The sequence below is a fragment of the Salarias fasciatus genome, chromosome 3 (genome assembly GCF_902148845.1).
Source record: "Salarias fasciatus chromosome 3, fSalaFa1.1, whole genome shotgun sequence".
Classification (NCBI taxonomy): Eukaryota; Metazoa; Chordata; class Actinopteri; order Blenniiformes; family Blenniidae; genus Salarias; species Salarias fasciatus.
The window spans coordinates 6,195,938-6,478,265 of record NC_043747.1 but is presented as its reverse complement, the minus strand read 5'-3'; the positions used below and the strand labels follow the sequence as shown (position 1 = coordinate 6,478,265).

At 46.0% G+C, this 282,328-nt stretch overlaps 16 protein-coding genes across 27 annotated transcripts in view; 5 read left to right on the top strand and 11 right to left on the bottom strand.

The window, feature by feature from the left end:
• Positions 1-7,876: 7,876 nt before the first annotated feature.
• Positions 7,877-8,646, bottom strand: LOC115385834 (C-C motif chemokine 3-like 1). The gene is made up of 3 exons (XM_030087903.1): positions 8,487-8,646; positions 8,299-8,410; positions 7,877-8,207 (listed from the first exon to the last, which is right to left on the bottom strand). Exons 1-3 carry the CDS (start codon positions 8,554-8,556, stop codon positions 8,111-8,113), a joined length of 279 nt encoding a protein of 92 aa, XP_029943763.1. The 5' UTR covers positions 8,557-8,646; the 3' UTR covers positions 7,877-8,110.
• A 635-nt stretch (positions 8,647-9,281) lies between these two features.
• tbc1d14 (TBC1 domain family, member 14) lies at positions 9,282-31,347 on the bottom strand. Of its 3 annotated transcripts, XM_030087900.1 has the most exons (14): positions 30,914-31,347; positions 27,892-28,645; positions 22,285-22,408; positions 15,687-15,811; positions 15,510-15,592; positions 15,305-15,422; positions 14,933-15,039; positions 14,024-14,104; positions 13,844-13,932; positions 12,899-12,970; positions 11,773-11,901; positions 11,558-11,667; positions 11,215-11,473; positions 9,282-11,121 (listed from the first exon to the last, which is right to left on the bottom strand). In XM_030087900.1, the coding sequence occupies exons 1-14, from the start codon at positions 30,960-30,962 to the stop codon at positions 11,053-11,055; spliced, it is 2,169 nt and encodes a 722-aa protein (XP_029943760.1). In that variant the 5' UTR covers positions 30,963-31,347; the 3' UTR covers positions 9,282-11,052. The 3 variants fall into 3 exon arrangements, with proteins under 3 accessions (XP_029943760.1, XP_029943761.1, XP_029943762.1); XM_030087901.1 differs by lacking the exons at positions 27,892-28,645; positions 30,914-31,347 and adding an exon at positions 25,480-25,668; XM_030087902.1 differs by lacking the exons at positions 22,285-22,408; positions 27,892-28,645; positions 30,914-31,347 and adding an exon at positions 19,425-19,672.
• An 11,634-nt stretch (positions 31,348-42,981) lies between these two features.
• On the bottom strand, positions 42,982-56,644 carry kiaa0232 (KIAA0232 ortholog). The gene is made up of 8 exons (XM_030083619.1): positions 56,397-56,644; positions 50,848-51,439; positions 50,614-50,754; positions 47,018-47,087; positions 46,831-46,915; positions 43,359-46,740; positions 43,159-43,267; positions 42,982-43,056 (listed from the first exon to the last, which is right to left on the bottom strand). Exons 2-8 carry the CDS (start codon positions 51,082-51,084, stop codon positions 43,040-43,042), a joined length of 4,041 nt encoding a protein of 1,346 aa, XP_029939479.1. The 5' UTR covers positions 51,085-51,439; positions 56,397-56,644; the 3' UTR covers positions 42,982-43,039.
• An 11,856-nt stretch (positions 56,645-68,500) lies between these two features.
• On the bottom strand, positions 68,501-69,405 carry LOC115385257 (protein S100-G-like). The gene is made up of 2 exons (XM_030087233.1): positions 69,203-69,405; positions 68,501-69,025 (listed from the first exon to the last, which is right to left on the bottom strand). The coding sequence occupies exons 1-2, from the start codon at positions 69,344-69,346 to the stop codon at positions 68,894-68,896; spliced, it is 276 nt and encodes a 91-aa protein (XP_029943093.1). The 5' UTR covers positions 69,347-69,405; the 3' UTR covers positions 68,501-68,893.
• A 1,322-nt stretch (positions 69,406-70,727) lies between these two features.
• LOC115385252 (protein S100-G-like) lies at positions 70,728-71,619 on the bottom strand. The gene is made up of 2 exons (XM_030087222.1): positions 71,410-71,619; positions 70,728-71,236 (listed from the first exon to the last, which is right to left on the bottom strand). Exons 1-2 carry the CDS (start codon positions 71,554-71,556, stop codon positions 71,099-71,101), a joined length of 285 nt encoding a protein of 94 aa, XP_029943082.1. The 5' UTR covers positions 71,557-71,619; the 3' UTR covers positions 70,728-71,098.
• Positions 71,620-72,403: 784 nt separating this feature from the next.
• LOC115385242 (protein S100-A12-like) lies at positions 72,404-72,973 on the bottom strand. Its single transcript, XM_030087211.1, has 2 exons — positions 72,756-72,973; positions 72,404-72,687 (listed from the first exon to the last, which is right to left on the bottom strand). The coding sequence occupies exons 1-2, from the start codon at positions 72,891-72,893 to the stop codon at positions 72,538-72,540; spliced, it is 288 nt and encodes a 95-aa protein (XP_029943071.1). The 5' UTR covers positions 72,894-72,973; the 3' UTR covers positions 72,404-72,537.
• A 2,494-nt stretch (positions 72,974-75,467) lies between these two features.
• On the bottom strand, positions 75,468-76,344 carry LOC115385862 (protein S100-P-like). The gene is made up of 2 exons (XM_030087947.1): positions 76,098-76,344; positions 75,468-75,744 (listed from the first exon to the last, which is right to left on the bottom strand). The coding sequence occupies exons 1-2, from the start codon at positions 76,233-76,235 to the stop codon at positions 75,604-75,606; spliced, it is 279 nt and encodes a 92-aa protein (XP_029943807.1). The 5' UTR covers positions 76,236-76,344; the 3' UTR covers positions 75,468-75,603.
• Positions 76,345-80,379: 4,035 nt separating this feature from the next.
• LOC115386278 (uncharacterized) lies at positions 80,380-85,253 on the bottom strand. Its single transcript, XM_030088521.1, has 5 exons — positions 85,096-85,253; positions 84,652-85,011; positions 84,485-84,586; positions 83,073-83,164; positions 80,380-81,142 (listed from the first exon to the last, which is right to left on the bottom strand). Exons 1-5 carry the CDS (start codon positions 85,151-85,153, stop codon positions 81,077-81,079), a joined length of 678 nt encoding a protein of 225 aa, XP_029944381.1. The 5' UTR covers positions 85,154-85,253; the 3' UTR covers positions 80,380-81,076.
• A 7,189-nt stretch (positions 85,254-92,442) lies between these two features.
• On the top strand, positions 92,443-93,996 carry LOC115385877 (tripartite motif-containing protein 16-like). The gene is made up of 2 exons (XM_030087957.1): positions 92,443-92,526; positions 93,270-93,996. Exon 2 carries the CDS (start codon positions 93,335-93,337, stop codon positions 93,920-93,922), a length of 588 nt encoding a protein of 195 aa, XP_029943817.1. The 5' UTR covers positions 92,443-92,526; positions 93,270-93,334; the 3' UTR covers positions 93,923-93,996.
• A 3,629-nt stretch (positions 93,997-97,625) lies between these two features.
• Positions 97,626-108,613, top strand: LOC115383239 (equilibrative nucleoside transporter 2-like). Its single transcript, XM_030085356.1, has 13 exons — positions 97,626-97,835; positions 104,263-104,319; positions 104,418-104,499; positions 104,633-104,778; positions 104,853-104,992; positions 105,080-105,214; positions 105,555-105,652; positions 105,765-105,834; positions 106,129-106,310; positions 106,440-106,545; positions 106,648-106,733; positions 106,899-107,101; positions 107,194-108,613. Exons 2-13 carry the CDS (start codon positions 104,288-104,290, stop codon positions 107,303-107,305), a joined length of 1,392 nt encoding a protein of 463 aa, XP_029941216.1. The 5' UTR covers positions 97,626-97,835; positions 104,263-104,287; the 3' UTR covers positions 107,306-108,613.
• An 875-nt stretch (positions 108,614-109,488) lies between these two features.
• LOC115383245 (serine/threonine-protein phosphatase PP1-beta catalytic subunit) lies at positions 109,489-119,378 on the bottom strand. Its single transcript, XM_030085369.1, has 8 exons — positions 119,236-119,378; positions 111,719-111,850; positions 111,411-111,641; positions 111,216-111,320; positions 110,592-110,663; positions 110,282-110,433; positions 110,032-110,166; positions 109,489-109,943 (listed from the first exon to the last, which is right to left on the bottom strand). The coding sequence occupies exons 1-8, from the start codon at positions 119,285-119,287 to the stop codon at positions 109,839-109,841; spliced, it is 984 nt and encodes a 327-aa protein (XP_029941229.1). The 5' UTR covers positions 119,288-119,378; the 3' UTR covers positions 109,489-109,838.
• A 2,668-nt stretch (positions 119,379-122,046) lies between these two features.
• On the top strand, positions 122,047-132,360 carry rela (v-rel avian reticuloendotheliosis viral oncogene homolog A). Its single transcript, XM_030086296.1, has 11 exons — positions 122,047-122,259; positions 123,824-123,859; positions 123,996-124,141; positions 125,380-125,525; positions 127,236-127,327; positions 127,520-127,654; positions 127,989-128,093; positions 129,194-129,409; positions 129,500-129,580; positions 129,706-129,789; positions 129,880-132,360. The coding sequence occupies exons 1-11, from the start codon at positions 122,253-122,255 to the stop codon at positions 130,692-130,694; spliced, it is 1,863 nt and encodes a 620-aa protein (XP_029942156.1). The 5' UTR covers positions 122,047-122,252; the 3' UTR covers positions 130,695-132,360.
• Positions 132,361-132,362: 2 nt separating this feature from the next.
• On the bottom strand, positions 132,363-134,035 carry c3h11orf68 (chromosome 3 C11orf68 homolog). Its single transcript, XM_030086310.1, has 2 exons — positions 133,818-134,035; positions 132,363-133,442 (listed from the first exon to the last, which is right to left on the bottom strand). The coding sequence occupies exons 1-2, from the start codon at positions 133,858-133,860 to the stop codon at positions 132,670-132,672; spliced, it is 816 nt and encodes a 271-aa protein (XP_029942170.1). The 5' UTR covers positions 133,861-134,035; the 3' UTR covers positions 132,363-132,669.
• An 886-nt stretch (positions 134,036-134,921) lies between these two features.
• On the top strand, positions 134,922-139,705 carry drap1 (DR1-associated protein 1 (negative cofactor 2 alpha)). 2 transcript variants are annotated; one of them, XM_030086332.1, is made up of 7 exons: positions 134,922-135,108; positions 135,500-135,572; positions 136,184-136,277; positions 136,428-136,553; positions 136,680-136,770; positions 136,887-136,975; positions 138,485-139,705. In XM_030086332.1, the coding sequence occupies exons 1-7, from the start codon at positions 135,067-135,069 to the stop codon at positions 138,651-138,653; spliced, it is 684 nt and encodes a 227-aa protein (XP_029942192.1). In that variant the 5' UTR covers positions 134,922-135,066; the 3' UTR covers positions 138,654-139,705. The 2 variants fall into 2 exon arrangements, with proteins under 2 accessions (XP_029942192.1, XP_029942183.1); XM_030086323.1 differs by having other exon boundaries at positions 138,479-139,705.
• Positions 139,706-142,940: 3,235 nt separating this feature from the next.
• On the top strand, positions 142,941-192,013 carry LOC115386286 (mitogen-activated protein kinase kinase kinase 11). Its single transcript, XM_030088540.1, has 11 exons — positions 142,941-142,964; positions 143,800-144,606; positions 164,414-164,594; positions 168,951-169,099; positions 170,360-170,535; positions 171,766-172,012; positions 176,301-176,417; positions 179,327-179,498; positions 179,575-179,684; positions 179,872-180,495; positions 184,253-192,013. Exons 2-11 carry the CDS (start codon positions 143,850-143,852, stop codon positions 184,855-184,857), a joined length of 3,138 nt encoding a protein of 1,045 aa, XP_029944400.1. The 5' UTR covers positions 142,941-142,964; positions 143,800-143,849; the 3' UTR covers positions 184,858-192,013.
• Positions 192,014-228,799: 36,786 nt separating this feature from the next.
• The window catches only part of nrxn2b (neurexin 2b), a 686,522-nt gene continuing 632,993 nt past the window's right edge, over positions 228,800-282,328 (bottom strand). For 6 of the 9 annotated variants that reach the window (XM_030088531.1, XM_030088533.1, XM_030088532.1 and 3 more), the window contains 5 exons: positions 279,131-279,302; positions 264,602-264,691; positions 252,413-252,735; positions 241,722-241,800; positions 228,800-231,461 (listed from right to left, as the gene is read on the bottom strand). In XM_030088531.1, the coding sequence (XP_029944391.1) occupies positions 230,542-231,461; positions 241,722-241,800; positions 252,413-252,735; positions 264,602-264,691; positions 279,131-279,302 (1,584 nt within the window). In that variant the 3' untranslated portion in view covers positions 228,800-230,541. The remainder of the gene's footprint in view (positions 231,462-241,721; positions 241,801-252,412; positions 252,736-264,601; positions 264,692-279,130; positions 279,303-282,328) is intronic. The other 3 variants (XM_030088536.1, XM_030088539.1, XM_030088537.1) reach the window with 2 other exon arrangements.

The following is a 282,328-nucleotide window of genomic DNA, read 5'->3' as shown; positions in this document are numbered from 1 at the left end:
TTAAAAACCAGACAAAAAGTCGTGTCAGACCTTTTATGAGTCTGATTTCAACATCTGCGGCTACTAGCAGCAGCAGCAGGAAATGCTAAAGGAAGTCAGTCACCAGGTAACAAGGACACCAGTTCATTTGAAACACCGTATTCACGGCTTTATAAAGGTTTTAGTAATGGAACACACACGCGCACGCATGCGCACACACACAGCAAAAAATGCTTAGTTAAAGGACATGTAGCAGCATTTTGAAGCTGTTTTCTGGGGACAACGTGCACGGTCAGCCGCAATGTAATGTGTATCAGAAAAACATCTGTTTAATCTTTGCCAATAAATAAATTAAAGAACCACATGAGAACTTAAAACTGACAGCCACCCCCCCCCGCCCCCAGTCGACAACTGCTCCGGCAAGTGGTACTCAAAAAATTTAACCAAGGTTGGCAGGTCTGTGCGCGTAACCCTATAGTGGTAGTGCTATTGATAAGCAGTCTGAATATCTATATATAGGGCTATCGAAATCTAGGTTCAATGAGGAGGCTGGTTGTGTCGGCTATCATAAAGTAATATGATGCATAGACTCCACTCCAAATGAGGCACAGGACAACAAATTGAATTTTAAAATGAAATATGTATTCTTCCTTTCTTTTGATTCTATTATCAGTTAAATCACACAAAAATAGGAAACAAAGGTATTACAAATCCCCCCCCAAAAAACACTGAGATCTCAGGAAAGAAAAGAAATAAATGTAACCTTGAGTGCACTCATAAAAGTCTATCTTGACCGGTCATCCCTCAACACTTAAGCGTCCATTGCAAAAACCTGATAGGACCGTCGCAGCGCTGATGAGAGGAGACTCGGACGGTGGAACCAGGCACCAGATGAAGAGCAGAATCCGGCCTCAGGAACAGCCGACCAGGGTCCAGCACAGAGAGGCCGGGTGCCGGGGAACAGGGTTCAGAAGAGCCCTTAAAAAAAAAACAGTCTGCACAGAATGTGCAGAAATTTAACCTTAATTTATAACTAACCATCGTATTTTTACCTTAATAATCAATTTCTCTGCAATCTGAAATAAATGAAATCTTAATTCAAACAAATACATATGTGTTGTAACAAAAATGTATTGAACTGTGTAAAACAACAACAAAAGATGAATATCCATGTCCAAAATACACATATTTGCATATGAATTCACAATTTACACAATGAAATCAGGCAAAATAAACAAAATGTACCTTTTGGGCAACATCCGCTGGTGGTAGACAGACTGTTTTTCTTATCCACTGAAATGGTGAAACATGCATATTCAGTCTCATGTTGAGGTTAGTTTAACAAATACAGAGCATGTTCACAAAAACAACTCACCAAGAGAGATCTTCTCAACAACTGGGTTCTCCCACGTTTCAAACTCTCAGTCCTTAAGGATTTCTTTTCTTTCTGAGCCAAAATCAGTAAAAACGTTTCGTTTTCATTCAGCTCCGTCCAAGTTCTCACAAGTTCTCTGCAGCCCATCCAAGATGGAGGACCCACGAAGAAGAACAAATTATAATGCACTGCCCCACAGTGGTGGACAAGAGAAGTGCGCATATCTAGTACACAAAGATCATACATTTCTGGAACATCATGAAAGATTAACTATAAACAAAAATACAACTCAAAACTTTTGCATGGGGCAAAAATTAACAGGGTTACATGCGTGTTTTTCAAAAAGCGAGAAACAGATGTTTGGATTCAACTTTTTCAAGAAAATCGTCCATTATACCTTTAAAGGTGGAATACAACATTTTCTCGAAAAAACGAAGCCCCACGTCTGTTACTCACTTTTTGAACAACGCGCATGCGCCAGACCATCCGCCCGGCTCTCCTGCTTCTCCCAGGAAACGCGGAAGTGTCCGAGCGCGATCTCCTCTTCTCCGGCGTGCACGGCTCTGTACAGTTTCTGCGATCGGCCTCGCTCATAAATAAAGCTTTTTTTTCCGAAACAGCTACAGTTTCATTATGTCAGACTCGACATCGGTAAGTACGAGCTCAGAAGCTCACCGGCTACATAAACACTCTGAATGCGCATGCGCAAAAGGGAGAAGCTGATTGGGCGCAAGCACGGAGAAGCGCCTTACGAAAGCAGCTCGTCAGAATGATTGACAAACAGACCCACCAATTATTTAGGTGATCCACCTGGAAATCAAAATGTTGTATTCCACCTTTAAGAGTTCTGGATGTGGATCCTGAACTGAAACCAATCCGGCTCCTCTGATTTAAACAGCGGGACAAGCTGCTGTTCCTAATGTAGATCCGAGTCAGTTTTGGGGAGGAAATACTCCTTTTGAATTGGTAATTTTCACTGTTTCACCAGGTCTGAGACATGCTACATTATACAGCGTGGGGGACCTTATAATTCACAATTGTTAATCAGTAAATGACTATATACTCCAATTAACAATTTTAACCTCACTTAAATGACTGAGGTTTCTTTCTTTAAGTAATCTATTACTCCAGTTGTCCACAACCAGTAATCTGCAGGTATTAGTTAGTAAATAACATTTTCTCCCATTAATAATTTCATTTATCTCTAAATTTCCCTCAGTAATCATTACCTTTGGTAATCTATTCCTGATTCCCAAAGCCAGAAACCCTCCGGCCCCTGGCTGCACCGAGAAATTTTGCCAATAAAAATGGTAAACAAGCAAAGAGCGGCACTGACGGGAGTCCAAAATGCACCGGGAGCCGGTCCAGCTCACAGCTGGCAATGCGGACCAGACTTCAGTCACACAGAGGCTGGACGGCCGTCAAGAAAGGGCCCCGGACTCTGTTCTCCTGAAGCACCACCACAAACAAAACTGCACTGTTTGTATTGTTGAATCAAAACTAGTAAGTGGCATTGGCATTAGGCACAGTGGTTAGTGCTCTTTTGGGTTCACATGCAGGCCGAACCTTGATTTGTGGTGCTTGAATCCTCTCCTATATACACTGTGTACCGTTTCTTCTCTCTCTTATACCACAGTTTGAGGTTTTTGTTCTTATCAACACAATTGGACTGTTATTATGCATCTCCAGACTGGGATTGGAAGAAGTTGTCTGTGAGTCTTCACGTATGCTGATGACTCTGTTCTAATTGTACATTTTGATAAACACTCCTGAATCCTCCATGGTCACTGTTGCTAATCTATTTGCACATCTAAGTGGAGTGCACATGTTCAAGACTCTGCGCTTCAGAAAAAAACAAAACATTATTGGAGGAGGCAGACATTTAAAATGTGTTTATTTCTTTAATTTCACAGGTTTTGTGCAAATGAATTCATGCATACATCATTGCAGTTAAATGTTTGGAGTCGTGGCCATTTAATGATCATCGTGCTGTCATCTTACCCTCAAAGTTTAAACTGGTCTGAATGTGGCATCTGAACACCCATTTAATGATACACTTCAATTTGAGGGTTAAATTCAGACTCCTGCTGAAAGCTACAACTTGGACAAACCAGAAAACAGATGAGGAAATTCACTCAGACTTTAAGGTGGTGAGTTTTTCTTGTCCAGATTGTTCTTGATGCTGATGACCCAGGGTTGGTTCGGATCCACGCAGAGGTTTACAAAACTTGTAGTAACAAACCTTAGTGGGAAAAGGAGGAAAAGCAGATGTCAGTAGAAGAATCAGGAGTCCAAAAGTCATGAAATTAACGGTTTTCAGCACTCACACATATGCATGCCGAGGACAACTGGAATGAGTCGTATAATAATCAATGATATGTTCTTCAGGTATCGGTTCGGAGATCAGTGTGAAGCAGCAGAAAAAACGCCCACCCGAATCTGAAGAAGGAACAGTGAAGTGATGCATCAGGATGTGAGGAGACGTTTCATCCAGTCGCTGCAGAGCTGCTGTCTCTCACTGTGAACACTGTTAGCTTTTTTGCATTACTAGAATCATCGCCTACAGTGACGAGCAGCTCTGCTGCTGTTTCACGAAACATCCGTTGGGTTTGAGTTGAATTTGTTGCTTTCGTTCTAAATTTCTGTGTAATCCATCCCAGCAGCAGAAGTCCAGAGATCTAGACGGTTTGTCTCACCTGGTAAAGAGTGTGCCGTGGACAGAGCGAGCACCAGGAGGACCACACCGACTCTGACAGCCCAGCGCATCGTGCTAGTTAAGTCTGGAATCAAATGTCTTTAACTCTCACATCTGAAAGGATTTAGAGAGTTTTCACCTGGTCAACGATCACATTTTTGTTTGATCAACAAGTCCAAAGGGACACCGAGGCAAACAGAGCAATGCAACATGACTGTTTGACCTAGAGTTATTAAAAAGCTGCAAATACAACTCGTTATGATAGACCTAAGAGCTGCACCTACAGTTTTACAGAGGTGTATTCTGCAGAAATACAGATGCACCAGCATCTTGGAAGACAGGATGAGGAGGTAGTATCATGGTTTGCAGATGATGGGAGCTGCTGGTGTTTGATCGTCTCACTGCCTGTGATGGCACACTGAGCTTTGCCAAGTATTGTGCCATTCTCCAAACCCACATGCTTACTCCTGCATGTGGACTGCTCTATCGAGGTCAGAACTCAATGTTCCAACAAGATACTGAACCTTGTCAAGCAACCAGGTCCAGGAGAAATTCGCTGCAGGAGCACAGTATCCAGGTCTGAAAGGGACCAGATCAATCCTTGGATATGAGCAGCAAACTGTCAGAAAAGATGCTATTCGCCTGCTTCCTGATCTCTATGGCCTCCTTAATCCACCATTTTTTCATTTCATTTCATTAAAATGAATTTTGCGTAATATGACTTCTTTAAGGTTATAAAGCGAATCTTTTCCACCCCCGGTGCCTTGCCACTGAGGAGCTTGGTGATTTCAGCTTAGGTGATGGACGAGTCCACCTCTGAGACCTCAGTCTCTGCTTCCTCCACAGAAGACGTGGCAACGGGACTGAGGAGAGCCTCGAAGTATTCCTTCCACCGTCCTACAATATCCCCAGTTGAGGTCAGCAGCTCCCCACCTCCACTGTAAACAGTGTTGGCGGAGACCTGCTTTCCCCTCCTGAGGCGAGGGATGGTTTGCAAGAATTTCTTCGAGGCCGATCGATAGTCCTCCTCCATGGCCTCCCCGAACTCCTCCCAGACCCCAGTTTTTGCCTCCACAACTACTCAGCCTGCAGTTCGCTTGGCCTGCCAGTAGCTGTCAGCTGCTTCTGGAATCCCACAAGTCAACAAAACTCGGTAGGACTCCTTCTTCAGCTTGACGGCAGCCCTGACCTCCGGTGTCCACCACCGGGTTCGGGGGTTGCCGCCACGACAGGCACCGGAGACCTTACGACCACAGCTCCGGGCAGCTGCTTCAACAATGGAGGTGGAGAACATGGTCCACTCAGACCCAATGCCCCTAGCCTGCCTCAGGATACGGAAGAAGCTCTCCCGGAGGTGGGAGTTGAAAACCCTGCTGACAGAGGGTTCCACCAGACGTTCCCAGCAGACCCTCACAACACGTTTGGGTCTGCCGAGTCTGTCCGGTTTCCTCCTCCGCCAGCGAATCCAACTCACCACCAGGTGGTGATCGGTCGACAGCTCTGCCCCTCTCTTCACCAGATTGTCCAAGAAATTAAGTCAGAGGTCACATGACACGACAACAAGTCGATCATTGACCTCTGACCTCGAATGCCCTGGTTGCAAGTGCACTTAAGGACACCCCAGTTCCTCCCCATGCTCCAGTCCTTAACATAGCTAATGGCAGGACAATTAAAGATGATGTGATGGTTTATTTATTCAGGACCGAGTCCAGAAGGTCAAGGTCTTTTTTCTTCATCTACTGTATATGTGTATATGTGTATATATATATATATATATATATATATATATATATATATATGTATATATATATTTTTTTTTTTTTTTTTTTTTTTTTTTTTTTTAAATTTTCCATTCACGTCTTGGGACCCAAATTTGACCACCTGAACTTGCTAAAAAACTCAACAAATTTAACACACACATCATGTCCAGCTAAAAAGAAAAAAAAACATTCATACAAATCAAAAAGTAAACCCCTTCACAGCCAAAATGTGCTCTCTAGCGCCATCTAGATCCACTAAAATGGCCACCAGGGCACATAGTAATGTTGCAGAGCCAACAATGTTGAGAAGAAAATATTGAACTACTCAATAATTTAGAGTTTTTGTTGTTGTTGTTGAAATAAGAAAATATATCATTTGTATTTGTTTGTGTCTGTCTAATGCAGTCAAACACACACACACACACACACACACACACACACACACGTTTGTACTGATATCATTGTGAGGACACACATTGACATAATGCATTTCCTTGCCCCTAACCCTAACCATCAAAAATAAATGCCTAACCCTAACATACCCTAAACCTAATCGTAATCCAAAACCAAAAATCCAGTCTTAACCCTCAAAAAGGTCAAAAAAGGTCTATTGAAAAGTGAGGCCCAGCACAAATGTCCTCACTCTGTTAGTTAAAAACTAATTCTGGTCCTTACCAGTGAGTAAGTACAAGAACACACACACACACACACACACACACACACACACACACACACACACACACACACACACACACACACACACACACACACACACACACACACACTTTTGTCTTTCTATCCTCGTTTTGCTATAATTTCAAAATAAAGATAGTCTCCGATCCCATTTACACAACGTTTCAAGAAAAAACACAGGTTTGATTTTTTATCATTTCAGAAAAGTTTTTTGTTTGCACAGTAACATTTTGAAAAATGACGTTCATTTACAAAGAAATGGTTGAAACGATTAAAAGTATATCTGAAGGATATCTCCAAATTGGAGCCTCTTGCAGGCCGGTATTGGTCCATGGGCCTTATGTTTCACACTCCTGGTTTAAGAGGAATTAAAGGTTAAACTGTTGTTAAATATAACTAAACAAACTGGAAAAGGCACATTTAAAATCTATTACATCTATATATGTTTCAATCTTATAAATACCTGAAAATTGACTTTATTTATAGTGACCGAGGCTTTTCTGTCGGTTCACATTCATTGTTATTTGCCAACTTTCGGTCTTCAATCAGGGCTGCGTACGACTGAGAATCCAACCAGCGAGGAGACAAATTGTGATTATGATTCAACTTCGCCATCAGCTGTAAAACGGTGCGACAACTCACCCTGTCGTACTACCGGAGGATTGAATTGGAGCACATGCAGACTTTATGAGATGACAGAGTTCGACAGTTTCTACTGTCGTACATCTTTCCATCTTTTCTGAAGTTCAGCTTTTCTTTCCCTCAGCTTTATAAAACACAAAATAACTCACAAAATAATAATTAAAAAAAAGATTCTCTTTCATCTTGTAGATTTCACTCATCTGGTTTCATTGTTCATCTTTTAAAACTTCTACTCTCTTCTGCCTCATTGAACGGTTTCTGTACTGCATGCTCCTTCAAAACACACTAAAGATTTTTTTAATGCGTTTTGATTTCTACACAAATGCAAATTAATGTTTTTAATATTTTCCCCTCTGCTTTGAGTCACTTTAAAAAAAACACAAAAAAGCCTCAATTAAAAAAAAAATCCATTTCATCTTCCTGATTTTACTAGTTTCATTATTTGTCTTTTTAAACAAATTGTTTCTTCTCCCGTTTCCTTCATTCAGGAGTTTCTGTACTGTCAAACCCAATCAAAAGAGAATATAAGAGAACTGCTCTTCTCTATTTCTGCACAGATGCAATGCAGATGTTTTTAAGGTTTTCTTTTAATCTGATATTGCACCACTGTCATTTCTGCAAGTTGTTTCCAACCAGGCAGGACTTTCTAGAATTCACATAATTACACTGAAGAACAGTGAGTCAGAATTGGTAAAAGTGAAAAAAAAAAAAAAAAAAAAATTAGACAAAAAATGCCTTTAAAACATGTTTATTCTGTAGCATAATAATGCAAAAGGTTTCACAACACTCAATACAAACACATTAACTTTATTTATTTTTTTTTTTTTAACTTCAAAATAAAATCCCGGATTACACCAAAAGCAGAATTGCACATTTATATAAGGACTGAAATCATCTGAAGAGTTTTACTGTGACCTCTAAAAGCAAGACAGCACATCGGACCAGGTAGGAGACGGGTCTCAAGGTCTAAAAAGAGTCCTTGTCCAAAGCGTTCATGATGTTCTGGACCCATTTCTCACTGGGATCCACACAGACTTCCTTCGACTTTTCTTTTGTTATGAAACTGTGGAAGAGAGGAGCACAATTATTAATCTGACAAACACATAAAGAAGCAGAATCTAGAAACAGTCCTGAAATGAGTGTGCAGTTCTTACATGGCGGAAGTCTTCGGGCAGCGACTGTCTGTCATGAAATACGAAGCGATGTACTTCTTGGAAATCCGTCTGGAGCGGTGAATGAAGCAGCAGTTATCAGGACCGGTTCCAGCTAAACATGACAGAAGAAAGCGTCGGGTCAGGACGAGGAACGTCGAACAAATAGAGAAGATCCAAAATGGTCTTACCGGTGCAGAGGACAGTGGTGAACAGAGTCGCTGCCAGCAGGCACAGCAGGAGGGCGGCGGTCGTCTTCATGGTCGCCTGATGTTTCTTCTGGACTCCAGTTGAGGATCAACACTCGTGAAGATGAAGGCGAGCTTCTGGCAGCAGAGGCGGTGCGGTGGAGAGTTTATCAAGATCAAAAGTGTCGGTGGGGTGAAAGCAGAGGGGGGGGGTTGTGGTTTGAAACGGTGGGGGGTTCGAAGGCGTTTCTGTGACAGGAACTTTCCACTGGGCTCGCTGGATGCGAGAGGAAATACACCTGCGGTTACCTCAAAGGCGGCAGCAGCAGCAGCGTCTGCAGCCGCCGACACGTTCATCAGACATGAAGAGTCGGCGTGACGCGCCGCGCCGGCTTTTCTCAGACTTCGACGGGTTTGGCGTTAATCAGCATTTATTTTGTCTGATTAACTCCTCAGTTGATAAGAATCATATTGCTTATTGCTAGCTCTGGTAGCCAACAGTGAAAAAAGGTCAAATAATGTGAAAAAAGTGTTTTCTAAGTGACAATGAGGCTTCTTCAATCAGAACAATCAATAAGCTACTGAGAGAATTCATGACTGGGACATAAGAGAAAAGAAAAACCCGGCAGCTGACTGAATATGTACAGCATTTTATTTTTAATAAAACCATCATTTATTTACATTTCAAGTGAGATACGGTTGCATGGTGACCCTCTGCCGTCCCCACGAACGTCTCAGTCCTCTACAGTACACGGGTCTCTGAGGGGAGGAGAGCAGATCAAACCAATCGACTCGACCGGCCTGAGTCCGCCCCATGGTTACATCTAACCTCCAAATTCAGCTTCAATAGTTTGCTTTTCTTCTTCCATTTTTTTTTTTTTTCCAACCACCGTCGATCAGAAGTGGTAGTGTTTTCAGGGCTGCGGGGGCCGATTTCTACCAAGGCCAGCGATTAAAACATAATTCAGCAGTAACTAGAAGAAAAGCAACACTAGGCACAAACAGAAAAACAAAACAAAACCAAGAGGGACGACAACAAAAACAGAGAGGTGTGTAAACCCGTTTCAAACCGTGAGGGGAGGACGTGACGCGATGGTGCGAGGCACAACTCAAAGGCCTACATGTATGTGCAAAACGCTTTATTGCAGTCCTGTGGTGGGTGACCACAAGAGGAGGGGGGGGGGGGGGTGAGGGGGGGTGCAGAGTGCACAGGCGAGCTGGCGGTGAGAGCTGCTTCCTGTTTTCTAAACTTCGGCTGGGGTCCGCGGAGCGCCGTCGCAAAACAGGAACCTGGACGGCTTCCAACCAGACTCGCACAGAATCAGCAGCACGAGACGAAACGAGACGAGACGAGACGAGACGAGACGAGGGGACCAGCCAGAGCTCGGTACCACAGTGCAAAGAACACAAACCATCCACAAACACAGACCATTCACAGGACGAACGTGTAAATATAGGCCCCGCCCACTCCTGCTGAATACAGCATCGCTGGCCGAGGGCCTAACTTTTGGTCCGAACCGCCAGAACTTCACCACGACTGAAAGGGCGACAGGCTGGAAGGAGGGGCTGAGGTTTTCAGGGAGCGAGGCCTCCAGCAGGCACTAAGAGCTTCACCAACACCAGGAGCCAGAACTCCAAGGAGTTCTGGGAAATAAAACTAAAAGGAGCATTTCAGTGAACTGATGTTCATAAGACGGAGAGAGAAGCGAGTCGTCGGCGTACGTGGTTACCGGAGAAACACGTCGCTCTGGTGAAAATCAGGCTAAACATTCTCATTATCAAAGCTTCGGTTTTAAAGTCATCTACTGACAGTTTAATCGGGTTCAAGCGCCTAAAATAGGTTGTGCCCGTGTCTCTTGTGATGTTTACCGGGGCAGATGTCGGGGGCTTTCTGCGGCGAGGCCTCAGAGCGGTGTGAGTGAAGTTCAGCGTTTGCAGCAGGATGTGGTCCGACACCTGCAGCTCGCTCGCCACAAAGCCTCTTCTCGATCCCGACAGCAACCGGGCCGACTCTTAATCATCCGATATTCGCCCAGTAACATTTACTGAGAAAACCAAACGGACCTCAAACACATGTCACACACACACCTGGTTTTCTGGTTTTCTCTCTCAGTTCACACGTTCTGCTTCTCTCTGGCGAACCGCTGAACGTGCCTTTCCGCGGCGCCTTCATGGAATGACTCGACAAATCAAGCGAGAACAAAAACACCACACTGAAAACCAGAAGGAACGACAGCAAAAGCAAAAAACAAGACAGGAATGATCTGAGCAGACGACTTTCTGAAGGTTTGCAAATTTAAAGCTGTAAAACGCGGACGGAAAAGAAAAGGAGCGCCGGCGGCGGCGGAGAGAGAGCGCCGTCTCGGGAGGTTTCCACTCCTCTGAGTCAGCCGCCGGGGAACATGGGAGGTGTGGGTTACATTCTTGGGCCTTTCCCAGCTACAGTTGCCGGTTCTCTTCCGGGCCTCTGAGCAGAGGAGGGGACGTCGGGAGTTCGGTAAGGCCTCGGATTCCTCCGTCCCCGCTGGCTGGTGGCCGGCGCCGGGCGCCGTCGGGGGACGACCGGACCTCAGCTCAACGCCTCGGCGCCGGACTGCCTCGCTCCCGACCGCTTCTGCTCCGTCAGCGCCTGCAGCACCTGAAGAGAGGGAGGGGGAGGGCTCAGACGGACGTTCGACGCCCCGTCGGGACGCGGCGGTGGCGGCGGCGGCGGCGGCGGCGAGCTCCCCACCTGCGCCCACTTGCGGTTGCGGCTGCTCATGTGCACGGCGGCGATGTGCTGGAAGAGCTGCTCGGCCGGGAGGAGGTCCGGCAGCCGCGTGAGGAACTGCGCCATGTGGATGAAGTCCATGCAGGTCAGCACGTCCTGGTAGAGCCGCAGCAGGCCCAGCGCCGTGCGGAACAGGAACTCCTCGCCGTCCCGGCAGAACACGTCCCACACGCGGCACGCCAGGTCCAGCGGCAGCGACTTGCTGTACAGCGTGAAGATCCTGGCGGGCGGACGCCACAAAGTCACGGTCGAAAGAGAACAATCAACGGCGCTGTAATTTGACACCAGGCTCGCCGCAACTCACCAGTCGATTAAATAAATATCGGGGGTCAAGTTGTTCCTCTTGAAATGTGCAAAGAGCTTTGGTAGGTTTTCTTCAAAGAACACTTCAAATGCCGCGAAGTAGGTCAACATCTGCGGGAGAGAGAGAGAGAGAGAAGGTCGCTCACGCCAAACAAGCTAACCGTGCTAACAGCTAGCGAATCAAAACGCACACCCGGCGCCGCGGGGCGTACTCACAAGGCTGTGGTCCACCCTGAAGAACGCCATCTGGCAGGGCTTGTTCAGCAGGTTGGCGAAAGCTATGAAGGCGTCGGCCGTGTCCAGGTTGAGGATGAGCACGGCGGCGATGAAGGACATGCCCTGCACCTGCAGGCGAGCCGGGAGGAGAAGGGCTTAACAGGAAGTGATCCACTGGGGTCACCAGAGGAGCCGATCACCGACTCCACAGCACAGTAAAATCCACCAGGATTCAACGACTAGCATTTTCTTAAAGTGCTAAATGTCTTTTTAAAATCACATTTACACGTTTCTGCAGGTTACTTGCTTTTTCTTTTACCATTTTAGCAGATTAGCATTTTTCTCCAGATAATTTTGTTGCTTTCTCTCATTTTGGCTGTTATTTAATTTTTTTATTTCAAAGATTTTAATAGTTTAATCTGAATCTGTCTATTTTTAGCCATATTTCGTTTACCTTGAAGAAGTGTTTCACTTAATAAAAAGCCATTTCTGACCATTTAAGCTGTTTTTTTTGTTGCGTTTGAGCCATTTCAGCCACTAATTTCTTCTTTTAATACAGTTTTTCTTGTCACGTATCACTTAAATCTCAATAAAGACACCATTAACATAACCATCTCTCCAGGTCTAATGAAATAACGTGAAAAGCTCCATTAACGGGGCTGTGCAGGAAGCGGTGAGATCTAGAATATGAGAGCAGAGGGTGCAGAGGTGGCTGGAGGCGGCGTGGAGCAGGTGAAGGGTTGGGGTCCGTGCAGGAAGTCACAGTCATCTCGATACGCCAGATAAACCGCAAGTATATGCTCCAGATGTGCAAATTGACGAGGTGCAACAAACCCTCGTCACTGCTTACACACCACTTTCCTACCAGGGCCTATTCTCACTTAGAAGTCACGGCATGTGTGTGCAACTAGTGGAAATTCTCTTTACTGAGGTTTCTATATTTAGTTTAATATACCTCTGAACAATGACATCATGTCATTACAGAGTCATATGCAGATATTATAGTTACAGTTTATATTTCTGAAATAAATAAAAATATTCCTGACAAAGAGACCTGAGATTCCTGGAAGTTTTTCAGGTTTTATGAAATTTACAGATTAAAAACAGAAATAATAAGGAGACTTACATAACCCACGTCTGGCCGGTAACAAGTGTACGCTCCCAGAATGCTGTGCAGCACGTCGTGGTAGGGCCCCCCCTGACGAGGAGCACAGAACAACTCGGCTTTACGTTACTGGCAAAATAACATTTACAGTGAAATAATGAATCAGTGAAAGCATTTAATTACATTAAAAGCAGATATTTTGGAGTAAAAGTCACTTCTTAAAATAAACTACAACTAAAAAAACAGCGTGTGTGACTAAAAGTTCAGAGATTTCTAACTGTTTCCAGTAAACTGACTAGTAAGGATCGGTTACAACAACAGCATGTGCTTTAAATACATTTAAACTAGCTATATTTTTGAATATATCTGGCTTCGTAGCACCTGATAAACTAAAAAAAAGTGCAACTTCTAGTACAGAAAATATGATAAAGCTTTCTTTATTGATTCATTTATGGAGAATTTTAAATTGTTTCCAGTATACAAACAATAAACATGAGTAAATAAATACTATGTGCTTTAGTTATAATAAAACTAGTTACATTTTAGCATATAGGTGGCTCCTTAAGATAAACCTTATGCAACCAAAAATTAAAAAATTGAACTTACAGTTTAAAAAAACACCAAAGTTTTTGTTCATTCTTAAAATTCTTACAATTAATTTAAAATACATTAAATTCAATCAAATCAAACCAAATCAAATTAAATCAAATTAAATTACATTCTCTTAATAAACCAACACACACCATCTGCTGCCCTCTTGTGGACACACAGGTGACACCATGTAACTGAAATTTTCTTTAAATTAATTAAACTGTGAGTTCAGTTTCTTTGCTTTATGCAGAACTGTCCTCGGCTCCAGGAAGACCTTCTCTTCCTTCATCTGTCAGGTTTCTATATTCATACAGTATTAATAAACAGAATTTATAAAGTCTTTGCTGTAAATGTGCTGCAGCTCGTCGGTCTGACCTGCTGGAAGATGCAGAGCTGGGGGAAAGTCCTGGAGATGTCCAGCTTGATCAGCTCCAGGCTGGACTCCCGGTCCAAAGAGCCGGAATCTGGAAGAGACGCCGGACGTTCAGAGACGGAAGAAGAGGAAGAGGAGGAGGAGGAGGAGGAGGAAGAGGAAGAGGAAGACGACTGCAGTACCTTCAGGTTCAGTCTCCGCTGAGGGAGCGGCGGTGGTCTTCCACTTCTCTTTGGCCCGGGACAGACAGATGTTGTAGAGCTCTGCACACACACACAGACACACAGACACAGACACACACACACACACACACAGACACACACACACACAGACACAGACACACACACACACACACACACACACACACACACACACACACACACACGGTTAAATCCACTGCAGTCTGTCCTCTGCAGTGAAGTGAGGAGCTGCAGCTGCAGAACACTTCTGTTTAAATAATGAGGAAACGAAACACTCTGCTACTTCTTTATTTTAATTCAGAAACATTTTTTTTTTTAACTCAAGCTCATTTTAAATGTTTTTAAATAACGCAATTTTTAATATTCTAACTAAGGCTTGTTTAAAAAAAAACTCAACTACATTTCTTCAACTGATGCTCTTTTTTAAATTTCAAACTTTAGTCTCTTACATTTTTAACATTCCTTGTAAACAAACACACCATTTTTAAAAAGCGCACTATTTTGTATTTATTATCATCAGTAGTAATTGTGTCAATAGTTTTTAATCGTGAGCCTTTTGGAACGTTCTCACAGAAAAGAAAATTTTTAAGTTTTGTAACTTTTCACTCTCCTGTTATGAATGCTCTTTTGTTTTCTGATGCGTCTTGTTTGTCACGGTTTTTTTTAATGTACATTTCAAAATATTTTATTTAACAATACTGTTGTAAATAAATTGTTTTTGTGTGAAACAAAAAAGTATAACAACTTTAATCAGATATATTTCCATGATTTTTTTTCTTCCATCAGCTGCAGAAGAAACATGCTGTGACTTTAAAAACCCATGAAAGTAAAAAAAACGTAATTATTCTTCAAAACACACACACACACACACAGACACGCGCACGCAGGTACCGTGTGTGATGTTGAGCTCGTTGCCCACCGCCAGGCTCCACACTCGGCCCCGGACGCTGGGCGGGATGCCCTGCCACCACAGGTCCCTGACCCTCCGGGAGGTGCACCTGCACGGAGACACCAGCAGCAGTGACGCAGAGCAGCCACCAGGGGGAGCCAGGTCCAGCCTGGGACTCCTCCTGGAGAGTGTGTGTGAGCTCCTCACACTGCGGAGTCTCTTCCTCATAGCTGGAGGCAGAATCCGCAGCCTGGAGCCGTGCGGTTATTTCAACGAGATAATCACGGCGGCGGCGGCGTTCATTCAAATCAGCGCGGAGGAATGCCGGCCGCGCCGGGAATACCGGTTCCCTGCGAGCGCGGCGCTCCACTCACATGGCGCTCCAGTTGGGCAGGATGTCCTGGATCCAGGTCTGGGCGGCCGAGCCGATGCTCTCCTCCAGCCTGCAGCGGTCCTCCAGCTGCTTCCTCCGCTTCTGAGCCTCCTTCAGCTCTGCAGGGCCGACACACACTTAGAGGGACTGCGTGTGTGTGTAGGTGTGTGCGCGTGTGTGTGTGTGTGTGTGTGTAGGTGTCTCACCTCTCTTCTTTGCCTGGGCCACCATCTCTTCATACTGCTGTCTGTGCTTCTGGGCCTCCTCGGCTGGTTTGGCGGGTAGATTACTGTAACACACACACACACACACACACACACACATTTATTAGGCTGTGTGTGGTGTGTGTGTGTGTCTGTGTCTTCGTGTGTGTGTGTACGTACGCCGGTCTGTCCTCCAGAATCAGCGCGGTGGTGGACAGCGGCTCGAAGTCCAGGTTCTTCCTCACGCTCTGCCGGGGAGACGTCGGGTTGCCGGGTCCAGCTCTGCCACTCTTAGTTTCATATTCCTGGACCAAGAAGACGACAAAACGATTTACACACACACACACGCGCACACACACACGCGCACACACACACACGGAAACCACAAGTGGGGCAAACTAGCTTTGGAGGTCACTGGTGAACGGGGCTATAAATATTTAGTGCCGTGTGCAGAAAGTGGAGGAAGAGCTGAACCGTCTGATCACTGACGAGACCGAACAGACTCAAGGCGAATAAAAACCGTTTCCCAACCCGTGGTCCAGGGGGTCCATTCATGAACCGAGGCTTTCATTGCACTGAATTCACCAAACAATACAGTCAGACATGGAGAAAATCACAACAAGACTCTTCAGCCATGTGGGAAACAGACATTTTAGACCAGAGTTCATGTTTTCGATGACGAAGCCCGAGCGTCGTTGTAAAGTTCCACTTCCTGATATCAGAATACAGATCCAAACAAACGTTTACTCAGGTGCGGAGCCACCTCTCCGAACTGCATTTACAATAATGTTTACCAGTGATAAAAGCATTTATCCAATTCCTGAGCTTGCCTCACATTCTAGAACAGGAAAGTCAAACAGACCTCACCTGGGCCAGACCAGTAAAACAGAGTCATAATAAACTGAAATTTACACTTTAAAGTTTATTTAATTATTTTTTGGGGGGAAAATTGCTACAGTCTCGACATAAATTCAATTTTAATGACATCTTCCGGTGCAAAAAATACAGTGAAATGTTCTTTATCCAGATTTTAACAAACTCCCCGACAGCACGGCTTTGAGGCTAATGCTAGTTAGCTCGCTTTCACGATAACATCACCAGTAACAGCCCAGGTCTCAGTGTTGTGTTTTGTCTGCTACCCTCTTCAAGAAAGTGTGTGTTGTTGTCGTTTAGATTTTTGCTTTGACAGTCCGGGTGCAGACAGAGCCTCAAGTCAAATCTCTGCTGGTCCTAAAAATCACTGGTTTTTGTTTCTATATTTGTTTATTTGCTCGTTTTTTCTCTCCATGAACAGGACGTGTTTTGTCTTTTTAACTGACTGCACATCAGTATTGATATAAATTTGTCATTTCTCGAGAGCGTCTGAAGGAGAAAACTGACTTCCAGGCCACGTGTCTTCCTCCGGCTGCAGCCCCTGAGAAATGCCTCGCAGATCTTGTGACACGGCTCGCCTGACCTCTGACCTCCGGCCTAACGACCGTGTGACTTGCGCTCCGCCGCCGGGAGCGCGGTCCGGGGCCTGGAGGGCACAGCAGGCTCAGACCTCGGCTGACTCGGTGTAGGGACGGCCTCCGGAGGAAGCCGCCGGTCCCGTTAATTAAGCCGCTGCGGTAAATAGGACGAGCGCAGCGACACCCCGACGCCGGGCCAAAATGGCCTCCGGCGTGCGGCCAGCTGGTTAATAATGCAGGGCGAGCTCCGCGAGCGATCGGGGACGCTCCCACCGATCAGAGGACAGAAACCCAGAGTCCTCAGTACCAGAGTCTCATCTCTACCGGCCTCCAGGGGCGAATGAAGCTGATTGAATGATATTGAATGTGCGCTTGTGGAGGGGCGGACGTGGAAGCGTCGCACCGTGAACTCTTCACGGTTCAATGGATCTCGCCGTGGCCGCGGCACGCCTCCCCCGCCTCCCGCGCCGTTTCATGTGGCAGGATACAGTCTCTCTGGTGGCTTTCTGCCAAACGCGCTGGCAGAAAATCTCCTCAAACAAAAAGACACGAGTGACAACACTCGTATTGTTCAGCACGGTTTGTTTTTCCTCTTTTTTTTTTTTTTTTTCTTTCCCTTCCCTCGCTGCTCTCGTATCTCTTGAAAAGCTGCCACCGCGGCAGCCTGCTTCGTCACGCTGAAAGGAACTCCTGTAATTTCCTGGAGCTCTCTGCTAATGGCCTTCACCGGTCAAACCTTCAGAGGGAAATGGAATTAGCTTTGACGAGCCAATACGTCTCCGATCGCATCACGAAGTAATCCGTCGCCGTCGCTCCAACAAATCACGGGTTTCCCCGACCGTCGCTCGCACCTGAACACGTCCCGACACCTGAAGCTTAACAAACCACAACTGCAACCCGTCAGAGCAGCTAGTAAGCTAAGCTGTTAGCGGATCCCGCTAACGAGGAGCAATGGAGAGTTGACCGCAGGTTTAGCTGCAATCTTCTGCCGACTGGCAACGTATTGTGCATTAATGACTGAACAGACGACTGAAGATTGCGTTTGTCTTATTAGCAAAGCTAACTTCATGCTCAGTGGCATATTAGCTACAAGAAGAAAAGCTAATTCACACCAGGTGCAGTTGCCTCAATGCATTTGGTGTGATTTGCTTCTGTTCTATACGTCCATCGGAAGCAGCTCGGTTCGATCGGGGATCGAGGTTTAAACCCCAGTGTGGGTAGAAGGGAGGGATTGTGGGTAGGGATTCAAACCCTGGTTCAGGTGGGGGGGGGTGAAACAAGCTTCCCTCTGAACAATACACCACAACTGTGTTCACCCCGGAAGCCGGAACCAGGCAGGAAGTCCCCACGGGACAGGACAGGTATCGTGAGCGTCGGCCGATCAGATTTCACTTCACCGAGTCTGACCTCATACCCGGAGGCGCCGGGCGGCGGTCCGACAGCGGCTCCACTTCAGCGGAGTGCACCGCCGACACCGGCTAATGTTTGCGATTGATTCTTTCTGGACTCAATCTGGCACGGCTCTGTGTTTTTTCCACTCATCGCCTGCAGTTTCCAACAGGAACAAACCCGTTCTTCACTTCGCCGTTCCTGAATTCTCGTGTTTTTGGCCCGTTGCCATCATGTGGTCCAATATTTAAACACACAGAGCACGAAACGCACAAGTATGGACGGCGGCCCCGGACAGAATGCTAACGCTATCGAGTTAGCCCAAAGCAAGCATGCAGAGAAGGAGACTTTCTGTACTCTGCAAAGATAAAGCCGGGAACGATCAAGAGCTACGGTACTGTAACACTGTAGCTCTGACAGAAACCCAGGAATCCATCAAGGACACACACACACACACACACACTCACAGCATTATCGGATGTAGTTAGGCGTAAATGACACCCACATCCGACCTGATATGATACCGTTGAGATAATTAAATATATTTGCTGAAACTCCAGCCTGATTTCATTTGGCTGCAGCGTTCCCAGCCGAGCAGTGGAATTAAAGGAGGCTGATATCAGGACTGTAACAGCCTGGCGGGAGGCTGAGAACCAGATGGCCTCGAACCAGCGCTGCCTCGTCCAAGGAGAGCGGAGTAAACAGTTTCTCTGACTGGAGCGAGGAGAGGAAAGCCCCAAAGCCCAAACCCCCCCCCCCCTCCTCTCGACGCAATTCCAGACATCAGAAACAGAGAAATGACACGTGTTTCTGTCAGGCTGAGCTCTGGGTGCATGCTGGGAGGAAGAGGTCACCTCCTCCTCCTCCTGGATCAGGCACCTCCATGTCTCCGCAGACACTCTGGCCATCATCGCGGCTCCAGCCCGGAGTGCCGAGCGCCGACCGGCTGAAAGAAGCTATTATGTGAAACCCGAGCTGTCCTGTGAAGCCGGTGCCCTCTGATTCTAGCAGACAAGGAGACACACACACACACACACACACACACACGCACACACACACACCGCCGCTGCTCACTCACCATGAACGCTGCGGTTCCTCTCAGACGGGCCAGTCCTCCGGTGGGGGTTTGTTTCTAGAACCCTAGCCGGGCTCGCGTCATGGCTGCTCCGGAGGGCTCGCTCATGGCAACAGGACACCCGGGAGGTGGGGGAGCTCGGCCGAGGGACACACCCCGCATTGCAAAGGATGCAGCAGCAGCAGCAGCAGTGGCGGCGGCGGCGGCAGCAGCAGCATGACCCCCTCGTTTCCTCCCCCCTTCTCCCCCTCTCCGAGCAGTGACGCTACAGCGCTCCGCTCCGCATCGGGTCTATCTCCGCTACGTGTGTGTGTCAGCAAATCAGCACCGCCGAGTGTTGCGAGTCTCCCTCCCAGAGCGGCTCTGCGCTCTGCTGCGTCCTGCCAGGCGCTTTAATCAAGCCCAGAGTGACGGATCGGGTTACAGCTGCACTCCTAAAGCAAACAGTGAAGCAGCTGCTGCTGCTGCTGAGAATATAAAGCTGCTCGCTCGCTGCTGAGCTCCCGACACGCGACGTCTCCCCGCTGCACCTGCCGAAGTTTCCCTTCAGGTCCCGGCATACAGATGGAACTGCAGCGAACCCGCGATGTTGAGTGAGTTACAGGCAGTCAGGCTGGTGTTTCTATACAGAAAATGTATAAAACTGTGGCTTAAAATTCTAATTTATATTGCCAAACACCTTTAAATCCCCCATTTATGAACATCTTGAGGGGGTTCCAGGATAATTTAAATAAATCCTGCTGGGAATATAATCTGACTTCATTACAGCCGGTAAACGTGGCGTGTCCGAGCTGCCACGCCGTCCCATTCAGACCATCGCTTTCTGCAGGAGGGCAGCGCTTCCCCGCGACCGCACGGCGTGCCGAGGCCTTGAGGTGGAGCCCGGCGGCGCCGCGGCGTAAATTACAGCACGGCGGCTTCGTTCTCCGAGGGGAGGGGAAAGGAGCTGCTGGTGGAAGCGGCACGTGGTTTGAGCAGCGGCTCAACAATGGCTTAAGCAAATAAAACAGTCCACACACACACACACACACACAGCTTGCCTCGCGTTCGAACAGCAGCAGAGGCGCAACAAAAGCTGGAAATCCTAGCCTGGTAAACCCGATTCCTGGGGTGGAGGTAGGGTTACAGGTGCAGAGGAGACGGACTGCTAACGTTACGCGTGTGCGCCTGGTTTCCGTCCAATGAGGGCTCGACATTTAACATTTACAACAAAAAAAAAAAAAATACAAGACGCACCGAAGGGTCGTATATCTAAGCGAAAGAGGCTTCACACACACTCAGAAAAGGAGCCTCCTCCCTGTTGTCAGACGCGGGGGAATGGATTGTGGATAACAGGCCTCTCGTGGGGCTAATTGCACGCTGCCATCTTGTCCTTTTTTCGTCCCGCTCTTTAATTGGGCTGGAGACGTTTCCTCCGTCCCCTCCTGAAGTGGGGAAGCAGAGGCGTTCCTTCACCAGCTGGCTTTCCGAGAGTCCTCCACGTTTCCAACACAGCCTCACTCTCATGTCCAGCATCGGAGCCTCGTCTGGCCGAACCAATTACATATTTTTGCCCGAGCGCAAATTAAACCGCGATCAAAAAGACGAACGACTTCTCCGCTATCACCGTGACAGAGTAAACTTGTACGTTTGTGGTCAAACATTTGCCTCGGCGCGGCGGCGCTCACAAACATAATGGAGGCAAACAGCGACGCGGCTGTTTGCCTTTCAGCACGCGGCGGCCTAAATATAGCTGCCGGACCGAAATGTCGGCGGCGGGGAGCGATTCCGCTGGAGGCACGGCGCGGGACCGGGTCGCGGCCAGGTTAGATCAGCCCTTCTTATCAGGGATCTGCGCGGAACGCCTCAATAAAGGCCTTTTACTGCTGCAGTCCAGGGGCGAGAATCGCACTCGTGTGTTCACAGAGCCGTAACTCCAGAGCGGTCACGTTTGTTCCGTGGTGCAGCGATAACAGAAACCGTGCGACCGAAACAGACCGAACATCTATCTATTTCTGACTCATCACTCCAGAGGACACTTCAGAAGGACCATAAAGCAGCAGACAGGCGACACCAAGGCCAACCTGACTTCAATCACTGAGACCTGTGGAGCTCCTGAACGGCTGCTACTCAAAGGTCCGACTTTATTCAAATGAAAGGAAAAGGCCGCGGAACCAAATCAGAGGTTAAGGAGACTGAAATGTTTGTCTAACTGTGACGAGGATTTCAGTCTCCTTAACCTCTGACCTGGTGGAGATAAAACACCTGGCAGCTCGTCGTGTTATATTCAATAAATAATATATTCAATAAAAGGGCCTTCATTGATCGGTGAAATGTGGCTGGGCGTTTCAATTATCAGTATCGACAGTTAAAGAGAATACAATTATAAAAATAAGTTTTATGACGCTAAGGATGTTGATTTATGATGAAGAAATCTGATTACTTTCTCACACGTTTGACTGTAAATATTTATAGCGTATTGATCTCTGCCTGCACGTGCGTGTGGCTTCATTACAACAACACATCATTTTCCGTGTAAACGTGCAACTTTCCTGAAACCAAAACACAAAAACGATGTGCTTGGGGGGGGGGGCTCAGTTACATTTCTCTCAATACTTCAATAAAAACCTGGATTCCTTATCAAATCCACATTGCCACGAGGTGTTCGCTCCGAGATAGACCGAATAAATCAAACAGATTCGGTCAGAATCGTCTCCAAAAGGAATAATGTTCAGGAAAGAGGGAAGAATGTCCAGCAGAGGAGAAAGAGGCAGTCCAGAAGGACGAAGACCGGAAAGTCTGGAGTCAGGAAAGGTGATCAGTGGTGAGGTCAGGAAACCGTCTCCGAAGAAACCACTGGTTTGAGGGTCTCTTTGGTTCCTACCTTCTGGATTTTCTTGGGGTCCTTGATGGGGCCTTCCCGGGGCGGGACTTTCCCAAACAGCTTCCAGCCGGGATCCCTCTGCTCCGCCGGCCGGTTGTCCTTCACCCTCCTGGCGAAGAGACTCCTGAAGGAGGCAGAGAGAGGACGGACGGGACAGGGGTCATTATCGCACCCAGCAGAAGTCTGCTCTGGGGGTCTCGGAGCTGGCATGGCTCCTCACCGCTTAGATAAGCTCTATTGTCCAACGGCTCCAGCAGTAAATCAGCTGAGAACGGCGTTGGGTATTCTTACTTTATATTCCAAGCCAGTGGGTGGAATAGCAAAGGGAGCAATCTGCATGCTTTTTCATCCACGTGCGAGCAGTTTAAATACCACATGCAAAGCGGGTGAGAAAGGCTTCCTCCTTTCAGCCGGGCCCCGACGCTCCTTTGTGCGGCGCGGAGGTGCTGTTAGCGCGGGCTTCAATTAGAGGGCTGAATAGAGCGGAGCAGTGGGAAGATGAGAATAAATAAAAAGGGACGGGGGACTTCAAAGAGGAGCAGTCTGTTTGGGTTCAGGCTCATCCACTGTTTGTGTAATGACAATAACCCACCAATCACCCACAGCCAGGTGCCAGATTTAAAAGCTTTCAGGTTGGGTTTTTTTTTTCTTTTTTTCATATTAATGATTAAAATTTACACAATGTTCCAGGGTGTTCATGTTAAATATGAGCACAATACAAGCCGGACAGCGCAGGGATAGATCATCACTTCTTCAGTCTGGTTTCCACCAGAACGAGCAGCTGGAATCTGCACAGATTTTACAATTTCAGTAGCAAACTGGAAACCAGAAAATGTATTCTACACATCAGTAGTGGTGTTGTAATACAATGTAATACAATTTATGCAGAAAATGATCGGCTGTAAACACTTGAGTTCCTGTATGCGGAGCATCCACTTATGCAGATGATGGTGTGTTAATGTGAGCTTCTCCAACAGCGTGAGCAGCACAAGCCTCGGATCCAACGCTGTTTTGTTGCTGATCTATTTGCACATGCAAAGTTAATCTGTTTACAGTGACTGTAGCGTGCTCTGGAAGCGGGTTAAAATTCAACTAAAGTGCACGGCTCTCACTCAAAATTACATTACAGTGAATTAAAAGTTAACTGAATAATCATCCAGTACGCCGTCATCAATGTCACTGAATAACACTGGAGAAAAGGTTTGTTTCTGGGTACAAAATTATTCTACACTTTATTTAAATTTCAACTTAATAATATGAAATGAGTTAAAATATTCTACATTTGCTGAACACACACATGTATTTTTCTTCAGGTTATGATTTACTCCTTACTATTTAACATTTGTATTTCAAATGTATTCAGCTATGACCAAACATAAACCATTCATTCATTCATTCAACCACAAAGTGAAGATCATAAGCTGTTCACACACTGCCTGAACCTAACCACACGTATCGCGCTGGAACTCCTCCAGGCTGCTTCAGCGTGTGACGTCTCAGTCGCCCATAACAACCTGGCCTTTCACGCGGAAACCCTTTTAATAAGTGACTGGAAAGGAGCGGCGCATCGACCCGGGGCCGCCGTGTTTACTCGCAGCTGCAGCCCCGCATACTTCCCCGCTCGGCGGGCTGATACGGCACTAACGCCGAGATAACGGCGGCAGCGGGGGTGTTCCCTCGCTCTGCGGGGGCTTTCAGGGAGAGGCTCGAAGGCAAAACAGTGCTTTAATCGCTTTCTGCTGCTTCCAGAGCAGCTGAGGGGAAACTCTCCTTGTGACATAAACAAGCAGAGCTTGTCTAAATGAGCTCCTGAGGGGGGGCTGAAGTGAATCATTTGTGATATCAGATTAAAGTGCGAAGCCCTTCGCAGCATCGGTGTACTCTCACTGTCAACTTTTAAACTTCCTCCAGCCTTTATTTTCAGTGAAGTCACGCTGAAGCAGATCATGTGGTGATGTGGCAGCGAGCGGCGTTATCTCAAGACACGGCGGGAGGAGAGCTTCGCCTACGTCAGCGTAGCCCGACAGTGGCTAGCTCGCCCTGTTAGCAGCAGCCTCCCTCTTCAAGCCCTGGAGGAACGTTTGGCCAGATATCGCAGGTGTGGCGAGGAAAGGAAACAACAGCTAAAGATTCAAGTAGTGCCATTTTTGTGCTGTGGGTGGCGCCAGTGAGTCGTGATTCCTCAAAGTTTTTACTGACGAACTGATTGCTTCCCAAAATTAAGAATCACTGTAACCAATAAAACAGAGCCTCGCCTCGGAAAGAAATGAGATTGTACGTTAATCTGAGGCGATTCCAGCCTGAGTCAGCATTTTGATGTGACGCACACACACACATTCTTCTGATCACTCACCCAAGCTAGCTATGAAACTCCCTCCTTGAAAGAAGCTCGTGCCTTGTGTCAACATTTGTAATCTTAAGTTTTGACGAACAGAGTCTTTCTATTGTTCTAAAATAGCAGCAGAACCGTGTTCACCTCAGGTGGAAAATACACTGTGGACAGGGAGCGGTGAGCCTGAGTAACCTCATAAAACAATCTAAGGAGGGATGAAAGTGCGGAGGCCAACGAGGTGCCGCGTCCACGTGAGGCCTTGAATAGCATCTTGCACGTTCACAGTCCTGTGCTCCGCCGTGCAGCCAAACATCCACAGAGGACCGACCGGGTTTTCATTCAGCGCGGCCGCGATGTTCCTGGACCTGACAGCTGAATGGCTGCGGCCATGCTCCAGTGCCCAAGTGGAGCAGCGAGAGAGTCCAACGGGATGGGCAGACGTGATCGTTCCCATGTCCAGTCTGAGGTGAAGCCGGGCTCTGCACGCTGGTTCCAGCGCTCACCGACTTTAGGATCTCACAAAACTACTGTTCAGACCTGATGCCTGTTACATAGGTGCAGAGGGATACTAAAACAAGCCCACAGAAGAAGAGGCAGAGCAGGAATGGTTTATTCCCCACTTCATCAGGAAAGACATGAGTGAACAGGGCAGAGGAGCAGCTCAGGGCTGACTTCTAACAACAGTGAGGCAGAATGTGCTCAATCATTCAGCCCAGAACAAACCGGAGATTTAACACCTCAGTCACAGCGTTAAATCACTGCTGCAGACTTCAATACGTCCACAAACACGGCGCCGCCACGGACCGCTGACCTGAAGGAACGTCAATGAGCGAGACAAACGCCGCCGACGTCCGGGAACTCACCTGTCGATGAACAGGACGAGCGACGGGGCCGCCATCCTGAACTAAACAAGCCCAAGTTCACTGGAGGACGGAAGAGAGGCTCAGAGCTCCCCTTCAAAGTTCAGACCCATGGGTGCATAGCGTCAGAGAAGACAGAGAAAAGTCTGGCAGAGTTGCTGAGAATACACAGAGCGAGAGCAGCAAGGAGACGGCTGCTGCTCAGCGACCACGCCTCCTCCAGGAGGAGGACGGGGAGGAGGAGGAGGAGTGAGGGGCACGAGTTCAACAGGAAGCAAACTGCTCTTTTTATTCTCAACACATTCGGTCGGCAATCAAAGGAATCAACACTGATCAATTTTCCCCTCACTTGGCGGTCTTTCATTCAAGTGTTTGGAGTTGGTGAATTATTAGAGACAGTATTCAGTTTTCAAAGCACACCGCTCTTTGTAAACAGCAAATATTAAAGCTTTTAAAATCAGTCGTCAAAAAGCGCTGTTGAACGTGAAATTTTTCTGAAACAAAAATCGCGAAGACGATGCAGTTTCCAGTCTGTAAAGGAGCTGTAAACGGCAGGTCTGCCGCCAGACGGGCTTGGAAACTAAATGCGCTACGCTGTCTCTTTTCATTTGATTCAGAAAAGTTTTGCAATGTTTTGAAAATTATGTCCATTTACTAGGGCTGCACGATATTGGAAAAAACTGACATTGCGATTTTTTGGGGACTTGCGATATATTGCGATATATATTGCAATATTAAAAATAGAAGAATTTTCACCAGATGACCTGAATAGCTCTATTTGGGGAGATGGCCACTTGAGAGAAATACGTGGTGTTTCATACCGCTTGTCAAGCGTTCGGATCATTTTTTTAAATCCCTCTTTAATGATCCACGGTGTTCAATGGCACCATGTCTTTCACTAGGTAAAAAGTTATTGCATCCATGATTTGGAGTTCCTATCATACGGTGTTATGCCGGCGAAGGCTTCTGTAATTGTTTTTTGAGAAGATGAAGTTTCACCTGGGGTCTTGTGATGGCGTTTCAAATGGTCCAACAGGTTTGACGTATTACCTCGTGTTGAGGCAACCACGACGAGGCACTGTCGGCAGATAACGTTTTTTTGTTCCGTATTGTCTTTTTTTATACTTCCAAATTTCACATGTTGACTTTCTTTTGGGGACTAAATCCTTTGTTGTTTCCTCCTGCATGTCGCCTGTGTTCAGAGTGTAGTCCCCCCCCCCCCCCCCCCCCCCCCCCCCCCCCCCCCTGCTGTGGAGGAGGGAGGGGGCCGGTGAGTGCCGAGCAGGAGGGAGGGAGAGAGCGGCTATGCGGAGCATGGAGCAGCTTGCTGCTTTTACGAAGCAAAACAAAAGTTAAAAATAATAATAATAATAAAAATATTGCACCTCCTGCGATGTGACTATTGCACATGCACACATTGCGATGGCGATGTTCAAACGATATATTGTGCAGGCCTACCATTTACACTGAAACGGCAGAAACACTGAAACCCGTGCAGCTAGCATGCCGGGACAGCAGGGGGTGCTGTTGGTTGCTTTTGTAATGAAACTACACACGCATGCAAACCCTAACCTGTTGAAACATGAAAGCTGTCTGAAATGTGGCACTTTCACTTGAAACATTGTTGTGTAAAGATTGTGCAAATTCGTGTTCTTCTAGAAGAGTTTCATTTCAACTCAAGACTTTAGTTTCGGTGTAATTCAGCTGAGAACGTACTGTAATGATGCCACGTTGAGAACACACAGGACGTCTAGATAATCGTGAGGGGCTTCATGAGCCCGTCTTTCATAAACACACAAAACTCAAAACTTTAGCTTCGCTCGGTGCTGCGAATTCTCTTTCCACGCTAATTCGAGGAAGCGCCGCGGCCCCGGTACGACAAGGAATGTGCCAAAGCAGTGAGAGCGCCGCCTCGACCATGTTTTTAATGCGCAGCCACGAACTCACTGCGAGGAATTTCAAGTCTGCTGAACTCAAACTCAAACACGCTTCAAAGAAAAGCACATCTCAAGTTCGTGACAGTTCCAGCCTTTTTCACACACCTCTGCTTCTTCTGGCGGAACACAACGTTTCCACCTTCTCGACCCCCAGTCGTGTTTTCATGACAGCGCTGGAACTTTTCCAAAAAAACTCTGCTACAGACTGAGTGAACACAAACTGTGGTGTGAGATAATGTTAATGAGGAAGGAACGCAACACCTTCAACTTCACACGCTGAGAAATGAGAAGTAAGCCGCCGTTTGCAACAGCATTGTCACATCCTCTGCACAGGGGAAGCCGTTTCAGTTCAGAGCCAGTGAAGCACTCTGGGATACGATAGGTAGTAAAAACTAAATAAAACCGGTCACTGTCTTATGATCGGAGGATTGAATTTGTCAGTAAACAAGGGAATCTAAGAATGAATCCGACCACGTACCTGTTGAATAAACTGGTCAGAGGTCCCAGTTTCTTCTGCCTCGCGTCTTCGGCGCCGGGCCCCGGACGCGTCCGGGCGGGACTCCACGGCGAGCCCGGCGTCGACGACAGCGTCACGTCCGAGAAGTGGATGGTGCCGCTCTCGTCCGTCTCCAGGTTGACGATGGCGCTGGAGTCGGACGTGACGGTGAAGTCCAGGATGTCCTCGTTGGACACCGACAGCTCCGTGCTCATGCTGGACACGCTGCACACCGAGATGTCGTCGCTGCGGTTCAGGGCCCCGCCCCCGACGCCCATCCCCCCCGCGGTGGCCGACAGCCTGAGGCCGGGACTGAACAGGCGGCCGGAGTCGTAGCCGCTGCGGGGGAAGGTGGACGACTTGCGCACGGCGCTGGCGTCCGAGGGGTCATCGTCCAGGGGTAGAGTGGCGGGGGCGTCCCGACTGGAGTCGAGGGCCAGGGCCCGGTGGCCCTGCAGGGTGGGCTCCGGGGGGTTGATCTCCAGCGTGGGGATACCAGAGTCCTGGGAGGTCAGGCTGTGGCAGTCCGGGTCCACGTCCGGATAGGCCTTGTGGGGGCTGCTGAAGCAGATGGGGGTTGACGAGCAGGGTGGACTGAAGGTGGGCAGGACGGGGGGCTCGTCCAGTGGGGCGAAGCCGGGATCGTGGCAGTGGTTGTGAGGGCGATCATGGAAGGGAGAAACCGTTGCTTCCTTCATTGCAGAACCGTTCTCCTGTATCACTCCTCCAGAGTAACCTTCAAAACAACAAAACACACACTTTACTTTCTACTGGAAATGATAGAAAGTTTGGAGTTGTAATAGAAATAATTTGAAATCCACTCCAGAGAGATCTTACACCTTAGAATTTACTGGAATTCTGATGAACAAGTGCCAAAAAATGTATTAAGACTTCAAGTGTAGAAGAGAATCAAATTCCATATTCAAGGTCTGTATTTTAATATTCACTAACTTCCTACTTTTGTTATATTCGAGGGGTTGCTTGAACATTTTGCGGCTCCTTGTATTTTCACTGCCAAATCTGCTGCCATGTCAAGATTGTTGCCAGCAAAAAAAAAAAAATCCCGTGGCCCAAACACGTACAACCGAGCGTCACTTTTATCGTTTTACGACCATCTTTACGATCACCATAGGGACAGCTGAGGTTGGCTTTAAACTACAGTCAGCAAACGTCAGAGCCGGAGGGATCGAACCTGAAACATTCCAATCAACCCACTTCGCCAACCGAGCCACAGTTGTCAAAAAAAAAAAAAAAAAAAACACCTTTTGACACTGGGCGTTGTTTCAGGTTTCAGTTGTTACCTTCCGAGGACACGGCTGATTTACTCAGGAAACACGGTTCAGTTGATCACGTTGAAGCCAGAAGTTCAGGAAAGTTGTTCTCAATAAAGGTCTTTAGGCTTCAATGGAACCATTGCATGGTTGTCATGGCAACGCAATACTGGCCAATAAGATAAACGAAGACGACGACGATTAATTAATGATGTATGAAGAAAGTATTCACTCATACCACTCAGATTTCCTGTCTCATTAGCAAACAGATCCCACCTTTAGGAACCACTGCGTGTGCAGCCTGAAACAAATGACCATATAAGGCGCCGTGGCGAGATCACATCCGCTTGTGCAAACAGTAGAAAACAGGGCTTCTCCTCGTATCAGTTCAAACGAGGTGAACGTCACCCTTTGACACGGTGCCCATGGTGTGTGGTGTTGACACGTGACCACACGGTACGTCGCATTTAAATCATCAAAGGAAAGGTGCACGCTTCACTCGGTCCCCTTTAAGCATGAATACAGAGCAGGGAATTGTGGATAAAAATCAGCAATCCTGAAGACGACGGCCCCAACAAAAGGTTTCTCCTCATTGACCCGGACACTGGATACGTGGGAGTGGACGTCCTGAAAAGGCCCACCATAATCCTGCAGGCTGTAACCCGAGTGTGCGGTGCACGGCCGCATCGCGCCTCCACGCCATCTGCGAGGCTCGGCTCAAGCTCTAAGCTGCATTAGAGAATTCCGGAACCCGCGGGAGGAACATCAGCGGGCCCGGCGAGAAGTTTCCAGACTTTCACACATTCTGCTCTTCAAACGGCCGCTTTCCCGCGAGTCGTCTCCGAGCACAAAAAAAAAAAAAAAAAAAAAAAAAAAAAACACGGAGGGAAGCGCACGTGGCCCGCCGCCTCCACTCCCAGCCCGAAGCCCTAAACCCTGACCTGCAGGCGGTCATGTGAGCCGCCGCAGACTTTGTACCAAAACACAGCAACTGGTTGTTCCTGTGCTGCTGTTCCCTCGGCGGATTCAAAGAGGAGCTCCAGTCGCCTTTATTATGCATCCATCTGAAGTAAATAATCATTCACGTGCACTGACAACGTCAAATGTTGATCAGTTCAGCACAAAGCAGAGGGAGTTTCAGGTTAAAAAACCTTCATCACTATATATGAAATAGAGATGCCAAAATATAAAGTACATGTACATGTCATCTCTTTGTCTTCTTCCATTGGATTCCTCAAGATTCAAGGAAGTAAGGCAGCTTAAATATTTATTTTTTTTAGAATGATTAACAGTTTCTGCTATTTTGAGAGCCACTAACTGTCTCCCTGTTGGGTTTCTTGAGAACGATGGATGGATGGAGCGAAAACTTCTGTTTTTTTAGCACCGATACTAACACAGCGGTTACATTACACCATCAAGTGTTTAGGAGAAGAGGAGTGTGAGTGCACCCCACAATTATGGGAATCACTTATTCCGGTCCGTTCAGACGGCAACGATGCTCGGAGCCACGGAAAACGCAACTTTTTTGGAGAATGGAAGCCAGAATTGGAATAATAAACAGAAAGAGAGTCTGTATGGTGTTAAATTAAAAAAAAAAAAAGAAAAGAAAAGTAAATGTCCTTAGTATGAGAAAAACTGAGTCAAGTGTGGTGTGAGATGAAAACACTTAAGGACTTACACTCAATTCATTCTCTCTCTCTCTGACACACTCACACTCTCTCTCTCTCTCTCACCGGTGTGCTCCCTCCGGTCCGGGGCTCCAGGGGTCGTCGTGTTCGCCATGTCCTCCAGTGAGGCTCTACAGGTGGGTGGGAGGCAGCCTCCGGCCCGCGGTCTCCATGGTGATGCCCCCCCCCCCCCCCTCCCCTCCCCTCAGCGCGGCTCCGGCACACAGACCCCCGCGCGCCGCGCGAGGAGCGCTCCGTCCCCGGGTGCACTTGCTCGCTTTATCCGCGACTCACCGACAGTTTCCCCGCGATGAAGCCCCCACCCCCCTCCCGCTCTCGGTCGTCTCCCCACAGCCGCCCGGCTCCGTCCTCACGGCAGCAGGGCGGGGGCCGGCGCGCCCCCCCTTTCGCGCCCCAGGAGCCTCAGAGACGGAGACATGCGTGAACTTTGTCCGGGCTCAGCTTCCTACCTGCGTCGACGCTTCCGCCGCCATCTTAACACAAACTTAAGCGGGAAGTGGAATCGAGCCCAGAGCGCTGCCCCTCGATGGCTTCACCTGTGTGGACCTGCAGGCAGAACTAGCCGAGCGCGAGAGCCGCCCGCCTGCGCCTCATGAATTATTTATCGGTCTCTCAAAATATTTGAACCGAATCTTACTCACTTTTAATGTTCTTACCATGCATGTAGGGCACTCCTAATAAATGTATAAAATCATCTTTGTTGAAAGAAAACTCATAAACACACCTATTTATATGTCTCTCTGTGTGTGTGTGTGTGTGTGTGTGTGTGTGTGTGTGTGTGTGTGTGTGTGTGTGTGTGTGTGTGTTCTTGTATTTCTATCCTTGTCGGGGCCAAATGTCCCCACAAGGATAGCAAAACGTGGAACGACGTGCCTTGTGGGGACCTTTTTCCGGTCCTAAGTAGGAGAAACAGTGTTTTCTTGACCATGTTGTTGTTACTGAAAAAAGTAAAAGTGCAAAAACATTTCTTTAGGGTTAGGCTTTGTTGTGGTGTGGGTTAGGGTTAGGGTAAGGGTCAGGGTTAGGGGCTAGACATGAATGGGAGTCAATGGACGGTCCCCACAAGGATAGAAATACAAGACTGAGCGTGTGTGTGTGTGTGTGTGTGTGTGTGTGTGTGTGTGTGTGTGTGTGTGTGTGTGTGTGTGTGTGTGTGTGTGTGTGTGTGTGTGTGTGTGTGTGTGTGTGTGTGTGTAAATGTTAATTTCTTAAGTTTTGCTCAAGTGCTCAAGCTTTTATTCATGGCAAAGAGGAAACAAAACAGGGAGAAAAATAAAAAAAAATGACAGATAGCAAGGGTATGTATTTCAGTAGAACCCATTAGTTTTACATAGCTACATGTCAATATTTATATAATTTCCAACACCTGCAGAATGAAAATAATTTACTTTGATCACACGCACTTTTATTCAGTAGAAAAACTTTACAAACAGGTCTAAATAGGTGTGCAAATAAGTACAGCAAAAGAGATAATACTTTAAAAGCTGGAGTTTCTTCAGACATTTCAAAATGTTGTTTTGTGTCTTTAGAATCTTTACAGGAGCCAGCTGGATTTCATTTTGTTCAGGTAATTTCAGGGAAAATTGATGGATTCTCTGTCCTGTGACATATGATGAGCCTCACAAGATTTCAATGTAAACTAAGGGAAAGACACTGAAGGAGCTCTGGCTCGAATGTCTGTAATGTAATCAAATGAAACTGAGTGATCAGAGTTTATACAGTCTGATTAATTAATATTGTATTATCTCAAGAAAATAAGAATTTTCTGTGTGATTACATAGTTAACAATTGACTCCGTAGTAGCCTACTACTGAGTACCTCAGGTCAGTTTAAGAAACCAATAAATAAGCAATCTAATGTGAACAATAAAATGATTTAGAGTCATCCGCTTTTTCAAATTAAAGGTGACTGAAAGCAGAGTTCTGAGGGGCTCGTCTTTAGACGTCGAACGAGCCCCTGATCTCAGGCCTGTTGATTTTCATCTGTGGAAACAGACAACAGCAGGTCAGAGTGAGTGCGAGGACGGAGCTCCAGGTGTCGGGCGCCTGTGACCACTGACCGGCTGGGTGATGGGTTTGTCCGGTGAGGCAGACTGAGGCAAGTCCCCGTCAAGAGAGGGACTTTCTGTCTGAGCCAGGGGAGACAATGTCTTGTAGGGTGAGACGGTTTGTCTACCCGATCCCCCGATGGAGTAGACTGGGAAGAGGATTTAAGATTTAAGATTTAAAACCACAATTTTCAAATGTCCCTGCTGCATTCTGGAATACTGGAATTTTGAGTCGTCGTTAGAGTATTCAAACACTTTCTCGTTGGGGGCCGATGCATCAAATCACTGGAGAAACTTCAAAGTGATTTGTGAAAAAGGAAGAAATCTCGCCACGTCGTTTCATAACACAATCTTTTTAAATTAATAATCTACGATAATCCTGCTGACGTGAGCAGAGATGAAATACTGACCCGGGGGCCTGGTGATGTCCTCATTCGTCCACTGGTTCATCAGCTTCTCCTTCAACCCCTCCTTCCTGCAGAATCAGATATGGTTGAGTTTTTAAATACGACGAGGCGTGAGTGTCCCGATGGTAACGCCGCACAGCTTACTTGGACTGCTTGCGTTTGCTGTTCACCACACGGAAGACCAAATATGCGATGGCCGCCAGGAGGATGGAGAACGTCAGGCTCAAGCCGACGATGAGTCCCACCCTGTTGATCGGATACTCGCAGTTGCTGCCCAGGTACAAAGTGGTGTCTATTTTCAGACACCTGAAGAGGAAGGACAGATTCAAATCAAAGGATAGAATCATATTGATGTCACTCCGTGGAGGCTCAGTTTACGTCAGCAAGCCAGAGGTTTGACACCCTGATTTAAATCTCCTTTAAAATGTGGTTAAAGTGAGAGTCAAAGGCGAGAAGCGACACATTCTCGACCCCTTACTTCCAAGTCAGACAGTGAACTACATTACTGAGACGAAAATGCGTGAAAGTGCGAACAAACGTCTGCCGAAGTCAACCAAACCAAAGCAGTCTGAAGACAATCGTTTCTTTCTGTTTCACAACATAAAACCAGGGAACAACCGCGATAAAGGAAAGAAGAGCGTGCAGTCAACGTACGTGCAGGTGCGTCTGACATCCCTGTGGAAGGTGCAGTTTCCGCCACTGGAGCAGGGTTTATGTTTGCTGTGTTCGGAGTTACACTCAGTCACACATTCGTATGGTGCTCCAGATTCCAATGTCTTACTCGGAATGTCATAATCAGGCCGACAAACATCTGGAGGGCGAAAACAAGACACTGAAGCTGAAGCTAAATGTGTAGAAGACACAAAAATCGACGCAGAAGACACAAGAAACGACGCAGAAGACTCAGCAACATGGAGACACTGAACTGTGATGGATGAATGGATGAAGAACACCACTTTCTAACGCCAGCTCCATTTTTAACAGCAAGATGAACACACAACGCTCTCTCTCTCACACACACACACACACACACACACACACACACACACACACACACACACACACACACACACACACTCCTTACCTTTGACTGTGACGTTGACTTTAGTACATTCAGGCTGTTCAGTGAAATAACAGCCTTTAAAACAAAGCAGAGGTCGGATCACAAACATAAAAACAATGAAACTTCTGAATGGCAGGGAGCGCTCAGTGTTTCTGTACTTACCTGGGCAGTTTACAAGAGCGTCATTCCTCTCCTTAATTTTATCATAGTTTTTCTGATATTCTCCCTCAGCTGATTTGTTGTTTGGTAAGCGCAGGTGGACTTGGTATGTGATGCTAACAGCGAAACTGAAACAGAGCCACAGGATCAGTGACTGGCTGGGCTCTTCTCACAGGTGTTTGTATGTTCTCCCTGTACCTGCGGGGTTTCACCCAGCGTTGTACCATGTGTGTGTGTGTGTGTGTGTGTGTATGACCACGTCTTTCTTCGTATGGCACCAGTGCGTTCATTTACCTTTCGTCTCTTGGTTCCATGACTTCTTTTGCATGTTTCACCTGAAAGGAAAACACGTTGCTATATTTAGCCGCAGACTCACTTTCTGTCAGGAAATGCTGGGAATGTGCCGCTACTCACCGCCGCCGCGCTCGCTGGCAGTGGCGGCCCTTGTCTGAAAAAGACAAGAGACAACAAAATGACGAGACTCTCTTTTTTGGAAGGGCGACGCTCGGCCCTCCTACAGAGACAACTTCAATTCACAGAATTATGTCGTCATTCACCCGATGTGTGTTACTGTGATGGGTTCCAGGTTTGACACGTTTCCAAAGGTGTAATTAGACATCATCTGAAAGAGCGTCGGAATGGCGTTTCACAAGCAGAGAAACAGTTGAAGATGACGATGCTGTATTCTTAAGTCTGACTGTATTTGCATGAAGAGAGAAAGCTCTGAAAGTTTTAAATCAATCACTAGTTAAGTCATCTTTGTGATTTACCATATTGATGAAGCGTTGAACAAAGACCTTGTATTCAGATGAGCTTGTGTTACTCATGTAGTCTTTATACGGCTCGTTGAGGTTTGCTTTCACTTCCACTGACCGCCTGAAGTCGGCTGCAAAAAAATGAAAAAAAAGTAAAAAACAAAAACAAAACATGACTTGCGGTTAAGAGTTTGGGCAAAAAATGCTTGACAACCTTCGGTAAAACAATACCTGGTTCATAATCGTCAAAGAAGCGACAGTGGCCCCCAGTCCACCCGGTCGGACACACACAGCCGATTCCGTTGTAGACTTTGCCATTGTCGCATGTCGGGGTTGCGGCGGGCATGGTGGTTGGAGCCTGCGTCGTCCCGGTTTCCTCCCGTTCGACTCCTCCCTCTGAAGCCACTGCTGCATCGACCGAGGAACGACCTACGAGGGCAACGAGGGACAGCGGGTCCTCTCTGAGTTCCTGTGTCCTTTGGAGCACTTCTGAAATAAATCACTATCCCTCCAGAAACAGTGATGACAAACCCTTTAAGATCACTCTGTCTCACTAACGGCTGACTGATCAGCGGTGACCTTTGCTCTGGTCGTCTCCAGGTTGTGATTCAGTCTTTACTGCACCTTATCTCCTGCCGCATAGCGGAGGAAAACCTTACGAACCCATAATAAAGCCTGGTTACGGCGCCGCTGGCGGATTACTTCAGTTCAATTCAGCTTTATTTGTCTTATCGCATCGTCTTGACAGAGGAAAAAAAACGAAATCCCAACAATCGACTTGCTCCAGTATTGACCGTCGTCGTCTTCGGAAGAACAAGCGCCGAGCACGGGCCGCTTCAATGGGCCCACATCCGGAACGTTTCACCACAAAAACTGCAGGAAAACCGAATCCTGATGACTTGATGAGTTGATAAATTATATATCAAAGGACGAGAAAATGTATTTAAATGAACCAACACTTTTCACGAGAAGGGATATTCAGAGCAGCGTTTCCTCTAAAAACCTTCTGCTTTTCTGAATTAGAAGTTTTTTCTGTGATTTTTATTAACTGTATAGATCACTGCAGGCATAATAAACCATGTTGCGTAACCTCGGATTATGATAGTTGTGTAACTGAATCTTCCATTTAGACAGAGGAGACGCACTTTTTCGATGTATCAAAGTCGTCTTTGAGGAAACTTCCAGTAAAACTGAAGTATTCGGAGGCTGACAGAGAGATGGAAACGTAGTCCGTTGGGGACAGACAGAAACTCCGACTTTCACGGTTCAAAACCGTGTCTTCGCCTCATCCGACATGAAAACAACGTTAACTAGACCCGGAGCAGGTTGAATTCACACGACGCAGATTCCACGAGGCCCCATCAGCTTCCCGCTGGAATTCACCTTGACCCTGTCACATCAGGGCCTGGATGTGACGGAATCGAACCGTCACACTCGACCACCGACAACGTAACACTCCCTACACGTTTGAAAAAAACTCAACATGTACTCGTTCTCACCGTGAGCGGAGCAGGAGAAGGCGAGGAGGACGCAGGTTACGAAGCACAGCGAGGGAACCTCCATGGCGCGAGGAGACGCTTCGGCTCGGCTACTGGGACGTGGGGAACGCCGTCCTGCGGTGGCGGTGTGTGACAGCCTGGGCTCTGGGAGGAAACTGGAGGTCAGGTCTGACTTAACCCCCACCCACAGTCAACGTGCGCAGGTGGGTGAGTCTGGATTGCATAACGGAGCATCCATCCACACAGCTCCGTTTATCACACATTTATCAAACATTGACTCCAAGCAGCTGATTATGGGTTCAAAAGATCACCACAGCGTGAGAAGCACATGTTTTGATTTATAGCTGGAAAACCACAGTAGCAGGTACCTTTATGTTATTTCAAAACCACAAAATTACCTTTCTTTACCCACAAGGTGAGCCTTTTGACTAAAGGAATACTCCAAAGATTTTTGACCCACGCCCTATCCCTATCATTGACAAAGTTAGACAAGCTCATAAATACCTTTTTTGTGTCTGTGCGTTATTGGCTGGTTCCCAGCTGTTAGCATCGTAGTTAGCTTAGCTCAATTGCTGGAAGTCAATAGGAAACGGAGCCGCACTGATGAAAGTGGACAAAATACTCCTTCCAGTGGTCCAGGGGACGGCGTATTAGCACGTGAAGTAAATCCGAATGGTTACGAAACATTTTAAAAGGCATGTCTTCTTTTCAATCTGTTAAAATAACGTGTTGATACACACAGACCTGTGCATGCGCAGTGCTCCGCGGAAGGATATACCGGAGCACAGCAGTAGAAGCCATAGACTCAGCCGCTGTGCGCCGGTATATCCTTCCGAGGAGCACTATATTTGTGCAGGTCTGTGTGTATCGAAACGTTTTAACGGATTGAAAAGAAAACACGTCTTTAAAATGTTTTATAACCATTCGAATTTACTTCACGTGCTAATACGCCGTCCCCTGGACCACTGGAAGGAGTATTTTGTCCACTTTCATCAGTGCGGCTCCGTTTCCTATTGACTTCCAGCAATTGAGCTAAGCCAACTACGATGCTAACAGCTGGGAACCAGCAACTGGACACAAAGACACAAAAAAGGTATTTTTGAGCTAGTCTCACTTTGTCAATGATAGGGATAGGGGATGGGTCCAAAATCTTCTGAGTATTCCTTTAAATCTGTGGATATGAGAGCAACTTCAACTACTTATCAGAGTTACGTTTGCACGTCTTCTTCTGTCTCCTCACTTCCTGTTTTCCTCCCAGCGTATATAAACCCTCCTCCCTCATGTTTCTCTGCAGGACCATCTCTGTACCTTGTCTTAAATTCACAGAGATGTCATTAGTCGGGTGTCAGAACGATGTAAAGGACAAAAAATCGATGTTGCGGACTGATGTTCAGCTCCACTGGCTGCTGTTGATGCTGCTCACATTTCAGGATCTGTCCGTGTCAAAGGATAATACTTGAATACTTTCTTTCTCAATAAGCTGGAAGAAGACATTAAAAAAAAATGAAACACTGGTAAACGACTAAAAAAATGTCTTTGCCATTTGAAAACAGTTCCAATAATCAAAACTCAGCTTTGATAGAGCTCAAACACTTCAAAATCAACTTAACACTTAATGAAAACGTCTAAGATTCATGGAAGAAGCCAGTGAAAAATGGGTTTTGCCTCTTGTGTTTCTTCTTTATAATAATACACATCTATTTCTTTCAACTATAAAATATTTTAATTGAATGAGTGACTGATAATTGTTACAGCACATACATTTCAGTATAACCTTTATTTTCATTTACATGTCCGTGTGTGTTTGTGTATATATATATATATAACACATATATATCTTAATTGCAAACAGGACTAAAAAAATGATAATTACTTTTACAATGATGCATTTTTTTCCTTCGTGATGTTTTACCATTTCGCTGAACACGGCTTGATTTTTTCCTGAAACTTTAGAAATGACACTATTGTGATTTTTTTTTTTTTTTTGAAATCTGTTTATATTTTTTGGAAAACCTGAAAAGAAAGGTTTCTGTAACAAATGCCAATAAAATTTTATCTCCTTTTTATTACCACAAACGCACACAGCCAAGGCTATAAAGCTTTTACAAGCTGCAGCTTCTTCAAACACTTCCACCCATGATCATGTGACTATAAACCGTCTTTCCCCTCCTGCATCCTGCCTCTGCTCTCTAGCGCCCCCATGAGGCCACGGGGCTGAAATGTAAGCTTTCCTGACAAAATGTGAAATAAATCCCATCACTCACACCGACGTTTGGTTTATTCCTTTATTAGATGTTAAGAAAATCCACAATGAAACAAAATAATTTACTCGGGGGTGAACATGAACCGAGGACACGGCTACTGGGGACCGGTGGGGTCAAGAGGTCAAGAGGTCAGGGGGTCAGGAGGTCAGGGGGAGGAGGACCGTCGTCTAGGGGAACTCCGGCTCTCGCTGATGGACGTGTTACTTCAGACCACAGCGCCGGCGAGACGCGGCAATCCCATCAGCATCGTTCCACACACACACACACGCACACACACACACACGCTCACTGAACACACTCTCGTCACAAACGTCTATTTTTTTTTTTTATCAACTCTCCCTTCCCAAACACAACCTATCAAAATGGAAGAATTCGATGGAGGAAGGTGTGACGCTTTCAACTCCCAGCAGGTGCTTTTGTGACTTCTCACACACACACACACACACACACACACACACACACACACACACACACACACTCGTATTCTTCCGATCACTGAATAAACCTTTTTAATCAAACTAAATCTTTCCTTTAATCCAACTGAAAAAGAGGGAGTGTGATGTTTGCATGCTGTTTTTCGGAGACATTCCACTTTTTTCTTTTTTTTTTTTTAAATTCCTCTCCTTATCAGATGTCCCTCACTCAAAAAAAAAAAAAAAAAAAAAAGAAAAAAAAAAGAATCAACATGCAAAATGAAGTGGATGACTCTTCTTCATAGACTTGAGTGTTTGACATGCGCCGAGGTATTGCATAGGACTCGGGGTTCTCCAGCAATCCACGATGGCTTCAGTTCTTCTTGCTTTTGTCTTTTTTTATTTTTAATTTTAATTTCCTCCTAAAAACTACTGCTCTAAATTAAAGACAGTGGCCTCCGCGGCTCGCCTCGGGAAGAACTCCTGTCGGATCGTCTTCTTTACAATCAAAGAAAAGGTTTTTTACATCGATGCGTCGAAGCAGGGCCGCAGGGCCGGCGTGGAGGTTAATAATGCGGAGCTTAAAAAATTCCTGAGTGTCTGATGACTGTCAAAGAAAGGTGACGAGACCCTGAAAGTTTTTATTCATCTAGCTATTTTTTTTTACTTCTCATTCTGCTGCTCAGAAAGGGGGAGGGTTCTTTCGTTGCGCGAGAATCGGGGGAGCATGCACGCCTCCGCCTGGGACAGTGCGTCGCAGCCACACTGCTAGCATCTATCACTCTTCTTTTTTTTAATTTTTAGTCATCTGTGCTTCACTTTCATGGTTCGACGTCGCAAAGAAAAAGCACTCGTCACCGGTTTGATTGGGAAGAAAACCAAGATGACTTTCAAAATGCTCGTACGAAGCCTCACGCTCCTCGGATAGACGTGTTTTATTTACTTGTTGGCCTTGATAAAAACCAGGTATTTTAAGATTTCAAGCAGGCCACAGTTAAAAGTTGTGGTTCAAGGTTATCTTTAAGGAGTTATAAAGTCGTGCGCGGGGACACGTGGGCGTGTCTGCAAAAAAGGAAAAAAAAAGGGGGTGTGGCCACAGGTCTCGATTGAGCCGATCAAACCGGTCGGGGCCACGTCTTCAGCAGATCCAGAGAAACAGGAAGTGGCTGCTGGTTCTCTTCCCAATCCGACGCCGGAACTCGACGCGGTTACGTCCAGCAGGATGGACAGATGCATCTCAGAAAATCTGAACATCGGTGAAAGGTTATAGTTTTTAGCAGCAATTCTTTCTTTTTCTCCTCCATTCATACTAAATGTCTCAAGCACTCTCACACATTTTACTTCAAAAATAAAGATTTAACACAAACATCTGATCTTATGAGATATTTAGAGATACCATATTTCTTTTTTTTTTTTTTTTTTAACTGTTTTTGGCTGTTGAACATTTCAGTTCATTTCGCAATGGGGAAAAAAAAAAATCTTTAATTTTAATGAATTTTTTGAGACACACCTGAACAGAACCAGGTCTGGCAGGCTGCAGACATAACCATCTGTAGAAACCGCTTTTTCTCTAAATGAACGTGACGCGTTTTTTTTTTTCCTGCAGACACTCGGTTTTTTTGTTCTGCCTCGAACGAGGTTCCTACAGCTAATTTGTTCGGGGGGGGGGGGGGGGGGGGGTCAGGGGTCACGGAGGGATGTTGGGTGGATCAATGCGTTTTGCATTTTTTTCGTGAAAGTCTCAGCGGACATCCACGGTTCTCTGAGATAAAAGTTCGAATACACTCACTCTGAACCTTCACAAGCTCTAAGCCAGCGCACACACACACACACATACACGCACACACACACACACACACACGGTGAGACATTACACAACATTTCAACAAGATAATATTGTAAACCAACAAATAAAAACACACCTCATATGAAAAAAAAAGCATCTGTACCTCTGTAGCTATTATGTCTGTTTTGTTATTTTTTTGGTTTTGACGTACGCCCTCCTCACTCCTTTGTGTGTGTCGAAGCAGCGGGACGGAAAACGCGACTGTCCTCTCTGCCGAGGGTCTGAATGAAAGGATGCGAGGGAAAAGTGAGCATTTCTGCTTCAGCTCTTACAGGCAAGACAACTGAAATGTGAAAAAAAAAAAAAAAAAAAAATCCAAGCCACATTGAGCAAAAAAAAAAAAAAAAAAAAAAAAAAGAAAAAGAAATCTCTCTTCACAAGTTTCTGCAAAAATAAAGGATTTTGGTGGCGCCGGGACTCGAACTCCTCAGAGCCGTATTTTAAAGAAGGGGTTGAGCGTGTTGGTAGCACCAGTAGTCTGTACCTCTGAAGACAGAGTCTCTCTGCACAAATGGCTGGAGTCGTGTATTTTCATGACGGGGTTTTCACCCAAAAACCACAAACTTCTTTTTTTTTTTTTTGTTTTAAGTTTTTTTCTTCCTCCAATTTTTACAGCATTGCATTTTCAAGTAAATTATTAGTATTTTTTGCCACAAAACTCCTTTTGATTTCCTGTTATTTTTGTTTTTTTAAAGTTTTTTTTTTTTAATTATTATTGTTTTAGCCTCACAAACCACACTATGTCTACTACTAGTTTTTTTTTTTTTTTTAAAGACTATCACCATTCAAAAAAAAAAAATCAGACTTATGAACTTTTTCACACATGGGGGAGTTTTATGGATAATAAAAGGAGGAGGCTGCACACATTCTCTACTTCACATTCAGAAAGTCGTCCAAACAAACTATATAAATTAAACTCTTCAAAGTCTTACGCAACCTCGAAAGAAGGAAAGGAAAAAAAAAAATAATAATAAACAGAACTCAACATCCTTGTGTCGTCTTTCTGAACAGGAAGAGGATAAAGTAGAGGATGCGGTAGCAGTTGTTTCGCACAACGTTAGCTTTCGACTGGATAAAGGAGGAGTGGGAGCGGCTGGACCGACACACGTGCACAACCATTCAGACATCGACCGACTGCCAGGATCCTAGCGAAGGAAAACAAGAAAAAAAAAAAAGAAAAAGAGAGAGAACGTGGCGGGAACAGAAGTTGACGAGGGCGGAACAGAAAGGCCGTCCCAACTATCGAACTGCGAGACGCGGGTGAGGACCGGAAGAGTCAACTCAACAAATCCTAACAATGCGCGCAGCACTGCATGAAGACAGAACAGATTTTTTTTCGACTTTAACCTATTTTCACTTGCTTTTTGTTGATCGGATTTTTGATTAAACAAGGTTTGTTTTTTTGTCGTTTTTTTTTTTTTGTCTTTTTTCTATTTTTTTTTATCAGTTAGTAAATGGAAAACAATACCTAAAACAGAACAGGATAATGTATTGGAAGGATTTTGAAGGGGGTTGTCTCAGAAAAATTTGCCTACTTGAGGTTTTTTTTTTTTTCTTCTTTTTTTCTTTTTTTAAATCCCCTCAGCTCTGAGATGACCCTGAATCGTTTGCTGGTTGAGGTCCGGTCACAAAAAAAAAAAAAAAAAAAAAAAAAAAAACAAGGGAGAGGGAAGGTTTTCCCTCTCAGCGACGGGCGTCCTCTTGCAAAACTGGAGTATTCAAATGTTGCTGCTCCCTGCGGAGAGAGGAGAGGGACAGAACGGTGAGGCGCCCGACTCGGCTGCGCCCCCTGCTGGAGCGCTCCGGTATCAAACTAGAACACGGTCCACCTGCGTACCTGTACACTGTGATCCAGGGAAGAGAGGGGAACAGATCGTGTTCTGCCACCAGCACTCGTCTTGTTGGCTGCCCGTTCCTCCCTGTCCGCCTATATTCAGCAGAGGGAACTGAAGCGAGACAGATCGACAGCGGTTAGCTTGTCAGTCAACGGTCGCGCGTTTTGGGGAATTCGTGTTGCAAAATTAACGACCCCCTCACCTCTGGCACGTGTCCAACAAAGTCATAAGCGATCCCGTACTTGGGGATCTGGCCCGCTGGTGAACATATGCAGGACTGTTTCTCTCCCGCAGGCTCGTCTTTCTGAACCTTGTCGACCGACGCGTCCGGCGGTCCGCCCGCACCCGGTGCCGCCGCCGCCGCCGCCGTCTCGCAGTCTAAGCAAATCTCTTGCTCAGCGATTGGCAGGAGGGCGCCGGAGCCCTCCTGTGAATCCAGAGAGGTCTGGGCGCTCTTCTCCATGCCAGACTTCTTCAATCTGGGTAAGAATTTACCAGATTCCAGTTCTGACTTCCCGTAATAGGGGCCCTCGCACTCCGCATCCTCCTCCAGAGGCTTGAGGTCCGCCTGGGGGTCGTCGAAGACGTCCACCGGCGCCAGGACGGGGAAACTCATCTCCTCTTTGTCAGTCTCGGCCTCCGAATCACTCACTCCACCGGGAGACAGCTCTGAGGCCGATATAGGTCGGAAATGAGTCCTGGGGGAAATGCGAATGGCTCTGTATTGCGTCCGGTTGATGCCGTATATTCGTGGGTGGAAGGCTTCGTTCTCCGAGTCCGAGCAAAGGATGGATTTGGGCTTGAACCCCGGACTGAACGAGGCCATGTCCTCGGGCTCGAAGGAGCACTCCACGTGGAGGACCTGGGAGAAGGGATTGTTCAGGTTGAAGGATGCGAACGGGTATTCTAAACCTTGCTCCTCGCCGTGCAAGCCTCCGTACGACCCCAGCAAATCTTCATGGAAGATGAAGGAGAATCCCTTATTCAATCCGTCCCCGCCTCCTTTCATGGCCTGGTCGCTCTGCCCGAAGGACACCAGGGGCCTCCACAGGGGCCGGTGTCCCGGGGCGAAGCAGCTGCCCGAGTTCATGAACACGTCCGTGCCGGTGATGGTGAGCATATCCGAGCCGGACGCGGCGGCGGCGGCGGTGCACTGCAGCAGGCTGCCTTGGGTGTCGCTCGGCGGCACGACGGCCCAGTTCTTATCGCCGCTTAGTGTCTTCAGCTCTCCGTACACCCCTCCGAGGATGAACGACGTGCTCTCCTTCTCGGACGTCAGGTCCCAGGGCTTGGACGGAGTCATGTAATCCCCGGCGCCGTCGGTCTTGGAGAGTTTGTTTTTGGCCAGGTCCTGCTCGTCTTTCTTGCCGTCCCACAGGTGGTACTCGGACCGCTGCACCGCTTTCTTCTGCGGTCCCTGGCCGTGAGCGCCCTTCGCCTGCACCTCCAGACAGCCGCGGCGGTAGCCGCCCGACTCGTCCGGGAACAGCCCCTCCCGGGGCTTCTCCGCCTCCTGCCTCGGTGTTGCATGTTTGCCGTCTCCGATCGCAGTCCAAATGTCTTTGATAATCCCTGAGCTGTAATCATCACTCTGTTGGTTTGTGTTGTCCGAAAACATGCCAGTGCTGTACTGTTTACTCTCGTCCTTCTCCAACGCGATGCCGCAAACGGACTCCAATTTAGATTTTTTGGTGAAGGTCTGATTGGACGCCGCGCCGACGCCGACCTCCTCGCACTTCCGGCCGGAGTCGTCCTGCAAAAAATCCAAGAGTTCATCCTCCAGATATGTACCGGAGAGAGGAGGGATGATACAATCAATCTCTTCGTTGCCAGTCTGAGCAGCGTCCTCGGCAGGGGCGGCTCCTTGCTCGTTGTCTGAACGGGTCTCCTCTGAATGCGACCACGGACTGCAAGTTCGCGTTGATAGGTTCGAACAGTGTTCAGTTTCATCGAAGGCACTATTTTTGGTCCATATAAGCAAACGAGACTGTTTATTTGAATGCGGGTCGAGACAGCTGCTGGAGTCGGTGTTGTTCTCGTGACCGGCGGTGAGTGAGTCGCGGGGAAAAGGGAAAGTGGGGCTGTCGTACTGCAGCTCGAAGAGAGAGAAGCAGGACGAGTTCAGACCGGATCGGTCACTGGCGGCTTCAGGGACAGACGGCTCCTCCAGGGCTCCGGACAGTTTGCTCAGGGTGAACGAGACGCTATCGAGGAGAGGGGAGAGCCGGATGGGAGAGTCCCCTATGAAGCTCTCTCCGTCTATATCCTCCGAAGTGGACGGGGAGTAGCACCCCCACACTTGAGCCATGTTCTCCAGATCCTCCATTAGAAATCCGGCAGATCCCGAAGCGTCCTGCGAGTCTGCCCGTATTGCACTTTTCCCTTGCTGCTCAAGGCCATCTAACACTAAACAACATTCTGCCTCAACGTCTCTTTGCTCTTTGCTTTTTTGTCGGATCATGCTTAAGATCCGACTCTCTTGTATCGAGTCTGAGGCACTAGTATCCAATATGGATTGATAAATATCTACTTCATAGAAGTGAGTGAATTCGGACAGATGCTTGTCATCTAAATCTCTACTATCCTCTGGCTGAGGGCAGCTTGAGGTCCCAGTGAGTTCGGCAGAGTCGTCTTCCGCGTCGCCGGGCCCTTCCACGAAGTGCCCGTCCACGAAGGAGCCCGCCGCTAGGTACGCCCTCTGGTAGCTCTCGTTGGCAATGCAGATCCCCTGTATTCGCTCCGGCAACCTCTCCAAGTCAGTTGGCAAGTCGAAGCCGTCGAAGGAGTCTACTTTGCTCCGATATTTTGTTTCCAGCTTGCTCTGTCTGCTGCTGAACGGTATAAAATACTCGGTGATGGGTTCGGTGTACCAGAGCGGCTCCTCCATGTATTCCTTTCTGTTTCTGGCCTCTACTGCAGACTCCTTCGCTTCCGCCCAGCTCGGATCTTTGCGAATCTCCTTCAGCATTCTCTTCCCCTTTTTATAAAGCTGTGGTTGTTTGGCAATGCTGCCTGTGGCGCCGCCGCCGCTTCCCCCCGCGTTTCTTCGCTCGTCCTTGTCGACGACCTTCACCTGCAGCTTCACCTGCCCGCCGTTGCGCGTTCTCTTGCTCTTCGCAGCCTCTCTGGATTTGTGCCTTATTCTAACTGTCTTGCTTCTGGACGACTTTGAGTCGCCCTGGTTCCCACTCGAGCTCGACCCAGCCTCACTGGAGCCAGAAGACCAGGACCGCGGTCGGTATTTGCCTTCAGATCTGTGTCTCATCTGCCTCTTGGAGTGGACGGCGGATTTCTCCTCGCCCGCCGCGCCGCCGTGGTATCGATTCTCCTTCTCCTTCTTGCTCCGCCGCTGCTGGCCTCTCTCGTTGGTTGCCGTAGTGATGGTACCGCATGCCTCCAGGTTTCGCTCCTTCGCAGCCTCGCCCTCGCTGTTGCAATCTTTGGGGGAAGAGGTGTCTGTGCTGGTTTGCGGGGCTGCAGAGGAGGAACTTGAGTACGTGCAGGCCTTGGCCTTGTTCCACACCGTCATGATCTCTTGGAGACAAACAGGCTTCTCTGACAAAGGAGGGAAGGCTTCATAATACCTGCAGACACAAGAAAGAGAGGCCAACACAGTTTCAATGCTTTCACCCCCCATGACAGTCTGAGAACAAACTTGTGACGGTCTAACTTACATTTCCACCTGGTCCTTTGAAGAGGGGGACTCAGTTCGCTCTGGAGATTGAGAGCCATCAGACTTCTTTTGAATCTGCTTTTCCTCTGAAAAGCATCCAACAGAAAATGTCCCATCAGAAGAGTTGCGACTCAACTTCTCTGTAATGCATCCACAAGAACAAGAAGTCTATATATCGAGTATCAAACCTTTCTGTTTGTTTTGGATGTCCTTCAGTTTCGAGCAAAGCTCTTCAACCAGGCTCTCAATTCCAGAGTTCTGCATAGACGACAAAAAACAAGGTTTGAAATAAATTTGCTACCATCGTCCTTAAAAAAAAAAAAAAAAAAAAAATCAAAATCAGATCAAGATATTTCAGAAAATGTTTCCATTAAGAGGTCCAGTTTATAGTATGACTCGTTGAATTATCAGTAAAATGTAACCTTTGGATGCCAGTTTTGATCAGACCATTAGTTGCTCTTTAATAAAAAACATTGCAAATGTTTTGTTTTTTGTTATAAATATGACTGATCATTTTAATTCAGGGGCCACACAAAGTCTAATTTCATCAAATAGTGCCAGAATAACCTTTCTTTTTTTAGTCACAGACGATATGTGATGAATATATCTATATTTTTCACAATACCAAACAATTATTACTGAAGTTCACTGCAAATTTCTCTCAATATGCTTGGTGGTTTGACCAGCCGTACTGGAGGCTCTCACAGGCCGCTTTTGGAACATCAGCCTTATGTTTAACACCTCAACTTCATTGTGAGACATGGAAAAACTCTATTTGTCCTTTTAACTACATGTTTTATAAAATTAACCTCAATTATATTCACATTTCCAAACCCCTAGCCACTTCAAAGCAGGAAAAAAGCTATTTTGGCTCAAGTTTTCCATTTTGCATTAATCTATCAATCAAAGCAATCAAAAATGATGCTAGAAAACTTCAGGCTTTCTTATTAACTTAAGCATTAACAGAATTTGTTAGGACAGTCATCCAAACAGTCATGATAAAATGCTGGATTTGTCCCGCCACGGCCAAGCAGCGGCTAATATTCAGATATTATCAGAGAAATTGCTATTTGGGCCAGCTCTACCTGCAGCAGCATCATAGAGGATAACAGCACGACATAACAGATGAAGGGGAACAAGCGAGCACCAGAAGTCCGAATTCTATACTGGAAGACCATTTTTTGCATTTTTAAATGCCAACAGGTAAAAAAAAAAGAATAGAAAACAAATGCACTGCTTGCAAATGCAGTAAGAAGCCTGTCCCGACTATCAGCGTTAGCAGGAATACTGACGTGAAATAAAAGCAATACAGAAATTATTGAGTAGCATCATTATCCTCTGTACTTCATCTATACAAAAATTCAATACTGATGATATAGTTGATAGTTTGAAGCACTTTTTCATCAGTGCTGTAGTGAAAGAAAAGAAGAATCACTGGTGCTGTCAATAAATGTGAAGAATAACATCTACTAATTGCACTAACCTTGGCATGAACACTTTCATCTATGACTTCTCAAACAAAACCAGCACATTTTCAAAAAAAGAAAAAAAAATACTAAAAACTTATCTCACTGAATAAAACTGGGGCTAGACTCCACTTCACAAGCTACAGGTCTCTTTCTTTACAACCACCAGTGGCCGATGACACAAACTCATGGAGGAGGATAAAAAGCTGTCAGAGAGTCCGTGTGGATTCAGATCTAACAGCACAACATCACTGACATTCATGGAATCAATTGAGGCAATCATAGATTACACACAAACTACACAACTGGAATATTCAAAGGCATAAAAAAAAACCAAAAAAAAAAACCACTCCCAACACTATCAACAAAAACAATCAACAGTCAACAGCTTGGAACATTATGGCATCAGAGGGACAGTTTCACGATGGGTGAAAAGTTATTCAAAAGACAGGAAGTCATTTGTGAAGCTGGGAAACTTTACTTCTTCATGCTAAGACATTACTTGTGGCGTCCCGCATGGGTTAGTACTGGGGCCCAGTCTTCAGCCTTTTATCAGGGGTGTTAAAACATTTTAGTTCAGGGGCCGCATACAGACCATTTTCATCTCGAGTGGGCCAAACTAATAAAACAGCGCCAAGATAAACATTAAAGTTAAACTTTAATTTTTTTTCTCTGTTGTGGAGCAGAATATTAGAAAAAAAAAATGTAGATTTCCATAGTTACTTAAAATGTTACAAATAAATCCCTCATGTAGAAACAAATAAGTTCATTTCATGGTGAAAGTTGTTAAAAAGCCATGGTTAAAAAGGTTTTGAGTTGGACATCTTCATACAGGATCTTCACACGATTGTTTTCGCTACAAAAGAGTGAGTGCTCACCTCACCTATACATGAACTTTGGCATTTTCTCTGGTAAAAACAGGCCTGAAAAAGCTCATAAATACACTGTTGGCTCTAAAACATTTAAACCTTGGGAATTTTTTGTCTTTTAACAAATATATGACACTTCTCATCAGCTGTCAAATGCCACATTGACAACAAGAAAGATTCAAAAATGCAAAAAAAAAAAAGAAAGCCTTGTGTTGGGAGGTACCTTTAAAAGCAGCACACAGTCACGTGCCTTGAAAGCAGCACAATGCATGTTTTTACAAACTCAACCTGACGCCATAGCTTTGAAGCTAATACTAGTGTGTTGGCTTTCAATGCAGCATCACTGAAAAGTGTCCACTGCGTTTAAGAATTTTAAAAATCTACTACTAAGGCCAATAATTTAGAAATACAGACATTAAAGAAACAAATCATAACGCTTCCTTCGGATGTAACTGGACGGTCGTACTCCAGCGGGACATGCATGCAAATCAACTTATCTGGCAACAGAGAAATAAATGTTAACCTGTATGTTAGTATTTAAAAACAAGAATGGATGGTGGAGAAGGGGTTGGTACTCTCGGGTAAGAATGTAATGCCACCCAAGAGAAAGAATGACAGGCACGAGGGGTTGACACAACTCGAGCCAGCTGACTTATGAGAGCTCAGACATGCTCGGCCATGACTGTGCTAAATTTAGCCGTGGCGCAGAAATCGTTCACAAACGAAAGAAGCAGATAGATGGTTGATCAACAGCACACAGGACTGCATCACGCAGCGCCCGAAGACACGGGAAACACCCTCTGATAAATCCCAACATGGCCGCAGTCTTCCAGATTAAAGCATTCCTCGCCGTGCCGCTACAGGAGCAGTGACGTTTCCTCCTGCATCGCTGAGCTAATGCCGGTCAGCTGACAGGCCATCGACTCTGCTGCTCGCTGCAGGAATCCTGCGCCGGTTAAAAGTCCACTCCCTCCTGCTCTGAAGCACACCCACTTTACTACAGCCGGCCACAAGTCAGCAGATTTCAGCCGTTTCAGAAACACTGACTGAAATATTCATACATCTGGGATATTCCCGGCGAAGGCCGCTCTTTCAGTCCTTTCTGTCGCGGCGCTGACCCCGGCGTAACCCTCCCGGCACAGACTTAAAATGAAGGAGCCAAATAAGGTGATGACATGTTTCCAAAACAGATCTGCGCTTGTTCAGTGTTTCCCGGCGTCCACACGGCTCCATTCAGCGTCCCTCCACCGTGATTCATGCCATCAGGACGTGCATGACTGCACCTTATCAAGCACCGGGGACGGAGACGCTCGCCGATCCCCGACACAATTAGACACACGACGTCATCTGGCACGACGGACTCAGAGAGCCCTTCATTCAGAACATCCAAACACACCGGATAAAGCTTCATAAATGTACCGACGAGTGCGGGATCGCAACACGGCTCACCTCATCGGATGCGGAGCGAAGACACTGCACGGCGGCTTGCTTCTTCATTTCCTCCAGACTCAGGTCGGTCCCTCCTTTCTTCTTGCTCTTGCCCCATTTCTTCCCAGATCCCTTCTCCCATCCCAAGAAGATGTCGTTCTCCTTACAGACGAAAGAAAAGTCAAGTTTAACCGGCGACAAGACGGAACCAATTCCTGGGAGTAGAGGGAGGGGGGGTGGGGGGGGGAGACCCACCTGGTCCTGCAGGTCGTAGTCGTAACTGTCGTGCAGGAGGAGGCTGAGGACGTAGCGGGTGTAAATCATGGCGTCGATCCCGCACTTCTCCAGCTCCTGGCCGAGCCAGCTTTGCACTGGCCCGAGCGACTGGAGCAGGGACATCTCCGAGGCGGGCAGGGGGCCCACGAGGGGGTAGGGGCAAGAGAGGCTTTCAGGAGGAGCAGGACCGTCGGAATCGGTGCTCACTGGACGCATGGGACCATCAGGTGTTGGCCATTCTCAGGTAAAGCAGCATGGTGACGGGTAGGTACTGTAGGGCGGCTGGCGGAGAGGAGTCGGGGGGGGGGGTGAGGAACGCGAGGCAGAACCTATCAGGAGAGGGGGGGTCACTCCAGCAGGACGCACTGAAGGGGCTCTACATGGGGAGGCATGTAGGAGGATTTTTTTTTTCTTTTTTTTTTATTGCTTTAAGCAAAAAAAAGAGGGGGGGATTACTCGTCAGGCATGGCTAATGCTGCTGATGGATCTCAGCTGCTGAGAACACAAGACGTGTTTGCATCTCAGTAAGAAGGAGCCATTCTGGGGCTACGTCTTACTTCACCGGCACCACCTGAAAGAGAACAAACAAACAAACATCACGAACAGTGCTCAAGTTCAATGCAAGTCGGAGCAGGAAACAAAGAGCCTTCTGATTTTCATAAATGCATGAAGGCACGAGGTCACTGCTCTGAGGACTGGAAACTACGCTTTCTTATTTTTCAAGGCACGGAACAGGGACCGACATTATGAGGAGCAGCGCGATGACGGACCTTTCAGCGTTGGATGCGTTCAGCTCTACAAGCCCACAGGACAAATTTAATGATTACAGTTACTGATGGGACAAACGGAAAGCACGAGCACCATCACAACACTCACAATCAACAAGTCAGAAAGCAATAACAGCCCACAAATACAGGATCTATATCAACAGTGACATTCAAATTCCACCTTGATCAAAGTAACTTAAAGCCACAGTGTCCAAATGAAAAGTAACACAAAAAGCTATATTTATTCCTCAAAAACAATCCAGTTTCCACATCCCACCCCTGCATAACACATTACTTCATAATTAAACCTGAAAAGGTCTGCACAGTGCATGTCTCAAGTAGGGAAAATTGACAAAGCGACTGATCTGTGAACTCCAGCATACACCGATTCCAACAGACTGATCTCCTGTGAAAAGTCACGAACATATAAAGAAATCTCCTATTTGTACACAATGTCATTCATTGTATTATTCAAAGACTCAATCTACCTGTATGAGCGTGCATTTTAACTTCATAAAAAAAATCTTCAAAAATCAGACCAAGTGTTGGATGATATCAAGCCATGTAATGGAGTAAACCCCTTAAGTTTTCAGGCAAGTGCAAACAGAAAACCTGCGTTGTATCCTGGGGGTTTGTTTACCTGACAACGCGGCTCAGAGCCAGTCCATATTCTGGAGGGACTTGGTAGTTTTAGGTTGGAGAATCGCCTACAAGAGTAATCCAACTTGTCTTCCGTCCACATGAATTTCTGTTTGCAATTGCTCATGTTTAAGTGTATCGCTCTCCGCGAATGTGTGCGTTTGGTTTCATACAAAACCAACCAACAGCACCCACTTGTGGCCCACAATAAAAAAAACCGCACTGTTTTTAGTGTTTTCTACCATTTCCATGGAATCAGACATCTTTTCTCAAGTGTTGCTGTGTAAACATGAAGCTTTTCTTCTGCAAAAACAAAGTGTTTTCACTTGAAACATGTCAGGAACAAAGTCCACACAGAAAAAATGTTGAACTCTGGTTTCTGAAGTCTCTGACATGCATCAAGAAGATAGAAGCAATCTATACAGACCAAATGTTGAAGAACTGAGTGCCATCTTATTCCAATATGTGCATATCTGTTTATAATCATTGGTTTGATCAGACACATTCTAAACACGCCTATTGATCCAGTATAGTTGTGTGTTACTATTGGGTGAGTCAGCTTTCTGTAATTCAGCTGCTCCACAGGACTGCGTGCAGACCGAAAGCTGGATTGCTGTCGTTCCTCATTCAAAAACCAAAACCACTTCCTGTATTCAATCAATTTGTTACACTTGAAACATTATGAAACCTCACGAGTTGACTTCTTTAACTGCTGCTCTTTTGATCCATAAAACCGCACAGTTCCATGTCTTCATATTTATTTCACCTGTTCCTTCGGCCAGGCATGCTGCAGACTCAACTTACTAATTTAACAGAGACATCTTGAAGTGTTCATGAGTACACACACTTCCTGGATCATTTTTGATTCCAATACTTGTTTCAAGATAGAATTTAGAACTGGATCACATTAAGCTTGTGCAGGAGTAGCTAATAAAGTGACCAGGTGTTGGTGGTAATCAACAATTAATCAATTAAGCATTCACCAATACTTTATCTGGATAGAATGATATAGATAGCGACGCAGAGATACTATTTTGTTAAAGGACAAGCATGAGTATTAACTTTTAGCTCCCTGGCGATGTGAGTATTTATTAAATGCCATAAAGTCCAGTTCATTCTCCATACACAGACAATACATGACGCTATGTGTTACCGTTCAAAGTATTGTGGACGGCACCGAAAATACAACTTGGCTGTTTATGCTGCCCCTAAGTGAAACCAGCAAAATATATGAATGGCTGACCACACCGATGTAAAGCCGAATTTTTACTCTATATGCAAAGGACACGCAAAGGCTCTGCGTTTCTGTGAACCACTGTTAAAGAGCCTCTCTGACTCCCAACATGCACCGCCAACAAGCTTTGAATACACACTGTGAGGCCAACGGGAAGTGCACGGACCATGAGGACTGCGATTGGTCCATTCTACATTATTGGTTGTGTGAAGAAACTCCACATGTGATCCAGATGATGGACATGTTCACTTTATTGGTGAAACTGTTAAATTCAAGAGTGAAAAGCACACACCATCCAGAGGCAAAAACTCTGCTTTCCGTGCTGCCCACGACGCTTTGAATACCTCCGATAACATACAGCACTGTGCAAGAAGCGAGCTAGCAGCTTTGCTGAAGCTAAAATTTAGTTTTAAAGTTTCATGGGGTTACTGAGCCTTCTACGCCCCCTAGTGTTATGGCAGTAAACTACTTTGCGGTGCATACAACCTTGGCACAGGTCTTCCTGGGGTGAAGACACTGTGGGTGTATACTTAAAGCTAGGGTTGGCGATCTTGGAAAACTAGCATGGAGCACGAATGTAGCATCTCCCCAAGGCTCCGCCCAGCTCCCACCCCATTGGAGGAGCTCCGTTGGGAGCGGAGACGCAGAGATGTTCCGCGCGCGCGGTGCACCGCGTCCAGTGCGTTCCTGGCGTAACCTGTCCTCAGCGCTTCGTTTCTTCGTTTTTCTTTATTTGCACTCTGCCAAGTATGGCGCACTCACTGGTAAGTAAAGCCCCAAACATTCTTCTCCGCCATTCTGCAACGACGCTCCGTCCTTCTACGCGTGCACTAAATCAGGGTCAGTGCACGCCATTGACATGTACGCGCAGGGGGCAGGTCGAACGGCGAAGGGATTTGATTGGTTTAAAAAAAAGGTGTCCCGTCAAGACGATTGGTTGCTGTTTTTCCCGTTTTACTCCTGCTGTAGATAGCGGATATTTTCCAAACTACTTTAAGAACACGCTATGAATTGTTTCCCATCGGGTCATAAAGATCATTTTAACCAGTATTTAAAAAAATGTATCTCATTCAAATCGCCAACCCTAGCTTTAAATGTTGACACTAAAGATGAAAACATAACTCAACAAATTCAAACTAATTGGATTGGAAATGTTGAACCACATGGATCCAGCAAAAGTGGCTACGCACAGTGGCTGTCACTCTCAAATCACAGTGACAAAGTCCATGTTCTAACACTGTCCAGGTGTTTCTGTGTGGAGTTTACATGTTCTCCCTCTGTGTGCAAGTTTTTTCCTCCGGGGTTATTTGATGACCTCTGTATGAATGTGGTTGCTGTTATCTTTCTGTTTATACTGTGTTGGATGTATCCTGCCTGGACTGGCTCCAGCGACCCTGAACAGGATGAAGTATAGATGAGGGTTTGATTAAAGATGAGTAAAAATGCCCCTCTACTGGATTTACGCTGAAGAGTATGAAGGCTTTAGTGATGCATCAAGACAGATCTTTTTGGGGGCCTGACTTCTATTAAATGACAGCAAAACTGCAAGAAGTTGTATCATCAGCAGCAGCAGTTCGGATTAATGCTGAGTAATATCTCACTACACATGCGGAGGAGCAGCCGGTGGATAAGGAAGAGCAAATGGAGGCTGAGCCGACGCGATTGGCTGGCCTGCTCGCCATTCAACAGTGCCACATTATAAAGTTACCCCGTTAGAGAAGGCGAAAGGGCGCGATAAGAGGCTTTGCGGGGCTCCTGGGCACACTTTCACCCGCCACGAGCCTTCACTTCCAGCCACACTGCGCCGGCTACATACGAGGAAGCTGCAAAGGTTAGCCCCGTGAATGCTAAATATGGCTGACCAGTGCGTTACAGACCAGCTGTTTTCTCGTATACACACACCAGGTCCGGCTGCTAGCTTCACAATCCCACTGTCAACACGCAAACTTTTACGCAAGAGGTCATCTTCACCACCACGAAAGAAACACGCTCTGTTTTGCTTTATTTTGGCACTTATGCTGGTGCTGCCGAGTGCAGCAACACGAAGACAAGAACACGCGCACATACGCTGCCACTGTAACGTAGCAGCAGGAATTAAAATTCGTGCAGAACTGTGGCATTTAATCACGTCGCATTAGCGTCACTTTGGTTAGCTGGTGTTTCGGTTTAACTGGCTTCCCTGGTAACTGGTGACCGACGTCCCCAGCCTTCCGCTGCCGCTGATAGTAACAGGAGATATTGACAAACCCGATAGAAATCCGTAGCGGATGTTACTTAACCTCTTTACAATAAAGTTTTATAGCCTCGAACCTTGTGTGACTTATTTGGACATTTGCTGTGACGGGGGACGCTGGAGGAAGTTCGTCACCAGCTAACAGGGAAACCAGTTAATCCGAAACACCGGACCACCGACCTTTAGCTATCCAGCTAAGCTAGCACCCAAGACGTTTGTTTTTAGTATTTCTCCACAACGCAGCGTGCACGATTCAACCAAAACACAATCTTAACCAGCGATTACATGATTACGGTGTCATGTGCGGTTTGTGGATAGGTCAGTAATGTTGGGAGACGAGCAGGTGAACGGGTGACATTAAGCGGTCGGAGAGTAAACAGTCCGGTTTCATTAACCAAAGTTAAACATGAACCAAAGGGGAAGAGGGGCGCGCAGTGTAGACGAAGTGGGGGGATTGAATCGTCAAAGTGACGCTAGGCTTGTTGTTGTGACCGAGGGGGAGGAGGAGCGGCTGGCCGGTAGCTACCGGAGGACTGTCAGACGCTTTCCCTTCAAAAATGTGCGCCATACCGTCACCCAGAAGGAGCCCAAGTCCAAACACCACACGGCAAACCAAGCACGAGAATGGCGGAAGAAGTCTCCCCGCTTCACTTACCTGCCGTGGGCTGAAGTAGAGAGAAGCAGCGAAAGGGGAGCGGCTATTTCTCTCCCGCTGCCGTTCCGAGCTCAGGAATCCGCTGCGGTAGCATCGCGTATCATGGACGCCGACAGAAATGGCGCTGTGTTCACATCCACTGCTCCTTCAACAGCGTCAAGGAAACCGGCGACATTCGGGCTCCGGCGAGGAGGAAGGTCATCCCTCGGTGACGCGCAAAGCATAAGAGCCACAATGGCCGCCAGCGAGCGGCAGTTTCACCCACAGGAGGACTCCTGTAATGCGCCACCCTCCGCGTTCGTATCCAGGCAACAGGGCGAAGCTCTGCCGTCCTGCTCGTGTGGACGTGATCCCTCCGCCGGGGGTATTGCATCAGAAGCCCAACTAGTGCTCTTACTGTTTATATCAATATTAACGCGGTAGAAAACAATGATGAGTAGGTTGCAATTAACCACGCAAATATCAGCTGATAACTTGTCATGAACTTGCGTACAAGCGTGATATATATGCTGTAAACTTTATAATTATAATCTACATAAATCAGTAAAATGTACTGTTAGTCTAAAAAAAGATAAAATATTTGCATTTATGAATTTTATACATTAGTCGGTCATTTAATTAGTGTAGTTTTGTAGAAAGTAAGTTATTCACATCTATTTTTACATTCCATGTACGTACCAATGGATTGTCCTCAATTGCACTTTTAGGTTAGACTAGGTTATACTCTACATTGTTTCTTCCAGGGCTGTTAAAATGTGGCATGGAGGCCAAAGCCAGCCATTATAACATTATATTGTCAAAAAATTAGACAATTACTCTAATTTCTAAATGTTTGTAGCCAATTCACAGTAGGTTGTATTGTTTAGTGAGACATGTTGATGCTGCAGTGGAAGCAGCAACCTTAAAGTAGCACAAGCTTCTGCTTGTTGTGATTCTTTTAAAGATATTTCAATAAATGTGAACCTTTTTAAAATGTTTACGTACCTTTCCACATCGAAAGTTTGTTTATGCTGCTATTTCTCTGATCAAATCAGGAATGATCAGAATACAACAAGATGAAAAGATTGCTAAAACCAAATAAAAATAAATAGAATGTAGTATAAATGATACACCAGTGATATTAGTTACTTCAGTGATGGAGGAAAACACATAAAATGATACAAGAACACACAATCTCCAGGTGAAAAATCACAAGAAAAGATGTAAATTAACCAGCTACAGATGGAAACACCCAAAAGAAATGCAAACACAATGGAGCAAAAGGCTTTAACACCTGAGGATTACAACAAAGGGACACACAAAGGGAGCCATTGACCTGAATGCAAAAACCTCTGCGAAACAAGTGTGAAGTGACCACAATGGCTGCAAAACACATCACGTCTGGCTCATTCGCCGATTCTCAAAAAAACACAGGAACCCACCTTGGAAGTTTCAACCACGGACAAAAGAAGAAACTTGTACTTCAAGGTACGTTTACATGACAATATCTAAAGCGAAAACGCATCAGTTTTGCGTTTCTGAAAAATTTCCTGTTCACACGGCGACGTTCACAAAACGATGACCTTTTACACAGAAACGGCAGTCAACGTGTTTGTTCAGTGTCGCCGCGCACCGTCGTCATGGAAACCAACACCTAAACTGTGAAGGAAGTTTTGGGTTTTCACTTGAAACCGTCTTGTGACGTCTCGTGTTCTTTCTAGGGCAGTCACAATACCCTCGGTACTGCTACTGTTACTGTACCTACACCGGCTGCTCAGCTTACTACGACTGCGGCGTTACCGCTGCTATTTATACCGCCGCTGCTCCTCAACAGCAGAAGCCGTACGGCGAGGGCTTGAAACCCGACCCGGCAACCTTTACAAGTCTCTCAAAGTCTCTGGGTCACGGACTGTGTTCAGTCCGCGCTCCAGATTAGGACTATAATAAGAACTATAAGCCATGAAAATGGAGGATGAGTTGGCCGTTCGGATAAAATGTCGTTTAAAGCCGGGGCGTTTTTGAAAAGTTGCGTTTTCGGTGGCTCCGTGCACCATCGTCGTGGAAACGGACACTCGAAATGCAGCAAAGGTTTTCCATTTTCACCTGTATTCATGTAAATGTGTCCTAAAGCTGTTAGCATTGCGGTCCAGCAAACTCAAGACTGTCCGTATGTAGAGCGCCAGAGACGAGCTGTAGACCACATCTTCCATCTTCAGTTTGTAAATTTGTGGCAAACAGACCAAATCATGAGCTATTCGCAGTTTTCCAGGTCTGTTCTCTATGCTGTGAAGTGTCTTCTTTGGACGGCGTCAGACACATTCTTGGTTGGGACGACTTCCTGGATGATTCCTCAGGTTCTCTCAACAGTTTCCACATTGTATGAGGTACCTTTCTGCCTGCTCAAATATCTTAGATGATGATGAATGTTGCAGTTGAAAGCTCGTTTATTCCGTTTTGTTCAGACGTGTTGCAAAAGTCCTTGCAGGTAAAACATGGAAACCTCCCAAAACACGACTCCCTGTGTTCTTTTATTCCCTAAAACTGGTCTGAGGTGTGAAAAAGTTTTTAGCCTGACGCTTGTGTTGGTTTCCAGTTCCGTCTGTTGTTGGGTAGTTAACCTTTCGCTACGCTACACGCCTGACAGCACTGATGGGCAAGATTGACTGAAGAGGAAGTTTGTGAGCAGCCATGTTGGTCTGGTTTGAACTCAAAGTGTTGTGGAACACGGTATCTTCCCCGTGCAGCCACGACCTCGTCCGTTAAGGTGGAACTCCAGGTGAAGCAGGTAGAAGACATTCCTCCTCCTCCTGCTGCAGCTGCTGCATTCACCTCGGCATGGAGTCAGGGGTAACTCCAGTGCACCACGGCGAGGCGTGTGCAGACACAGAGGAAAAGAGGTCAGGACTGGAGTGTGCAGGAAGTGGTGCTTATATAAGCCGGTGCCACGCTACTCACTACAGCTCCCAGCATCCCACAGGGCCGGTTCAGGGATCGATTCCTATCTGAACCGGCAGCCAAAGGGCAAACACACATCGACCCTGCGGGGGATTTTTGTCAGCGATCTCTCGAACGGCGATGTTTCTAGCTGATAGGATCTCGCCGCCGCCGTGGCCGCGGCGGCTCCACGCCAGCAGCCGTCTTCGCTCTCCGCTCTGGCAGCGTTCTCATTTGCCAGCCTTAATTGAAAGTCAATTTGGAGCAGATGGCACAGTTAAAAGATGCCCGGTAATCCTCTGCGAGCGAGGTCGGGGTGGGGGTGGGGGTGGGGGTGGGGGTGGGACGGGTCGTGCGTCGCCTCTGGCTGCTTTTATTCCGGCGCAGTGAAAATCCAGACGTTTTTCTCTCTCCTCCCTCCCTTCCCCTGCCAGCCACGAGCGCCGCGCCGCTCCATCTCCGCAGCCGGCTCGCGGGGTCGTCCGAGGTGAGGCCGGCGATCGTCTGCAGGGTGGGTTTGCCGAGGCAAAGCCTTCATCGGTCACAGTTTTGCAGGCTGTGATGTGGAGCAACGCCGACTGGCGCGCTGCGTTTGTGTCCTGACGCAACCTCACGAGAGCAAAACTGACACGGATTCATTCGTGAACAAACCCCTCGGCTGCTTCAGTCCTCATGTCAGATTCCCATAAATCCTCTTAAATCACAACACCATTTTATTGAAAGGTGCATGATCGCATGAGATGTAATTATAGATTCCACAGGAATAAATCCATAATTTGAGAAAAAAAATGCATTTTTCTGTTTTTACAATAACTGTAGTTTGTACTGTGTCTCTGTTGCTTAAAAACTGTAATTAGGGACTGCCAACATTTAATTAATTAAAGTCTTACTCATTTTAGCTGATTAACTGTTTTAACTCCTGCAGGCGTTTTAGTGGTTTTTCAATTCCAGCTGGATTTGTTATTTTAGTTCATTCCAATTCAGCAGCTTTAGTCTTTGATTTTATTTTTTTTTTAAACAATTTTCACCTTTTGGCTGTTTTCACTAATAATATTTTCACTAATAATGTTTTCAGTAAAACTTCAGTAGTTTTTGCCATTTTGGCGGCGCAAATTGTTTAATCACCATTTGAATTTGATAAAGCCCATTTAGCTTTTTTTAACCACTGAAACAATTTTAGCTGCTTTTTATTTCTCTTTGAGCAACTTTTTTGAAAAATTGCCAACTCCGTCTCCATGTAGACAGACGAAAACGCAACTTTTTGAAACCGGTTTCCTCTTTCGAAAACGCTCTGACTCAATTTGCATGCAGATGGGCTATTGCCTAAAATAAAGAGAAATCATCACTCATTTGTGTGGACGTGCAAGAATCCAAGAGGAACAACATGCATTTCTCATAAATATTTAAAATAACCTCTTACCAATAACAGCTGTATTGTTTGAAGACGAGAACGTCTCATTTTTATGCTTGACTTTCAGTGAAGTTTGGCGTTCACATTCGACGGAGTCAAAGTATTTTCATAAAGTTGAATTTCCAGTGTGTCCAAGCGCCGTCGTCGTGTAAACGGACATTGAAAACGTCGTTTTCACTTGAAACGACTGTCTCGTAAAGCGGGCCCGGCAGATTATCTAAGATCCTTGGACACGTGGTGGGGTCACCTTGGTGCGCTCCATCACATGTCAGGGTCACGATGGCGCCGCCGTACGTGCACTGAAGAGCTCTCCACTCCTGTCGGCCTGACACAGTTCCCATGACATTAATCCTTTTACAGGTTTTAAATAGCTGCCCGTGAGGAGACCAATCACAGCTCGGAGCTTGAATCCAAGAGGCCAATCGGCGCGTCCGGGGAAGCTTTCCAGTCCCGCCTCCGGCTCCGGACACATGACTGTGGTTCGTCTTCCTGGCCTCGGGACCTGCTTCCCACTGTCGGCTTCCTGAGCTCGCTGACAATGAGCTGCTCTCAGAGGCGTTCTCACCTGACTGCATGACTCCGGTCGTGCATGATTATGAAGGCAGATCATGAAAGAGACGGTGCAGATGTCTCTCTGCATTCACCTGCACAGCGGTGTAGTGGTTACCTTCAAAGGGGACGTAATCCCGGTTTGATTCCAGGCTTACAGGCTCTTTAATGTGGAGTTTTCCCATTCTTCTTGTGTTTCTTCCCACAATCCCTGCTGATTAGGCGAATCGATGACTTTAAATGGCAGGAGTACAGACCGGCGCACAGCAGTAGAAGCCATAGACTCATCCGCTGTGCGCCGGTATTTCCTTCCGTGGAGCACTATGCTTGTGCAGATCTGTGTGTATCAAAATGTATCAAAATGTTATTTTAACGGATTGAAAAGAAAACACGCCTTTAAAATGTTTTATAACCATTCGGATTTACTTCACGTGCTAATACACCATCCCCTGGACCACTGGAAGGAGTATTTTGTCCACTTTCGTTAGTCCGGCTGTGTTTCCTATTGACTTTCAGCAATTGAGCTAAGCTAACTATGATGCTAACAGCTGGGATCCAGCCACTGGACGCAGAGACACAAAAAAGGTATTTATGAGCTTGTCTAACTTTGTCAATGATAGGGATAGGGCGTGGGTCAAAAATCTTCGGAGTATTCCTTTAAAGATGAACGACAAATCGTCTGAAATTTTCACCTCAAACTCAAATTTTCTGTCCGGTTCAGTTTTTTTTTTTTCTTGCAGTCGTTTCTATTCGAGCGTTCGACCTTTGCTTGAACCTCTTTTAAAGGCTCAGCTTCCATTTTTATGCCACCGGTAAAGATTCCCCCCTCCAGCAGCTGCGAATGCTTCCACAGCAGGTCACCGGGTTCCTTCTTTACTGTGCTGTCAGGGTACTTTGTCTGGTGTGAAAGGTCGGCGGCGCCGCCGTAGATCTCCGCCGCCTTTTGTCGCGGGAGGCCGTCGGCGCGCGACGTGGCCCTCCGCCGCCCGGTTATCAGGGATCGATCAGCGGGTCGGACTGTAAAAATCAATCAGCCCGTCTGCTCTCGCGAGCCAGACTGAACAAAAAAACAAAGGTCAGGTTTACCTCTGAGAGCAGGAGAAGCCGTCTGAAATGATCAAGAACGTCACCTTGTACGACATACTGATGATCACAGCTAACCGGGTCAAACAGACTTCAAAAAGTTCTTGGTTTTACTTCTTCCTTTTTGAAATTCGCTATCAATCAGCAAACAGGAAACATTAGACAAAGCGACAGAAACTCTCCGGCTGGCTCAGGCCGTTCAGTAATTGTACTTTACACTCTTAAGTGTTGCTTTAACACACCGCTTCATAACAGGCTGTTCCGAGCAGGAATTCCAGCCGGAGGTGACCTCACGGCTGACGTCAGATCAGATCTGAAAGCGCCAGCTGTTTTCAGACGCCGTCTGCGGACAGATTCAGGATAGTGTGTTAGCTGAGAGTCTGAGAGCCGTCCGTATCTCTGACGCCGTGCTCCAAAGGACGTTCGCTGAGCTGCTGACGATAAAAAAGGACAAAGTCTCCTTGTCATGTGTCTAGTAGCGTGTGTGTGTGTGTGTGTGTGTGTGTGTGTGTGTGTGTGTGTGTGTGTGTCTGTGTGTGTGTGTGTGTGTGTGTGTGTGAGGGAGGGAATCAGGCACAGAGACACAGAGCATGTCTGTTTGCATCGGGACCTTTTAACTCCGTCACGAGGAGAGTGGCCTGTAAAAGCAGGGAAATGCGGATTCCACGGCGGGGTCGGCGTCCGTCCACCCAGGGCGCCTTATCAGCGCCGTGCAGGCGCGAATGTTTGCAGACGATTACCCGCTGACAGTCCCACAGGTTTTCGGTGCATTCTCGGTCAAACCGGATCAGTTTCTGTGTTTACCCTCGTCGGTCGGCGCCCGATAAAGAACTGTCAAGAATGCCGACGGGCGATTTCAAAGGAGGAACAAAGAAATACAAAGACCCATTCAGCCACAGTCTGACATGTTGAGGAAAGCAGGGAGAATTGTGCGTAACGATCAGATTTCACCAATAATCAACTCATTTACAACTTGAAGATACTTGTTTGGTTGGCTGAAGTGCCGTTTCCATGGCAACGTCGAGTCGCCAATTGAAAATGTAACAGTCTTTTGGGTTGTCCCCTTCCACAAGAACCAGCAACTTTTTAGAAAATCTTTTCGAAAATGCTTCATGAAAACGGCGGGAGATGGAACTTTTGTGAAAAGTGGATTAAGCTTCGTGATCTGCGCTCATCCATGTTAATGTTTTTTTTAATTGATGTGGTTTATTTGACTAACGTCAAAACCACACCGTCTCCGGCGTGTCTGCCGTTTCCGTGGAAACGGACAATGTTTTCAAACCTTCTTGACGCGTTTTCATCAGACCCCAACGAATGATCGAATGTTGTTTTTCCCCCGAAAGATTCAAATCAAACGGTGAAGACAGTTGAACCCGGAGCTTTAGAACCTGTTGTTCAGGTATCTCAGGTATCCGTGTTAACTCAACAAAGCTACTGAACAAAACAAGTAACCACACTTCAACAACACTCAAGTTTCATTCACAGACTATTGAAAATCAATGACTTCCAAGTGAGCGGTTTCACATTTCTGTGATTTGTTTTCCTTTTATTCTGCCCTTTCTCCAGTTTCAGACTATCAGAGGTATGAAGGAGGAGAAGATATGCAGCGGATAGTGAGTGGGACTAAGGTGACAGCTGTTTTGGCAGTTCCTTCGGTATGCTATCAGATTCCTCCGGTATGTCGATAAGGACGAAGCGTCTTGCGGCTGTAAAGCAGGATCCTGCGCCGGCGGGGGCGGCGGATACCGTCATCCAGTCTGACAGAAGCACTCGGTGACGCCGGGTTGAGAGGAATGCGTGGAATGGGAGGAACTCGGCCGTGCTCCTGCACAGGTGAGTCCTGGGAGACCGGTTCGTCGGCAGAGCCCGGGACTGGAAAACAATCCACAACTCTGACGCTGCAAATGGAAGGCTTGAGTCATCCCAGTCGTCTGGGTCTCCGAGGACTGACTCAGCAGCTATTTGTGGAACTCCAGACTTCCCCACATCAAGCTGAGATCACTAATGTTTTTATTCTGTGTATCTAATGAGGAATAGTAAATCCAGTTGTGGGAGAATCTTGTTGAAAATGAAGCAGATTGAACTTTCTGAAAGGAAACAGACCTGTAAACAACGCTGCATTCTATACATTCCTCGGCAGGTCTGGTCACCGGTGTGGGACTGTTGGAAGTTTTGCACGATTCCTCCACTTGGAGCAGCAAATTCGTGGTTTTTCCACTTGGAGCGAAAAGTGTCCAAAATTAAAAAATGAGATGACTTTGGTCAACAAAGTCTGAATCAAAAGTAGAAGATTCACTTGATTATATCCCCTTGGGGCAACAACGCTACACTTTCCATGGGTTTGTTCAATGCAAAGTTATTCGTAGAAGAGAGACAAGAAGCAAATATACATAAAATAATCGACCCTTAACCCTGACAAAAAAGGTTCTGAACGTTGTACAACTTCAGTGTTTGAGATCAATTATTGTTTAATGGTCAGTCATATCAGACTCTTAGATCATAATAGTTTATACATATAAGCAAATAGATTTACAACTCGTGTATAAATGTGGACATAAAGCTGTAATCTATAGAAAAACACGGAAACTGCACAAACCTGTATATAAAGAGGAGAAAATTTGCTTTAATTTATTTTAAGAACTTAATTTAATCATTCTTAAAAAAAAACTACTTTATTTATGTTTAATTCATTTTTTAATTTAGTTGATAAAGTTCTAATGTAATTCTGTACTAATTAATTTTTTATTTCATAAATATATATATATATATATATATATATATATATATATATATATATATATATATATATATATATATATACACACACATATAAACGCTTCTGCCACTCACAGTGAAAAAAATTCAATTTCACCTCTGGGTTCTCGAGGGACAACATTTCTTCAATATCAGCAGCAGCTAGCAGGCACAAAGTAAAATTTGCTTCGGAATGTTTCTTGTTCTTGTTTATTATTTCATTCAGTTGCATGATTTATTTTGCTTTTCTTCAACTTCATTTATTTAGTTTTATATATTTTAATATATTTATTTTTTTGTTTGTTTTTTTGTTGACTTTAATTTAATTGATTTAAGTTTCAATTCTTTGTTTCATTTCATGAAAGTATTTCTTTAATATAATGTAACGTAATTACATTTTTTTTGCATTGATTAAATTAAATTTGAATAAAGTGAATTTGTTTCATCATATTGTCATTTTGTAATTATTTACATTTAAATCAAATTGATATCATCCTGTGCTGGTGTAACCCCTCATATGATGCAGAATTAAAAAACAATGAAGACGATCTGACCTCCACTCCCATACAAGCACTGATAGCTGACAGCAGCCTGCAGGACATTATAAAAAATATAGAAAACCCATGGATCAAGCTGACACTCAAAACATGGAAAACAGTAATAAGAGAAAGAAGATATTGTGGTCCTGAAGTGGCGTGCATACGATACAGTTTCCTCCAACTATCTGGGAATATCAATGGAAATGCAGCAGCTCACAGAGTTGGAGAGAGTTCGACTGGAAAAGCCTGATAAGATACTTCATTACACCCTATCACAAATCCCGCTATAAAGATAACTCCCCAGCCATTATCACGTTTTTTGGGACTGCCTAGCTATTAGAACTTATTGGAAAGAGATTTCATAATGCAATGCAAGCAATTTTTGGGAAGTAAAAAGTTTTTTTTTTTTTTTTTGGACTGATGCCTGAAGAATGGTCAAAGAGAGATAAATATTTGCTCAACATTCGGCTAGTTGCAGGAAAAAAGGCCCTCATGAAAAAATGGCTCCTTCAGGAGAGTCCAACACTGACGTCTGTGCACGGCCCTGCATTTGAGACGATCAAGAAATACACACTTTCCTTTCCCACCTGTATCTCCTGACTCCAGAGCCACATCCCCCTCCACTCAGGACACCTAATCCCCATAAAGCCCCTTAACGCCGCGAGCAGGAAGTGAAAGAGAGCGAGAGAGAGCGAGAGAGTGAGTCTGAGCTTCATGACCTCCAAAGCCGATTACAGGCCGGCCGAGTTTCACACACGGCTCCGATCGGCGCCCAGAGAGAAACGTAACCTCCCGGTCGGGCCTGTAGAAAGTGTTTCAGCCAGCAGAGAGCAGCACCGGAGCTTCTGCAGACACGCTGCCGCCGCTTCCTGATGCTGCCCCGACCTGACCTCCACAGAAAGCAACGCACTCTGACAGAAATCTGACAAAAAAAGGTCAGAAATCTGTAAAACAAACAAACAAACAAACAAAAAAAACTGAATTCTTTTCATTTTGTTCCCCTTGTTCCTTCAGCAGATGAGACTTACAGTATGATTTGAATTAGAGTCACAGAAGTGTTCTCAATAACCGTGTTGATCATCTATTGTGGTAACAGTTGCCGCACTGAGAAAAGACACGTCCCAAACTAGCAGCAGTTCTATAACCAGTTCACAGTGTTTACCCAACACAGAACATTATATAACCAAACTAAACAACAACAACAACCAAAAAAAACATACAAATTAATAAATTCAACATTTAAGGTGAATATGAGCAGAAGCCAAACAGCACCAACGCACTTTGAGAAAAATGTCAGAATTCTAAGGGGCGGTAAATGAGAGTGATGGAGGAAAAAAATGTTAGAATTCTGAGTCACAGTTCTTACAAAGATTAGATTTCTGAGAAAACAAATCGTAATTATGAGAAAAAATAGAATTCTGAGGAATTCTGAGTAATAAAATGATCAGGATTCAAAGATTAAAGTCTGATTTCTGTGAAAAAGTTCCAAAGTCTACATCAATATCAGCATCAAACCTTTAGTTTTTTATTGATTTCATTACCTTCTGATCATTTACACTGCTGATTGTGCGTCGTGGTTTATTTAAAAGGCTGTATTAGCCTCTAATTAAGGGCTGCAGTGAAAAACGCATTGGTCTCGTCCTTCACCTCTTCCTCTTTATTTGGGATTCCCTCTCAGAACTTAACTAGAACACGAGAGAAACGCCTTTTCCCACGAACTGAACGCAGGAACCAGTCTGTCCGGTATGACAGTTGGAGCCGGCGGCTCCTTTCAAACAAAACTGATTGAGAACATTCATCTATCAGATCTTCTGACATTAAGCTGGACTAAAGTCAAGTGATGGCTCAGTTTGTTTGTTTTTATTTTAGCACGGAACTGCTTGATCTCTGAGCTGCCTGAGCCACTGTTGTGCTTCTTTCAGACTCCCACTCAAGCTGAGACCGCCAAGACGGCCGTGTCTGTGCAGAAACCGCCGCTCTGACCGCCCGCATGAGATTCTGCAAACGTCTTCACGCTGCTGAGCGTCTGAGCCGAGCCGCAGGGTTAAAACACGCCGGCCCCAACAAGAGTCTGCACTCCTGCCAAATGTACGGCTCTCATCACCTTTTAGATTCAAGAATTAAGCTCTATCCTCGACCAGTGCCTCATTTCTTGTTGCTTCTACATGAAATTATGATTAAAAGAAAGGATTAAGGGAACATTTTACAGATACTTTTTACTGAATACCTTGTCACCTTGAAATGCCAGTCTCATCTTGGAGACTGAGGCCGGCATTTTCATTGAGATGTTGGAGTTTGACTTTGCAGAATATGGTCTAATGTCGTTTATTTCCTGCCGCCGTTTCTCACTGTAAAATTGTGCATGTCAAACTAGAGGTAGGACCCAAATGAGGTGCAGTATGAATTTAATTATATCGAAGACGAGGACGTGTCCGAGCAGATTTTGGCATCGTCTTGTGTAAATATAAAGCTTGGAGCGAGCAATAAAAATCCTGTGAAGCTGAAGCTGCCTGGCTGGTTCCAAGTAAATGTCAGGACAGCCTCATGGCTCGGCAACACCCAATTAAAGTAAATCTCTGAGTGGAAAGGATCTCATGAGGTTCCTGTCAGGCACTTGTTGAAAGGTATTGCCTCACTAGATCACTGGATCTCCTGATAGATCCATATGGTTCTGTTCTAGGTCGGATCACGGAGTGCTGGAGCCAAGTGGAAACAGACTGTGGAAGGGAACTTGATTCTAAACAACAATGCAAAGTTCGGTGCATCTTTATTAATAATGCATCTTAAGGAGCAAAGCCATGGGTGCTCAGTTTGTCCGGTGTGTGCAGCGGTTGAATAATCTCTCGAACGCCACGTCCAGGTAGACAGACTGCTTTATTCAGATGTCACAGAGATCAGTAACAACATGCTGCCCGGTCACAGCCAGGGCGCGGCCGTTCACTCGTTTCTTGAAGCAGCTGTCATGACAAGTGCAGACAGAAGCAGCAACCAGAACCAAGCCAAAAAAAAAAAAAAATCACATTATAACCATCATGGGACAAATAATAACAATGATAATAATATGAATAAAAATCCTTACACCCAAATATTGAAAACAGATTTACTCTGAATTGTGTTTGTTACTGAAAGCAAAGCATTTCATGCACAGATTACTTTTTCCCCTCGTCCTCAGTGTACGCAGTTCAGTTGTTCAACATCTTACGGCCATGCCGGTACACAGACCGCTTCCTTCAGCCGCAGAGAACAACTCAACTGCAGAGCTTGTGCGCAATGGAAAGAGTCATGGTCATTATTGAGAACTCCAAGAAGTCTATCTTGCCGTCTTGGTCAAGATCGAGATCCTCCACCATCTGTTTCACCTTCTCCGAGCCTCCGGGATTCTGTGAAGATGAAGAACACACCACCGGAAAGTTAGGACAGTTTCCAAAAATCCTTTCACCAATATTTATTGCATGCGTCCGTCGAGAGATTTGACGGTGGTTTAGTCCACATGAGAGCAGCACGCAGAACAATAAGCAGAGCTCATATACTGCACGTTCTGGGGAGATGTACCGTACCTTCAGCAGTTCAGGCAGCTCGGTCTCCAAGAGTTTCTTTGCCTCCGCTTTGCTCAGCGTGTGGACATCTTCGTCCTCTTTCGCGTATTTATCAAAAACTTCCGAGAGGCACTCAATGACATGCTTGAGAGCGGTCTGCGCCATGGTTTTTGCTTTTTGGAGGTTCGGATGATGGCGACCAGCAGGCGAGTGGAAACAGAGGCTGAGCGGTCTGCTTTTATATCCTCTGAGCGACGGGCGTGGAGCCGAACAGCAGCGGTGTTTGCAAGTAGGGTGCGGCTCGATGGAGAGGCGTGGGCACAACAGGAATGTTTTCGTTTTCATCTCATGGTTTATGGCGACAAAGTGTTCAATGTCTCTTCATAATGTTCGATGTCGACTCTTTCTGTCACTGTGAAGCAGAATTCATTGAATAAATTCACTTTAATGAAGAACTGGACAAAAGAAAACGCCAGGTAAATGACTGACATGTGATTGATAAGAGTCTTTTACAATCAGGGCAATGATTACAATCTGCAATCGGGAACAATCGTTTAGTTCTTTATTTTTGTGGAATATTATTTTGTTTTTGCAGAACAAGTGTCCTCAGAGTTCACCACCTGAGTATAACCAGACTCAGAGGAGACTTTCTGCAGAAACAGAAAGAAACGGTAGAAAGGTTAACAAGAATGTACGAGTTTTTTGGTTTTCCAGCTTGGAAAAGAGGTTCTGGACAGCAGGTTGAGGAAGTAACGGAGAGGCGTGGGGTGAGACGGAGGGGCATCACTTTCCACTCCATATCTCCCTTCATGCTTCTTTGCTCTGGGCATTTTCATAAAGGCAAATATGAAAGTTTGTTGTGTAAGTAATGTCACTGAATTTTCTGCTTTCTTCTTAATAAAGTCACTGTTCTCACATTGGCTCACCTTTACTAGCTCTCATCTTGGAGGCTGAGGCTGACATTTTCTTTGAGATGTTGGTCTTTGAATTTGCAGAAAATGGTCTAATATTAGTCTATTTCTTGCAACCGTTTCTCACTGTAAAATTGTGCATGTAAAACTAGAAGTAGGACACAAATGAGGTGCAGTATGAATTTAATTATATCAAAGACGAGGACGTGTCCAAGCAGGTTTTGGCATCGTCTTGTGTAAATATAAAGCTTGGAGCGAGCAATAAAAATCCTGTGAAGCTGAAGCTGCCTGGCTGGTTCCAATTTCTAAATGTCAGGACAGCCTCATGGCACAGCAACACCCAATTACAGTAATTTTCTGAGTGAAAAGGTCTCATGAGGTTCCTGTCAGGCACTTGTTGAAAGGTATTGCCTCACTAGATCACTAGATCTCCTAATAGATCCATATGGTTCTGTTCTAGGTCGGATCACAGAGTGCTGGAGCCAAGTGGAAACAGACTGTGGAAGGGAACTTGATTCTAAACAACAATACAACATTCGGTGCATCTTTATTAATAACGCGTTTTAAGGAGCAAAGCCATGGGTGCTCAGTTTGTCCGGTGTGTGCAGCGGTTGAATAATCTCTTGAACGCCACGTCCAGGTAGACAGACTGCTTTATTCAGATGTCACAGAGATCAGGAACAACATGCCGCCCGGTCACACCCAGGGCGCGGCCGTTCGCTCGTTTCTTGAAGCAGCTGTCATGACAAGTGCAGACAGAAGCAGCAACCAGAACCAAGCCAAACAAAAAAAAAAAAAAAAAAATGACATTATAACCATCATGGGACAAATGTTGAAAAATCCTTACACCCAAATATTGAAAACAGATTTACTCTGAATTGTGTTTGGTACTGAAAGCAAACATTTATTGCCCAGAATAGTTTTTCCCCGCAAATCCTGAGTGTGCGCAGTTCAGTTGTTCAGCATCTCACGGCCATGCCGGTGCACAGACCGCTTCGTTCAGGGTTCAGACTGAACCCCAGAAGAAGCGATAAAAGGAAAGTTTCATGACCAACTCCGTGAACTCCACGAAGGTGATCTTGTTGTCCTTGTTCTCATCCAGATTGTCCACCACCTTCTTTACCTCAGCAGAGTCGTTGGGATTCTGTGAAGATGAAGAACACACCACCAGATAGTTAGGAAAGCAACCAAGTCTTAAAAAAAAGTAGATGCAACGTTTGGAAAAGTTGTTGAAGTTTTTTTTTCCCCCATTACTGTCATAAATGAAAAAGAGTTTGTACATGTTCTTCATATACCTTCTGGAGAGATGTACCGTACCTCAATCAGCCCAGGCAGCTCGTTCACTAAAAGGTTCTTTGCCTCAGCTCTGCTCAGAGTCCAGGCGTTCCCGTCCTCTTTCGCGTATTTGCGAAATATAGTCAGGAGGCCACCGATGACTTTCTGCAGCTCCGTCTCGCTCGCCATGGTCACTGCCTTTTGGACGTTCGGATGATGACGGCCAGCAGAAAAGCAGAGAGGGTGAGCAGCCTGCTTTTATATCCTCTGAGCGACGGGCTTGGAGCCAGCAGGTAGACTCCCTCAGGCAGCTGACGTCGCGCCGCCCAACGGGCCGAACAGCAGCGGTGCCGATACAACAAAAATGTTTGGTTTTTTTTAATCTCATGGTTTATTTTAAAAGTGTTCATAGCAATGTCGCTCTGGAATCCCTCGATGTCGACTCTTTCTGTCATTGTGAAGCAGAATTCACTGATTTGAGTCACTTTACTGAAGAACTGGACCAGAAAAAACATCAAGTAAATGTATTGACATCAGACATGTGATTGATAGAGTCTTGTAAGTATTTTGCTGAGCAATGATTAGAAAAGTTGAGTGCTCAGTAAAATCCCACAGAGTTAATTGAAACATTTTTTTTGTGTTTTTGTATAATTACAGAATTGAAGTCCACGCTCTTGAGAGTTAAATCAACTGTATTGAACTAGATAATCATTTGACACTGTGTCAGATTTCCAACAGTAAAAGAGTCAAATTAACATCAATTCACAGAAGCAACACTGCAGAGATACAGTGTTTTTTGTTCACCGTATATCCTTGTTTGTGTTTGTTTTGTCTACGCTGAAAAGTCTTAAATTTATAAGAGCGAGTTTTATTGGAAAGAAAACCTTTCTGAAAGGATTTATTTTAGTTTCATCAGTAGTTTTTCAAACGTGTGTATTTATACTGGAATAATAATTTTGTTCCCCTTCTGGAGTAAATCAGTAAATCAATCTGTCTGTATGCATGTATATATTGCAATACAACACCATTCAGTTCATACTTTGTCAAATATCTTTATTGTATTTCTGATGAATATAAAGTATGGACTTGACAAAAACAAAAGCAAACCTGTTTTCAGTGGATACAGTTGTTTGACATTAGAAGACCATGTAGGTACACAGACTGCTCTATTCAGCCGCACCGAGCGAGACTTTGGGCTTCGTAGCGGTCCGAGGCGACACTGGAAACCAACTTCATGAACGTCCGGAAGCCGAACTCCAGGCCGTCATCCACATCCAGACCGCCCACCAACTCTCGGACCTCGTCGTCGTAACCGGGATTCTGTGGAAACGAACAACAGGCGGAAGTTTAGGCAGAACTCGTGTACGTTCTGGAGAGATGTACCGTACCTCGATCAGGCCAGGCAGCTGATTCTTCAGAAGATCCTTTGCCTCTGGTTTGGTCAGTGTCTCGTCTTCTCCGTCCCTCTTCGCGTATTCGCGAAAGACAGCAAAGAGATCTTCCATGATTTGCTGCAGCTTCGTCATCGTTGCGCTGGTTTCTGCTTTTTGGGCGGACGGCGCCGTCGGGACGATAACAGCCAGCAGACGAATGGGAACTGAGGGGCTGAGCAGTCTGCTTTAAACCTTCTGAAGAATGGGCTTGGAGCCAGCAGGCAGCTGGCGTCATGCTGCCCGACGGGCTGAATATCAGTGTTATTTGCAAGCAGGCCTAAACACGATGCAGAGGTGTGGGCACAACAAAAATGTCCTTTTCTTTTTTAATGTTGTGACTTGCGGTGGCAAAGAGTTCGCAGCAACGTTGCTTTTTGATCATTGCTAAACAGAAAGCAATGATTATAATCACCTTACTGAAGAACTGGACAAAAAAAGTATGAAGTAAATGTACTGACATGTGATAGACAGAGTCTTTTAGATGCTTTGTAAGTTTTCACCACTGATATATCAGCCACATTTTACTGGGCAATGGTTAGAATATGCGATAGCAGATAACTGCTTGGAGTGAAAACTCATAAACAGTACAGTGCTGCCATCATCCTGTCAGGGATCAGCTTCAAACTTTGCAAATACAGAACATTACATTAACACACATTTTCTCATTCACACTGCTTACTAGACTGTCTCAGTTGGTCTTTACTGTCCAACTATACCCACACAAAAAGGAGAGAAACTGACAGTAACTTTAACGATTAAACTGAAAAATAATGAAGAAACCAAGCTGCATATATCTCAGCAGCTTTGAAGGGAATACACAAGAGATAATGATCAATAAGATGATGCTAACATGACTTTGTCAGCTACTTAGTGATGTTGTTAAGGCTAGGCTAACGCCGTAGTGATAGCTTGCTAGCAAGGCTATATGAGCAAGATGCTCTTATATACAGAACTGGATGTCAAAGTTATGGTTACTGTTAGAAAATATTGTATATTACTAGTATATCACTGCCAGAATGTTACCAATATAGTATATATTGTATATATATATATATATATATATATATATATATATATATATATATATATATATATATATATATGTGTATATATATATATATATATATATATATATATATATATATATATATATATATATATATATACATATATATATATATATATATATATATATATATATATATATATATATATATATATACATGCATACAAATACATATAGATATACACCCCTGGGTATGGGTTTTAGGATAGTTGAAATGATGTTAACTAACTATCTAGCTTCACTAGAGCTGTAACTTCTGAGCATCTATCACATTAATTTAAATACGTCAGTCCACTGTTGTGGATGATGTGGACACAGAAAAACATATTTTAACAATACTAGGCTAACACAAAATAACTTACTGGACAATTTATGGTCTCAGGGTTTTCCCATTTTACCAAATAAGCTTTTGCCTCTGTAGTTTTAGTATTCCCATCATTCGTTATTTTAATATTTTAGATCTAGCCCTCCACTACATATTACACCCCCTTTTGCCTCGATCTGGAGGATATTGCACTGGTGTTGCTCCAGAAAGAGTCAACGACACACACTGGTGACTCAACTACAAAACTATAGAGTTCCAGGAGAATCTGGACTGGGAGTCATGGCTGTGGTGCTCAAAGACAATAAACTCTTGCTGTTTTCCTGGATGAGGCTTCAGACACCAGTCAGGACATTGAAACTGTCAGGTGACAGAAGGTCAGAGTCTCTTCTCCAGCCTGCTGCAGTGGTTTGTGGGAGTGATGGAGTTGCTGGAAGCATTCAGACTCTGGGTTGTTGCCCTCACCCGACTTCATGCCGACTGAAAACCGGTCTGCTGGCTCTCACCCTTTCTCTTCTCGGAGAGGAAGAAAGCCAGCCAGGAGGCGTTTGATGCTGCTCCACATCCAGTGGCAGCCGGTGACAGATATTCCAGGTGGGGCTGTGCTTTATGAGCTTTATGGCCCATAAAAGTCAGTTTCAGTAACCAGCCCAAAACGATTGAACGTGAACAACCTGGACACCAGTATTCTGTGAAATAATAAACATGTAATGCCAATATCAATAACTTGAGGAATTGTTATGCAAAAAAATAAATAGCGTGGTGCACAAACAACTTTCTGGATTAACACATTTTGACACCATTTTGACTGTGACAGCAGTGCCCCCTTGTGGTGGAAACTGTCATTGCTACTGTCTCTCTCGAAAAATTTCAAGCCCATAAAGGCGTCTCAATCCACAACACTGATTGGATGAATTCCCGTTGCCACATGAGAACCTCTTGTCAGTGATTGACTGGTTGCTGTTCTGACACAGACACACATTTTTTAAGCATATTTCTCGAGAAAGGTTAACCTGTATTTTTTTCATATAAAATATTATTGAAAATTTAAGCACTGTTTATTGTTCGTCTTTTTTCCATTTTAAAAATTAAAATGAAAAAAAAAACACCAGGAAGGGGCAACGCCCAGTCGTCCTCCATTGGCGAGCCACCTCTGAAAAGTCAAGCTTCTGCCCAGTCCCTGGAGAATATCTGTGTCAGACAATGCTATCCTAAAGAAAGACTCACCACAGACTACAGCAGCTATTTATTTGATGATCATCTTGTAAGTTCATGCAACAGATGACTCCACACTCGATAACCATGCACAGGTAAAAAAGCTTTATTGGGACGTCACAGTGAACAGGAACCAACGGGGGTTTGGTCTGGACTCCGCTGCAGCGTGTCGTTGGTCGGTCGGTCGGTTGGTTGCTCTCTCATTTCTTGGCGCAGCGGTCATGGCAGGCACAGGTGATAGCAGCAACCATGACCACAAACTCGCCGAAGTCCACCTCGGCGTCCCCGTTGAAGTCCAGGCCTTGCAGCAGCTTGTCCACCTCCCCTTGGTTCTTGGCTGCCTGCAGAGAGCGGAACAGCGAGCAGGGCTGTTAACTCGGGAGGGCTCAGATTGGCGCTGAGCGCATCTGACTGGTTTACGGTGTTGTTTCTCCCTGAGCCACACCTCTGATCTGTGGAATTTCCTCCTCATAACTCCTTGTTATGTAACGTTTAGTGTGGGCGTGTGAAAATATGAGGTCAAAGAGACTCTGAATCGCTCCCGAGATAAGAGAGATTCCCTCCAAGGAAACACAAACTCAATTATTCTGAGTCACAAATTGAATGAATTTTCCGTGAATTTGGAAAAAAATAAAACAGAATGTAGTTGGTCAATACCTTAAAACTTCATTAAAAGTTATCAAAGACACAGTACCTGCAGCAGTCCGGGCAGCTCCTTCTGCAGCAGAGTTTTGGTCTCAGTCTTGCTCAGCGAATCGGGCTTCCCGTCGGCCCCGGCGTACGTGTCGAAGACGTTCATGAGGATGCTCATGGCCGTCTCCAGCTGCGTCATGGTGGCTGCTTTGCGGGTGGACGGGGCCGTTCAGGTGAGGAGAAGTGTCGCGGTGGTGGGTGTCCCGGGGAGTGGTCTGAAACCGAAACGGTCCTCTCCTTTTATAAGCTGGGCTTGGATCCCGCTGGGACGACCTCCACCTGCAAGTCACGCTGTCTGAACCGTTTGCTATAGGTGGCGGCTCCATCTGTGTCAACATAACCTTCGACCGAGCCACACCCAACGCACATATCACTTGAAAGAGCCTGGTTGAATCATTTACATGGTGATTTAAGGCAACAGCCTTTTCTTTTTGGCATTTCAGGGACACAAGGGCAGCAGATTCTGTGATTTGATTCATCTGGATCAAGGCAATGAATTGAAAGCAACTCAGTTTTATTCCTATAGTGAGTTATGTATCACATTCAATCACAGCACTGAGTCTCACAGCGTCTCACAGATGTGTCTGAACTCAGTCGTCTGAACAGTTTATCGCTGAGGAGCTCACTGATGTTTTCACTGACATCTTTAACATCTCGTTGAGCCAGGCTGTTGTCCCCACATGCCTCAAAGCCACCACCATCATCCCGGTTCCTAAGAAGCCGTCTCCATCCCACTACAATGACTATCGCCCGGTCGCACTCACCCCCATCCTTATGAAGTGCTTTGAGCGGCTAGTCATGCAGCACATCAAGTCTGCCCTCCCATCCACCCTGGATCCCTACCAGTTTGCTTATCGGTCCAACCGCTCGACCGATGACGCCATCGCCACTGCTCTCCACTCAGCCCTGACCCACCTGGAGACCAAGAACTCATACGTCAGAATGCTGTTCATCGACTTCAGCTCAGCATTCAACACAATCATCCCCCAGCAGCTCATCTACAAACTGGACCGGCTGGGACTCAACACCACCTTGTGCAACTGGCTGCTGGACTTTCTGACAGGGAGACCACAGGCAGTTCGGGTTGGCAGCAACACCTCCGGCACCATCATTTTGAACACGGGGGCCCCCCAGGGATGTGTGCTGAGCCCCCTCCTCTTCACTCTGCTGACCCATGACTGCACACCCTCATCCAGCTCAAACCTCTTCATCAAGTTTGCTGATGACACGACCGTGGTGGGTCTCATCAACAATGACGATGAGACAACCTACCGGAGTGAGGTGAGCCGCCTGGCCACGTGGTGTCAGGACAACAATCTCCACCTGAACGTGGAGAAGACGAAGGAGATTGTTGTGGACTTCAGGAGAGAGCATTCCCAGCATGCTCCACTGACCATCAACGGTGCTGCTGTGGAGAGAGTGAGCAGCACCAAGTTTCTGGGTGTGCACATCTCTGAGGATCTTTCCTGGAACACCAACACCACATCACTGGCTAAAACAGCTCAACGGCGGCTCTACTTCCTCCGTAGACTGAGAAGAGCGAGAGCCCCGACCCCCATCATGACTACCTTTTACAGAGGCACTGTAGAGAGCATCCTGACCAGCTGCATCACGGTGTGGTACGGCACCTGCACCGTGTCCTGCTGCAAGACCCTGCAGCGCATTGTGAGAGCAGCCGAGAAGATCATTGGTGTCTCTCTCCCCTCCCTCTCCTCTATTTACAACACCCGCCTCACCCGCACAGCCACCAGGATCGCAGGTGACCCCACTCACCCTGCCCACAGCCTCTTCAGCCTGCTGCCGTCGGCTAGGAGACTGCGGAGCCTCCGGGCCAGAACCAGCAGACTCAAGGACAGCTTTTTCCACCAGGCAGTCAGGAAGCTAAACTCCCTCCCTGCTCTGCCCCCACTCCCTGTCTCTGCCCCCTGCCACTGACCTCAGGCCTGAACTTTTCTGTGTTTTACTGTGTTATTAGTAAATTATTTTATTTATTTGTTTGTTGCACCGTGGGTCCGAGAGGACTGTAATTTCATTTGTGCTGTATGTGTTTATGTATGGCATATTTGACAAATAAACTGACTTTGACTTTGACTTTGACAAGATACGTGAAGATGAGAGAAAGCCCCTGATCAGTGGTTAACACCTCGGTGAGCGTACAGCCGCCGTCAAAGTACGGCGCAGTAGTGTCAATACCGTGCGGTTTTATTTGATTTCACGAGTGAAGGAGTGCCACCCGGAAACCTTTTACCTTCTTTATCAGCCTGAAATGGGCTGGGTCATTTAAAGTTAGAGGGCCACTATCAGGCCATCATTCATACTTTGACATTAGAGCAGATAAATTACTCGCCCGAGCAAACACACTCAAACCTGAGTGGAATCAGAGGTGACGGTGGAGAAACTCATCCAACAAATCAGACTGTTACTGAAATTTAACCAGAATTAATTAGAATTTGGAGGGGGAAAAAAAGGAAAACAGGAGTTGATCTGTCACAAAGTCAAAAGTTGAGGCACAACGCTGACGATACGTTAGAATTAGGGATGTGCGAGTACCGATACCAGGTATCGGTATCGGGCCGATACTGGCCTTATTTCAAAGTATCCAGTACTTTTGAAGGCTGCCGTTGCCAGCCGCCGATACTCAAGGGAAGAAAATCCCACCTGTAGTAAGTCCTCCAAGCTGGGAGTTGGCGCTATGCTGCCGCGGGTTGACTTCTCCATGAGCGTCACATCCTGTGAGGGGCAACATGAATGAATCGGCAAGAACGGCTGCTCGTCTCACCAATACTTCACCGGTGTGGAAATTCTTTTATATAAGTGAAAACGAGCTGAGCTGTGCAGGATGCTAACTATGCAACGCAAAAATTGCTAGAGGAGGTGCACGATCCTGTTCGTTTAACACTAGTAATTTGTTGAAACACCTCAGGGTGAAGCATGCAGACGAGTAAGTATAGAGAGGTTGACGCTGATGTGCTGGGAAAAAGAAAACTCCTGCAGCTAACTCCACGGCGAACTCTACAGAAGACCGAGAAACTGAAGAGCACCGATCCGAGAGCAGTACAAAGAACACAAGCACTTGCAGAAATGCTTGCACTCGCCAACTTACCCCTGTGGTTCGTGGAGAACGTGGGATTCCCACAGTTCATGGAGGTTGTTCAGCTGAAATATGAAATCACCTCTCCAACCACGACAGTGAGGACTTTGATTCCAGAGGTGCACGACTCCATTAAAAAACAAGATAGCATGAACTTTAGTTCATGTAAAGTGTAAAACTCAGAGAAAGCTGATTTATCTTGCACTTTAATTCTTTTGAAAATGTTAAAATGAGTTAATTTAAAAAAGTATATAACTCAGAGTTGTTTCCATCTTGTACTTGAGTTCATTAAAAAAAAAACCCTGAAAACTCCAGGAAATTGTTTTATCTTGCACTTAATTTCATTTAAAAAGGTGTAATACTCAAAGAGTTGTTTGCTTTATTTTTCACTTAAACTCAGACTGCTATTATTTTGGACTTAAGCAGAGAGCCTGTGCTGCTTTTTTTTTTTTTTTTTTTTTTTTTTTTTAGAAATGAAAGTCATTTTTCAAAAAAGATCTGTCATTGCATTATTTGAAATGTTATGTATCAAAAGTATTTGTATGAGTACTCGGTATCGGTGAGTAAGGAAAATGGAGTATTCGTACTCGGTATCGTCCTGAAAAAAAAAAAAAGTGGTATCAAACATCTCTAGTTAGAATGAAATAGGCAAACAAAAGTCACGGTGAGCCAGGTGAGGAAACGTTCTGAGGTGACAGCAACATTTTAACAGACGCTAAATTCAAAAGGTACCAATTGAATATGATAATTTGGGCTTCAAAATAAATGTATGTTAGGTCTGGTATGAAATACCCTCAAAAACTGCACCTCAATCTTGATCGCTGTAATTTAGAAGAAGAGCAAATGGCGGTTACTTAAATAACCCCAAAAGTACGGCCTTGTTTTCACAGCGACATTTTAAAGTCAAAACAGAGTAAGGTCTGTTTGTGGTTTGGGTTTGCCGAAAGTTTCCGTGCCGACGGATGTTGTTTTTCGGAACGTTGCTGTGTCAACGTGAAAACTATTCAGAAACATAAGTGCAAGAACGAAGCATGTCGTCATGGAAGCTGAGATTCTCAGTTACATTCACCCAACCAACTCTACGACTTCTATTTTACATTTTATTTATTTATATTTTTTAGCTTGTTTAACCCTTTTTTTTTTGGTCACTTTTGTCATTTTATCAATTTTTTGCTTTTTTTTTTTTTTTTAAAGTTTTCAGTTTTGTTCAGCCACGAATCAGAGTCGTGCAATCAGTCCTTTTGACAATAAGATCGAAAAAAAGTTTATTTGCACAGAATTTTCTTGAAGCTGAAGGACGCCACTGCAGAGCGGCTGAAGAGTAAACATGTATACGAGTGTGTACTGTGCAAAAATAGGTAAATGTGGTGAAAAACCAGTTTAAAACATGAAGTTAAAGTTTCTTGCGCAGCTTGTTTAACGTGAGCGTTAAAAACAATGCGTTGTGAGGACAATGTGGAAAATGTGAGCGTCAGTGTGCAGCTGTTTCTACATCTACCGCCCCGAGACGTTGCATCTTAAGCAGAGGCTTCGCCCGTCACAGGCGCTCTTTCCACTTCCTGGGCTTGACCTATTATGCCGTGACCCCGCCACACCACACTTTCCACGCGCCGCGCTCTCTGCGAGCGATTGTGAAACTGGCGCCTGTCACTGCAGAATCAAGACCCTTCAGTGAGCAGTTTAACCCACTTCCTCTTTCTAATCAATTTTTAAAGAAAACAAGCAAGACCACAAACTGATACCAGAGCTGCCAGTTTATAGAAAAATGCAAAAAAAAAAAAAAAAGGAACAAACGTGGAAGTCTTTACAGAGCTTAGCTGTTATTTTACAATATTTACAAGCTGGAAAGCGGCGGCGGCGGCGGCGGCGGAGCTTTCCACAATGGCTCCTCATTGGCTTTCTTTTGTCTGCCCGTGCTGAAAGTAGTCGACCGACTCGTACACGACCACCTGGCGCTGAAACAGACACAGAAACAAATGGGATTACAACACAAAGGGCAGGTTTTGAACGTCTGGCCGTCTGGCCGGTTAGAACCTGAGAACGACCGCAGGGTGTGCAGACGGCCCGTCGGAAGAGGCTTTACGCTGTTTGGCAACAGAAGCTGTTCTGGATGCTGTGGCAGGCACCGACATGTAGAGCAAAATAAACATGCAGCTGTGCAACATGTGCAGTACAGGCACGGTTCTTGATTTATCTTCTAGTATGTTGTTGTATTTGGCATAAGATCAGCTGTTATTGCATCGTCCTGATCAGGCGATAATGATCGGGACTGTCTGTAAATAAATATTTTGTTTTCATCTTTGTTTCATTTGTATTCAACACTGATTTTCAAAACTGGTCTAAAAACAGCTCATCAAGGTAAAACAGCAGAAAGAGCTGGAAAGGACGGATTTGCTGAATAAAAATAATTTTGAAGGTAACTACTCAAAAAAAAATGTAAAATATACAGTGAAACCATAATCATTAAAATTGTCAGTGGAGGTTTTTTTTTCGGGAATTTAAAAAAGAGAAAGAAAAAAGAAAAGGGGAAAAAAGGAAAAGAATTTAATGAAAAAAGAAAACCAAAATATGTTTTTAAAAAAAGAAAGAAGGCAATTCAGAAAAGTTATTTAAAAAAGGGAAAATGACAGTAGCCCGGTCGAGCGGGTCGTCTTATAACCGGAAGGTTGGCGGTTCGATCCCAGCTCCCGCAGGCGTAAAACTGTCGTTGTGTCCTTGGGCAAGACACTTCACCCACCTTGCCTAAGTGTGCATGTAGTGTGAGAATGAATGGTTGGTGGTGGTTGGAGGGGCCGATGGCGTCAGTCTGCCCCAGGGCAGCTGTGGCTTACAGCAGCTTACCACCACACAGTACGGTGTGAACAGGTTAACGTGATATTGCAGTGTGAAGCGCTTTGGGCTCTGTCATGCAGGGTAAAAAAGCGCTATACAAGTGTAGTCCATTTAAAAAGGAAAACTGAAAAAATATTAAAAAAAGAAAGAATGAAAGGATAAAGGCAAATCAGAAAAAATATAAGAAAACATTTAATGAAAAAAAATGCAGAAAAAAAGTGGGATTGGAAACTATTGGAAGTGCACAGTAGCTGAAATGAGAAAATCCATGAAAAAAAGGGGGAAAGGCTACAAGAGCTCAAAATAAAATATAAAAAAATACACAACTTGGTACCTATGACATTACACGAATTTTTCATAGGTAAAATTTATTATTATTTTTCTTTTTTTTTGTAAAGGGGGTAATTAATTAATCTGTTTTTTCATGTTTTTCAGCTCAAACAATGAACTATAAACAGAGACCCATCATTTGAGTTAAATGGGGGTTTTTTTAAACCATAACCAGGTTTAACTGATGTATCGGACACTTCGACTCTCAGTGCTGAAAGGTAGAGAACCGGGGATATTCTATCTGCGAACCACACCGCCGTCCATCCCTGCTTTTATGATAACAAACTTCAACTTTTGTAGATGATGAATTTTACAATGAAAGTTACTGAAATAAAAAGGAGATCATGCAAATCCAGCAAGTTAAATCATTTCAATTGTAATTTTAATAAATGTGATTACAGTTGAGCAGATGTGGTGGGATTTTGTTGATAGATGTAATAGTTTTAATTGGTTTATAATTGTTAAAGTGATTGTAAGACTATCATTGATTTGTAATTTTAGAACTGCACTGAGAATTTATTTGCAATTTAACAATTTCATGGTAACACAATGTTTGAGAAATCATAATTAAAAAAAAAAAGAAAATCGGTTATTTTACTTGTTCAAATGGGTAAAACAAAAAAAAAAAAAGAGAGAGCTTTCCTTAAATTTGCACAAAACTGCCCAAGCTTGAGACGTGGACCAGCTGGATGATCCAGACGTACGTTTGGTTCTCATACTGACCCACTGCGACGAGCCCGTGGAGGAGGTGGTGCTGTGTTTGTCCAAGTCCGAGTCAACGTGGGGGGTTTCATAGATCAGCCGCGCTGCTTGTGCTGAACACACACAGACACACACACACACACACACACAAATATCCACATAATGTATATTAAAAAATTGGATTTTTTGTATTTTTGTTTTTACTGTCATTATAATTCTCTAGGCCATTCATTTGTTACTTCTTCTTTTTTTTTTAAACAGTTTATACCGAACCACAGAGACGTGGAAGTCTGAGCTGCCCGTCTGCTTGTGGCTTTCAGACGACAACAGGAAAAAAGTTTCAACATCATGTTGGACCGTCAACAAAACCCACTGTGCATGGTTTCCGCTGAAATAAACATTGTCACGAACATCTCAAACAGTAAACAGAAGAAGCGTTTTTCTTGTCAGCGGACTGTGTGTGGTGTACCACAGGGCTCCGTCCTCGGCACACAATGCTTCTCGCTCGAGTGACGCTTGTCTTTGTCTTTTTCCTGACGCAGCTCTGAGCTGAGACTCTGAGCTGAAGCCTGCTTTTCTTCAGTTCTTCTGAGCTCACCGACGCTCCTGGATTTCAGTACCGGGGCCGACAGATTTAGGTCACAAAACCCAGGAAAGAAACTGAAAGTTTATGTGGTCTACTTCCTCTTGAGTGATACATTCCTTTAGGTTGAATACATTAACGAGAAGGCGCCCATCCAAAGTCTGATAGTCTGAAGAACAACCTTCAAATGAAGGAATCACAATGGCAGTCATCATAATCACTATAAAAATCAGTAAAATTCCCTCAGTCAGGCCACAGCCAACAAATCAGAATATTTTCTTGAATTTTACACTCTTTATTGGATCAATCCTCTAAATCTAACCGGCCTCTAACTTCAGTAACACCGTCACAGTCCAAGAAGCCCTCATGTTTTTCTGAAACTATAAATCAAACTGAACAACCAAAATACCAAATAATGAACCAAATGCACAGCAAACCAAACTATATATCTAACTTCAACATGTTTCGCTGCATTTTGACACTTCTCTTGGCTACTCTTCCTTCTCCTCTCCGCCGTCAATGTCCGATAACTTCATCAAACCGAACACAGAACAACTGAGTCTGTTTCTTCAGAAAGCTGGATATTTCACAATGCAATGACATTTAAGAAAGCCAGTGTCTCATCAGCACTCTGATTATATTTCACAGCTCTGACTGTGAACAATTTTAACCACTTCCTTCCAAAGAACTCATCTCCGTGATGCTTCATAGCATCAGCCGTTTAGATTTTGGGTGGGCTGAGTGAACTGACATTTCATCAGTCCAAGATGTGATTTTAGAAGAAACTCACGCGGGATGGAAAGACGGTGTTCAGGAATGGAAAAAAGGAGTTTTAAAAACATATCTGTACCTCGTTTCCTTCGCAGAACCGTGAAGAAGCAGGTGAGAGCGATGAGCAGCAGCGGACCCACAACAGCCAGTCCGATTATTACAGGAAGACTGCCTGAAGAACCTGGACACATGTAGAGGTTATTGTGAGGATAGGATTCCAAATAAAAGAAAAGACTTTCAGCTTACCTTCTCTTCCATCTTCTTTCTCTTCTCCTCCTTTAGGTGTAACTGTGACCACTGTACCTTTTCCCTCAGTCTCAATCAAAGTGGGTATGTACACTGTCACTTTACAGATGTATATCCCAGAATCCTCTATTGAGGCACTCTTAATGATCCAATCTGAGCAATTAGTTGAATTACCCTTGTGATTTTCTGTTAATAGAATTGTTGAATTTGTATTGTTCTTCATGTTTGTGGGCTTCATCTTGATGGAAACCCAAACTCCTTCAATGCCCCCCGTCCAGCAGCAGGAGATGTTTGCCGTCCCCCCCTCCTGGACGGAAACATCAGGACTCTGTGTCACCCGAAGCGTTCCTGATGAATCACCTGCAAGGAGTCAGGAGAGAGATCTCAGAGCAGGTCGGAGTGTGGAGAAGCTGCGTCGGTAAAGTCTGGTGTGTGTCTACTCACTCCAGGACGAGGGGGTGCAGAGAGAGGCGAGCAGCAGGCTGCTCAGCACCAGCTTCATCTTCACTCTGTGAAACGTCGACGGACACCGACGCTCTTCTCACCTCCGCTTTCAGTCTCCGCCCCTCCTCACTAACTCCACTTCCTGTCCTCAGAATTCATCCATCTGATGACAAGTGTGAAAAACCACAGCTGCTGTTTCTTCCTCCTTCACACCGAAGGCAGACGTCTGCCAGAGAGACGCCAGTTTCCCTTTTGTCTGTCATTGAGCTGTTCTAATGTCACGTCTCTTTAGGTATTGATGTTTACATTGTTTTATTGGGTAGACTTTACATTCTCCCAAACCTGGCAGCAGCAGAATGAGAATGAGTCCTCAGACGACCCAGAGAGCCTGAAGGGAAGGTCTGCTGGAATCCACCAGCTTCAAGTCCAAACGTCACTGAAACTTTGCAGTTTATTTGAACTTTTAAGCTTCATCTTGCATGTGGATGTTGAAAGGATCCAAACACTTGAGATGCAATTTTCTGTATTCTTCTTGAAATCCTGAAAAGTGGTGTTTCCAGACAACATACTCTTAAGGCCTGACGATCCAACCCTTGCAGATTAGCTCAGAAGTTGAGGTTGAAGGATCAAGTCGCCCACCAGGGGGAGCAAGTCTGTCTGAACTCTTCAGGTCAGGTCTTGATCTTTAGTGTGGAGGCCCTGGGTTTGATTCCCAGTGGAGAAGTGTGTGAAAGGAGCAGCTGATTCCATCAAGTAAAGGAAAAAAACTGACAGATTATTGTTTCAGGGTAGAAAACAGCGTGTCTTCTCTCGCATCAAAGGACGTGAGGTCTGGAAGCTTTTCACACATTGAGATAGGAAGGAAGTCAGAGGTGTTCACACATCTCACCCTGCGATCAATACAAACTAGAAAAAAAAAAACATGCTGTGACATTGAGGTTTCAGTCACAAATGGTTGTCTTTTCACTTCACATTTCCTCTTGGTGTTTGCGTTCTGTTTTGGTATCTTGCACTCTGTGTTTCACTTTTATTTCTGCGTTGCACCGAAGTAGGTTAATTTACAGGAATGACTGAAACAAGACAAGAGAAATGCTCATGGTAGCTCCTGGTTGTAGTGGAAAATCACGTTGTAAAATCCAATATTTGTGAAGCAGAATTCACCGATCGCTTTGGTTTGGCTCTGCTGCTGCCCGGCTTTCTGGCGAGCTCCGACCTGTTCTCTGTATCGCCCTGCTCGTTCTGCTGTTTACCGACTGACGGATCTGCTGCTCGGGTGTACCATCGTCACACTCTTCTGTTCATCAGGGCGCCCATGGTGGATTATGGCGTTTCCACTCCTTGGGGCTGTTATCCGCAATCCGCGGCGCCTGATCCGTCCGTGTCAGTCGCTGACGGCGTTCCTTGCAGCGGCGATGCCTCACGGCTACACTTTCATCAGCTCGCCCAGACTCTCCGGTCGCGGTGGAGGACTTGCTGCCGTGTTCAGGAGCCGCTTCGTATGTCGCTCAGTGAGCACCGGATCATTCTCTTCCTTTGAGCTTCAAATGACTAAAATTGGTCGTAAAAATCCATTGTACTACATTTTAATTTACCGTCCTCCAGGCTCAAATGCATTATTTCTGGCTGAGTTTTCTGACTTCTTGTCTTCTATTCTTAAACTATCCAGAGTTCTCATTCTGGTGATTTAAACGTACATGTTGATGATGTCTCGAATGATTTGGCCACTAGCTTTATTAGCATCACTTAGTCTTTTAACCTCACGCAGCAGACCCAACACATAATCGAGGGCACACTCTGGATCTTGTTTTTACTTTGGGTTTAAATATTGATTCTTTATTCGTTGAGGATCTTTTTACTAATGATCACAGCTTTATTTTATTTGATTTGTCTTTCAATCTGGATTCCTTACCCTGCCGACCTCCCATACGCTCTCGCATACTTAATCCCCTCTCTGCACTCTGCACCGCCCTCCTCACCTGAACCTCTCCGCTGTGGTGTGCCCCAAGGCTCAGTCCTTGGTCCAGTTCTATTTTACCTTGTATTTGCTTCCTCTTGGGCAAATAATAAATCAGTTTAAAGGTGTCTCTCATCATTGCTATGCTGATGAATGTTATAACTGGAAGGTTGGCGGTTCGATCCCCGCTCCCGCAGGCGTAAAACTGGCGTTGTGTCCTTGGGCAAGACACTTCACCCACCTTGCCTAGTATGAAAGTTGTGAGAGTGAATGGTTGGTGGTGGTGGGAGGGGCCGATGGCGCAGATTGACAGCCTCGCTTCCGTCAGTCTGCCCCAGGGCAGCTGTGGCTACAATAGTAGTTTACCACCACCGAGTATGGTGTGAAAGGGTGATGTGATATTGCAGTGTGAAGTGCTTTGGGCTCTGTCATGCAGGGTAAAAAGCGCTATACAAGTGTAGTCCATTTACCACTGTCAGCTCTGAGTGAGTGTGTGACAGCGATAAAAAACTGGATGGCCAAAAACTTTTTGCAGCTAAACTCTGATAAAACTGAATTTCATATCTCTGCTCCTCCAAGTCTTGTCCCTAGGATCATAAATGGTTTATGTCTCCATACCTCCATGATTAAACCTTCCGTTAAAATTCTTGGTGTCACTGTGGACCAGGCTCTGACTCTGGACCAACATGTGAAACTTCTGATTCATTCTTTATTCTTCCAGTTGAGGAACATAGCCAGACTCAGGCCCATCGTGTCTCAGACTGAGATGGAGATGCTGATCCACACGTTTGTATCATCACACCTCGATTACTGCAATTAGCTGTTTAGCTGTCTCAGCAAAGCGTCTCTGGATCGCCTGCAAGTGGTATAAAAACACCGCGCGTTTGAGGTTGTGGCGGCACCCTCTCTGTGGAACTCCCTCGCACCTAATCTAAGATCAGCGGACACTGTCGACTCTTTCAAGAAGCAGCTTCACACCCATCTTTTTAGACTTGATTTTCTGCGATTTGTTGTTTCTTTACCTGTTTTTGTGTTGATTTCTGCTCAGTGTTTTTATCCTGTTTGTGGTTTTGTAAAGCACCTTCTGACATGATGATCTAGAAAGGTGCTATATAAATGAAGTTTTTTATTATTATTATTATTATTAGTATTAGTATTAGTATTAGTATTATTATCATTATTATATAGAGATGAAATGAGAGTATCTGGCAATAATGACCATCGGTGAAAACCACAGCTATGAAGCAGGATGTCAGAGATGAATTTCATTATATTTGAGGAAGTGAGGAGTGGATTCAAAAAATCAGACACAGCAGGTGGCGAGACAGTGGCTCTCTTTATCCCAGGACAGGAGAAAGGGGAGGGGGAGTACCGAGCCAGCTGAAACATCGCTGTGCAGGTTTTAATCGCTCCAGGACTGGGCAGGAATTGGAGTGGGACCGACGGGTCAGCCTTCAGGGCCTGGTGGCTTCACAGAGGATTCCAGCTCTGTTGTTTCAGAAGGCGGTTTGCTGACGCCCCCCTGCTGTGAGCTGCTGCAGCTGCATGCCTGAGAGGAAAACAAACGAAGCTTTAAATCATGATCAGTGCAGAAGTTCCTTCGCATTCTGTGAATCCCAACATTTACCTGCTGCCTGCTGTTCAGCTTTCCTCCTGAAGCAGTAGAAGCAGGTGGAGACTGCGACGAGGACGATGACAGGCAGACACCTGAGGCAGGTGATGAGCACCACCAGGGAGGCACCTGAGAACGCCAAAGAATGAATCCATGAAAACCAGGTGAGCCGTCTGTGGAGACACTGGAAGGAGAACTGCTCCTGAATCAGTGCCCTTTTCATTTGAGCCATGCAGGATTTTTGGGTGTGTCATGGAGATAATGACACTGATTATAAATCATGGTGTTACCACTCCCACAACAAGAAGGTTACAGCCTCATTAAATCATGCTAATCTGGATTATTAGCTCCGTGTAAAAGATAACAGGCAGCTGTGGCTCAGTTAGTAGAGCAGGGTGTCTCTCAACTGGAAAGTTGTGGGTTTGATTATCTATTTGTAGGAAAAATACCAACAAACTAATCAAAAACAACTGATTAAAATAGCAAAAGAAAGGAATTATCTCCAAAAAAAATAATGGAAACCTATAATGAAGTGCTAAAACTGGAGTGGCTTAAAGGTGGAGCCCTGTGGAACACCACGAAACTGACTGACTGCTTTAATTTCCAAACACTAACATTTTTTTGCACCAAAGTAACGAAAGAATGACCTTAACCTTATAACCTTGACCTTTCAGGTCTCACAGTGGATTTCTGCTGCTGGTTACAAAACATATAAATGACATCCGGCTGCAGCTCAGCATGAACTCTGACCTCCAGGGATTGACCTTGGGATCGAGGGTGAACCCATAAGCAACCTGGACTTGATTCAGAGTCGGAGCGAGTTTATTCTAAATGGGGTGATCAGAGCCAGGGTCAAAGTTCATGAACAGAGTCCAATGAACCAGAGAGCTGAACTAAAGAGGGGAACACAGAAGGAGCCGACTCCAAAACACACAGAGGAACATCAGGTGGACGACCAGAGACAGACAGTGTGCAGGACTGGACTCAGACAACAGGTGGAGCTGAACACACACAGTCATTAATGCTCCTCCATCTCGTTCAGAGCAAACTGTATTTCCTTGAAATACTTCATGGCCTAAGATGCTCTTTGCTGCACCACAACCACAAAATAGGTCAAGCAGGTTTTAGTTGTTTCAGAAAAAACTGAAAAATATGTGATGCAATAAAATATTCTCACAATTTAACTTGTGTCTTCTTTTTGAACAGAATACTTTTGGATTTGAAATAGATTCAAATAGATTTGAAACAATAATGACAAATAAGTGTGACAAAAAACTTGAAATGTTTACATTTAACAATAAAATGTGCAAGTTTTATTTATTTTATTTTGTTTTCTAAAATGCCCCTGTGACTGATCTTAAATTCCGATCTTAAAATTACATAAAGCGACAAAATGCACGTATTGACTGTGGAGAACAGGAAACCACAGCGTGTGGTCCTCGATACGTTGAACCACTTTTGGACGCTTAGAGCTGAACAATTACTCACAAGTACAAAAGCATTAAAGTTTTGGATATTATCACTGTTGGGTATTTTGGATAACTTGATGTAAAGTCATCACATTTCTGAGTGAAATAATCACATTTAGTGTATTTTTATTGCTGTCAAATGTCAAAACATTTCGGTCTTGAGATAAAGAGTTTGATTAAAAGACAATAAAGATTATGCTCAATATATTCTGTTAATTAATAAATCCATTGGCAGAGTGCAGAAGAGAGCGGTGAGGAGCAGCAGGTCACCGATGGACGGCCTGAAGAACATGGACTCCATGGAGAGGTTATTATGAGGATGATATTACAAAGATTAGAGAAGATTTCCAGCTTACCTTCTCTTCCATCTTCTTTCTCTTCTCCTTCTTTAGGTGTAACTGTGACCACTGTACCGTTTCCCTCAATCTCAGTTAAAGTGGGTATTTCCACTGTCAATTTACAGATGTATATCCCAGAATCCTCTATTGAGGCACTCTTAATGATCAAATTTGAGCAATTATTTAAATCAGCTTCATGAATTTCTTTTGATAAAATTATTGAATTTGTATTGTTCTTCATGTTTGTGGGCTTCATCTTGATGGAAACCCTCACTTGTTGAAAGCCCCCCGTCCAGCAGCAGGAGATGTTTACCATCCCTCCCTCCTGGACGGACACATCAGGACTCTGTGTCACCCGAAGCGTTCCTGATGAATCACCTACAAGGAGTCAGGAGAGAGATCTCAGAGCAGGTCGGAGTGTGGAGAAGCTGCGTCGGTAAAGTCTGGTGTGTGTCTACTCACTCCAGGATGAGGGGGTGCAGAGAGAGGCGAGCAGCAGGCCGCTCAGCACCAGCTTCATCTTCACGCTGTGAAACGTCGACGGACACCGACGCTCTTCTCACCTCTGCTTTCAGTCTCCACCCCTCCTCACTAACTCCACTTCCTGTCCTCAGAGTTCATCCATCTCTGATGACACGTGTGAAAAACCACAATGAATAACTGCTTCGAATACGACCAGTTTCCGTCACTTCATGGAAATTCATTTTATTTAAAGGTGAAATGATCTCAGTTCGGCCTCAATTTATGTGACTATGTTTTCAAGTAAAAATGTGTATTAGTTGTTCATTAACTTTGGGTGGGTGGTTCAGTGAACCGCATGGCGGTTCAGGAACTTACTGACCACGTCGGCGCCGAAGGTGAAGGACACGCCGCGGTCGTTCTTCCCCCCAGCCCTGGACGTCTTCGTCCGGATCCGACCACAGCTAGTCACACAGGAGGCCTGCAGGGGAGGGGAGGGGTGGACACACACACACACACACACACACAGACCATAAGAGGATGTGAGAGAGTGCCAGCTACCTTTAAAGGACACAGAGCAGCAGGTTTCACTTCCTCTGACACTTCCTGAACGAGTCCCGATGAGCGAGGTCGGTCCTACCTGTGTCCGGGACGTCTGTGGGTCTCATGGTGCGTCTGATCTGCTCCATGGACTGCAGGTCTGGAGAGAGGCCTACACACACACACACACACACACACACACACACACACACACACACACACACACACACAGTGCCTCTGTCCAGCTCACCTGGTGCCTTGGCTCTCAGGCCCTCCAGCAGTCTCACGTCTTCCCTCATGCTCCTCTTTCTTTCCCAGTGTGTGTTCAGCAGCAGTCCTGCAGCCTCCACAGTCCTTCTGCTGCTCCTCCAACAGTCTCTGGCCACGTTCACACACATTCACACCGGTTCACACAGGCATTTCCAACAACGGACATGTCACGCTTTGTTTCCAGAATAAAATTTCATTTCCACAAACCTGCATCAGAATCCTGTCCAGATCTCCTCTTACCGTCACACGCCTGTGGACACAAGTGGAACAAGAAGCATGAAGACATGCCAGGCTATCAGACTCCTGGAAAAGAGTAAGCAAAGGTCACACACACGATGCTGATGACGCTTTAGTTGGATGCTGTGACGTTAATCTCCGTCTCCCACTCTGTACATGTTAAAGGAAAGAGAGTTTTCAGCCATAATCAATTTAATTGACTTGTTCCTTTGTTATGTGTAAAGAAAAGGCCTGAACACATCGATGGTCTCATCATTTTCACTGGTTTTGGTCCGATAAAAGTAGATTTTAAAATGTACTTTTTTCATTTTTCTTTCACTTCCTGCATTTAGTTTGATGGAATAAAAAAAATGGAGCTGAACATAAACAAGTGATCCAATTTGTATAAAGTGCTGAGCTGCCTGCAAAAACAAACAGTGATTCAGCTCATACTGTTTGACTCCTCCTCCTCCTCCTCCTCCTCCTCCTCCCTCCTTCAGTCTGGCGGGGTGTGAGCGGCCTGCGGTGATCAGTCCTGGTGTTGATGGATCCAGGAACCTTCTGAACTCTGGAGTGAGTAAACACTTTTCTATTTAAAAGGCTGTGAAGCCGATCAGTGGTGTCACTGCCATGAACTCAGAGAGGGAGACGGAGCTGGGAGCTCAGTTTACTGGAAGAGATCCCTGCAGAATGAAACTCCAGGAAGGTTCAAATCCTCTCCTCGGCTCACTAGATGGAGGTATTGAGCTGATCATAGCTGAACTCTTTACAGCTCCTGAGTGGAATCAAAACAGTGGTAGATCATTCAACATGCGGGAAGAGTCATTTACTGTTAATTCATTGTGATTTCATCATTTTACTGTGTTTGATGATTCAGCTTTTTGATATATGATCATATAATTTCACTCATACCTCAGCAGAATTCACACCACGTGCTTTAATTCACCACTTTTAAAATCACCCATGCAGTTTATTAAATCTTTCATTATTTTGATCTGTTTTTAATATTTAAGTTCATTACATTTTTGCAATCATGCAATGACATTTATAATGTTTCACTACATAAAGAAATTCTAATGTCCTAAATTCCTGCACTCTGTTGAGGTTTATGCTTTTATTTAGTCTTATACGTGTTTCGTCCTCTTTATTAAATGAAAACTGGTCACTAGTATCCAAAGAAATGACAACATTATCACGCAAAAGAAGTCCTACAGAGTGCAAAGGCTTTATCAGGAGATGGTAAAAACAAGAATATAAAGGTTGGGAACTCCTGGAGATTTTTGTGAATATTTTACTTTATTTTTTTATATTTTCAGGAAAACCTCCGGGAAGCTCCACTAGAACATCTGCTCCCCCCTCAGAAGACCGTCTGACAGCAGCCATGGCAGAGACCGGAGATCAACCCCAGGACGATCCCAGCGGGGATCAGCTCCTCAGATATTCCTGTGAAATCACGGTGGATCCGAACACAGCGCACCCACAGGTGTTCCTGTCGGAGGGAAACAGGAAGGCCTCGGCGTGGCACGCAGACCAGGGCTACTGCAGCCACCCGGACCGCTTCACCGACTGGTTCCAGGTCCTGGGCGCAGAGAGCCTGACCGGACGCTGCTACTGGGAGGTGGAGTGGACGGGGAGGGGAGTTTACGTCGCCGTCGCCTACAAAGACGTGAGCAGAGCGGGCAGCGAAGACCGCCTCGTGTTCGGCTACAACGGCAAGTCCTGGGCCTTACGCTGCGTGGCGGACGGGTACCGGTTCTACCACAACCAGGTCCAGACCGCCGTGTCGGGGCCTCAGTCCCATCGGGTCGGGGTGTACCTGGACCACGGCGCCGGCGTCCTGTCTTTCTACAGCGTGACGGACAGCAGGACCCTCCTCCACAGGGTCCAGGCCTCCTTCACTCAGCCGCTCCACGCTGGACTGTGTCTTCGAGGTCCTAAAGTTACTGCTAGATTCATCACACCTGAGTAGAGGTCCTCCTGGAAAGCTTAAGACAGATCATTAAAAAGAAATCCTGAGGTTCACGTGCTCACTGATGTCGTTTATCTTTGATTCCAATCATGAATCCTGTATTTCATATAAATAATATTCTGTTTTTAGCTTTTTTTAAGTTGCTTTGCTGCAGACTAGAATACTCTTTCTCTTCGGGGAAGTCTTCCTGAACCATTAGCACAGGAACCACTTGACAGCATGATGCTACCCCCTCCGTGCTTTACAGATAAGATAAGATAAGATAAGACTTTATTGATCCCACGATGGGGAAATTTCACTGTTACAGCAGCCAAAGAAGAAGTACCACAGTCGCAAATAAATATCAATAAATAGAAAAACAAGAACACAAAGTGCAAAAAAGTTTGCAGGCAAGCATTTCACACATTTTGCAGGCAACACCGTGCACATCCTTAGCAACAGAAACAGGAGGATGGGGCATGCGCCATTGCCCATAATAGATGGTTGAGTATGCAGACCGGAGGAGGCAAAAGCACATCAAAAACACCACACAGGGGAATTTATACAGCGGCATTGAAGAGTCTGACAGACGCTGGAATAAATGACCTGCGAAAACGCTCCTTCTTACACCTAGGGTGCACTAGTCTGTTGCTGAAGGAGCTTTTTAACGAGTGCACAGTTTGGTGCAGAGGGTGGGAGGAGTTTTCCAAGATGGACAGCAGTTTGGCCAGAGCCCTCCTCTCTCCCACTACCTCCATGGAGTCCAGGGGGCAGCCACAGACTGAGCTGGATCTTTTAATCAGTCTGTTGAGTCTTTTGAGCTCAGTGCAACCCCCCCCAGCACACCACCGCATAGAAGACCACTGACGACACTACGGTGTCATAGAAGGTCCTCAGCAATGGTCTGCTCACACCAAAAGATGCGAGCCTCCTCAGCAGGTACAGACGACTCTGACCCTTCTTATACAGAGAGTCAGTGTTATCTGACCAGTCCAGCTTGTTGTTCAGGTGAACACCCAGGTACTTGTAAGTCCTCACTCTCTCGATGTCGAGTCCCTGGATGCTCACTGGTGGAGTAATTTACAGTGGGGATGTTCTTCTCGAGGTTGGTCGAGCTCAGTGCTCGTCTCGTCTTCTCATCACTCTCCTTCATGCCGATTGTTATTAGCTAAAGTCTTCACTGGGTAAACTGCAGACGGGTTCACACATGTGCCTTCTGCAGGCTCACACTGTTACAACACTGCCAATGTTTTTCTTTGTTCTTGGAGACCATTAAAAGCCTCCTCTGTAATTCCAGGCTCATCTCTCACCTTCACCATGTTCCTTCTTGCCCCACGAGGTCAGATCTTGTTCTGAGTTTTACTGAACTGTCATCCATTTTTGAATAATCACACGACTGAGATCTCTGTCTCACCTATTTATTTATTTTTGCACCCTGTCTCACAGTTAGTTAAAAGAATTAACACCGACCAGCTGGCCCCCAGCATGAGTCACAACCGAGTCCCGTTTGATTTCTATTCCCATAAATGTATATACAGTATGTACTCACCAGTGAGGAAAAATGTCATTAAATGATAACCATTTTTTTGATAAATAGAAGATTGATCTTAGTGACTTGGAGGAAAAACAACAACTACCCCAAATGTCACCAACATTTGGCAATAACAACTCTCAACCTAGGTTTTAAACTCTGGTCAACAAATGATACAGTTAAAGTGTCTGATATCTATACAAGGGAGGTATTTATCTCATGTGAAGAATTTGTTGTGGAAATTCTACTAATAAATGCACCAACGATGAATTCCTTATTGATTCCTTTTCTTCCAGTTGCAACAGGAGAGACGTCACCACTGTCCTCAGTCAGCGTTCAGTTCTGAAGTTCAGAGATACAGGCTGATATGAATACAGGCTCCTGCATTAACATGTCTCAGTCAGGAAGGGACACTTTACATATCAATCAATCAATCAATCAATCAATCAATCAATCAATCAATCAATCAATCAATCAATCAATCAATCAATCTCTTTATGAAGTGACAAAGGAGAAACTCCAACAAACCAACCCACTTCAACACCCTGTGGCTGCCGATGCATCTTAGAAGAATAGCATGCAGACCATAGATACCTTTTGGAGATTACGCCCAGTCAGGGGGAGACGCATCTGTTTAGCATATAACAGGACAAACAGGAAAGAACCCCCCCCTGTGGGTTTGCTTGGTGTCAGGAGCCCCAGGGCCGTCTGCTAAGGAGCTCACTGATAGCTGATAACCGCTATTAAACACATAAAAATTTCCATCACAGTTTCCCCCGTTTGATTAAATCAAATACATTTTAAGCAAGATTCTTGAATGGAAAATTTTTACTCAAACATATGCACCTTTATTAAACACACAAACATTTCCATCACAAATTTAAGAATAAATATGGCATCCCTACAAAACATTTTTACAAGTATCTTGAGGTACAGAGTTTGCTTCATGCTTACTGGGCATTATAGCTGTTTTTACACTTTGGAAGTCCAAAATGATATCAACCTGACATGTGGAGGGAGGACCTGTTCTAAGGCCACTTGGTTAAACAACTGATCTAGACATGTCGGTGGATGTGCTTTTTAGTTACCATTTGTTTTATTTTTTCAGTTTATTTTATTTATTTATTTCATGTGCACATTGGTGTTTTTTCTTACTAATGTTTATCAGTATTTATATGTGGTTGAGGCGTTGGAAAAATGCAGTTATTACCATTGCTTCATGCTGATTTATCCTGTATAGAATATCTAACCCTTAAGAGCCCATGAATAAAGGCATAGCATGCCAATGCCCTATTGTGCATATAGTGGAAAGTTACTACAAGCCAGTGTAACCAGGGAAGAATGTGAATTATCAGATTGTAACCACCCACTAATATTCTAATAAAGAATCTTGGGGATGAGCAGCTCTTTGGAGATGGAGGAAGCTGTCTCGCCCCTACAAGTAAAACTGATATCTGTCTCTGCCTGGTTCCTTTTGCTGGTGTGTTCTCTCGTCTATCTATTTCAGGGCTGCAGCTGTGGTCAAACCTGACAATGAATAAAGCCGAAAATTAATATTTTTTTGTGAATTGTGATAGTTTCACGAGTGTATGTGCCATCGTTCTAGAATGTGGGAGAGTTTTAGAACTTGTAAAATGTTTGTGTGCATGTCTCTTTCCGTCTGTGCGCGCGCGCACGCGTGTGTGTGTGTTACACACTGATGGAGCAGAGGGATGCAGAGACTACAGGACCTTCTTCCGACCTTGTAATGAAATCTCTAATAAAAGGTTTCAATAAACATATTTACCGTCTAGATAACAGATGCTTTTTACACATATTTACCATTTTAATATAATTTAAATACGTAATAACTGTGTAAATAGTCAGTAACTAGCTAAAGGAGAATCCTCAGTCCTGGCCTTGACGCTGTGCGGAGTCTAATGTAAAGGAGGAGGTGGTTTTGGCGCGTGCTTTGCTTCGAATCTCCCGCGTTTCCTGACGTTTCAAAGCTTGACGTTAAAAAAAAACGCGCGTGCGGGGGACGAGACGGTTTCTGTGATTTTTTTTTTTAATGCTTTGAGATGGCGAAAAGAAAATCGTTCCTCCGATTGGCTAGCAGAGGCTAGCAAATGAGGAGCCGTGATTGGGCGGAACGCGTAGTGACGTCGCTCACAGCCAATGAGAAGCGGCAACAGGGGCGGGGCTTGAGGGAGTGTGGAGCTGGATGACGGCAAGGCAAACGCCGCAGCTTCCCTGAGGCATGAGTACAGAGGAGCCGCCGACATGGAGGCTTCATAACCACCACCCACCCGCCACGTGTGAGGACCGGGGACACTTTTAGGGGACAACTCGTCCCCCGCGGACAGATTTCGGGACCGGAGTGCGGGCGGTATGAGCGGACGGTGAGGGGGACGTCTCTCCAAGGTGAGTGCCTCGGTCCCGCATCACACTAGCTTAACATCCACGCCGCCGCGGCACGTTTCCGTCCTCCAGTGTCATCCTGGCCGTCGACGTTTTGGATCAATATTTCCCCCGGTTAGCTCCCGGGACCACACCCGGGACCAGCTTCCCCCTGCCTCTTCCGCACCCGACTTTATAAAGAGCATCACTCACACACACTCGAACAAATGTCACGCTTCTTCTTTAATCTGCTTCCCCTCGTTGTCCAAATAACAGAACTGATCTGCTCTATGATTCAAAAACATCCAATTTGAAATGTACTGTGCAGTCTTTATACTTTACAATGGCTCTTAAAAATACGGTGCGCTCCCCCTGTGGGGGACGCAAGTTCTTCTCAGAGGCGCCAGAGACGTCACATCCTCATTTGCATATTTTATATAACTGATTTTAGTGACAGAAGAGAGTCTCGCACATAAAGTGAGCAAAAACAACAGGAAAATAAACGAAATTTGTAGGTTTCATCATTTCACAGAGAAACCTAAAAAGTTCCTAAATTTGCTTTTGATAGATATATTTTCTTTTTTAAGATGTAAAGTTGCCCAGTTTGGTGATGCCAGAGCAGGAGAGATTCAGAACGGAGCAGTTCCCATTGATTTGTAAAATGATGAAAAAAAAAAAAAAATAAAATCATTGAAGGATAAAACTATGACGAATATCATGATAAAACAATTTTCTTTTTCAGATATTGTTAGCCTCTTGAGGGTTATTGTTTTGATTGTCTGGTGATCTTGATAAGCTTTATACTGATATAAATGATAGAAATACACAACGCAAAAGATACAGACTGAAATGTGAGAAACTATTTCCAAAGGAGAAATTAAAGGATAATTCAGAAAATAATTTTAAGTCTTTCACTGTTTTAGCAGTTTGACTCGTTTGGTAGTTTTATCTCGAATGCTTTCGGTAAATCAGATCAAAAATACAGCTAAACCAGCATCTGTATTTCCCAGATGAGTGTTTTCCGTCTGATCTGAGCACATGCTCAAGACAATCAGCTGCAGATTATGAGAAAGCCACCTGCTCCCTCTGACTCAGCATGACACACCGCCTCACTTCATCCCTCTGCATTAAAGATGACAAAAGAAGGAAATCACACATGGAACCTCGGAGCGGGAACCAACGGACATGGACATGCTTTGTAACACTCCAGAGGAAGCAGGAAGCTTTATGATTGCAATGATTGCTGCCAGACTTTAATGCCTCAATGAAAGAAATCAATTTCCTGGAGAAATGGGCAGACAGTTTTTCGAACGCTGGCCTGTGTCTACTTTGTTTTGTGTACCTTTCATAAAGGCAGCAGCATCTTTACAGCCAGGATGGACGTCGTTACTGTGACCTCCACGCGCGCAAAAGACGAAAGTGACCGAATGTTAATCAAGAAAATTTCCATGTGATCCAACAGAACCGGTTCAGTCCAGTGGGTCTGAATACATCGTTTGTGTGTGTGTGGGTGTATGTGTGTGTGTGTGTGTGTGTACAGCAGCAGTGAAATGTACAGCCTTTGTAACGGCAGTCCTCCTTCGTCTTCTTCTTTGGTGTGTTTGCATGTTTCAACTGACTTCATTAAGCCTGCCGTCTGGAAAAGCAGGAACAGTCCGAACTTCAGGAGTAGCTCTCCAAACACCTCCGCTGTTCTCAGCTCGCCGAGATAAAGCCGGGCAGTTGGTTGCGAAGCGGGGGGGGGGGGCGGACTGGGAGCCTAGCCAAAGGTCCATTGTGTTTCTTTTGGTTATCTCTGCGTCCTTGAGTGCCAGGCATCGACCTGTGGGAGAACCACCTCATACCTGTGTGCTTTCATACTTAAAATATGACTGTTTCGGTCTAAATCTTCAGTCGCTGTGCGAGTGAATATTATATTATGACCTTGTAATTATCGTGTATATGTATATCATGAATAAAGAATCCCAATCAATGCATTTGAACTAATAGGTTTATAGTATAATTCACAAAGACATGAAGATCATCTGCATAGAGGTTCATCATGAATCATATTATTGCAGTACTGAACATTATTGCATAATATTTTTATTCTTTTTTGTCTTCTTAGATTTAATTCTCACCAAATATGACAGCTGCTTTTGTTTTTGTTTTTTTCAGCACATTGTCAATTTTGGTGATTTTCATCATTTTTATTCTTATTTTTCGTGGTCCTGAGGTTTTTTTTTTTTTAATGATTGCTAAAAACCAGTAAAAGATTTTTCTTGGGTGCTGTTGAGGAAATGTTTGAGTGAAAGCAGTCCTACTATGTAGCGCTGTTCAGAGCATAAAAGATGAATATTGATAATTGACAGTGTTTTTTACGCACTTATTAGCACGTGTACGTGTATGTGTGCACGGAGTCCAAACAGCCTTGAGCTTTTATAGGGAAGCAACGAACCGCCCGCATCCGGCCTGCTCACATTTCTCGTTATTCTGGTTAGGCGCTGTGAGGGCTCGTCATCCGAGCTGTAATCCTTAAACCATAGACTGTAATAATCGTTTTGGGTTTATGGTTTTTCCCTCATGTAGTGTGATTTTATGTTTGTGAAGTTCCAGAGCACAAGATGAAGGCGGGAGGCGAATAAATAGTTGACACTCGGAGACATATTTCAAACGGGTGGTTTTCCTACAAACTGTTCCGATCATCTTTAAGTCACTGCGGGATTTGAGTTAGGGGTCTGGAAGTGAGGAGGGGTCAGCTGACCGCGGTCCGTCGCACTGCATTCCTTCTGTTGAGGACTTAAAGCTCAGAGACCCCCGGACGAGCCATGGGAGAGGGGTCCTACGACAGACTGAACTCCCCCTGATGTCTGTGGATTCTACGCTTCAGGCGCTCGTCGAAGGACTTTACACCAAACAGTAAATATGAAAAGATTTGTTAGTTTCTTTATTTGATGCTCACGTTGACGACTGGCGCTCGTACCCTTCATACTCTCCAGTCTCTACAAGGCCAGTGTCTGAACCCTGAAGCTAAACAACACCGTGTAGCGAGGTGTCGCTTCTCCTTCCCACTGAATCTGCCGGCACAGCCCTCCTCTTACATAACGCCGGTGTTTGAATGCCCAGGATAACAGCGCCGGCTGACGTTTGTTTGCCAACAGATGTTGAGAAAGTTGAGCCAGAGTGTTCCTTCAGGGGATAAATATGATTCCATGTTTGTGTTTAACAAAGAGTCCTCTCAGTCCGGGGTGTATTTTTATTTGAGAGATGTTGGAAGCTCATCGGGAACAGAGACGGATCTGAGAGTTTCTCTCGCACTCGCACACAGCCGTGTTTTTCTTTTCGCACCCCGCTCCCCAGCTAGCATGCTGTGCTTAGCTTGACTCTCCTCGGGGCGACAAAACATTATTTTTTTGTTGCATCAATCAACAAGGTCTTGGCCGCGCTGCTCGCTGTGGAAACATGCCTTGAAAGCAGCCTCCTGCGTCCAGGGATCACACTTTCCTAGGAGTACTGAGTGAGCTGGATTTCCGTTGCATAGTCTTTTATTTTATTTTTCTGAGGCCTTTCAGGCCACTTGTAACGGCATGCACACTGGTATTTCCGTGACGTTAATCCAAATAAAAAACAAAAACCAAGAAATTGGTTTTACGTATTTCTTTAGGCCTAATTGGCTTGAGCCCTGCCATACAAATATGAGGAAAAGAAAATCCTGACCGGATGAGGAAGAGTTGTTTCTGTCAGTTGAGGAATCAATGAGGGCTGAGAAGCATCAGTTCATCCATCATTTCCTCATATCTTTAACACGATGTGTTTATTGTGTTAGGAACCTGAGATGACGGGAAGTAAGCACGCATACGTCACTGTCAAAGTAAATATACCTTACATTGATCGTATTTCTCTTTAATATTTAATCCCAAGAGATAACAGGTTGAATAAATTAACAGTAAATTCACCTGACATAACAAAGTCAACATAAAAACTGCTCTGCTTCTGAATCCATGTTTCATAAGTTACATCTCGATTCATGTCTTCAATAACGTTACAGACAACTCCGACACTTCCACAACAATTAATAACACATGAAAATCCGACACAGTGGTTTTCAGGTTTGATTCAAGACATGAAATCCCAAAGTGAAGTGTGTATTAGTGTTATGAGAAGAAAGCTGGATCCGTTCAGACCAGGTCATTTGATCCAGACGGTCCTCACATGTCCAAGTGACCGTCGGACGGTGTCGAGTTACGAGGACTTGGCGCTGTGTATCGACAGACTTTGAGTGTTGAGAAGACGCTTCTAAAGAAACTGGGCAATCGACAGGAAGCATCCTGCCAGGTAGGGAGGACTGAAACGATCCTGATGGATCCGCTTCACGGGAGCTGAGCTACTAGATCTAGAAAAGGTCATTCTTCAAGGAAATTTTGAAAATTTAGTTCCTAAGTAAAGTTTAGATTTTCTTATTTCCTGTGATCCTGAGGTTCAGACACCAGCACAGGTAAGTTTTCCCATGACCGCTCCACTTTGTTATAATACAGACGTGTTGTTCTGAAAGAGTCGACCTCGGATGTGTTTTAAGTAGCTTAGTAGTGTGACTCCCCTCGCTGGCATTCCTCCGGGTGCGGTGGAAACCCACCGGGACCTCTGGAGACCTTGCCCCGCCCCCCCCTCAGAGTGCCCTGAACTGGAATGACCCCGGTACGTGTTTGTTGTGTCAATACGGGCTCGCTGTAGGCGTGCAGGAACGCCCCGCCCGGGTCTCTTTGAGGCGGCAAACACTCGGGGATGCTTGATGCTTTAATCTCTGCTTTATCAGTCCTGCTCAGCTGCTCGAACCCGATCTGGTCAGGCTGTAACCAGGCACCATGATTCACCCAACCATCTCACAGGTCGCTCAAGCCCTTCAGCTCCGGTGGCCGAGGGAGGGGTGTTGACGCAGCTGCCTCTGCTTCCGTCTCTGTCACACCTGCCTCAGTTGGAACGGACGAGGAGGCAAGTTTAGGGAAGTAAAACCCCCCTGAAAAATAAGGCCCGAAATCGCAGAGCGAGTGGAAAATGAAGGTCGAGACCTCTCGGCAGCTGCCTGACACGCACGTCAGATTTGTTGTGTGTTCATGAGGAACAAATGTGGGTCTGGTTCTCGTCCTCGCAGACAGGTCCCAACAAGCACGGCGGCCACTCCGCGGTGGAAAACAGCCTCACTTTTTCCAACGTCAGCGCTCACTTCATTTGCATACTCAGGATGTGAGCAAGTTTTGAAAGTATGGATGGCCAGCCTCGGGGTCAGCTGTCCCGACTCGCTTCCATCTGCCCTCGTCTTCACGTGCGTGTTAAGTTAATATATAAATACTGTCATTAGGCAGTAATGTCAGCTCTCACTGTTAGCACAAGCTAACAGTGTTAAAAACAAGCTACATCAATAGCGTCTGGGCTAAAGCCATTAAGCAATCAATGTCATGTTTGTATAAATTCACCCTCACAGTGTAATCTAGATGCTAATGCCTCTAATCTCTAAGCTTCGCTGCTCATTTCTTTTACGCTTCCTGAAGCACTGCAGTAAGTAGTCATAAGTTACCTTTTATGGTTTCTTTGTCATTTCTTTAACCTTGCAGTCGTCCCGCAGGCTGTATTGAGCCCTGGCGGCGGGCTGCGCTCGGCGCCCAGACTCTATGATTGACGTCTTTGCTCGGAGAATGCGTGACGGATTGTATTATCGACCGGAAAATGTCAAGGAAAACTATCGCGGAAATGGAAATTTTCCAACTGTTTCACAGAATTACTGTGACCGTATTGTGAGAACCTGCTCTGTTCGCCAGCAGGGTCGTACCGCTTCCCCCAGTCTACATGACCTTCCAGTTGCTGAATGCCACAAACAAGCTGGTTCTTGTACAGGAAGGCCGGTAGCGATCGGAGGGGAGCCGGGAGCTGTTCCCAGGCCTGCCCTGTGCTCCGTTGCATCTGAACATCAGTTTCCTACCCAGAAGTGTCTTGTTCTTGGGTACAGCCCCCCAGCTTTTATTGTCTGGACCGGCACGGTGGCAATGAGGGCCAGTCCAGAGTTCCCATGGTAATTTCTATCAAACCCAGTCTTTGTGGCTGAAGCTAAAGTGCTGCGTTGGAATGCACTTCACCAAGGCCGTGGCCACATACTTCTCACACATTCTCACTAGAGAATGCCGCAGGAAGGACCCTGAATCCACACGGGGGCTGTTTTTCCCATGGAGGAGGGTCCCGCTGGCGGCGCCTGCAGGTCATTCAGAACACATCCTCACAGTGAGGGCACTCTCAGGATGCTCCACTGACTCTGATTTGTTTTGGTACATGTTCAAACCGCTGCACCAAGGTCAGATCGAGGTTTTGCGCCAGTCAAACATTGACTAGCCCGGACCGACACGTCCGGCTCGTTTCTGTGAGGCGTTGCAGCTAACTTACTGACTTACTTGCTGACCGTTCTCCTGTCCCGCTGTCCGTCCAGCTTCAGCAGAACCTCCGACGTCAGGATGAAGGGACGGACCGACACTCCGCGGGACCGGTGAGTGAACCCCCCCCCCCCCCCCCCACAGTTTCCGTTCGTGACTGACTTGCACAGCGAAGCGTCATCCATTCGTTGTTTTCTTTACCGGTTCACAGGGGCTGCCTGGTGGGAATCATCTTCTTCATTCTGGGCCTGGGAACGCTTCTGCCATGGAATTTCTTCATGACGGCCTCACTGGTAAAAAATACAATTTTCTGCAAGATGTATCTGGAGAAATGGGTTTTTAAATAGATACTAGACGCTTCTTTCATCGGGGGAGAACGGAGTGGCTTTATTGCTAATACTCTTTGCGTCTCCTCTGGGTCTGCAGTACTTCCAAGGTCGCCTCAACACGACCGAGTGGAGCAACGGCACCTCGGTGGTGCGCAAGGAGTACTACTTCAACAACTGGATGACCCTGCTGTCCCAGCTGCCCCTGCTGCTCTTCACCCTGCTCAACTCCTTCCTGTACCAGAGGTGGGTCAAACTCCCGCCGCCGCCGCCGCCTCACGCGATCGGCCCGCCTTCACGGCCTCCGCTGTGCGCTCCAGGATCTCGGAGGCCATGCGCATCGCGGGCAGCCTGGTCTTCATCCTGCTGCTGTTCGTCCTCACCGCCGCGCTGGTCAAGGTGCCCATGGAGCAGGACCGCTTCTTCGACGTCACCATGGCGACCATCTGGTTCATCAACTGTGAGTGGCGAGAGCGGCCGAGCGGCTCGCCGGATGAGCGTTCCAGCCCCGTTAACCCCTCCCCCCCTCCCTCCCTCCCCCCCGCAGCGTTCGGCGCCGTGCTGCAGGGCAGCCTGTTCGGCCTGGTGGGCCTGCTGCCCCAGAAGTACAGCGCCGTCTTCATGAGCGGGCAGGGCCTCGCCGGGACGTTCGCCGCCGTCGCCATGCTGCTCGCGCTCGCCAGTGAGTCCGCCCACGTCCTCCTCCGGTTGCCTAGCAACAGGAGGCAGGCGAAACTCGTGAAATGGGCGCCGCGCTGCTCATTCTTGGATTATGAGCGTTTTGTTCTCTCAGCTGCTGACTGCCTCTCCTTCTTCTTCTTCTTCTTCTTCTTCTTCTTCTTCTTCTTCTTCTTCTTCTTCTTCTTCTTCTTCTTCTTCTTCTTCTTCTTCTTCTTCTTCTTCTTCTTCTTCTTCTTCTTCTTCCTTCTTCTTCTTCTTCTTCTTCTTCTTCTTCTTCTTTTTTCTCTTCTCTTCTTCTTCTTCTTCTTCTTCTTCTTGTTCTGTGTGTGTTTGCGCCTCAGGTGACGCCGACTCCGAGTCTGCGGCTCTGGGCTACTTCGTCACGCCGTGCGTGGGAACTCTGCTCACGCTGTTCAGCTACCTGCTGCTGCCCCGCCTGGTCAGTCCCCACCGGCCGGTTTGGGCCCGCGGGTCTCACGTTTGACACCGCTGCTGTCTTTCCTTAACAGGCTGTTTTTTTTTTTTTTTCATTTTCTTTTGCCTCCATGCAGGATTTTGCTCAGTATCATCTGAACAAGAGCAGCAAGTATGAGCTGGGAGCCACCGACGAGCTGCTGAAAGGTGCCCCCCCCCCCCCCCCCCCCCCCCCTCCCTCGGCAAATTATTGCCCCCTTGGGTTTTTTTTTTTAATTTTTCAAACATTTGTCTGATAGCCAGCAATCGTCTGTTTGCTCTTCCTTCACGCTCGGCCTAAATCAAATCAATTCACTGGAACATTATCTCATTAAGTCGGTCCGGTCTGTGTTTATCCAATTAGAGCGCGGACAAAAAGCCGGTCTGTTTGACTGGCAGGGTCGCAGACGCCGATAAATCCCGGTTATCGCGGGGGTGACCCGCTGTTTGCTTTCCAAACAGAGAGCGGCGCGGTGGAGAACGGCAAGCTCAACGGCCACGCCAACGGGTCGGCCAGCAAGGGCCCGGCCGAGGGCGAGGGCGAGGGCGAGCCCGCCGCCGACGGGACCAAGCACGCCTTCCTGTCGCTGGAGCCGGCGGAGCCGGCCCAGGCCAAGGCCTCCGTCATGGAGGTGTTCAAGAAGGTCAGGAGGCGGCGGCGGCGGTGGCGGGAAACCGATCCAGCGCAGACTCAGAAATCCGCCTTTTGGCGCAAAAGGAGTCAAACTCTGGGATGATGTTTGTTTTTTTGTTTTTTGTTTTTCTTGAACCAGATTTGGGTGATGGCGTTCTGCGTGACCTTCGTCTTCACCGTCACTCTGTCCGTGTTCCCCGCCGTCACCGTGGACGTCATGACCGCCTTCCCAGGAGGGAAATGGGGTACGAGGCCGCAAACAACAAACTTCAGAGGAGGGGGAGGGGACTGCAGACATTCCTTCACTTCCTGTTGAAGCTGAGCTCTCCCTCCGTTTCTGCCCTCAGAGCGATTCTTCATCTCGGTTTGCTGCTTCTTGACCTTCAACATCAACGACTGGCTCGGCCGCACCGTCACCACGCTGGTCCGCTGGGTGAGCGCCCCCCCCCCTCCCCCGCAGAAACACACACATAAACAAACGACCGAGGGTCCCTGAGTGGATCAGCGGCGTTCTGTCCTCTCCTGATGATTGGATTGTTCCCTGTTAATCTCGTCGTCCCCGTCCTTGTCTCGGTTCCGTCTGATCCTCCCCCCCAAGCCGGCTAAAGAGTCGCGCCTCTTCCCGCTGCTGGTGGTCTCCAGGGTGGTCTTCGTGCCGCTGCTCATGCTGTGTAACGTCCAGCCCCGCCGCTCCTCGCTGCCGGTGCTCTTCTCGCACGACGCCGCCTTCGCCGTCATCATGACGCTCTTCTCCGTCAGCAGCGGCTACTTCGTGTGCCTGTCCATGTCCTACGCCCCCCAGTGAGAACCCCCCCCCCCCCACACCTTCTTCATTATTATTATTATTTCATCCTGGAGTTCTTCTTAAAGGGAGAGGTGTGTTTGCGTTGCAGGCTGGTGGCGCAGAAGGATGCGGAGACCGCCGGAGCGCTGATGACCTTCTTCTTGGCCCTCGGTCTGTCGATAGGAGCCGCTCTGTCTTTCCCCCTCAGGACTCTGGTCTAAACACACACACACACTCACACACACACACATACACACTCACACACACACACATACACACGTCTGGACCTTTGGAGGAACGGATGAAGAACTGTTTTCCATGTTCACTCCTCTCTCCTCTCATTTCTGGAGCGTGGATCGGGGGCATTACCGTCACGTCAGACTAAAGGGAACCCAGATGCAAGTCTGCAGCTTCTGCTTTTTGATATGAGTTTTTTTTTATTATTATTATTATTATTTGATCAAAGGTTGGAATGATAATTCTGTGTTCTAGAACAAAGGAAACCTTCAGTAGTGTTGTTGTTTCGACTCGTTTTAAAGGACATGGATGGATTATTGACGAGAGGCGGGGTTCGGTGGACGAAGGACTCCGTCTCCGTGGAAACGTGCAACTTTTCCTAAACAGTTGACAGTCACCAGAATGATAATCCGACTCGTCCGTCTGCTCGCTCGTCGTTCATGTTTGTAGCGTTTGGTCGTGTGTGTTAATGTGTGTGTTCGTTCCGAGCCTCGCTGCCATGTGGACGGACTCCGTTTTCAAAACGGTGCGTTCCTCACGGCGTGAGCCGGGATTCACGCGAGGCGTACGAATTCATACGACAACCGAGGTACTGAAATATGACGACGCCAAACGAAACGGCAACAGAAATCCACAGGTACGGTAATCAAAATGTGTACGAAAAACAAAAAAAAAAAAAGTAGACAAAAAAATACTGACTGAGAACTACCTCTGAGGAACGTTTCTAGTGTGAAAAGGAAATTAATTTGAAGAAAACATTAAACATGAAGCCCAGGAAAAAGAAAAAAAAAATCCCATATTTTTTTAATATTGTTAAATAGTTTTTGTATCTTTTTTAGCTGGTCAATGTTACGAAATATTTAAATATTAACAGTTATCATTGTAGGTATAAATTAAAACTTAAAATATTCCATATTCCTTCTAGTATGATGGACTGACAGCCTCAATCGTAAATATTTTACTTTTTTTTTACCCTTGAAATCATATTTTCTGTGTTTTTGATTGACACGAACATTTATTAATTTGCATTATAGTTTAATTTAAATAATACATATTTCCTTTCTGTAAGTACAAAATTGTTCCTCTGAATTTTTAAAGATGCGAAGGAATGAAACATTTTTTTAAATCTCCATCATCCCAAAATCAACGGTTTAAAAAAAATACAGAATCAATATTTCTGTAAATAACATGAAGTGTAAAGTGGGTTACTTGAAGGTCAAAGGTGAAAAACCACAAAAAAAAAATACATACAATAAAATAACTTAAAACCATGAAACACGGGAGCGACTGTTCCATGTGGTTATCGGTTAGCGTCGGTATCAGAGAGGAACTCCAGTGAAGTCTGAGGACCGACAGTAGCGTCCTGCTGCCAGTAGGCGGAGCTCCAACACCGCGAGGAGCTGCTCCAGTCAGACTGTTCATGATCCATCCATGTCTTCACCCCACCTGCTGCTGCTGCTGCTGCTGCAGGAGGTTCAAGCGCCATGTGACAATAAACTGACCGTTCACAAACCGTTCACACCGACTCCTGCTCTCATTTCTACTCATCCGTCAGCGCCAGAGGTCATAGAACATAAAAGTACATTTTAAGTTTTCTTTTTACTGTGATTTCAAGTACTGGAACAAAGTCATGTTTTTGGGCCCCAGCGGCCACATTTGCTGAAATATAGTTAAAGCGCCATCTGGTGGTGAAACAGTGGAATTTAATGTTTTACATACACAAACTTTTCAGAGTTGATGCAATTTTGGTTTTTGTAACATGTGACATTTAGAAACGTGCTGCAAAGAATCAAGGGGAAAATAAGCTTTAAGAGACATCAGTGGTGTTCAGTTTGTTCACTTCTTCCTTAAACTAAAGTAAAAAGTAGGACTTTAAAGACCCATCTTTAAAGGTCCAAGCCTGAAGAGGGAAAACCCACGTGTGGATGAAGTCTGCTTCTCACTCGCCCAAGATGTAGTATTAGATCATTTGGCGGAATGTCTCCCAATGGGAAACCGACTTCGCTTCTTCTAAATATATATATTTTCATGTCATTTTTAGTCATTCTAAACTCGTTTATTGTAATTTATCTCACATGTCCCACGTCCAGGGCCCCTCAAAGGGTTGCAGACCACATGTAGTGTGTGTGTGTGTGTGTGTGTGTGAGGGAAAAACCAGACTTTCTGATCTTTTTCTTCCTGGTATTATTTATTGAAAACCCAGCAGTCGTCATTTTTCCACCTGTCCTGTCTGAGCGAGGGGGCGGGACACGTGGTCAGTACGCCTGCTGTCACTCAGAAATAGAAGGACGAAGACAAAAGAAAAGAAAAAGAACGAGAGAGAAAAAAGAAGAAGAAGAAGAACCAGACACTTGGATATGCTACAGAGTGAGACCGTGGAGCGGTGGCGGTTTTAGCGTTGTAACACTCAGAGTGTGAAGGAGGAGGAGGAGGAGGAGTTACAGGATGTGGCGTGTGGATGCGGCTCCTCCTCGTAACTTGTTTCCGTGCGGCGGCGGCGGCGGTGGCGTCTCGTCCTCATCGTTTCTTTGGAGGCGGGGCTGTGCGGGGAGGGGTGACGGGCCGCCCGGCGTTCATCCCTCCGTACTGGTACTTGGCTTTCTTCTCAGACGGCTTCAGGATCTGCGGGAGGTTGGCGAAGCGTGTCAAACCGACCGCCAGGCGGGACACCGGTCGACACCGGTCGATGTTCCCGCTATCGATCTGGTACCTGGAAGGAGCACATCAGGGTCTCGTCCACGCTCATCATGCCGCCGGCATTGTCGAACTCCCCGCAGTAGTTGGGAGCGGAGAACAGGGTGACCAGCTGCCGCTTGGCGAAGAACTCGTATCCGTCCTCCACCACCTGGGGGCGCCACATACACAGCAGACGGTGAGGGGAGGCGGGTTTGGAGGTGTGTGTGTGTGTGTGTGTGTGTGTGTGTGTGTGTGTGTGTGTGTGTAGGATGGCAGGGTCGTACCTGGTGGGCTCTGCAGATCAGGTCCAGGTCGTGGCGGTTCAGGAACTTACTGACCACGTCGGCGCCGAAGGTGAAGGACACGCCGCGGTCGTTCTCCCCCCAGCCCTGGACGTCTTTGTCCGGGTCCGACCACAGCAGGTCACACAGGAGGCCTGCAGGGACGGGGAGGGGTGGACACACACACAAACACACACAGACACACACCATAAGAGGATGTGAGAGAGTGCCAGCTGCCTTTTAAGGACACGGAGCAGCAGGTTTCGCTTCCTCAGACTGGATGCGTCTCGGTAAAGGGGGGGGGGGGGTCTACCTGTGTCCGGGACGTCTGTGGGTCTCATGATGCGTCTGATCTGCTCCATGGACTGCAGGTCTGGAGAGAGGCCTGCCACGTGCACGTGCACACACACACACACACACACACACACACACACACACACACACACATATTAAAATGTGGTTCAATCTCTCCACACAAGTGGGATTAACTCGGCTCTCGTCTCGCTTGACCCATTTAATCTCAATCAAAACGCTGGAACTCTTTATTTGTGGTGTCAAACCTGAGGAATGTGGGCCAAAACTGGACAACCGCACCCAAAACTAGAGACTTCTGCTAGCTAAATACCAAAAAGGCTGGTTAAATGTACTCTATCTAGACGTGTTAACCAGTTACTGTATTTTCCAAACTAATAAGTCACACTTTTTTTTTGCCTGATGAAGCAACTTATTTATATATATAAAAAAAAAACACTTGTGGCCTCTAGATGTCACTGTTTGGCCACAGAAAGCTGCTACTGTACTTATAAAGCACTTAGCAACACAACATTGTGACTTATTGTACGGGAAATACGGTAAATCCACCATTCTGCACTACTTTAATCTCCTGAGTAAAAATGGGACGGATTCCCGGCGGCGAGCGTCCGGAACGGCGTTCTACCTCCATGGCAGCAGAAGATCTTCTCGTCCACGATGGCGGCGATGGGCAGGCAGTTGAAGCAGTCGGTGAAAGTCTTCCACAGTTTGATGTTGAACCTGCGTTTACCTGCGAGCGCGAGGAGGGAGAGTTAGCGTTAGCGTGGCTGCCAGCGATGCTAAAATGCTGTGGCGCGGCGACTTCCTCGTTGGCGCTCACACTCGTCGTAGAAGCCGTAGATGCGGTTGATGGAGGCGCACTCGTGGTTGCCCCTGAGCAGGAAGAAGTTCTCGGGGTATTTGATCTTGTAGGCCAGCAGCAGGCAGATGGTCTCCAGGGACTGCTTCCCTCGGTCCACGTAGTCCCCCAGGAACAGGTAGTTGGCCTCGGGGGGGAAGCCGCCGTACTCGAAGAGCCTCAGCAGGTCTGTGTACTGTCCGTGGATGTCACCTGCAGAGGGGAGGGGGGGGGGACAGTGACGCCACGCCGCTGGATGGACGGGAGGACGGACGGACGGAGGTACTGACCGCAGATTTTGAGGGGCGCCTCCAGCTCCAGGAGGATGGGCTGGCTGAGGAAGATCTCCCGCGACTTGATGCAGAGGCCGCGCACCTCCGCCTCCGTCATCTGGACGATCTTCCCGGGACGACATCCTCGCACTGGGGGGGGGAACAGGAGGAAGGGTGAGGACCACGCTTCGCCCGTCAGCTCTCTTTGTTTGAATAATAAACTCCAGTCCGTGATGTTAACCGCCCCCCAACACCACAAATCTCTGTCAACTCCGGTCTAAATATGGGAGACAGAGTTTAGTCAACACACACGGGATGGAAATAGCCCATGCGGGCTTTGTTGGTGTTTTTGGAGACGGTTCCTGTTGTGTAACGGAGAGGGAGACAGAGGGTTCACGGCTATCTGACCACAACTTCCAGGAGGTCTGGTTCAGATGAGAAACGGGAATAAATCAAGAGTAGACAGAGGACATCAACAGGCTCCAGCAGGGCTGAAATGGTAATCTGATTAGTCATGTGCCTTTCAGAAAAAAAAAAAAAACCAAACATACTGTACGTTTCAAAGCACAAACTAAACAAGTTAATCCAGCAGCATACCTGTCTGGATTTGTGGCTCTAAACTCTGATCCAGGAGGTCAAACAATGCCGCCGTTCAGGGTTTTTACTGACGGAGAGAATCCAGAGGCAGAGTCTTTCTCTCACGTGTTGACAGATATCCGTCATAAGACACAAACAATGCTGCCGCCGAACTTTCATTCTGCTCTAAAAATACCAAAAAAACCAGCCAGCTGGACCCGGACCGCATGACCCCGAGGGTATTTCCTCAATGTTGATTAATCAGAAGGAGGTGGGTGTGAGATTTGTGCACGTCTGCAGGTATTTGACATCCACGTCCTAACGACAGCTCCGTGTGTGTGTGTGTGTGTGTGTGTGTGTGAGAGAGAATGATAAACACTCCCTCGTCCGTGGCCGGCAGTGAGGCAATCAACAATAAAAACACGAGCAGGGGAGCAGGAGAGCCGCCTCAGCAGGATTTCACACCAGCAACCTCACGGCGGCCATGACGCCTTTACACCTCTGTGCTGGTCAGCTGACTGGAGGAGACACACACACAGACACACACACACACACACTGACCTTGACTTCAGATGGTTTCCCAGCATCCTTTCTGCCTGTCACCACAGCAGCTTCACCAGTCATTACACAAGAAAGGGGAGGGGGGGTTTACACCCTTTACATCTGATCACCATGGCAACGCAGCGCCACTAACTTCCCGCCTGCACGCTGTTGGCGAGTCAGTGTTTTCTGCAGTACACTGGAGGACCGAGGCCGCCGCTCGCCGTGCATACTAACATCTGAAAGGCGCGAGCGCACACGCACACGCACACACACACGCTCATACGGGAGTACATCCCCCTTCTCACACATACTGTGTGCGCACACACACACAAAAATACTAGATCCACGCACAAAGAAAACAGTAGGTCCACACACACAAAAACTACATCCACACACACACAAAAACAGTATACCCCCCCCACACACACACAACCACTAGATCCACACACAAAAATACCATGAGATCCACGCACACAAAAAACTACTAGATCCATACACAAAACACTAGATCCACACACAAAAACCCACTAGATCCACACACAAACACCCACTAGATCCATACACAAAACACTAGATCCACACACAAAAACCCACTAGATCTACACACAAAACACTAGATCCACACACAAACACCCACTAGATCCATACACAAAACACTAGATCCACACACAAAAACCCACTAGATCCACACACAAAACACTAGATCCACACACAAAAACCCACTAGATCCACACACAAAAACCCACTAGATCCACACACAAAACACCATGAGATCCACACAAAAAAACTCACTAAATCCACTAAATCCACACACACGCACGCACACACAAAGAAGTCGCTCTCCACATACGAAAAAAAAAGTAGCTACACGCACAAAGAAACGGTAGATTCATGCACACACAAACACAGTTAACGACACTAAAACCAAAACAAAGACGTCACACTCCACTTTGTCCCAGTTCCAGTAAAAACTATTAAGTTGTCGTCACTCTGAACACACACACCCCTGAGCAGCAGCAGCTAATGAAGACTGAACAAACCATCCCTGTACACCAAAACCTTACTGGACAAAAAGATAACTAATTTTCAGAAATGTGGTGCTTGAATGTGATGCATTATGGGAAATGCAGAATGCAGTGATTCTGTGTCTTGTAACATTCTTCATGCTAATAACTAAACACTCAGATGTCAGAGGTCAGCGCCAGATGTCTGATTGGTCGGCTTCTTCCTGCTGCTTCTTATGCAACATCAGAGAATGTGCGCTGGTCTTCTGTCCTAATTTGGTCGGGTGCTGAAGTGCCTCTGAGCCGCTCGCTCTACAAGTCTCTTCTTCCCACACATCGCTCCTATTTATCTTCGGCCGGCGTTGTCACGGTCTGAGGTCTCAGACTCAAAGCCCTACACAACCAGAGGGTAGAACATCTAAACATTTTACTCAAGTACTGTTACTTTAGTAAATACTACACAAAAAGTACTCTGATTACAATGTACTCCAGCAGGATGTGCAAATTCAGATACAATAAATGTAACTTTGACTCCTGAAAGCATGAGATTTCATAGATGACGTAATATTTCTTCAATGAGACGATGTGAGAATGGAACCCTGACGCCCTGATGCCTTGCCTCACTGACTCATCTTGGATTCAGACCCACTAAGTGTGCAGGTATTCAGCGAGGTGGAGGCCCGGCCCGGCATTGTGTTGAAACAACGTGACGCGTCGTGTGAACGCACACTCACGCCGCCGCGGACTGAAACCAGAGACCAGGAGGCACAAAGCAGGAGGCTCGCTCTGCTCCTGAACCTTCTGGGGTTCAGAGGAGGTCAACTATTTTCCGCTCTTTTAAACACGACGGGGACGGATTACGCATCTTCTGGAAGGCTTCTCCATTTATGGCGTGGCGGTGGAAGGATGGAGGAAGCAAGTGGATGGAGGGGAGGCCGAGTCGAACGGCCGTCGGCGTGGAGACACACACACACACACACACTCACGGCTTTAAGATGCGAGGCAGACGTGAACCTCGTACAGTCGAGCGACTGCACGGCAGCGCAGAGACTCCCTCCTTCAAATCAGTCTTCATTTTCGCTTTGGAACAGAGCAGAACGTCGTTCAGAGGGATGCAAATGTAGTTTTGGTGAATACAGAACAAGTGTAAACATGTTTACGACGAGCACCTGAAGGCTGAACATTCACTTTGTGTTAAAAACGCCGGGCGCTCGCCTCTCAGGCGGCCGTGACTCTGCATCAGTGAAGCTGCTCAGTCAGACCTTTTTTAGCCATCCTCCTCCATTCTGTGCACCCGGGCTGTGGGCCAACATCCCCCCCCCCGTCTCCCACACAGTGTTCATGGAAAACAGTGACCCCTCAGAGAAGGAAAGCTCTGAGTAACTGCAGCCACTTCTGTGCCGGGCTCTAAGTGCCCTGGGTGAATGGCCGTCTTTGTGGGGCCCGGAGAGCGGGGGCCGAAACGCGAGAGGAGGGTTTGGGGTTTATATCGGAGGAGCCTCGCAGTGAGCTCTCGGTGCCACGTTCGGTGCCAGGGGGTGAGCGCTCTGCCCTCCTCCCGCCCCCCTCCTCCGCCGCACAGCCTCCACCATTGTTGTTCCCACAACAGAGCTCCACGCCAGCTAAGCTGGGCGCGGAAAAACAAGCTGACGGCGGCGCTCCGGCCGGTCAGAGAGACCCCAGTTCGGATCGCCCATCTACTCCTGCACGTGCACAAGCAGCGTTTCACAAAACTCGTTTCCATAGAGACTGAGTCGGAGCGGTTTTCCAAAAAAAACGAAACGCTGGACATCGTCCAAACACAAAGCCGGGAGATTCTGTATGCGTGTGGGTGTGGGTTTCCATGGCTTCCCTCTGACTGGCTGCTGCATGGGGGGGGGGGGGGGGGGGGGGGGGGGGGGGGGTGCTGCTGCTGCTGCAGATTGGGCCGTATTAAAGCCTTCTGGGCTTCCACCTGAGCTGGCAGGCTGCACACAGAGCCCCGTTGTGGCTGCAACCAGGAGAAAAGAGGGGAGGCACGGGGAAAACAACAACAACAACACACAAGGCGGCCTCAGAAAAGTGCAGGCTTGCAGAGGCACCCTGCTGCTGCGCCGCCTCCACGAGGGGAAAAACGCTACGTCAGCCCGAAAGCAGGGAGTTCACTGTGAAATCTGCCGTATTGTACGGACTGTACAGATATTGTACATCGCGCCCCCTGCAATTACACGCCTAAACAGCGATTATGCGCCGCCGTTATTAACTCCTCCGCCCTCTGGGAGGAACCGGCAGCCGGACGAGGATGAGGATGGTGACGATGACGATGATGTTACCATATAGGCAGGATGGAAACATTCAAGTTCCTTTCAGCAGTTCTTCATCCTCGTATAGGACCGCCCAGCATCTGCAGGTCAGAGAGGTGTTTCACCGTATGCAGACGATGCAGACATGTGCAGAACTAACTGTGACTCCAGGCGTATCGTCCTTATGCAAGTGAAATTAAACTGTGACGAAAATCTCCTCGATAAACAGTCAACGGTTAATTGCAGCACTTGCAGAATGTTATTGTCTCACTATTTTCATTTTCCAGCCTCGGAAAGCCAAAACGCTGCCACACCTCCAGTTTGAAACCACTTGAAGCCAAAAACGCAGCTTTATTGTTTTTTTTTTGTTTTTTTTTACCCCAATTAAACTGAATTTAAATGGTTCACAATGGCCGCTCTGCGCGTGACGCAGGATGTTGAACATGTAATGACGCTAAATTCATCAGGTTTTTATTGATTTTTAACCGTCTCGCGATGCATCGTTACACTAAAACCTCGCGCTGACCAATCGCAGGCCGGTGGGGAGAGGTGTTGTTGCCATGGTGGGAATTTGTGAGTGACGGCCTGAATGTCGGTCACGGTTCGAGCGTCTGTCAACGTGTACTGAGAATCACGTGGGGGCGGGGGACGTTACGGGGCAGTTTGAAGGGGTTAAAAAAAGAGAAGAGTCCTGTATTACCGTCCTGCTCCTTTTACCCTCTCCCCGGTGTGTGTCACCTAAAGGGTAGGTTCATTTCTAGCAGGGACAGCTGTGCCTGTTGACATTTAATACACGATCAGAGCGCCCCCCCGATATAAGCGTCGGGGTTTGTGACGTACAATTCTGCCGAGAAACTGGCAGCCGCTGCCACAGCGAGACCAGCGACTGGTGGAGCAGTGAGGAAAACTCCGATCCACCTGCATCAAAGTGGGCCGCAGATGTAATCTGCCTCAACGGCGAGAGACTGCGAGGGGTCTTTGTGTCGCCGAAAGGTCAGGTCTTAAAATAAAATGACTATCTGATCCACAGAGAGACCATCAGAGCATGTGGATCTGTAATCCTGCCCCTGTGTGGCCCGAATCTGTCCACCGGGGTCTGAGTAGTTGTTTTGAACCGAGGAGAGACAACTATATGTCTGATCACTGCGAGGGCGGCAATGTTTTAAACCACGACTACGGCTTATTCATGGGAAATATGGCAGCTAATTTACTGAAAAGTACAAATTGCAAACCAATCATTCAAAACATGGAAGGATTTGATATTATTTTAAAGTCGTCAAAACCAATAAATCGCATGGTAAAACTGATAATCTTCAAGATGAAGAGGAATTTTTTTGGTTTTACTCACTTTTGTGGGAAATGTTTAGAAATTTAAAAGGTACTTGGTCATGTACAATTATAATAATATAGAAGGAGATAGCTGGAGCTGTCAAAACTGACTGACTGATGGATCCAGGATGGGTGGATCCAATCACAGCTCACATCGGAAAGCCTTTGGGATCAGAACCTTTTGGTTTCCTATAGATTAAATCCAGGCCAGCTCGTTAACCACAGCTCACACACACCAGGCTCCCCAGCACTGTTATATCACCGGGTCCGACCAGTCCAAACGGTTAGCTTCTTCTGACGTGTGTGTTCGCTCCTTATAAATCCGGAGTGTTTGTTCGTTCCCTCCTGAATGCACTGAGAGGCTGTTTATGTCTCCTCCAGACAACGGCTCACTTGTACGTTCGGCCCGTAGTTCGTACTGCTGGCAGAGCTGAGCAACAACACAACAATGTGGGGGCGACTGGCTTTCTCTTCAGGGTCAAATGGCTTCACGGCCCTCCAAAGTACAAGTTGGGGAGCAAACCCACACCTCCGAAACAGCAGCTCTGCTGTCATTTGCTATTGGAAATAGTCAATAAGTACTTTATGGCTATATTTTATGACAGTTGGTAGTCATAAAACATGTCCGTCACAGAAGATGCTAAAAGTGTCTCCAATAATCCGATCCATGAGACAAAACTACTTTTTCTCATGAATGCATGATTTTAAACTGAGAGTCGTCTGCAATCATACCAGATGCCAGATGTGTCTGTATAACCCGCCGCTTCCAAAACGATCACATTGGGTCTTGGGCATTGTACCTGGTACCAATTGGATGATCTGCTTTAGGATTGCCCAATTCTACAGGCACCTCTGTACTTCCATCACAGCTTTGGAGTTGTCGTTCCATCAACACAAACAGGTAAACAGGTGCAATCAGACTGAATGTAAATAGGAAATATTAATACTTTATTTTAAAACATCTGATGTTGTGAAATCTCATGCATTTTGCAGACCTGTTCTTGCTTGTTGATCTGCTGCTTTATACCAGTTGAGAGGATCTCTGGGAGTGTTTTTGCACACTGAGCTGTCTGGCTCTGCTCTTCTGGGTGAGGTTAACTCATAAATGTGGTAGATTTGCATAGTTTTGAAACGCTTACTCGACAGAAACAAACAAAAAGAGCTGGATTCTCACCCAAGCCCGAGGCTTGTGTAAACACACTAGAGTAAAAAAAGGAAAAGAAAAGAATTTCCTACACCAAAGCCCATTGGTAAACTTCACACTTTTACATTATTTGAAGGTTAAATCTGATTAAATAAAAGTTAATCCGCACTTCAGTTTTCTCACACGACGTGGGGATTAGTATTGAAGCTTTCGGCTACTTTTTATGATCTGTTTAAGTTGTTTTTCTTCATAAATTACAACCTGTAGTGGAGCAATGCAGCAGCAGCTACCGCCCACTTCACTGTATTTTGGACTCCTGTTAGTTTTTTGGGGGGGAATCAACAGACCTCTACAGGCATAACTTTTACCACTACTTTAGCTAAACTTCATAATTAGCTCCAAAAATCAGATTCCCGACAATACTCAAGTATGTTTTGGTGTAAAAAATAATGGTGATTTAGTGTGAAAGAGGGAGAGAAAAAAGAGGCGGCGGTGGAGTGAAGGTGTGCCGGAGACGACCGACGGGACCGGTCCTGTTCGCCGGGGCTAAGCTAGCAGGAGAGGCGGCCTTTTCCGCCTCGAAACACCCCACGGCAACTGCGGCTAAAAGACACGCGTGAAGACAATCTGCGAGGACAGACAAAGCTGCGGACTCACCCTCCAAAAGCCTGGAAATCAACGAGTCCACGTCCAACTCCCCCTCCGCCATTTCTGTAACGAAGAGCTGTGCGTCGGCCCGCCGCAGTGTGGAGCTGGCAGGACAGGCGCCGCCTCGCAGCACCCAAACGCACCACAGCCTCCACCCATTCACCGGCACGCCGTCCAGAAAGATTACGGCGCCTTCATGGACCCTCGGAAAAATGTCTTACTTTTCCGACCTACAAGTATGAGACTATGTTATATTTTCAGTTTTTCAGCGTTTTAAATTTATGCTAAATAATTTGCATTGTGTTGTATCGATTGTATTTTTTTCCCTGAATTGATTGATTTATTTATTTTTTTTATCTAACTTTAAAGTTTTTTTTAAGGTTGTTTCACTTCTTTCTTTACCATTTTTGGGCATTAAGTGAAAAAAATAATTTAGCTGCAGCTGAGATTTTATTATTTTGAGTTTGATGTTCTTTTCGAAAACGTTTAGACTTAAGATTAAATAAATTTTATTGAGGAATGAACTCTCAATGATAAGGATTTCAGTCCTGTTTTCAGACAGCTATGCAAACAACAGAAGCTCTACAATCATTTCAATTAGGATGTATGCAACAAAACAGATTAGAAACTATTGTTTAAGACCGATAAAATACCTGAAAGATTTAAATCTGAGGTGAAATTTTATCTAATTCAGTTTGGCTGCAACCCAGGGATATTCCGCGTGTCCCTGAAGGCATCAGCGACAACAGGTTTTTTTTTTTTTTTTTTAACTATTTTGATTTACATTAATTGTTATATGGATATGTTGATTTGAAATAAACATTAAACGCCCTTAAATATATAATTTTACAATATTTTATATCTTTGTAAACATCCAGCCTTTGATTTTTTTGTGGGTGAATACTTAACCCCATAAAACCAGCATTTATTCTCCTATGGCGCCCCTTTCTGGTCATAATCCGTCACAATTTTAAAGAGAGTTCACCGAATGAAATCCTTTTTAGGCTAAAACGCAAAGTACTAAAATATAAACACATATATAAAAGCACATGGCAGGCTTCGGAAAACTCTTGTGGTTGGTCAATGTAGATTTCAACAATACTTGGAAATATAGCCTACTGTATTTTAATCCAATTGATAGGCAGAAACTATTTCAAAAGAGACTGTAATCGCTCTTATCTCCAATATAAAAATTGGTTAACTCGGTTCAAACTGATAAAAGTGTAATCGGCAGGAAAACAGTGTTGTGTTGGTGTGTGTTGACAGGAGAAAGTCCTGGGAGAGCTTCTCTTCCAGATTATGACTAAACCCACAAGTTATGTTGTTGCCTCTCCCACTCACAACTTCGTTTTCTCTGCTTTTCAAGTGCGTCATCTGGGTATTTCCGCACAGATTGAGTGGGAGGAGAAGTTTCTGAGCACAGGAAGAGACCGAGAGGGAGAGAACCAGAGCTCAGTCAATTTCACCTGTGGGACAACAGGAAAAGACTTAATTACCCTTCAAAATAAGAGCATGCAACGGGTATGAGGTTTAAAACACTTTGAGTCCATGTGTTTGCATACAACACTCAATTAATCCACCCTATTTCCTCTTTGCCAAGAACAAATTGAATGCTAAAATTCCTCATGTTTTTAACATAATGCTCTAATATTATTGTTATTATCAGTGATTTAATTTGGATCCATTGCAAGTAAATAATATTGATTCTGATGAAGACTTCAGAAAAAAGTTTGATAAGTTTGAACAGAAAATATGATGAAATGTACATTTTAACAACAACAGCAAGAGAAATATGAAACAAGATTGAGATTTCAGAATATAGTTCGACATGTTAATTTAATGATAGTGGCTTCTTTCTTTCACGTTTCTGCATTTTACAGGTAGAAAACTCATGTTTCTGTAAATTCTGTTCTCCATTGTCCTCAAAATGATAAAATCCATGGCTATTGTTAGCACAGGGAAACAGATAAATGTATCATCTCAGTACTGTTTCGCTTCATGGAGCAGATAGATAACCATGCATGGTCACTCTGTTTCCCTTTAAAACTAAATGATTTGTTGATAAAAAAAGACATTTTTTAAATTATTTAAAGGAAACTCCAAGATTTTGAAAGACGTCTAGTGAAAATTTTAGCCTATTAAGATATTTTCTTATTTTTTTAAATCACATGACTCCCCAAAAAGTCACTTTTTTTTTTTATCTCTTTTAATAAAATTGTTTTGAAGTACTTGAATATTTTTTGTGGTATCATTGCATCCCTGACGTATATTTCAATGATTTAATTGATTGTTATCTTAATTTTTTTATTTTCTTATTCAGGCCAAGACTAATGAACACACCGAAAAGTGCTTATGGTGGCAGGGTTAGGGTCAGAGGTCAATTATTGGACTGTGTCACAGGGAGAACATTTCAAAAGTGGGTCAGGATTCGAACCCGCACTGTGAGGAAGAGCAACCCACTACACTGACTGCTATTTTTCTTCTTTGGTATGGCTCCAAATCTTTTTTTTTTTTAAGTAGTTATAAATTAATTGAAAAAAAATCAGATTAATTGATGTGCTCTCTTGTTTTGGTTCATTGACATAAAAAGTTATATTTGATACAAATCTAGTATAAAGACTTTTTTCTTGATTAAATAAGTCAATAAACTTAGGGAAGAGCGTTCAGAAGTGTGTTTTCGTGTTCCGAACAGAACGTCTGCTGTGTGTTTTGGCGTGTTTTCCCCGGTGGAGCGCGGCCTCCGCCGGTACCGGAAGGCCGGGCCGTGATCGCGCGTCTCCCGGCAGCTTGACGCGGCGGTGGGCGGGCTGGAGGCGGCGCCCGGCCCGCTCCGCTCCGCCGTGTCAAGAAGTTTTTTCCGAGTCCACCGCGCCGTGTTTGGAGCGTCCGGAGCGCCGCTTTCCTCTCTAAACAACAACACACACATACAGAGGAAAAAAAAAAAAAAAAAAAAGAGAACCGGGGCCCGGGGCTGACGGTGGCGGCGGCGGCACACGGAGGAGCGCGAGGCGGACCCGGACGCAGCCATGGACGGTGAGCGGAGCCGCGGCTCCCCGCTGGTGGAGCTGCGCCGTCCGGGGAGTTGTTTGTGCGCTCCGGGGAAAGCCCCGCTTCTGAGCAGGAGGAGTCACGTCGGCTAGCCGGGCAGCGCCCGAAACTACTTCGGTTTTAACTTTTATTCGAGGAGTACACGCTCGGGAAATGAGTTTAAAGTGATTTATCCCCGCTTCCAGCGTGGAACCCCCCAGCACACCCCCCCCTGTCGAGGCTCGCTCACCTGGGCGAACCGACCAGCCGCGCCGCCAGAGTGGCCTGCTGCTACACAGCGGGGCCTCGCTCTCAAATCACCCGATTTAAGCTTTTCCCGTTATTTTCTGAACTTGTGCGACATTATTGCCTTATCAACACGTTGTATCGTAATAATAATGAGCCACCTTCAATTCGGCTTCATGTGTAACTCCGTAAATATAATACATTTCTGTTAAAAATGTGTTTTATAAGCTGATCAACGCTGCTCTCAAACGCCCACCTCATGCACCTTAGACGGAAATGATTTAAAATAGCACTCCGTGTTTATCACGGGCTGCGTGGCCGTTAAGCTCAATGTACGTACGCCGATTGAGAGAGTTCATACAGAATGACAAACCAAGTCGCTGTTTTTACTGTTTAACACACTGGCGTGTGCCTGTCGGCCTAGAAACACTAATAAGGGATATTTCATAATGGAGTCTGGCTGAAAGTTTTTTCATGATCCCTACTGTAGTTTTTTCCTTTCATTTTATAGTTTATTAAATAACATCAAGTTGCTCATAGCTTAACCTTGACTTGCATGAGGATAGATGAAGAGTTTTGGATTATGTTGCGTTTGAGATTGGTGATAAAGTAGCTCCTTTTTCAAGGTTGTGTGCAGTAAAATTAACTTATGTGTTTCAGAAGCTGTGTTTTGATATGATGTACATGTAGGTAGCTGGTGATGCAATTATACATTTGGTTTCACTTTCATTACGTCCAAAACATCAAATTCATATAAATATTCAACAGTGCAGTGAGTTTAGTCATTTTGCTTTCTAATGCACGCTAAATGAAACCAAACCAAGGTGGTTGCATTCGTGCATTAAAATGATGAAATCCGGCTGAAATTCAAAAGGTTTTTCCACATTTTCTGCTGAGAAGTGCATGTTGCGACTCGCAGGGCGTCAGGTGAGCTGCACCTGAGACTGTACCTCCTCCAGCAGCGGGGCGGGTAACCTGACTCCCCACTCACACCCTGCCCGTCATTGTTTTCTTTTTTTTCCCCACACACACACACCCACACACTCTCTTGCTCTTCACTGTGGGAGCTTGACAGGCGCTTTATGAACGGCCATTATATTTAGCTGGGAAGCGTCCCTCGACCTCTGGTCGTCTGGTAGATTTCCACTCTGACCGCGTCACAAATGACAGACTCTTAGTGAACCACAGATATGCACCCGGGTGGTTTTCTTTCTTTTTTTTTTGTGTGGGGGGGATTGTTGTTGTCGTCCCCGCGCTGTGTCACTGCAAACCGCCGCCGGCTGTGAGCTTTGGACTAACATCAAGGCCTCTGTGTCCTCCTCAGGTGTGTACGGATGGAACGTGCCCACACTCAACCCAGGTGAGTTCCCGTCAGTGCCGCGAAGGGACACGGGTAAACAGCGCCCGATCGATAACCCCCACCCCCCCCTGCCTCGTCTGCCACTGTGTTGACACACGGCGGCGTTTCACAACCCGGCTCTCCGCTCCGTCCCCAGTCCAGGCAGCCAACCCCTTCATCGAGATCATCGAGCAGCCCAAGCAGCGGGGGATGAGGTTCAGGTACAAGTGTGAGGGGCGCTCGGCCGGCAGCATCCCCGGAGAGAAGAGCAACGACACCACCAAGACCCACCCGGCCATCAAAGTGAGTCGGGGTCAGGGGTCAGAGATGCTGCAGAGCCTCTACAGAATCGATTAGATTCACACATTCTCACATTAGATTAAAAAAAAAAAAAAAAAGTTGTGTTGAAAAATCTACATAAAATCGACAAAAAATATACAGATGAATGTAAAATGAGTTAAACTGTTAAAGAAATCTTCAAGTTAAATACGTAGGACTGGTTAAAAACAAAAGTGGACATAGCAAACATCACTAGAAATAAGTGAAATGAAAACTGTCAGAGTCTCTCAAAACAATGAGCATGAAAGCTTAAATAGCTAAAAGCTGTTAAAAATAGAAAAGGAAAAACGTTTTTATTGGCAGAAAAAGAGCAAAAAGTGCAGAAATAAACTCCTGAAAATGAAAAACAAAATGGTTAAAAAGGTAAAATGGATAAAAATATAAAATGTCTACAGTTCTTGAATTATAGTTGATAAACTTAAAGAAAAATCTACATTTTGTTCCTTTAATTTTACACAATGTAACAGTTTGAACCAGTTTAACTGTAAAAAAAACCAATAATGTAACAGTTTGAAACATTTTGATTGTATTAAAGCAATAATACAATAATTTTAACCATTTTAACTGTTATGAAGCCAGTGATGTGATCATTTTCACTCATATTAAATGTAGTGAAAGCCAACAAATTATCATTTCAATAATTTTTGTTGCAAAAAGTCAAAATATGTAACACTTTTAACCATTTACAATGTAACAAATCCAACAATGTAACATTTTCAACCATTTTGAAGACGATAAAACCAACAATGTTACAAATTCGATCATTTTCAATATAATGAAACCAATGTAACATTTTAACCACTTTAAATGTAATAGGAATGCAATGAATCCAATGATGTTACAATTTTGATCATTTTAAATGTAATGAAGCAGTGATGTAATCACTTTTAGCCATACTAAATGTGACAAAGGCCAATAATATTATCATTTCAATCATTTTCTTATGCAAGAAGTCCAATAATGCAACATTTTTATTAAGCAGTTTCATCGTAAGAAGTTGAATCATGTAATAATTTGAACCATTTTTGAAAATAATCAAACTAATTATGTAACAATTTTAATGATTTTAAATGTCGTAGATCAGTAACTTAATAGTTCCAATTATTTTGAATGTAACCTGCTCAGCCTGTCATTAAACTGACTCACACGGCATACTTTCCCACGATGCACCGTCTCTCCTGACGCCGTGTCTCCCGGTGCAGGTGCACAACTACAGCGGGCCGCTGCGCGTGCGCATCTCCCTGGTGACCAAGAACGCGCCGTACAAGCCCCACCCCCACGAGCTGGTGGGGAAGGACTGCAAGCACGGTTACTACGAGGCCGACCTGCAGGAGAGGCGCATCCACAGGTACGAGGGGGGAGGAGGAGGAGGAGGAGGGGGGGCATGGCTGACCTACATCGCTGGTGGGAAATGTCGTGTGTGTGTTTGCCGTCGCCGTGGCGACACTGGATTTACACTGGGCGTGGAGACGAGAGAAACATTAACAGGAGCGTCAACAACAATAAGTGACATTATCTGTGTGATGAAGCCGTGTTTGCAGTACTCGAGTACTCTGACTATGCTCTGACTGAACCGCCGCGCTGAGGAAATGCAAACGGACCGGCTGCGCTGTCGGCGCTCCAAACAACAGTTTACAAACACGAGGTCCTCGCAGAGTTTGAGGGAGATTTTTTGAAGGATTCTGCGACTCAAAGTGCCAAACATTCCCCTTAACTTATGAAAAGGATGAAAGCTGAAATTTAGAGACACCAAACGGCCTCGAATGCATGTTTTTGTTTATTTTTTTTAAACTGTGGCGGGAAGCTGAACTATTCTGGGTTTTTTTTTTTTTTTTTTTTTGCAACCTGGAGGAAAGCTGCAGAAGGAAAAGGCCCCCAGGCCGAGAGAGGAAGTGCGGCGTTGCACGAGGAAGTCGGGGGCGACTGAGACTGCCACCTCTCCACAAGACCAAGCTGGGATGAGGAACGGCGTCAGCAATCACCCCCAGCCTCCTTTGTGTCTTTTTTATTTTAAATCTTATGTCTGGATAGGTTGAAGTAGGAACTCATGAGGATGGATTTGTGGAAACATGGCTGCACAGACGGCGTACGTAATGAGTCAACACTGACTTTCTGACCTTTGAGCAGATTTTGGCTTGTAACCAAAGCACGAATCTTTTGTTTGCTTTTGGATCCAAAACTATTTAAAGACGAGCCTCTGTGCACAGGGCATGGTTTTTGGACATTTTGAGCTTTATGGTAGCATCATAAACCTTTTTCCCTTCAATTAAATGTGGAATTTAATACTTGGAGACAGTAGTAGTTTCAGCGTCGTGTGTGTTCGGGAGTTTAGAGCGCGTGAATTCCGTCAATGTTTCACCTCAGGAATGCCGCAGTGGAATTTCTACCCAGTCGGGTGGAAATCTTTGACTCCCACTCGGCGGGAGTGACACCACCGCCTGATCCACAGCGCAGATAAGAGCAGAGTGAGGAGTTTGGACCCGAAACCACGGAGGTCTGCTCCGTCGGGGACACTCAGTCTCTGGTCGAAACGCCGCATTTGGCTGATTTGGAGAGGAACAAGTGTGAATTCTTAGTTCTTCCAAAGCGTAGTCGATCGGGGATTAGTTGGTCTTTTGTCTTTCTCTTTTATCTTGAACAAGCTTTCAACTGGTTCAGTTCCTGCAGCTCTGTAAACAGATAAAAAGAAGAAAGTTGAACCTAATGAAGCGTTACTGATTGGAGATAGTTTAGCCCTGACTTCCCGGCAGTGGCGCTGGTGGGCGGAGCCATGCAGCCCTGAACTGGTAAGTCTCGATGTTTCAGCTGACTCAACAATGGAAGGAGACATTCCTGCTCCTGCTCAAGAGCTTCACGTCAGAGAATTTGTTGAGATGATGCACTGTTTTCAGCGAAAACCAATATTACCGGGATAATATTCGGTCTGTACGAACACGTCATCTCTGTGGGAAATGGATGTAGACGAGACGCATCGTCCAACGGTTTGCCTCGGTTTCGGAAGATGCAGCCTTTGCGTTCCAGAATTTCACCTCAGCGGTCTCCGTCTGTTTGCCTCCAGCTTTCAGAACCTGGGAATCCAGTGCGTGAAGAAGAAGGACGTGAACGAGGCCATCACCTGCAGACTGCAGACCAACAACAACCCCTTCAACAGTGAGTCGGCCAACCGCGCGCTAGAAATATCCCCCGTCGAACTGAAATCCCGAAACCGTTCCGTTCCTGTTGCTTGTTGCAAAGTGAGGTTTGTAACAATGGACGGCGGGAAGGTGACGGCTGCCGTTCAGACAGGAAGCCGGACTGTTCTGTGGCACCCACACCCTTTTCCCCTCACTGTCTTGGCCGCAGTTCCCGAGCCGAAGGTGTGGGAGGAGGAGTTTGACCTGAACTCGGTTCGGCTGTGCTTCCAGGCCTCCATCACCCTGGCCACGGGGGAGCTCTTCTCCCTGGAGCCCGTGGTCTCCAAGCCCATCTTTGACAACCGTGAGTGTTCCGCACGCAAACGTGTTCCTCAGAACCGAGGATCTGAGTATCAAAGCCTCATGAAACACAAGTCGAAGCATCTCCTGTGTACAGATCCTGGAAACGGTCACTCCCTCAGACACTCTTTGTTCCTCTTTGCATGTCACATTTTACTGTCAACCCAAAGGTTTTGAGGAGAATTGCCCTTCAGTACGACCGCATGAAAGCTTTTTAAGAGCAGATCTCTGTAGTGCTCTGTTATTTTCACCACATAAACTCAATGGATGTTCAGTTTCTCTTCCAAAATGTGCCATCTGAAGGAAAAACCGTTGAAGGATTGCTCTGTGCCCTCCAGGAGCTCCCAACACAGCTGAGCTGAAGATCTGCAGAGTCAACCGCAACTCTGGAAGCTGCAAAGGAGGCGACGAGATCTTCCTGCTGTGCGACAAAGTGCAGAAAGGTAGAGTAGAGATGTCTAAGACGGTGAACGTATCGAACTGTTTTCACGTGTTGGATCCGATCAATCAACCTACATCCGCCCGAGTCCTCAGTCTCCACCTCTTTCAGTGTGTTTACTTCTCTTCTTTGCTGGTGCTTGGTGTTTGTGGAACACGGTAGCAGCAGTGGGACTCTCCCTGGACGACTTCATGCCTCATAGACCCACAGTCAGATAAACAATCGGTTACAGACGTTCTCTTTTTTCCCCCCATTCTTTCCTGTAATGTCTCCCACGTAGCCGTTTTCATAGCAAGGCTGTTAACGTGTAATTTAGTTGTTTTTTTTTTTTTGTTGTTTTTTTTTTTACGCCCTTTGGCTCAAAAGATAAACATCTGAGGCCGATGCTGAAGCGTCAGAGATGTTGTCAAACCGTGGCGTTGCGCAGCAGCAAGCGGGACACAACACTGCTTCGGTTTGTGTCTCACAGATGATCAGAAACCTCAAAACGCTGCGGGGGAAATTCAGTTCAAGTCGTTGTTCCTGGGGCAACATGGGACTAGATATGATGAGGCCTGGTTGTTGGGACTCCCTGATGACAGGAAATTATAGTAGTCTACTTTGGAGGGAAAAACAAATACATGGATTAATTTCTCAGTGTCGCTTTGAGTCAACATGTCCCTAATTTTTGTTGCCAGAACCTGGTTTTCCTTGTAGATGAGGACTCTATCGTTGAGTTAATGTAGTGCTTTTATAAGTAAACAAGCAAAAAGAGTCAGGAAAAGTACTTGTGAACTAGGAAAGTGGAAAGTTTAGACAGCTCTGAGAAGCCAACGTGACATTTGAACATCTAAACCAGACACCACTATAGCCAACCTTATCATCAGCACAGTGGCAGTCGCTGAACTTCACGACTATTGCCAAGTGCTGAAGGAAATTCCTTTGTCCGCTGCGTTCTGATTAGGGTGGGGAACGAGTTGTGGCTTTCACTTTCTCAACAAAGTCTCTTCCGGTTCTTGTCGGTCCTTTGATTCGCGTTTCTGTTCAACTTCTTGAAGTTTACAGATACAGAGACCAGTGAGCTCATGTTCCCAATCCGTCCCTTTCCGTTCTTCCCTCCTGCAGAGGACATCGAGGTGCGCTTCTTCCAGGACTCATGGGAGGGCAAGGGCACCTTCTCCCAGGCGGACGTCCACAGGCAGGTGGCCATCGTGTTCCGCACGCCGCCGTACCGCGACACCAACCTGACCGAGCCGGTCAGGGTGAAGATGCAGCTGCGCCGGCCCTCCGACCGGGAGGTCAGCGAGCCCATGGACTTCCAGTACCTGCCGGCGGACCCGGGTGAGAACCAGGAACCAGTCCAGCGCTCCTCCAGTCTCTGTCAGGGGGATATCTCGGTTGACCAAGCGTTTTCTAAATGTCTCACTGCAGATGAGTACAGGCTGACTGAGAAGAGAAAACGCACGGGAGAGATGTTCCAGGGCCTGAAGCTGGGGCCCATGCTCTCCACCGGTACGTAGATCATGAGCTTTCATCGCTCTTTATCAACGCGACACACCTAAACTATGAATAAATTCAGAGCTTTTCACACTGAGTTGTCCTACTTTAATCCATTTCCCTTCGCGTTGGATTTTCAGTGTCTATTCCACAAGACCGGCGGCACATAAACCAGGCGCGGCGGACCGTCACGGCCAAGCCCCCGCCCATGATGGCACAAGCCGGTGAGCCTCCATCCCTGCCCCATCGTCCTGTCCAGAGACACACACAAGATCTTGTTCTCATTTCTGGTCTCTCTGATCCTGTGTTTTCAGCGCCTGTGGCGCCCCCTGGTGTCAGCGGAGCCAAACCTCAACTGGCCTTCTCCTACGGCCAGCCGGGCCAGCTCTTCTCCGTCCAGCCCAAGGCGGAGTCCTCCCCCTCCCTCTCCGCAGTGACCACCAGCCAGACGGTGAAGAGCATGGAGGGCCTGAACCTGGGCCCCCAGTCCAAAGCCACTCCGGTCAACGTCTTCACTCTGAGTGGACCGGCGGCCCCCGCCCCCTCCTCCTCCTCCGCCGCCGCCCCCACGTCCTCGGCTCACCAGGACTACTCAACTGTCAACCTGTCTGACCTTCACGAGTTCTTCCCCTCCATCGCCCCGGAGGCGCCGCCCCCTCAGGGCGCCGCCGGCCCCCCGCAGGGCTCCGCCGGGCCCTTCGGCTTCAGGGTGGACGGGGACGAGGACATCCCGGAGTTCCCCAGCTTCTCCGAGGCTCAGGGCCACGGCACGCTGGACAGCTTGAACATGGACGACTTCGAGGACCTGCTGAGCCACCGCCTCCTGAACGATCCCCCGGGCCCCTGCCATCCCTCCGCCGCCTCTACCGCCTCCACCGCCGCCGCCGCGCAGAACAGCTCGGCCTCCGACAACCCGGGAAGCCCCTATATGAACTACCCCAACAGCATCGTGCACCTGCTGCAGAACCAGAACATCATGGACATGGCGCCCAGCAGCGGCGGCGGCGGCGGCCACCGGCCCCCCGTGCTGGACGACTTCGACGAGCTGATGTCGGCCGACGAAGACCGCCTCATCTCCATCTTCACCAGCGGAAGCCACGCCGGATTCGTGTCGGGACACCAGACTTAGATCTGCGTGCCGTTTCATTTCTCGCCCCCTCTAAATACCACACTTTTTTTTTTTTTTTTTTTTTCCAAAACCTGCCCCTTCAGGACTCCTGTTGTTGCTTTTCCAAACAAAACGAGGACGAGCCGGAGGAGAGAGAACGTAGCAGAAAGACTCGTGGCGGTAGTCTCCTAGTTGGTTTTGCACAGCTTTATATACGTGTCCAACATGATAGACATCGTCCCACTCAAATCAAAACTATTGATCAGTGTCAATATGAGATTTTTTTTTTTTTTTAAAGACTTCAGATACTTTAATCTCTCATCGAAGCTGTTTTTCATTTAACATGTGCAGCTTGTTTTTTTTTATATACTGTCATTTGAACAGTTTTATGTAGCTGTGGTCACGGAAATGCTCAAGTTTATTCTGCCTTTTTGTTATTTTAAAGGTACACTATGTAAGGTTGTAGTAACATGCATTACTTATTCTGTTCTTTACTCAAAAAGTTCCACTTTTATTGCTTTTTTTTTTCCTTCTTCCTCGGTTTATAAACCGAGATACCAAAGTGACTGATCACACACTCTTATTGCCCGAGTGTGTAGCTTCTCATCAGACATGAGAAAATGCTCAACAGGAAGTAGTCAATTATTGTTATTTTATAACGTTATGGTTCTGTAATTTCACCTGAATTTCTGTGAACTGAACACTTGTAAACCTTTCAGGTGATTTTATAAAGGAAAATAACTTTAATCAGAACTACACCGATGCCAGAGGAGAAATCCTACATTTTTTTATCTTGTACTCTGCTTCAAAACTATTACAGTACGTCAAATTCAAACGCCGAAATTTCTTTCTGAACGAGTCGTGAAATTTAAAGCCATCTCTACTTCAGCACTTACAGTCACTAATAAATCCAGTTTGCGGTCACAGCGCAACAATCTCATCTGAGACTCGGCGTCTCCAGAATACGCAGCAGTGAGTTTCTGTTTTGGTCACAGAAGAGACTCACTGTTCCACCTAATGTCTAGAAGCGGTATTGCGAGAGTTTGTATGCTACTTTTGGGTTGTTTTGTAGAAAGATTACATACTGTACCTTTAAATGTGTGATTTTTTTTTTGGGGGGGGGGTGGATTCCCTCTCTTGATATTTTCTGGAAGTTGGCAAGTTGTTCAAATGAAGGTTTAAATGTAAATAAGCATCAGTAACTGCAGCTTATGTCATTTCAATACTGGCGACAACCGGTTCTCACTGTAGAAAAAGATACTTTAGCAGGGGTTTGTTCATCGTCAGGGAAACCACAATTTAAAGTCCCAAATCAAGACGAGAAATCAATCTTAGTTACATCTGATTAGGTAGGTTCAAGGTGTGAAAATGAATATAATTCTGATTTTCCAATTATCAAGAAATTGAATAATTCCGACACTGCAAATCAAAATACGCAATTTGTTAGTTGAAGGGCATTTAATCTCTACACTCAAAGACAAGGCAAGGCTCAGCAACATGCAGCCCTGACGCCACAAAACATGCCATCAACCGTGCATTTTCATCAGTTTAAAAAAAAAAAAAAACATGGCTGTCTACCTAAGTATCCATATCTTTTCACAGTCATCTCGATGTAATTGTGCCTTTTTTCGTTGCATTGAATGACCATGATCATCTGAAACAATAAAATAAAACACCACATGGAACAGCTGGACTTCAAAGCTTGACTTTTATTTGGCAACTCTGGAACTGTGGTTCAGCACAAAACTGAAACGAGGACCACGTAGAAAAGAAACTGGAACTGCATAAAACTGCGTAGAAATGAAAGAATTTTTGACAGTTCTTCTCTACTTGGTACAAAAAAAACCCAAAACAAACCCACCACTGAGGTCAGTTAAAAATCAGAAAGCCAAGATTGTTTTAGCAAGAAAGGAAGAACTGGAGGTGAACACTGAACACAGTAATGTCAGTACTGCACAGCCCAGCAGCTGGGATGCACGGCCAGTCCTCCATCCACTCATGTCACCTCCAGGTTGGTGACTTTGTTGATAATGTGCGAGCGCCTGGGGACGCACTCCAGGTCGAATTTGCTCTCGTATATGGTGGGGCACATCTTCCAGCGGTTGTTCCTGTAGATCCCCAGGTACGAGTACACGTCCGGCTTGTAGGAGAGGGGGCACTTGACCCCCGTGGCACGGATGACCGAATCCAGCCTCATGACCTCGCTCTCATCCGTGAAGTTCTCATTGTAGGCACAAATGACCTGCTTGGCGTCGCTCTTGGGATTATACGGGCTGACCTTAACGGAGGAGATCTTTCCTTCCACTGTGGCCCTGGCCACGCACTCCCATGCGTGATCTACCTTGAAACCCGAGTCCAAGTGCATGAGCCACTTGCCCGTGAGCACGCCGTGGTTCAGGGCCAGCTCCTTGACCGTCTGGAAATTGACGGGCCTGGAGCCAGCCAAAAGTTTCTCCCAGCTCTCCTGGAGACTTGACACGTCCCCACTGCCGGGGCAGAAGGTCGGGCCGTAGACGGCGATCCACCCCACGGCGTTGGCCCGGCCTTCCTCGTCCCCAAACCTGCACACCTGAGAGGGTCTGTAGGTCTCCAGCCAGCCTTCGAACTCGGACCTCGGGGTTCTCCTGGAGTCGAACGTGATCCAAGGGTCCATGTCTGCAGCCATGGCCTCAGCGGCGTAGGCCTCAGCGGCGTAGGTCTCTGCAGACGGGGTCTCCACCTCGCCATCTACGGGGGCTTCTTCCTCCTCCATGGTGAAGCTGATGGAGCCTGTGTTGGCAGAAAAGACATAGGTCTCTGAAGCAGCCTGTTAGCCTGGCATCATGCAACTACAGAGACGTTTCCCCACGTGCAGCATTTCTCACAAGGAAAAAAAGAGAGCATTTGCAACACTTTGCAGAGGTGCAAGCTTTGCAACATGCAAAGCTGCAAAGCTGACACGTACAAACTTTGCGTGGAAAATGTTGCTTCAGTTATTGCTACTATTAGCCAGTTAGCTAGCTTCTCTACAAGTGCAGATATTGAGAGAAAGGGGCAGTCTAACGGCGTTCTGAGGGACCGCAGCTGAACACAGCCAACGCCAAAAGATGTACATTCTCGTCCTACAAACAATATTAATACGTAGGTTTTAATAGTTTATCGTACCTGTCGATGTCGAAGTTTGTTTCCCCGTTGACGTCCCGCGCATGCGCAGCAGCGCTCCGCCTGAGTCCGCTAATTATCAGCGACTTTAAACTCGTTTTTTTTTCGTGGAAACCCCAAAGCCAAGCTATTAGTTCAGCTTATTTCTGTCCCGTCCTTGCCTTTCTAGGCGTAATTCTGTCTCTACGATTCAGAAGCGTTTACAAACGACACCCCGATTCCTTTTCCGGTCCAGCAGAAAGGCGGGGTTTAGCCATCTGTATACTGCTTCTGATTGGCTTAAATTTAAATTGACAGGAGTACCAGCGAATCAATGCAGAGTTCATCCGGATGTGACGTAGTTTGACGAGCGCGCGGATTAATTTATTCTTCTTTTTTAATGGAAGAAAAACTAAAAATCTTACTTTTTACCCTATTTTGGTGTCATATTGACATTTATAGGTCGCTTATTAGTTTTGTCAAAACAAGAATCATCTGACGCCCCATAAATTATCTGTAGTTTACTTATGTGTTGTATATATATGTATATTAAATCATATTCTGTGATCTGTTTTATGGCCTCATTTAAACGGGATTTAAAGTTAAACAAAATTCACTGAAAATATTTTCGGTTAATGTGATTTTATTTGTCTGATTAAAAAAATAATTTTGCGATGCTATACTTTCTCTCACCAGATCTGGCAACGCGGCCAGTAACTTCACTTTTAATGCTTCTCTGATATAAATATATATATATATATATATATATATATATATATATATATATATATATATATATATATATATATATATATATATATATATATATATATATATAATTCGCAATGAATCCGACGATTATATGAAAAATGAAGACATTTTAGTTGTAAAAATGTATGTATTTAAGAATAACCACATATTTCAGCACAGGTCAGCCAAATAAAATACGGATTATCTGCGGTGCGCAGGGGAAGTTGTTCCTACCAAGTTTATTTGTTAATGTTTTAATTTGAGAGTGAGTTAAAAGCAGGATTATGGGATTTTCGGCTGTAAAGTGGAGTTTTGTGGCTCCTGTCGGGGCGACGGGCAGGCGATAGGACCCTGCGGAACGGCAGCTCGCGGGCGGAGAGTGACGACGACGACGTGCTAACGCGTTAGCAGCTGGGCTAGCCCCCGTTAGCCGTGGAGGGGAACCAAACATACATGATAAAGAAGCACCTGGCGGGGAAACTTTGCGTTTTATCTTTAATTTAGCCACCCGGGTCAGTTAACTATGCCGAGTAAAAAGAAGAAATACAACGCCAGGTTCCCTCCGGTGAGTTTAAACTTTAGCCGGCTTTATGGCTAGCTCTCGTTAGCACACATGCTAGCTCGAGTCAGTTTTTTTGTATTTAGATTTTTCACATTTTTGACAGAAGCAAAAATCTCCGCGTGGGTTAAAATGCAAACCTGAGTGAGGAGAAGTTACCGAGCTGTGCAGCCTTTCCTGCATGCAGGAGTACATTGGCGTAGCCGGTTGTTTTTAGCATGGTAGCTCAGCTGAGCTAAGCCTTTTAATGTTATCTATTGATGCACATCCTCTGCAGTTCTACACCTTCTACTGAGATTTCTTCGCTAAACTCATCACTTTAACTCTTAAACAGAGATTTTGCGGCTTTTGGATGGACTTGCTTGACCCAAAGTAATCGTTTGTATTCTCATTGCAGGCAAGGATTAAGAAGATTATGCAGACTGATGAAGAAATAGGAAAAGTGGCTGCTCCAGTACCTGTTATTATTTGTATCCTTCCTGAATGAAACCAACTTAATTTACATGCATTTTAAGGTTGATGGCTCGTATTCTACTAGTAATCCTGAGACGTATTCATCATTCAAAGCTTTATTGACAACAGGTCAGACGTTGGAGTGGATCCTTTGACACACAGGCGGCCAGTGCAGAGATTGAAGCTCAGGTGTAAAGCGCTCCGCCCTGTCTGGGTGAGTGAAGCTGTAAATTCACCTACAATGACCTCTGTTGTCTGAGTGAAGGTGTAAATTATTCTAACACATCCACTCATTGCATTCGTTTATGCACTCACTCAGCAGGTATAAGGGTCTCTGATCCTTCACTGACACTGAAAGACAGAGCTGTGTGTTATCTGCATACTACTGATAAGAGATGTTATTTTGGTCAGTGATCTAAGCCCGAAGGAGATATAAAACTTTTATAGTCTTGTGGAAGTGTAGTAAAGCTGTAAACAATAAGCTCCAGACCACAAAGAAAGGTCCATAAAGTTTTGTTTTGATGGGTTCAGACCTGAGGTCTGGAGCCGGGACTTCACCACCTGAACCAGGTTAAAATGGGACGTAAGTCCAGTGAGTTCCCATCGTTTCCCTTGACCGAGACCTCAGCTCGAGCCCTGGAGTTGTTTTTGGAGTCGTTGCTAACGAAGGCCTGCCAAGTCACCCAGTCTAGGAACGCGAAGACGATGACGACGTCACATCTGTACGTGTCCTCATGGGTGAATAACAGACCAGAAACCGCCAGAATTAAAGTCGTGTGGATACATGTGGCAGAAAAGCGTTGGGGCATCAGGCCCCCCATTGGTGAGAGCTGTTTTTTCACTTGGAGCCGTTGTCATGTTGGTGTGTGCAGAAAGCAGTGCATCGAGCTGGAGCAGCAGTTTGACTTCCTGAAGGACCTGGTGGCCTCCGTGCCCGACATGCAGGGCGACGGCGACGAGAACCACACGGAGGTGGGCAAAGAGAAAGTCGCCCGCAGGTACCTCCACGCCGACCCACAAACCTCCGTTCTACTTCACGACACGTCCCACAGCCGTGGAACTGCTCTCACAGATCAATGTGGTGAAGTGGAAGCAGATCTTTGAGCTGGTCTCTGTGTCCTCAGGGGGCGAAAACCCGGGACGGGCCGCAAGAACGGAGGAGCCAGCACCAAAGGCAAAGACAAGAAGCTGTCTGGAACCGAGTCAGAGATCGAGGTGAGGCTTCAGGTTCCTTTCAGACACAGCAAACAACGTTCTTCCATCAGGAGGGAAAATAACGAGAACCGATCTCTGTCCCGCTGACTGAACTTTCTCCCCGTGTGCGGCTACAGGGCGACTCTGAAGACAGCGTGACAGACGGGGACGAGGAGGACCACTCCCAGTCCAGCACAAACCTGCAGGCTGCATCCAGGTTCCACAGGTACGGGAACAAGCGCCCCCTGCAGCTCGCAGCAGGTTTCTGGGAAAAGGAGTGGAGTCGGGCTCAACTTGGTTTAAAAGACAAGTTTCTATGATTTTTGGATATTTGGATATTGAAAACACTGAATTAAATTCATTTTTTTTTTCCAAAACTTCAAATACAAAACTCAGGATCAGAAATGTGTCTGTAGGATTAAATCTGAATGATTTCCCTCCATTTGGATCCACTGTCACTTCGTATCACTGAGAGTCTTTACTCCAAAGCTTTTCACCCAAAAAACAGCTGATCAGGTCTGAAAACGGGAAACTTGTTTCCCCTTTGGCTGTCTGAACTCGACTTTTACAAAAAATTCAGACTCCGTCTCGATGGAAATGGGACACACGCAAAATACAAATGTTTTGAAAGTTCGCCGACTGTCTAGCTTCGATAGATTGGTTAGTTTCCAGACATTCGTCACTTTGAGTTGGTATCAGATTCCACGTTGCATGTGATTTTCTCTCCATACTAACGTTCATCAACTCCAACCAAACAGCCGTCCTCCTACTTTATAAAGATCATTATACTTTATAGAGACACTTCAGAATGCTTTCTGCAAAGAAAAAGTGCTGGAAAGGTTGTTTTTTTCAGTGCAAAGCCTAATGATCCAAAGAAAATCTCATGCCATGGGATCAGCTGGAGCCCAGCCTGAGCCAGAGTGTAGCTGAAGACCCCTGCAGGCACAGGCAGAACATGCAAACTCCACACAGATGCAAAGTGGTTTTACTTGTATTGTGTAAATGACAGGTGCATGCTGGGAGAACCAAACACCAGTAGATGGCGCTCTTCTGAACATACAGAATGGAGTAAAACCCTCCAGCTCCCATGATGCACTTATTTTGTAATGAGAGATTGTCAAGATGAAAACCCTAGGTTTTAGGGCTCCGAGGTTCCCTGAGAGGAAGTCCCCTCCTCCAGACTGTGATATCTGCTGTTTCTGTGTTTTCCTCAGTCGGGTTATGTAAGCCGCAATCTCAGGTTATTTTAGCTCAACTGGGAATCTGTGGGATTAAGAATCTTGATCCCAGTGGCTTCTGGGAAACGAGCGAACCCAAGGTGAAGGTGAAGGCTCACACACTCAGACTGAAATGTGTGTTTGATGGAACTGGATGGTTGCTCTGCTGATCGAACCATCAAGATGAAGAACTGGGTGATTTATATCTAGAGATCTGTTCATCCATGCCGAGCATGTCTGTGTCTCTACTGACACCTAGTGGCCAAATAGAGACACTGAAGGAAGAGTACAGTGGAAACAGTAATGTAGAATCCTAATGGAGTCAGATCCAGTGGGATTTCGCTCAGTGGTGACTCTGAAGAAGATCTGCTGCTTTTCTTTAGCTGAGAACGTTAATGGAATCAGCTGCTAACCAGCAGGCTCAGCGGTGGAATGATAGAACTACACGAGTTGGAGTCTGATATTGTTGATTCAAGCTGCTGACGTGGATTAATGAAAGTGTGAAATTCTTCTTCCAGCGCGCCCCCCCAGTTCCTCCCCATGGGGAACATGGTTCCAGCACAGCCCCTGGCCGCCGCCGCTGCCGCCGCCGCCTTCGCCCCGCACCCCTCCATGATGAGCGCCCCGGCGCCGCCGCCGCCCCCGGCGCTGCACAAACACGACGACGACGAAGACTATGACTCTTAGCTGCCCCCCCCTCTCCCTCCCCTCCCTCCCCCTTCTGCTCCTCCTCCCCCCCTCACACACACACACACACACACACACACACACACACACACACACACACCTCACCCTCCACCCGCGGAGGGGGAGAGACTGTCGACCAGGAAAGCCCCCCACCTGTTGTACATTCTGTGTTTTAATTTTCATTTTTTTTAAACATCAGCTACAGAAAAAAAAAAAAAAAAAAAAAACGAAAAAGAAAGAGAAAAAAGTTTTTATTTAATTGTAGGAAACAACGCGGATGTTTTTTTTTCTTTTAACCGTCGGGACAGGTCGGCTTCTGGTCGCCTCTTAGCTGTTTCTTCTTTGGATTTACGCCCTCCCCCCTCCCTGAACCCCCCCCCCCCCCCCCCCCCCCCCCCCCCCCCCGGTGGGCATTTAGAGGTAAACATATCAGTGGCCGCTCAGACTCTCAGGTTCTTGGGCCTTTCTTTCTCTTTCTCTGGCTGAGTCAGTATTTGAACGGAGGTCAGTCCCACCGCGCCTCCGGCTGCAGCAACACCAAGGAAGCAGGTTGCTTTTCTTTTAAAAAAAAAAAAAATATTCTCAGCTCTTCATTGGCCTGCTTTTTTTTTTTTCAGTTTCTATTTTTAAGTCCTGTTTTTATCTGGAGCTGCGTCAACAGGTCACCAACCTCCCGGTGTTTTTTGTCGTCTCGCAGGTTCGGAGCTTGACCCCCCCCCCCCCGCCCCCCCCCCCCCCCCCCCCCCCCCCCCCCCCCCCCTCGCCCTCCACCCCCACCCCCCACCCCCACCCAGTCGCCCAAACACACGGTTTACTGTGACTCTCGGACCACCGCTTTCCTTTTTAAAAGTCGTCTCTATCTCCACTTCTTCCTCTCTGCCCTTCCTCCTCCTCCTCCTCCTCCTCTTCCTCTTTTTAAATCCTTTAAAACGTGTTTAAACGAGATGAAGCTCCCAGGATGGTTGTGAACAGACAGTTGACACTGTATTGTAAACTTTTAACATTCTTTTTATTTTGTATGGGTGAAATAAAAGTTCATATTTCAATTTAAAAGAACGGCGTTTTGAAAGTGTTGTTTTCTTGTTTTTATTTCTCGATCGTTCATCGATCCGTCGTGACATTCTGCATCCCGTTCAGTTTAAAGTGTCGTATAATGTAGCGGTTTCTGATTCCTCCATTTCGCATGATTTCTGGTGGAAACTAACAGGAAGTGAGGCATGCTGGGAAATATGATTGGACTTTTTAATGTTCAGTGAGCGACGGTGGAAAGCAGAGTTGTGAAGTTTCAGATGAGCCCATCGATTAGGCGACACAAACATGAACCTGATAGTCTTCAGTGTTTCATTCAGACGAGGATCTGTTTGATAAACCGTCTGAATTTTGCCTTTCCTTCATCTTTCACCGCTGTAATCCGGTTTAAAAACCCGGCGGCGGATTATCCTCTGCTTGCTCATCCCGGAGTGTGTCCGTCCAGCCGCTTTTCCTCTTCATTTGTTCAAACAGGCCCACTTTGTCATCCACCCCCCACCCCCACCCCAAACCCCGCTTAGCAAAGCCACCGACAGAGACGTAAAAAAAACAACTGCATCCTTCCTGCACAGGCGTTGACTCAGCGGACCGAGGGGAGGGAGGGTGTGGTCTGAGAGTGGAGAGGTGGTGTTCAAACAAGCAGAGGCAGGGGGGAGTCAGGAGGGGGAGGGGGGGGGGGGGCATCAAAGGCCCCAACAGAAGGAAGCACACAAGTTTCCACACAGAGGTGGCCCTCTGATCCCTCTCCTCTTAGGAGGTGGAGTCCGGCGTCCACCCATGCCAACACGGAAGCTCCCCCCCCCCCCCCCCCCCCCCCCCCCCAAGCGGGCAACTGTAAGGCCCTGCTATTCCAGAAAGTCAAGCAAATTTAAAGGCACAGCGAGCAGAAAACTGCTGCAGTAAGATATAAAGAGAAATCCACGAAGGTGACCAGATCGGGGTGTAATGCCACTTTGTGCCACCAGATGGTGCAGCGGATCACTGAAGTTGGTTCACGAAACAAATAAATTAACAAATTCTTCCAAGTATGAATGTGAAATCTGACAAATGTTGAAGCTGTTCACAACAAAAACGACTCACTGCTGCACAGAAAGTAATATGACATTAAAAACAACCACAAAAACAACTGAAAGTCGAGAAAACGTCGGTCTAATAATTGTGTTGAGCTCCATATTGGCCATTTTATTATTATGGATCTTAGACAAGCCTGTTTAAAGACTCCTTTCAAGTGAAAATGCTTCATTTTAGTGTTTTACTTTCAGAAAAGTTGTCAAGTTCATACAGCGACGTTTTGAAAACTGCCAGACACCCAGAACACAACCACACTTGTTCCCTAAACAGGGCTTCAATAGATATTTGGATGAACTCAAACTGCAGAATTCTTTCAATTCTTCCTCAGAAAGATGGAATAAAACTTTTATCAACTTTGAGTCAAAGCATTTTAAATAAAGTGAACTTCATCCACAGCTCCTTTATTCAAAGCACGCAACGAGCATGGAGGCAGACGTACACAGAGGAATTTTACATGCATTGATTGAAGAAACTCCTTTTTTTTTCCTTTACAAAAGAAACTTTTCTTCAGATTCCTCCTCAGGGAACCAGCTCACTTTAGAACACCCACTTGTTTCAGAAAAAGACTTAAACCTCTATTACTTTTCCTTGAATAGTAGATTTAAGTTATTTGATTTCCTTTATACTTTTTAACTTTATTTATTTTCCTTTTAAAAAAATTCTTAACTACTTTGTTTTGGTGAGTTTGTTCTGTAAGTGTCCTTTGAACTTCAATCAGTTGAGCTTTTCCAGTAGTTTCTGTTTTCCACCTGTTGTCTCTGTCAGGTGAACTGTACCGGAAAAGCAGCGCAGTGGATTTCAGAATAATAGTTAGGTAACGTCAAAACTGTATACGAAGTCCTCTTTTTTGATAAAATATCAATAGTAGCAGTAATAAATGTTTAAAACTAGTTCGCCAGAGTGGTTATCACAGCGCAGCAGCGCTCCAGTATTATATTAAAGTGTAAAAGGTGTTTAAATTTGAACTGAAGAAACCTGTTGCTTTACTTCCGGTATTGGCCACGCCCCCTCAGTCTGTCAGCCGCGTCAGTGTGAAGTTCGCGGAAAAATAGGAGTGAAACTCCCGGAAAAACGAGATTTTCAGATAAAACTCATTTAAATGAGGCAGAAAAACGCGTCCTGGAAAACTTTATTACAAAGAAACAACAGTCTGAAGCAGAAAGAAGCTTCAACTTCTACTTTTATCAACTCATTGAAAGAAATTAATCTTGATCAAAACTGAAGAGTTAATAAGTAAAAATAACCAAAGAAAAGCACTTCTTGATTATATTAAAAACATTTTTTAATGTTTTAAGAGTGTTATCTGAATTTAAAAAGTTGTATACTTAATAGAATAAAATGTTATAATATTAGATAAAGCAGAATACAAATTAATGAAATAAATATTAAATGCAAAAATGTACAAGGCTTAACTGTGAGGCTCAGTTGGTAGTGTGGTCATATCTCCATGGGTAGGTTGCAGGTTCACTTCCTCATCCACCGTGTAAGAATTGATTAAAAATAAAAACACAACAAACATTATTTACAGAAAGGAGTTGAAGAATCTGATGGCCATATGTTGGCCATGTTGTCGATATTAACGGAACAAACAATGCACATATTTGAATTAATGCAGATTTGATCCAAAAAATGACAAGGAGATGTTTTGAAAAGATTGCATTTTTATTTATTTATTTTTTTTAATTAAAGTGGTGTGAAACAACAGACTGTCCAACAGGGTCCAACATGTGATTAGATTGACAACATGGTAACTATGCGCCCAAAACATTTTCCAACAGCTATAAACCCTAAAATTGTTCTTAGAATTTCTTTATTAGGATAAAAGAAGAAATAGTTTCAAGAAATATGTGTGTGCAGGCCTGAAAGGACAACTTGTTTGATGATGTAGTTGAAGTTGGAAGGTGTTTCTTTCTCCCAGACGCGGTTGCAGGTTTTACTGTGTGCGCGCGGCCGGATGCGGACGCGCCGGTCCTGCTGCGGCTTGACGCTCCGCGTTCACGCCTCTCAGAGTCATCTGACTCTTTTCCTGTGTGCGGAGGAGAGCAGGAAAAAAAAAAAGTTTGAAACCCCCACCCTCCCCTCTCGGCTCACACGAAGTGGTTCGAGCCGGGACCTGCGGAGCGAGGCGGACCGGGAGCAGCGGAGCTCGGAGCCGGTGATGGAGCGCGCTTTGGATCCCGTCTCTGGAAGCGATCCGGACCGGAGCGCGCGGTGAGACGGAGAACCAGCGGGGATCGAGCCGTCTTGTTTGCGTCCTCCTCCTCCTCTTCCTGTTCCCAAACAGCCAAAGTAGTTTCTGTAGCTCTGTGAAGGTGGGAAAACTCCTCACACCCCCCACCCACCCAGCACCCGGCCGTCCAGCCAGCATGCGCGCCGTGGCGCGGTGGGATGCGGGATTTCCTGCGGGATCGCGGCGGAGTTGCGGTCAGACGCGGTCGTTGGAGCTCGGGGTTTAATATTCCTGCCAAGCGGTCAGCGTGAAGCCCTGGTTGGCCTGACTGAATGCTCCTTTTCCTGCTATTCTTCTCCGCTCCTCAGCGCTTCCTGCTTGCGGTGACCGCTGCACTTAATGGCTAAAAATACATAAATACTCCAAAAAGGCTGGATTCTGGAGCGGCAGAAGGCTCGCTGGATTAGTTTTGCTGCAAGTTTTTTTTTTCTTTCTTTTTTTTTTTTTTCTTCTCAACAGGTGGTTTTGAATGAGGGGGGAGAGGAGCCCGTTCAGCCATAATGAGGATTTTGGAGAGTCTCTTAAATACAGGCTGGTGAAATGATATTGTGCTCGAAGAACCATGTGTTGGGAACCCACGCACCACATCACTTGGACAGAGAGGAGAGCCGCTCAGTGGTAATCAGATAGGACTGGGAGATTCTTTTTTACTTTCTTTTGATTTTAATGTCCACGCGGATGAAAGACACTGCCTGTAAATCCTCTCCGCTTGATGGTCCAGCGCCTGAACTCGTTCGCTGGTCCCTGATGAGCCAACAAGAAAGACAGGAAAGGGAGCGCGGCGCAATAAAGTACTCCTTTGTACTTTATTTTCAGACCCCTGGGGTTCAGAATCTGATCCAGTCAAAACATCTGCGTGAGGCTCCATGGAGCCGCTGAAGAACATATTCAGCCGCGGCCCACTGTCCAACTGGAAGAATCTGGACCAATCGCAGAAGGGGAACTTCACCAACCCCGTGTGGACGGCGCTGTTCGACTACGAGGCGTCCTGTAAGGATGAGCTCACCCTGCGCAAAGGCGACCTGGTGGAGGTCCTCTCTCTGGACTCCGAGATATCGGGCGACGAGGGCTGGTGGGCGGGCAAGGTCAACAACAAGGTGGGTATCTTCCCGTCCAACTACGGCTCCTTCAAGCCCAGCGGCTACGGGAAGCTCCCCGGCAGCGGCGTGGTCGGCGAGCTCAGCCCGGCCGTGGTGGGCGACTTCGAGCCCGAGCAGGTGGATTTCCGGGAGCTGAGCCTGGAGGAGGTCATCGGCGTCGGGGGCTTTGGGAAGGTGTATCGCGGTACGTGGAGGGGCGAGCTGGTGGCGGTGAAGGCCGCCCGGCAGGACCCGGACGAGGACATCAGCGTGACGGCGCAGAACGTGAGGCAGGAGGCGCGCCTCTTCGCCATGCTCACGCACCCCAACATCATCGCCCTGCAGGGGGTCTGCCTGCAGGAGCCCAACCTCTGCCTCATCATGGAGTACGCCTCGGGGGGGCCGCTGAGCCGGGCGCTGGCGGGCCGCCGGATCCCGCCGCACGTCCTGGTCAACTGGGCCGTGCAGATCGCCAGGGGGATGCTGTACCTGCACAACGAGGCCATCGTCCCCGTCATCCACCGCGACCTCAAGTCCAACAACAGTAAGTCCTTTAAGCCGGCCGGGCGGCGGGGTTACTCTGATCAAACAGCGGCTCGCAGGGCCGTGACAGTGACGGGACTTGATGTACTGGAGTATAAAAAGCTTCTGAGAGAACCTAGCAGGGCTCACAAAGCCACTCCTGGAACAAAGAGCCTTTTTTAAACCCCCCCCCCTCGCTGGATTTCTCAGACTCATAACAGCAGTTTCTGAAATGATATTGTCTCTCAGGGTTTGGGTTTTGTGCAATAGTGGTTTCTTTCGTATGATGACCAAGCAGAAAAACAATTAAAGGTGCAGTGCATCCTTTCAGTATCGCTGCACCCATTACTAACTTTTAGGTACTTACTGATCCCGAGTACCGGTGCAGCCTAGTTCATACTCGGAGCAAGACACAGAGACTGTGAACAACCTCTGCATTGACACTACGCCCTCCTCCATCAGTATTACAGTCGACAGTATGTTGCACTGCTGGTGTTTCTGAGCCCTGAAACTCTTACTGTCTGTGCTGCGTCGATATCGGTGCTTCTGTACTGACAGGTTGGCCTGTGCAGACTGAAGGCCTGCAGATGTGTGCTGCTGCTGCTGCTGTTGTTGTTGACAGGACAAAAATACCAGCAAAGGTCAGGATTTCAAGATTTCAGCTTCACACTTTGGACCCTTAACGGCCTGGGCGGCGGGAGGAGGAGGAGCAGTGTTGTTCTTACGTCAGGGTTTCGGGTCCACGCTTCAGAAACGTACGCTGATAAAGTCGTCGTCCCACCTGAGCTTCCCAGCGAACTCCCCTCTGTTGTTATCATTCTTATGATGCAGCATATAATCCCTGTCAGCTCTGCGCCCCCCCCCCCCCCCCCCCGTGTCGCTGCACATCCCCATCACCAAAATAGAAAATGCAGGAACTTGAAACCTATCCACCCTCGATTCAAGAGCAAAGAAAGGCTTTATTCAGGGAGTTCTGAGACCATTTCATCCGTGATTCGTCAATACTTTCACCTTTTTCCTCATTTATTTTTGTTTCATCAGAATCCGAGTTGCATAATGGCGCCCGTAGCGGGACGCGAGTCTCCTGTAGCTCCGCAGAACAGAGGAGTTATGTTAATATGGTGTTTGTATATGAGGCAAACCAAAGCGAACACAATCCCTCTCTGTGTGTGTGCGAGCGAGAGGGAGATGGTATCGCTCCTCCTCTGCCTCCTCCTGCCTCTTGTTTTTTAATTCTTCTCTCGATCTTTGTCCGCCGGCCTGCCTCCACATGTCTCCGCGCGGCCTGTTGTGCCGCTGAGCAATATCCTGTTGTGGTGGCGGGCGGGGAGGGGAGGGGACGGGACGGGACGGGATGCCGGGGTCAGTTGGTTTGCCGGGATTGAGGGGTTGACAGGTTTAGCACGCAGGTGCGACGGCAGCGGTGGCGTCGTGGCCGCAACGCGCCGTAAACACCGCCGACCGCACCGCTCCGGTACAAAATGTACTCCAGCGCCGGTGGCAGGCCTCAGATTATGGTGTCAGTTCCTCAAAAAAAGTGATGTAAGGTCTTGAGTTGGCGGTTCTGCACTATCAGAGGGAAGATTTCTTTTTCCGTATGCGTCACTGACGAGTTCAGCGAGGACGCCGTTAGTCCGGTCTCGGTTGAGAACGATGACCTCCGGGGTGCCGGTGGCCCGGGAAGAAAGAAAGACTGAGGCCGTTTGCAACAGCGATGGATTGAGACGGCGAGCCGTCGAGCCCGAGGGGCCTGTGAACGCCGTCTGAACGTTGCTGTCGTGCGTAACGACCGGTTGAAGATGCTGATTAAACAGGATCACGGAGGAATGTGCACGTTCGGGGTCCGGATCCAGAACGAGTCGAGGAACCTCCGTCTTACGGGATCAGACGGGGATTTTCCACACCTTCTCCCCTCTCTCTCTCTCTCTCTCTCTCTGTCGATCCTGTTTTTAGAATCTCGCCACCGCCGGCGGCGAGCAGCTTGTAAGTTTGAACGCACACAGTGGTTGTTCATCAGCTAGCTGTTAGCCAACGTCAGCGGTTGAGAGCCTCGGAGCTTGAACGGTGACCCACATTCGCTTTCTAGTTTCTTATCTGCAAACAAGGACGTTCACTGTACTGCTGGAGCTTCCAGACAAACGTCCAGTGGGGAAAAGTGCAGGGCCGACTGAGGCTGCACGGCATCCAGTGAGCTGCCATAACGTTGTGGGATTTGGTCAATTGAATGTCTTTGAATGTCCTGTATTGACGCCGTCTGTTCCACCATCACCTGGACATTCACTGATCTCCATCCAAGCACATTGTGTGGAAACATAATTTATCGTGGTCTATTTATTCTTTTGCACTTGCTTTTTTTTTGTATGTAAATTAGTAATTCAGTTTTGAGATGCTGTTCTGTCAACTTGCGAGGGATTTTTGCAGTTGTTTTGTTGTTTCCAAACATCCTGACTCATCTCTGTCTTAGTGTTTGTACAGTAGACACATCGGCTTCATGACGACCGAAACTGACTCGACTTCTGCCTCGAGTTTGTGTGAGACGACGGGAATCTGTACTGTGAGTTTGTCACGTACCAGGTAGTTGTGGCGTTAAACAACCAATCAATTATAACGTTTTAAATAGGTCGTAGGGGCGTTTTTCCAGTAGACAGTGAAAGTAGAGCAACGTTAATTAGCCACTAGCATACAGAGTGTTGACCACATTTGTTCATTTTGTGTGAATAAACCTTTAAAAGAATCATTATACACACTTAAATCTTAATTGAAACGTTGAAATTTAGCATTTTTCTTTTACAGAATATTGTAATTGATGTGAGTCAGCTAAAATATGCTAGTTCGTTGTAGCAGAGGCTACACGGAAAGCCCTGCTATCGCCGTTAGCCTGTGCGAGCTGACTGCCGCCCTGTCGTTCCCAGCTATCTGCACAAAGCCCGCACGGATCCAAAAACAGCTATAGGCACGGCCACACGCCGTTAAAAAAAAAAAAAAAGTGAGCCGAGGCTTTAGTTAGAACTGGTGGGGAAAGTGCCAAGCTAAGCACTCTCTGGGCCCGAGCTAGCGGGGCCTGTTTTCAGGAAGAAGCCACAGTTCCATCTTGGATCAACATGTCCGCCTCTCTTTCTCTCGCCAGTGGACAAACATCTGATACATCTCTGTACCATCATGTTTTCTTTCAGGGCCCCCAGAGCCTCGCACTCAAAACATCCCCTGTGTGTGTGTGTGTGTGTGTGTGTGCGGATATATGCTGGGCGGCTGGATGTGTGTGTGTGTGTGTGTGATGTTTGCATGCGTTTCAGCTAACCCCCACTGCCGCTGCGTTTACGCCGCTGAACGTGTGCGTGGCTTTGGCGATAAGGGATAACGTGGCCATTCGAGCGAGGGTGTCAAACATGAGGCTGGTGGGCTAAAACTGGCCCCACAAGAGGCTTCAATGCAGATAAACTACCAGGCAAATTGTGAAAAAAGAGAAATAAAAAAGATTTTTTTTTTTTTTTTTTTTTTTTTTTTACAATTGTGTCCAGAGATTACTGGACATGACATTAGGCCATGAAAGATAGAGACCCTATTTTATCAAACTAGCATTAGCCTCAAAGCCATATTTGTTCAAAAATACAGAATATAACCAATAGTGGGGAATATATATTTTTTACATTTCATTGGATATAAATATTGTCATCACATATACTCTGCTAAAATTAAAAGGTTGTTATGACACTAATCTTGGAGGTACACTTTGGATATTTAAATTCAGCCCTGTTGGCCCTGAGTGTTTGACTATTAGCTGGCCAGTTTGGTGTTTAATTGGCCGTGTCGCTGTGTTGCGCCATCTGGTGCTATCTATTTGTGGATTTGTTTATTTGAACTTTTTGATTTTGGACTGGGTGGGGTTTTATTTTCAGTCTCTACCCCTAGATAAGTATTATACTTCTTAAACTTCCTTATAACGAGAAATTGACGATTTAATCTGACGAGTCAGTCTCAACCGTTGTTTCCTACATCTAGTTCCTTAAACATGCATTTGTTTTTGTCTTGTTTTGGATCAAATGCGAGACCTCTAATGCTAGTTTTAACGGCAGTTAGATCCCACTAGGTCCTCTTGTGGTTGGTAAACACTTTGCTAGTTTGTAGCTGTTGTAGCTCAGATTTATTCAAAACCTGACCTTGAAAGTTCCCTATTAAGCAATTGAAAACATTCACTGTTGCACCTTTGGTCATTGCGATTATATATAAGACTGGAGTCATGCAGTAGGTGGAGTGTTGTGAAGCTACATGTAAATTTCTGCTGAGGAATCACTAGTTTATCAGGTGAAATCAGGTTCTGGACCTCAGTTGACCCACTGATTGTAGCTCAGACTCGACCTATTGGTTAAAACTAACAGGGTTTAACAGTTTGTTAGTTTGTAAAACTGCACCTTTTAACATTGCCAGCCACCTTTTAATAAATGAATTGTATGGTTTTCCGTCTTGTCTGTATTGTACGTTGGTTTCGTCATCTGATAACCTGTGTTGGACGGATGACACTCTAACAATCCGTTCGGGAAATCATGCATCCTTAAAGAACTGATTAGATCTTCCTCTGACTCATAGTACCAGCTCAGATTCAGCTGATTTAAAGGCAGCTGTTTGTGTTGAACATCTTCAGTTTTTCTTGTACGGTCACGTTACTGACTCCTGGACTCTGTTAGCAGTACGTTTATGCTGACATGTACACACATACCAGATCACTTCATTTTGTGATCTTGTCTGCTGATGCAATAGAAGATAACGCCAGACTTAAGTAACTCAGCAGCTCTGTGATTATACAGATTCTAATCGGTGGGCATTCCTCCGGGCACTCTTCAGGCTGTTGGTAGTTGTTTGGCAAGCTACATAACCACTGGTAAGACTTTTGTTTTCAAGATGGCCGCGCATTGCCTCACATGTGGGCATAAACACTATCTGATGCACAGCCGAAGAACTCTTTATTTCAGTGACTCAATCGTCCATCTGGTTGAATGAAGAAACACTGTTTTGGAAAATAAAAGTGGTGTAATATTGCACATACAACAGCTACTATTGTTAGCTTAATGATGTTACATAGATCTAGCATTAGCTGGATTGCGTTGGGATCTTCTGTTGTGCCTAAAAGGCAACAGTGCACAATTTACTGTTATTTCATTAAATGGACAGTCCAATAGTTCAACTACAACACAGGTGATAAATGTTGAGTTCCTTTAGCTAGCCATGAAAAGGCTAACAACAACCTGCTAATTGTTGCCAAAGCAGCCAGCAGAGCTTTATCTGCAAGTCTCTAAAAGTATTGAAAGTCAATTTGTGCTGACTCTTCCCTCTTAGCCAGGAGGTTGTGGGTTCAATCTGGTCCAAGCTTTTCTTTTTGGAGTTTGCATGTTCTTCCCATGCATGCAGGAGGACTTTAAATCAGATGAAGTTGGCTGAAATGGATGGAAGTGGCCAAAAACTACATCTTATTGCGTCATCTCATGCATCCTGATGCATCATGTAACACTCTGATTCACCGCCATCCTCACTGTCACTTACTCAAACTCGTATTTCCTTGGATAAAGTAGTGCGGAGATGTACCACACAGTTGAAGATGGCTGCAGAGGCCCTTTGTCTTTGCTGACTCTTGCCAGCCAGACGCCAGTGACCCAGAGGTGCTTGGCAGAGGGCGGCGGCAGATAGCCGGCAGCCCTTCACCGCCGTACCGTGCCAACACATTGCCAGCGGGTTTTGGGCACACGTGCAGTTGTTTTCCCAAACTCTGCTGCAAGTGTAATTAAAATCTCCAGATGTGATGAGAAAGAAGAGAACAAAATAGACATCAGGATGAGCGAAAGAAGAGAAAAACGGATGATACAAAGGAGGAGGCTTGAATAGTGACTCTTGGTAAACAGCTTGACGACAGGCTCGTCCGTCCTGAACTCCAAAATAAATCACCTATTCGGAGTCTGCCTTCAAACTTTATTGACTTGCTCGGCTGGCTCTCAACTTTGTGATCCGCCCCACCCGGGAGGAGCAAATTTATGCACATGCTAAGTGTTTTTATTCAGATGGAGGCGTAACCTCAGAAGTCGGAGTGTGACAGAAAGTGCATTGTCAGGCATTAACCCATCCATAAACATGGCCGCGTCCTCAGCGCCAGATTGCTGACTGGCATATCCGAGCGGTGCCTGTGGGGTCCTGGCAGGGAGTGGAGGGGCAAAGAGGGCCGGGGTGGGGGTGTGTGGGGGGGGGGCGGTCACCTGGGGTAGAGCTCAGCTGCATTGCTGTGGGCTCAGAGTGTGTGGCGGCGGGCGATAAGGGAGAGGCGAGTTTCTCGGTAAATTAGCGTGTAGCTAACCTGGCTGGGTTCTTTATTCTCCACTCTGTAATTTTTGGGAAGGACAACCGGAGCCAATCCCCTCATCCTGGACCCATATTAAAGAACGGACTCCAACTAAATTTCTAAAAGATCCATATTGATGTTTGGCAGGAATCAGCTCAATGTTCTTTCCAAGGCTAACGCTGATAGCAGCATTTTTCCAGAAGCCTCTTTTCCTTCGGTTTTGTTTTGTTGTTAAAATGTCCTCAAGACGAAGTTGCAAGCAGATTTTAATACCACGTTGATCTCTTTTAAGAACTTTACTTATCTGGTTAGCCTTTGGCATTGAGATAACATGATTGATATCGGCCACAGGCCCTAGCTTAGCATCGAGACTGGAAGCATGGAGGGAACAGCTTATCCAGCTCTGTCACAGTCCTTTAGCGTGTTTAAAGTTCACTCTCGACTAACTTTCGCATTAAAACATTTACAGTCTGTAAGATAGAGGATAATCTGTACTTATGAAATCCAATCAAACATAGTGGGTGGTTGAATTCTATTGGAGATTAGCGTTAGGGTTAGTGTCAAAACACCCAGAGTAAATGAGTGACAAACATAAAAAGACCAAAATAACACACCTGCATTCCAGTTAACTGATACTGAATCACTCATTAAACTGATCCATGCAGTGCTGACAGCCCACAGCACATTAATAATGACGTTTAAAGACTTTTTAACACCAGTGAGGAGCAATAATCTCACAGATGTCTACACATTGTACAGATGCTAATGTGTGAGGATAACTGAGTGGTTAAAACCTTTCCTAATGTCAAGTTCTAGCTATTATAGCAAACAATATTCCTTCTTATTCTTTGTCTCGGCTTCAGACACGACTGTTTAATTTTCAGCCATCACCTGGGTGATGATCCTGAAGTCTAGCATGGCTCAGCATTAGCCGTGTTAGCACACCTGGAATGCTAACTTGCAGACAATATGGCTTAAATTATAGCATAACTTATCAACGACGTGAATATTGGTATTTGAACATGCGTATTGATCCTATAAAAGACACTTTATATGAGTATTTGTATCAGTGTCTTAAGCACAGTTCCCCAAATTGCCCCAAATTCACTCCAGCTGTGGCTCGACCACGTTGGGGAAAGACACTATACATAGAAACATTAATATCAACCGGCCTTTTAGGAAGTCAGTATTGTGCATGCTGTTATCACGGTGATTAGTCTGCGATACGTCACGCAGCCTCGGCCTTCATAGACTTTGCTCTCCGTCTGATGTGGATGCAGACCGAGACGCGCCAACACAATGGCCGCCCGCCCACGCCTGGTCATGTCTTCGCTGTGTGTGTGTAGCCGACGCAGGACGAACAAGGGGGGCGGGGGCGGGAAGAACAACAGAACTGCGGGGAAGCGGGAGGAAGAGGACGGGAAAGGGAAAAGAAAAATAAAAACTCAGACTGGAAGGTCAGAGTGGACAGGAAGCAGGAAGTAAGCCGACTCCACGTGCAGATGAGCATTAGCGGGTATATCTGTTGGCCAAGGAGAAACCGATTGTGAGGCTTGGAACACACGTGTGTCGTGTGTTTTTTTTTTTTTTTTTTTTTTTTTTTTTTTGTTTCTCGGCAGGATGTTTAGATGAAGTGTATCAGTGTGTGACATATCAGATGGTGTCGGCGCTGGAACAATAAAGCTCAGGGCCCGTTTCCATTGTGGCCCATCCAGAGTCCAGCAGCTCTTATCAAGATCAACGCAGCTTCCAGTGTCAGTCATTAACACACATTAGATAATACATGGACGAACTGGGTCATGGTACACTTTCTCACAATCCGGACAGGAATACCACAGAAACACTTTAGGGAATTAGAATATGATAATGAAGATAAAAATAAGCTAAATGAGTTAATAGACTTTAATTGGAATTGCTATGCTGTGAGTTTCACCTCCAAACAGACAAAGCATTTTTTTTTAAATGCAGAATTCAGATCTGAAGTGTCAGACTGAACCCGTCCATCATGTCGGACTGACACCGAGGGAGGAAATTGAAAGTTTGATGGCCACAGGCAGGTCAGGGCCCCCCCCCTCGGTGCGTCTCGGCAGGAGTGAGACCTGCACTCCTCTGCTGGGCCGGCGCATCGCCGGTGGGCGGGAGACCTTGTCCAGGATGTCACCTGCCTCCGACGGCCTCCTCCTCCTCCTCTACGCCCACGCGGCGTCGCCGGCCCAGTGGATTGGATTTCTGAATCTGTCACATTCGACCAGCAGACTGAACCAACTCAAACCGACCGCGAGAGACAAGCGTCTGACAGCTCATAAAACACAAGAACTTTTGGAAATAAAATATTTCAAGAGAAAGACTGCAAAGTTCTTTTTCACTTGTTTGGCTGTTCGAGTTACTTATACATCAAAATATACCAGTAAATACCATCTGTGACCTCTAGATGTCACTGTGTGACTACAGAAAGCTGCTACAGTGCCATATAAAAAAACGAAAATCGATTAGTGCTGTGTTTGACTGACCCAAGAAAGAAAAATGTACAAGATGTTGAAGTAAATAATGACACCAAATCCACACAGAGAAAAATACACTGTTAAAATCAACATTGGCGAGTACATGAACAGTCGTGTGGACAGACTATGAACTAGAGAAACTACAAAATTCCATTAAAATATGGACTAAGAATCAGACAAAGTTTTGTTAACACGGAGATTTAGTTGAACCGTTTTCAAACATGCAAACTTGAGAGCCTTCTTTTCACTTGAAAAGCTGTTGTAAATCTGGCCTGGGATTGATTTCTTCTGTACCTACTTGTAATTGATTAATCTGATTTGCTTCATCAGAGCAGGAGCCCTGCCGGCCTCCCTTACCTTGACCCCTGGGCCTCTGGGATCAGCCGGTGATGACCTCCAGCGTGACTGTCTGGGTAAAGAGCTGTGATGAAGGTTAAACTTCAACGCGGAGCCCTGCAGAGCTTGTTAATCAGTGACCGTTTTCAGGAGCTCCCAGCCTTTACCTGGCGCGGCAGGCTTTGCACAGGGAATCATTTATAACCCCCCTCTGACAGTGTGGATGTGGGTGCCCAGAAACAGAATGCTCCCTTGTGTGTGATTTGGAGGCCGTCGCTCTCATGATGATTAGCTCATGTGCCAGAAAACGCTTGACAGCCGCGCGTTGGTCCAAATCACGTTGCCAACTCAATTTCATTGTTTGTTAGCTAGCCGCGGTGTACAATAGTCGGTACATGTCTGTGTACAGCGAGTACCGAAAATCAATTTCTCTTCTGTTGCGCACAAACCTCTCCTAACTAGGACGGTGCCACCTGTGAGAAGCTTATTTATCTTCCAAATCCCCCCAAAATGTAAGAATTTTGTTTATTTCACCTACAGTGTATTTTTTTTTTTTTTAGCAATTTCTCATACAGAGTGTGATTTTGATGTCAACGCTACATCTCAAACAAAGTAATGCCCTGTTCATATATTAGAAATTAGGTTGTAGTCAGTCTTTACTCTGCAAAGTCATCCCTCAGGCCGGATCGTGCCTCCTGCTGGGCCGCATATTTGACACCCCCGTGGTTTAATCGACGTAAGTCTTGCTCCTACCGTTTGTACTCCCCTGGTTTTAGCCCAGGTGTTCTTCAAGGTAGCCGTCAAGATCCTCATTGAATTTGATCTACCCATTTAAAGCTCGAAAAAAGAAAAAGCCCAGTTTTTATAAAGCAGTTTTATCATCGTTTTTTTTTTTTTTTTTCTGAATCTGTATTTTTCGTCAAATTTGAACATGCATTTGTAACGCTATACAACTATTTCAGTTAAATAAATGTGTCATCGCTCATTTCTTCTGAGGGAACACTCATTTTCGTTATATTTTGTCAGCGCTGTCAAACTTCTGTGGCGCTCGCCGGTCCCATTCTGTCTGGGACGAGCAACGTTTTGGAGTCTTTTCTGCCGTCCCCGGCGTTGGGATCGCATCCCACTTGGTGGTGTTCAGTTGTGGAGGGGGCATTCGGGGCCCGACTGGCTGGTTCGCCTGCAGCTGAGCTGAGCTGACGGATTTTGAGCCGTTGGTTGGCACTCAGGCAGTACTGGACGGAGCGTGGTCTTGGATTCTCGGTTGGTGGGGGACAGATTGAGGCGGTGTGTGTCCCTGGACGGGTGGACGGCCTGCGGCTGAGGTCCACGGCGGCAGCTGCACCGGTGTCATCCAGTACACCGATGGTTGAACATCGATCAGCTCATACCGAATGATTTACTGTCGACACTCAGTCTGAAATGTCACCGCTACTGTGTTGTCTTTTAGAAGTTTCAGATGTAACGTCTTGAGTTCAGTGTCAAGACTATAACTTTATTAGTCATTTACATTGTCGGACTTTCATTCCTCATGATGCATGAAGGATGGATGCTTTCGGTGTTTTCACCGATACGGTACCAGCTTTTGGTACTTTTGTGTGTTTATGCAAATGCTAGCATGCTAACGGTGCCAAATGCAGGCGTTGTAGCCGTGGATCTGAAGCTGTTGAAAATGCTGCACTCCTCAGCTTTAAGAAGAATCTTGCGCTTCCAGATTACAAGTACTGCTGCCGCAGTGAGCCTAATCTTTGAAAAGTGGAGCCGTGATTTGAAGCGCTTGCTATCAGCTATTCTACTGTTGACTCAACGCTCTGCTACTGACACCATTACGTACAACGCTGTGTTCATGTCAGGCTTTGAAAATCACCCACTCCTCCACCCCCTCACAGTCACAAGGACACATTTAGGTACCGAAACGTTTGATTTTACGTGAATCGGTACCTATAAAAGTACCAAATTCGGTACCAATCCCTACTGTGCAGTGGTGTCATAAAATTAAAGTCGTCAGAGGACTGACTTTTTCTCTTAATTAGTGGAAATCCACTGATCTGTGGTGTTGCTTAATCACTGAGATGAGGGGTCAAACTTTAAATTGTTTCACCTGTCCAGTTGTTTTACCTGTTCACTCCACCACATGGTATTTCCCTTTCTGGAGACCTAACTGGACATATTAGCATTTATTGGGCTGACAGAGACACAAACGGTGATTGTACTATCAGAATGTTGTGGTGAACAGTAAACTGAAGCCACCTGTCAACCTCAGAAGTGATATGAACGCCGAGTGTTATTACCCTCCGATACAGCCTCATTTTAATCCCGTCTCCAGCCGTGAGCAACCTGTAGTGTCAAAGTCACAACGCGATCCGTTACTCTCACACTGAAGGCAGAGTGTTCTGATTATAGTTCTGAAGACGTCTGCGGCGGCAGTGCCAGGCCTTTCGTTGATTCCTTCGCTCGATCAACAACTCACTGCTCGACCCCGAGACGAAACTCCAGCGCGAGCGAGCGAGCGAGCGTGAGTTTCGCCGTGAGTCGACGTCTTCTGCTCTGCGATCATGTCCTATCTCTGGCTCTGTCCTCCCCGGCTGCCTGGTCAGAGGTTGCCAGACTGTCTGTCAGCCTATGGCCTCGTCCCTCAGGGGACAAAGCTCCCGTTCTTCCTGGGGAAAACCCCCACCCTGCCGGAATTCTCCCCTCGCCTACGGGCAAAGGGCGAGAGCGGGGGAGAAAGGTAGAGAGAGCGCAGAGCAGGCTTCGGTCGGCACAGTGTGGACATTTAAAAACCAATATGGACACCTTTTGCACACATTCTGAGGAAACACAAAATAGTTCCGCCGATATGAACTCATACGCCGCAACAGACATCGACAGGGGTGAGGACAGACGGCATGCCGAGGGAAACGGCGCTGAGAGACGGGAGAGGCAGCTCCTGTGAGGAATTATAGAGGACAGATAATTAAGAGAGGTGCGGAGTGAAGAGGCGGAGGGCCGGCTTCTGCATCTGGCCCGCTCTGGCGGCTCGGCTTTAGGTTTGGAGAAAGGCGACGGCAGCTGGAAGAATCCGCTCTCACATGTTCTCGTAAACGTCCTTGAGCAGGATGTCCAACCTTTACGAGCGTCAGGTGCTTCAGAGGAAAACTTTGGCGTCACTGAGGCCGCCTCAGTCTGGGCGTCTTCGTCCTGGATCGGTCTTCTGTTCCCACACCGCAGTGAACAGATTCACTGGGCTGAATTCACAGTTGAAAACTCAAAGAACAAATACTCTTTCAGGAGGCAGACAGGAGGGCATGTTATGAGCCTACGGGTCACATTTTCACGGCGTTTGAAATGGATGATGTCCTCCACTGGCAGAAGATGCATGTCCCTCACAGGACATATTTAAAAGACATTACATGCTCTACTGTTGATCAGCTGATAGAGCAGCGATCTTTCTAGCAATGCAATTAATTCACCCAGTGTCGAGTTTTAAGACTTATTAAGCGTTATATAATGTGTGTTTTCCCTTGACCTGCCACAACTAAATGCTCACTCCATTGATATTAGCTTTCTGAAGACGGAGGCTCTGAGCATTTTGAGGCTTATACACTGCGTTAGCTTTAAGTAGCTGTTTCGCTCTTCTGAATTATTGATTTCGTAGAGAATTAATGGAAAGTTAATAAAAAAAACTTGGCTAAATAAGGTAAATATCCTCATTTACGATGTAGCACTATGCTAACATTAGCTTAAACTTGGCTTGATTGCGGTGCTCTGACTTATCGGTGTCTTCAGGATCACAAGGAGTTCTTGTTGTGATTAATGTGAGTTTATAAATTGTGTCTGGTCTGAAAACTAGACTCGAATTGAAAGAAATTAGGTGAAAAAATGTTGATATATTTTTTTAAAACTGCTAAAGTCACTTCTAGTTCTGTCTCAAACTGTTACTTCAATGAAAATGAAGAAACCACATAAAGCAGAAGTAACAGCGAATGCATTTTTCCTTTTTTTTTTCAACATCGACGACTTCTTTCTTTCAGTGCGTTTCGTCTCAATATTGCAGCGAACGCCAACTCTCCCTCTATTCAGCTGCGGAACTGTCAGCAAACTGCTTCTTTCAGCCATTCCTGCTTTTTTTTTCTCTTCACTAGACTCTCGTCTGCTGCGACTCCATGACGTTTCAAACCGTCCTACATGTGAAGTTGTCTTGTTAAAAAGAATTCGGTGTGGAAAGAAGTGGGTCAGCTGCTTAAAAAAAGTGGAAGTCCGTTTTAATTGAATGTGCGTCAAGTGTTGCAACAGCAAGACTGTGACTGTCCCGGCGGAGAATGAGAAATGCTATCCAGCTATGAATTAGGCCTCTGTGTCGTCGCCGCGTAGCTTTATGCAACGTCGTCGGTTCACAATGTGCCGCTGTATGCTAATCAATCAGACGTGCTAACTGATGTTGTAAAGACATTAAATGGAACCGCCAGTATTCCACAGGGGGCCATTTTCAAGCATGATACGACATTTAGTCGATTTTATAATAATTTCTTTGACAGTTTTGCTCTTTTACTTCTCAGATTACTTAGAAATCGACACTTCAGTCGAGGCATTGATGTGAAACCCGGTTCCCCGAAACCTGCTCGTCGATTTCAACCTTTCTCTCTTCCTGTTTTTTTTTTTTTTTCTCTTCCCCGGGAGCTCGAAATGACTTTGCAGATCAGGCTGCATCTTACTCAGCTGGTCTAAAACCCAAATAGACCTCAGGCTGTAGTTTAATGACACCAAGAATGCGGGGAATGTAAATAGTCCATATTTGCCCAGAATGCGAGGTTATGCTTCATCGGCGAGGAGAACGTCTGTTAGATCAGCAGCGCTGGAACACGCCGGAATTTAAAAAGAAAAAAAAAAAAAAAAAACCGCCTGACGGTGGGATTGTGGCGGGGCTGCCGGGTTGAGTCAGTCCCAGCAACAGGCTTCGTATCTGCGCCTCCTTCACCGGGAGTCGCGTCTGAAACTGACACGCTCTTGTTTCGGAACAACAAACAATGCCAAAACAGAGTCCCGTCGCCATGGGGACGTGTCGTGGTGGTGTTTTTTTTTCTTTTTCTTTGTGGGGACATTGTTGGTTTCTCCTCTCGGTCGGGAAGGCGTTCTGTCTGGGCAGGACTGATCTGGCCGAGATACCGGCCGCTCCGCTTTGAAAGAGGAGCTGGATTTCCTCAGAATGTGATACCAGGTGGGAGATAAGAGTGAGAAGGTAGAGAGAAAAAAAAAAAAAAAAAAAAAGACAAATCCTCACATATCCTCCACATATCAGCCGAGAACTTTCTGAGCAGCTTCAAGGTCGTTCGGGCCGAGAGCAGGGTTTTTCCCATGGTTCCTCCCACTGCACCCTGCAGTTATCCTTTCTACACGTCTTTCTTTTTTTAATTTTTGGATGTGAAACCGTCTCAGTCTTCTTGTATTGACGACCGGTCGTTGCCACGCGGCGTGACTGACGTCCCGGCCGCCAGCGGCGTTCAGGAAGAAGAGGGCTGAACTGTGAAGGCGAACCGTCCCTCGGTTCAGGAAGTGGAAGGAGAATGCGGTGTGTGAGTGTGTGTGTGTGTGCTGAGGCTGCTGAAATGCTGCGTTGCGTCGTGTGTGTGTGTGTGTTTGAAATCGCGAGCGCTGTGGAGTCACACGAGTGCAGGTCAAAGGTTATCGGGTCCATCGCCGTCTCCTGCGCCCGGGTCGTGTCCCTCGGTTGTGTCTCGGTTGTGGAAGTATCTTGACCTTTGCTGTACCTTCTGTCACAGAGGGAGTTTTCTTCACGCAGCTCAGTCAGGTTTCTTGCTGTCTTCTCTGCTTTGTGTCTAAAACTCTCATGAAATGTGTTAAATAATCAATTTTTCTTTGAATTTCTTACAAGCTGGATCGAAGCGTCCTGTGAACTGATTTTTGCCCACGGGCCGAATTTTTAACACCCCTGATCCAGACTCGGATATGTTGACTTATAGTTAAACTACTTCACAGATCTTTTAGATATTAATCGGTTAATAATTCCTCTGTGTTTTTGGTGTGTCTTGGCTTCTGTCTATTGACTCTTTTCACTATATCCCATCCTTCTGGGGCTCCCATTAAATAAATCGTCTGTGTTCAAGTCTGGCACTCGCTTCGGGCGGCCATCTTGGAATATGTACGTTGTTGCGACAGGACAAGAGAACGAGCGTGAGCAGGACGACTGGAATAAACCCAAAGCAGAATGAATGAAAAATGATTCAGTTGGGCTTTAGAATCATAATCAACCAACCACTTCAGAATGAAGCTTAATTTCAAATGGGAGTTTTCATTCAGAGTTAATTTTTTGTAAAGAGATGGTGTTCTGTACTTCTTTATTTCAGAACTTTAACCAAGCTAACCACAGTAAACAAAACTGAATGTTTCTTGGAGCGCCGACACTCGTCCAGAAACGGTTGAGACGCGACGTCCATCCAGTTTGGAAATGAAGTCCTGATTGTGCAGACGAACTCCGACCCACATTACATAATCCGGCACAAGGTTGCCGGTTCGCGTCGAGGCGGTCCAGCAGCAGAGCGAACTGTGGTGTCCATGGGAATTTGGAAACTCGGATATCGAGGTTTCGCTGTGGGGATCGTATGGAACCAGACGGGAGGCAGCGTGAAGGAATGGGAGCCAGTAAAGCCTCGACCGGCAGAGACAGAGACAATGACTCAGGTTTATAATCCACCAGAATTGATTTTCTGCAGGAACGTTAGAGCAGCCAGCTCTCTCCCTTCACCTCTTTTTGCCACTGGCTGCTCCTTCCATTTAATCGCTAGTTTCTCTTTTTGTGAGACAAGACTCGATATATAAAGTTAGAACTGGGCAATATGGTCAAATGCTCACGTACAATATGAACTCGTTTGACCACAAATACAATTCCGGGTCAAAATCATGAACAAACTTCAGCAAAGGAAGTTTTATTTACCACAAAATAAACTTGAATTCTCCAGAGAAATGGTTAAAACAATCCTTCTCAGCTGTGTCAAACTCGTTTTAGTTCAGGGAGAAACTAGAGGGGCTCAGTGCAGTGAAATGACGGCACAGTTAATGCAAAAACGTCCACAAATCTAAAGGCTTTAGTGCAAATAAACAGTCGTCAAATTTGTATTCTGTTGCGAAATACATTGAAATGTCTCTCTCAATCCTGCTGCAACTAAATATACTGCAATGTGTCCCGGGTTTGGTCCACGGACCAGATGTTTGACCAAGCTGCACACAGAGAATGTCTCATTTTATTAGTTTTGCACCTGTCGCCGTGCACGGCACCTGGAAGTACAGCTGAAGTGCATGAAGGCTTTTTCGATTATGAAAGGGTCTCCCATCATCGCCCTTCAACATTCTCTCTCTCTCTCACACACACACACACACACACACACACACACACACACACACACACACACACACACGGCGAGCGGACAACACAACCTCTTGTGATGCATTCCTTTGTGACGTCAAAGCCGCTGCCTCTGGGCTGCGAGGGACGGCACAGGATGTCTGAGCACCGCCGACCAAGACAAAGGGAGACGGAGCGCTGGACGTGCACAAGCAGATCAAGTTCATATTTCTGTGTGGCTAAGACGAGAGGAAAAAATAGGTTTTTCAGTGAAGTCGAAGGAAAGAAAGAGAAAAGAAAAAAAGAAAAAGCCCAGAAAGTCGGAAAGTGCCTCCAAATAGCAGGAGTCCTACTTCCCTATAATAAGTCGGATTCTTTGCGCTGCTCCAGACTCCGGCCCTGCTGCCCGCCGCTCCGCCGGCGAAGGGGAAGAGCGGCTCGGCTGCCGATCATACCGAGACATGTGATGCCGAGTCACACCGCAGCCGCCGACGTCCTCGGCCCTGCAGCCTTGTGTTTTTCTGTTTTGTTTTTTTCTGCAGGAACTGGCTCGGCGGGCCTCCTCAGCGCCGCGGCATTGCATAAGACTGGCTGCTTACCAGAAAGCGTCTGCCCGCCTGCCGCTCGTTGCTTTTTCCAACAGATCTTTATTGCGCTTGTTTTTTGTTTTAGGTGGACTCGGTCTTGTGTAACCCTTCTGTTTTTTTTTGTTTTTTTTTTTGATTGATCTGCTTGCGCCAGCCTCAGCCTTGTGCTTCCTTTGCTTTCAATCGATTCTTCTGTCTCTGTGGTGAAACTTGAATTAGTATAAAGAAGATTTTGAAAGTTTTTTTTTAGCATTTCCGGCTTTTCTAAAGTCCCATATAAGCGGAGTGCTTTGCTACTATGTAGGTCAGTAGGTGTGTCGCTCTGGAATTGGCCTCCGCCAGTGTGAAAAGTGAAAGTATAACTGACTGCAAACAGGTTTTTCATTTGAATACTCGCCGCTGATGGATCTGTTCATGATTCCCACGATCAATGCCAGAAGGTATCGGCTCCAGCCTGCCCATGGCGCTCAGGTTGGATCAACTGGCTCTCTCCTGAATGGAAAGCAAATAAATAAGTCTTAATTTGAGATTTCTGCTAATCCAGGGTCCTTTTAAATATTTCTCAATGTCGTGTTTTTTCAGTTTTTGAGTTTTTTGTTTCAGAAACGTTTCACATTCATACGGCAACGTTTTGAAAATGGATTTTTCTGGACAGTTTTTTTTATATTAATTTTTAATTGAGAATCTGGACTGGGAGTCAATCAGAAGCCGTTTTCAAAAAGTTGTTTCAGTGCCTCTGAGCACTGTGGTCATCTAAATGACGCCTCAGAGTGCGATCGAAGTTTACCGCTTTCACGTTACAAACAGCAGTTATTCCCTGGTCTCCTTTCTGTCAGCATTTGACACGCCTGACCCCTGACCCCTGACCGATGGTCCCTTTGACTACCTGCAGAAACCGGAGTCAAATTCTGTGAAAAATATCCAAAATGAGCGGAGTAATGAATTTTTATGAATTATTTTCCATTTGATTTTAGTCCCAGTCGAAAAACTTGACTGGTCCAGTGACAGCTGGTGTAAATTCGGGGCAAGAGAAAGAACACTGTTATTTGGAATTACTAGCATGAAAACACAGGGACATTGGAAAAAAATGTACATAAAGGGAAATTTCATCACGATAAATGCAATAAACACATCATGGCAGCTGTAATAGAACTACATTTTTTCTGCGGTGTCACTCATGGTTCTCAGACTCGTTCATAAATTTCGTCCCCGTCTTCCCGATGATTACGGTTCCTCTGGTGTGAAGAGCTCCGGTATAAATGGGCTCTAATGCTCCGTATGTGTGGCGCTGATAAGGACAACAACAACAAAAAAAGTATCTCATTCAATCGTCCTGGTGAAATTTGAGTCCGATATGGCGGCATTCGTCACGGTTATGACCAGAACGGCTGACGCTAAGAGCGCTCCAGGAAGCGCTTTAGGCCTGTGGAGTCGCATCCCGGGGGGAAGTGGCGTGATTGAAGGCCGGAGGCCCTCCTCCCTCGCCGTGGCGGGACTCCTCTGAAGGGTCTGGAGAGCTCATATAAAGACCTGATCGATGGACCCGGGGCCCGGCTGGACCGCTGATCGGTCCGCGGCTTCACCGCGGCGGCCTGAGGGCGGGAGATAAGATGCGGGGCAGATTAATGTGGAGGAATAATGGAAGGATTGAATGTCGGCCGTTGGCCCGACCGGCAGATTTGTGGCTCCGTTGTGTTTGAGGCCGTCCGTTTTTCCCACGCGGCTGCGATGCGGACTCGGACTGGGAGCGGCTGTGATCAGAGCGTCGGCTGCAGGAAGCAGCGGGGCGACTTTCCAGTGTTTTAAAAACTGATTGACCTCGTCGGGTTTGGATCGCCACAGGGAAAAGTTTTTGACATTTTCGGTCGTCTCATGATCCAGTTGGGCTTATCTTTGTTCATCTAATAATTTTCTCTGACCTTCGCTTAGATCTAGGTGAACTTGACCTTCTGATGACGGTGTAGAAATATGTTAATGTCACATTGCTGCACCCGCTGGTGGCTGTCATGCTTTTCCAGCCTCTCTTGGAGTGTGTACAACGATATTTTTTTTTAAATGTTACCGTCTGAAAGTACATTTTTTTATGATTGTTGTTGCATGAAAAGGGATAATTTCACTGGATAAATGTCTCCACTTGTCCCATAATGAAAGAAACTGTGCTGTGCTTCACGTCTAAACCGTCTCCTGCTCTCACTCAAAGCATCAGAGGAACTGATTTATGGCATAAAATTAATAATATACCAAAAACACCAAATCTGCTCAGGGAGAACATGCAAACTCTGAAAAGAAATCGGTTTCCTTGCTTCCCAAATCCATACCCATGTTTTTTTTTGTTTAGAAGATTTACGTAGGTTTTGTTTGCATATGAATAAAAGCTGAAGTCACAGCCTGAAATACATGCAGAAGATGGTGTTTCGGCTGTATTTCTTCGTGTGACCAACCTGTCCAGCCGGTACCGTGACGACGCCGGAGTGGGCGGAGCCCGGTTTGGCTCGGTTTCCACTCACACACATCCAACACGCCGCCTCCAGTCGGCCTGAAAACCTGATATTTGTGTCATTAAAGTAGGTGTGTTCGAACTTCAACCCTGATCGATTGAGTAGAAATAAACTGTGAAAAATTGTGTTTGTGAAGAAGAAGGAAGAGGAAGTGAGAGAGAGACTGTCCTGGACTTTCACATGTTAACTTCATCTGACGCCTGTTTCTTCCCCCCCCCCCCCCCCCCCCCCCCCCCCCCCCCGCAGTCCTGCTGGCCCAGCCCATCGAGAACGAGTGCATGGAGGGCCTGACGCTGAAGATCACCGACTTCGGCCTGGCCCGGGAGTGGCACAAGACCACCAAGATGAGCACCGCCGGCACCTACGCCTGGATGGCGCCCGAGGTCATCAAGTCCTCCACCTTCTCCAAGGGCAGCGACGTGTGGAGGTGAGCGTCTTTGAAAATGTTCACCTGCGCGAGTAGATGCAAAAACAAACAACAGTGCCAACTTGCTGACCTCATCGTTTTCAGTTTTTCTGCAAACATGAAACGTTTCTGAATCAAAAATGCTGAAACGATGAGTTTTCACTTGAAACGCCTCAAACTCCAAAGGAGCTTTGAATCTCCTCAGCTTTTGCATTGGTAGAAACTAAAAAAGCAACATTGGTTTTTCTGCCTCTTCTTCAGCTGTTTTATTTCATGCATCCATCAGCTGTTTTTTGTGTGTGTGTATATATATATATATATATATATATATATATATATATATAAACATTAAATTGTACAGGAATCCTATTGTTCCCGTTGTGTTATGTAAGAAAAACAGAAAGAAAAAGAGAAACATTTTCATTATTGTCCAAGAAAAACGGATGGAGTTCTTTATAAGGCCGTCAGCTGTGGGTACTCTGGCAAATAGCGTGACCCGACGATGAGGCTGGGGTCAAATTACAAAGACTCCATGCTGCGTTTCTCCAATCTGGTGAATAAAACAACTTCATGAACATAAACAAGTATAAATATCCTCAGAAATGCATTTTTGACAAACCCCTCAGCTGAACGCTGGGAACTTGTAAAAATCAAATTTGAACTCTTAATTGTAAATCTGTATTTATGAACAGGATATACTAGCATGAGAAACAAACTGTCTTAAATGACCCAACTATTGAATCTCTAGTAGTTGGTTCTGACATATTGAAGATAAATAAAACAAAAACTTGAGTCCATTTATGTCAATATTGCTCAGCTGGTTATTTTCTACCATTTCCAAGGTTGCTGGTGCAATACCCTACCTGTCTCATGTTGCGAGGAATGGAGGGTCTACATCAGTAAAGGAAAATATGGATAGACTGATATTTCAGGTGTTCAGAACTCGATGGATTGAAAATTTATTGTTGTCAAGATACCGAACTGCATGTCAACATTGGTCCAATCAGATGAAGCCTTACGGGCCTCGACGCCCGCCCTCTAGGCTCGACGTGAGTGTCCGAGGTCACAAAGTGTGTGTGGAGCGCTCGCTGCTGACCAGAACAAAGGGAGCACAGAGTCCAGTGTTTTGCTAAGTCCTCCCTGAACCTCGTGTCTCCCCTGGTATCTGACCCTGCGGCCAGGATAGCGGGCCGGTCTGTGTGTGTGTGTGTGTGTGTGTGTGTGTGTGTGTGAGAACCTTCAGGTCTGCAGAGAGACGGGGCGGACGGGATGGCGAGCGAGGCCGCCGCGACCATGTGATGGCGCCTCTTCAAAGGACTGCTCTGTGCTTTGTTGTGGGACATGTGTACTGCACACTGTCCCATTGTCTGCGCTATAGACGGGGAAGGAGGCCACACACCAGACCCAGCCACAGCCCTTTATCTGGGAATAGCTCCGTGTGTGTGTGTGTGTGTGTGTGTGTGGAGTCCCTTGATTATGGTTTGTGGTTCTATAATAATGACTGGAGCAGTGTGTGATTTGCTGAGAGGGGATCATGATAGCTTTGAGCCGCTGTGTCAGACTGCGAGTTCTTCACGTGAGCAGGAGGGTTTGTCCTCAACAGCAGAGGAAATATATATGAGAGCCATTTCACACGGGTCGTGTTACGGATCCGGATCGGATCCGCAGCGGAAAATTACGTCACGCAGCAGGAAGTACAAGCATAGATATATGGCCGTAGATATGTATATAGCTACTAGCTTTACCCCACGTTGTAATAAACGGCTACCAGATCCGGAAGTTTGCCATTCCCGCCAGATAAATATGCATTACGGAGTGCAAGGAGGAAGTTTTACTTTGGAGGACCGGCATCCAGTCACCTGTAGCTTTGGGTCCGTCATCTTCCGTCCAATCCTGGCGTGTTGGCTGCGGAGAAAACAGACCCGCCGTTGGATCTCTTGTGAATCTGTTGCTGCTGTCGCGCGTCAAGAAAAATGCATCCAGTGTAAATACAGCCGTTCATTTCAGTGGGGTTAATGCTAGTAGCCATGTCTATGGCCATATATCTATGCTGTGTGACGTAATTTTCTGCCGCACATCCGTTCGATTCGTAATGCAACCAGCGTAAAATATCCCTAACATATAACAACGACACATTTGCAGGTTTACTGCATCGTTGCCATGGCAACGGCAGTTCCTAGACGCTTTAGTCCGAAGCGTGTCACGTTTTCCGTTTGAATAACAGAAAGATTCCATGGTGTTTCAGAGGGTCTGTTTACACGACGACGGTGCTTGAAACCACTGAAAACACAACTATTTGAAAGCGGCTCCAAAGGTGGAGCCTTGTGAAAACACTCCGACTCTGTCTCCATGGAAACGGGTGGAAAACGCAAATTAATATATTTCTTCTGCTCATGCTCAGTACAGGACAATAAAAACAGTGTTTTCCTCCAGAGAGTCTTGACTCACAATCTCAAACCGACTTGCTCGTCAGTCCGTTATCTCCCATCTTTCCTTCTAACAGCGCCCACTGGTGGCCCGACATGCTAACTACATCATTTTCCCTTGTTTCTACCGTTTCCGTTGATTTAAACCAGCTGAGCGTACCAGAACTTTTCTGAAAGCGGGAACATCAGAGAGCCACTCGCAGATTCGTGTCACAATTTGCAGAGCAGAAGTGCGACGGTTGCGCCGCCGTAATTGGCCGGGCGCCATCTCGCTCCCTGACAAAACCTCTTAAGTTCCCGTCTCCGTCGACAACAGGCCCTCATTTTCACAGCGGCGGCGGCGGCGGCGGCGCGATACGTGAAGAGCTGCGAATCAAATGAAGGCTAATCTTTGTTCTTCCATTCTCTCACATCTTCTCCGCCCGGGCCGAAGCCGCCATGCGGAGACGATGACCGCCTCGGGGCGAGTCGACGGCGAGCGCCGCTTCTGCAGTCACAGTGTGTGTGTGTGTGTGTGTGTGTGTGTGTGTGGAAGTTGTAATTAAAGAACTAAATAAAAAAAGAGCTGCGGCCTGCGCTCTCCACTTAGCGGTGCGTTCACTCAGGGCTAATTGACAGTGTGGGAGATCCAAGTCCTGCGCCACGCTTCATCTTCTGAGGACGGCGGCGGCGGCCCGCGCCTCCATTGTGTGCGCCGTGAAGACCCGCTCGTCTGTTTGCATGAGCTCCGCATGCGTCGGCTTTTCATCAGGCCTGAACATTTCACTGCGAAAAAAAAAAAAAAAGAGATGAATGTGCCAGTGCTGGAAATATATTCACAGTCAATGAATTCAAAGAAGCGCAGTAATGTGCTGGATGTCATTCAGAGCTTTCGTCCTTTTCTTCCGTCATGTCCTGTGAGCGAATGAATATCAGAGATGGTGTTTTGGTGTATTTATGACTTTCAGATAATCGTGTCCTGCTTTGATTGTGATTCAGTCATAGATTTTTGTCTGCTTTGGAGTGAACTGGTGAAGAATAAAGAGTTATAGGAGACCAAAAAGGAGCAAAAATGGGAGTTAAAATGCTTCATTTGCATCATTATGGAGATAAAGAGACTGTCAGGATGTTTTAAAAACATGATAGATAGCAGTCGGTGCTGATAAAGGGCTGGAGCCTCAGGATTGATAATCCCCTCTTGTTTTAGTCCAGGGGTCATATAAAGCCTAACTTAATCTGGAGTGGCCTGCATCAGTAAAACAGTGCTGTAATCACCTTAGAGTATGAATTAAAAGTTCTGTCGTTGTGAAAATATTGTTTTTAGGAAAGTACAATAGAAAAGGAGTCTATCATCAGCATAAAGTCAACTTTCATTGACCTTCTGGTGAAGAATGCAGTGAAATGTCCTTAAACTGTTGGATTCTACATGTTTTTACCCCCCCCCCCCCCCCACCCCCACCCCCCACCCCCCTTCGGCAGCATGGCTTTGAGGCTAATGCTAGTTAGCTAGCTTTCGTGGCAGCGTCACTAATATCTCTCACTGTTGTGTTGGGTCCACCATTTTTTTGAGAAATGTGTTAAATTATCAATGTTTTCCTTGAATTTCTTTGCTTTGCGAGCCACATGTTTGACACCTGAACAGTACTGTATGCCAAGTGAAAAAACCAGGAAGTGTGCACAGAGAGGAAAATATCCCTCGTCTTTGTCATTCAGCTGCATTTTAACTGAAATGGTTTTTAAGTTTTGAATGTACTTTCAAGTAACTCTGACTTCATACAGTTTTGATGCTCAGTTGTCAGCAGCACAGTGAACATTTATTCAATATGCACTTGATCATAAACAAACTTCTCTGAAACACAAAGCGACATGTTGTTGGGCTTGTGTGTCTTGATGCTTCAGCGTGTTCAGGGATGTATCCTGCGACAGATTCTGATTTCTCTGTTTCACGTTTTCTTTATTCCCCCCCGTCCAGTTATGGCGTTCTGCTGTGGGAGCTGCTCACGGGCGAGGCCCCGTACCGGGGGATCGACGGGCTCGCCGTCGCCTACGGAGTCGCCGTCAACAAGCTCACCCTGCCCATCCCCTCCACCTGCCCCGAACCCTTCGCTCAGCTCATGTCGGGTAGGAGAAACAAACTCCCATCATTTCACCATCGTCAACTATTTCCTCTAGCTTTCAGCAATGTGAATAAGAGCCTACTAATGCCTGTAATTTGACACCAGCATCCTCCAGGAGAAAATTTGCAGCAAGATGACATCAGCTCTTGATTCTTTTGTTCTGTTGGTTTGTTCTTTTTTGGTTCTTTTGACAGGGCAGCTTTTTGGAAGCCAGGCTTGCACAAGTATAAAGCACTTGTAATTTGACACCAGCATCACCTACAAAGGAAACCTGTCGTGAAATTAGATCAGTTCTTTCAAAAAGCTTCTTTCGAATCTGCTGCTTTTCCGGAAGCCTTTCTTTTAGATATGCCTCAACCACACATGTGGAACTTCAAGTGCTTGTAATTTGACACCAGCATCATTTAAGAGGAAATGTGCAGTGAGATGTTATCAGCAAGTGCAAATGATTTTTTTCCCGATTGGCTCACTTCACTTTTACGACTTCTTTCTAACAGCTTTTTATAAGCCTGTAGGCATGCAGCATAAAATACTCGTAATTGGACACCAGCTTCATCCATAATGAAATCTGTGTTGAAGTGAGAAACCAAGTCGCACCAAACCGCACGTTCTCTTTATGTCAGCTTGTCTGTTTTGATCTAATTTCTCAAAGAAGACAGAGATTAAATCAGGAATTCACCGCTGGCCGCCTCGGAGGATTAATTAATCGTCGGATCGGTTTTTGATCTGCGCGCGATGCCCAAAGTTTTTGGGCGAATTATGCAAATCTCCCCGCAGCAAGTTAATTAGGCAGAACACTTTTAATAAGTGATCAGCCCAAGTCGGGACGCCGCTCGCAAAAGTTCCCCGAACGCGCGTAAACAAAGCGTTGTGGGGAATCGCCGGCTGCTGCGTGAACGGATTCGTCTCAGCAGGTCACTCTGCTCGCTTTAAAATCACAGCTGACAGCTTTCAGTGGCCTGACGACATGCCTTTTTCTTTTCCCTTCAAAGAACATCAGTATGTGTGAGGATTATGGGTAATGAGTTTTTTTTCAGGTCCCTTGATTCCCCAAAAAAAAAAGAAAAAGCCCTCCTCTTTGATTCCAGTATCTATAATTTTCTGCATTGGTCCGCCACTTCAGGACGCCTTGATAGAGCGCCATTGTAGCTGTAATGAGTCTGAAGTGTCACATTAGTGCAGTTCTGGCACTAATCACGCCCTGGTGTCTGATTGTGCCCGCTGTGTGTGTTCGTGTGTGTGTGTGTGTGTGTGTGTTTGACAGAGTGCTGGGACCAGGACCCCCACCGCAGACCCAATTTCGGCTCCATCCTGGCCCAGCTGACGGCCCTGGAGCAGCAGGTGAAGGAGGAGATGCCGCAGGACTCCTTCCACTCCCTGCAGGAGGACTGGAAGCTGGAGATCCAGGACATGTTTGATGAGCTGCGGGCGAAAGAGAAGGTGAGAACGCCTCTACTGTAATGGCGCACGGCTTTAGGTGAAGACGGAGCGGACTCCGCAACTAACTTCACCGGAGAAATGAGCACGTTCCTGCAATAAAGTCGGCTAATGGCGCCCGCAAGTCCCCGGGAAGCGCAGCTTCGTTCCGTCTTGTTCTCTCTTCATTGGCTTGTATGTTTGACTTTAATGAGGTGCAGCTTTATTTACACCTCATCAGCCCGATAAAAAGGTGACGAGGGGCCGGAAATGTACATTCCGGCATTAGCGGGATGGTGCAGCGCGAATAACAAGTAAGCTACACTTGATTAATTAAGGCATTACCTTTAAGTGGAACCTGGGTGTAATTTTCTCAAATGTCCAACATCGGTTTGTTTAAAATGCGCCTCTGCTGCCAATTTTGTGGGTTTAGAAGGAGACCGTTTATTTCATAGCGCGGCGTCTCAGTTTGTGCCGGTTTAATTTTCTTTCTTTATATCTGGATTGGAGGCGTTTTATCTTCTCAGCAGTCATCAGCAACAAGCGTCAACGATTAGGAAAGCAGTGAGACGACAGCCCTCATTAGGAGACTCCACTGCAATGTTTCACACGTCAAGCAGTGTGTAAAGCGTTAGTGAAAACCAAGAGTGCTTCCCTGTTTTGACCTATAGGCGGCAGTGTTGAGTCGTCAGAAGGAAATCTTTACGCTTTATATTGTATTCTTTATATACATATGAAGCATTCTGAATGAGTGTAAAGAAAAGAATAATTTGAATGCAATATAAAGTAGATGAAAAAAGAAAAGTACCTCCAAACAGCTGTGAAAATCCTCTTCTTTAAATGGATCTGGACTGAGGCTCTGTTTACACCACAACATTTCCCTTGGAACGGTCGTCCATCACACATATCATTTCAGTTTTCGCGGTTCTTTCGAGAGTCGTGGCTCCGCTCTGATTTTTCTCTTGCAGAGAAAAGAGCAGATCTCGGAGACAATGACTGATAATAGCCTCGACCTTTAAAGAATTCTCCACCGCGGCGGAGTTAATCTGCTATTCGGCCCAGGTGGAGCTCGGTTCTTTGATAATTCATGTGGTGGAGATTGAGTTAGAGGAAAAATCATTACTGTGCGAAAGCTACTGTAATTCCTACCTGACGGAGAACCCGAAAAGGAACGATTAGAAATGTGTAATACGTCTTCTGAACGGCTCGGTGCTTTAATGGTGTGATCTCGCCCTCCTCCTCCTCGTCCTCCAGGAGCTGCGGTGCCGCGAGGAGGAGCTGAAGCGAGCCGCCCTGGAGCAGAAGTCCCACGAGGAGTTCCTGCGGCAGCGCGAGCAGCAGCTGGCCCAGTGGGAGCAGGACGTGTTCGAGCGCGAGCTCAGCCTCCTCATCCTCCACCTCAACCACAACCAGGAGAAGCCCAACGTCAAGAAGAGGAAGGGCACCTTCAAGAAGCACAAGCTCAAGAGCAAGAACGGGGAGAAGATCAGCATGCCTCAAGGTGGGTGGGCCCCGAGCGCCCGGTGGGGCCTTCGTGGTGAATCGTGAGCCGAACGTCTGCCCGCGATGAGAAACGATGAACGGCCTCATTTATGAGCTACTTTTAGAAAGATCAGGTCAAAACTTGACTTTTAATATTTACGGACTGGTGCTAATCAATGCTGAGGATGCTAATGAGAGACTTTGGGTTTACTGTGCTAACGCTGCTGGTCCAACTGTTTCTGGCGATCAGTTCCAGTACTGGATCATACTTAGGGATGGGTACTGTTCACACTTGAACCGATACAGGTACCTGGGAATTGGTACGGTATTCACTGGTACCAGCTTTTGGTACTTTAGTGTGTGTTTATGTGGCAATACATGTTAATTTATTGATGGCTGCAGACAAGTTTTTAATAGATGCTAGCGTACTAATTGATACTGGCGTGCTAACAGATGCTAGCATGTCACAGTGCTGTAGGCCTCAAGCTGTTTACTCCTCAGCCTTGGCGAAAAATCTTGTTCTTAACCAGGAGTTTCCTAAGATTAGAAGTATTCCCTGCTCCAGCGAGCGAAATCTTCATTGCATTTTGAAAAGTGGAGCCATACTTTCGAGCGCTTTCTTGTCACGCTTGTGTGCTAGCTTTTTACGTCATTATGCTCCGGTGTGTGCAATGCTGCCTTCAGATCCAGCATGGAAAATTCCCTACTTGTCCACTCCCTCACAGTCACAAGGATACGTTCAAAACATGGTGCTGTTTGACGTTACGTGAATCTGTATTCGGCATTACCGACAGAATTCGGTCGCTACCTATAAAAGTACTGAATTCGGTACCCATCCCTGTCAAAAAATAGCAGATTCATATTTTCTGGGGGGACGAGTCCCCCATTCTAAGTGTTGTAACCGGCTTTGAATAGCTGTCAGAAATCAACCATCAGTCAGCTGGCAACGTTGACCAGAAATCCCATTTCAAGGGCCATTACTGGCTCAGTCTCAGGAAGCGACAATAACGACGACGGTCCAAAATAAAACACCCCGAGACGAGAGAAATGGAGGGAGAGAGCGCCGTGTTTACAGCTGGAGCCGACGGCTGACGGCTCTCAGGCTGGAGAGGAAAACCTGCAGACAGGTGCTCTTTTCTGCTGCCACACTATAACTTTGAAAAAATGGTGTCCAAGGGACAGAAGCCTACAGAGTACAATCTTTTTTTGTGGCAACACTTGAATTTTGAAATCCTCCATTTGCAAAAATTTACCCCATAAAGGGTAGAAGAGCTGCTTCTGAAGGTAACTCCTTACTCTACGTAGTAAAGTGCTAGTACTGAAAGAATGAACTAGTGAGGAATGCTTTCAAAGAAGTCCTAATTTTCAGTAACTTGCAGAGCACCGGTTATCACAGCCTGTAGCGGCTCCTATCCTCTGCTCGGATGCGTGTGTGTGTGTGTGTGTGTGTGTGTGTGTGTGTGTGACAGAGTGTATTTTGGGCTGAGCAAGCATGCGTAAATGGACTGCGAGTGTTTGTATGTGTGTGTGTGTGTTGTGGTTCGGCCTTTCCCAGCAGCAGCAGGGCGGTGATGTGGTGGTGGTGGTGGTGGTGGGGGGTTGATGAGAGGGGAGAGCGAGCCAACCACGCCTCGACGCTTCCTGTCCGTGGACTCGCTGCCGGCCTGCTGGCTGGCCTCGCTCACTTTCTCCCCCCCTTCTTTTTTCCTTTCCTCACCCGTTTGCTTGCCCCCCCTGCCTTCCAGTTCCCTCGGTGTTTTTATTCTTCCTATTTTTTTTTTTTAACTCCCTTCCCTTCCTCTTTCCACCAATATTATTCTTATCCTCTCCTCCGTCCTGTGCTGCTCCCGCCTTTTAGACCCTGGAGTCACTTGGACAGAACATTCTTAGATGTCCCTCTTTTTCTTTTTGGGTTTATTGGTTGCGTACACAAACAGTACCTGTCGTCACAGTGCGGTGTGGCACCTTCTCAAGGCTTAAGAACGATGTGTTGTGCAGGCCGTGCAACCGTGTGGCTGATTTGTCTCTATTCTGGTTGTATTGTGGCTAAAAATAACCGGAGCAAACCCTGTGGTTGAGGCGAGATAGCCCAGGCTTTGCTGTGTGGTTTGTCACTTTTCAGACACGATTTTTGACTTTTCAGACACCTGGATTATTCCTTGCAGAAACAGGAAGTGTTTTTCAATGAGTAAAAATTACTTTTCGTTGTCTTTTGTTCTGCTTTTGTGTCCATGTCAAAATCTAAAGATGTTCTTCAGGCCTTCAGGTGGAAGGTTGTTTAATTTTGGCAAAGCCATTCAAAGGATTTCCAGCTGATTTAAAATCTAATTCAATTTGTTCAGGATTGAAGACCTGGGACCTAAGAGTTACAACTGAAGACCTAGTACCTAAAGCTTAGTAGCTAGTACCTAGCACCTAGTACCTGAGATAAAGTACTTAAGGCCGAGCATCTAAGACTGAACACCTAGCATCTGGTACCTAAGACCAAGTACCTGCTAAAAAAGGCTTATGACTTAGGACCTAAGACTTAAGACCTAAGATTTAGCACCTAATATCCAATACGTAGTATCTAGGACCTACCTTATCAAGTTCAGGCTAAGATCAGCATTTGATGGAATTGTAGAGGGTTTTTTTTTGTGTGTGTCACATTAAAGGATCTGCTGGTGTCAGTGTCTGTGATCAGAGATATTTTACCAATGCGCTTACTGAAAAGATCCTGGAGCCCATCAACAGTTGGACCATCACTTTTTTTTCAAACTTCAAACATTTCTTTGGCCATAAAGTAGAATGTTCCGGTTCAAATGTCTGTAAAGATGCTTGAAACAGTTCAATGCAGTATGCCTTCAGATTCACGAGGGGCGCTATAAGACCATCATATTGACCTGTTGCACTGCCAAATGGCACCAATGCTCTTAACATGCTGTTTTGAAAGTATAGGACAGTGTTGGAATTTCAACTGGCACAATGTACATCTTCCAAAAGGCTGAAATGAATGAATGAATTCGAAGAGATGTTTCCATGCACTGTGCATTCATGTTTGCTGTATCTGACCAATCAGATGTGCTGAACATTCCAAGTGTTAGGTAAATGTGAACATCTGAGGTCTTTGAGCACATAAACCGTCAGTGTAAGGGGAATAAATGATATAAACCTGACTGTTATCAAATATGATTAATTGCATGATTTGCTTGTGATTGATAGGCAAAATCTGCAATTCAATGCACAAAAAATGTAGTTCATTCCAAATCCTCTGACGTACGTGGCCCTCCTTTATCTGTGGTATGTTAATGGACAGAAACTTTGCAAACATTCGCCACAGAAAGTTGAAATACTTGAGGGGTAATTGTACAATGTACATGTACATCGCAACAAAAAAGTAAACACAATTAATTATTCAATAGTTATACTGTATATTTTCAAATAATTAACAAATTTTCAATTTGAATTTTAATTTATTGTTGCTGTGAAGAAGATCTATTTCCTTTGTGGTGCTTTTAATCGTTGAACCTCACTGTACCATCTTGTGGTACAAAGTGGAATTACAGAACCGGAGGAGCTAAAGGTTTTATTTCTGCTCACATTTTATTCCATTCTTACAGGTTTTGACTTCAGAAATATCACAAATTGTACCTTGAATAGAGTCTTATTAAGTGCTGTGCGATCTCCTGGAGCCCTCAAAGACGGCTTTCTTTAAAACTCCTGATTTAATGTGGCACAGCTGCAGTGAAGTGATGGAGCAAATAAAGTCTGATTTATCACTTCAGCAGCTCATGTCATTAATTTCGCAGAAAAGCAAAATTAGGTGAGGAAAGGAAGAAAAGGACTAAATTAGGAGGAGTAAAGGAGTTCATTTGAGGCAGCTGTTTGCCGTGTTACTTCATCAGAAGTGAGTGATTTCATGTTTTGAAATAGTCCCTGCTGTTACCTGCTGTTTCCTTTTTCTGTTGGCAGTGAAATCTGCCGGGTTTCATAGAAACTGAGCGCAAACGCATCATTTTTGTGTTTTCGTTTCAGAAAAGTGATGAAAATGGCCTGTTCTCGTGGCGACGGCAGAAATGCCAAAATTGGATGCTGTTGGCTTGAGAACAACACGCTATAAAGTTCAAAACGGGGAGGCATTTTCAAAAAGTTCCGTTTTCGGTCGCTCCGAGCACCGTTGCCGTGTCAACAGACTCCCAAAAAACAATGAAGGTTTTCCATTTTCACTTGAAAACGTTGTGTAAACGGGACCTGAAGGCCAGAAGGTGCACAGAAGCTTCAAAACGACAAAGTCTCTTAACTTTCTGACATATTTGTGTTTGTTGCAGACTTCATCCATAAGATCACAGTCCAGGCGTCCCCGGGTCTGGAGAAGAGGAGGAACTCCCCGGACCTGGGGTCGGGCTCGTCACCGTCCTTCGGCCCGCGGTTCCGCGCCATCCAACGTGAGTTGTTGTTTTTGTTTTGTTTTTTTTTCTTTCCCTCTTTAATTTCCAGAAACAACACAGCATCTCTGCTCCATCGTTTTCTTTTTTCTTTTTCTTTTTTTTTTGCATTCGCACACAAGCTGTGTTGCAACATCGCATCTCTCGCTTTCCAAATCCTCCTCTTTCATGTGCTCTCAACCACCCACTCGTCTTTTGTCTTCCCTTGTTTCCCCGTGGGCCCCTGCTCTCGCTCTCTCTCTCTCCCTCACACACACACACACACACACACACCCTTTTCCCTTTTCAATAGTCTGTTCCAGTCCAAATATTATCTGACTTCCTCTCAGCGGCTCAGCACTTCTCTTCAGCGTTTTTTTTTTTCCTCCCCCCCGCGCACCCATCACTTCCCCCTTCCCCGCTGCCTGCAGTTCCCCCTTCTCTCCAGCTGGGGGAGCCATTCAGCTGTGCTTCCCGGAGCCAGGCGGGTGGTGGGGCTGAGGCCACAGAGTTTATATGCATGTGGCGGCTACAGTGCGGTTTGCAGAATTAAAAATATGCAGGCAGGAATTCACCGCTCCGCTAGAAAGAGGGTGGCATCGCAGATTTACTGTCGGCCTCCTTAGACAAACACCCCGAGATGTGCCCGCTCGGAGCCAGCAGGTCATGGAGCATCCCAACAAGAAAAACCCCAACAGGAAATTTGTGATGCAGCAACAGGCAATTAAATGGATTTCTTTTTCTTTTTTTTTTTTCTTTCCCCCTTCCTTCGTCTCCGCGAAACAATTACTACTGGGAGTTGACATAAAAAGCCGACTCACAGTGAAACATTTATCTGCAGAAGTGGTTAGTAAATCCAAAAACATCTGCCAGCTTCATTTATTCATTAAACAGCGGTCTGCTTTTCTTTGCTTCCTAATGACTCTCCTTAATGGCAGTCACTAAGCCGTGAGTGTGCCTGTCATTAAAATGTGTTTAGTGGATATTTATGCTTGCCCTCTCGGTAGCGAGCGCTGATTTATTGCCGGGGCCTCCTAAACTTATTTGTCTAGAGAACTGCCAAATTGATTTGCATTAGTCCACGGCGCTGGATTCCATTGTGCCGTATAAAAACTGAATTAGATAACAAGAAAATTAAAGCAGCCTGTATTTTTAGGGATTGTAATAGTTCGCGTTTTTAGCTCCGCAGCAGGCTGGCTGTGACACATGTGCTGCCAGCTCCTGGATACCGGAGCCATCGTTTCTTATTTTCTATCTGTGGGGGCAGGATTAGATTTGCTTCTCTATTAGCTCCCATTCCTCGCCCCACTTCCAGTACCTGAGGTAGAGGGATCTAAATTCATACAGTATCAGTAGGTGCACTCCATGAAAGTTGTTAACTTTTTTTTTTCCTTTGGGTTCCAACATCAGACACAACACATTTCATATTTTTCTTCGTCTTTCCGATCTAAAGTCTGACATCTGGGGTCGTACTGAACACTTTCATCATGCCAAGATCTAAAGAGCTCTTAAAGAGTTTGTGGAGTCCTGTGAGGTTGGAATGGCTTGAAAAATATATCCGAATAATTTAAAAATCAATCTTTCCACCGTGAGGAAATGTAATAATTTGTCCAGGACTGACTGCTCTCTCAATTTCAGCTCATGAGATGACCATTTGATCCAAAGGGAAGTGTTGGAAAACCATAAATCCTTCAAGTTTTGGTGTTAAAGTGTTTGCAGAGGGAGACTGAGGGGTAGAAAGCAGTACCAATTCAGAACTGAACTAAAGTTTACCAGGGATGCACCGATACCGGTATCGGGTCTGATTCTGCCCAAAGTACCTGGATACAATGTGGTTTTAATAGCAGCATACAACTTCCACATGTTGTTTGCATAATGAGCATAAATTAGACTTAATGGCATTTAATAAGTACTCGTACCGGTAGTCTGTATCAGAAGGTGGATTTTTACATTTAACATTTTTGTAGCAGCTCGATGGGCTAGTTCCATTTCAACAGTGTCAGCCCTTTGAGGAATTGATCCGTTGGCGACCAGTCGACTGATGACCGAAAAGCAGAATCTCACGTAGCTGTTGGTCGCCTATCAGGTTGTTCAGATGCTTCCAGTCGGCTCCAGTTCAGGCCGAAATGCCTCTCTCCGCTCCCTCCATAGCTTCAGCCGAATCCCTCCAATTTCAGCTGACATTGGATGAAGGGCATGGGTCGCACTCACAGACCAAGTATCCCCACCGATTGACCCAACAGTCTTTTTATTGTATCACGAAGCAGGAAAACCCAAGCAGGCGCAGGGACAACATGCAGACGTATACTCTAAAGGTAAACTGAGGTAACTTGAGTGTCACCAGGATAGATTCCTACATGGCTTGACCAGTTTTCATGCATCCCACAAAACAGATCTTTTTAATACCACGTTGCAAAAGAATTGCCAGGGAATCTCAATGACGCGATTCTCTCGCTTTGTGTCTGTTTATTAGCATAACGGGTGTTGCACTGAGAAGAATGTGTGAGGTTGTGATTGCGTTTGTCGCGAGGTGTTGGGACTTGTTACATGCCGGATGACACTGAAGGTGTACACTCTTTTCACACAATCCGACAGGCACGTTGTGAAGTGTTGCCAGTTCCTTGCAAGTACAGTCCCAACTATTCCTGTTTCAAAACTCTGCATTTCCCCCTTCATCTTCCTCCAGGTCACTTCACTGCTTTCTCTCACACTTTCTGCCTCAGGGAGCTGTTAATGTCTGTATTACAGTGTCCACATGGTCCATGTTAGTTAATCAGGACTGTGGAGGGACTGGGCTTTTTACGCTGTAGATGTAGGAAGAGTCATTTAAAGGTTACTGTTTTAATTTGCTGTTGAAATGTGGCTTTTGTTGGTGTGCACACTGATTATTTTCCAGGTCGTGTTAATTTTTGCTCAATTTCTCTCTGCAGTCAGCCCCAGCGACAGCAGCAGGGCGTTCGGTCTGAGTCCGGTCTGGCCCCTGGAGGCCCCCTCTCTTAAGCAAGCTAACGGAGACCTGAGGCTGAGTCCCCACTGGAGGCCTCAGAGCCCCAAAAGTCCCAAAAGCCCCAAAGTCCTGCGACTGAGTCCCCAGGAAAGCAGGTGCGGCGCTGCTTCCTGTCACCTTAAACTTCCTAGTTCATAGCCGAGCCTTAATTGATATTCTTCCTGCTTTCAGTCTGTCCATGAGAGCCAAGCTGCTGGGATCGGACAGTAATGAGAATGGAGAGTCCAAGGATGACTTTGAGGAGTACCGACCCTCCACGCCCACCCCTCCTGCTCAGAACGGTATCCGACGCCCTCCGTCGGCGGCCCGCTGCCGGCCGCCGCACGCCTTCCATTAGCCGCCTTCATAATTCACATTGGCATGAGTGTGAATTATAAATAGAAGCCCGAATGAATAATAAATACGCTGAGTGTTCCTCTTCTGTCTCTTTCTTCTTCTGTCTTCTGAAAACTTTCTCCGTCTCTGCAGGCTCCTCAGTGAAGGACAGCCTGCGGCTTCCTCTACCTCAGGGGGACTCGGGCAGCGAGGAGGGCGGGTCCTCCCCAGCGGGATCCCCCAGGCCTGAGAGGGGCTCTCTCGGTGGCCTGATTAAAAACACCCACCGGGCCCTGCTCGATGGCGGCTCCCTCCTGGCTTCTGTGGGACTGGGTCGCTGCCTGGACATTCCTCCCAGGGTGCCCCCTCGAACTAACCCTCCTCCTCCCTTGGAGGATCGCACCCCTTCTGAACTTGAGATCTCCCCCCCCAAACCCCTGGCTTCGGACCCCCCGGTCGTGGATGATCTTATCACCTTCTCCACTTCTGAACCGCTGCCCAAGCAGCTCTTGGAATTGGCGCTGCAGTACCAAGAACTGAAACCCCTGCCCCTGACGCCGCCTCCGCCGAACCCCCGCGAGAGGAGCGGTCCCCGGACGCCGCAGACGCCGCGGAGCCCCCAGAGTCCTCGGCCCTCGCTGAGGCACGACAGGAGTAACCCAGGAGATTGGACCCCCAGTTCTAGTTCCTCCAACGGGGAGCTGAGCTGCGAGTCTTGGGAGCACCGGGCCGATCGAAGGAGGAGGTCCAGTCAAGGCCTACACTCTTCTCAGCTAGGTAATGAAGAATACTCACCAGGATATCATCAAGCTGATGTTTTTTTACTTTCTGTCGTAGGGATTCTGATTGGAGTTAATAAGTCAGAAGTCTGCTACCGATTCAGTGCTGTCTTACCACATCACACCACAAGGGGGTGTAGTGAGTCACTCAAGTGTTTATTCCAGAGGTCAATGAAGTTTTTGATTAAAAAAGGGAAATTGTGTTAATGAGTTCTGAGAGACTGAGCTGCAGAAAGTGAAGCAGAGGTGTCGCCATCATTGCAGTCATGTGATCGACATCCATTTACTGCGTTCAGAAGAAATGTGGAAAAACATGGTGACATATTCGATACAGGGTAATGAAAGTTGCGTCACAGCGACTATAGCGATTAAATCCACCTCTGTGGGTTTCATTTTGACTGCTCTCTTTTAATTTACCTCACACGTGTCTTCCTGCTTAATTAAAGAGCAATAGGAAGTCACCAGAGAGTGTCTTTAAAGTACAGCCTCTTCCCCAGATCAGGTTGGTGATTTGCTTTTTTTAATTTAGCTGCAAGATTCATCTGCATTTCCTGAGGAGCGCCGAGCTTGTTCCAGGAGTTGCCCCCCCCCCACCCCACCCCCACCCCACCCCATACGGGAGCGAGGATCCAGCTCTTACCTTGAATAATGCGCCTCCTCAGCATGACAATGTTCCCTCGAACTCCTCGCCAAATTATTACCGTGCCTTTTTTTAGCGAGATCTTCCCAGCACAAGGGAGGGAGGCTTCAAATGCTGCTCGGGCTTTTTCTTTTTTTTTCCATTTACATCAAAGCTTTTCTTCTCTCATTTGCATATCTCAGGTAACAGCTGGCCCTCCACACTTCCCTGCTAATACTTGCTTAGCAAAGCTAGCATCCAGGCTTGTGTTGTGTTTTTTTTGTTTCTCATTTCCTCCCTCTGTCTTCCCCGCCGCACTTCCTCCAAGTTTTCTTTTTATTGCCGAGTTAAAGACGAATGCACAGCATGAAGCAGAACAGTTGAGGTCGCACAGGCCGAATGCAGCGAGACTCGGGACTGTTTTTGCCTCCGCAGCGCCGTCTTTTTAGCCTCTCGTGTTGGGTAGCTCACGAACATTTACGACACCATCATCTGCGTAAGTGGAGATACCGAGTGGACAAACAAAGACGGTTGAAAATTCATAGTTTTTTTTTTTTTCTGCGTGAGTGTGTGCATGTGGTTACATCGCATCTCCGACTCGTGACCCAGTTGAAAACGACTTCCTCCCAGGGTTTTCGTTCCATGAATGCAGAACATCAAGCTGAGGTCAGACCAGCAGAATGCAGCGAGACTGGAGGATTGCGAGCGCTCTATTTTTTGCCGCCGCCTTTCTGGCCCCTTTCCCCGGGCAGCTTGGGAGTCTGCCTGGAGCTCAGTGGTACGTCTCGGGCTGGAGCCGGCACGTGCCAGGGGACACATACATGACACATGGTTTAAAAAAGAGGAAGGAAAAAAACCCAAAAACCCAACGTGTTCAGGAAGGGATTAGCATTCATTTCCTGGAAATCAGAACGTGGCAGGGTTTTGTGTTTGGGCTCATGTTTGCAGACTCTGATTTCGCATGTTCCCCTTCCCCGATGCTCTGGCACGGTTTGGCGGCGTAATAACGGAGGCGTGAGGATTTGGTTTGTTTTTAGAGCTTTAAGACTGCCCCGTGGTCGCATTTCACACTCGGTGCCGTTCCCATTGACTCGCAGAGCCCGGGATTCTCCACCGGCGTGCCGACGCGCCTCGACTTACCGCAACGCGCTCATTACATCACCCAAGCGCAAAAAAGCCCAAGATAATTAAAAAAGCCAGTATTTTAGCTCAGCATCTTATTATGTTTGACTGTAATGACTCAGATGCAGACAGACTTCCACACGGTTGCCTGTGGTGAACTTGAAAGAGGACTGGGGAAGATTTGTGTACCTTTTTTTGTTGTTGCCGTTGTTGTCGCTCTGCTCTCATGTGACTCCTGATTGCTCTTTCTTGTCAGCCGAATAGCTTAGCGGCCTTGGAGAGTTGCAATTGATGTAAATAATGCCATTTGGCAGACGCATCACATTTGCAACGAGCAAATGTTCATTCAGGCTGATTTATTTTGAGTTTAATGTTCTTGTCAGCGCTAATTTACACTCCGCTGTTAGCTGCTGTTGCTGCATTGTCAACGAGTTGCTCGGCGCTCGGGTCTACTTAATTTGTACTAATTGCGTCGACTTTGTGTAAACGTTTGATTTTGCTACAATACGTCCAGACCTTCGTGTCTGCTGCCTCATCTCGCAGGTTTCTCTGTTTTTGCCGGTTATTAAGCGAGCGTGAGTTTGAGATTGGAGAGAGGCGCATAAGAGAGCAGCAGGGCAGCACTGCAGAGGATTGAGAGCAATTTGCAGATTAACAATTAAACCCTCCTCAAGCAAGGCAAGATGATGAAGATGTTTAATATGTTGACTGTGTAGCTCTCTGCTCATTTTGCTCCTCGCTTTCTGCTGCTTTCTTAAGTTATTGAGCAGGTTAATGATGAGAATAACATTATTAATACTTTCAGGAATTTTTATTTTTTTTTAAATGCCTTCTTTTCATTTACTTTCAGGAATAATGTAATAAAACAGTTTATTCTCAGTGGAAAAAATTGCATGTTTTAGTAATGAGGTTTGCACTAGCTGGCAGCAGTATATGAAAAAAAAAAAAAAAAAACGATAGAAGAAAAGTTGCTTTTTCCCCAATTCACATGGAGAAGGAGTGTTCTTAAAAAGTTGCGTTTGCAGTGGACGCCCCAGACTTAGTCCTTATAAGATAGAAGATGAAGTTAGCGGTGAGCCAATGCTAGAGTGACCGGAAAACATAAAAATGAACATTAGCTGACGAACAGTGTCAACAACTAAATCATGTCATTGTATCGTGTGTAAAAAAAAAAAAAAAAAAAAAAATGTAATAAATAAAAAAGATTTTGTAGTGTCTGGAACATTTATTTCAGGTTAAAGGTTAGATAAAGCTACGTAGCTAATGTTTTCCCAAAACAATATCTCATTGTTGTGTTTAGCCTGAAATTAGCCTAAACTACATGATTTGAATAGATTGTGAGGAAAAGTATTGTCCTGCTATGGATAGCTTGATTCAATTTAGTTTTGAGGTTAAATTTTATCTGAAAACTTGGCAAATCATTAATCTTTTTTATTATCGATAGCTTTTTTTCAAGCCTCAAGTTAGCTAGATCTATAAACATGTCTGAAAACACAACAAAATAGATGAATACATCATGAAAAAACTATTTTTCATGCGTTCGTAGGCTTAATTGGTCAGTGGTTAGCTTGGCTGAGTAGATAACACTAACCCAAAGCTGAGCTTTTTGTGTTTTTGTTGTGCATTTTTACCCTCAATATTTAAGCGCAACATTTAAATGTTGTATAAATATGAAATTGAAATATAAACTCAGCTGTTGTTCATCATTTGAATAAGTACTTGTTTCAACACACTGCTAGAATGAGATACAAACCAGATATTTTGAATGAAAAGAGGATATTTCATTTAGAAATTAGTGTCATAAAATAGAATGGAGAAAAGGAGGTATCGATCAAAGAGATGATGATGAACAACCCACTGCTGGATGTGCCAAATAAATCTTATGAAACAAATAACAGAATATGTGAATTTTTCATTTTAAGACAGCTCGCTGGATCCTAATATTCAGCATGTGTGACTTAAGGAGGTGTGTTCTGTATCTCCTGGAGCCTTTAACGGTTTTTCTTTCTTCCAGTGTTGGACCTTCCCTTGTGCCAAGACACGCAGGACTCTGAGGACAAACCCTCTCTGCCCTACATCAATCCGGCCCTCTACAGCCCCAAAACCCGTCGGCTCGAGGTCAGCGTCATCCCCCGGCCCCGCCCGTCCCCCATCCGCCCCCGCATCGACCCCTGGAGCTTCATCTCGGCCGGCGGCAGGAGCTCCGCCGGGGGCCGCTGCCCCAACCGCTCGGACAGCAACCTCCTGAGCCACCATCCCTCGCCCACCAACCCCTTCACCAACTGCGACCCGTTCCCCTCGCCCGACTGCGACCCTTTCGCCCTCAAGGCCGACCCCTCCAGCGGCTCGGACGTGGCCTCGCCCTTCGACCCTTTCTCCGCCCCCTTCTCGGCGCCCTTCCCCACCTCCCGCTCCGCCCCGTGCTCCGCCAACGGCTCCCCGACTCTGCCGTCGTTCCGGATAGCGCCCATCAACCCGGCCGACTCCCCCCTCATCGACCTGGACTGGGCGGCCTGCGGCAGACCCTTGGACGGCACCAAAGAGAGGGCCCACCCCCGCAGGATACTGGGACTCAAACCCTTCAAGTCCCCGACGCAACTCAGAGACGACCGCTTCTGAATAGAGCTTTTTCAATCACCGGAACACAATTCAGGGCTGCTTCCCTAAGTCCCAGAAAGATTTGGATTTCTCATGGACCGTTATGGACCCTGCAGGGGGGTTTGGCGGGGATGGGGGGGGGTTCCCTCATGGGAGGCTGGGCTACTTCGCCAGCCCGCCGCTTTGGAAATCAGAAAGCCAGTTAAGGTGGTACATTGAATGGCTTCCCCCACGTCTCTATTCTTCTTCTCTATCTGTGTTTGTCTGTCCCTTTGAAGGGGCCGAACACAGATCACAAGTCCCATCTTCAGATCCTATCAGACCGCTCGCACCGCCGGCTTTCGTCTGGCTCCCTCCCTTTGAAGCGCCGCGACAATGCAGAGGTGGATAAAGCCACTTGCACAGCTTCATCTGCCTCTACCTCTCTGCAGACTGAAAGCGTTCAGCACAATGGGAAATTGGAGTGCCTTATTTCGTGAAATGTCTCTTTAATATATGTCTCCTCAAGCTTCCTGGAACGGTTCACCAGGCGCGTTCAGGAAGAGGCTCCGAATTCGTCTAGAATCAGCTCAGCGTCGCCGTGTCAGAAAAACGTGTGTGTCTATACTTTAAAGCTTACCTTTTTTTTTTTTTTTTTTTTAATTCCATGCCTGTTGCATTATGGGAGAAAGCACTCGGAGTGGATATTCTGGGCGACTGGTGAAGACAAAAGCGTGACCCAGGCATTCCACTCGGAGGCAGATAACATTCCTGTCACATTCCCCGGGAAATGCCAGGGATTGGACGGATTCATGGGGCTGGCAGGCGACAGCACAGGAAACTAAATTGGGGGGGGGGGGGACCTCTGCATTCCTTCTTCATATGCCAAAGAATGCCACTGTGACGGGGCGAGGGGCTGCGGCAAAGTCTGTTTGCAAATAAGTTGTTTTTACCTCCACACAGAAACCGGGGGGCGAGCTCGGATCGGTTTCATCAGAACCTTCACTCATCTGTCATCATTAGGTCTTTCAGTCTCATCAAACCGTCTGTCTGATGCTGCGGGAAGATTCAACCAAAGTCGACAACACACACAACACCCGCATGGTTTGTTCCAGAGCTTCTCGGAGCCTGTTCACTTCTGAGATCTGAAAACATACATTTCTTTTTAATATTCGGCCCACCAAACGGACGCACCGGTTTCTAGACTTCAATCAATCACATTATCATTTCCTGAGCTCGGAAAGCCACAGTAAAAAGAAAAAAAAAAGCTTAGCATAAAACTGGGTCAGTCAAGCATCTCTAAAGTTGACCTATCTTGCTCTTTCAAATTATTAGGTGAAATTCTTCCTATAAACTCAACTCACGAGTGTTGCAAAACCTGACGAGAGCAAACAGAATGACCTCTTATCTGCATGAATACAGCAGGATTATGCCTCGCCAATGATTGACACAGGTTCAGTGATGTGACCTCCCCATAAAGCCATGCTACAGTGTTCGGAGATACAACAGGTGCTCATTAATTAACAAGCAAGTTAAAAAAATAATGTAGCAAATATGATTCATGGTGGAAAAAAGTATTTTACCTTTCTGGTAAAGGTTGGGTCAGTTTACTGTGGACCGCCATCACTGATAGACCATCGACGACCTTCATCAGGGTTTTTAGTGAAATTCTCCTGGGAAATGTACAGCAAGAGAAAACTTCGTGCAGCAGAAAATACTTTCTCACAGAAGGAACCCATAATGCCCGTCGAGCATTAACGCTACCGCACGTCAGCAGCTGAAAGACGCCCACATTCAGCCTCAACCCAGGTCCAGTGTCACCAAGCACAAACCGAAATTGGCTTCGTAGGCGACGCCGTGTCATCGGAAGACAACGGCGTCTTTGTTCCGACGGAGAGTGAAAACCTTGTCTCTCTCCGCGATTGGGCTAATAATCCCACTGACGAACGGAGGGAGCTGATAGTGATAATTAGCCTCGTGATAAGAGCAGGGAGCATTAACAGACTCTTCAGATATTTGGTAATTAATTTGCCCCCAGACTTTTACAAAAACACCCTACACACCCCGGGCAAGGTATCAAATTACTTCCTTCTTGCATTGGCTGATGGAGATTTAAGCCCTTGTGTCCAATTCAGGAAATAAAGAAAAATGAAATGAGTCGTCTTCATCTGGACGACTGGATTTCTTCGGCGCTTCATCCTTAAGACCTTTTTTCCCCGGCATGCTTCACCTTGATTCTTTTTCTGATTCCTCCCTGCCCTCCCTGATCCACCCAACGCTTTCTCGAGGGCAGTTTCTGTCAGAGTCGACAGAGTTCGACAGAACCAAGAAAAACTGAGTCAGTTTGTTTTACGGAGGCGGGTTTCCTAAAATATTGTACCCGTTTTTCATCGTACAGATATCCGAGTTGACTGTGTGGTTTAAAAAAAGGACAATTTAAAGCTACTGCTGTTTTTCCCTTAGTTTGACCAAAAGGCTGTGAGACTTCCCCAACGCTTGGCATCAAAGATAAATGTTCTGGTCTTGTGATGAGTTCAAAGTGAAGGATCAAAAAGATGTAAATCTTCCAACACTTTAGTACAAATACTATATTCTGGCCTCCTGTTAGAGTTGCCAGCCTACTGGAATGGACAATTTTGCGGGACTGAAGCTCGACGTTGACCTCTGTTCCCGTTGTCCTGCCCGTCGCCCAAACACTCGCTCGTCCCGAGGTTTAATATCGAATCTGTCTCTCCTCACCTTCCCTCCGCCGCTGACAAGTGATGAGTTATTGCCTCGTCTCCTTGTGTCAGCGCGGGAGCCGTCTCCTGATCGTCATTACGCTCGGTAGCTCTTATTGTCAACGGAGCCCGAAATCGTGGGGGGAAGAAAAAATAAAACCCAACAGATACATGAGACGATTGAAACGTCTGGCAGATTATTTTCGTCAGGAATCCTCCGCATGTCAAGCATCCACTTCAACCTGCCACTCATGTTCAGTCGGCGCTCAGCGCTGCACTTTAAATTCCCCCTCGCATCTGAAGTTGAATCGAGTTACTCGCAGATCTCCATCGAGTGTGAGCACATTGAGTGACTGATTACGCAACCGATTGCTGGGATTGGTCCCGTTCTCGCTCAGATGTTGGTTTCCAAGTCAAGGAAACATGTTGAACTAAATCTGAATGCAAGATTTGTGAGTAAACGGTTCACGTTTTGGGGTTTGCACACTTTATGCTGTAGGGTTCATGGAGTTTTGTGACGCTCTGTTCGTCCGGGTGAACCAGAGTCCGGAACGCTGATACCGCCGAGGCTCTTCACAGGCAAGAACCCCCAAATGCGGCTGCTGGTGAGACCGCTTCGGATCCGCTTCCGGCTTTTGCTTCCAACCTCCAATCAGCAGAACGGTGAAACGCTTAATGCGCCCCATGAATAGATCCTAATGAGAAGGTCAAGGCTCTGACCCTCGGACAGTCTGCCGGTGAGCTGCTATTGTGTTTTAAAGTGAAAAATCAGGCCTTTTATCCAGGTTTACCTAAAAAAAACAAAGCAAGCCTTTGTGAGGAAAAGTGCTGCTCATGCAAACATCCAGGAGGTTACACTTGAAGCTTAATTTGGCTTTGTGGACATGTTTACATACACACTTATTATCTGATTCCCCTTGATTAAGCTATTGATCCTGCTGTAGCTGTGCTCATTTTATGTGGGGTTGACATTATTTGAGGACATTCGGACGCCTTGGGGGGGGGGGGGGGAACACTACTGCCAGTAATTTCTTAACCTCTTTGTAAACTTTCAGTTACAATTAGCGCAGCCACCCAGCGTCGTATGGGATCATTCACAGCGCGGCACTCTACAGATTAGCTTTTTCTGTCAATGAGTCAAAAGGCTGCAAACTTGGAAATTTGCTATTAAAGATTATCAGTCAGTTCATGAAATAGAACTGAAAACTAAATGTAATTAAAGAGTCACGACTCAAAGAGTGGAGGGAAAAAAAATAGCTGGTCTGTTTTTCCTTGTAGCATTTATTTCCTAAAAGTTTAATTCATTTGCAGCACTTTAATTAGTTTAACTTCTTTTTTTTTAAAGTTCATTTCCTGTGCTCTGTACAGCTTTAGTTAGCTTGTAGCCTAGCTAAAAACATTAGATGCAATATGTGGAGTTATAGTCTTAAAAAGTAAATGATTAAAGCAGCTGAAGACAAGAGAAAAATGTATTTTACTGGCTCACTGCTCTTAATAACAGACGAAACAGTTCTGCTATAACACCATTTTTGTTGAAATCCTTCAAATTATTCTGTCTTGTGAATCATTTTTCATATGTCAAATGCACGCAATTTAAAATTTTACATCATTCATTTCATGCACTTTGTATTTGCGCGCATTAGCTAGCAAGCTTGTAGCTAATGTTAGCCGGCTAGCTAAACCAATCAGTGCAGCAGAAACGAACAACAATCAGTGATAAGGAGGAAAATATGAGATCATTTAGCACTTTATTTTACTGAAATGTTGGAAGCAGTACACTGTTCACAGTGAATTATCATATTTGCTGAGCTGAATTGGAGGGATCGGTCAAAGCAGCGAAGCAGGGCGTCTTTCGTCTTTTTTTCAGGAAAGTCAGCAAGTCAAGTCAGGAGTTGACCGTGTTCCTTAAACTGCCGTCGCTTCAAATAAAGCATGTTTTTTCTTCAGTGGTTACTGAGGAAATAGAGCGATTCAATAGAGCCGGGTGAAAAAAGTAAAGCTCAAACGTGCTGTATTTACTTTTCCTGATGAAATTTTAGCGCGGCGGGTCAGCGGAGAATGAATTCCTGAAGCGACAGAGCAGCCGGCCTGATGTTTCACCGCTTTTCACCCCGCCGTGATTCGCTCGTGTTCAATTAAGAGGACGCTACAAACATACCTGCTTCCTGGTTTGGGGACGGCGTTGCTGCCCCGGCTCGTGTTGAAGCCAAACAGCTGCCAGGGCCTTACTAAGCCGGGGCCGGGTGATCGAATGTGACCTTTGGTCGACCGTTTGCTGGGACTGCACGTTCCGCTGGATCTGTGGACAAAAGCCGAGGCGCCGACAGGTGTGTACGCTAATGCTCGCTTCTCTGAAGCTGAATATTATTCCTCATCCTTTCCTCTCCGTTCATCCGAGGTCACCATCTGCTGCCCCCCTTCCCCCCCAATCTTTCTTTTTTCACTCTGACAACTCAAAGCTGAACGAATCGGAGGACTGAAAGAACGACGGGTTCGCTTCTCGGACTACATTGATGGCTCTTTGCTGAAAGCTGGCGCTCTGTTTAGTAAATAAACATGGATCTTTATTTTTATTATATATATTTTTTTAAATCTCTGAGGCTATTAAATCCAAGGCTGACACGCTCCCCTCCCTCCTCTCCGCACGGCGGCCCCACGCTCCTGATTGTTGTTGGCCATTGACACTCGATGACCTTGTGATGTTCCTCGAAAAGGCGCCGTTCAATCTGTAAACTCCTGTTTTTCAAAAGCTGAATGAGCCGCTGGAGTAAACAGGTCCCGAGTGAAATGCTTCTTTGTGTGGTTAACTGTGTTTGTCGGTTGAAGAAACTGCTAATACTTCGGATATTTTCCTCACCGCGTGACACAACGGAGTCCCACGTGAATGAGGGGAACTTGGAGTGCTTCTGTTCCGAAGGATTTCTGTTTCACTTTGGCTCCAAAGCGCCCCGTAGAGTTTAGACCGACTAGCTTATAGATCCAACAACAAGCAGGAATTGGCAAGTTGAATCCCGTATCACAAGACCAGAACTCTTCTCGTTAAACTAAACTAAAGGTTCCTGAATTACTGAGAATCGCTGCTTCATCCGGCATTAAAAAAATCATCTCTTCACCAGATAGGCATAACAGCCTCTGGTTGGAACAAAGATTCTTGAGCGGCAGGTACAATGACCAAAAGATTTAGCATTTCAAGCAAAATCAAGATTCAAGCTGGAGATTTTTATCTGGTAACACTAGAATTCACTCAATTCGTCACTTTTTTGGGTATTTGGTGGCACAGCCTTCTTTCTAAAGAAGACAATGTTGAATAAAAGTAAATTTTCATTGCATTTCCATCAGTGAAAACTGCTTCCAGAGACACCTGCTCTGAGATTTCGCATTTGACTCTTTGGAAACTACCTTTTTGGAATGTGCAGTATTGTGCATGTACACTACAGTGTCATAGTCGAGGTTTTTGTTTTGTGCAGAAAGAGTCCTGCACATGCGCTTTTAAATTTAACAGTGCTTCTCTGACTAGTAGTATATTTACTACAGCGTCATCTGCATAAGGGGAGACATGTCTCACCTACAGCAGATGTTCAGTTGGCCAAAACAAAAAAAAAAAAGGTAAATAGAGCTTGAATTACAAAAAACAAAAAAAATCTATTAACGCAGTGGTTAAACCTTCTAAATGCTAAGCTTTTCTGGATCAATAATGACTGCACAACAGAACAGATTCAAGTCTTTATCTTTCGTAGCTCCTGATTTTAAGCTGCATCCTCGTTCGGTTTTCATCTTTCTTTTCTTTTTGGAAAAGGTCCAGCTGATTTGAATTAGATCAAGCCTTTTCAGCATCTAAATGTAGTACAGTATAAACACTCTTGACACAACAGTAGCAAATGAAGTTTTTAAGGGCTAGCTTCAAGGATGCTTTTATTTTTGTAATCCAAAAAACAGGCCGCTCCCTAATCGAATCATGACTTTGCTCTGGGTGTTTTTTTTTTTTTTTTTGTCTTAATACAACAAAACTCTCAGGACAGTAGAGGAAACGGTGACGAGCGGTTGTAAAGCTCCTTTTAACCCGATTAATGCCTTCCGAGCCAGTGATACGGCGGGGCGGGGGTGGGGGGTCTTTGACTGAGGCTTGTGGGCGTTTAGCAGCAGGGGGTCTCTTTCAGGTGCTAATAGATGGGCTTAAATAAGTGAAGTCTAAATGATCCACTGAGGCAATTGGAAACGCTTTGGATGGTACAAATCCCCCGTGACGCACTGGTCAAATCTCCACTCGCAGCATCGTAGGACTGTAAAGAAATAAATAAAAAAAAGAAAGTCGACGCAGCTTCCTTCCAGCCGGCGGTGGACTCAGAAATTCAATGGGAGGTGGATATTTATAAGTGGCCATCTTTTTTTTTCTACACACTGGATTAAAAACTATTAACTTTCTCCCGGGATGGGCGTGGACGCAGTCTACATTAAGATGATGGATCGACCGCTTCGTTCAATTTTTGTTTTTTTAAATAGGTTTTCACTGGAAGTATTTAAGATGTGTGTATGGGTGCTTCACACGGCGTCGGTTTACTTGACTCTGCCCTTCTCCCGTTGGACCAAATCTGTGCGGAAACTGAAGTATTGCCTGGTTGAGCTTGAAATCCAGCTTCTTCGTGGACATTTACCAGCAAATATCCCAAACATAAACTCCAGTCTGAAGCACCCATACCGGTTTTTTTTTTTTTTTTTTTTTTTTTTAATGTGCATAAAACTGCTCAACGGAAAAGGAGGCGCCGACCTCCTCTCCGGCTTTGTATCTAATTGCTTGTTTAATTTCTGTTTTTGTGTTTTATTCCAACCACGGTGATGTGAGAACATGTCGCGTCGCCCTGGCAGCCATCTTTACACCTCTATTTTTAAAAAGTGCCTCTTCTCAGGCGAGTCGGAGGGTTTTTTTTTTTTTTTTTTTTAATTTTCGGTCAAAGGAAAAAAAAAAGAAAAAATCCTTGTTGCATTTTTTTTGTGAATTCTCGCTCTGGGCTGGGCCTAATCAACTGTTTTTATTGTGCGTCGAGAGGATCATTTCTGTATACAGTATGTGAAGATGTTTTTATTTCTTTCGACTATTACAATGGGTTTTAACCTGTGGAGAAAAAAAAAATGTCAACAAACAAAAAGAGATGAGACCAAATAAAAATGTAACACTCCTGACTTGTCTGTGGTCATTTAGTGCTGCACTGACTGAAATATGCAATTTGGCTGGGTCTGTGCAAGTCTACCATTAATCTGTAATCAGGTATCAATCAAAGAAGAAATCATCAATATCAGTAATTCTGTACATCGATCCAATTCTTTGTTTCCTGTTTTGAGGACACATAATTTCTCTTCCACTTGAACTCTGACAGCTGAACACTTTAAATTTAACGCAGTGCAAAAAACTTCAATGTTTCCACCACGGTGTTGGTGTGACGGTCCTGGTGGGACCATCTGACCCTCCACCCCCGGCTAGCTCCTCCCCCTGCGCCCCAGACATAACTTTACACCAACCGCATGTAGGACTGTTTCCTTTGCTGTCTAGCAGGTGGTGTCATGTCAAGCAGCGCCTAAAACTGTCCAGATGAATAGATGAAAACATCGGCAATGACTGTGTGACTGCTGGGTTTTTTTTTTTTGTGCTTTTTTAAAGAAAACATTCCTCGAAATTCTGGTGAAATTTTGAACTTTTACAAATGTTTTGAGATATTTCAGAATGTCTTCACAAATTCCATTGGCACTGATTAGAGGCTTCATGATCTAATGACTAGTAATACCACTTTTTCTCAAAGGACAGCTGCTACTTTGAGTACTAACCTTTAGCTACTTGGTGAGACTGAGTGCCAATACAAGTTAATAGACCAAGCTCGTTGTGTATGTGTGTATCAGTGATACTTTAATCGTGTGTGTGTGAGCCCTGAAGTTACCAGCGCAGCTTCGAGTGAAATCTTCCAGGATCCACGAAGCAGTTAAACCCACATCAGGCTAACTCCGCTGGTCCAAATGTCTCTTCTGGTTAATACCTGCTGGTTTCACACCAGCCCTGTTTGATCTGGACCAGATTTCACTTCCGGGACTTCCTGGAAAAGCCCGCTTCGTTCATGCATGTGTGAAAAATCCCCTGAATTCAGGTCCGGATCAAACAAGGAAACTGTTTGAAACCCTTGACCCCTTGAAACTGTGGGACTTAGCTGTCTTGCAAGCGGATTTTCCATCGGCTGTAGTGAGAGGACATAACGTGGAGCACAATGCATTCTGGGTAGCGAAATTAATGAAGCCAACAGACACATGAAGAAAGAGTGGGAAAATGTCTTGTAGGCAGACATGGGGAGGTGAGAAGCGCCGGCGCTCATTGATAGATGTTCAGAAGACTATATATCGTGGTTGCTTTTAGAGAGCCGCTAGATGGAGTCCGAGTCCCGGACTATCCTGGGGTTAAAGCAGTTTAAGTTTAAGTATCATCTTGATATTTTGACAGAACATAAATCAACGTTAGGACCATGGACGTTAAATTAACGTTGGACCTGATACTGGTATCGGCGTCTGTTCATTCCTACTAAATACAACTGACATTATTAGCTTTAGGAGACTTTTGGACGTTACCTTGGACGCCCTACTTGTTTCATTATGACGTTAATGGTGTCGAGACACCAGCAGCAACTCCCTTCATGACCTCATTTTATTGTTAACCCCCCCTCAAAAAAACCACAAAAAAAAAAAAAAAAAGGTATTCCACAACAAGAATAAAGTGGTTTTGACAGCTTGTCATGGGAAAAAAGAAAGAGATTGAGTGAACAATCAAACCACAAGGTGTGTGTAGTGGCTGTTCTGCAGTCTTGAGCAGTAGATGGAGTTCGCCCCTGCTGTCATGAAGTTGGCATCTGACTTTGACAGACGTGCAGGAATTATATAACCGTCTCTCTTTAGTGAGGAAAGCAGAGCTGCAGTAACCTCACGGTGCAAACACACTGTCACATCACGGGCTTTTCAGTGACAAATAAACCTTTCCCCGCACCGGGACGCAGACTGACGTTAATGCATTTCGACTATCTCTGAATCTTAAGATAGTCTTCGTTCATTCCTGCACAACAAGACCTTATCAGGATATTAGGATCAAAATTATAACAACCAAATTTTTAAAAAAAAGCACAGATAGTCATTGCGATACTTCCACTCCATGTTTGTTCTGTTGAACTGTTGAAGTAACTGGAACCTCAACACCTTGACCAACACTCACTATTCTGCTCATTTTGGACAAACTGAGCAATTTGGATCCCAGAGGTCGTGAATAATAAATCACCCAGGAAGCAGAGGTCACTGTGATATGCGAGCCCCGCAGAGGGAATCCGTACATCCTTGAGCCACAGCGAATATTTCTGGTAAATATGAATAAATTCCTCCGTGTAGCGATCCAATAAGACCGGAAGGTTAGCAGCACCATCTAATCAGATCAACCTCCAATCCTTCTTGTTTTTCCAATAAGTGACAGACGTTTGTGTGAAATGTTGCTGAGGTTTAAACCGAACGTCACATGTCAACTTTACGTAAATCGGTGCGCAGGAATGTTTGGAGTCTTTGACCTTTCACCACCAGGAGGCAGAGTGATCCGATTCCCCATGTCGAAGAGTCCTTGAGCTGATGGAGAAGAACTGGGGAAAAAGGAGATGGAGCAACAAGTAAGGGTCCATCAATCGAGGTCGATCATCTTCTACTCCATCCGTCGGTCAATGAAAAAGAAACTCCTCTAGACATAAATGTCATCATATCTCTTGAAGAGAGTCAGTCATCACCGGAGGGATGGAAATATTTTCATGAAAATGTTTTTTTCGTTTCATCCAAAAGCTATGAGGTCGTCTCAGTAGCCAGAAATGTGCCTGCTGGTGGCGCCACAGAAAAAAGTCAAAGGTCCTGTCCTCCATGAACGGTGAATATCTGCATGTACTTTCCCTGCAATCCGTCTGCTGGTTGTTGGAACATTTCTTTAAGCCCTGAAGAGACTGACCAGCCCACTGAAAGTGTCTCCTAACTGGCTTAGTAAGGGAAGAAATGTCCATTCTGGGCTCCCGTATCGCTCCTGTGGGGGCAGACGGGGGCCATTTCCCTCCAGCTGACGGCTCTTTTTAAAATTAAATATAAACCGATGTCGATCCCGCCACAGAAGCGGAAGGAAATATTCTGTTATTACCACATTACAGTATCTTTTCACATCATTCACGGTCCATAAACTGGAATGAGGACTGGCATGGTTGACTGGAAATAATGCCTCTGGATGTGTGTGTGTGTGTGTGTGTGTGTGTGTGTGTGTGTGTGTGTGTGTGTGTGTGTGTGTGTGTGTGTGTGTGTGTGTGTGTGTGTGTGTGTGTAATATCTCCAGGACCCGCGGGTCAGGCTGTCGGTTCACGGCTCCTCGACAGGCGACGACAGGTGACGACAGGGCGACGACGGCTCCTGTGACAGTTTTCCTAAACAATTACAGATTAAAGCCGACTTTTTCTCGGCGTGTTGGTACCCGGTCACGCCAAATCTGAGGTCTCTGAACACAGAACGTAATGCATTAGAAGCAGTAATGAGCTCCTCTCCAACGTTTCTGACTCACTTTAGACCTTTTGTTCTTTTGTTCTAATCAGATTCTTCCCTAAATTGGATGGCTTTAGGTTAGCAGTGATGAGGGTAATCGAGGGGGATCACATCCACCGGTGGGCTGCCTCTTCGCCCAAAACCAATTCTCTGGAGATTAAAAGGAAGTAAACAATAAACTGAAACGCATTTTTGGGGACTTTGTTCAGTTTTACACCACTCTGGATGAGATTTGATCATATAAATGAATCTTTATGTTGACTTTAAAGAGAGATCTGTTCGGATCTGATTGGATGCGACACTCCTGCGAGGATCTGGTGACCAACTTCAAACATCAGCTCTCTCTGGAGAGAGGTCACCGTCAACTGTGTTTGAAGAATGGTAAGGGTTGGGACGGGGAATGGGGGAGTCGGCGGCGACGTGACGGAGGATCTCGCCGCATCGCCTGACCCTCCTGTACCCCGGCACAGGTCTCCCAGGCTCTTGTTGCCATGGACACCGTGAACGGGAGTCTGCACGGCGCAGTGACTCTGCAGAGCCTTCAACGCTGAGCACCTTTTCCTCTCTTCACTTCCCTCAGATTATCATCACACGTCTCCTTCCAGAAAAAAAACATATCGCTTCGGTTAAAATAAACCGTCTGAACATGTGTTTCTTTCTTGAGGAAGCAAAGGTGTTACAAGTTTTTCATTGAGTGTTAACATAAAGCCAACTGCAAGGATTACTCAATCACCTTTCAGACTTTCTCTGATCTCTACGACCTCCTGAGCTAAAGAACCAGTTAATGGATAACTAATATATTCACTATTTAAGCCACTTTTTTTGAAAAATAAAAGTGTTCTTGATTTTTAACATAAATGTTTATAAATGAGCAACATCCTCCACCTTATATTTCACTTTATTCAAATGAGCGTGGCCAACTAACCTTAAACAGATGTGTTTGGGCTGTAGGAGGTGTAGAAGAATGGATTTATTACGAGACACGAGAAACTGTGGAAACAAAACAGCGTAGGCAAAACTTGATTGTAGAAAAAAATCCAAACAAAACTCAGAAAATACCCCAAAAATGTAACTTAACCTGAGAGGGACAACTTGAAAAACAAAACAATATTTTACCAACCAAAATCCCTAAGGTTCAACAAACAGGGAAAAAACTGCTACAAAGCACATTACAGCCCACCCATATAGCCAGAGGGTTTGAAACGAGGTGGGCAAGGTAGGCGCTAGCTTAAGGCCTAAACTTTGAAGGGGGACCCCCAGGCAGGGCTGACATTTCTCCATGTTATTGACAATAAGATGGAATCTCTTTACTTTAACACTGTCTGCCGCAACGGCAGTATGCTGGGAATCCCCCCTGTTGCTGCTGTGTAATGGCTTGAAGGGGGTCCCTTAAAGATGGCTGACATTTGGTTTGTATCAATGACACAATTTATTTCTGAGGAATCCGTTTGAATGTAAGAAGAAGAAGAAGAAGAAGAAGAAAAAAAAAAACTATCGCTTCTTTGTAACATTATCTGTAAGCCTGCCAGTTTACTGAAACTCAAAGTCAAATTTTTGAGTTGTCCTGTTAACCAACCATCCAACTGACCAACCAACCAGTCAACTGACCAATCAGCCAACTAACAAGCCGACCAGCTGACCAACCATCCTGACCAAGTAAACCAATCACCGAATGACCGACCGACCAACCAACCAGCTGACCAAATGACCAACCAACCAACCAACCAACCAACCAACCAACCAACCAACAACCGACCAGGTGAGCAATGCACCAACCAACCAACCAGCCAGAAAGACAGCCGACCAACCAAGCAGCCAGCCAACCAACCAACACACCAACTAACTGACCGACCAACCAATCAGTCTACCAACCAAATAGCCAGGCAGCCAATCAACCAACCAACCAAAGCACCAACTGACCAATCAACCAACTGACCAGGTGACCAACCAACCAACCAACAGACGAAACAGCCAACAAAAAAACCAACCAGGTGAACAATGTACCAATCAACCAACCAACCAACCAACCAGCCAGAAAGACAGCCGACCAACCAAGCAGCCAGCCAACCAACCAACACACCAACAGACTGACCGACCAACCAACCAGTCTACCAACCAAATAGCCAGGCAGCCAGCCAACCAACCAACTGATCAGGCGACCAACCAACGAACCAACTGACCAACCAATCAACCAACCAACCAACTGAACAACCAATCAACCAACTAACCAACTGACCAAATGGCTGACCAACAAGCCGACCTACTGACCAACCATCCAACCATCCAACCAACCAGCCAGACAGCCAGCCAACCAACTGAGCACACATTTGATCAAGTGACCAAAAAGCTGACCAGGTGACCAACCAACCAGATGAATGACTGGACTGACCAATAAGCCTACCAACCAAGTAAACAGGCAGCCAGTCAACCAATCAACCAAGCAACCAACCAACCAAGCAACCAGCCACCTGAACAGTCAATCAACCAGCTCACTGACCAGCCAACCAGGTGACCATTCAAACAACAAACCAACCAAACCAAGACCAGACCAAATGACCAACAAGACAACCAGGTGACCAACCAGAGAACCAACTAGGCAATCAAGCTATCTGAGCTAACAGCTGATCACTAGCCAGCCAACCAGTTGACAGATGAACAACCCAATGACCCCCCCCCCCCCCCCCCCCGGCCGCCATCGCAAATAAAAAAAAAAGGTTTGACACATTTCGCACCACCAGATTGTTGAAATTCCTCTTTCAATCTTTCAAAGTATTTCTTTGAGTGTCTGGGACCATTATCTAAATATGAAATGTTACACTTTGTTATCTTAGAGGGTCCTCCAACCTGAAACCAAAACCCCTGTGTGACTTAATGAGCCCAACGTGTCCACAAAAACTCACAAACTTCAGAAGAGTTTTTTTTTCTTCTCCTTGTATCTCCAAACATCCTTCTCAGTCAGCATCATTAATATGTTCGCAGTCGGAAGTCAGATGTTTTAATTTCCAGCTCCATTCAGTAATCAAACCAAACTCCCACTCCACGGTTCCCCAAAAGTAGGGGACGCCTTATCAGCGCTAATGGTGAGTGGGAATGAACTCTCTCTTTCTGCTCTCCTCTTTGAAGTGGAACAATTTGGTCTGGCAGAAAAGAGAAATAATAAAAAATAGAGTTGAAAGAAAGAGAACAAACCCCCGATGCTTCCTCAAGAGGCCATTGAACTGGATGTCTAATGGCGAAGCCTTGAAGATTTCACATTAGGGCTGTTTGGGGCATTTTCCTGTGTTAATCAGGGGATTTTCAGCTCTTTAGCTGTTAGTTTCCTCCTGGAAAGTTATGAGTCACAGACGTGGGAATAAACAAGCAGGCGGCGTATTGGAGAGTGATGGAGGGATCAGTCCAGTTTCTGCTGATCTCTTACCTTTATGTTCAGTAGACAGGAAGCATTGTTGGAGAGATCGGACATTGCTTCCCATTACTTTATTTTGAAATTTATTGAAGCTATATGCAGCGATTCTGTATTTCTATTCATTATTGTTCCCTCGTATTTGCCTTATTTTGTCATGTTTAACATTTAAAATTGGCAAAAGTTTTATTGTTACTGGTTATAATTACGTTACTGTTTTGCTCCAGACGTCGTAAATGAAATAGAAACAAACGGCAAAGACCCAGTGAACTCTGTGTTCATTATTTAAGTCTTCTTCACATTCATGTCTCGTTCTTCAAATGTATCTTTTTTTGGTAAATTAAACATCAGTTCTGAACTCGTCTATTTTTAATGCGCGTTTTATTCTAAAGAGGGAAAAAAAAGGGGAAGCAGTCATGCCAGATGAAACACAAATAGCTGGAAGTTTATAGAGCTGTAACAACGTTTATGATGCATTTAAATTGACATTGATTCCTGACCTTTTTTTCTTTAATCACCTGACAAGCAGTTCGGCTGAAGGTTTACTGCGCGGCCCATTAAAGACCTGTTCAAAGCTACATGCTAACCTTTAGGACGTTGACCTTTATCAAAGCCAGTAATTGAAGTCAGGTGGTCGGGTCGGCTGAATATGAAAGGATCTCCTGCTGGTCGGAGGATGACGGGTGAGAGGAAGGCTCGGTGAGACCGGTTCCCTCCAGGACCCGGCAGGGACAGGAACCAGGAGGCAGGACATCAGCAAAACTCACAGAGCAGGAAAGATAAATGATCAAATAATAAATAAATAAATAAATAAATAAAAACATTGAATAAAAGATACATTAATGAAATAAGTAATGGCAAAAAATTTTAATACATTATGCTGTTTAATAAAATTACTACAATATTAGTTGTTCCTTAAACAGTCCTGAAGAAAAAGACAGAAAGGTCCATGAATCATGCACGAGAGGGTTAATTGAAATGAATTCAATGGTTTTACTGCAATCGTACAAAACACAATAAAATGAGTTTGCGGCTCGCATCGATAATTAAGCGCGACATGAATAATTGAACATGAGGAGGAATGTAAACAACAGAAGACACTGTGGACAATATGAATATTTAAAAACGTGGTGTAGTGCCAACAACAAGATGGCAAAACACTGTAAATATAGTGTCATTAAATATAAATATTGATTAGAATATGAATATTAAATATTTCCGTTGCGTGCTTCTGCAGTTTCCATCTGCAGAGCAGCTTTCCCTCTTATGGAAACCTTCCACTGGATGCATCATGTGCAGACTCATCACAATATAATGATGCATTTGCAAAAATATTGTGGAAATTTAAACTTAAATCCTTCCATTCATGCATTTTTTTTTTTAAATTCAGGGCTTCAAATGCTTTGCATCATTCACAACCGTTCACAACCTTGCATCTTTTTTTGACTCTCTGAGACATTTATTGTCCTCGGTGGGTTTTCTTTCTTTTAATTGAAGATCCTGCCGGTGGGTGAGCCGACAGAGTTCCTCTCACCTCGGTTTGTCTCCCTGGGTGACCCTCACCAGGTCACACAGCGCAGGTGCCGCTAATCAAACCTCAATGAATCAATGTTTTAATGAGCTGCTGCTGACGCGGAGCTTCTGCATCTGCGTCGGGAAATGGCAAAATTAACATTTCGCGTCATGGTTTTGGATCCAGCTCAGAACTTTTGGAGTGAGCGTATTGGAGGAAGAGGAGGAAAACTTTTGATGCAGGGCCACATCCGTTACTGCTCAGAGGTCACGGAAGAACATGTGCTTTTTTAGTATAAACAGAAGAAACTGGCACAAGGGAGAACATGCAGAACGCTTTCAGACATATTTTATTCAAACGCAGCTAAAGTCGATTTTGTTTGGTCGGAAATGTTGCAAACAGACAACAAAAGGTCAAATAAGGAGGGAAAAAGTTAGAAAGAGAAAATAAGACTGAATTATAGTATATAAGTTATGATAAAAATAATCTAAAATATGATTATATATATAAAATATCATTGAATAAAATAGAACAACATTAAATGACTTGACAAAAGATTGCAAAAGGAAAAAATATATGAACAAAGGAAGAAAAGATCAAATGAGCTTAAAAATACTTAAAATGAAAAAAGTTTTTAAAAGCGAAGGAAATATAATAATGTAAAATAAGGAAATAAAGTAGAATAAGGTTTCAAAAACCAAGAAATAGGTTTGAAAAAGATACACTAACATTAAAAAAGTGAACCCAAAATAAAAGAAGGTAGAACAATGTAAAATAAGGGAAAAAACTCAAAATAAGGTTAAAAATCTATAATAAGGTAAAAAGTTAAAAAAGGTCAAATAAGATAAAATAAGGTATTAAGGTAAAATACAGTCTCAAAGTGGAAACATTTAAAGAAAAAAGAAAGAAACAGTTGAAAGAGTCAGAAGAGCTTAAATGGCTAAAACAGCTGAACATATGTACATATTTGGGACAAGGACAGGTGGGAATCAAACCATCCACATTGGGACTGACAGCAACCCACTGCTCCACTGCAGCCACAGAATCCTTCATGTTAATACTGTCTGCTGGTAAAATGATGCCTTTATGGTCATTTTGGCTCCATAAATGCAGCATTTTAAGTAATTGAACTGGAGTATTTACTTAGACTTGAGTAGGTTTCAGCAGCAGCGCTTTAACATGAATATAGGTCAGAGTTAATCGTTGTGATCAGGGCTACACGGTGAAAAGCCTTCATGTCCAGTGCGTCATCATACAATCAGATGTTAACTATCAGTCTCTGTGTGTGCGGGTGTCATTATCTGGCCCAGCATCGAGCCTCCGGAGCTCCTACTGAAGCCTCCTTTTCTTGTTTTTGTTATTAGAGCCTGCTGAATTTTACACGCTGGACCTTTAAAAGTGTTATTTGCCAGTCCGACATGCGATATGCGCTCGTGGCCAGATTACACAAAGTGCTTTTGAGGGCAGCGAGTGAGTCAGAGACGGAGGGGGGGGGGGGATAGATAGAAAGAAAGAAAGAAAGGAGTCTGATGAGTCGCTTCCAGCAAATAGAAACAAAGATGTTGTGTTATTATTACAAAAAACAACAAGACATCTGAAGCCAGAGATAACGCGGACCGTTGATGGCGGCGCCACATGACAGTTCTGCCCCGAACCTCCATCCAACCTCTGCTGACGGTCAGACGGCTGCCGCCTGCGGCCACTAGAGGGCAGCGTGTCAGTGCAGGACACTGGAGGCTGTTTGCACCCGTCTGCTCCACTGGCTGTCACAGCAGCGCGCCGTTTAGCGGCTCCCCGTCTCTCAGGGATCTCGGATCAGGGCGGGAGCGGCGGGGTCAGAGGTCGAGGAACCCCCGGATCTCTTTAACGAGCCGGGGGGTAACGAGGCGGGGGAGAAGAGGAGAGACGGTGCTTTCAGACGTAGCCGTTGGAGACTGACTGACAGATTGAGATCATGGAAATCAAGAGATCCTTGCGAGGGATCAAACTCATCTCATTAGATCAGCTCTCAGTGCCTCGCCTGTCTTCAAACCCCCCCCTTTCGCCTGATTTCACATCCAACCCGCCTCGATGGGAGCATGTCCGCGATAGCGGCGTCGAGCGTTCGCCAGCAGTCCATAAACAGCAACACGGCGGACAGAAACCTGGCTGTTTTGTGGCGCCCGATAAGAGAGCCTGAATAAAACGTAAAAAACGCAAAAGGAGAGGGGAAAACTGCGGTTGGCCTCGGCGCATGTGCTCAGAATGAACATCCGCCATTGTTGTGAGAGAAATGGGCCGAGACAGCAGCTATTTACTGTTAATTGAACGTGAGGAAAGCCCAACAGAGGAGGGGGATAAATCTAATGGGATACTGTATGCCAGCAGATAAGCTTTGACAGAAAGAAGGAGGTTCGACTGAGCTCTATAGGATGATAAGAAAACAGCAGACAGGTAAATATTTAGGGTTCGGTTAATTACATACCTCTCATAAAGACAGGATAGTATCAGCAGTTGCATGAATATTTACCCTCTAAAAGTCTGTTTAATGAAGGTTCGGTACGCTGATAAACACACACACACACACACACACACACACACACAATTTACTAAAGTAGGGATAAAATGTTATGAAGTACTAGAGCAGCAGTGCAGTGCATTGCAATAAATAAGTAAAAACATGAGAAAAATAAGCAGTTGTACGCAGGTTAGCTTTAGCCTTTAGCGCTAGCCCCCCTGCGTTCTGTTTTCACGCTGACGTCTTCTCTTCAAAGTAACGACGACGGTTTGACTGGAGAGGAAAACTCATTTTTTTTCAGAATGTTATCGCTCAGACGGCAGTGTTTGTTCCTGCCGGTGTTAACAGGCTAACCTGAACACACGGCTGTTAGCTTAGCGGCTAGCAGTCGACAGAAAAATAACAATACAGTTTTAGATGTTTGGATATTTGGGTAACTAATTAGGAAATTTGTCTGTATTTAACAAAAAAAAAAAAAAAAAAAAGATGAATTCAAAGAATTGTGACACATATTAATGAAGATAATGCAGGCAGCAGAAATCCAGACTCACATAGACCACTTGATCACTTTCTTAGAAATTCTGAAAGATTAACTATTCATACTGAAAAGTAATAGATATTCCCATTGGTATTTTTTTTTTTTCGTTCCGTCCTCATTTTTTGGGAAGATAAGGGTTTTCATTAGGACTGAGAACACAGCAGCACAGAACAGTTCTAATCATGGACGCCAGCCCAGAATAATCAGCCTGTGCACTCGGAGAAAACACAATATCCGCACTTGATGTTAATCAGGTGGCTCAATCAACAGCCCAACTCCAGTGTAAAATTAGCAGATGAACTGTGATGAAGCGTGAAATATGAATTGGGAGTGTGACTGATGCCAGCTTTTTGAGGATGATATCAATATCAGCGTTTTGTTGTTGTTGTTTTTTTTTTTTTTTGAGTCGAGGAATCAGTTGGAATGCGATATAAACAATTAGATGTTTGGATATACGGATAAACACAGAGCATATGGGAAGAGAAATACATATCACCCATCATTACGGATGTGTTTTAAGTTATAATTCAATCACGTCCATAAGTTGATCAGAAAGATATAAAGGATTCATTTTCTTCTAGATACTCATATATCTACCCTAACATTCACTCACAACACATTTGCTTCTCTTTTCTGCCTCTCAGGTGTTTTTTTTTTTCTAATTCTGTTTTTTTTTTTTTATTGTAATTTTTTTCAGAAAATAGCACTCTCGATTCAGGGACTTCATCTTTTGAATCGGCCTTCACATCCAGTCCACATGTGTCCTTCAATTTCCAGGACAACGGATTGAATCCTTCACAGCCTCGCGCGTCACCGCCGACGGTCGGGCGTTACGTTCTCGCTCTCGGCCCGACACGAACAAGCGCCGGCCGTTTCAGAGGAAAACGCTCTCAATAGTCCTCAATCCGAACATGAGCGGAACAATAAAAAGCCCAAACGTGCGCGCTGTCCGTGACGCTGAGCGGATTGTCTCACGTGGCCCCGAGCGAAAGCATCGGTTGTGTGTTCGGTTGTGTTTCCAGGTGACCGCTTTGTGAGAGCAGAAGTGTTTCATGGATTCCCCCACCGACCGGAACCAGGGTTCGAATCCCTCCCTGCGATCCGGCCCATCCATCTGCCTCCAACGGGAACAGAAGAAAGTACGCAGTCAATCTCGTTCCGGTCAGAAGTGAACCTCTACTCTTTGTTTCTGGATCTTTTCATTTCAACCTGGAAATGATCGATTTGAATCATTCTGACAGTAAACCTCTTCATATCCGTGTTGCACTAGTTTTGCCGGACGCCAGGTCCAATCGATAAACTGAGTTCGAATGGAGAAAAGTGAAACTGAATGAATTCTCAGGCTCCTTTCCTTTCTTTGATAATTCCTCCTAGTTGTTGTATTTTTCCCAAAGCACCTCCAGAAAACTGTTGTATTTATCGTGATAGAAATAAAGTTGAATTGAATTGCTAACAAGCAGCCTGTAGTCATGTTGTAAGGACACATTTAGCTGTATAATAAATATCTATGCAGGATTATTAGACATTTACACACTTCTCTATTTTATATTTCAGCATGTTCACTTTAAATCAAAGCACAGTTAATTTTAACATCAGCACAAAACAGAAGGAGGTAAATATAAACATGGAGCATTGATTTTAAAAGTGGAAAAGACAGATAAAGTGAAGAAGAGAAGAGAGTGAAATGAAAGCAGAGGATGGGCGAACACGATGATACCATCAACAGCGCTGTGCTGTAGTGCTGCAGAGGGCTGATGGTGCAGTTAATTTCCCTCCCCGAGACTCCGTCCCGGGGGATTTGAGAGTCCATATCTTGATTCATGGCCGGTGGTGGTGCAATTGAACATTTTAAGAGGAACCAGGGGTATACAGTGGAGCGTAAGCCTTAATAAATGGTGTTCTTAAGAGCCATTCATGGCCTGTCCCGAGCACGCGGAAATGATGACGGATCGGTTTTCTTTGCCGTGCCTCATTTCTTATCCAAATGAAATCCGGGAAGTCCATTCATCCCCCTTAGGAGATAATAAATTGGTTGAGTTGTTGGCTGTATATAGACCTCAGGAGCTGACCCACCTCTGCGCTCGCCGCTCTCTTTTACCTTCATCCTCCACACCGCCCGCTCGTCCTCCTCTCTGTTGACTCTTTTTAATCTCCATTCTCCCAAAGCAACCCTTCAACGTAATCCACCATTGAATTATTCACACCCCGCGAAGGCAATAATTTCCATTAAGCAATGCATGCCAGCGCAGAATAAATAACCGCATTCGTTACTGTTTCACACGGTGTGTATGATTTCCCTCTCTGAGTATTTATCACAGACGTGTTGGTTTTTCTCTTCGTCCGCCGGCATCATTCACGCGGCGGCGGTCCCCGCTCGCCCCGCCGACTGTTTGAGGGAGCTGGACCGGGTCCCAGCTCGCGCTTGGCAAAGCGCCGTCCGTCTCAGCACAAGCACCTTGTAGCGGTACTTAAACGCGGCACCTGGGCCGGTATTCCCGGTTAAAAATAGGCTGGAAGCCCGTGTCGGGGAAACGTGAGCGGAGGCTCAGACGACCTCCGCAGGCCCCTCTTCTGCTCGGCTGTGGGGTAATTAGAAAGTGATGAGTCTCATTGTGAGAATGATGAAACTGAGACGGCAGTTCAGAGTTTTATGTGAAATACGTTCAGACTGTGACGACCGGCTGGACTCCAGCGTGCCTGGATAGCACATTTTAAACCTGACCCATTTGGACTTCCACACCCTGAAATCAGCTTCATTTTCCTCATTTTCCACCACCGACATTCCCGCTGCAACGTCACGACAGGAATCCAATTAAACTCATGAAAAATTCCTTGTTTTTCCAAGCAGTAATTATTGGTGCAACACAGATGTTTTCTAACATCTCGTGTTAATATCACTCGTTTTCTTGGATTTCACAGCGAGTTATCATAAATAAGAGCTCTTGTGCCAGCATCACCTACCAAACGACCCAGTGGTGAAGCTATAAGAAGATACTGAACAGGTCTCCAGCTGATTTAACTGTCTTCTAGCTTCTCCGGCGATCGATCGCCCCAACAGAACTTCTCAGAATTCAGCAGGCGGGCTGCGCCGTGGCGTCCTCTCGCTGGAAAGCAGACGCAACGGATGGCAGCAGACGGGCGACATTGCTCTCCTGAAACAGTTAATTACTGCTAATGCTGGGATCTGCGGCGCGTCACAGTGTCGGGGACGCCAGCATCGGGAAAGTCGTCTTGATTCCAGCGCGTTTAATTATGCTTTTTTTGCTGTTAACACTGCTAATAAGTGTACTCCATCATGTCGCCGCCGCCTCGACAGCAGGTGGAGGAGGCTGACAATTAAGACTTTCCGCGGTAAGTCTCACAATTAGAGAGACGGCCGTGATGAAGCGGGATCAGATTTTAATGAAGCAGCCTTCACTCCCTTCATGCGAACGCCGCCGGTTTACATCTGGAAGCGATGATCAAATGCTGGAGCAAATGAGCTCCCGGGAGAGTCGACGCCACGCTATCGCTCAGCTCATCTCCATACGTGACGGACAGGTACAAAATGAAACACAAAAGGTTCTGCAGTCAGAGCGTCTCCGGCAGGAGACGGATGCCCACACGGAGCAGGAGGACTCCGCTCTGATTGGACGGCGGCGTCCATCAGACATTCTCCGCACGACACTTTCCCCCTTCGATAGATAAATTGTCCGTCAGGAGAAGAACTTAATCTTTGGGTTTTTGCATTATTGGTCAGGATGAACATGATATTGTGAAAGGAGCATGAAGAGAAGAATAATCTTTGGAATATCAATGTCTTCAGTTCTGGTGCTCCTTGGAGCCAGATATCTGGGAACAGTAGAAAATACTGACATATAATCAACCATAAAACGCTCTGGTCTTACTTCTTTTAAAAACAAGGAAGGGTTTACAGAGTGATGAGAGTTTCAAAATAAAGTCCAGAAATACCATGCCACCATATAAATATGTATTTTTCACGATTTAAAGTGTGCAACTGGGAAAAGTCCCAAAAAATTTGGCATTTTCCATGTAAACAGACATCGTTTTCAAAAATTTGATCCAAGTCAACGTGAAACTTTAAACACAAAGAACGAATTTAAACTTGAAAAAATGCAGGCGCAGCATTCCAATATTTAAAGTGAAGCATGCATGGCTTGTAAGATGAATCCCATGAATCAAACATGTGTGATTAAAAAAAAAAGAAACCCTTTGAAATGTATGCATGACAAATTATACATGGTAATAAAAAATGTGGCATTAATAATTCTGGCTGCTGTAACAGATTGCAGTGGATGTGTGAGATGACGGATTATTATTATATGCAGCATGTAAATAATTCATTTCACCCGCAGTTTGAAAACAGTTCAGCCGCCGTCAAAGTTTTAAAGTCATCACCGCAGATGATCGGAAACTGTGTGCGGATCTTAAAATGCTCGTTTGATTTGACTTCATGTTTTCTGATTTCGCCTTGGGTGATTTGTTGGTTTAGATTATGAGAACGGTGGCCGAAGGAATGAAACACCAGACCATTCGTCTTTGAGGAAAGCAGCCGGGTTTCCTTTGTTGACTCTGAAAAATCACAGTACTGTACAAACAAAGTAGATCTCATTTGTGAATGCAAAAAATGAGAGAGTTGTTGTTCAGAAGACTTTTTGAGTAATTCTTCTTCTGATGATGTCTGGGGTCCTGAGCAGGACCAACAAAAATACACCAAACCAAAGAGGTACAAACATTACATAAAAAGGAATAAAACCAGTAATCTAATCATTTTGACCATCTTAATATTATCACATTTAAAATATCTTAATAAAGCCATTGAGGTAAGAAGTTAAGTCATTTTAAATGCAATAAATTCACTAATTTAATAATTTTAGCTATTTTAAATATATAAAAAAAAACATATAAATTTTTAAACCATTTTAATATTATAAAACCAGTTATTTAATAATTTTATCCAGTTTTAGATGTAATGTAAAGATTTGAACCATTTAAACATAATAAAGTCAAACTTGTGAATATTTTAATTATATTAAATGCAATAAAAGAAATGATGTAATAATTTAATCCATTGCAAATGTAACAAAGACAGTAATGTAATGATTTTAAACCATTTTAAATGTAATAAGGTTAATCATGTAAAGTATAACCACACAGCAGCCCCAGCTGCTGGGACCAGGACTGATCTGGACCGTCAGGTGGATTCTCATGGTCCTGGTTAGTCTGAGATTAATGCCTCTGAGCAGGGTGATTGGTCCAGGGAAGTGAAGGAAGTCTCCAGAGGAAGTTCCTGGTTCCACATCCAGACCTGCTGCCCCGCCCTGCACTGGGGAGCCGGCGATCGACGTGGACCAGCTGACAGACGCAGAAGGAGACCTGACAGTTCTGAAGCCGCTACTTTAGCTCCTTTAAACCAAAAAAAAAAAAAAAAACCCAAAAAACAAAGGGTAAACATTTGAATTTAAAAGACGTCACTTCTGCAGGAGGGTGAGATGTAACTAAAAGTGGGGGGGTGTGGTATTTTGATGAATGCCTCAGAGGTTTAATTGCAGTGAGCAGAAGATGCTATCATACCGGTGGAGGGTGCGAGGAGGAGCAGACTGCCTCTACACCACTGGCAGATCAGATCAGAACCTTACACTGTGATATATAATACCGCAACGAAGACTGAAATGTGTTGAAAATGAAGAAGAAGTGAAGGAGCCGAGGTTTCCTGTATGGTGCATGAGGTGTGTGTGTATTTCAGAAACTATTCAAAGATGAGGTTTCTTCCTCTCTTCCTCGCTCCTCGGATGCTGTTGACCTACAGTCTGGGTGTTAATGGGGTTGTTTTCCAGCGCCGACTTTCCACTTTTGATTTCTCCCAACACAACGCCGGAATAAATACTGCGCCACTAATCTTAAGAACTAAATGTGAAATCAAATCGACTCCCAAAGTTAGCGGCCATTCAAAACGCATCAAGTGAAGAAACAAACAAAAACTTCATTTCCCTGGTAATCAGGGAGCACCGTCTGATAATGAGACTCTCACTTAGTTCGGTGCTTGGAAATAGTAACAGTCAATAACACCTTGGCTTGAAATGGACGAGGTGAGACAGGAAGCCTCTCCGGCTGCAAACAAAGTTCGCAGCGAGACTCGTGAGCGATGTGAAACGCTACGATAAACAATCCCACACCGAGAAAAGGCAGCGGCGGTGATATTTCTCATCTTTAAGGTGTAATTCGATATGGCACGGCAGAATCAATCTCTATCCGCTTCCATTCAGCTTCTAAATTCCATCATTCCTCTCTGCTCACTTCAGTTGTGTGTTTTCATTTTGCTCACTCGTACTTGATGGAGAACGTATTGAAAAACGCTGAAATGTTACCTCCGGCCATTACGCTTCCCCCCTCCGCCTGCAGAGCTGTGGGTGTGATAAAGCCAGCGGGACACACACATAAACACTTGCGTTAACATTTTTACAGGAGCAAACGCGACTGTGGCCTCCCGTAAAGCGCGCGTTCGCACGTCCATGTGACAGGTGCGACCACACTTGTTGCACAGAGTTATTATGATGGGAAGATGTTAAACTGAGGTTTGCTCCCGAACGGGAGGAGGGAAAAAAAGAACCGGTGTGTGTTCTCACGCCCAAATTCACAACACAGCAGGCCAACCACATGTTGACAGGATGTCAATGGAAGCAGCCAATCAGGAGAGACAAAGGCTTCAACTGGACTCTTCATCGAGTTTTCTTCGAAGTAAAACCAACAGCCTGCCTTTTAGAACCCATTCCCATTTTTAAATCATTTTATGGCTTATTTGAGGAACAGTTTTTAAATATCATGAATTGTTCTCTTCAGACAAGTGTCTTCCCCACTGACAGTGTGGAAATCAATGACTTTTTAATCTGAAATAATATTTCAGAAGGACATCAGTCTGGTTTTAGAGTGAACCCCATTACCGACTTGACAATAAAAAGCTCACAGTGTTGGTTCTACTGGACCTGAGTGCCGCCTTCGACACAGTAGACCATCACATTTTAATAGATTGAGTCACCGGGTGGGTCTCTCTGGTACCGTTCTTAACTGGCTCAGTTCTGATCTCACAGATCCATGTTTTGATGTAAGTATGGACAATCAGGTGTGGGGTTCCCCAAGGCTCAGTTTTAGGTCCCATACTTTTTAATCTCTACATGCTTCCTCTTGGGGACGTCATCAGGAGACACGGCATCAGTTTCCATAGTTACGCTGATGATACTCAGCTGTACATCGCCGTGTCTCCTGATGACTCAGGGCCAATAGAAACCCTTTTTAACGGTATTTTAGACATCAAGTCATCAATGGTAGTGAATTTCCTGCAGCTCAACCAGGACAAGACTGAGGTTTTAGTTATCGGTCCCAAAGGCCAGAGAGAGAAACTTTTAGCAAAACTATAAAACTTTAAAGCAGCACAGTCTATAAAGAACCTGGACCTGATTCTTGACTCTGAGCTGAATTTTATCCCACAGATTAAAATATAACTAAAATTATCTTTTAGTTTTTAAATGTCTTAATGGCCTTCTTGTTTAGCTGATCTGTTTTTACCATATGGACCCTCGCGGGCCCTGTGCGTCCCAAAAGCCTGAACCAAGACCCATGGAGAGGTGGTGGCCTGTAGCCACGGTGGCCCCCGCCTGTGGAACAGCGAACCTCAGGACGGCAGAGACTGTAGATATTTTTAAAGGAAGGTTAAAAACACATCTTTTTAATCAGACTTTTAACTGACCTTTTACATTTTTCTCACCATCATCATTATTTATTTCGTTATGTACTTTGACCTTTAATTAATTTATCGTAAATTAGGCCTTTTCTCAAGAATTTTTTAAGGTTCAGAGTTTTCGATACTGTTCTCCTTTACCTTGTGTACATGTTGGAAGCAGTCGGAGGTGGAGGAGCTGATCATTAACCCTATCCCTCGTGACGAGCTGCTACTGTGCTGCCTGCTGGCTTGGTGTGGCTCCATTCCAGCCATATGATTGGTCCTCATTATCATTGGTCGTTCGTATTGTCTGTCAAAGCCTGGACGGATGCAATCTATCAAAACGTTTATCAGATGTCTATCGAGGGAAAGTCATTTAGCGATATGCATCTTTGCGGTTTTGTCGGCCAGCCTGAGGCGCCCTGGGCAGACGGTCCAGGTGAAGCAGCCCGATGAAGGGGAACAGCCATGGCTGCCCCTCTCAGCGGTTTCTGACAGAATATCGGACAGATATTCACCACTGCGAGACAGTCTTTACCCCGATTACTATTATTGAATAGTGTTTTTCTCAGCAGCAGCCCAGATGAGGAGAAAAACTCGATATGTCTTTTTGATATGTTGACAGATTGCAGCGTTGCTCATCAGAAGGTGTCAACAAGCCAAGCAACACACACACACACACGCAAACGTCAATAATATGTGGTAATGTATGGGTCCCCTGACACGGGGAATTACTGTACATCTGACTCCACTGTATGTTGGTGTTTTGATTGATTCACAGGATGTTGACTTCCAGATATATAAAAGGAAACTATAAAGAATGCAAAACTACATGAAAAGGCTTTTCAGAGGGGTCACTCACATCGAAGCGGCTGCTTTTATTTCAGTTTTTTGAGAAGGAATCAGACAAAGCGAAAGGTTTAGATCTAAGTTGGTGAAAATGGGGGCGCTTGAAGACCAGACGATCAGAAACATCTTCAGCTTGGAGCTGGTTAATAGATAGATGGGTGGACGCTCTTTTCCGACTGTTCTTGCCCCACAAATAACAAGTTTTAAACTATAAAGCTCATTAGAGATGCATCGTTTAATCCCAGGAGTACTCAGTAATTGCCATTGTAGCTGTAATCTATTTGCTTTACGAGTGTAACAGCTGCTGCGTGTCTGTGGAGACGATCATCCCTCTCTGCATGTGGCAAAAGAAAAGCCTTTCAGCCCATTCCTGTGCACGTGCACACGCTCATTAGCCCGAACGGAGCGGCGGCGGGTAATGACTTGATCCTGGTTGCGAGATGGGTTTTCGTGGAGGAGCGTTCAGAGGCGGCGGGGTCGGCCCGGCGCTGCCTCGGCGCCACTGCAGTTTAATTAGAGAGCTCTATAATGGAGCCCGATCAGGAACGAGGCCTTAATGAGCGCCCAGTCATTCTATGTGTCCTTAATTTGTTCCACATAACAGAGGCCGTGAATAATCTCAAAGTGGAGAGTGATTATCCGAGGCAGAGGGCAGCCCCTCTTAAAAAACACACACACACACAAACGCTCTGTGTTTGGTATCACGCTGGTTTACGTTGCTTGATGTTGGTCGGAGCAGATCTTTGTTGGTGATGTTGGTCTAATGCTAGTTTTTGGCATTTTTCTTGCCTTTCTTGCTGGTTCATTACGGTCTAATCCTGGTTTCTGTCACCTTATGCTCGTCTACGTAGGTCCGATGTTGGACAGTGCATGGATATGAAAGTTCCAAGCTTTAAGATCAATAAATCGATGGATAAAACACATCTGTTGTGATCAGGTGTGTCTTCCTGGAGTCTCTTTAACGTGTGTTCGGTCCGCTGGGCGACGGCGGCGGTGTGTTTGTGTCGGTGCCGGTGGACGGTGCAGTTTCTGCGAGCCACGCCGCTGACTTTACATTCCCCGCGAGCGGGAGGACGGGGGGTTGCCATGGCAACACGGCAAAAATAGTCGGGGAGGGAGCGTCGCGCGCGCACGCACGCATTAACACGCAAACCCTTACAGAGAGGCTGAGTGATTTCTGCGAGCTTCGCGCCACGTCTGCCTCCCGCTCCTCGCTCCAACATCTCCCCATCTCTTGTCCCTCACCCTCCCCTCCGCACACACACACATATTGTGCGCGTGTGCGTGTGTGTCAGATGGTGTGTAATCTGCTGACAGCCAGATTGATAGGTGAGTGCGGTGTGTTTGTATGGCTTCATTCCAACAGAAGAGCTTTGGAGGCTGCTACCTGTTCATCCATCATCCTCCTCCTCCTCCTCCTCCTCCTCCTCTTTGCCCTGCAGCTTTGGCGTTTTCTCCGCAGTGACAAGCTCCCTCTCCCACACACACACACACACACATACACACACACACATGCCCCTGTACATTAAACACTCATGATCATGCACGCTCATGCATGCATTAGTGCCCATGTGTTCAGCCAGCGTTCCCGGTGAAGACAGCAGTCACACCCCCCCACCCTCCCTCCTCTTCATGCCCCACTTTTAGCCCCCGCTCGCCACAAAGTACCCGTTTATGCTGGTGCGACGCCGCGGCCACCAGCACCGGCGCCGGTTTCACTGCTCCCCACCCTCCCCGCTTCCAGCTGCATTCGCAGCTCTGCCTTCCATTCACGCGCGGCTCGCTCGGAGTATTTGACTTGTAAATGGCGGCTCTATTTGTGTCGTGCCCAAGAGGTGCTGTCAATTAGTCTGAACACCGTGACGCATCCAGCGAGGCGAGCGCGAGAGGAGATGCAAGACAGCCACAGGAAGACCACAGAGGAAAGACAGGAGATGGAGGTTTGGTTTAAGAGGTTTTTCTTTGCCCCCCCCCGCCCTCCCACTGAAGTCCCGCTCGGACCTGCTGAGCATCTCGGCGAGAAGCGGCGATCAGATGCTCTCCCGTGGAGAGCCGCCGAAAAGTGCTGAGATCCGCGCCGTACATGCCGACTGCCAGACATATGGCGGAGAGGCCTGCCTGGCGAGATGTGGGCCCAAAACATTCAGTCACAACACACACACACACACACACACACACACACACACACACACACACACACACCGGCCAAGCGGTCAGCTCAACCAGCAGCTGATTGCAGGGTTGTCAAAGGAATCCATTTAATGAAGCACCGTGACGGCCACATGTTTCATACGGCGTATTTTAAGAACTTACCGCCATCAGCCACAACATTTTGATCCTAGTTTGATGCCCTATATTCATATGATAAAATGCCGTTGAGCAAGGTTCCTGCTTCCTGCATTCCTCAGCTGGTGAAGGGATAGAAGATGAATGGATGATGGTCACCGCGTCACATGGTCAGGTCTGACTGATCCTCATCGACGCAGGCGGAAAGTCAAGGTTTTCCTGTGTGGTCTGATCTCACAGAAAAACTGCTGTGGCAAAAAAATAGAAAAAGAAAAAGAAAAAAGTACTAGAAAGGTCAACGCTGGCTTGGTTAAAACACGGCTTCACTGCATTAGTAGCTGTGCGTCTGCTGAGTCAAGAGCACTGATGCTGACCTCCGTCTGCCTCCCTCAGTGGTCGACTATCACAACTTAATCACTCAATAACTGCCATTAGTCATGTTTTCCTTGATTTCATGTAATATAAAAATAAGCAGATATGTGATTGAGGGTAAGGTGTGATAGTTTTGATGTAGCGTAGATGGTTAATTCTGGAATCTGACCAACAAGCTGCTGCTGTCCTGTCAGTTGTCACCTTTTAACGGTGTCCATATTGATCAGCCACCTCCATATTTATGCCTTTTACCCAGCCATTAAACCTCTGGTGCCTTCAATGTGCTCAAAAGTACAAACTATAAATACTTAATAGCAAATAGTTGCAGTCAGAAAGTTGCAAGAAATGTCCTCAAAATACCTTCTTCCCAACTTTTAGATAAATATTTCACAAGTGGTAGGACCAGAGAAAAGGGACAATGACAGACGGATAGATGGACATCGTACCGACGAACTGTCCCAGGACACCATGACGAGAGCAGAGCATGCAGGGATATCAGGATGCAGCGGACCTTTAACTGGACTCGCAAAACGCAAAACTTCTGTAGCATTTTGGGTGTGGTGTGAAGACAACGCTGCTCGGAGTCTACATTTACATTCAGACAGATGAGAAAAACAGAAGTCAGCGAGTTGTGCGAGGTTACATTTCAGTCTCAGTCCAGACGAACCTCTCAGGATCCGTCTGAGTGGAAGAAAACATTCTGATGTGTGTCCCGTTAATAATTCAGACCAGAGGTCGTCAACCTTTTCGCAGCTGAACCGACTAAGACGTAGACTCCCAAACTTTCAGATTACAGATCCTAACAAATTGCTTGACAGAAAAACGTCTTAAAAATCGACACAGATTGAAGTAACGAGTTCTGCCATGAGTGTTCTGAAAAAGGTGCGGTTTCAGTGGTTCTGGGATGTTTTCCGTCACTGTCAAAACATTTTGTAAAAGACGCCTTTAGGCGGCTCATAAAGTGCTGGTTTTGTTAAATGTCCTCAGTGTTGAAGAGTCGGGAGTCTTCATGTCTTCATGTGGAAGCAAATTTTCCATAATATGTCCACTTTGTTTCCTACATAAAGCCGGTTGTGTCTCAGATACTCAGGTGTGTGTGTGTGTGTGTGTGTGTGTGTGTGTGTGTGTGTGTGTGCTCCCTCTCGCTTCTGGATTTACTCGTACATGAAACAGTGAGAGAGTGTGTGAAGATTACCTAAGCTTCTTGCTTGTCCTCGGGGACTTCAAACAAAAAAAAAAAACAAAACAAAGTCTGTTCCCGCAGGTGCCCCCCCCCCCCCCCCCCCCCCCCCCCCCCCCCTCCCCCCTACGCTGTCATAACCGCCGCCTTGGGGTGCGTGATCACACACGCGATTAAACACCGAGCAACACACCCGCAAACACACACAAACACAGGCGTCTCACAGCTCATTTGAGCTTCGACTCGGAGAGAGGCGAATAAACAAACGGAGTCACGTGCACACACACACACACACACACACACACACACACACACACACACATACACACGTGCACGGATGCACGGCGGCGGCAGCGCCGCCAGTCGTCCGTCCCATCCACGCCGCCGTATGTCCTGTGAAGCCCAGTTCCTCTCCCGGCGTGTCTTTCTGTTGTGTGTTTTCGGGGCTTCTGATTGGACGATTGCGGAGCAAAGCGAGGGCAGAGGGGGCGGGGGGACAAAGCTAACTCTGCAGGACAAGCTGCTGAACGAAGGGGGGGGTCATCAAACTGAGCGAGGCGGGGGGGAGAAAAACCCGAAACGCCTTATCGCGGCGTGATCCGTGCACGCGTGTTTATAGATCGGCGAGCGGAGAGCGGCGCACATCTCACAGCCGGATGATGAAACCGGGTGGAAACAGCCCGATCTGGAGCAGAGAAGCCTTCCTCCTCCGCCGCCTTACCTTCGCTAACCTCTGCTCCAGATGCGCAGACAGGACTCCGGGTTCGATGCTTCTGTCTGCGAGCCGGTTCAAGCTGTGCGGAGGCAGAGCGCCGCTCTGAGTCACGGCTTCAACCCTCGCCGATGCTCTCATTGTACGATCGCTGCTTTTCATTTTGACATTTTCAAGAACGTTGCAAAACACAACAATGACCACACATTCTTGAAATTAAAACAACATTCTTTTCCCTTTAAAATGTGTTGAGAGTTTTTTTCCAAGACCTTCAAAGAGGTAAATGTCTTTGTTTCCGACTCCGTCCCCACGTATCAGCCCCAGAAACACAAGCCCAGGATCCCCGGCGACTTCTCGGTTCAAAGTTTCTGCCATTATTAGAACATTGTTCCAAAGTAATTGCGTTTTCAAAAAGAGTGATTTCAGCTGTGATTGTAACGTGAGGAAAAAAAAAAAAGTGACATTTTTCCATCTGAATTCTCGCCAGGTTTTTGTGGTGTGTTGCGAACGGAAAACCAATCTCCCTCAGAGAATGTGACATTGAGCTGTTGTTCCCCGGCGCTGCTTCAGCTGACAGTTACAAACTTTCCTGCGCCAGTTTTTCACCACAAAAGAAGCATGAAGAGGCTCTTCTAATTGAAAAAAATGAGTAATTTTGTGACATAAATGAATTAAATGCAGACTGGACATGAAAGTCTCCATGAATATTGACGTTTGGCAAATTCTGTGAATGAAGCAAACTTGACTTATCAGCTGCGGAGCCCTGTCTGTAGCGCGCCATTTAATATGCTGCCAATAACTCTTTGACTCTGACGGCCCAGAAAAAGATCCTTACAGCGTCGAGCCCTGAGCCCGACTGATCCTCCACCAAGTCTGCAGCGAGTGGCTCAGCCGGCTGTCTGGGTTCAGCTTATCTGTTTGCTTGTTGATCTCCTCTTCTCTCCTCTGTCTCATAAAACGAGAGGCAAACCTCTGAGTCTGGGTCTGCAGGAAGTCTCCTCTGAGTCTCTCAGGTTTATGAAATATAAGATAACCCATTAAACAAAACTTCTTCCTCCAGATGCAATCACAAATGTATGCCTTTTTCTCTCAAACTAAGAGGATTTTATCCAGCTGTGGTCTGAGCAGTCAGAATGGTAGAAATTCATTATATGGGAACCTCGGTGGACCAGAATGCATTGGAGCGGCTAACCGTTTTCCCAGTCTGGCATTAGCGCCGCTCCTCAGAGAGCGGCCGGACCACCGGGAGCGCCCGGATGACAGCGCTTCCTCCTCCTCCTCTGCAGAAACACGGGGAACTTCTCCGCCGAGCAGCCGTCCGAATGTGGTCGCTTCAAAGATCTACGACGCGCCTGAGGAGGCCTCCTCCTCCTCCTCCTCCTCCTCCTCCTCCTCCTCCTCCTCGGTGCCAGCGCAGCACAAAGTAGCTCTCAGCAGCTTGATGCTTAAATATTAATGCGGCGTGTGCAGCTTGATTGAAGGAGACGGCGAGTCGTGTTCCCGGCGGAGGCCGGCTGACGGACAGCTGTGGAGCCGGCGCCTCCGTGCGGCTGTTTAACAGGTGATTTGTGTTTGAAGCTCTGTAACATTCACACCGAGAACACGCTTCCTCCCGGTGATCAGAGACAAGAGAAGTGTGTTTTCCTCTGATGCCGTCGTGTTTCTTTCCAATTCCGTCCAGCATCTGGATCTTAATTTCGTCAGCCTTTCGGTATTTCGTTGTGCTGATCGGCTTCGCTCTCATCTGTTGGTTCGTTTTCCTCTTCTAGTGTAACAAATTAACCCCGTCCGACCCTCCGTTATCCAGCCTGTCTCCTTATCTGCTGTCTTACCAGTCGATCGACTGGCGTCTCTGTTTGTGTTTCCCTGTTCCAATCTTTGCTTTTGCTAATTAGTTTTTGTTGAATTTTATTTTTGCGCAGAACCCCGTCTCTGGAAGATCTGACAGATGCTCATTCTATTTGTTTCCACTTTTCTTGATCGCATGCTTCGTCTTTATCCGCACCTGCTGTAGGAATAACGCTCCTTGCTTGCCTCACATCTCTGTTTGTCGTCGTATTCAAAGGTGTCTGAAGTGGCGACCGGTCCAGCGTCCCCTCGACCTCCGTCCATTGTCGGCTGGAGTCAGAACCAGAGCAATGAATTGAAAGAGGTAGTGTAGAAGATAGATTAGAAAAATGGATCATACATACACAGAAGAGACAAAATCATCTTTAAATTCAAGCGGATGTCAAGGTCTGAATAATAAAATACAGTCTGCTAAATCATTGTTGACACTCGAGACTCAAGACAAACGGAAATAATACGACCGCTGCTGAACAAACTGCGGAGGAGGTTACAGGGTCAAGTTTCCCTCTCGCCAATCACTGGGAAGCAAAGTTACAATTGGCTTGAGTTTGTTTCCAGTAAATTAAGTCCTCTTTACACGCACCTTTCATTTTCCTTTCAGAAAAGTTTTGTTTTTACACTGCAGTGTCTTGAAAACAGTCACATTCAGTAAAAATGGCTTCCATCAGCCTCCGTAAGTTAATTAGTACATCTTCCAAAGGACAGGTCAGGAGATGGACCTCATTCATGCTGTGATGTGTTGTTTTGGAGGAATCCTTTTGAGTCTCCTGCAAATGAAGCCTCACTATTGTATCTGGAACGCTGAATGAAACCTTTCTATTGGTGGAAAACTAGATTTGTATGGGTGCTGTCTAATCCCCGGTGAACACAAGTGACATCGAGCGTCGTCACCTCTGCAGCTCGTGTCGGGAACCAGACTGCAAGGAAAAGCCTCGATTACAAGCGAATGTCAAATTTAAGAGTTGTGAGTGGAAAAATCTTTCCATGTCAAATCATGCAAGATATAACAGGATCGGGACAGAAGGCCAAATATCAGATCTATTCAAGGCTCGTGTGTCTAAAAACCGGTCAAAACTTGGTATTGGAGACTGACTGATTACAGTAAACTTGCTTGCCTTCATGACTGATCAATAGTTTATCCTAGTAGACTAATATACACACACTGTGATGGCAGGTTTTTTGTCAACTGGCTCCCTGTGAATTTTAGTTTTAGACTTTATTATAACAGATTTTGTGTGTTGAACCTGCCAAACTCCGCTGACTCTCCTCCATGCTGCTTTTCTTTTTCCTTCGTGACAGATCAATCCTCAGACTGTGATTCCCTTTCCTGAGCCAAGTTCAGATTTTCTGTGCGGTAACAGCCCCATATGCTTGAGAAATACCTCCATAAAACCCGACTCTTCTCACATAAACAGATGGAAGCCGTGCAGAAGCTTCATTTGATGGCGTGGCTTCGTCACGTGCTTTAACGGCCACGACGTAAATGTGAGACGTGTCGAGTTGAGGGGGGGGGGGGGGGAGTTGAACTGGTTCGGCTTATTCCTGAAGTCTCTGCTTTTCACTCCGTGTTTTGCTGCAGTATTAAAGGTCACTTCACTTCAGCAGGAGCCTGCCTCGTCTCCTCTGCCTGCTGCTGCTCAGCCTTCGCCTCCCTCCTCCTCCTCCTCCTCCTCCTCCTCCATCATCCCGCTGCCTCTTTCTTTTTTCCACTCCTGGATTTCGATGCGTCAGTAGTCGCATGCGTATGCTGGGAGTGTGGGGCGTGGACAGGTGGGCTGCTGCAGCTCGCCATGTCAGAACAACTGTTTAATGGCTCTGTTGTTGTCGTCAGGTGTTTCCGAGGTGTCGATGGGAGTGGATTAATTACCCTGCAACGCCCCATTACCCCATCAGAGATGTCGGGACTGAAATGGACTGCTCTGGCTGCGTGTTGAGCGCTGGCTGCAAATGGTCTCATCACGCCGCCGAGCACTTTGTTATAGTTAGTTTGCCGCGTTATGAGCGCCGTGATGAGCAGATTAGGCAGAGAAGTGGCAGTCTTCTCGGGACTACGACTGTAACGGCTGCACTAATACAGCACTTTCACTCCACTGGCGCATTCTTCATGTATGCAGGATATGTTCAAGGCCCTGATGGAAGTCTCCAGAAGGGGGCGCAGGAGAGCTTCAGCAGGAAAAATCTGGGGGTCAAGGGGATTCAATTCAGGGATTCAAACCCTGGTTCGGGTCAGAGGTAGGGATTGGGTCGCACTAAGAACTTCCATGTGTATCAAATCATCTAAAAATTCACATTTTTAAGATGAAATCATGATGAAAAAGAAATGAGTTGACAGCAAGACTATTGAATATTTGATGTAAAACACTGTTTTTCTGCTTAATTTTATTGTAAGAGGAACTGGAATTATAACAAACAAAAGAAAATTTTATATATAGAGAGACTTTGATGGAACAAGACAACAACAAAGCAAACGTTCCTCAGAAGTAATCATTTCTTGCTGTATTTTCCAAGAAAACGGTGGTCCAGTCCCCCCGACTGCCAGTAATTTCCTCAAAGCACACTTTTTTACTGGCCTTGCTGCTTGTGAGGCAGAGTGTTGTGTTTTATGTCTTGCCAGGTGTATATTGCTTTGGATAAAAGTACCTGTTCCATGAAAATGTCAAATTTAGCTCAAAGCGCTGCGGTTCTTGTGATCAGCACACAGACCTGCCAGTGTGACTGTAAGATTTAACGTCTGTGGGACCTCATCAGGACTGTACACCGCAGAAAAATGCCTCTGATATTCTGATTTTATGTAAATTATGGTACTTGCACATTAAAGAAATGAGCTTTCTTTGGTTTTCTTTCATGTGGCGATGGATAGATGGAGAGATCTGGATCTATCTATCAGTGCTGATCGTGAAAGTAGGTTATCATCATTGTTCTTAGTTTTTGAGTTTTATTCATAGGGAGGGTCTCCATGTCAGGTCTCCTTCAAAGTTCCAACCACTCGGAGTTGGTTTCCTGAAGATTAAAAATACCTAACTGCACTGCAATGGTCTTCCCACTAACCAGATTATTGATTAATGTTTGAGTCTCAACGTGCACGACATGATCTGCCACTTTACTGGGAAGAACTTTGCGGTTTATAGTTTTTCTGAAGGACACTTTGACAGATGGGACGGTACGATCAAAGCGGGACGACATTGCAATCAGTAGCTGACCCACTCCACCACCTGAGCCACAGCCACTCAGGACGAGCACCAGTTCCTCCAACAAAAAAAAAAACAAAAAAAACAGCAAGAGTCCTTCCAGTGACTTCCCGCATCAGCTGAGCAAAAAGGTCCAAATCATCGAGTGAAAAGACTCGTTCATCTTTTCTTGAGTTTGCAGATGACTGTTGGTCACCGGTAATATTCGTGTTTCAGTAGGTATAAACTCGGCCCCTGGGAGCCGTCTACTTCCTGCCTGTCCCGGCTGAGTGGACGACTAGCAGACTGTGTCCTGTCAAAATGTCTGCGAGCACTGTAAATTCTCAGATTGTGGGTCTGCCTCGACTGTGTCCGGGCTGAGATTTTCTGCCGTTCCTGCCACGCCGGTTCAGTTTTCGCAGGACGATAATCAAGGTGATCAAGGACACGCTGTAAACATAAACAATAGGCTTGATCCGTGCTCGTACAGGCAGGAGAGTTTTGTCAAAAATCAGGCCTGAATCACCACTACAGCCTCAGAGCACTTACCCCTTCCGTCGCCGAAGCTCCTCCGCCTGCATGTTTGATTGGAGAGGCGGCGAGGGCCGCGCTCAAGCCGCGTGATTGCTCTTTAAAGTTTGGGACATTAGCACGCTTTCGCCTTAGCATTTTAAACATCCTCAGCCAGCTGATTGGATACTTGTGATGATTTCGTTTGGTGGACCGAATTTTACATTTGGGGGTGTGAAGGAGGCTCCGATCTGAGAGAACCAGTTGAAGTGAACCAGAGGCAATAAATAAAATAATAATCAATAGCTGAGCTGACAGTGATTCGTGTGGGATGTGTGAAGGTTTAAACCTACCTTTGAGGAATATATTTTAGGACTTGAAATCTGTTCAGGTGTTAACGTTAATATTAGACGTGTTGATGATTGTGATGTCTTCCTGAAGTATCATGGGAAAGCAACACTTATAGATCTCGACAGAACATCTGCGTCTGTAAAGGTACACAACACCCAATCATGTAAATCAGCAAGGTTTGAGAGCAGAAGTCTGACTGAAAGTACAGAGAAAAGCAGAACTGTTCCAATGAGCCGCCTCCAGAGCCGATGGTGTCATCCTCCCTGAGCTATGCCTGCATTTTGTTCTGCTTCAATGTTTTTTTTTTAAAGAATATAAGTTAATATAAAGGCTCAATTCAAAAGTCCTTTAAATTATTAACAAAATGAGGATTGCAATAATCTAAAGTCACATTGATATTTATCTATTTATTTATTTATTTATTTATTTATTTATGTATTTATTATTAGTCGGCCTCTGTCATATTTACATGATCACTGTCACATTTGCATGATCACACTGATCTTTAATGACTCTTCATATTCTGCATCTGGACTCAGTCACCTTGTTGTCTTGTGGTGTGTTAGGCTAATGGCTATCTGTGTCTCTTCTGACGCCCTGGTTTGTGATTGGATACCTGGATTCTCGGCTTGCACGTCCCAGATCACTACCAGCTATGTTCTCTAACAAAAGTCCACAGAATGCCCTCCTGCAGGTGTCATAGCTGGTCGTCTGGAGTATCGGCTCTAATTGAAGGATCGTTTATCTTTGCTCTCTCCTCCTTCTCTCTACTCCTTTTTGTTTGCTGGTTTGTTCACTTTTTTGTGTGCTTTACTCTCTGTCTCTCAATCTGTCTTTCTGTCCCCCTATCAGCTCCAGCAATTTTATGTAACCGGTACTCAAAATAGATAAAATAAAGCAAACAGATGCAGGATTACTATTGCAACAACACATCATCAATAGGGTAAAACTAACCTGTCTCATGACGGTCTAATCCCAGCTCACATTCCCTATTAGTGGGTGAACAATCCAACGCTTGGTGAATTCTGCTTCACAATGATAGGAAGAGCCGACATCGAAGGATCAAAAAATGATGTCGCTATGAACGCTTGGCCGCCACAAGCCAGTTGTCCCTGTGGTAACTTCTCTGATTTCTCCTGCTTAAAACCCAAAAAGTCAGAAGAATTGTGAATATATTTCTATATATATATATAAAAATACAGTGCTGCACAGTTGAAGTGCACCATTACTGTGGGTGAAGCTTGAGACAAAGCGGAGCGTTGAGAACCTGTGTTTAAAGGTTACTGATGAAAGAAAATCCAACCATAATGGCTTCAGTGGTCCTTATGACTTCTTCAAGTTTAAATAGTCTCTTCTTGATAGCCTCCCTTCATTTGTTCCAAATTCTGTTTCATGTGAAGGAAATTTTCGTTGCTAGAGAACCTGCCTGGAACTCTCCATCTGGACCTGTCCATGATTACGAACACTGATCATGTCTTTTGAACAGATAAATAGAAGTGGTCAGAGTGAAGAGACAGAATTCTGGACGTGATTCCAGAGAGTGGGAGGCCATACGACAGAAGACATGCTGCCATTTGAGTGGAGGAACAATTTTATCTTCCTCTGATATCTAGATTCCAGATTCTCAAGGTGGCAGAGAGACGACTGTACCGTGTCCGCTTGGGTAGAACTCTGACATTGTTTGCATCTGGTTTGAAGTCCACCATCATTAACTCGACTGTTTCTTAAAGTCAACTTGATTCTGTATCATAAACCATTGGAATATAACATCTGAACCTGACTTTTTCGTGGGTTGTTCCCTCTGGAGCAACACAGAAACTACCTCAACATTTGACATCTGGAACAATAATCTTGTGATTACAGGTTGATAGCAGCGCTGGTTAGAAGTTCAAAGTACAAAACAGTAAAGTTTTGAAGTTCTAACCAGTGGTTGGACTGAACCACGTGTTTGGCTTCAGTTTCCGATTGGTACGAGGCTTTCTGAGGATAGTGCCATTGCAGCTTCGGTAACAAGTTGTTGCTTTGCCCCACGCTCAACTGAATAACCCGTAGGACCAGGCGCTGTCTTCAGTCTGTCTTTCCCTCCTGTGCCCTGCCCAGCCTCGTTGGACCTACCAGGTGTAGTTCACAGGGTCATCAAGGCCCACAAGCTCCCCCACCCACAAGAGAGGGCAAGACGATCCGGAAGGTCTGGTCTCGCGCCAGCTGCTTGAGTTTCTTACCTGTCTCCTCTTGTTCTGTTTGAACACTTCCCATTCTCTGACTCCTCTCTAATGTGCTTCACCGAGCATGCTTCCATCAGTACCTTCATGTCTAGACATCCAGCTTTTCGTCTGGGGTTTTCTTCGTGTTTCATTGTGTTGTGACCAGTTTCATTCTCTGTGACCTGCCTTTTCAGTTACCCTGTTTGTTTGGGGACCTGCTTTTTGAAAGAAAACTTATTTTTTTCCCCCCAACTATTTCTTCATGCATTTGACTTCAGCCAGTGACTGTGACGATAAATAGAGACTAATGAGGAAGTTGTCCAGCTGGAGCCGTTATGGAAGTACTTCTGACCGACGCGATTCGGTGGGCGTTAGTTTAAGTGCTGCCGTGAAAGCAGGAGTCAAAGGCTTTATTTTACATCAAAAGCTGTTCGTTCCTGTTCTTGCAACAAGAATAACGTATTCAGCAATGCAATCTCCTTCATACTCTCTCTCAAAAAAATATATTTCTCTGATTGAGCCTATTCTACAAGGTCAAGACAGAAATGTGAGTTCTGTTGATTTCTACCACATCTGAACCTTCTCTTCAGTGGCGGTCCTGAACATATTCTTGAGGTAGTTAGAGACCTTTATGAGGATGTTAGCACATCCAAGGAGGCAGAAATATAGAAAAAGCCACTCTGGCTCTAAAGTGATGTCTTTTTCACTCTATGAGATTGGCTGATTCAATTTTCCACAAGGCTAAAGTAGCCGAAAATTCAACCTTATTTGGAAAAAAATTGCCAAAACAGTCCCTTGAAACTCATATCGAGTGAAGTAAAAATAAAGCTGGCAAATCAAATACAGATCCTCTCATTGGTTTTAGCAAATGATTCCATCCGTCCAGTACCCGACGTCAACGATGTTAGGTAGGAGGCGTTGACGCATTAACCACTTTGATTAATTGATAATCCCTTTGGCATGTTCTGGAATTATTTTGTGCTTATATTTTTAATTTTCTTGCTAATAGTTGAGACTTAAGTCCACATAACTAATTCTGAAAAAGGTAGAAACTGAAAACAAAAGAAGTTCCTGACATGGATTCAAGCTTAAATCCCCCTGTTGCATTTCTCTGATAGCATAAGGGATTTTAAAAAAAACTTTGGACTATTCTAAGATATATTCAGAGTAAAACACCTTGTGGTTACTAATCCTATCATCCATCCTCACACTGCAAAAAAGGAAATCTTCTTATTGCTCTGCCAGCGAGTGTAAATAACTTTATCCATTTCCTCAGGCAATTTGGAAAATGTATCGACTCCATTAAAACTTTCAGGCTCTTGAATCAGAGCTGTTTCAAAGAATGATGTTCTGAACCTTGCGTGATTAAATCTTTCTTTTAAAGTCAGTGCAAAACAAATTTAAAGATTTTTTTTTCTCCCCTCCAATTAGACTGTAGACTGTATTTTACTGAGATCTGGTGGAAAGACGGGGATTCCAGTGGCTGTGGCGTCAGCTCTTGCTGAGGGATGTCACGGATGAGGCCGGCAGTCGTGTCCATGTGGAGCAGCAGTTGAATTTTTTTGTTTGTAAAAGATGGAATGAAGATGATGGTTATTGCTGCGTGTGGCTAAAGACCCGTTTCCACGATAAGGTTTTCAAGTGAACAAAAACTTCTGTTGCGATTTTGGTGTCTGTTTACAGGACAAAAGCGCATGACTGACCACGGACCACTGAAAATACAACTTTTGGGAAAACGCTCCAATGTCCTCTCTGTGGAAACGGGGTAAAACACAGTTTTTCCGAAACACTGCCGTTGGGCCGTAGTAGCTACTTCTTCTGATGAGATGGACAGAAATTAGCGACAATAGCGGCCTCCAGAGGGTCCATATTCTCCTGGGACTTTGTGGTTTCAGAGTTGACAGTCACCTTAACAGCAATGAAATTTTGTCATCTGCCCAACAACAGCACCCACTAGTGGCTCGGCAGGAAAAAATCTGTCGTTTTCGTTGTTCAAACACAAAATACGTTCAGCGCTTAAGCAACATCGCAATGCCCTAATCCTCCCAACGGTCATGGTTTGTCTCACACCAGGCTGTTAGATAAGTTGGTAGAGTGGTCGTCTAATAATCATGTAATCATATAATATTCATGAAAGTGAATTAGATTCTCACATTATAGTGTTCACTTTTTGAGATATTTAGGGAAGAAAAAAAAGATACAACTCTTTATATATAGTCTCCAACTGTTGTTGCTCTCATAGATTTTGCAATAATGTTACTTTTTAATACAATAAATCAAGTCAAAATTAACTATTAGAGGGCACTGCGGCAACAAAAGGATCCAAAGATGTGTGTCTTCAGAATTGTAAAGATGAATTAAGATAATTTGGATTCATCTGATATCATGGTCTGGGCCCACTGGTCTCCTCAGTCAAATATTCTCAAATTAAAGAGAGAAAAGAAGTAATATCTGAGGATTAGCAGCCTCACCTGTGAGCACTTTACATGAGCAGTTTTACAGACCTTAATCAGGCAGACTGACTATCTATTGTTAACACAGCAGAAGTGCCAAAAATCAAATTTCTTATCCATTTTCACCAATTCATTCTCACTCAGCGCAGCATAGCAGAACCATTTTTCATCATCTTAGGGTGGGGTTGGGACTTCTTTGGGTAGTCAGAACTCAGCCTCCACGGCCTTTCACTTGAATTTAATTGATAATGGATCATCAATTCATAGCTCGATTACCTGCCTATGTAGTTATAACGTGACAGTATCTTTTATGAGACGTTTGATTAGTCTTTTTGCCTCCATACTCAGGCCAGATGACCAGTTTGCTGAATGAAACAAACTCCTCGAAGTTACTCAGTGTGCATTCTTCAGCGTGACACCTGCTAACTCAGTGTGATCAACCAGTTTCAGCAAACTACCAGCAGGGAATCCCTGGAGTTTAACGCCTCGTTTTACACACTTTTCATGAATCAGATCAAGTCTACGAACAGACCACACAACGCAGTGAGTAAGAAGTATATAACCAAGTGTATTCCCTCTGTTAATGTACACATATTTAGAGTCATCTCACTGGAACACTTTACAATAACATTTAGAAAGAACAGGAAGATACTGGGAGGAGTATGTTTGGAATGGAGAGAGAGAGAGAGAGAGCGAGAGAGAGGGAGAGAGAGAAAGAGAGAGAGAGAGAGAACCAGACGAACATGACGGGAGACTGAATCAATGGAGCTCATCGAACGAAGCGGCTGCCATCGCGTCTCTCTCGCTGAATAGACAGAAATAGATATAAAACAAAAAAATTTAAAAAAAAAGGGAGAAAAAAGCAGAGGATGGATAAAACCTGCTTCCTCCAGGAGGTATGGAGACGTACAATCTGCAGTACAGAGAGAAAGGAATGGATGCAGGACAAATAAAAGAGATGGATGACAGATGGAGGGTGGAATGAAAGAGGAGCTGCTCTCCTCTGGCGTCATGTTCAAAACCCAAATCACATTTGTTCAATTACCAAAAGAAAATACATAGAAATTTGGGTTTCCCAGACTCATAGTTATTTTTTTTATACTCCAAACAGGAATGATAGTAGGGAAAACACATTTCTCTTAGTAATGGGATGAGAGTCAAATATTTAGACATTTCACAAACTTTTTTCTGGATTTTTCTTTTCTTTTCATGGTACAGTTTTCTTTTCTTTTAATAGAGTTGAGAAAATTGGAATACTAGAGTTCTGTAGTACGTCTTCCAGGGAACTGCTGTTCACCTTATTTTATTCGTGTGCTCTTCCGATAGAGTTTGCTTTGCCCATTGGCTGCTGTCAGTCCAGTCAGGCTAAAGAAAGGAGGTGGGGGGGCAAGGGCAGGAGCGTGGGCGAAAGACACCGGCGCCGTTTCAGCTGCGAGGTATCTCTCTCCGCACCGGGACTCCAGCAAGAATGGATTCAGAATTTCCCTTTAACGTCTCTCTTTTCTCCAGAGAAAGGAAATGATTAAAAAAGAAAGGAAAGAGCGAAAGTGACCGAGTCTTGCAGCGAGGCGTGCCTTCAGCCGTAGTGTTCATGAGAAGGGGCGGGGCTTTTTTGGGAAAACGGGGCGGAGACTGGGTGGCGAAACCATTCCGACATCAAAAATCCTAAAGTCCGTTTTGCTTCGTCAGCAAACTCACTTTCAGACTCGCTCACGATTTAGGTCCATAGGTTTCTCCAACGTCTATACATATATTTATAATTATATAGAACAGAGTTCATCTGGATTGCTGGAGGTTTTTTCTGTTTTTCAGTGATTAGTAACTGTAAAGACGTGACAGTTCCTCTGGTGGCCCACTCGGGGGCGCCCTGCAGCCCCCAGAAACACGTGACACAGATCTGCTGGAACGAAGGACGACCAAGGGGATTTCTTTTGGCCTCGACAAAGTCTTTTTTGGCGGCTAAACGTACAAGTTAGCATCCGTTGGTAGGTTGGAGCGGTGGTATCTCACAGAAGTTGCTACGTTTAACGTTGTTATGATCATCAGTCATGGTCGTATTTTTTGTATTTTAAACTCCACAGAAAGAAAAACAGTTTATTTTATCTCTTTTTCGTAAATGAATACTACATGCTTGAAACACGGCAGAGTTTAACGTTGCATCGGCTGCTGTGGACCAGAGACGGAGACGTGAGGAAGAAGAGAGAGAGACTGAGAGAGATCCGACGCCGGGTCGCTGGCGGAGGTGGAGAAGCCGGGTTTGACACAGTCGTTCTGTTAGCTGGCAGTATATCAACTTTACAGAGGGGATGTCACGTTGCTAATTTCAACCTCGTTGGAAAATATGTCGACACTGTCTGAGGTGACGTTGCACACCGCAAGTGAAGCACAGACCTCCACACGAATACTGATGGTGGTGCTTGCTGCCTACAGTACTCCAGATATTAAATGACTTGTCAGATGTGAAAACATAAATCACTGTTAAATCAGCGTTTGGTACACGGTTGTTGGCACAGTATATGTTGAGCTCTGAGGTGGAATAGCCTTGCCTTGAAATCACACTGCGGTTAACATTAAATCTAAGTTTGATTCGATGAAATCAACCTCAGTAATGCTGGAAAGGTGTGACCGGACCTCCATGTTTGTTTTGCGGCCATTCTCTCGACTTGAGTGCAACGGGTGTGACCACCTGACAATACGGATGTCGAAACAAATGAGCAATAGTGATGTGGTTGTTCTGCCTCATCTCAAAGTCTCTCCTTCTCTCTCTCGTCTCGTTTCCTTTCCTAAGTACGTCTGCCATCTGTCTCGGTGTGTCGCGGCGGCGCTCCCTCACACGTAGTACTCTTTGTCTTTGTTCTTCTTGTTCTTGGTGACCGTCTTGGCAGTGCTGGGCTGTTTCTCCTTCACCAGGGCTCCGTTGCTCTGCGTGGCCGAGTTGCTGATGTAGTTGCGGCTCTGGTCCACCTGGTAAGACCCTTCATCGCGGTTGCGGTATTTGTACATGGCGTAGAGTAAGATGAGGATGCAGAGGGCGGCGGCCGCCACGATGCCCACCACCATCCCGGTGGTGCTGCTGGACTGCTGGACTTCCACGGCGCCCGGGAGCCCTCTGTCCGGAGACGTGGGGTCTGGAGTGGGAACATGGGGGAAATTTGGCGGATACGTTATTCCGGGGACCCTGCGGTGACCCGGGTCTGACGAGGGGTGGGCTGGCGGCAGCAGCACCTGATCCCTGTTGTTTATTTTGCCGGCAGGGATGTTGTTGCTGTTGCTGTTGCTACTGCTGCTGCTGCTGCCGCCGCCGCCGCCGCCGACGGCCGACTTGAGGCGTGGATTGAGCTGATCGGGGTTGGCGGTGGGGGTGGAGGACAGGGGCGGGCGGTGGGAGTTGGGGAATCGGGAGAAGTGGCGATCACGGGGGTTCTGGACACCGCCCTCAACCGCCGGGGGAGGGGGGAGGACAGTCCTGTCGGTGACCAGGGGGGAGTTTTTATAATAGTCTTCGTCATCTGACTCGGTCATCTCCCCCGAGCCGTACGCCGACACCTCGATGGGCTCTTCGCAGTCCTCCTGGTCCAGGGGGCAGGGGGGCCGGCCGTTGGGCAAGGGGAGGGACTCTTTGGTGGTTTCGAGCAGGGTGAGGAAGGGGCGGTAGGTGGTCGGGGGCGGGGGGATTACTGGGTAGCGGGTGGCGATGGATGGGGGGTCTAGGGAGTCCACCGTTATTATGGGCAACACTAATTCACCTCCTAGGACAAGAAAGAGACAACGAAGGGAAACAAATGTTAGAGGGCAGCCGAGAAAGAAACCACCTGCAGATCATCAGAAGAAAACAGTGAATACAGAAACACCAGTATTAGAACATTAGAACAGCACTACAGCTTAACATGAGGTTAGTTACACAAGTTTAGTCTGTGCTATTTAAAAAAGGTAAAATGCTTTCTAACTCTGAGCTGCAGTATCATACAAAGTGAAGTAAGAAAACTAGTCTGTCCTGCTCCTGCTCCTGGACTGTTCTTACCTACAGCTACTGATAACACAGAGCTAAAAGCAGACTACAAATTACACTGAACAACGTAATATCTGACTGAGCTACACAAGCTAGCCTTCATTCTGACTGCTCTAGCGCTCAGGTGTCTCTGCTGTGATTGGTTAAATAAGATAGCAAACCACGAGGTTCAGGTCACTTACATCAACAAATTGGCCGCATGATTTTTGCATGAAAAAAAAAAATTACAAAAAGAAAGCTGTGTAAGATTGTTCTCGGATAGTAATCAACAACCTCCCCACCCCCGCCTTTACCTCCTCTCCTCTCCTCTTTTATTTATTTATTTATTTTTTTTCCCACTGGGTGAGAAATAAGCATGAATGTGAAACAAAAAGGAAAGAATAACCCTCCCATTCCAATTTTGTTCATGAAGAATTGTTTCAATCCTTTTTTCTCTCCCCCCACCCTTTGGGCATGGTGGTTTCTATGGCTCATTGCTAATTAGCTTAATCTGTATGCGGACCCCGAGGAGCCGCTGCAGGAAACTGATGCCCCTAATTTCTAACCCAAACTCTCGGTGCTCACTACAGTGCATTGAGAGACACATTATCTCATACTTCTTTTTTCTCATTTCACATTCCCACATCCCTCCCAAACAGGAAGCATAAACACGGGGCACTGATGTTTCCCCTTAAACAAGCTAACAACAGAAGTAAATAGTGAGAGAGAGAAAAAAAAAAGAAGTCATCTTAATGAGCCACAGTTTCCTGTCAAGCCCATTTTCAATCAAAGATTACTGCATTTACTGAGCAAGGAAACCCTCCTGTGACAGGCTGTTCATGGTTAAAGACATTTGGGACAGAGAAGATTATCAGCACTGGTGTATTTCATTAGACCTTGTCAGTGTTTCAAAGGGTCACAAGTCAAGGAAACAGTCAAAAAGAAAGGGGGTTAGATTGCAGAACATCTTGGATAAGAAGGGAGCAGTTAAAAAAAAAAAAAAAAAAACATGATGGAGGAAAATGCTAACATCATCAGCATAAAATCATGACTCGGGCTCTTTGCTCATTTGATGAGGTGGATTGAGTTTTCCCGGTTGGGTGGGGGCGGGGCTTGGATCGGGCGGTTCAAGCATGTGTGCGGAGGGACGGAGGAGGGAAGGGACTGTAAAGACTCCTTCATGGCCTTGATTCAGCTCAGCAACAAGCACAACCCTTATTCCCCCGCCCCCACCCACCCTTCATCAGTTAAACAACCATTACATTTCTTTTTTTTTTTTTTTTCAAGAGTGGAAAAGGCTTTGTTAAAAAAAAAAGTGATGCATTGAGTTAAAGCACAGAACAACACAGTTTGGAGAGAAACAGGCCTTGAAATGAAGGGAAAAAAATGTCAGAGCTGTAGAGAGTGAGGGGAACTTATAATGCTTCAACTCATCTAACTTCTCATTTAGCTAGCTGGAAAGACTAGTTTCCATGGCGATGCTGGAGTTACTTCTCTCCCATCTATTTTCTCGCTGCGTTTGAGGGATGCGTTTCACCTTGAAGGCTAGAGGACAGCAGAGTGCGGTGGCACGTCTGAGGAACAAAGCGGAGCCACACCAAGCCGGCTCACAAAAGAAATGTGGTTTTTGTGAAGTAAGAGATATGGGACGGGTGTGTGTGTGTGTGTGTGTGTGTGAGAGACGAGCCGCTAGCCTTACTATCTCCCCTCTACCATCTGTTTGCATGTGCCAAGATGGCAGCAGGTCCAATTTCAAGCTTTGTCCCGGCAGCCCAGACTTACTGAGGAGTTACCTCGGCTCTCTCAGGCTGCCCTACTTACAGGTACATGCGGCTGACACTGCAAATGCCTGTCCTTGTTTCAGAAACCGCCTGATGTAATCCTCTCTGAATGAGAGAGGGCGAGCTGGCCTTCGATGAACCCAGGTCACTTAACACCTGTCTGTACAGAGAAAGTTTGCTGTTTGTGTAATGAATTGTTCCAGCAAACAGCTCGCGCTACTCTGCTGTGCTCTTTAGTGTAGCCAAAGCCTGAGGGTCTGACGGATTCGTCCCAGGAGACCAGCAGGTGGTGACTACTGGAAAAAATAATGAAGCCGAGCCCTCAGACGCAGCGGGAGACTCATCTCAGAACTTCTTGTTTTCCCTTCCTGTATGTGTGAACAAAGCCTGCGCTGCCAAAAGTTTTAACCAATCAACAACTAATGCGAACTGTCCCCTCTTCAAACACTACTTTCTAATGTCCCCTGCTGTATGCAGCTCAGATTCTCCAACAGGAAACCTCAGGTAAGCAGAGTCAGACGTCAGGCGTTTTCCTCTTGAAAGCTGCCAAGAACCAGATTAGAGTAGGACTGGGTAGCTGTTCCCGTAAGTTTGTTGTAGTCAGAAATTACTTTGTGGGATTACAGTTGACAATTTGTTTGGGAATTTCAAGTGTCCTAAAAGAGATGACCGCTTCTTGGTCTGTAAGCTTCTGTAAGGTGTTCATCAACGGTCCATGTTTCTCTTTGCAAAAGCAAACTGGGCTCAGAATGCAACAAGTAGTTTAATATCTCTGCAAGTTTAGAAAGTTTGGACTGTTTTAAATGGCGTTGAACAGATTCTGAGCACCTGTAAATAATAAAGGAGGTCATTAAGTCTGAAGTCAACAAAAGCCAACAGAACCGACTGAAAGGGGTTAACGTGGAATCATTTTCAAAGCAAGTGGCACCTTTTAAGTCCGTCAAGCCTGATTTGTTGTACATATGCTTGAGCCTGTTTTCGGAGGAGTGATGGCTTGGAAGGATTCTGAGGATTTTAATTGATTTGACATGATACAGGCAGCCTGATTGTTATTTTATGCTCCATCAAACCTGAGCCAAAGCAACGCTTCTTGGAAGCAGACATCCAGCGCCATTCCAGCGTGCGTGGGCGTCTATTTCGTCAACACCGTCGCCCTGTCGTTTAGGCGTTAAAGCGAGAGGGACTCGAAGACATTCGGCCTGATTGATTGAGTTTGACTCCATTGATTCGAACAGCTGAGGCGGCCGAGCCACGTTTAGTCCGCATGATGAAATTTCTTTATCTTTCCCTGCATGCCACTTCACTACGCTGCCAGCATGAGTCATCCCCTCCCCTCCTCTGTTTACTCGGAACAACGCAGACGGATACCGATGCTTCTGTGTGGGTCTTCTGACAAACGCTGTTATTCTGCCGATCACGTCCACCCGCTCACATCCATTTGAAATATTTAGAGCAAAAAGGTTGTTTGCAGTCGGAGCGTGTGGTAATTCAGCATTTATTAGGCTGCAGATGGAAAAATCCAACAGTGTCCCGGCATATTATATTTCCCCTTGCTTTGCTTTTGAATTATGCTTCAATAGGTGTAATTACGGATATATAATCTGCACAACAGCGGGCAGAGGAATACCAGCTTCCTTTGTACGACCAGCTCTGTAAACTCTTTACGGATGCCGCACGTGCTCCTGTCGCTTTGAGGCAAAGTGATCTATTTTGAAGACGCGCTGCCCGACGTCGCATATCAGCTCCAGTCAAAGTCACCTCCCCACAGCGCCGCGACACCTGCCGCGCCTCCCGCCTCGCCGCCTGCAAACCTTGGCGGGATTTCTTTTTTTCTGGCCTGTCTGCGATGTAGAGATATCACAACACCACCTCCCAGGCTCACCAAGACATGCTTTTCAATCCCCCGTCCAGTCTTGTTTATTCCTTTTTTTTTTTTTTTTATTAAGCTGCTGCAGCCACCTACGTCTGTCTCTCATAACCCCTTCCACTTGTTCTCCTTCACCGTGTTTGTCGAACGAGAAAACAGCCCTAGGTACATTCGCTAAGCTGACTGAACACGGCCAGGTTCTGGCAGAAAGCTCAGTTCCACGTAGGTTCTGCAAACTGCTGAATCCACCTTCACTCTTTAGCTTCGGTTCTTGCTTGGAGGAGGAAGTATACCGTTCATTGCTTCCAAACACAAGGTCCTTGATTGGATCTTCCATGGCGTCCTGTCACAGTGAAAACCAAGTTGCTCCCACCCTGGTCTGTTGAGGCCGCTTAAATGCAAGATCTAAATACAACTGATACACTTTCTGAGAACTTATTGCATCGTGGTGACGCATTTCAGCTGCTTTGCTGCTATTTATTGGTATCGTTATGAGGTTCGGATTCATTCCTTCCAGAGAACTACCACTATTCAGACAATAAAGCGTCTGATGATGTGATTTTAGCTGATGAACTGATGTTTTCCGCCAGACACTTTTCGGTGCAGTGTTTTACTTTCACCAGAGATAAGAGAAGTAAGCTTGTGGGAGGAAGTGTTGTGGTTTGAACTCCTCTGCAGACAGATTTTTGGGCTTTAACCCCCAATTGAACCCTAGGAGTAGTTTTTGACTAATTTTTTTTACTCCACCAAACTAACTACTATATTTGTTGACAGTGTAATCAAGAGAAGCCCATTCTGCATTCACTGCTCTTGCACCTCAGATTTTGACTGAGATCACCACTCCTGAAGCAAAGTCTTGACAGGAGCAGCTAAACAGCGTTGAGTAATGCATTTTTTTTTTTCAAAGGTGTCTGTTTATGTAACAGGAGAAAGCTGACTGAGCATCTGCCTCTGCAATAACTCATTCCCGTGGCTTGTTTCATCTCTGTGAGGGCTGTAATCTCTATTTTTGTTATCCGAACACATCTCTGAGCCCTAAATAAAGGCAATGCCCTAAAGAGTCGTTCTTTCTTATGTCCCAAAATAAAAATACTACATCATGTTAAAGTTTTTTTGTTGTCTGCAGAGGTAAGTATAAAAGGTTTTAGCTGCACAAAATAGCAATGCAGTGGAAGGAATGATGTGTTTTTACACAAATGTAGTTTTCTGCATTGCTACACTTTCAACATTTACATATAAAAATTTGGCCTTTTTGTGTGAGTTTTAAAATCGCAGTTCTCCAGAGTCATGCTTTTTCTAATTTAGCTGTTTGTGTTGATTAACTCAGTTATGAGGAAACTTTAACCTGAAGCAGATTTTAGAGCGTACAAACACGTCTGTTCGCTTCAACACAGGTTTCACCCAAACTGCTGCTTTGCTGAAGTTTCAATCAATTTGTTAATTTCACCAAGGCACTGACTGTACAGAGATCAATATTTGCTTTAAAATTATATCTAAAAGCTCTGCTGAATGCTGACTTGCTGAAACGTGATCGTTGCCATAATTGCCTCTTCTAAATCCTTTCGGGGGAAATAAAGGATGTTGATGCTTTCAGAGGGTTCTGTTAATGCAGGGATCATGTGTCACTAACTTCTTTCTGGAATGAAATGTCAGGAATTCAGTGACACACTGCAGTGGAAAACGCACTGGCGCTCCTCAAAATGAAATGGGACATACTCTTAGCTTAACCCAGTCGCTCCTAAAGGAACGTAGGCCGTAGGGCATCCATTAAAATAAGCCACCCTCAATGATTTTGAGCTAATCTGACGATCCTCTGCCGGTTTCTGAATAGTTCCTGTTCCACTGATTGCCTCCAGCTCAGTTTTGGGCAACTGCTTTTTCTCCTGTGCTGTGGGGTCCAAGATGGCATTCCTCTTATCTCGCAGTCCTCGGGTTTCCTGAGGTTGGCAGTGTCTTGAAGGGATCACCACCTTACCGTGGTGGGATGGGTTGCGTGTCTCCATGATTCAGAGAGCTGCACTGATTGGTGTAGTACTGCTGTCAGAACCACCCAGACCAGAAGAGGAGTGATCTGTTGGCCCTCCGAGGTTGGGGTTTGGTCCTATACCTGGTAACGCTCTCCCATCAAACCCATGTATTATAGAATCTGAAAAGAGCATTCCCACCACAGGGAAGTAGAGGAACGAGACATTAATGCCTGGTTCTATCATCTGTGAGGGCAAGAATGACGCCTAAACTGCAGAGCAACGTTCTGTTGCCAAAAGCACTGGGCAGTGGAAAGTAAGGACGAGTTGAGCAAGTGGGTCCAGGAGTTAGTGTTTAGGTCCTGTTTTACTGACTTCCTCTTCTGGAAAAACAAGACAAGAATACATAAAAGCACCGCTACTTAGCGAATGGAGAGGAGAAGCACTCGTATACGTTTATGATTGTTTGAAAAGCACAAAACTATTGTATGAGTGAGGTAAGGCTTGAACTAACTAAGCTGATCCGAAGTTACTGTTATTTTCATTAACAAGGGCAGCAACTTAATTTGGGCAAATGCACATGATGGTATTTCAGACTACATCTTTTTAATCCCATTTTTGCCTTCCTAATAGGCATACCTGGTATTATAACCATGTCTACTGATATCTCCCTCAGTACTGCATCCTCTGTGATTTCCTTTCTAGTTAAAACAGGATGCATTTCTCTGGGAAAGTAATTATTTCAAAGAAAACTTTCAAACTACACAAATGCATCGAAATATGGTATTTTCAGGAAATGGTTGTACTAACTTGTCGAGGGGATAATTTGTAAAGCCTATTTATCTGTGAATACACCACTCATGTTGTCTTGGATATCTGTAATCTGCCAGAAGTTGGAAACGATCAGCATATTCAATATCCCTGCTGCTGCCATGCGTTTCTTTAATGCCTTGTCTTATGAAAAGCACTTTGCTGCTAAATGTTGCTGCACAAATAATCAATTCCTGAGATCTACTGGGGATTTATTACTGCAACAAACTCAACTGGTCACTTTATTAGTTGCGCAATCTTCTCTAAACTCCAGAGTTGTTTCCTGAGAAAAATGGTGAATGAGAGAAACGCCTGCAGAGCCGAGCCCTCGGCGGCAGAGCCGTCTGTCTGTAACCACGAGGACACGCTCCCCTGAACTGGGAGAGGATTGGGGCGCCATTTTCCCGACGGCCCGGGGGACGTCGGAGCGAGCCTCGGCTCAACCCGCGGAGCCCGGTGCCGAAACCTCGGGCTGTTTACTTTGCGCGGGCGCCGGTTCGCCGAGGGAGATCGATAACGAATCACTCCGGCGGCGCCTGAGTCACGGCGGCCGTGGGGGGGCCAGCAGCTCCCCGGGTCACCTCCTATCTATCACCCAATCTCGCTTTCTTTTACTCTCGACCTCAAAAGAGCGTTGCGGGTCGTCTCCACGGCGTGTCGACTGATGAATTATTGAGGAGCTCCTCAAAGCTCTGATCTTGTCGGAGTAGAACCGATATGGTGCGTACAACATCCTGGCACTGATAAGTAGCTGGGAGGTGAGATAGGAGGCGAGGATAGGGAGGTCGCGGCGAGGTGGAGTGGAATATGGAGATAAAATGAAGGAGATTTAATGAGCGGGGAGGAAGCTCGACGGTGATTGCACCAATGCAGGGATCAGATTTTGATTTTTTTTTTTTTTTTTTTTTTGCTTTATTTGTTTATCCTGTTTTCACAGATTCATAAGCGGGGTGTTTCTGGAGTTCTTGCTCCGACAGGCTCGTCGCCGCAGTCAAAGCTCTAATTGGCTGATGTAATTAAGGCTTCCCTCACAGTCAACATGTAATTAGCCTGGTGGGGGGAACAGGCAGGGATCGTTCGAGGGAATGTTACCCGCCTCCCTCTCTCCATCTCTGCATCCTCTTCCTCCTTCGACAGCGTCTCTCTCCGTTCTGCTCTGAGTGCAAAGGAACGTGACACAAATCTCGATCGGGCTCGGTCCTCCCCGCTTCCATTTTTTTTTTTTTCCTTTCCCGATAGTAGTTTTGTCTGTTGTGCAATCTGCGTTTCGACTCGGGATCGGACACTCGCGCTGAACCGTGAACCACGTCTGCAAGGCAGCTGGAGCTCCGGCGGCGGCGGCGGCGGCGGCGGCGCACGGGGAAGGTAGCAGTCATATCTGCCCCCGTTTAATAGAAAATCAACAGCTGCGCTTAACGTTCCTCCCCCTTCCTCAAGGCTGCTGTCGTCTCACATGTAATTGAAAACGCCGGCTGCTATCACACGGCGGCTACAGGCCCGTGTTAGCGGAGCGCGGATGGGGAGGTGGGGCTGCGGGTGGGGGTGGTATTGGTGGGGGTTGTCCACAGTGTTCGCAGCTTATCCAGCCGCCGCCGGCTCGCCTCGCTGGAACACTTGTGGCATCTGCAAGGTGCGATACGGAGCGGCGTGCGCGCGCGCTAGCTAGCATGTTTGTTGTCTCCCAGAAGAGGCGGCTGCAGGGAGAAAAAAAAAAAAAAACAACTTTACACCCACTGAGTGAGAGAGACTAGTGTCTGTCTGGAAAGGTGAGCACGTCTGCCACTGTATGTAAGTGTGTGTGTGTGTGTGTGTGTGTGTGTGTGTGTGTGTGTGTGTGGGCACACAGGAGTGTGAGGAAGAGGGAGAGATGCATTTCCTCATGGGAGATTAAGCCTGGGCATAGCATCCACCGAAAAACTCTCATTTCTCCTTTTCGATAAGAGGGGAATTGAGTCTCTATTTCGGTCCCAGCCACCTACAGAGAGGAACCACAGGAGAATGCTCCACTCCAGTCTCTCCACACCGGTTTCACATCACTTTCTCCTCGCACAAACACACTGATGCTCGCTGTAATCTCCTGCCATTTACAGTCCGGCGTATTCAGACCGCTAATCCTCCCGTTCAGAGGAACTTGTAGAAGAGTCGCTGAGGAAAGTGAAGCTTTTTACTGATGCCAGCTTTGTTTTCATTGCGTTTCTGATCAGATTTGCTGCCAAGAAGTTTCTAGTCTCCCACACTATTTTCATTATTATTTCATAACTCAAAGGGCCGGATGGACTTGTGGGACTTGTCCCAATTCCATGCATTCTTACAAAGACATGAAAAATATTTAAACATTTTTTGACTTTTTGATTTCAGTGTTCACAGCTCTTCTAAAGATATGTGGAGTAGAAAAGAGAGTCTTACGAGTGTAACGTAGCTTCTGCCTTTTGCATTTCTGCAGACAGGAGGAAATGAGTGAGAAGAATAACAGTATGTGAGTCAGGGGTGGCAAATTTTAGTTCAGGGGTCACATACAGCGCAATTTCAGCTTGACTGGGTAAAACAGTACTTATATTAGCCATTAATTACTTATAAATAGAATTTATTACATGGTGAAATTACATTTTGTCCTCACAGTTGAGTTGCAGAAGCTTTTAATGATTCACAGTTTCAAAAACAATCCCATAACCGCCTCTCAGCTGAGCATTTATCACTTAGACCTGCGGAATGCTCGTAATTTAACCCCAGCCTCATAGTTTCTTCTCTCATGTGAATCAGTAGAGAATATAAAAATCTTATCTTGTGTCTTGAAGTGAAGACACAAACCTCAGTCTATTAACAGTTAATTATCAGCTAACCAAGCATAATGAAACTTTAGCTTCATCCTCAAATGAAACTAACCTACTAAGGTCACATGTAATTTGAACCTGATCACACTAAATCGATAAATAAATGAAACTAAACCAGTCTAAGGTCATGTTTTTCAGTAGTCAATAAGGGCTGTAACATGCAGATCAGTGTTTTTATGAACTTAATTTGATATAATTACCGAAGCCTCAGGTGTTAATAATAATGTATAATTTTTTCTTTGGCTAATTCTGCGGCAGCAGCGTAACAGCTGATACTGATACCGTTTTGATGATAAATTTCATCCCGCCTCCACCACTGGTAAATCTGTAAAAACCCCGTTTGACAATAAAAAATCTTGTCAGTCAGGATCTTTCAGGATAAAATGTCATTAAATGTGGATTTGCATATCTCCTGGCGCCCATGTCTCGCTCGTGCGGCGGTAGGAGGAATCGGAATCATGTGGTTCTTGGCAGTTTTCAAGCGCGGCCGGCTTAATGGAGCCAGAAGGGAGCAAAAAAAAAAAACACACATGGCCTTCCTTTAGCTGGCGCCTCCTCTCACGGTGTCACGGCTCTGCTTGACCTGCTGGGAACTCGATGGAAGTAAGACGCCAACCATCTGAGAGGCGACACACGAGGAAAATCAGAGCTGCATACAGCGGAGGGGACTGGGTCGGGGGGTCGGGGGTCACACGGTGTTACCTAGCACTGGCAGCGGTCTAAGTCTGCTGAAACTCAACGAGGACAGAACCCCCTGAGTGGACTCACCATTTCCAGGCTCACACTCCTCCAAATCTTCGTCATCGCTAGGACACTCAGCAGACGCTACCAAGAGGTCATCGGCGTTCTGAGGGGACAGACGGGAGATAGAGTCAGGACACCTCTTCATTTGTGCAGAGGACACACACTTTGACACACACACGTAAGAGGATTAGCGGGCTGTGGAAAACACAATAAAGATCTTCGACTGCTGCTTTCACAAAGTTTCACAAGGTCTTCTGGGTAAATAGTTCAGTAAACAGATATACAGGCATAAATAAATCTGAAATCTGTTGAAATGATGGAACAAGCAACACTGGAATTGTGGTTTTCCAAGCTTCGCTGGTGACTTTTTATTGTCCTTTGACTGTAAATTATCTCAGAGTTTCATGAAGAACATGCTTGCTGTCTCGTAATTGGCGGTATTCGGCCCCGTAAGCTTAACCCTTCCGAGTGAAAACGCATCGTTTTCTGCATTTTATTTTCAGAAAAGGGCGCCCGAGCACCCTCTACTTGGCAAACCGCCAGTGATTTTCAGAAGAGATCATTGGAATAGGCTTTTTCAAAAACAAGAAACCTGCAGAAAGATGTAGCTTCAGAAATATAAATACAGTCGATCACACTGAGAAGAAAAAAAACGTTCATTTCATAACGTAGCATCATGTTAGGGTTTTAGGTGTTGTAGTAATGAATTTACATTGTTTATATAGATTATTATTAAAGGCAGATTAATCAAATTATATGTCTAAAGAAACATGACTATTATACTGCTAATATCTTTAACTGAGGCTTATTCTGGTAATCTATTGTTCATGCAGTTTTTTCAGGTGAATGGTAACAAACAGTACTGAGAAATTAATAGTGGAAGAATATTAAATCAATAGGAGACATATTAAATGCAAAAATGTGAAGCAAATATCAATATAACATATGGACTGAATCTAAATTACGCCATAAAAAAGAAGGCAAGCGGTGAAGCATCGACTCAAACTCGTCTATGACAACCGCGTTTATTGGTTTATCGTCAAGCTGTCGGGGCAAATATGGCAGAAAAACATGGGTGGGTGTGTTTTCTGAGCAGCGGCGTTCTGTGTGTGTGTGTGTGTGTGTGTGTGTGTGTGTGTGTGTGTTTCTGTGAGTGGAGACGGAGCAACTCGGCAAAGATGGCGGAGAAACACACTCTCAGCAAACAGGACGGATGGAGGCCGGCCTCCGCTGCGTGGGCGCCGGGGTCAGACGCCGCGGGCGGCGGCGCACAGCTGCCGTCTGATTTCCACCGCGCACGTCGCGGGGTCTCCTGACCCCCAGCTTGTAGACATTTGAACCGGCTGATAAAGAAGACAGTCGACACGCACTCCGCGAGGAGTACAGCAGGTACAACAGCGACGGGGAGCGACGCAAACAGATTAAATCTGACAGGCCGGCTCCAATCGAGCACCCGGGGTTCGTCCCCCACCGCTGCGTGACTCGCTCGTCCAGACGCCCCGGCGTCCGCCGCCTGTCCTCAGCCCCTGGTTGATATTCAAGATGGGGGTCACCCCGCTGAAAATGGAGGCCTTTTATCATCATAATTGATTCCAGCAGCACAGGCTCTCTTTTTTTTTTTTCCTTTCTCTCTCTGCTATTAATCCAAACTCCTGGGCGAAATCATTTATTAATTACGTTGTGTCAGTTTGAGCGCGCGCTCGCCTCACCTGCCTCCGTCAAATGGGCCTAATGATCCCGCTTCGGTTTCCCGGCAACATCTTCATCAAACGCTCCGGCCCCGGCCCCGGCCCCGGCTCCGGCGCCCGCCTCGCTACCCTCAGCCCGGCGTAAACAGCTCGTGATGAATCCTTTACAACGCGCGCTTCTTAAAAATGAAGCAACCGGCACGTCGATGGAGGCGCGCGGCGGGGCGCGTTTGAGACGGCGCTTCGGAGAAACCGGCGCCCTGCGGGCTGAACGGCGAGCGGCTGTGTCTGCCTCCTGGAGTAATCGCAGCTGTAATTTGGTGCAACATCTGTGACACACTTGTAAACTAGAATTCATAACCTGTGCAGCCCCGTGCGACGTTCAGAGGGGAAACGCTGCCACGCAAACACTGAGGTGGCTGCCAATGCGGATTTTAGCGTCAAAAACACAAAAACGATGTGTTTTCACTTGAGAAACAAGGTCTAAATAGGCACTATAGTGGATCCTGAGACCAGAACGTCACCTGCAACCACAGTTAAATTGACGGATCGCTGTGATACCGGAGCAGGAAGCCGCCTGATGTAAATCCTGTGAGTTTGTGGTCCACTCCAGCAGGGCTGACAGCCAGGCAGGATCCCGCGATCCGGCCGCCCAGGCTCCTCTCGGGCCATTCATTAGTGAGTGTTAGTGCAGCTGTCACTCTGTTAAATGTGCTCACAAACCCAGCGGTTTGCAGTTTCTCTGTGTGGTTTTCATGTGGTCAGCAGTTATTGTGTAAGTTTCATCTCGGGGCGTCTTAATGGAGGCTGCAGCTCCTCCGGCTGTACCAATGACCGGACACTTTAGGAACCACAGCCCGTCCGACAGATCGATGTGAGGCCAGATGAGCAGCAAGCGAGCTATTTATAAGAGTCTGTGTGAGGATTTCATCTGGACTCCACCAGAACGGCCCTTTCCTGATTGTTGACCCGTGAAAACCTGCTGTGCTGGTTCATCGTGGACGTTTCTGAGTAATGGCGAATGAACCCATCACTCCGTTCAATGTGGATGTGGGTGCTGTATGACTTCCCTGTGGAGGTTACGGCTGAGGGTTTTCCGAAAGTTGGGTTTATAGTGGCTGCGAGCACCGTCATCGTGTAGATGGACACCCAAACCAGATATTTTGACAACATTGCGTAGTATCTTCGTTGAGGGTTCAACTCCTCGAACAGCAGCAATGACCAGACTATGCAACCTGAGCTTTTGCCATCCAGACTCCAGTGTGGGCGATCACTGGCCAGGTACAGGAATAAGAGCGTTAAAGTGTGCCAATGATTTCAGTAGCTTCACCAGGAAGCTCGTAGCCATATGTATACAAAGATCAGATCTGACCCAGATACTGTGTCATCTATACTAATATGAAATGCACATGAACATTACACACGGGCTTTGTATTTTTTAAGTGGTTCCTATGATCTGTGTGCATTACCGGTAAGTATCATGCATGCCTTTTGATTTTTAATGATCTTCACTCCAGAGAGTCCAACAAGATGGAACATGATGCCAAAAATGAAAGGTGACTGCCATGTTCTTTGACATTCTGTATGAGAGACCACTGATACATGGACAAGCAGCAGCTGAGCAAAGTGACCTACTGGAAATATGAAATATGAAGCTCGACTCGAGCAGAAACGGAGACCTGAGCTTTGAGCGATGACTGTGAAACAGTGACTGGATGATTGCAACAATGGATGAACACCGCAAAGACTTCTGAGGCTTTTTGACAAACGTTTGCGTGACTGTCACTTGGTTACACTGAGCTGATAATAAAATGATCGGCAGTTCCTCAATCAGTGACGAGATCTGAACATCTTGTCTCGCAGAAAGTGTGAAAAGTCATTGTGGCGCAAGAAAAAATCTGAGCTATGTAAATATGGTTAAGGAGAACCGTCCCAGTGGAAGCTGCAGACCGGTCAGATCTAGTGGATTATCGAGCCAAGGAGAAATATAACCATGTTTTGTATTCAGACTTTGTGCAATCAATCTTTATTTGCAGATGCGTTTTGTCTGTTTTGTGTATGGATGAATTGGATTTTGTTGCGTAATTTTTCAAAGCGGTGCTCGTTCCCTGGAGCATCCTGGGAGTTTGTGTCAGAGGTGGTCTGCAAACGAAAAGTGATGGCTATGTTTACACCGCCATTAAAGTCGCGGAGGGCTGCTCTCTTGGGAGAAACAAACAAAAGCAAGTTTGAGAGAATGAAATTATAAAGTTGAGAGCAGCGAGTCGGAGTATATTCAAGGCATCAAGTCTGAATATTTCAAGCTCTTCATTTGCCAACAAATTCTTTGGGTCACTCAGAATGAAGTGGAGGAAGATGCAGCAATGGAGACTGAACAGTCATCTGATCTGAAGATTCTCAGTCTGTTTATACCTTCTAGTAACCGAATCATTATCTTCTATCTCGAGAACTTGGGGTTTTTTGAGATTTTTCATGCTTTAATAAAGTTTGAGTCCTCCCCTGATCCAAATGCACCACCGATTCCAAAACTACTTTACTCTGTCCTCTCTGGAAATCGAACAAATCTGACACTGCAACCATCTCCAAACAATCAGTTCCCTCTTGGTGAAAGGTTTAATGCTGACGATTGAAAGAACCCCCAAGCTTAAAGATAAAGAATCAGCAGTCTAGTAAAACATAAATTAAAGTTTTCTGACATCAGCCAATCAACAATAATAGTGTGAATTAGTCATCTTCCAATACCATCTCAATATGTAACATGAAAATATGCTTAAAACATAGATTTTCTTACTTGTCTTTAGACTCCAAACACTGTTGATCATTTTTAAAAAGAATATACCACAAGTTCAGTTTATGAGGATTATTACTCTGCGTGAAAGAAAACTTTCCAACCACAGGAGGCTGGTAACACACGCTCACTGTTTTTACAGGCAGATCCAGTAAATAAATGATGCTCCACTTTTTCCATCTTCATTGGGTCTCTCCTTTAATCGCCCTGACCAGAGATGCTGCAGTGCTTAGTGTAATAAATCCACAATCACAACATTCATCCTGCCAGCCAGTCCGCCCTCTGCCACTCAACGTGACCCAGAAACGTTTTTCTGGCGTGTTTCGCCGTGATCGGTTTGTTGGGGGAAACGGGTGGCGCTCAGAAAGTGACCGACGGCGACTTTTAATATGCTTTTTTTTTTGAGATTCGAGCGGTTTTTGTAACACCATGCTTAACTCCAGCGGGCCTTAAAGCACTGCAGCACCATGTGCTCGGCACATATAAACACATATCTCATTAACTCTGGGATCACAGAGACACTGACCCCGGGCCTGAGCAGGACATGTCCATCAGACGTGACGCTACAACCTGAAGACGTTAAGGGAAGTATAAAAATGAACCAGTGACCTCAGTCGTGATTTCTGTGGCACCCTCTCTCGCTGAGGTCTGAACAATAGGCCATGAAAAGGAAATATTGAAGCCTGTGTGAGATATGTTGAGTGACTGCCCAGGAATGTCTTTGAAGAGGAGAAAGGAATTTAAATGTGTGCCCACAGCTCACAGCTTTATGACGGCCATTGATCTTCAGCGGGATGAATCGGTTTAGTGCAAGAGCAAAACCCGATGACACAAATCTACAAACACAAAACCGTGCGACGTCAACAAGGGGCGACGTCGCTCTAATAATGAATATCCTCGGCCCTCGCCACGCCGGCGAGGAGACAGGAGGCAGGAGACAGGCCAGGGCGGCGGGACGCAGACAAGCCGGCGGACTCCGACATTTCAATTTCTCCGAAAGCTCGGAGCTACCCGCCGTGCCGCAGCTTTGATCATGGAGGAATAATATGCTTTGATGCTTAGAATAAAAGATCCACCTTTTGATGTGCGTGTGGGGGTCTGATTTATTTTCTCTTCTCCCCTGCTTTCGCCCCTCTCCACGGCGGGTCTCGGCGAAACACTCCGAGTCATCACTTGTCTCTCCCTGACCCAAATTCGATGTCGGGGCGTTATAAAACTGAGATCACAAGCTGCGCTCCCGCTGCCGTCTTAAGCTGAGAGCTCTCGCAGGTGTTTGGCAAAAGGAAGAAGTGCTCTGCGATTGCGGGACACAGTCGGATCCCTCAGCGTTCATCGGCGCGCCGGGTTACCGGGCTTTGTGACAATTCGCCATGCGATAAATTAGAGTGAGCTCTGCCATTGTGGGCCGCGATGAGAGCTGGAGGGGGCCAGGTCGCTCACTGGAGCTTACAAGTGTGTCACAGATGTTGCGTTAAATTACGAAATCTCCGGGCGGCTCGAACAAGGCGTTTAGTCACCGAGACACCGAATTGTAAAAGCACGACTTTATTTGTGTTCTCAAATACAATCGGTCTTTATTTATGTTCTCTCATTTAAATGATTATAAAATGATCTAAAGATGTAACTGTTGTGTGTCCAAGTTTCCAATGGAAAAGAATTTGGTTGTTCAGAAAGGGAGAAGCACAGATGAAGCAGTCTCATTAGACATCTATACTGGTGAAGAAGCAAGATCTTGAAGGAAAGAAGCCACAAATCAAACCACTACTCTGAAATCTGGCAGTTCAATTCAGTAGTGCTAAATACAACACGGTCCTTTCAAGGCACTTTTACAGAGGAAAAGCCCAACAGTTCCACATCAGCAAGCAGAGGAGACAGCGGAAGCTTTAGAGTTAGACGACAGAAGGAGAGAAAAGGAAAGAATTCAAACCCTGGTTCAGGTAGGTGGTAGGTATTCAAACCCTAGTCCAACCAGAGGCTCGGAATCTTAGTTATCGTATCTATACGTATTATTCTTCCATCTCAGATTGAAGCGGATCAACTGGACCTGGTCATCTATCCTGGTGGACATTAATCCAAGAGGCCTCTGTTCACCAGACTAGGCTGATTAATCTGAGAAGTACTCGAGGATACACACTCTTGTAACACGATTCCAAATAAATGTAGAGGAGTCCCTGAGATGCCCGAGGCTGTGGCTTTTGTCACGAAACACCCATTTTCTCCAGGAAACACAGGTGTTGAGAAGAAAGAGAAAAAGTTTTACAATTGCTTCCTTTTCCCTTTTCAACACTCTTTACTGCATTCTGTATTTATTTTAAGACTTTTTAAAGCTTATTGGAGGAGTTGTAATTAAACCAAGCTATCAAAACCATCATTTTTTTTAAGCTACAGAACTAAACTGAACCCTCACTAAAGGTAAAATCTGTTTTCCTTGTGTCTGGTTAGCTCTTGCGGGGTGCCTAACAGGATTTAAAGCCCTATGATTGGTAGTCTGAAGCCAGAAATCCCCCCAGGAGTCGAACCAGATCATTTCCTCACACAGTTGTTCATCCTTTGGACTGATGGTTTCAGCCGGGGGGGGGGGGTTGGTGCTGCTCTGAGTCAATGAAAACCTCCCGCCTGTGACCGCCGTTTCGGCGCAAATACGTTTTTTTTTTTGTGCCACAGTTGGAGGAAAAAAAAAAATGATTTAATCAGATTGAAATTCTCTGTAGAGCAGCTTTCATTTAAAAAACCTCAATTTTGAGCAAAGACAGCATCAGCTGTTTGGATCCTGTTTATCCCGAATTTCATGCAGTAATTGTCTGTGATTGTGATTGAGTTTAGAGTTTAAATGGATTTGCATTTTTTTTTTTTTTTTTATCATCTGTTTGTCTAAAACATACACTGCCACTGGAGCTAACTTCTCACTCTTCTTCTTTCTTTCCTTATTTTTTTCTCCCCTCCAAACTGCTGTTGCTGCCACAAACATTAAGAACAAACACCAACACTTCCTGCCTGTGCTCCGCAGGCTTTTTCCCAGGACACACATGCCAGACGCCGAGCGTTTAGAAAAGCAAATATGAAAGATTCCCTCCACCGTCTGCTTCCTGTCAGATGCTCAGAAATCAATGTCGCCCTCAACCCTCGCAGAACTTTCTGACTGATTTTACTAAAACTGTATCTAAGGTTCGTCTCCTCGCTCCGAATCTCCTCTGTTTTCCCTCCCCGGCCCTCCTGCAACCTCCTCGCAAATTAGAGCCGATGCTTCCAGAGAACACTCCGTCACACGGGGACCATCTGCGTGAATGATCAGGAGCGTGTTAGACAAGCGCACGCCCCAACGATGCTATCTTGTTTTCTCGCTTGTTTGATCGTTCGGGGTGCGTTCGCGAACGTCGTTGATAATATCAGCTCATTCCCGGGCGCACGTCCCTGATGCTGTTTGGGGCCTTTATGACAACACTCCACATTCAGCGAGGTCCGTAATAATCATAAAAGCAAAGAAAGAAGACGCCGTTAAAATGTGTGTAGACTATCTAAAAAATAGATTCCCGGCAATAAAATGCATCTAAAGGTGAAAGCGTGCTTCTTTACGACTGAACATAAATGCCAGTCAGCGAATGCGAGGCACATTAAGGCCTGTAACAACAGACGACGCTCCCAGTCCTCTGTTATCCGAAAATGGGTCCAGATAATTCATCAAGCGGGCCCGTCCGCGCCTGCCGATTCCACATCACACACGAGAGCCGGTTATGGCCCCGGCGCTGAAGGATGTCTCCAGCAGGAAGTCTGGAGGCCAGAGATACGACTCCGAGGGCGAGATGTCTTCTCCTACATTCAGGTTCCACTGATCTTAATGTGGAAAGAGAAACCCTAAATTACGGCGCACTCTCCTCTGCTGTGCGAGAGGGAGCGCCGACAGGCCTTCCAGTCCGTCGTTTGATTGTAATTACATGGCAGCTTCCATCTTGATTGAAAGCTAATACTTGGATAAACACTTCCGAACATGATCACCTTCTTGCTATCTCTGACGAGCTCGGAGCCTTTATTTACTCTCACTTCTCTGTGTTTGGAGTCAGCGCTAACTACCAGGTGTTGTTCTGAAATGTGTGTTTGCGTGAATTCTACCATCGTGCAATCAAACGGCCCCACCTGGACGTCGCCGTAATTGGCGGCGCAGTGGTTATCGCGCGAGAGGTGGACAGAGGAGCTCGATGGAGACGATCAAGAGAACAAAGACTTGAGGTGTAAATTTATTCCCGATCCGCTGATCACGGTTATCAGCGAGGAGTGCGAGCGGCCGGCCGGCCGATTCCTCATGAATAGCACTAATTAACACATCTGAATGAGAGGACTGCGCCGGTTGCCGGGCCTTTTGTGTTTCCCGCCGCATCAGAAAATAACCGACGGCTTTCTAAAGATGAGTGCTTTCGAGCCGCGTCGCTAACTGTAACGGGAGCAGCCGACGTTCTCGTGTCTGGTTTGGAGGCGGAAAACAGAGGCTCCCGGTGCTTCCAGTGATCTCCTGGATCACACGTGCTTTGAAACAGTGATGAATGTTCTCGAGTCCAGAAAGCAATGATCGCTCCTTCCGAGCGGCGCATGGCGATGGCGTGGTGAGCACGCTCATCTCACAGGAAGAACAGCTCTGGTTTGATTTTCAGCTTGGGACTATATCTTTGCGAGGTGTCTGTGTGTGTGTGTGTTCTTCCTGTGTGTTTTCTCCTGGTACTGCAGCTCAAATTTCATAAAAAAGACGACTTAATTTAGAGTCTTTGTACAAGTAACCAAGAAATTTCAGTGGTCCAAAGCGAACTCCATTCATTACAAATGTAACTGTTTACAAGTATTTATTTATTTATTTATTTTACTTTTAATTTTGCATTAAAAATATGGAATTAGTTAATTCACTGCAAAAGTGAATATTTATTTTTTAAATTAAAAAAATAAAAGAATTAATCACAGTCATAAATTTGCACTCTAACACCCAAAAGAATTACCGGGGTGAACGGAGAATCATGGGAGAGTGATGACATCATTCAAAACGGCTGAATACAGGCTGGACAGTCCATCACAGGACAAACACACACTCACATTCACAACTAGGTCCAATTCAGGGTCACCAAGAGCTAATTACTACTGTATTATTATTTTCTGTGGTGTGCAATTTTCTTTTCTTTGGTCTCAGAGCAAGTAGACCGTCGGTGTTATGAAAAATTATCTCCCATTGTCTGGATTTACAAAGGTCAAAACGCATTATCAAATTGCAAATAGTTTTTGATTCCCAAATTTGTTTCCATTCAGCTGCACCGTGATGCCAGCAGCATGTTAGGAGGGAAATATTATCAGCTGTCAGACAACAAGAGCAACATCACTGTAATCTAGCAGTAGCAGATCAAACAGTATGATGCCGTCCGTTATTGAGACGGCCCACAGACGCCGTGCGCTGCAGACAGGAAACTGAATGCTTATCAGCGCAGGAGCAGGCTTGACCTGCTTCTCTTAGCACAGAGGATCATTTTGAACTAATACAACATGTCATGTAATACGTTCGTATCAGATGCCTCCAGTGCCGTGTTGATAACATTTTAAAATGCTTGGGAATTTCATTGGCACAGTACACAGCTTGCAGCTAATGACACTGAGCAGAAAGCGGAGCATCCCCACAAGAACAAGCGGGTCCTGTTATTAGGTCTTTTTATGAGAGCGCTGGGCCTGGGTGACCCGCCTTTTCCATCTCCATATATGTTCGGAACAGCCATTCCCCACTGTTTGCTAATTGTTGCTCTCCGAGACTGCAATTATGAGCCTTTCGCACATGTGGCTCATCGTCAGACCATGAATCAGAACCTGGCACGCATGTGTGGCGGCGCCACCGTAAATATTAGCCCGTTGCAGCGGGAGTCGTCGTGCTGTTCGCTGCCTCAGGATTCCCCCCTTCAAGCCGTTTTGGGTGTATCTGGTTGGGCTGTAATTTGCTGCATCCTTGTCAGCCAAATGTTCTTCGAGGAAATCAAAGCTGCAGTGTTGATTGGTGTAATAGGAGCAGTGCAGCGACTTCCTCTCAGGCTGGAGTGGAGCTTGAACCACTGAGGGCTAACAAGGAAGCCAGAGCCGGCGGCATCAATGTTTGTCCTTCGGTTCGATGTCTAATTTCTTTCAAAATACATTTTAAAAGCCAATTAAATGCAACTGGCGGTGTTCTACCGTCAGGAAGACCTCAGCATCCCCTCCAGACGGAAGGCGTGGTTGTTGCTCACCTGTGTGACGCTGTCCCTCATGGTGGGCGAGCGCTGTTTGCGGGTGGTGGTCGTGGCCATGGTGGTGGTTGTCTCCATGATGGTGGTGGACATATCAGCCAGCGGGGTGGTGGAGGTGGTGTCTGTGGTGAGCACCGAGGGCACGTCGCCCACCAGCCGCAGGTTGCCCTGGGTCTGGACGCTGGGGTCGCCCTCGGCCGCCATCTTGAGCACCTGCAGGCCGTTGTAGTACAGGCCTGAGATCTGGCCCTGGAAGTGGCGACCCTTCTCTCCACCACCGATTTTGATGAACGCCTGGCTGTTGAAGATGGTCAGCTGGCGACCTGAGAGACGAGGAGGAAGAGGACGGAGCAGCGGAGAGGAAAAGGAGGAAAAAAAAAGGCAAAGAATACAAATGAGCGCTCGGTTTCTGAGCCGACGGCAGACACAAAGTAACACACAGGGACCGTGAGAAACGGGGGGGGAGAACGAGGGACTGTTTCAATCACATGGGATTTCCTGTGTAACACTTTAGGGAGATTGGACCCTGGCTGGCTGCAGTCGTGGCCATTATGGAGCTGGGCATGTGCATCATTCCTAGAGAGGCTGCCTGAATCTGGCAGTCAAATAGATTGCAGGGGCAGTTGTGGATTGACCCTGAGACTGAAGGTTCACAGCAAAATGCATCTCATTTGCCCCGAGATGGAATATATTAGAACAATGCTGGAGCTGTGTCATTGACCTCCAATGCACCTGAGCTGCACAATGATAAAGTACCTCTGTCGGCAGGAATAAAAAAAAAAGGGAGAAAAAGCGTCGCCCCGCTCCGCCGTCCAGAGAAAGAGGAAAATGAGACCCTCATTGTAGGGAAATGTTTAATTCAACAGGGGCTCTTCCTCTCTGTGGTCATTACCATTCATCTGGACGGATAGACGGATGAAGGGAGGGGTAGGGTCGACCATTTAACCAGGGTCCAATACTAATGTGTTACCAGTGACTTGTGGTGAAGAGGTGGGAGTGGTGGTGTTGGTGGAGGAGGGTCTGACAGGTGTAGTTTTTCTCCCTGGATTTCCTTCAGCTGATGTCACTTCAGGTCTTATTCATACTTTTTCATACCATACCTCTTCTCTGACCTCTATTTCGACGGGTGCTGACGGCGGTGGGAAGGAGACTGCCTGGAAGGACACGGGTTAAAAACAGGCCTCGGGAGGTAATTACTCAGAGTGGGGGAATAGCAGAAGCCAAAGAGCTTTTTTATGGATTAATCAATCCCGGCGAGGAAGGTGAGTGTTTGTTTGTGGAAAGGAAGACTACACTAATGTGGGGATTTGAGAGGGAAATATCGACTCTCTGGAGACAGAACGGTATGAACCTCTGAGACACGAGAGACCGGTATGGTGGAGAGATCTCATGAAATAGGTTCGGTTCATCACAGAAGATGGATTTTGGATTCCGTCGTGAGCGAGAAGGGATCCTATCTGTTTTAAGCATATAAGGGTGTGATGAGTAGCTCCAGCACTGGGTGCAAAACTCACAGAAGAGGGAGCTTAGGGCACCAGGGTCGGACGCCATTGATCTGGTGTCTCCACAAGAGTGACGGGTTAGAAAACTGGTAAATAGAACGATATGAGAGCAAACTTAACAAGCGAAATGCTACACGGTGCAGGAACTTTTCCAGTCCGCACCTCCTATCACTTTCCCGGTGGCTTCAGTGTGTTGGATTGTTACTGAAGCTGACAGATGCCCCGTGTGACGAACTGTTGAACGTTGCCACTGTTCTCTTTGCGAGATGGAGAGTCGGCGAGGACGGCCCTCCACTCATCAGCGCCAGAGACACTGGGGACGGGTGCAGGGTTCCATTTGCTTTCAATTAACGGTGCTGAGAGGGCACTTCATCACTCTAATTATGATTTACTCCTCATCTATAGGGGTGCGCTTCCTCTGACATATGTGCGGCACCCAGGTGGGTGGAGGCTATCAGACGAATACTGTCTATTAGTGCACATGCATGCAATTATGTTCATGCGTGGGCAGAAGAAAAAAATCAACACTGTGTATTTGTAACTTTTCAACAGAGAAGATAGATCTATCCCGGTGAGACGGGCCATTACACGTGTCGACCCATTATCAGATCATTAGGCCCGGCAGGGGCCCCCAGGGGACCCGGCTCCTGTCCCCAAACTCTACGATGACGAGGCTTAATGGCTAGCATATGTGTCGTTGACATAAAAGCTGAATTCTCACTCCATCGTCTCGTCGTTTAGCATGTTTGGTGTGTGAGCGACGCGGCGGCGAGCCGGTCGACCGGATTACCAGGGGTGTGAACATCAGGAAGGAAAAGAAGGGGAGAAAAACCACGTGGTTGTACTTACAGAGCAACCTTGAACATCAGGATTGAACACAGGTACAAGAAAACAGTTCCCCGTCCAGCCTGCCACCACCCCACCCAACACACACACACACACACTCACACACACACACACATCAGCCTCTGGGTCTCCCGTTTCAAACACACCTCTCCTACCTGCTTCTGAATGTCCACTGACAGCGTCTTGAAATGGGGAGAAGCTGAATTATTATTCTTTTTTTTCAAAACATCTATTGAGTGGCTAGCAGTGGTTTTTATTCCTCTCGGATTGCCTCTTTGAAATTTTCCTGAATCCTCCTCTCTGATCTCCGGGTTTCCAAAAAAACATGACAGTGGAGCCAAATGTTATCACGACCAAACAAAAGCAGGAGCCTTGGGCGTTTTTCCAGGTCTGTTCTACTTTTTAGAAAGTGTCTTCTTATGTCTTTTGACACGGACAATTTGAACTTTGACAATCTCGGAGTGAGCAAAGCTTTGGGACCTCCAATGTTCGACTTGATGAGCGCTTGTCCAACGGTTCTCCTTTTAAAGGAACATTTTCTGCACCATCCTCTGGATCATAGGGAAACATCTTTTATCCTGGGTGGACCTACAGTATACAGGTCCAGTCGACTGTGAAAACGGTGTGAAAAATCCTGAAACTTTACTGGGTTTAAACAGTCAAAGATACCCTGCTCTCGCACGCAGAAGTTTAAATCATGAGTCAGTCACGGTAATAAAATTAAAGCTAAGTGCCTTATGATTGCAGAGCAGTGGGGGTTACCGAACATTGCCTCTGAAAGTCAGCGTATATATGAGAGTACCAGCATCCTCTAAGTAACCTGTCTGAATTCTTCTCCTTCGCGAAAACAAAACAAAAAAGAAAAGTATAAAGTGCGGGCAGACGAGCCCTGAGAGCAGCGGAGCGCTGTGGCAGCCACTTATGTGTTGGCCCCGTCTGAGAGAGACGGAGTGAGGAGGAAGGAAGGTGCCCTCCAGACTAGATGAAGGGAAATCAGTGTTTGTTTTTGTAGCTGTCTGGTCAGGATGAGACTCTAACAGGGCCTGATGAAGTTATTGTTTCAGGGTCTGCCGGGTCAAATCAAAAGTGACATGCTGGTTTTAAGAGCCAATTTAGGTGGCGGGCATGAGCCGGGAGGGGGACGGAGGGTGGGGGGTGCGGGGGGGTCGGGTGGGTGGCGGTAGACTGAAGAAGAAGCCTCGGCATGGCAAGCAATCAAGGCGCTTAATGTGACGGAGCCGCTTGCAGAGGAGCGGGCGGGGCGCACGCGTATATAATAACTTATGAAACGTGTCAGTGAGATGACCTTTCTGTGTGTGATAGTTGGCCTTTTCGAGTGGTGTGTGTTCGCCCCGGCATTTATTTACATACGCCTCTGCTTTTGTTGGGGGGGGGTGGCTGTGCGCGTGGCGGATGGCGCTGCACACTGATGAGGATCCGTCGCACCAATTCGGCGGGATTGGGCGGCTGCTGCCAGTCGCTCTCCCGGGCTCATCAGGTGATTGGCTTTTAATGGACCCGGGCGTGGGGACGGGGGCGGCGAGGCAGGGCGCGGGGGCGTCGTCCATGGGGGGCCCAGGCAGCCGGGGCCTCATTATAAGAGGCATTCGCAGGCGCACATACACAAAGCCTTAATTAACTGCAGTGGCCGGGATCCGGCGATGAGCGACCGCGGCCACTGAGCTGAGACCGCAGCCGCCCGACACTTCTACGCTTCTGTTTGTCTTCATCTGGAACCAGGCGCAGGAGATAAAAGAAAGAAGGAAATCATTTGCATATCTGATTGTCTAATTAGCGAAAAAGATAGATTAGCATATCTATCTATCTATCTCGCCACGTGCTCTTATCCGATCCGCCGTCTAATATAACGCACGGTGCCCCTCAAATTTGTCACAACAAAGCGGAGTAAAAATAGCTCAGTTTGAAAAAGCGATCTGCATAGAAACACGCCGACGCGAGCCGGCGGGGGGCGGAAGCAGTCGTTCATGCAGTTGTACTCGTCCGTGGAATCCCAAGGCTACACTTTCCACAGAGACCTGGCGAGAATTGTACTGCTTTGCCCGTTCTAGAGACTTCCGAGTCCAGGAGAGACGCTGGAGCCAGGAAGTTCTTCACGTCTGCTGTACTCCAGTCATAACTTTCAGGCTACTTATGTGACATGTCAGCCATGAATATTGATAAAAGGATTGATATCTACTGTCTGGTTTCGGGAGGCGTCCCTCTGCAGAGCAGGGTTTGCTCCAGAGAGGAATGAGAAGTGCGGTCGTTTCGATTTCCTCCGCAAATCATTGCAGTAATGACCCCAACATGTCACGGTGTCCGGTGCGGCTCTGGGGGGGAGGGAGCGGTTCCTTTTACATTTATAAAGTAGAAGGTGGTGCACACCCACTCGCGGGCTGGCAGATGATCAATACAGAACGAGATGTGGACTCTCTCATACTCTACATGTTCGATTGGCATGCTGTTTTTTAATGAATATCTTCAGACAAATCCACTTTTTTTTCCCCAGATCCTACCACGTTCAGCCGTCCAGGGTTGGAGGGGGGGGGGGAATGACGGACGAGGGGGACGGCTAGAATGTGGAGGAGGGGTAGGATGCATGGAGTCGATGGCGACGCTCAATAAAAAGAACAAGAGGGATGACGCAGTTAAAGACGGCGACGGATGGAAAGAAGGACTGGAATTCCTCCAAAGAAGAGGAAGAAGAGGACGACGAGATGGGAAAGCTTGGAAATGTTGGTCAGTGCTTCCCATGGAGAGGGAGGTAAATGAGTGTTGAGTCACCTCCAGCCTCAAATAGTCCTAATCACATACTTAACTCTGTGGTAATGACAGGCTGCATGATGGGCACCTTCCCTGGTCTGAGGCCAGAGTTCTCTGCTACATCAGCCACCGGGTCCCTGCTGCATGCTGGGAAAGAGCTCCTGTACGGTAAGAGGGCTTCAGTCTGCGATCGGGGTGTGAAGGATTCTAAAATCACACACTGACGGATGTGTTGTCAGGAGCAGGGGTGCGAAAATGCAACACTTGGAATTGTAAATTTGTGATTGTTTTAGTGCTAAATCTCATCAAAGATGGCTACGGTTTGAGTTAATTACCCAGAATGCTGGGAACACCTTGACATCAGTTGGGAGAAAGAGAATCTGTGAAAAAACCTTTAAAGTTAGATCATGTTGTGAAGAAGTCCAACACATGACTTTTTTACATTGTGAAATGTTTTTTCATGAGCAAACCTGCTGAGAGCAGTGATCATCCTTCACTTCATTGGTTTGCCTCTTCTTCTCTGCCCTCACCTTTCATTTCTGAGGTTGTGTTACTATTTTGTCTGAAGTCCATGAATTTGAATCTCGTTGATCTTCTCATGAGTCTTTAGCCTCTCTTCTCTTGATTTTGTGTCTAGGATCAGGTTTGTCTCGCTGCATTATTCTGTGATTGTGCAGAAAGTCTTCATATTTCTGTGTTTCTTCTGTCTTTGAGACTCTTGCTTTCTTATTTTGTGTCTGTTTGAAGTTGTTTCATCTCCCAGTATTTTTTTGGGGGGTGGGATTTTATGACTTTTGTCATTTTTTCTGTTGTGTTAATTTGGATTCTGCTCGATTGAGTTTAATGATTTTTCTTTTTGTTCATCATTTTTCAGTTGAGTTTGAGTGGAGTTGGTTTGTCTTCTGACAGTTTTACATCTGCTGTAGTTTCTTGTTTTCCCTTGAAGGTAATTTTGTGTCTGTGACCATTTAGTAATTTTTTTTGTGATAGTTTCGCGGTACTTTAGGATAATTTCAGCATTTGTTTGTTTCTGTTCTCCATCTTTGTATGACATTTCTTGTTTCGGTTTCACTTTAATTTTTGTTATATTTTTGTTTATTCACTTCAAGCATCTTCATACTTGTTTCTCCTTTGTGGTTATTTTATGTCACATTGTAGTTATTTTGCGATACTTACATTTTTTTTCTTTCTTTGTTTGACACCATTCTTGACTTTCTGTTCATCACATCTGTTTAAACACTGGGCATGTTATAGGTTTGAGACCTTTTTTAAGTGGAGTTTGCATGTTTCTCCATGTGTGTGAGGAGGTTTTCTTTATAGTCCAAGTCCAAACAGGAATGTGAGTTCTCTCTTTTATTGGGGCTCTGCTCCACGGCCTGATCACCCCCTTAGCTGTATAAAGTGGCGTTAAAGAAAGGCGAATGGGTGTATACTCATTTACTCGTTCCTCTGGTTTTGCTTTGGTTGTTAATTTTTCCAGTTTGTTTTTGTTCCTCTTTTTGATTTGTGCCCGTTTGGTGTCATTTGAAGTTTAAATCCTTTTTGAAGTGATTTTTTATCACCAACTGTAGCTGGTTTTAGCTTCTTTGTGTTTCACCATCATTTTTGTGGTTGTTTTCTGTCTTTTCATTAAGTTGGTTTTGTTTATTAATTTAGTGAGGAATGTATGTTTTTGACATTTATTGTAAGCTTTTCTAATTGTTCGGCTTCATTTTGTCCATCTGTGCTTATTTTATTGTCACCTCGCTGTTCATATTTACTCTGCTTGTTGACGTTTTTTGAGGCCGTGGGCTGAAGCTTGACTCCGTGAGCCCTGAATGAATAACGAATATTCTTTATTTCGATAGAAGCTGTCAGAAGTGATCAGTTATAAAGGGGGGTTAATAAAAAAAACAGCCTAATTTCTTATCATGCCTTGGCTGAATGAAGGTGAAGATTGTGGCAGCTCTGTAGTGATTTTCCCAAAATCCTGATAATGAAAATGTGACGCGGTGCTGGAGCAGGAATCCACCCTCCACCGAGGGTCGATAAATGTCTGTGAAGGAAAAGTGTATTTGATAAAAGCAAGAAATAGATGAAGCATGTGATTGGATTTTTTTTCTAAGACAGGTTTTTTTGGGGGGTTTTTTTTATTGTAGGAGGACATAATTATGACTAATTCCATTTTCTGCCTGGTAACAGAAAAACTGGTTTGGATGTATCCTTGCTCACAGCCTGATCTGAGACTGAAGTTAAAGCCGTCGGTCTAGTGTGTTTATTCTTTTCTTTTCTCTGATGCAACCGAGACCAGACCCAGAATTTAAAAGCTCTTGTTTGATCTCAGGAAGAGGGAGAAGATTTGCTCGTTCTTCTTCTAAAAGCAAACCGCTCCAAAAAAAGCTCCTGGAAAAACACGAGCGGTAGCAAATCTGCAGCCGTAGCTTAGCATTAATGCGCCGTCCTCCTTTCTCCGGCGGAGAGGAGGAATGGCTTGTCTCAGATGAGCTGTGGTCGGTAATTACCAGGCGAGCTTGAGCCCAGGCGGGGAGTGGGCCGGGCTTGGGCCACGCTCGGCTTGCTAATGCACAGATTGCTTGTTGGAAGGCTGCAAAAATAATAGCTGTGTGTCGGCTACAACCCCCAGGATGCAGGTGGAGGGGAGAGGAGGACTGCAGTGGCGAGGCCCTGCCCTCTGGTAGAGAGCCGATAATCTCAGTCAATATCCAAGGACACGTGAAGATGAACCGCATCTTCCTCCCGCCGCCGTCGTCGCCACGCCTCTCTCATCCTCCCTCCTCGCCATACGGCGGCAAGCGGATTCTACCTCGTTGTCTTTCTTTGAGTTTTGAGGCCCACAACTCACCTCCGTCAATAGAAAAGATGGACCCAATGAAAAGTTGGACCACGCAATACGCCTTTGTGTTTTATGCTCACAAATCCTTCAGGATGTCGAGTATCAACAAACAAAAACCCCGCCCCCGTTTTTCAATTTTACTCTGCGAACAAAGAGAAGGGACTATGGAGGGAGAGAATCAACGAAGGCTGGAGCACAATGGGGGGTGGAGTGGGATGCTGACAGAGTCGATTATGAAGTGTTCCCGAGTTATCTCCTCGGTGCAAGGCTCTCTTTGGTAATTAAGAGCGCTTTGCCTTCTTTTTCATTTGACTCCTCACAAGTCAAGGCGGGTTCGGGTAGAACACGATGAATTAATTGCGCTTGACAATGGAGATGAAGAGCCAAATGTGCCATGAAGATAGAGGAGGAAGCCCTGGGAGGCAGAGCTGGGCGCCCCCCCAGGTCCTGGGAGGCGGCTGAGGGCGCTCGCGCTGCGGTGGCGAGCCAGCCAGGAACGGGTCGACTGGATTTACTGCGGCTCTGTATCTGATCTTATATCTGCATGGAGATCTTAAACAAGTGGTACTGTTAAGGAAGGCACAAAGAGAGATAGTACGGCGGTTAGCTGGGAACAATCTGCTCCCGTTTCATTTGCTCCAGCTGTGACGACGCTGTTTTTAGGCCATTTCATGGTAGGGGACCATGAAATAAGAGTAAAGAGTCCCTTCTTCCCCGCAACGGAGCCGCCTTCCCGTCGCCGGCTAGCTGCTCACCAGCAAGCGGCTCATTCAGCTCCCCCTAAGTGATTTCCCTCAAATGTGGCTGTAACAGTGCAGAAGGGATCAAATGAGAAAACAAGCTAGTGGCTCAGCGGGACGCGGAGCTCATCAGGGATTTGCTGAAAGGCAGAAGCTTTCTGGCCGACCGGAGCCAGATGTGAGAGAATCAGTGAGAATGAAGCAGGGATCATGAATAGCAGATCTGGAGTGGCGCCTGGTCTGGAGATTTGATTTGGGCTCTGGCCGCACACCAAGTGGGAAGACTTGATTGCTTTCGATTAAGGAGTGAGGGTGAAGGGGGAGACCTGGGTGCACCGTGCCATTAAACACTCAACATTAAAGCTTGTATTTTAGGCCACTGAGACCTGGTGTCCTGGTGCTGCTCCTCTCTGAACTCAGAGCTCTGCCTGCAGGGACAAACTCCTCGCCAGAAGACGATGTAAAGAGGAAGACACTCTGATCCTTACGGGAGTTTTTCTTTTTGCCTGCCTGCGTTCTCATCTGCGAAACGAACACCGACGGGAAAACTGATTCTTGCTCACTGTTTGTAAATCTTTATGTTGTATGGCGCTCCCTGATGAGATCAAGAAGCTTTGATTGTTGTTACTGTTTCTAAATCTAATAAAATGAAGGCTCCACTGCTTGATTTTTTTTTCTTTTTTGCGGGGAGAAGCTGGCGCCAATGGTCAAAGAGAAAGAAGTGGAATAGAGGGAGGATTAGATAGAAAGAAGCAAACCTGGCATGACAGATCCATCACAAAGAGAAGGCGGAAAGGGACGCATCTGAGTGAGTTTTGTCTCGGATAGAGCCGTTGAAAACTTTTGGGACTGGGGATTTTTTCCCCTCCATTGGCTCTCCGTAATGGCTGCCATTTTGGATTTAGTCAGCGGCCGCAGAGTCGCCCGTGGATGCTTACTCTGATCTGTCTCATGCTCAGTGGGGGAGATGGGATGAGTGCTCTGGAAAGAGATGCAGCGGGACAGGGCGGCGGCGTGGCTCGGGACGCCGCCGGCCTTCAGCGACTTCCATTATTCTCTGGTGTGACTGAAATACTGAGTGAATTCAAGCGAGTAGCCCTCTTGCTTTGCATCTGTCTGTGTAAACTCGAGTCTAATGATGAATTCTACTTATTCTTTTCCCCAAGCGGGGAAGGTATAGTTGAAGAGGAGACCCACGGGGGGTGATCGCTCCCTGCACCCGGGTTAAAGCCCGGCTCTGAATCACGGTGAGACCACCAGAGGCGTCTGTGTGACAAGAATCAGCAACACCGGCCACACAGCCTGAACCATCCGCAGGTCGTCTCCGGGCTGCTTCCCACACTCAAACCCAACACTCACCATCAACCACACACAGCAGAATACATCGACATACATTTCTCCAGTGGTGAAAACAATAAATGTTAAAGGGACCTTTGTCTTTCTCTTGAATTTGGGATTGGTTTGCTTCGTTTTAACCCTCTGAGTTTGGTGGAGGTGAGGACGAGACACGTGGAGATCAGCATCTTTTAGCAGGAGTTAGAACTTTGTTAGCTTCGTTTAGATTTTTTTTTTTTTTCCGTCGTCCTGAACGACTGCCGCAACCTGTCCAAGTTCTTCCGAATGTTGACATCCGGGGCCGAAGTTAGAACATAATTTATAACAAGGTTATAACTGAGGGCTCTCTGAATTTGGTCACCAGCGGGGCAAAGCTGGGTGGAAGTGGGCCGAATCGGGTCAAATGGTCAGGCGTGGAGTGAGAAGAGAAGCCCTCAGCGGTTAGTGTGGGTGGAGTTTGATTTGCTGTTAGGTGGTTAGATTCTGCTTAGAAGCTTCTTAGTGTCGAGTTCTATCCGCTTCCTCATCAAAGCGACACACAGCTTTAACCCTTTGAGCTCAGGAATCCCCCTTCCATTATCTAGACTGACGTGTCAAAGAGCCGCTTTGCCTCTTTGGCGCATGGCGTGTGTCCGACGAACCCGGGCGTCTTAAGGAGTGAGCGACCCTCCTCCTCCCTGATCAAAGCCTGCACTTGAGACCTGACGAGGCTTTAACATGTTTATTCCTGCTGCCGACTTTCCTCCTCCTCTAAACGGACTCATTGCAAACTATGGAAGAAAGGGAATAATTGATTCACTTTCAAGCTCATTCTCTTTAGAGTTTCATAGCATGCGCAAATCACTTCATAAGTGGGCAAGTCATTTTTTATTGATCCACTTTTTCATTTAACTTTCATCTCCCAAGTCTTTTTAATTCTGATTTGTGTCCTGACTGCGCTCGGCGAAGAGTGCCTCCCCGCGACGCACCGGAGGTGAGCGCAGGAGTCGGCTTGCAGGAGCTGGAGACGAACGCGAGGATTGTTTTGTCTCCATGAAATAAATATGCAAGCACTCTTCATTTATCTTGTTTGTCTGTGGCATGAATACTTCATTTTGCTCCCGGAGACTGTTTCTTTTTTAATCTCCTGAATTTATCCCTGCATGTGTTGTCACTCACAAAGCCGTTTCAAAAGGAACCCCTGAAGCTAATTGGCTTGAAACGCTTAATTCATGATAATCTCAACACATCTCCTGTGCAAATAGAGCAGCTAATGCAAACATAACTGTAAAGTCTCACAGATTCTGTCATTCAGGCGCTCCACTCTTTCCTCGCAGATGTAGTAAGCGGCACTACGCCTTGCTGTGACTCAGCTGACGCGTCGGCCTGGTTATTTTGTGAGAATCAACCACCTTCAGCAGCACAAACGCACGGCACAAGACAAAGAGGTTGGGACATTCGGCACTCAAAGGGTTAAAGGATCATCACTCTGATGCGAGGGGACCACATTTCAGACCTCTGCTGCCGGCTAAGTCCTGAGGTCGGGCGGGCAAAATGGCGCCCGCGCAACTGTGGCGATTGAACACTTTCAAGAGTCCCTTTAACTTTTAGTGACATTCATGGGAGGTGGCGGGGTAGGAGGGGGAGTCTTTTTTTTTTTTTTTTTTGAGGGGGAGAAAGGAGGGGGATATTTTCTTTTTTATTCCCCCGGATTTTTTTTTTTTTTTTCATGATTGAATATACAGAGTTCACATTCAGCCAACAGAAGACACAGGAAAGAAGAAAACGGAGTCAGAAGGTAGTTTGCATGTGTTGAGGTTATTGGGGGGTTATGTTGGGTTATTTGGGGGGTTATCCTCTGAAGAGATGCAGCCCCAGTTTGAGGTGCTTTTAGAGAAGGTCCCAGTGTGGAAAAAAAAAAGCCAATTGTTACAGAGGAAGCAGCTTTAACTGAATAGAGAGGGAAGACAGCAACGCGTCTTCCAGCAGAGTTCCAGATCAACAGTAGCTGAGAGGCGTTAGCTCGTGACGTGTTAGCTAGCTGCTGCTGCGCTCGTTCAATCTGCCGTGGGACCAAAAACAGCCAGATTCCATTCACCCGTAGCTGCGTGGGACTGCACCTCCTCCAGAGCGGTGGTTAACGGTAGGTTAGACGGTTAGATCATTAGTGGAGTTAAAGGGATTTTATTACCTTTGTCGAGTAGCCACTCGTCAACTACCCGACCAAGTCGGTATGGGATTCTTTGTCTAGCAATAGCCAGGCGCTCATTATCAAAGTTCCCTTTAAGAAATTTGGAGAAGACAAATTAAGAGAGGTTACAAGAGAATCTGAAAAGGTTAGAGGTTAGAAGGGCAACATGGCAAACGTTTAGCAAGGTATGTACTTTAATGCAGCTTTAGTCAGGACAGGAAGAACTTGCGAATGTGTTTTTGGGCTGGTTTGTTGGGTTAGACATGTTAACAGCATACTAGTTACCTTGAGTTTAAATGGTGTTTGTTTTTTTTTTAAATGCACTTGCAAGTTAAACAGATTTATGAATAATTTAGATTTAGTAAGATTAAATAGGTGATACGCAAAGTGAAATCACTTTAGAAAAGCATTAGCAGTCATTTAGTACATGAAGCTAGAATCGCACACAGAACCAGCAGTCAGTGAACAACAGATCTGTTACACGGTGAGAGGATAAAGCAGGAAGAAAGGACAGAGTCAGCAGTAAAGCGTTGTCATTGCACATAATCACACAGAACTGAAACATCTCATGGTTGTTCCAAGGAAGACATATTAGAGTTCCCGTTGCACACAAAGAGGCGCTGATGAGCAAATCACCACCTCTCCAATCCGACGGCGGCGTGGCTTTCTGCCCGTGGAGCGTCGCTTCACTTCACACGGCGCCACCACTTCAACGAAAGTGAAAAGGGTTTAGTGAAACTGTCAGCACTGTTTTCCTCAGGTTTGTTTTTTTTTTTTTCTTTCTCTCTCTCTCTCGCGCTTCCAGATGCATTAATGGAGCACTTCTCAGTGGCACTTGGCAATTAGCATCACTTCCACAGCGTGTCAAAGAAGTTTCATCACTGCTGCACAAACTTATTATCCCTCACTTCACTTCAATCAACCTTGGGGTCGTGCTGCGCACACCTCCAGCGGGGGGGGGGGGGGGGGGGGGGGGGGGGGGGGGGGGGGCTGGATTCAGGGTGGCCGGGCTGTGGCGGCAGTGTCAGAGGATTAATTAGCCGTTATTGTCAGTGTCAAACAACAATCTTGTTAGATTACAGTCTGCAAAAAAATCAAAGAGCCATGCTGGCACAGTGACTCTTAAAAAAAAAAAAAATGGGGTCAGGGAATCCCCACGGCTCGGTGGCAGGGGGATGGAGTTCAGAGCGGGCGCCGCAAAAATCACTTCATTTACAGCATGTCTGAAAAAGAAAGTGAAGCACAACTGCACCATTGTCTCAGCGAAGGAGAGTCAAATTGTTTTAAAGTTTGAAATGTTAATTTCTGGAAGCATCGATGAGGTGTGAGCCAGGGACGAAGTCAGATAACCACGTCGTAAAGCAGCCTGAGTTACCACAGCTAGCTCACAACCAACCCAGTCCTCTGGACATGAATCTATCGGGCTCTCAGTTTAACATCCACGGAGAGTTTCTGCAGCTTAATACATTATTAGTTAGAGAAGTGGGCCACATCGGGTCTCTGAGTGAGAACTTTGACCCCCACAGCTCCCAGTGAGCTGCACCACAGCAGCACGCCGCTTTAAATATGTGAAGCTAACGTCAGCTATGAATAGAATGAGATAATACAGACATGTAATATCACCAGGGGGATCGATGAGGTAGGCATTCTCTATTTCTTCTTCTCAACCAGATGGATGCTGACAAGACTGTTGTGTAATACCACATTTAACCAGAAGGTGGTGTTGTGAGTAACTCTGCCTGCTGTCAGTGAGCACAAGAGGAGAAGAAGCAGCAGATTGTGACCCAAAACAGAAGTGCTCAGAAGGTGTCATGATCCGGATGTTAGCTGCTGAACCCACTGTTACAGATGTGGATCCATACTAACAGAAAACACATCAAATCAAACTGAAATAGATTCTGTCACATTGACCTGTGGCCATGTTTTGGTATTTTAGGAGTGATGGAAAGTTTGGGATGTGAACAACAAACAGGAAAGATAGGAATAAATTCTGCACCAGCACAAGTACATTTAGATTCCTCTCTCTCTCTCTCTCTCTCTCCCCTCTACCATTCTGAGCTGCTGCAGTGATCTAAAATAGACCACCTCTCAGCTCTGCAGTACCTCCTTCCACTCCCCAGGGGTCTCTCTACCCACGCCTGCATCGGCTGCACCGCGGGCGGTGGAGTGCGTGTGCATGTGTTGCCGGCCCTCTCCGTGGTCAGACTCAGCCGAGGAGCCGGCCGGGGGAGTGAATGACAGCGGGCAGACGGACGTTTCTTTGTTTACACGTCCGGGCACATGACTCAGGGCCGCCGGCACCTGTGGCGCCTCTCGCTCGGGGCTGAGAGCTGACTCACAGGTGCAGGCCAGCGGAAAGAGACGCATACAGGAACTGTTAGTGCATGTTTTGATTGTTCCGCGCCACATAATTGACAGCCATGAAGCCGTTCGCTTGTAATAATACTTCAATTAAGCCCATAGAGGATGTATCTGGGAGGTGTGCTGAGCCGCTCGAGTGGCGACTACGCTCTTAGAACTGTTTGTTTTTCTCTTCTGCAATGCAAATTACTGTCATGCGGCAATTACATGCATGTGTCGGCGTCGCATTGAAGAGCGGCGAGGTACTACTCTGCCTTCTGGAAAGACGATTACAGCACGAGCACTTGCAGCGCTCGGTTGTGGTAACAACAATGGTGCTCAGCTGCTGTAATTGTTGAATTAGGGGCGGGAGAGACAGATGTCACTATCAGTGGAGAGAGGGGAGAAGGAGAGAAATGGGAGGGGTATGGTTGTTAAATTAATAACAGAGCCAAAAGAAAAAGAATGTAATGGAATGTGTCGATGGTCCTCGGGAAGACAAATTAACCCCTTCACCTTTACTACCTCATGCACAAGTCCCAAGTCTGTCTTTTTTTTCTTTCCAGTAACCTAATTCCATGAAACATCACACCTCTACCTGCCTTCCCCAAGCATGAGCTGCCACACCTCCCATCACTCCTCACTCTCCATCAGCATTCCCCACTGAAAGTCCTCAGAAAGCGCTCCCTCTTGTGGCTGGCAGCAGTTCCTACACCCAGAAAATTCCCCATTTGTTCCTCCTTTGCCCTCCTGGTGAATACCTCTACCTTGACAAGTTACCGTTTTGATACATCCAGGTGGGTTTATGATGCCGTTGCAGAGTAGCTGAATATTCCTTTGTGCAATCCTCCTCTCTCATGAGTCTCCTCACATGATCAAACCATCTCAACCATATTTTTTCTCTCTGTCTCGTTCACCCAAACATTATCCGGTGGAACAAAGCAGTTTATGCCTCACTTTGTTCTGCATTTTGGGACAAACTGGAGGGAAGAGGCTGAAATTGTCTAGTTATCTTCTGTAGCTGCTGGTTCGGCTGTGGTTCCATGAAACAAAGGAAATAAGAGAACAACAAATCCATGTCACAAAAGGGTTTTGGCCCTGTTTCAAGATGTCTTTTCAAACAAAACAAAGCATCATTACCCATACAAGTCTTAGACATTTAGTAAAAGTTTAGTTTTGAATGTATAATAGTTCAAAGGTAGCTTTATGAGTGTACAGGTTCCACCAATTATACTTTTAATGATTATATCATCAAGTTCCTCCAAAAATTCACAACCATGTGACCATGACTGCTGCTGCGACCAATAGAAGTGCAGCATGAAATGATGTACTGATTAGCGCCACACTCATACTTACTTCAAGCTCCCTTTACATAATTGACAACCCAAGTAGGCTTCTCTTTCTGAGTCAACACCACATCCACATTCTCCCTTTTTTAAGATTAGTTATTTGATCAATATAGCTGTAGCTAGCTGTGACCTGAAACTGCTAAAATCTCAGTTTGTCGCCGGCCTTATTAAAACTCAACGATTGGACTCTCCATGCCACTTGACAAGCTAATCAATGATGGATCCATCGGTGCTTTCATTGTTCTTTAATAAACTAATAAATACAGTGTCATCTGCATACATGAAACTCGTGGGGATTTTTCAGGCTCTGTCATATTTAACTAAAGAATGAAGAGCAAGATTGGATTTCCAAGACTCCAATAAATCTCTCTGATTCTTATTAGTTAAAAAGTAAAGAACCAAGATTATTACTTATTAAGTAAGAGCGATTTAAAAGCCATCATGTTAAATTTACTGTTTGATTCTCATAAAAGCAGAATTCAGATCAGCAACTCAAATATCTCCAGCCCGTCCCGTGATTGCCTCTCCTCCATCTCTTTCCTTAATCTCTTTTCCTTGTCTTACTCACTTATTCATTCATTTCTGTCCAAACACTCCTCCTCTATGCTTGTCCTTTGCTTGTTTTCAAGCTATCTTTCATCCTTGTTTGTCTCTGTCCGTTCTCTCACCCCCTTGCCAAAACCCATCCGGACTGCTTTTTGCACTAATACCTCCCAGTGACCCGTTCTCTCCTCACGGCCCTGAAACAACCTCCCATTTCCCATCATCCATAATTTCTTACACCTGAATCTTCCCTCCAGTCTTCATTATGCTCAACTCTTCCCTCTGTTTGCCGGATTGTCTCTGCCATTCTCTCCACTCTCCTGTCCCGTCTTGTCCCCTTAATTCCCCTCTTTTGGTTTTGTTTACCTTCACTCCATTTCACCCCTCCATTCTCTTTTGCTTCTTGGCAACGGAGTGAGCCTATTACTGGGGGATTAAATGTAGTACACTGAAACACACACAATCCATTACTACACACTGAAAGTTTGGGATGCTGGTGTCTGTGTACTGTACGTAAATGTGTGTGTGCACTGTTTCCCCAGCAAACACGAGTGAACGACAACACCCTCATCAACAACGGAGGAGTCAACAAACCAAACAATGCCTCGACTCAAACAAAGAGGAGGGGAAGATGGAAGTCGTGGAGTACGAAATGTGTCGGTGAAGCCACGAACCGCTGTTGCATTTGCTTTTGCGTCCCCGGCAGTCCTGCGTGTCCGTCCCGTTTGTTTTGCATGTATTTGCATCGAGCTCCTCTGAGAAATAAGTCATTCCGAGTGAAACGTCTCCCGCACCGCCAGCCGAAGCCCGCTCTGCATGAGAATGGAGGGGACGGATTAAACATCTGGGCCCGTCTGCTGTCCCTCCCCGCCATTATCACACAGGCGCTCCAGTCCCCAGCCCGTCCCCACCCCACCTCTCTGGACTGATATGAAAGATTAGGAAACAATGCTATCGGACCTGGCACTCAGGAAAATCTGATATACCAGAGAGAGAGAAAAAGAGACCATGAAATCAGGCAGTGGCTCAGAGAAGTCCAGCCAGGGATTTCTTCCCCCGTTTCCTTCCACTTATCCATCGTAATGACTTGGCCACCATGTCAAACTGTCAACAGTTCCAGGTATTATAATAATCGTAGTTAGTGGGGTTATTGCATCAATCGATGTCCTTTCTGAACAGAATTAGTAATTCTACCCAGTTTGAAGTCATCCCAGTGGGATGCTGCTAAAGCTCAGCCCTTTAATGTTTCTCTCCCCTAAATTAATCAGCTTCCTCTTTCTTTGGTTGGAGGAAGTTCTCATATACAGGTAAAAAGGCAAAATATTAAAAATTGCAACTTCCTAACTTCATCAGATCTCTACTGATCATAATCTTTTTACATATTTTGAGTAAAAAAAAAAAAGATTTAACTAGAAACACATCTGAATGAAAACATTATGGCCACGGAAACATGCACTAAAACACCTGGAATTGCAAAATCATGTTTTCTTTTCTCCTGACAGACCACAATAGTCTAATCACTGGGTTTTGAACTGACTGAAAAGTTCTTTATCCTGCACCATATTGACATAAGCACCAATCTGTTTGAATGTGCTTTTTAAAAAACATTTTTCCCATTTAATGCACCCAGTTAATGCTTCTAACTTCACAGTCTATGTTTCTATGCTCTCCAGTAAGGTTCAAATGAGCTCCACCCACCACAGATCCACAAAATCCTGTGGATTGATTTAAACTGGGATCAGTAAGTCAATCTGAGGGGCTAAAAGCCATAAAGATTAAAAATTAAAATGGGTGAATCTTCAAATTACATCAAAAATAACTGAAAATTCTAGATAGCTTCACAGGCTCAGACGTACATCAGGAGAAATTATGCAGCCCACAAAATGAAAATAAGGCGATGAGCTTTACCAGGAAGTCTATAATTATTCATCTAAGTCAGTGCAAGGAATAATTTATGACAGTAGATTCATGACCATTCGCGGTGGTTTTTGTTACTAAATCTTCTAAATCTTTCATTCATGGCGTCTGAATGCCTGGCCAGGCACCATGCCTGCAGCTCTGTTCCTCCCCCCGGGGCTCCGACCGTCCACCTTGACACGCCGCCGCTGTTTCCACTCTGGAAGCCAGAAACCTGTCGGTGCTCCTGTTGAGCCACATGTTTGCCGCCCGGAGCGCCGTCCGGATTAACGGCCATGGTGGGACCGGTTTGCGGGTGGGTATCACAGCTGCGGAGCCAGGGGGCAGGGCAAGGGCACGGTGATTGACTGGCACCTCGGGGAGGTGGAGGACGGGCGCGCGGCGTGCAGGGAGTGTAGAGTATCGGCCGCTGCGTCCGTCTGGGTGAGCTAGACTTTCCTGATAGCCCGGCGAGCCGGTCGTATGGGTATCAGTGCATGCGTGCACGCCCGTGTGACTACATGTGCGCAGACTCTCCGAGGAGCCAGCTGTATATCATGTCGCTCTGCAGGCAGCCAGATGCCCTTGTACAGGACACCCACATCGGAAATCCATCCACAAAAATGGAGATTACATTGGAGACGATTGGCCAGCGGCCATCCTGCTCTCCCTCCCTCTCGCAGAAAGCTCTCTCCGTCAAGCCAGCCTCATTCTGTTTTTCATTAGGTAACTTTAGATGGATTGCTCTCATATCCACTGGGTGTTTTTGAGAGTGGATGGGTTGAAGAAGTTACTGCCCGATGGAGTGTGACCTCGTGCTAGCGAACAGCCCCCGTTTCTTCTCCTTCCCAAAGTTTTGTTTCCGTTTCTTCTGCCGCAGCTAAACAATAAATATTTCATGGGGCGTCTGATACACATGTTTCAGTCACTTCCTACGCCGTCAGGATCCTGACAACAGAAGGAAGAGGAAAGCTTCAGGAGTGAAATCAAGAGAAGCCACAAACAGGATTGCAAGCGGAGTCAGATGTGTCGTCCTTGTTTGGGGAAAGAGACTTCTACCCGGATATAGGTTGAATGTTCTTGATAGAATGACATTTCCACATCTTTCCAATAACTTTGAAGGAATCAAATGCGTACAAGTGTTTTTTGATGTGACACACAGGGGAAAAGAAAGCCATTTACCTACCCACTGCCGTCTTTTGTTCAATGTAAACACATCGCCCACCACTCATTTCTGCGTACATTTGAATCTGATGATATCCCCCCCCCCACCCCACGCCCCCATCCCCCTTTTAACTGCCGGCTCATCTTTCATCTGCGCGGCACTTATAAATCCAACAGCTCGATTTTATTTCTTCCCCTCTCTCGCGCTCCTCTTTGCTTCGACAGGATCTTCGCCACCTTTCATCTCAGCCACGGTGGATTTGTGCGAGGGTGGCTGCTGGAGTGAGCAAAAGAACACCCCCCCCCCCCCCCCCCCCCCCCCCCCCCCCGCCTCCCCTCCCCCCCCCCCTCCACCCAGCACCAGCACCAGCAGTTGCAGTAGCAGCAGCCATGTGGAAATCAAAGTTGTCACTTCTCTAATTACCCAAAGCAATCTTTTCCCTCGCTCAATCTGCATTACTAAGCTGTCTCTCTCCTCGTCATTACTTTCTTCACCACCTCTATGTTCTCTCGCTCGCTCACTCGCTCACTCGCTCACTCTCTCTCTGTCATCCCTTATCCGCAGGACAATAATTGGAGATACCTTCCAACTGTGCAAGATCCAATCAGAAGGAGTCGCAGAGCACCAGAGGCCCAATAACCATAAGAAGAGGGGCTAGCTGTCACCAGTGACATGTGACTGAGCTGCCTGGCTTCAGTTCACTATGAGGGACTTCTCATACGTAACCACCACACGACTGAGGAGTTAAGACAAAGTCAGCTTTGGTTGGTCATGCAGCACAACATCAAGGCATCAAAGAAGCTGTAGCTGCATTTATAGAATCTGAAAAGATCACTGTGTGTATCTGAGTAGACCTGCCCACTTCTTTTCCCTCTTTGCTTTCTCCATGGCGCGTTAATGATCTGGAGATCAAGTGAAACGTTACCGTGCAAAGTAACTGCAAACTAATCAATGCGGAGTGTGTGAGAATAAAAAATATATACTCAGACATCATACTAAAGACGGTTTGTCTTCATGTCTTCCAGATTTTTTTCTCAGGCTGAGAATATGTTATAGCGCTGCCATCAATGGCTCGATGTTTATCTTCCATTATCTAATTTCTTTAGAAATCAGCCAATATTTCCCTGCTAGCAGTGTCCTATTAACCTGCTTTAATGTAAACTATCTCCTGTCGTAATGTTATATATACAGCCTGAGTCAGTTCAGTAGCTCTCAGAAAAAAAGTATTCGAGTGAAAAGTTTAACAAAATCTGGGCTTTTTTTCTGCCTTCTGGCCTGTAGATTTCTGAATGCTGAGCAGATGAGAACTCTTCAAACTTTGTGTTTTTACATACTGCCATGGACGGCTGCCTGTACTTACCTCACCTTGATGGACAAAAGAGACTCTGCGAGCTCAGAAATGAGCCGGCCTTGTTACACGGTTAGAGTGCTCTTTGTAAGAAGGCGAACGTGGCTGCCTGCCCAATCTGAACACGTGGTTCACCCCAAACACTATCATCTGCTCGGCAGACGGTTGAAGTCAGTCCAGGACTGGAGGGCTCCAGTGAGTGCAGTGAATTTCAGTCTATGTACAGCTGACGTCCCTTTCCCCCTTCAGCCATTCGTCTGTGTATAGAGTGCATCCTTCTCCTCTAACCCTGCTGCTCTCCTCTACTTTCAGCTACTCTAAATACTTTTAGAGTGCTCTCGCATATTATTTGCCCCCAAAGGGTTGAGGAAACATCTTTTCTCCTCACATTATCCTCTGCAGGTACACAATGGGTTTTCGAGTGCGCAGGTTACGGACACAAAGACGGACACTGACAAACAGCCGAGAAGTAAAAGTAAAGATAAAAAAAAAAGAAGAAGAAGAGAGGGGCAGAGCTGAGCACTTGGTTGACCCCTCTCTTTACACCATTTATTGGAGTAGTAAGAACATCTTAACAGCTCAGTCAGAGAGAGCTGGAGCTGACCTCTCCGGTACAAAAAGCTTCTCTTCTTCCCTTTTCCGTTCCTCTAATGGCCGGTCTTCACACTGAACGGATCCACTAAATGCCTTACAGAATGAAAACAGCCAGCGACAATAGCCCCGTCTTTGTACTCCGTCTATCTCCTCCGTCTTTCTTCTCCCCTGTGCTTGATTTATGATCTGCATTAAGCGGCGCGTTGGCCTGCCTGAAAATGAACATTCATCGAGTGTCCGAGGCGCAGTCTGACTGGCAAGTCATTTGCGTGTTAGGAAGCCGCTCCGGACGCCGCGGCGTGCGGCGTGCGACGGCCGCCGCGCTCCCGCCGCATCACACGACACACTGTACGTGATCTTCCGCCCGCTGTGATGCAATCCAATTTGTGAAAGCGCTTATTATTCAGCGGCGTTCGGAGCCTCATCCATCACAACGTGACAGCAGCGGCTTCCAGCACACACGCCGGATCTCTTCCCTGTTTTTCCATTGAAACTCTTCGTCTCCCGCTCACTTCATTCTTTCCCCTCCATCATTTCTCATCAGTGCATCCCCAGCACTTTGCCTGGGAGTGCTATTGCTTCCCTTCCTCTCTACTCCCTCGCCACCAGGCCCTCCATTACGTTAGAGTCCTGCTACTTACTGATTCCGTTCCTCTACGGCGGCGCGATCCGAGGCTGAAGTGACAGCTTTATGGCGGATCTTTCTCTTGTGAAAAAAAAAATGGCAGCCAGCATGTTCTCATTGGTCATAATCAAACTGCTATGGGGCATGGTAATCACCACTAATGCACAGCTACGGTCACAATTTAACTACAGTTGTAAAAAGGCATTATCGTGATGTGAAGCTCAGGGGGCAGAACGATGGAGCCCAAATGCCAAGTGTTGAATAAACCCGCAAGACAACGGGTGCAGTTTTTTTATTTAAAAAGCTCCTTTATTACTACAGTTTTTTAGCTATGAGTAAATACCTCCACATATCTTGTACAATGTGAAACGCAGTCCTCCGTTAGAAACATATTTCTTTCATGGAGCTCTTTCTCCCTTCTGCAGAAGCTAAAAAGGCAAGGCTCCTTGTAAGACGGGGATTAATGCTGTTTCAGGTCCCCATTCAGTAAACCTGACCTCTCTTTTGAGTGCCTGAGAGCCCCGATCAGTGGAGGGAGGGTGAACGTGAGGGTTATCAGGCTGGAGGAAAAATACCAACAAAAAAAAAGATGCTTTGGGTAACCGTCCTGACGATTGGAAAACACACTGCTGTCTTTCAGTATGTCCTACTTTAAAAATTCAGAAACAAACCAACTACTTCAATTTCAGCCCATCCAGTCATACCAGTGGAGTCTGCCCTCTGTCCAATCAATAAATATAGAGCAGAATAAATAATAAAATCAGCCAAAGCCCAAACAGTCTGCCAAAACTCGGCCAGAAATGATCAAAGGTTGAACTGAAGAAAAACAACTCACTACTGCCACTTAATGCACAGAAAAACAATACTTACATTTTATATGTTGTCCCACTAAAGTCTGTTTTTACAGAAGAGTAGAGATATTTGCATCGCCTCAAATATCTAGAAATTAAATCTTTTCGTCACATTAGATCATTTTAGACGCAATTTCCTTCGACAACTTCTCACTCAAAGTTTTTCTTCTTCCCACTCCTTTTCAGGCGCTATTTTTGTTCTGTTTTTTTTTTGTTGTTGTATGTAAATATACATTGTTCCTTTTTTCAGTTGCTGTTGTTATGACATTTGTGTTTATGTAACCTGTAACGCCATTGCCTGAAATAAATGATTAACTAACTAACTTAACTGACTCGATTCTACCAACTCTTGACTTTCGAAATTGAAGTGAGGTATTAACCTTAACAGCACTTTAACACGGACAGCAACAATCTCAACAGTTTATCCTTGAATTCAACTGTATATTTGGGTCAAATCTGAAGAACTTCCTTAATTATTTAATAAAGATACCAACCTCCTGGCAACAGAATACACTGAAACATTTTGGTCGAACATTTTACAACATGAACCCTGCTGGCGAGTTGGGTTACAGTCCTGTGATGGACTCTAGACCTGTTCACACTCTGCCTTACATAGCCCTGGACAGACACACACGCTAGATGCTGGACAACTGAGTAAGAACAATAAAGTAGTTGATTATCACAGCAACGAAGAAATACTCTCCAAAATCAGTTCAAACTAGCAACCTTTGAGCAGCCATTCAGAGAGTTAGTATCTGCTTTCAAGGCACACACTCCGGTCAATTACAAATGAAGAGGGAGTTGCAAACCAGCTACAATTAGCCTCTTCAGATCTGCTCCCACCTCTTGCAGCAGATGACCGGTAAATAAAGGGTATTGGGTGTGAAATGGTACAATTAGAGTCCGTATGGCGCCGCTGCTAACATCTGCCCGTTTATCTGTGGCCAGGTTGAGGTGCTCAGGGTGACGCGGGGATGTTGTTACGGAGCCGGGCTGCCATTTTGGGAATAGGGGAGGTGGGGCGGTCCGATAACTGTTGCTTTAGAGGACCCGCCGGGGACGCCTGCCGCGCTGGATTAGCGGGGCGGGCGTTCCTCGGACACTTTTCCTCTGCTCTCCATCCATCAAGCGCGAACGCACACGGGAGGGCACGACGGCCGCGCGGCGAGACGGGCGCAGACGGACGTGCGCGCTGTCACACATGGCATCAAACGCGGGCCGACAACACCCACAGAGGCAGCCCCTCCGGCCCCGGGGGACCACAAACATCACTTCGCGGGCCGTCAGGAGACGTGTTGCTTCGCTGCCGATCGGGCCTGACCCGTGACGGCCATGTTTGCTGTCAACATCTTGTCTGTATGAATCATCACCTCGGAGCGGCCTTCTGTTTATAGGCGCCCGCTTCCGGCGGACCCCGATGAAGGGAGGCAACCGAGACGCTTCGGACCGAGGCCCCCGTTACAGTGTGCATAAACAGCCTGTCAGGGAAAAAGATCAGCGCCCGTGGCCTTGTCGCTGTCTTTCCGCGCTGATTTGGGACATTTAACATCGTCTTTCATGTCTGGCATGCCCGTCCCTCTGCTCAGCCTCCGGGGACTCGTCTGAGACAGCGGTTTCTGGAAATGAGTGCTCGAAACTGCACGAGCATCCCGACGAGACTGCCACATGTAGGTCGCAGCAGTCACTGAGCGGGACGCAGATTTGAATTTGGCTGCTTCCTTAAGAAAGACCAGACAAATTCCCTACCTGTGAGAATCAGCAGAATGCTCCTTTGGAGGGGATCTTTTATGACAAACGTGCTCTATTTACCTCCAAACGTAGTTACAAGGGCAGTTTAAGATGATTTCAAGGCGCTCTGCGGGGAATACACAGCAATAATACCGGATAATGTAAGCATCAGGAAAGTGAAGTCGGTCTGAAAATGTTGAAGATGTGAAAACGGAGCATTTTGTCCCATTTAGAGAACACACACAAAAAAAAACCCCTCTAAATCTGGGTCACAGAAGGTGTTTTTCTTCCTCTCCTTTTCCAAAAAGACATCGCTTCCTTTGTCTCCGTCTCCCCGCACCTCATGTGTCAGGAAGCAGCGCCCCTCCCTCGCTCGCTCCTCCGCCCCTCGGCTGCCGGAGCTTCATCCGAGGGGTTTTTTGCTCTCCTAATGTGTAACATCTCGGTCTCGGCAGGACACCGCCCAACCAGACGGATGACGAGTGGAACCTTCAAAGCGGCCGCCGGAGCCATCAAAGCGGGCCACCAAAAATAGTTTGGAGTGCATCTAGCTCACATAAATGAATCAAAGCTCTAGTATTCCCCCCCCCCCCCCCTTCTGCTTCGTCTATTTCCTTCCTGTAGTCCCGATAACCTCCTAAAACTTCAGACGGGGCTCCGGCAAGCAAACTCATCAAGTAAGAGAACAAACAACAACAAAACAAGATTCTTCAATTCTTGATCGGGTGAGTGAAGAAAAAAAAACAAACAAAAAAGAGGGGGGAGAAGTGCTTGATGAGGAAAGAAACAGCGGGAAGGAGGGCGGAAGAGGAGAGGAAGAAAAAGAATGCAATATGGGGACCCGTGCATTAATGCTTCCCCATGAAACAAAACATAGATTTGGATGATGACACCCGCCTGCCAGCGTTAGCAGGCTGCTCCACTGTTATTTTCCCAGCGCTTCTTTCCACGCTATTGTTAGATGAAGGCTCCTCTTTTGGGAGCGTGCGCTGTAGTGAAAAGGGCTGCATTTCCATCATAATAACAAGTGAAAAGAGTGAACTGTCACAGGGAGCTTCCTCCTCCGGCTGTGATGCATGCCCCGTCCGCCCGGCCTCGATGCGTCGCCGCCGCGGCCGCTGATGGATGAGCGGGAGACCGAAGCTCCTCTCAATGCCAAAACAAAGCCTCGCCGTACAGGATCGCTCGCTGTGACACAGAATGTCACAATCCCCTCGCTCTATAAGTCAGCCGGAGTAAATATCATGGCCACATTAGCGGTGCTCTCCCTGCTGTTTGAAACAATGGTGATGCATCCACACCTCGGGGCTCGCCGGTGGAGGTGTCGATTCAGAGCCGCCCTGATTCTGGTGTGTGCAACGTCACGACGGGAACACCACACGTCTTCCTTTGAACAACCATGAACAGAACCGGAAAGAGAGAAACACAACTGGAGAGAGAAATTGAGCGGGAGCTTCTTGATAAACCGAAAATAGCCATATAATTCAGGCCGGATTGGAATACCGTGATTATGTTGAAAAAAAAAAAAACCAAGGAGCGGGGGGAATTAGCATGGTCCCAGCAGTGACTCATCGGGTGTTTGCCCTCGTTTAGAGTCTGTGTGCATAATGACGCCGCGCTCGTGTTTCTCCCAGAGCCGAGGCACGACTCCGGAGCGCTGCTCTGCTGAGGCGTGCTTCCCTCTGCCGAGTCGTACCTGGCAGGCAGGTCTGCATTCAGCTGGAACGCATTCAAAGGGAGCTCCTGTTAGCCGGGAGGCTAACTGCTGCGAGCTGGACGCACTGCGATGGGGAGAGCGCTCGCTCGCCCCGGGAACGTCATTTGACTCTTCCCGCCTTGCTGTAGACCAGGACTCGACTTAATCACCTAGAATAATGCAGGCGGCCTCTAAATATAAATGCTCTTATAAATAAATCAGAGTGTGTTGCTTGGAAAAGCGACGCATGGGAGGATCAAGTAATGAATATTTCTTTTTTTTTTCGAAGCCCGTGCTTTCTCTCTCCACTGTGTTGCCCAGATTAAACGAAAATTCAGCACAGTGCAGTTTCTAAATCCACCAGAGCAGAGGCGCCCCCCCGCCGGGCTCCTACCTGAGGGGAAACGTTCGATGACGGGCTGGTTGTCCACCTGCAGCGTGGCGTTGCCGCCACTGCGCGTGAATCGCACCACGTGATATTTGCCGTCGCTCACCATCACCGCGCTCTCTTCGATGGCGATGTCGTCCGTTCCCACGTTGAAGATGACGCCGACCTTTCCCCGTTCCTGCGAGACAGAGGAGGGACAGAAGGAGTCAGACCGCGACCCGGAAAACCGCTTAGAGTGGGCGTCACAATTCTGCTTCAGTGTGTTAAAATCTGTGCTTTTTCATTAAAAATGATTAAGAAAAACTCATTTTCACTGCATTGCCTTCTCATTTCGGCTTTTTCCTCGGAGATCAGCCTTTAAAGACACAGTGGCGCATCGTAAATACTGAGCAAGGTTCTTATTGAGGTACTTCAGGTTAGAAAGTAAAAGCTGAAAATCTGTCACTTAAGAAACTGCATCCAAAAGTTATTTAAAAGGCAAAACCTCCTGTTCACGTTACTGATGAGTGATGTTCCTGCAGAGCATGAGGCAGTTCATACTTAAGAGTTTAATGAAAAAGCCAAATGCATCAGAGGTCGCAAATGTTTAGTCCTGTAATTTACGAGACACCTTCTTTAAAAGCTGTGTCAAACACATAAAAATCATGAAGATGAACATTTTTTAAATACATAGCCTTATTTTTCCCAGCATTATGAGTGTAATGCTGACATTTCTCCAGCTCTTTGTGCTTGAGCCAACCTTGAAGTGCACCGCACTAAAAGGATAAACCCAGAACCTCCGTTTTCCCTTAATGTTCTATCATAATGACACTCAAACCATCAATACTCACAGATGTCCTGTTGAGCGAAGTTGGTTTCTAACTGGTTTCATATAATGAGAGAGAAACAAACTAATTATGGCGTCTTCTTGTGCGGATTCATTTCATCCGAACGATCGAATTGTCAGCTGAAGAGCAGTTACACTGGATGGAAATACAGTTAAATTGCAGCCATCCAGTCGAGCAGAAATCCATCCTAACATGTGCAATGAGGAAGGCTGTTTTTTTTTTGTTTTTTTTTTTTTTTGTAGTCCCATGGCAAAAATCAAAAGCTATTTCTCCTCACTGCCAGCACACTGATTACCACGTGAGCATCACATCTAACACGCATCAAGCCTGCTTAACTAAAGAACGCCGCTCCGGCTGAGGACGCAGACACCTTTAGTATTCACCGCCCGGGTGACCCTCCACCCCCCCCCCCCCCCCCCCCCCCCCCCCCCCCCCCCCCCCCCCCCCACCGCTCCGCCTCCCCCATCTCCCATCTATTAGTGTTGACAGCCGCCCACTGCTTCGAGTTTATTACAGTCAGCCGCCTACTCCGCTCTCTCCTCCCGCCGTCTCTCTCCACCCTCCCACCGTGGCTCCTGTCCTCCGTCCCGGGAAAGGTCAAAGTCATTTACAGAGTTACAGTCTGCCGGAGAGGCGCGGAACGAGGGCGAGAGCGAAACCGAGCGTCACGCCACACAGCGCCGTTACAAACAAACGGAAAATCCCCCGGCTGCGGTTCGGACCCCCCGACGCCCGTCCGCCGCCGCCGCCGCCGTGGGTCAAGCGCTTTTTTTTTTTGCAGATGGGGGAGTCGCCCCTGCGCGGCGCCGTTGATTGCATTAGCTCATTAGCTATGTGCATTCATAACGCCGCCGTAGATATTCAGAGGTGAGCGCGTGGCTTCCGCCCGTGGCGCTTTTCCATTATTCATGGATGATTAAGTATTTTACAAAAGCAAATAAAACACCCCAATGTTAACATAACTTAAAATAGCAAGTTAATTGAGTAAATAAGTGCAGAGGTTGTACAGTAAGTTAATGATCAGTGTAATCGCAGCCAAATTTATGTGCATTCAAACTGCTCTACTGGTGCAAAGTGCTTACAGTGCTCAACCAAGGCCACATCGCGGCCCTGCGCCGGCGCCGGCCCTGATTACAGTATTAATTGAGCATGTTCAAACAGTGGCACGGCAGAAAATGCCGTGTTTGTGATTAATGCCGAGCAGACTGACCGGAATAAATAAGCAGAATGGAGAGGAAAACGGATACCGCCGAGGGGGGGAAGCTTCGGATCCAGGACCAGGACCTGGACGAGGCTTGATGGACTTTTCACGAGATGATCTCATTCAAAGAGGCTTGAATGTCTCGAATGGCAGAGTGCTTCCAGCTTCTAAGGCACTTAATCAATCGACTCATGTTATGGACTGACCCTCGCAGTCCTTCTGTCCGCTCTCCACATGCACACCAAAATCCAATACAGACCCTGAGACATGAATATGGATGCTGTCAGGGAGCGATTAGAGAGGTGCACATGAATGGAGACTTAATCGTTGAGTTGTGATACCTTCAGAGATACTGTGGGCAAGAAGAAAAAAAATAAATGAATTGAGAGGGCGAGTGAAGTGCTGTAGGAAGGAGCGGCGATGCCAGGATCATCTCCATTATGGCCCACACACCGGGATTGCTTAGAATAATCATAACACCTTTGCTTGAAGAATTAATTCAATTTAGCGGAGCAAAGCAGAATGAATCCGCGCTATTATGGCCGAAAAGCAGAAGGGAGAGCGAATTTGAGTGATATTTACTGAGAGATTAGCATTTGTGTTCCGCAACATTAGGGTCCTTCCCGGTGTTGAGGGAATGTATCGAGCCCATTACGGTGGGAAGCCGCTGGGAACCAGTGCTTTCTTAAAAATGATTTTAGTGTAGCAGTAATGACATTTTAATGGCCATTTCCCTTAAGCGAAGATATCTCTGGAAACAGAAGTAGGGGGGGAAAGAAAGAAACGTCTGTGAATGACTGGGAGCAGTCAAGCCTGCAACATTGAAATGAAGGGAGTGGTAGGTAACTTACAATAAGCCCCGGCTGCTCTTTAAACACCGCCGCCGCTCGCCTAGCGCTTAGCGGTCCTTAATCTGCTGCAGCTGTCGGCTAATGTCAGGAATAACAATGTTCCGTTCCTCCTCTTTCATCTGGAGGCTAACTCTTCTCACGTCTCTTTCTCGGGGTCAATCAGCGGCGGAGGTAGGGGGTCCACACTCATCTGGAGGGAAAGGGCTCGACTTTATGGTACATTTTTCAATTACGTCCAAATTAAAGCTCAAGAGCCTGCGGAAGGCCACATCTGTTTGAGTAACCGAGATTCAATTATACACTTAAAGATCTACATCGGTAGTTT

What these genes read in the sequence shown, in the direction of transcription:
- LOC115385834 (XM_030087903.1), bottom strand. Translation starts at nt 8,556, where the DNA reads ATGAAGACGACCGCCGCCCTCCTGCTGTGCCTGCTGGCAGCGACTCTG. An exon ending in CACCACTGTCCTCTGCACCG is followed by an intron (nt 8,411 to 8,486) that starts GTAAGACCATTT and finishes TGTCATGTTTAG; the next exon opens with CTGGAACCGGTCCTGATAAC. An exon ending in TGCCCGAAGACTTCCGCCAT is followed by an intron (nt 8,208 to 8,298) that starts GTAAGAACTGCA and finishes TCTCTTCCACAG; the next exon opens with TTTCATAACAAAAGAAAAGT.
- tbc1d14 (XM_030087900.1), bottom strand. Translation starts at nt 30,962, where the DNA reads ATGGCGAACACGACGACCCCTGGAGCCCCGGACCGGAGGGAGCACACC. An exon ending in GGACCGGAGGGAGCACACCG is followed by an intron (nt 28,646 to 30,913) that starts GTGAGAGAGAGA and finishes GTTGTTTTGAAG; the next exon opens with GTTACTCTGGAGGAGTGATA. An exon ending in GGCCCAGGCAAAGAAGAGAG is followed by an intron (nt 15,423 to 15,509) that starts GTGAGACACCTA and finishes TCGGCCCTGCAG; the next exon opens with AGCTGAAGGAGGCTCAGAAG.
- kiaa0232 (XM_030083619.1), bottom strand. Translation starts at nt 51,084, where the DNA reads ATGCGTCCAGTGAGCACCGATTCCGACGGTCCTGCTCCTCCTGAAAGC. An exon ending in CATCCAAAACAAACAGAAAG is followed by an intron (nt 46,916 to 47,017) that starts GTTTGATACTCG and finishes GATGCTTTTCAG; the next exon opens with AGGAAAAGCAGATTCAAAAG. An exon ending in TTGTTGGACACGTGCCAGAG is followed by an intron (nt 43,268 to 43,358) that starts GTGAGGGGGTCG and finishes GTCTCGCTTCAG; the next exon opens with TTCCCTCTGCTGAATATAGG.
- LOC115385257 (XM_030087233.1), bottom strand. Translation starts at nt 69,346, where the DNA reads ATGGCGCAGACCGCTCTCAAGCATGTCATTGAGTGCCTCTCGGAAGTT. An exon ending in AGCTGCCTGAACTGCTGAAG is followed by an intron (nt 69,026 to 69,202) that starts GTACGGTACATC and finishes TCATCTTCACAG; the next exon opens with AATCCCGGAGGCTCGGAGAA.
- LOC115385252 (XM_030087222.1), bottom strand. Translation starts at nt 71,556, where the DNA reads ATGGCGAGCGAGACGGAGCTGCAGAAAGTCATCGGTGGCCTCCTGACT. An exon ending in AGCTGCCTGGGCTGATTGAG is followed by an intron (nt 71,237 to 71,409) that starts GTACGGTACATC and finishes TCATCTTCACAG; the next exon opens with AATCCCAACGACTCTGCTGA.
- LOC115385242 (XM_030087211.1), bottom strand. Translation starts at nt 72,893, where the DNA reads ATGACGAAGCTGCAGCAAATCATGGAAGATCTCTTTGCTGTCTTTCGC. An exon ending in AGCTGCCTGGCCTGATCGAG is followed by an intron (nt 72,688 to 72,755) that starts GTACGGTACATC and finishes TCGTTTCCACAG; the next exon opens with AATCCCGGTTACGACGACGA.
- LOC115385862 (XM_030087947.1), bottom strand. Translation starts at nt 76,235, where the DNA reads ATGACGCAGCTGGAGACGGCCATGAGCATCCTCATGAACGTCTTCGAC. An exon ending in AGCTGCCCGGACTGCTGCAG is followed by an intron (nt 75,745 to 76,097) that starts GTACTGTGTCTT and finishes CGCTCTCTGCAG; the next exon opens with GCAGCCAAGAACCAAGGGGA.
- LOC115386278 (XM_030088521.1), bottom strand. Translation starts at nt 85,153, where the DNA reads ATGAAGCTGGTGCTGAGCAGCCTGCTGCTCGCCTCTCTCTGCACCCCC. An exon ending in CTGCACCCCCTCGTCCTGGA is followed by an intron (nt 85,012 to 85,095) that starts GTGAGTAGACAC and finishes GACTCCTTGCAG; the next exon opens with GTGATTCATCAGGAACGCTT. An exon ending in GAAAGAAGATGGAAGAGAAG is followed by an intron (nt 84,587 to 84,651) that starts GTAAGCTGAAAG and finishes ACATGTGTCCAG; the next exon opens with GTTCTTCAGGCAGTCTTCCT.
- LOC115385877 (XM_030087957.1), top strand. Translation starts at nt 93,335, where the DNA reads ATGGCAGAGACCGGAGATCAACCCCAGGACGATCCCAGCGGGGATCAG.
- LOC115383239 (XM_030085356.1), top strand. Translation starts at nt 104,288, where the DNA reads ATGAAGGGACGGACCGACACTCCGCGGGACCG. An exon ending in TCTTCATGACGGCCTCACTG is followed by an intron (nt 104,500 to 104,632) that starts GTAAAAAATACA and finishes CTGGGTCTGCAG; the next exon opens with TACTTCCAAGGTCGCCTCAA. An exon ending in CATGCTGCTCGCGCTCGCCA is followed by an intron (nt 105,215 to 105,554) that starts GTGAGTCCGCCC and finishes TTTGCGCCTCAG; the next exon opens with GTGACGCCGACTCCGAGTCT.
- LOC115383245 (XM_030085369.1), bottom strand. Translation starts at nt 119,287, where the DNA reads ATGGCGGAGGGGGAGTTGGACGTGGACTCGTTGATTTCCAGGCTTTTG. An exon ending in GATCTTCTGCTGCCATGGAG is followed by an intron (nt 110,664 to 111,215) that starts GTAGAACGCCGT and finishes TGCACGTGGCAG; the next exon opens with GCCTCTCTCCAGACCTGCAG. An exon ending in TGATCTGCAGAGCCCACCAG is followed by an intron (nt 110,167 to 110,281) that starts GTACGACCCTGC and finishes TGGCGCCCCCAG; the next exon opens with GTGGTGGAGGACGGATACGA.
- rela (XM_030086296.1), top strand. An exon ending in GGGGCCCATGCTCTCCACCG is followed by an intron (nt 129,581 to 129,705) that starts GTACGTAGATCA and finishes TTGGATTTTCAG; the next exon opens with TGTCTATTCCACAAGACCGG. An exon ending in GCCCATGATGGCACAAGCCG is followed by an intron (nt 129,790 to 129,879) that starts GTGAGCCTCCAT and finishes CTGTGTTTTCAG; the next exon opens with CGCCTGTGGCGCCCCCTGGT.
- c3h11orf68 (XM_030086310.1), bottom strand. Translation starts at nt 133,860, where the DNA reads ATGCGCGGGACGTCAACGGGGAAACAAACTTCGACATCGACAG. An exon ending in ACAAACTTCGACATCGACAG is followed by an intron (nt 133,443 to 133,817) that starts GTACGATAAACT and finishes CTGCCAACACAG; the next exon opens with GCTCCATCAGCTTCACCATG.
- drap1 (XM_030086323.1), top strand. Translation starts at nt 135,067, where the DNA reads ATGCCGAGTAAAAAGAAGAAATACAACGCCAGGTTCCCTCCG. An exon ending in TCCAGTACCTGTTATTATTT is followed by an intron (nt 135,573 to 136,183) that starts GTATCCTTCCTG and finishes CCGAGACCTCAG; the next exon opens with CTCGAGCCCTGGAGTTGTTT. An exon ending in ACGATGACGACGTCACATCT is followed by an intron (nt 136,278 to 136,427) that starts GTACGTGTCCTC and finishes TGGTGTGTGCAG; the next exon opens with AAAGCAGTGCATCGAGCTGG.
- LOC115386286 (XM_030088540.1), top strand. Translation starts at nt 143,850, where the DNA reads ATGGAGCCGCTGAAGAACATATTCAGCCGCGGCCCACTGTCCAACTGG. An exon ending in CTGAGTCCCCAGGAAAGCAG is followed by an intron (nt 179,499 to 179,574) that starts GTGCGGCGCTGC and finishes TCCTGCTTTCAG; the next exon opens with TCTGTCCATGAGAGCCAAGC. An exon ending in CCTACACTCTTCTCAGCTAG is followed by an intron (nt 180,496 to 184,252) that starts GTAATGAAGAAT and finishes TCTTTCTTCCAG; the next exon opens with TGTTGGACCTTCCCTTGTGC.